Source organism: Pan troglodytes, chromosome 10 (genome assembly GCF_028858775.2).
Source record: "Pan troglodytes isolate AG18354 chromosome 10, NHGRI_mPanTro3-v2.0_pri, whole genome shotgun sequence".
In the NCBI taxonomy this organism is placed as follows: Eukaryota; Metazoa; Chordata; class Mammalia; order Primates; family Hominidae; genus Pan; species Pan troglodytes.
Window position 1 is genome coordinate 44,468,789 of NC_072408.2, and position 221,823 is coordinate 44,690,611.

General features: G+C 47.4%; 7 protein-coding genes and 1 long non-coding RNA gene across 28 annotated transcripts; 5 read left to right on the forward strand and 3 right to left on the reverse strand.

Moving 5' to 3' along the window:
• The first annotated feature begins 4,576 nt into the window (after positions 1–4,576).
• Positions 4,577–44,945, forward strand: GALNT6 (polypeptide N-acetylgalactosaminyltransferase 6). Of its 7 annotated transcripts, none has more exons than XM_063785630.1 (14): positions 4,577–4,668; positions 5,331–5,418; positions 12,667–12,788; positions 13,739–13,907; positions 16,364–16,957; positions 18,883–19,055; positions 30,645–30,794; positions 31,869–32,103; positions 35,398–35,515; positions 36,903–37,103; positions 37,971–38,102; positions 38,782–38,883; positions 40,231–40,383; positions 41,697–44,945. In XM_063785630.1, the coding sequence occupies exons 5-14, from the start codon at positions 16,467–16,469 to the stop codon at positions 41,808–41,810; spliced, it is 1,869 nt and encodes a 622-aa protein (XP_063641700.1). In that variant the 5' UTR covers positions 4,577–4,668; positions 5,331–5,418; positions 12,667–12,788; positions 13,739–13,907; positions 16,364–16,466; the 3' UTR covers positions 41,811–44,945. The 7 variants fall into 7 exon arrangements, with proteins under 7 accessions (XP_063641700.1, XP_016778859.2, XP_016778860.2 ...); XM_016923370.4 differs by having other exon boundaries at positions 13,739–13,935; positions 41,697–42,656; XM_063785633.1 differs by lacking the exon at positions 4,577–4,668 and adding an exon at positions 4,832–5,186 and having other exon boundaries at positions 13,739–13,935; positions 41,697–42,656.
• A 3,944-nt stretch (positions 44,946–48,889) lies between these two features.
• Positions 48,890–67,777, forward strand: CELA1 (chymotrypsin like elastase 1). Its single transcript, XM_001142473.5, has 8 exons — positions 48,890–49,623; positions 50,330–50,412; positions 52,354–52,454; positions 53,509–53,634; positions 54,834–54,970; positions 56,211–56,356; positions 66,388–66,537; positions 67,625–67,777. The coding sequence occupies exons 1-8, from the start codon at positions 49,584–49,586 to the stop codon at positions 67,640–67,642; spliced, it is 801 nt and encodes a 266-aa protein (XP_001142473.3). The 5' UTR covers positions 48,890–49,583; the 3' UTR covers positions 67,643–67,777.
• Positions 65,563–72,265, reverse strand: LOC107967512 (uncharacterized). The gene is made up of 3 exons (XR_001707974.2): positions 71,811–72,265; positions 67,552–67,697; positions 65,563–65,810 (listed from the first exon to the last, which is right to left on the reverse strand). It is a non-coding gene; the product is annotated as an uncharacterized LOC107967512 (long non-coding RNA).
• On the forward strand, positions 72,069–115,264 carry BIN2 (bridging integrator 2). 4 transcript variants are annotated; one of them, XM_009425372.3, is made up of 13 exons: positions 72,069–72,374; positions 82,479–82,559; positions 93,222–93,276; positions 93,581–93,675; positions 94,246–94,341; positions 96,635–96,742; positions 97,061–97,146; positions 99,188–99,263; positions 100,473–100,555; positions 103,967–104,717; positions 108,128–108,208; positions 111,528–111,599; positions 114,774–115,264. In XM_009425372.3, exons 1-13 carry the CDS (start codon positions 72,198–72,200, stop codon positions 114,801–114,803), a joined length of 1,791 nt encoding a protein of 596 aa, XP_009423647.3. In that variant the 5' UTR covers positions 72,069–72,197; the 3' UTR covers positions 114,804–115,264. The 4 variants fall into 4 exon arrangements, with proteins under 4 accessions (XP_009423647.3, XP_001148380.3, XP_009423648.3 ...); XM_001148380.5 differs by having other exon boundaries at positions 72,080–72,374; positions 103,964–104,717; XM_009425373.4 differs by lacking the exons at positions 99,188–99,263; positions 100,473–100,555 and having other exon boundaries at positions 72,090–72,374; positions 103,964–104,717.
• A 9,897-nt stretch (positions 115,265–125,161) lies between these two features.
• LOC104001534 (uncharacterized) lies at positions 125,162–126,762 on the reverse strand. The gene is made up of 3 exons (XM_016924778.3): positions 126,632–126,762; positions 125,935–126,438; positions 125,162–125,618 (listed from the first exon to the last, which is right to left on the reverse strand). Exons 1-3 carry the CDS (start codon positions 126,760–126,762, stop codon positions 125,582–125,584), a joined length of 672 nt encoding a protein of 223 aa, XP_016780267.2. The 3' UTR covers positions 125,162–125,581.
• Positions 125,955–150,974, forward strand: SMAGP (small cell adhesion glycoprotein). Of its 3 annotated transcripts, none has more exons than XM_001142607.6 (4): positions 125,955–126,082; positions 127,011–127,082; positions 149,482–149,562; positions 150,206–150,974. In XM_001142607.6, exons 2-4 carry the CDS (start codon positions 127,049–127,051, stop codon positions 150,382–150,384), a joined length of 294 nt encoding a protein of 97 aa, XP_001142607.2. In that variant the 5' UTR covers positions 125,955–126,082; positions 127,011–127,048; the 3' UTR covers positions 150,385–150,974. The 3 variants fall into 3 exon arrangements, with proteins under 3 accessions (XP_001142607.2, XP_003313744.1, XP_009423652.1); XM_003313696.3 differs by lacking the exon at positions 125,955–126,082 and adding an exon at positions 126,197–126,279; XM_009425377.3 differs by lacking the exon at positions 125,955–126,082 and adding an exon at positions 126,361–126,790.
• Positions 150,975–152,527: 1,553 nt separating this feature from the next.
• On the reverse strand, positions 152,528–157,624 carry DAZAP2 (DAZ associated protein 2). Of its 2 annotated transcripts, none has more exons than XM_003952190.6 (4): positions 157,394–157,624; positions 155,859–155,977; positions 155,204–155,449; positions 152,528–153,989 (listed from the first exon to the last, which is right to left on the reverse strand). In XM_003952190.6, the coding sequence occupies exons 1-4, from the start codon at positions 157,404–157,406 to the stop codon at positions 153,861–153,863; spliced, it is 507 nt and encodes a 168-aa protein (XP_003952239.1). In that variant the 5' UTR covers positions 157,407–157,624; the 3' UTR covers positions 152,528–153,860. The 2 variants fall into 2 exon arrangements, with proteins under 2 accessions (XP_003952239.1, XP_009423650.1); XM_009425375.5 differs by having other exon boundaries at positions 155,281–155,449; positions 157,394–157,599.
• Positions 157,625–176,491: 18,867 nt separating this feature from the next.
• POU6F1 (POU class 6 homeobox 1) lies at positions 176,492–209,079 on the forward strand. Of its 9 annotated transcripts, none has more exons than XM_054663334.2 (11): positions 176,492–178,617; positions 185,054–189,460; positions 191,871–192,066; positions 196,352–196,473; positions 197,376–197,601; positions 198,131–198,384; positions 199,066–199,194; positions 199,820–200,023; positions 203,538–203,679; positions 204,250–204,418; positions 205,421–209,079. In XM_054663334.2, exons 2-11 carry the CDS (start codon positions 189,413–189,415, stop codon positions 205,764–205,766), a joined length of 1,836 nt encoding a protein of 611 aa, XP_054519309.1. In that variant the 5' UTR covers positions 176,492–178,617; positions 185,054–189,412; the 3' UTR covers positions 205,767–209,079. The 9 variants fall into 9 exon arrangements, with proteins under 9 accessions (XP_054519309.1, XP_016778865.1, XP_016778869.1 ...); XM_016923376.4 differs by having other exon boundaries at positions 189,366–189,460; XM_024347843.3 differs by lacking the exon at positions 176,492–178,617 and having other exon boundaries at positions 182,357–185,842; positions 189,366–189,460.
• The last annotated feature ends 12,744 nt before the right edge of the window (positions 209,080–221,823 follow it).

Here is a 221,823-nt window from a genome sequence, read left to right on the forward strand (position 1 = left end):
ACAGCATTTTATTGAAGGGAGGAATGGAGGAAGGAAAGAAGAAAAACAGCTAATATTATAATGGCTAACATCCAAATTTCAACTGACTGCTTATTGTGTACCAGATGCTGGGTTAAGCACTTTGCTTATTTAATCTTACAACCCAATCATAAAAATAACATATACATTTTACAGATGAGGAAATTGAGGCACACAGAAATGGGTGAATTGTAGCGCATGAGTGATTATGGCAGAACTAGGAGCAGCTCTGCTTGGGTTCCCTAAAATATTTCTCGCTTTGACTGTTTCTCTCCTGAGCATGGGAATGAGATGAGGAGTAAATGTGAATATGCAGGAAAGAAGTAGAGCAGCAGATGTCATTTAGAAGACCAAACTCTCACACTTTCATGTGTTATCTCACTTGAGCTTCATTAACAACCCCGGGTATCATTAACTGCACTTCACAGATAAGAAACAAAGAGGTAGGGAGGGAGTGGGAGACTCCGTTGTTTCCCTCAGGGTAGAGGAGAGTGGGTGAGATGAGAGGTAGTGATAGGACAGAGGGAGGTTGACCAGCTGGCCTTCCTTCTAACCTCCTTGGCAAGTTCACGGCATCCCTTGCACACTCCCCTAGCTAAGTGGAGCCAGCACCTCCCCCTGAAGGGCAGGTCTCCCTCACTCTGCCCCACCAGAGGTGGGTATCCCCTCACCAGGGACCGTGTGGAAGGAAGAGACTAGATAAAGGCCAGGGCTGGTGTCAACGGCCTCACAGAGCTGCCTTTGTCACACTTCCACTGTTCTGCTCCCCTCCAGGTTTCCTACCTTACGGTGGGGAACACCCTTGATGCACGCTCATGTGAAAAGTGAAACTCAGAACACCCAAAACCCGAATCTAAAACAGCCAAGAAATAAAAATAAGATCATGAGAAAAAAAAAAAAGAAATTCATAGGACTTCCTGAGAAGGGGTCATCCTGGGTCTTTGCAGTTAACAGAATCTAGACATGTCCTGCAGAAGCGCTTATGGGAACTTTCAGTCATGAATATGCACGGGACCTTGGACCCAAGGTTTCTGGAGATAGAGACAATGTCTAGAGAGGTGGGAAATGGAGCTTTCACTGTATACATTTTCATAGTGCCTGACTTATTACCATGTGCATATATAACTTTTTCATTTTTATTTTCCATTTCATTTACGTATAACTTTTTCATTTACAGAAACTCGTTTTTTTTTTTATTTAGTTTTTTCAGAGACATGGTCTTGCTCTGTTGCCCAGACTAGAATGTAGTATTGCAGTCACAGCTCGCCGCAGCCTCTAACTCCTAGGCTCAAGCAATCCTCCCACCTGAGCCTCCGAAGTAACTGGGACCACAGGCACATGCCAACACACCCAGCTAATTTTATTTTCATTTTTTCACTATCATATATGTTTTTTAAACTTTTAGGTTCAGGAGTACATGTCCAGGTTTGTTACATGGGTAAATTGCATGTTGCGAGGGTTTGGTGTACAGATGATTTTGTCATCCAGGTAATAAGCATAATACCCGCTAGGTAGTTTTTGATCTTCTCCCTCTTCCCACCCTCCACCCTCAAGTGGGCCCCCGTGTCTGTTGTATTTTTATTTTTTGTAGAGACAGGGTCTCGCTGTATCAGGCTGAACTCAAACTCCCGGCTTCAAGTGATCTCCCACCTCAGCCTCCCAAAGTGCTGGGATTACAGGCATGAGCCACTACTCCCAGCCTAAAAAACCACTGTTCGAAAGTTGCCTGTACCAGCGGAGGCAGAAGTTGCTGTCTCTATTCTGTGGTGGCTCATCTGCAAACCTTCCTGGCGTGGTGGAGAGGAAGCCTGCACCGTCCTTCCTGTTAGGAGAGAACAGCTCAGTGCATGACACATTAGGGGTGGGTCACACATCCTGCGGACTCATGAACCTCCAAATTAGGCAGCTAATTATTCTGAGGATTCCAAGTCACATTTAAAATCAGCGTCAGCTGAAGTAAAATCAGATGAGTAATTTGCTTCCGGAATGCGAAACACACAACGCAGACTGCTGCTACTTCTTGGGAAGCTGGGCCCAGCCCTCTCAGGAGCACCAGGCTGGGGGTAATGGCCATGACCCTGTCCTGGGAAGGAATAGGGGCCATTCACCTCAGGTTAGGTTGGGTCCTGACTAAGGTGCAAGACTCACATCAGGATCACACAACCCCTGAGGGTCACAGGGCAGAGGTGGAGGAAGGACAGAGCAAAGACGGTAGGTCCGACCTGTACAGGGAGTGTTCAGCCCCAAGAAGAGAGACATGAGGGGCAGCATCCCACAATCTTCCACAGGAAGTGCCCTCATTCTGAGAAAGACAGCTGTCAAGTAAGGCACATGACAAGAATAGAAGCAGCTGGGGCATTGAGGTGGAATCAGAGTCCAGAGGGTCTACAGATGGGCTAAGGGATGCTCAAGGAAGCTCTGTAGAAAGTCTCTCTAGGAGCTTAAAGCCCACGGCCTGGAATGTGAAAGGAAGGGAGTTGGTAGAAGGCTGCTTAGAGTTAGGGGAGTCGGGCACCATGCCAAGAGTGAGCAGATGAACCCCTTTCTACTCCTGGGAGAATGTCCATCCTTCACGTCACTCTGATCATGTGTAGCTGGGCAACTCTTCTTCTCCACACTCTGCTGGCCTTCTCTCCTGACTCCATCAAAGAACATCTCACCTTCTGAATAGATCAACCCTACCTTGGAGTCTCAGGTTAGAAAAAAAGATTACTTTCTTCATTCACCTGTTAACACCCGGATGGCTTCCCTGCCTTTCCCAGTGCGTGTCAGAACTTCTTGCTAGGATCTACTCACTCATGCTCCTGCTCCCAGGTCTTAGGGTCTTAGAAATACAAATTCATGGCTGGACTCGGTGGCTCATGCCTCTAATCCCAGCACTTTGCGAGGCCGAGGCAACAGGATGGCTTGAGCCCAGGAGTTTGAAACCAACCTGGGCAACATGGCGAAACTCCCTCTCTACAAAAAAAAAGTTAGCTGGGCATGGTGGCATGCATCTGTGGAGGCTGAAGCAGGAGAACAGCTTGAGACCGGGAGGTCAAGGCTGCAATGAGCCGTGATAGCTCCACTGCACTCCAGCCTGGGCAGTAGAGCAAGAAAAGAAAAGAAAGAGAGAAAGAAAGAGAAAAAGAAGGAAAGAAAGAGAAAGAAGGAAAGAGAGAGAGAGAAAGGAGAGACAGAGAGAGTAAGAAAGAAAGAAAAAGAAAAGAAAAAAGGAGGGAGGCGGGGCAGCAGAAAGAGGAAGAAAACAGAAAGAAAGAAAGAAAGAAAGACAAATTTATTTAAATATCAAAACAAAAGAGAAACTGAACTAGTGGTAGAAGTTTCTACCATAGAAAGTTTTCAAATTATTGGCTATTTGGAGTCATGCGCGCTCCTTCTCTGTTGCTAAGGCCCCAAAAGATTGCAGCACACGAGACAGCGCCAGAGAGGACCAGTGAGCAGCACGGGCCCTGGCGGGGTAATTCCGAACACCGGCTTAGGAGGCGGGTTTACCAGGATTCTCATTCCAGCCCTGCCACTAATTGTTCAGGGTTCTCAAGGTCGAGCATGCACAAAATCACCCGGAGGGCTTTTAAAACACAAATCGCCGGGCCCAACCCGAGTTTCGGAATATTTAGGTCTGCGGTGGGGCCCATTTCTTTTCTTTTCTTTTCTTTTCTTTTCTTTTTTTTTTTTTGATACGTAATCTCGCTCTGTCGCCAGGCTGGAGTGCAGTGGCGTGATCTCGGCTCACTGCAACCTCCCCCTCCCGAGTTCAAGCGATTCTCCGGCCTCAGCCTCCCGAGTAGCTGGGATTACAGACGCCCGCCACTACGCCCAGCTAATTTCTTGTATTTTTAGTAGAGACGGGGTTTCACCATGTTGGCCAGGCTGGTCTCGAATTCCTAACCTTGTGATCCGCCCGCCTCGGCCTCCCAAAGTACTGGGATTACAGGCATGAACCACCGCGCCCGGCCAAAATTTCTAATAAGTTCTCAGGTGATTCTGACTGGCGCTGCTGGTGGGGGATCCCACTTTGAGAAACACCCTCTGCTGTGTGAGCAGCTGCCTCCCCGGTACATTCGGAATAATCATAGTAGGTTTAAAGTTTGCTGGGGCTGGGATTCACCTGATACCTGGCACTTGGAGCCCTTGACACAGTTCATGGCACACGGAATACGAGCTCTTGTTGGATGGAGCACAAATGAGAAGCAAACCTGGGGCAGGACCCCGGGGCCCATGGCCGCCCCGCCGCGTTTTCCCCTCCGGGGCAGGCCTCCGGGCTCCGAGCGCTCCAGGCTGGCGCGCAGCACATTCCGGTTCCATGCACCCGCCGCCCGCGGCTCTGCTAATGCCTGTCCTCTTTGGGGTGACTAGGACCCTCCAATCTTTTTCCGCCCTGAAAGCCTGGCCGTAAAGACCGCACCCCCGGGGCGGGCTGAGACGCAGAGAAGCCGGGGCGCCCCTCTGCCGGTCCGCCGGGAGTTCCCGGGCCCGCAGCAGGCTGGGGACACGGCGGGACCCGCTGCACCTGGCCAGGGAGGGGCGGGGCGGGCGCGTTAGTGCAGCTGGGGGAGGTCCCGCCCCGGTCCCACCCTCCCGGCCGTCCGGTGGGGAAACCCAGGAGCCACCCCGCGGCGCGGCTGCGGCTTTGCCTCGGCGCGACAGGTAAGCGGCAGAAGGAGCCCGCGACCCTCTCCCCGGGAGGGCCCCCCTGAGCTCCCCGACTGCTCGGACTTCCCTCCGGCGGAGCTCGCTTCTGCCGAGTCCTCCCTCTCACCTCCTCCTCGCCAGCCTTCGCCTCTTCCTCTTCCTCCTCACCACCCCCGACAGTAAAATGAAGGGGCTGGGCCAGGCTGGTCCCTCCTGCCTTCGCTCTCTGCTGGTCGCGGTGGCCTGTAGCTCCTCCCTCGGTAGGACCCCCCTCCACCTTGGCGCTTACGAGATGAATGAGGAGCCCAGACCTCTGGAACTTGGAGGGGTGAGAGGGGCACAAGCCAGAGCCAGGGCTCCACACCCTCTTCCCCTCACCCACCCATGCCCTGCATTCCTTCTGTGCCCCGTCTCCCCAGATCGGGCCACCCCATGTGCTCTGGTACGGCAACTCTTGCAGAGAGGTTTCCTCCTGCCCTGCCACGTTGCGCCTGAGCAGAAGGGGACAGCAAGGAGAAGCCTCGCTGGTGGAGGTCGGTCTGAGCCCTGCTTGGTTGAATTCCCTCCAGAGCCTGGGGGCTTTTGGGGGTGGGAAGGGATCTGCCTCCTGCTGTGGGGAAATGGAATCTGCTGGGTGTTCATGACTGTGACTGTCACCGACTTCCCTATTTCCTCAGTTGTTCAGATTCCCAGGCTGACAAAAAGGAGAAACAGCTTTTACTTGCACCCAGGGCCAATCATCGCAGACCCAGACGTCTGCAGAGGGTAGGATGGGGCTCTTCTGTGTATGGGGGTGGAGGGTGGTCAGTTTGCCCGCAAAGCTTACAGCAGACCCCTTCTAGCAGCCGACAACCCATTGCAGCACTCTCAGAAAGGATGTTAACTCTGTGCTCTGAGCTTGCCCCCAGGCCCACACACACAATTTACAGGCACTGGGTGAGGTCCATAGTTCTGGACACACCAAAGAGCCTCGAGGACTTTTGCGCCTTCTACCAGAGATGTGTGTGCACCACACAGGCCCTATTCTCCGTTCCAGACAGATGAGCTGTCTCCCTTCCCATCAAAGGAAAGGTTAAGAAGGATGAGACAGGGAAATTCATGTGATGATGAAAACCAGGTCAGGTGAGGGGTTTGAAATATGCTTTGGTTCCGGCCACATGTGGTGGCTCATGCCTGTAATCCCAGCACTTTGGGAGGCTGAGGCTGGTGCATCACCTGAGATCAGGAGTTCGAGACCAGCCTGGCCAACATGGCAAAACCCCATCTCCACAAAAAATACAAAAAGTTAGCCGGGCATGGTGGCAGGCGCCTGTAATTCCAGCTACTTGGGAGGCTGAGGCAGGAGAATTGTTTGAACCTGGGAAGCAGAGGTTGCAGTGAGCTGAGATCGCACCATTGCATTCCAGCCTGGGCAATAAGAGCAAAACTCTGTCTCAAAAAAAAAAAAAGAAAGAAAGAAAGAAAGAAATATGCTTTGATTCCAATTGCCTAGCAGGAGCCAGTAGCATTGCAGGCATTTCCCTAGCTCCAGTTCCTTAATGGTGCCATGCACTTTAGGAACCCAGAGGTAATCAGAGAAAGTTGCTTCCAGGGGCACCAGGGCAGAGAGCAGGACAAGACCCTCAAAAGAAAGAGGGAAGTGTGCAGGAGACTGGGCTGCTCAAGATGACCTCACCTCAGTAATGCTGCCCACAGTCCTACAGTGGGTGGAACAGCTGACTCCTACCCGTAGCAGCATGGAAGAACTCAGGGCAGAGAAGGGGAGGCCCTGATGTGTGTCAGGTGCCCTGTGAGGTCAGAAACATATTTGCCCAAGTTCAGCTGGAAGAAGTGGGGACAGGAAATATGAGCATGAACTTAGTCCATGCAACCATTGCCTCGAACAGACCTCAGGACCAGGAGGGGCAGCTAACCCTAGGGCTGAGGGCCTCTCAGTGCAGGGAGGCAGTGAGTATCATGGAGGCAGGCCGCTGACTCAGCCCTGTCACTAACTTCGATATATAATCTTAGCCAAAAGACATAAACACTCCCTGGGTGGGGAGCAAATGAGAAGGTGTATATGAAGTGTTTTGGCAAAGCTCCAAGCACCAGTCAAATGCAAGACAATGTGATGTCATAGTTAAGAGAGTGGGCTTTGGAGATACATAGGCCTGAATGCAAATTCTGCCTCTGCCACATTTCTAGCTATGTGACCTTGGTCAAGTTACTTGACCTCCCTGTGCTTCAGTTTCCTTCTGTGTAAAACAGAGAAGATAACTGTAACTTGATTTGATATGGTAAGCAGTAATATTTAAAATGGTGATGGTATTCTTCTTAACATTTTCTGGCTCCCACGGATGTGTTCCGACATCTCAGCCCTGGAAGTGATGCTGAAGACCAGGTTGGGTGTATCCATGCCATAGCTTGGGTGAACTCAGCTCTTTACACAGTCCTCTGCCCCTTTCTGGGAAAGCCCAAATGTTCATTCTCATTTGATAGGAACGAGAGTGAGGATTTGAATAAGCAGGAGGTTAAGTGCAGGGCAGTGCCTGTCTCTGTGTCGAGCTCAATGTTGTAATTGTGCTGTGTAAAAGGCCTGTGTGGTGAACAAGGGTGAGCTCACTCTAGGGAGGAGAAGGACTGTTAGAAGACTTTTGTGGCACCTGACAGCCCTGTGGGGTCAGCTTATTCTCTCGTACCCTGAACAACTTGGTCCTAAGGCCTAGGTAGAGATTTGAAGGAAGAAAGCAACCCAGTCCTCAACTCTGCACGTAATAGAGAATGAAGAACAGACTAGCAAAATAGCATTGCCATACATCTCAAGGCAGAGAGATGCGACAGGGATTGGAAGGCCAGGCAGATTGGTCAGGAAGAACATTCTGGAGACAGAAGTTTGGGGACCAAGACTCAAGGATTGGGAAGGAGAAGGAAATAGGATCTAAGTGGTCTACCGTCTAGGCCTGTTGGTTCTCCCTTCTCCATGATAGTTAGTGGGGAAATCCCACGTAAGGAAAGCACGGGTAGTAGAGAAACTTGGGAACAAATAACACCTAGAAACTGAGGCAGCAAGATGCACCTTAGTCTAGGAAGCCTTCTTGAAAGAGGGGAGTCTCTGGTAAGAATTTGAAAGAAAAGAAATATGGCTTGCTTAGCAAGAATATAAGGGAAAGGCTTTGAGGAAGAAAAGATAGCCAGTGAGTGCCAAGCATCTGGTTGGGCTTGAGGGTGAGCAGCAAACAGGAAGCAACCCGGCCAGCCCCTCTGTGTTTCTGCCACAGTCAAACAGTGCTCAAGGAATATGAATACGGCTGTCCTGATTGTGAAAGAGAGAGAGGGGCCCGAGGCAAAGGAGGCTGGCAGGCAGCTCCTGCTGATCCTCCAGATGCTAGTTGATAAAGACCCAATTTCAAATGAAGGTTTTGAAAGCAGAAAGGACAGTGAGGAACCCGGAGGCAGGGAATGAATCAGCAGGACTTGGGAGCGGGTGTGGGGTGAACCTGAAATTGAGACAGGATTAAAAAGGACCTGTCTGAGAGTGGGACAGGGGCTGGCTTGTTTCACGGACTTCAATGCTTCTGGCAGCAATGGGGAAATTGGGCAGGCTGGCTAGCAGAGAAGGCTGGGCACAGACCCTGAGCCCAGGGGATGGTACATTGAGTAGCCAGTGGCCCCGGGTGAAAGTTCTGCAGCCAAGAGCAGACTGGGGGATGAGGAGAAAAGGAAAAATTCAATTCTAGTCTCTCCCATTAACCCCCCTTCCCAATTTGAAGACTGGCCCAAGAGGCCTTCGGGAATACCCCTCCTGTCTTCCACCCTTCTCATCACTTCCCTGTCCCTTCTCTGTCCTTTCCCCCAACTCTCCCCCTCAAGCCCAGTCTCGTTGTCACCAAGGCTTCTAGGTGATTAGAGAATCCCACCTCATCTCCACCTGGAACCCTCCCTCCACTTCTGCACTCCTAGGGATGAACCGTTGCACACCCCTGCCCCACCTGGAAGGGCCTACAGGGTCTCCAGTGAAAAACCTGTGAACTGTTGAACCTCCTGTTTGGTGGCATATTATTTTGATTTTTGGTGACTTTTTCTTGGAATAAGTCAACCAATATTAACCAAGTGCCTACCACATGCCAAGCGCTGCTCTAGGTATACAGTGGTGAGCAAAGTTGGGTTGAGTTTTTCAATAGAAAATCCATGTTTGGGTAATTTAAGCTTAAAATATCATGCAAACAGGCTGGGTGCATTGGCTCACACCTGTAATCCTAGTACTTTGGGAGGCCGAGGCAGACAGATCACTTGAGGTCAGGAGTTCAAGACTAGCCTGGCCAACATGGCGAAACACTGTCTCTACTAAAAAAATACAAAAATTAGCCGGACGTGGTGGCGAGCGCCTGTAATCCCAGCTACCCGGGAGGCTGAGGGATGAGAATCGCTCGAACCCAGGAGTCGGAGGTTGCAGTGAGCCGAGATCCCGCCACTGCACTCCAGTATGGGCAACAGAATGAGACTCCATCTCAAAAAAAAAAATTATGCAAACATAAAATGAACCTTGATATGTTGGGGGAACTTGATAGACTAGCTACAGAAATAATTTTCAGCGTATCTTCCTGGGAAAATAAGCCACAGTATTGCAGCTTGAGTCTTGGAGAAAAGCTGAAGTGTCTTGAAGGTGTAATTATGGGGAAAAATAAAAACCTCCCACATTCTGTGATCAAAAGGGTCAGGGGTGGGAGGAGGGCTTTGGAGAAGATAATTTGCTCTTCTGTTCACAGTATGAACACAGAGGACTTGAGATGAGTGCTGTGTTTGATGGAGAGAAAGTGCTTATGAGGAAGAAAGGACGGTCATTTGGCCAAACAGCCTCTCAGCCCCATTTCCCCCAACAGTAGTGTGAAATTAACCTGCCCCCTCCCCAATATGATGTCTAGCTCCACACACCTGTGCCCGTGGTAAGAGTGGTGACAGTTGTCACTTTCCAAAGAAACTTGTAATTGAGCCCTCCTCTGAGTAACTTGAGCAAATATCCCTGTGGTAAGGACTGCTTGCTTCCTGCTGCCACGTCTAAGGAGGTGACCAGCTCACCTGATAAATAGAAAGAAACATTGTTACAAAGAGGCCACCTGGAAAGCTAGGGCATGTTCTGGATGGCTGACTCTGACATTCACAAAAGCTAAGGCTGCCTGGGACTTCCAGTCTCCACATCTTTAAAGCATTTGTATCCTTGAGTGGGAGGAAGGCAAATGCCAGGAAGGGGATCAAAGGGTGGAGTCGGGGAGGCTCAGGGAGGACAGGCCTGGTCCCCAAATTCCCTACTCAACCTCCAAGGGTATGAGTGTGGTAAACAGAGTAGTGGTCTAGGAGTTGAGAGATCGGGTTCTACTCCTGGGAGCCACTAGCTGTGTGTTGCTAGAGAAGTCACCTAACCATTCTGGCCTCGCTGTTGATAAAATGAGGGTGTTAGACCCACAGACAGACCTGGTCAAAACAGCAAGCTAATGTGTAATGGCAGAATATCCTGTAAGTCAAGTATTTCTTGCAGTAAGTTCATTCAGAACATCATTTAGTGAAGCCAGTGCTCCACATTTAACCCTTCCAACCTCATCTCATTTAACAAGAGTTTGTGGAACTAGCCAGGCCTGATGGCACGCACCTCTGTATTCCCAGCTACTCAGGAGGCTGAGATAGGAGGATTGTTTGAGCCTGGGAGGTCGAGGCTGCAGAAAGCTGTGTTCATGCCACTACACTTCAGCCTGGGTGACAGAGTGAGACCCTGTCTCCAAGAGAAAAAAAAAAAGTTTATGGAACACCTGCTATATGTAAAACTTGTGCTAGACTTTGTAGGTGATAAAAAGCTGAAAATGGCATGGCCTCTCTGGTCCAGGAGTCCATAAACACATGGTGGGCTGTGATGAGACTGGAGTACAAATAAAAATCGGGTGCTAAGGGGGCAAAGCAGGGAAGAGATGAATTCTGCTGGGAGATCTGAGAAGGCTTTTTGGAGGGGGGCTAGAATATAAACTGTGGGGTTTGGACTGTGTCACTGGCTTTTAAACTTCTATGACTTGACCAAAGTGAGAAATATACTTTATAGCAAGACCTGGTACCTGTGTATATGTGACAGGGCATCCCAAAAATCTTAGGGCAGTTTTATAATTTAATCACATTACAAGCATAAATTCTGCAAACCATAAAAACTATCATTTGAAAATTGAATCATTTAAACTTCTTTTGTCTTTAGTTGTATGAATTTTCAATAACAAATTTATCATTTTAATTTTGTATCAGGCAGTGTGTATCTTTAATAGGCTGAAACAAACATTAAAATAAAAGTTTACTTTTCAGGCTGGACGTGATGGCTCACACCTGTAATCCCAGCACTTTGGGAGGTCAAGGCAGGAGGATTGCTTCAGCCTAGGAGTTGAAGACCAGCCTGGGCAGCATAGTGAGACCCCCATCTCTACCAAAAAATAAAAATTAGCCGGTCTTGATGACACACACCTATGGTCCCAGCTACTCCAGAGGCTGAGGTAGGAGGATCCTTTGAGCCCAGGAGGTCAAGGCTGCAGTGAGCTGAGATTGCGCCACTGCACTCCAGCTTAAGGAACAGAATGAGACCCTGTCTCCAAAAAAAAAGAAAGAAAGAAAAAACGAATACTTGCCTGTGTTACATGTGATACATGATGCACTTTGATATTTTCTTTTCATTCTATTCTGGGTTTTTAAAATTTATTTATTTTTATTTTTTGAGACAGGGTCTCACTCTATTGCCTAGGTTGTAGTGCAGTGGCATGATCATAACTAACTACAGCCTCAACCTCCTGGGCTCAAGCAATCCTCCAGCATCAGCCTCTCAAGTAGCTGAGATTACAGGCCTATGCCACCACACCCAGCTAACTGGTCTCTTTTTGCTAATTGGTCTTTTTTTTTTTTTTTGAGACAGAGTCTTGCTCTGTCACCCAGGCTGGAGTACGGTGGTGCTATTTCTGCTTACTGCAACCTCCAGCTCCTAGGTTCAATCAATTCTCCTGCCTCTGTCTCCTGAGTAGTTGGGATTACAGGCACCTGCCACCATGCCTGGCTAATTTTTGTATTTTTAGTAGAGAAGGGGTTTCACCATGTTGGCCAGGTTGGTCTTGAACTCCTGGCCTAAAGTGATCTGCCCACCATGGCCTCCCAAAGTGCTGGGATTTCAGGTGTGAGCCACTGTGCCTGGTCCTAACTGGTCTTTTAAAGAAATTTTTGAATGCTAATTTGCAACACTCTGAATTTATTTTATAATATCACAGTGGATTGTAATCAGCAGTTTGATACAAGCTGGGCTGGGTAAAGCCTCAGTTCCTTACACCAATGAGAGAAGGTAAGTTTGTGTTCTGGCCGGTGGGGCCAGGGAAGCAAATCCCATTTGTTCAATCTAGGCAGGCTTTTCAGAGAGGATTTCTGGCATCATCTCGGGATCAAAGCCAAGGATGGTCCAAAGAGTTGCAGGCCCAAGGGTAGCTGGAGGAAAAAGACTTGGGAAGAAGTGCTGAGCCACAGCGAGAGGGAAATGAGTGGATGGGGGCTGCGGGCACACTTGCCAGGAAAGCAGGAGGCCAGGTGTGGGAGCCCAAAGGTGGGAGATATACAAGACACCAGGGGCGGATCTCGTGAAGCTTTGTACTTGAAACAATAGCAAAGAATAGCAGCTATTCTTTCTCCAAGGCTGGTGGAGGGGCGACCTCCACGACCTTGCTAACCGTACTTCTGGGAATCATCTCCTACACAGGGAGCAAAAATCCTTAACCCCAAAGTCCTGTGGCTTGCACTAGATTCTGTGTCTCTTCTAAGGGACTCTTCCTGTTGCCCTCATGCTAAGCAAACAAACTAGAGAATGAGTGCCTCACCACCAAGGCTAATCCCAGGTGTCTCATTTCGATTCAGGATGTGGTTAGTACCTTGAGGAACTGTAGGTTTGAGAGAGAAAGCTTCAGGCAGCCAGATGGGATTGAGAGATTAGATGCCTAGGAAGAGCTCAATTTAACCCTATATTTCTTTCTCCAGGGAAAATAAAAGAAGCAAAAACAGGCCCTGCTGTGAGGGACCACGAGGCAGTGCCAGGATGAAAGAGTTGGAGTAACCTAGGTGATTCTGAGTGAATCAGTCAGGAGGCCTTCCTGGAGGGGGTGAGTCTTGAGCACTGGCAACAGTTAGTAACTACAATCTTACCATGCCTTTGTTTCTAACTGTGCTCCCTCTTTCTTGCTGGAGTGGGAAGGTAGATGGAAAGTAGTGGGGAAGATGAAGCCTGCAGGACGGTTCAAAGCTGTCATGGCAAACACTCCCCCATTCTGCAGGCCTCTGTGTGGGCTTAGCCGGGACAGTTCCAGAACTGATGAGGTGTCTAGCTCAAGCAAATCCCCCTGTGCTAGCCCCAGCATAGCTCAACCTCTGTGACAAGAAGCTCCTGCTACACTGAATCCCCATTTCCTCCCCGAAGCCTTCCTCAAACCCACAGGGAACTCTACCTCTCTCAGCTTAGCACTTACTGTCTGTGCTATTCTGCTTTAATTTTATTCATTTTTGAATAAGTAATATAGTCAGGGTTCAAAGTACAAAAGAGTATTCAGTGAAAGGTCCTTTTCCTGCTCCTGAATCTCCCCTGGTCAGGTGCTTCCTTCACCTGGTCAGTGTTATCAGTTCTCGTTCTCCAATAAGATTTTCAAATCCCTTGGGGAAAGGAATTGAGCCTTTGTGTCCCTCTGTGTACCAGACGGGGTAAACTGTCCCACCCCATCACCCAAGGGGGTCTTCCTAGCACCACACCCTCCCTCTTCCATCCACACTGCTACTAACTCTCCTGGGTCAGACTCCGAATGGGTCATCCAGCTGCCAAGCAGGTCCCTTTCCAAGATACCTTCCACCGCTGTCATATTGCTCTTCCTGTAATGCTGGGCTCCCAGCTTAACGCTTTATTACTCCCCATGCCTTGGGTCAAGGGCAAATGCTCCTCAGCATGATGAACAAGGCCCTTAGGACTTGGTTTCAGCCACCTCTGTAGGCCCAATTTCTGCTACTCCTGCCATACCAGACTGCTTACAGTTCTGTGACTGCCTCTTCTGTCTCCCACCTCTAGACCATTGCAGGTACTGTGCCTTCTGCCTGAAATGTGCTCACCTCGCCTCGCTGACTCCTACTCGCCAGTTAGTGTTTGGCCCATTTCTGCCCCCGTGAGATTTCTTCACAGATGTTGCCCTCTCCCATTCGCTGAGTTTCCTGCATGCCGGCTCCTTCAGCACTCAAGGGTACCTCTTTGATTCTGCTTCTCACAGGGTAATCTCTGTTTAAAATCTGATGCCCCCAATTGACTGTAGGATCCTTGAGGGCTGGCCTTGCACTTCTCTGTGTCCCCCGCCTCTTGCAGAGTACCTGGTAGAGGCAGTTATTCAGTAAATACTGGTGGAATAAACAAATCTCTCCTATCTCCTAGACAATAGTTAATACAAAATAGATGCTCAAAGAGATTTCTTTTGTTTGATTTTTGACGGTGCTGCTGAATCTGATGTTATAAAAGAAGCCACATTTATACCCCAGTCCAGAATGAATCCAGCTCCCCACTTGAGATCACGATGGCCACATACTCCCAAGGTCTCAGACACCAGGCCTCTCCACAGGCAGGAGCTTGTGCGTTTAAACAATAGCATTAAATAGTACAACCAGAGTTATTTTTAAGCAAAACATGCAGGGAGTAATGAACGTGGCTTTGGCCAAGGGCCAGGTGCTTGAGGATAACTGCTGGGAAGTGAAGCAGGGATTTATCATAATAATAGAAATAGTTGATACCATTTATTGAGGGCTTAGTGTGACAGGTGCTCTGCCAAACATTTTACCTACATTATCTGATTTTATCCTCCCCACAACCCTGTGAGTTAGGTATTAGTTGCCCCCACTTTATAGATGAGGAAATTGAGGCTTAGAGGGATTAAGTAAATTACCCAAGGGTCACACAGCTGCTAATGATCAAAACTAACACTTTGTGGGAACTTACGATGTGCAGAGACTGCTAAGCTTTGTCCATGAATTTTGTGGGGAAGGAACATAATCCTTGTAACAACCCTAGGAGGTAGGTGCTACTACTAGAAGAGGAAGAACTGGAATTTGTGCCCAGGTCCCTTGCCATTGATGTCTAGTGCTTAACCAGTGAGCTTATGTGTCCAGAACTCTGCACAGAAAGTTCTGCAAGCATTCATCCTCTAGGGCATGGATCCACATGCCTGGGGGTGGAGCCTGGTGAATGCCCATGCCCAGCCCTGCCGGGAATGTCTTGTCATGAAATCTTAGGTTTCTGTTAAATTCTTTTTTATTAAATAGGAGTAGATTACAGATAACTTTTATTTATTTATTTTTAAAGACAGAATCTCTCTCTCGCCCATGCTGAAGAGCAATGGTGCGATTATAGCTCACTGCAGCCTTAACCTCCTGGGCTCCAGCAGTCCTCCTGCTTCAGCCTCCCAAGCAGCTAGGACTACAGGTGTGCACCACTACACCTCGCTAATTTTTAAAATTTTTTATTGAGATGGGCTCTCAATACGTTGAGCAGACTGGTCTTGAACTCCTGGGCCCAAGCGATCCTCCCACCTCAGCCTCCCAAAGTGCTGGGATTACACCATGCTTGGCCAAGAAATATTTATAAAATACGTATAGGGTCTAAAGAATTACAGTCCACCAGCAGCCACCATCCACTTTGAGAAAAAAACACTTTGAAGTCCCCCATTACCCATCTCTAATCCTGTACCGTTTTCTTCATCTTCAGAAACTGGTTATATCATTTCTTTAGCTTTCTTCTTTTCGTGGGGAGATGGAGTCTTGCTCTGTTGCCCAGGCTGGAGTGCAGTGGCATGATCCTAGCCTACTGCAACCTCTGCCTCCCAGGTTCAAGTGATTCTCCTGCCTCAGCCTCCCAAGTAGCTGGGATTACAGGCATGCGCTACCACGCCCAGCTAATTTTTGTATTTTTAGTAGAGACAGGGTTTCACCATGTTGGCCAGGCTAGTCTTCTTTAGCTTTCTTTATAGCTTTATCACATATTTGTATTCAAGAACAAGATATTGTTTAATTTTAGCATGTTTTTACATTTTCTATAAGTGGAATCATACTGTATGTATCCTTTTGTCACTTGCTTTTTTCACCCAACAACACATCCACATTGTTGCATGGAGAAGTGGTTCATTCTTGGTCATCACTGTAGAGCACTGCATGGTATGGGTATTTTGCACTTTATTTATTCATTCTGCTGGTGGACTTAAAGGTTTTACCAGTTTGTTGCCATTTAAGTCAGTGTTGGCTTAAATGTTCTTGCACATACCTCTTGGTTTGCATCTACCAGAGTTTGTCTGGGATATAAAATGAGGAGTGGAATTGCTGGCTCAGGCTGTGTTCATTTTAAATTTTTCTTGATAATACCAAGTTGTTTCCCAAAGCCATAATGATTAAATCTCATGAGTTTAATGATTAAATCTCATGTAGTGTTTCAGTGTTCCAGTGACTCTACATCCATGCATATTAGGATCTTAGGGCAGGAAAGAAACACTGCCTCCAGTCTCCTCATTTTATGGATGAAGGAAATGTAGATATGGGAAAGTTGTGGCCAATAAGGTGATGCCACCACTCAGCAACAGAGCCTGGCCTTGAACCCCAAGCACCCGACTCCCTCCTTACCCTGTGTTGGCTCACTTCTCTCTCTCGTCCCCTCCTTTCTCAGGCTGAGGCCCCAGCTTGTGGCCACCACAACGTATCAAGCTATCTCCAGGGTTGGGCTCAGGACTCAGAGCTGACGCAGCTGGGGTGCCCCTTGGTTCTGGAGGATGAGGCTCCTCCGCAGACGCCACATGCCCCTGCGCCTGGCCATGGTGGGCTGCGCCTTTGTGCTCTTCCTCTTCCTCCTGCATAGGGATGTGAGCAGCAGAGAGGAGGCCACAGAGAAGCCGTGGCTGAAGTCCCTGGTGAGCCGGAAGGATCACGTCCTGGACCTCATGCTGGAGGCCGTGAACAACCTTAGAGATTCAATGCCCAAGCTCCAAATCAGGGCTCCAGAAGCCCAGCAGACTCTGTTCTCCATAAACCAGTCCTGCCTCCCTGGGTTCTATACCCCAGCTGAACTGAAGCCCTTCTGGGAACGGCCACCACAGGACCCCAATGCCCCTGGGGCAGATGGAAAAGCATTTCAGAAGAGCAAGTGGACCCCCCTGGAGACCCAGGAAAAGGAAGAAGGCTATAAGAAGCACTGCTTCAATGCCTTTGCCAGCGACCGGATCTCCCTGCAGAGGTCCCTGGGGCCAGACACCCGACCACCTGAGTAAGTAGCACCCAGAGTCCTTGTGGGGAGACCAGGGCTTTGCTAAAGGCATGGCTAGTATGGCCAGGGCCATAGATCAAGGGCCAGAGAAAGAGTTGAAGGGAATTTTATAATATGGGCAAGGATCTCCTCTATGCCTCACTTCTTTCCCAGAACAACTGTGCTGATCCCAGGGGTTGTGATTCAAGGGTATTATGGTCAGGCCAGAGGCCCAGGGAGACCTGTGAGAGTGAAATGCAATTATGAAAGTGAGATGATGTGGAAGAAGGAACTCAGCCAGGCACCAGGACCTGGCACGGGGTGACTGGGGAGACCTGATACCAAGCTGTGGTTTCAGTAGCTTTCTCCTCTACTGAGGCCTGCTCCAGAGACTGTGGGACTCTAATGCTGAGCTGTTTGGAGTGGGGGGGGCATTTCTTAACAGCAGCCCTGGTGGTTAGGAATATCCTCACACCTGGTTTCCTCCAGTGAAGGCCCACAAGGCCGCAAATTGATTCCAACCTTTATTTGAAGTTGTTTATAGCCTCAATCTTGCACAATGAGATCTCACTTAGATCTTTGAGTGGCAGCCCCCTCCCTCTAACGCCCCCATGGCTGCATTCCCATGATCCTCAAGTTAAAGACAGTGTGTCTTCCCCACTTAGCCTTTGTCTTTTCCAGGTCAAGTGTTATACCCTATTTGGCCTTTTCTCAAATGGCAGCCCTCATCCCCAGATTTCATGAGTCTTTAGGGCTGTGAACCTGAGGTTCTTGAGACTTGAGCCAAGTATGATAGCCCTAGAACAAGGGGCCACTTGAAGCTATCAGGAATTCCTCAGCAGAGAAGGGCACTGGGGCCAGGCACAGTGGCTCATGCCTATAATCCCAGCACTATGGAAGGCTGAGGTGGGTGGATCACTTGAGGCCAGGAGTTCAAGACCAGCCTGGCCAACATGGTGAAAGCCTGTCTCTACTAAAAATACAAAAAAATTAGCCCGGCATGGTAGTGGGTGCCTGTAATCCCAGCTACTCAGAAGGCTGAAGGACAAGAATCGCTTGAACCTGGGAGGTGGAGGTTGCAGGGAGCTAAGATCATACCACTGCACTCCAGCCTGAGTGACAGAGCAAGACTCTGTCTCAAAAAAAAAACAGAGAGAGAGAAGAGCACTGGGTATGACAGCAGCCAGAGGAGGAAGCCGGGGAATCTCTCTGGAGGGTCCCCAAGAAATCCTCTGACCAGCAGAGGAGGTCAAGGAAGGGGTGTGAGGTCACATGATTCCTTGAGATCCAGGATTCACACATTCCCACCCCAACCCTGAGATAGAGTGTCAAGAAGGTAGCAGCGTGGCCAAGTGCCACAGAGTAGCTGGAGTGGATGAAGTTGGAAGAAAGGTCGCAGGAAATTGACTGTGATAGTGGTGTCAAATCACAGGGAGTTAATGAGAAAATGGATTAGAGAGGAACTGTACGCTGTAAAGGGAAGAGCCTTTTCTTCTCATTGAGTATGGAAATCATAGTCACTTTTCTCAGATGTCAAATTTGGCCTTTATTACCTACCCCTCTGGGACCTCTGGATTGGATTACATTTTATGCAGTTCACATATTACGGAGGAAGAGAGCCAGCCCTGGGAACTCCTAGCCTGAGAGCAGATAGCAGATGAAGGAAGGGGGTGGCGGAGCCTCAGCATCACAGCTGGGGCACTGAGCCAGCTCTGTGGGGATGGATTTTGGAGTGGTTTGGCTAGAACCTGTGCAAAGGCTCAGGGTGGGTGGCAGATACCGGGGAAGACAGGAACAGGGAACAGCTGTTCCCACCTGCTATAGAGAATGTAGGCTGTGGTTCAGAGGAGTGGAGGATGGTCTGGGGGAGTCTCTGGATGGGGCCCTCCCCACACCTGGTACTCCCAGGGACCAGGAGAACTTTGTCCGTACTTTCATACTTCCAGGTGTGTGGACCAGAAGTTCCGGCGCTGCCCCCCACTGGCCACCACCAGCGTGATCATTGTGTTCCACAACGAGGCCTGGTCCACACTGCTGCGAACAGTGTACAGCGTCCTACACACCACCCCTGCCATCTTGCTCAAGGAGATCATACTGGTGGATGATGCCAGCACGGAGGGTGAGGCTGGAGGGGCCCAGAGGAGGGGGCCGGGGTCTCCCCTGGGCACTCAAAGGAGGAGGGCAGGTCCTTTCAAGGGAGCAGGCACCACCTCATGAGCCTGTTGCCTGGCATCACAGCTCATCTTAAAAGCCAGGAGCAGGAAGAAGTCAGGTAGGGGCAGGTAGACCATGCTTCCTTCACACCTCAGCCAAAGAGCTCCAAGAGCTTTTCAGCTCTGGCTTCAAGACTCCCTGAACGCTGCCAAGGCCAACCCTAACTCAGAAATGCTGGGAGAGCCAGGGCAGAGGGTAGGGACAGGCCTTCACCTCTGTTTCCTACCCGCTGGGCCACTCTTCTGCTCTTGAAGACTCCCCAACCAGCCCTTTTTGCCATAGCTGTTGATAGGTAAGTGGGGTTGCTCACCAAACTTCCAGCCTTCAATTCCACAAACATCTACTGAGTACTGTGTGCCTGGCTCTGACCCAGGCAGAGGGGATGCCATGACAAAGGAGACAGACCCTGCCCTGAAAATACTAAAAACCCCCATAGGTCAGAAGCCTCTTTTTTTGTTTGAGATGGAGTTTCGCTCTTGTTGCCCAGGCTAGAGTACAATGATGTGATCTCAGCTCACCACAACCTCCGCCTCCCAGGTTCAAGCGATTCTCCTGCCTCAGCCTCCCTAGTAGCTGGGATTACAGGCATGCGCCACCACACCCAGCTAATTTTGTATTTTTAATAGAGATGGGGTTTCTCCATGTTGGTCAGGTTGGTCTCGAACTCCCGAACTCAGGTAATCTGCCTGCCTCAGCCTCCCAAAGTGCTGGGATTACAGGCATGAGCCACCGTGCCCGGCCAGAAGCCTCTTACAACACTAGCCACAGTGCTGTGGCAGTGATGCACCTGTAACAGGTGTGAAAGGGCATGGACTACAGAGTCCAACACCTAGGAATTCAAATCCCAGCTCTGACCCTTCCTAGCTCTGTGACCTTGGACAAGCATTTGGCCTCCCTGAACCTGTTTCCTCTTCAAAAAATGAGGGCAGGCCGGGCACAGTGGCTCAAGCCTGTAATTTCAGCACTTTGGGAGGCTGAAGCGGACAGATCACTTGAGGTCAGGAGTTTGAGACCAGCCTGGCCAACATGGTGAAACCCCATCTCTACCCAAAATACAAAAAATAATTAGCCAGGTGTGGTGGTGCACGCTTGTAGTCCCAGCTACTCGGGAGGCTGAGGCACAAGAATCACCTGAACCCAGGAGGCGTAGGCTGCAGTGAGCCAAGATGGCACCACTGCTTTTCTGCCTGAGAGACAGAGTGAGACTCCTTCTCAAAAAACAAAACAAAAAAAAGGACTGGGCATGGTGGCTCACGCCTATAATCCTAGCACTCTGGGAGGCCGAGGCGGGCAGATTGCTTAAGGTCAGGAGTTCGAGACAGCCCGGCCAATATGATGAAACCCCATATCTACTAAAAATACAAAAATTAGCCAGGCGTGGCAGAGCATGCCTGTAGTCCCAACTACTCGGGAGGCTGAGGCAGGAGAATCGCTTGAACCCAGGAGGCGGAGGTTGCAGTGAGCCGAGATCATGTTACTGCACTCCAGCCTGGGCTACAGAGTGAGACTCCATCTCAAAAAAAAAAAAAAAAAAAAAAAGAGCAGTTGAGTCCCTTACATGGTGGGTGAGGGATATGAGATAGGTCATAAATGAGATTCATGTGCCACAGAGTGGCTGGCATCAAGTAAGAGTGTCACAAGCATGCATTCCATTTTATTCATGGTACGGGAACAATGCACCATGGAGTATGTAGCCAGGAGGTGCCATTTCTGCCTGGCGTGGCTAGGGCTGGTCTGCAGTGGAAGCCAGATTGGAGCTGGGCCTTAAAGGATGAGTGTCTAAGAGAGAAGAGTGGATGAAGGGCATTCCCACAAGAGAATGGCATAAGCACAGTCCTAAAGACATGAATGTGTTTGTTAAAGAGATCTGGTGTGGCTGAAGCTTAGGTTTGTTTAGGAAATGAGACTTAAAAGATGTTAAATTGGCCAGGGACAGTGGCTCACCCCTGTAATCCCAGCACTTAGGGAGGCCGAGGCGGGTGGATCACTTGAGCCCAGGAGTTCAAGACAGCCTGGGCAACATGTCAAGACCTTGTCTCTACAAAAATTACAAAAATTAGCCTGGCATGGTGGCATGTGCCTGTAGTCCCAGCTACTCGGGAGGCTGAGCCAGAGCACGACCCTGTCTCAAAAAAAAAAATGTTGAATTGACATTCATGTCATGCTAAAAGCATTTATTTAGAAAGTAAGAAGGAGTCGTTGAAAGTGTTTCATCTGTATTGTGACCTCATTTCACAAGGATGGCAGCTTTGGAGGAGGATAATCGGCAGGAAGAGAGGCAGAGGACTCACAGTCTGGAGAGGAAGTTCTTACACTCACTTGAGAGTAGGAGATGATGGGGCCGGAACTAGGAAAGGCTGTGGGACTGAGGCACCTTTAGGCTGAGAGTCTCCACAAGCTTAGCCCTCCTCGTAGGAGGCATGTGGTGTCTGGGGCTCTCCCAGGTTGACCTCCTGTGCTCAAACTCCCAATAGTGAGGGCAGGAACTGACTCCACACTTCCCAGTGTAAGCGCTGGGGCCACTCCAGTAGAGCTGCTTCCTGTCCTTGTCCTCCCCCAGCCTCCCTCCTTCCTCTAGGTTAGGGGTGATGCTGAAAAGAGGACTAGGGCTGTGGAAGGAAGGGCTGAGTGTGAGCCCTGTTGAGTTCATTTCTTCAGGAAGCTCACATCTTCCCAGGGAAGACAGATACTTCGCAGCACTTATAAAGCAATGCCAGACCAGCCTGGGCAACATATCAAAATCCCATCTCTACAAAAATAAAAAATTAGCAGGCATGGTGGTATTTGCCTGTGGTCCCAGCTACTTGGGAGGCTGAGGTGGGAGGATCACTTGAGCCCAGGAAATTGAGGCTGCAGTGAGCTGTGATTGCACCATTGCACTCCAGCATGGATGACAGAGTGAGACCTTGTCTCTGCAAAAGATACAAATAAAGTAAAATAGGCCAAGCACAGTAGCTCATGCCTATAATCCCAGAACTTTGGGAGGCTGTGGCAGGAGGATTGCTTGAGGCCAGGAGTTCAAGACCAGCCTGGGCAATGTCGCAAGACCCCATCTCTATAAAAAATAGAAAAGTTAGCTGGGCACGATCGCATGTGCCTGTGGTTCCAGCTACTTGGAGGGCTGAGGTGGAAGGATTGCTTGAGCCCAGCAGGCTGAGACTGCAGTGAGCCTTGACTGCACCATTGTACTCCAGCCTAGGCAATAGAGTGAGACCCAGTCTCTAAAAAAAAATAATAAATAAATCAAGGCAAGCAAGTATCAGGGATGCAATGACAGGGTCTGGTGGACAAGGACTGTATAGATTAGGCTTCTGGAAAGGGAAGGGTGAAGAGTTTGGCAGAGATGGGAGGAGCTTGGCAGTGATCTCTAGGGAATCTTCGTAGCAATGGAAAGGTTGTATGGAATGGAAGCAAGCATATTAGCGGTCCTTCCTCTCAAACTGGGTTCTTTCGTTATCTTTCTCCTCCTAACCCTATGCTACCCATCCTTCGGAAGCTCTTTCACCTGAATCTCTTGTACTGGAGTGTATTAGTCCATTCTCATTTATAAAGGAAAGAGGTTTAATTAACTCACAGTTCTGCAGGGCTGGGGAGACCTCAGGAAACCTATAATCATGGCAGAAGGGGAAGCAAACATGTCCTTCCTCATGAGGTGTCAGGAGAGAGAAGAATGAGAGCCGAGCAAAAGGGGAAGCCCCTCATAAAACCATCAGATTTTGTGAGAACTTACTATCACAAGGATAGCATGGTGGAAACTGCCCCATGATTCAATTATCTCCCACTGGGTCCCTTCCATCACATGTGGGGATTATGGGACCTACAACTCAAGATGAGATTTGGGTGAGGAAACAGCCAAACCATATCATTTCACCACTAACCCCTCCCAAATCTCATGTCTTCACATTTCAAAACACAATCATGCCTTTCCAACAGTCCCCCCAAAGTCTTAGCTAATTCCAGCATTAACCCAAAAGTCCAAGTCCAAACTCCCATCTGAGACAAGGCAGGTCCCTTCCCCTATGAGCCTGTAAAATCAAAAGCAAGTTAAGTCACTTCCTAGATACAATGGAGGTATAGGCATTGCGTAAATACAACCATTTGAAATGGGAGAAATTAGCCAAAACAAAGGGGCTACAGGCCCCATGCAAATCGAAAATCCAACAGGGCATTCATTAAGCCTTAAAGTTCCAAAGTGATTTCCTTTGACTTCGTGTCTCACATCCAGGTCACGCTGATGCAAGAGGTGGGCTCCCGTAGCCTTGGACATGGGGGTTCTAAACTGTTAACTTTTCACGCTAAACTTTGTGACTCTGTGAGCTGCAAGTGCCCAGGTAGGCAACTCCTCTGACTAGCTAGACAAGTGACATAATGCCAGGCTGGCATAGGCAGCATCTAACAGGCAGAGTAGCCTGTGTTCAGTAGGGCAGAGTTGGCAGTAGCCCCAGTATCCCCTCCAGAGCACCCGCCCCTAGCAGGCCACCATATACACGTTCACCTTCTCTCTGGCTGTCCTGGACTTGTTGCCCTGGACTCTCTTCTAAAGCCAATTCTCTCCAAAGGCCAATTCCAGCATCTCTAAATCATCTGCATGGTCAGGACGCACTGGCTCACACCTGTAATCCCAGCACTTTGGGAGGCTGAGGTGGGAAAATCACTTGAGCCCAGGAGTTCAAGACCATCCTGGGCAACATAGTAAGACTCTGTCTCTACAAAAAAAAAAAAAATTAGCTGGGCATGGTGGTATGTGCCTGTAGTCCCAGCTACTCGAGAGGCTGAGGTGGGAGGGTCACCTGAACTCAGGAGGTCAAGGTTGCAGTGAGCCCTGATCATGCCACTGTATTCAGCATGGGTGACAGAGCGACACCCTGTCTCAAAAACAAAAACAAAACAATCACCTGCCTGAAAAACCTAAGCTAGTCATTCTTATTTTTCTGGGTCCTGGCATCCTTTCAGAATCTGTTAAAATCCCTAGAATAGTGCACCACTGCCCACAATAATATGCAAAACCCACATTTTTGCGTTTAATTCCAGGGAATTTGTGGACCCTATGATAAACAACCCTACCCAGAGGGCTTTCAGACGCTAGAGATACTTTAAGCAACATTCAGTTCAGTGAGGAAAGGAGAAAAAAACCCTCAGATCCATGGTCAGAAATCTCTGCCGTCCACAGTGGGATAAAATTTCCCACACGTTTGACTGTTTGATCAGATTAACCAGTTCTCATTACACACACACACAAACAGGACTGTGTCTCTGCCGAAATACAATGTCCCTGCTCTCTGACCTCCACTCCAGGCACCCAGTAGCAGCCCTGTGAGAGTGAGTCTAAGGGCATTTGATACCATGGGGGAGGAGACCGCGTGCTGAGCTGGGGAGCTTTTTCTTCCCCACCTCTGAGTCAGAACCAGGGCACAGACCTCATTCCTGAGTGGCTAGGTCAGCAGCCAGGGTTCCCTCCCTGTCTGGCACACTCCACCATCTTAACTAAATTAGAGGGAAAAAAAAGAAGAATGCAGGGCAATGGGTTAGTGAGTGAGTAATTAGGGAGCTCTTTTCACCCGAGTAGCCAGGAAAGACTACTCTTAGTACTCCCTGCAAAGGGAGCAGCCAACACAGAGGCCTGAGGCTTGACTTGTTAATGAGGCAGAAAGAAGACAGTGTGGCTTAAACAAAGTAAGCCAGGGAGCAGAAAGAGTGCTGGTGGAGTGGGTGTAAGGAGCCGGGCCCATGGCTCACGCCTGTTAATTCCAGCACTTTGAGAGGCCGAGGCAAGAGAATCCTTGAGGTCAGGAGTTTGGGATCAGCCTGGCCAACATGGAGAAACCCCGTCTCTCCTAAAAATACAAAAATTAGCCAGGCATGGTGGTGGGCACCTGTAATCCCAGCTACTCAGGAGGCTGAGGCAGGAGAATTGCTTGAACCCCGGAGGCGGAGGTTGCAGTGAGCTGAGATCACACCATTGCACTCCAGCCTGGGCGACAAGAGCAAAACTCCATCTCAAATAATAATAATAATAATTTTTTAAAAGGCTAGCGGGACCAAATTGTGAGACCTCCGTAAGCCACCGGCAGTGTTTGGATTTTTCATGTGTGTATGTAGTAAAAGGCACGACATAAAACGTATCATCTTCACGGTTTCAGTCCACAGTTTATTGATTTTAAATGCATTCACATTATTGTGCAACCATCTCCAGAACTTTTTTTTTTCCCTTTTTTAATAAGATGGGGTCTCACCATGTTGACCAGGCTGGTCTGGAACTCCCAGCCTCCCAAAGTGCTAGGATTACATGCGTGAGTCACCACACCCAGCCAATAACTTATTTTTTGTCATCCCAAACTGAAATTCTGTACCTATTAAACATGAATTCTCCACGCTGTCCTCCCCACAACCCCTGGCAACCACCCTTCTACTTTCTGTCTCTATGAATTTGATTATCATAAGTGGAATCATACAGTATTTGTCCTTTTGTGACTGGCTTATTTCACTTAGCATAATGCCTTCAAGATTCATCCATGTTGTAACATTTGTCAGAATTTACTTTATTTTTTTTGAGATGGAGTTCGTTCTTGTTGCCCAGGCTGGAGTGCAATGGCGCGATCTTGGCTCACCGCAACCTCCACCTCCTGGGTTCAAGTGATTCTCCTGCCTCAGCCTGCCGAGTAGTTGGGATTACAGGCACGTGCTGGCTAATTCTGAATTTTTAGTAGAGACAGGGTTTCTCCATGTTGGTCAGGCTGGTCTCGAACTCCTGACCTCAGGTGATCCACCCACCTTGGCCTCCCAAAGTGCTGAGATTACAGGCTTGAGCCACCAAACCCGGCCCAGAATTTACTTTTTAAGGCTGAATGCTATTCTATTGTGTGTATACACCACATTTTGTTTGTCCGTTCATTCGCTGATGGACACTGAGGCTGTTTCTGCCTTTGGCTATCGTGACTAATGCTGCTGTGAACATTGGTGTGCAAATATCCACGTCTCTGCTTTCAGCTCTTCAGGGTATATGCCCAAAAGTGGAATTGCTGGATCATATGGTAATTCTGTCTTTAGTTTTTTTTAAGGAACCATCATACCTTTCCATAAGGAAACACCATGGATTTGTTTTTAAGTACAATTTGAAGCCGCTGTAGTGACATGATCTGATTTATGATTTTTAGAGAGAATTTTACTTCTCACAGTAGCTGCCGTATCAAGAATAGATTGAGGAGAGTGGTATAGAAGGCAGAAAAGCAGTGACTGTGGGGATGAGAGAGAGAGCTGGCAGTACCTGCAGATGTGCTGATTGTGGAAGGGGACAGCAGGGGGGAATCTAGCATGACTTCCAGGTTAGAGCAGCTGGAGGGATGCTGGCACCGTGTACTGACGTGAGGGAGACTGGGGGGCAGATTTGCAGGGGAAATTCAGAGCCCATTTTGGGCATATGTTGAATTTTCCATTTTGTTCCACATCCAAGTGAAGATGGCAAGGTCAGGAAGGAATCCCTGGGAGCCATCTGCATGATACTTCAGATCATGGAACTGAGTGCGGTGTCTGTGTTGGCATCCCAGGGGTCTTGTGGACTTGAGTTGTGAGGAGTGAAGCTGGTTGGGGTGGTGGGGTGTTGAACCTAAGTTGGAAGGCTGTCACGGCGGGGACATGAGTGTGTGGCTGGGCTCACTGGTACAGCTATGCTCAGCTCCAGTCTCCTCAGTTCTGGGTCTGTCCAGTAGGTCTGGGGGTGGAACAGGTGGAGTATCACAAGGGGCATTGCTTAGGGGAGTTGTCTCCCCAGAAGGGCTTGAGGCCAGAGGCTGGAAGCCTCTCAGGCTGAGAATCCCTGGGTCTGGCCTCACCAGACTGGAAGGAAGGCGTGGGAGAAGGGCTTTGTAGTGCTCGGGGCCCCCCCTGAGGTTCACAGCTCAGTGCTTCACTGTCTCTCACCACAAAACCCACTTCCTATGATGTTTTGTCCGTGGGTTATCTCCACTACCGTGAACTTCCTGTGCACAGAGCTGGGCAAGCTCTCGGGGAAACACAGCAGCCATGCTGAGGAGCCTGGGCTTCCTCCCTCCTTCCTGTCAGGGCCGGCACCCGGGGCTGCAGGTGCACTATGAGTCTCAAAGGGCAGGACCCAGACCAGGCCCCTCCCTTCCCAGAACAGCATCTGGCACCTGGCAGCACATTGACAGACATTTGTGGAGTGAGTGCTGGGCTGAGGCTGCTGCATGAGGCTGATTTTGATTCCTGAGGTCCTGGCCCCCAGAGATAAGAGGCCTCATTCCTGGAGTTAAGTAAGATACAGCCCCCTCCTCAGATGACTGCCTGAAGAATCCATTCATAAATGAGCACCATGTCATAATCACCTGTCTGTCCAGTAGGATTGAAGAAGGAAAAAGTGGGCGGGGCGTAGTGGCTCACGCCTGTAATTCCAACTCTTTGGGAGGCCGAGGCGGGCAGATCACTTGAGGTCAGGAATTCGAGACCAGCCTGGCCAACATGGTGAAGCCCCATCTTCACAAAAAATACAAAAAATTAGCGGGGCGTGGTGGCAGGTGCCAATAATCTCAGCTACTTGGGAGGCTGAAGCAGGATAATTGCTTGAACCCAGGAGGTGGAGGTTGTGGTAAGTCGAGATTGCACCACTGCACTCCAGCCTGGGCAACAGAGTTAGACTCTCTCCAAAAAAAAGAAGAAGAAAAAACATGGAAAAAAAAAAAGAAGGAAAAAGCTGAAATTCCAAATTATAGAGACTTTCCTTCTCCTAGGCGCCACTCTCCAGGACAGTGACTAAAGAACAGCTTCAACAAACCCCTTTCTCTCCCTTTCCCTCCCGGGATCTCACACACAGGGAAATGGCAAGGCCTTGGGTGACTGCGAGAGGAAGCAGAGACCACCTTGAAACTCGGGTGCATTAAGTCCTTGGCCTTCTCATCTTAATCTGCTCCAGAATAAAAAAATTAAAAAAAAAAAGTCCGTGGCCTCACTGGTGGTCAAGAGACCACCTTGAAACTCAGGTGCATTAAGTCCTTGGCCTTCTGATCTTAATCTGCTCCAGAATTAAAAAATTAAAAAAAAAAAAAAATTCCATGGCCTCACTTCCCCTGGAGGGAGAAGGTGGGGAGTCCTCACATGCAGACTGGCTAGGATCCTGCTGCTGCCCTTTGTGCTTCTGCCACCCTGGGCTAGTCACTTTGAGTCTTACTTTTCCCATCTATAAACACTGGGGACAATACTCCCTGTTTCATAGAGTTGTTAACTATCATAGAGAAGATTAAATAAAGAAGTCACCATGAAGACACCTACCTCACCCACACCGGCACACACTCCAGCTCAGTGCTGGGTTATTGTGTGCGTGCATTTGTGGGAGATCAATTGCATGCAACCCCCTAAGCTGCTTAATTTCAGGACCTGCCGTTTGTAGAATGCTGCATTCAGAGCAAGGCCCAAGCTCTGGGCTGATCCCACAGTCCAAAAGGAAAAGGACACACAATTGTCACATCTGTCCCCCACATCTGAAACTGCAGGCAACTCCATTCTGCACAGAACAGAACCGTGGCAGAGATAAACCAAAATGGCAGTTAGTAAAACATAGTAAGGTTTGGAATTCGGTATGTTTCAAGATGGACTGCTTCAGAATAGAGCTATTCTTGGTTTGTTTTTTGTTTTGAGACAAGTCTTGCTATGTCACTCAGGTTGGAGTGCAGTGGCATGATCTCAGCTCACTGCAACCTCCACCTCCTGGGTTCAAGCAGTTCTCCTGCCTCAGCCTCCCGAGTAGCTGGGTTTACAGGTGTGTGCCACCACACCTGGCTAATTTTTGTTTGTTTTTGTTTTTTTTGAGACGGAGTTTCACTCTTGTTTCCCAGGCTGAAGTGCAATGGCGCGATCTCAGCTCACTGCAACCTCTGCCTCCCAGGTTCAAACGATTCACCTGCCTCAGCCTCCCGAGTAGCTGGGATTACAGGCATGCGTGCCCAGCTAATTTTGTATTTTCAGTAGAGACAGGGTTTCTCCATGTTGGTCAGGCTGGTCTCGAACTCCCGACCTCAGGTGATCCACCTGCCTCCGCCTCCCAAAGTACGGGGTTTACAGCCATGAGCCAGCGCGTCTGGCCTAATTTTTGTATTTTTAATAGTGGCAGGGTCTTGCCATGTTGGCCAGGCTGGTCTCAAATTCCTTGGCTCAAGTGATCCGTCTGCCTTGGCCTCCCAAAGTGCTGGGATTACAGGAGTGAGCCACTGTGCCCAGCCAGAATAGAGCTATTGTTAATGCTCTGAGGATTTCAGACTAAATTACAGGGCCATGAACTAAAACTCTTCTTTGAAAGGAGCTGGAGCTCTCAGTAGAGACATCTTCCCTTCAAAAAGCTTTCCCCGCTCCTGAAATCCAGGAGATTTGGCCCTTCTTTAGGACCCACACCCCAGCACTACCTCTGTTAGATCACGGATCACCTGCCCTGGAATTGCCTGTTTCCTGGTCAGCCTTGCTTCTGGGTGGTTTGTTCCTTAGGACAAATGGTCAAGCCGGCTGGGCTCGCCACTGTGCCTGGTCCATGGTAGGTGCTTGGTGCAAGTATTTTCTTAATATAATTAAAAAGCTGCTGGGCATGTTTTCACCTTAAAGAATTCTATCTGCAGAGGAGGTTACAAAGGGGATTAGAGTCAGATGTCCTGCTGCTGATCCAGCAAGCAAGGAGTCACCATTTGTGTATGCCAACCCATCGACGTTACTGTGAAGAGCCTGGGAGACAGGGAATCCTAGACACTGGAAAACAACCGTGCAATGGAGCTGTGGAATTGCAGCTCTGGAAGATGGTGACTGAGAGGGTGGAGAAACTGAGGGAGGCATCTGAGAGCCTCTGTCAGAATTCTGTACTTGGGCCGGGCGTGGTGGCTCATGCCTGTAATCCCAGAACTTTGGAGGCCAAGGCAGGTGAATCACTTGAGGCCAGGAGTACGAGACCAGCCTGGCCAATATGGTGAAATGCTATCTCTACTAAAAATGTAAAAATTAGCCAGGCGTGGTTGCACGCACCTGTAGTCCTAGCTACTCAGGAGGCTGAGGCAGGAGAATCACTTGAGCCCAGGAGGTGGAGGTTGCAGTGAGCCAAGATCACGCCATTGCACTCCAGCCTGGGTGACAGAATGAGACTCCATCTCAACAACAACAACAAGAAAAAGTTTGTACTTGATACGTGACCACAGAAACACAACTCCGAGGTGCTGTCCCTGACATTAGAGAGGGTGCCCAGGTGAACAGGCATAGGATCTAGCACCACAGAGCCAGAGCCCTGGTGAGGCAGTTTTGACCACAGACAGGGCTTCTTTCTTCCTCTCCCCATCTTCCCTGTTAACCTCCTTCCCCAGCTCTGGCTTCTGTGGAATGGCTCAGTGCAGCAGGTGTTGGGGGTTTAAAATTCAGGCCTGCTAGAGGCCTGAGAGCCCCTAGCTTGGTGCCCACAGGGGATTGGGTATACAGCAAAGTGGTGGACTGGCCACAATGACACTGTCCCTTCCAGAGCACCTAAAGGAGAAGCTGGAGCAGTACGTGAAGCAGCTGCAGGTGGTGAGGGTGGTGCGGCAGGAGGAGCGGAAGGGGCTGATCACCGCCCGGCTGCTGGGGGCCAGCGTGGCACAGGCGGAGGTGCTCACGTTCCTGGATGCCCACTGTGAGTACCAGGGCACTGGCCTGGGTGTAACCTGGAGGCTCCCTCCCTGCTAGAATGAGCCAGGGCCACAGCCTCCCCAAGGCCCCTTCCTGTTCTCTCCTCCAGGAGTGAAGGAGGCTTGGGACCCACTCCAGGTGCCTCTACCCCTTTCTCACCCCAATCCCAAGGATGTTTCATCAAGAAGACAAACATCCCTAAAACAACTGGTGACCCCAAAATCACTGGAAGTGATTTCCAGTGATCACCGGGGCCCCAGACATTCATCCCTCCCTGTACTCCCATCTGCACCTTGCTCTGAGCTTGGCCTCTCAGAGAGGCCTCCTGCTATGACAGAACTGGCTTGTTTGAGGCTTTCTTCTAGGGCAACATGGAGCCAGGAAGGCCTCCTTCTTGCCCAAAACCAAAACACTTCCCCACTGTTGTGGAGGATGAAATATTTTCCCTAGGAGTGGTGATATATATTAGGGGAAGCTCTAGACTTGGAGTCAGAATTCTTGGTTTGCATTCTGACCCTGCCCCACTAACAGCCTCAGTTTCCTCATTTATAAAATAGGAATGAGGATACTAACCTTACTGAACAGAAATATTACTCTGAGGGCCGAATGAAGTAATAATACGTGCAGAAGCTCGCTGAAAATCTCAAGGAGCTAGACAAATGAAAGAGATTATTCTTCTACGATTAGGGCTGAAGCTTGACATGCAGATGCCCCTGGGAGGGGGAACACCCTCTTCTGAAGTCCACACGTGGGCCCGGAGGGCTGAGCCAATGGATCGGCTGGAACCCCGGAAGATACCATCCAGGGCCTCCCTGTGCTTTTGGGTCATCTGAGTTGACCATGTTACTCCCCTGAGACCTCCATTCTCCCTGCCAAAGCTGCCTCCGCCTTTGGGGGTAGAGGGGTGGTAGAAGGGTTTTAGGAAATTCTGTGTGCTCCCTGTAGCTGTGGGGCTTGCTGCCTGTAACCCAGGAGTAGGTGGACGGTCTCTTATCCTCCTGGGCATTCCCTCCAGGATGCAGCTTGGGCTCTGCTGTGGGCAGGGCCCTGACTGCTGCCTCCTGGTTGGGGCCTGCAGGTGAGTGCTTCCACGGCTGGCTGGAGCCCCTCCTGGCTCGAATCGCTGAGGACAAGACAGTGGTGGTGAGCCCAGACATCGTCACCATCGACCTTAATACTTTTGAGTTCGCCAAGCCTGTCCAGAGGGGCAGAGTCCATAGCCGAGGCAACTTTGACTGGAGCCTGACCTTCGGCTGGGAAACACTTCCTCCACATGAGAAGCAGAGGCGCAAGGATGAAACCTACCCCATCAAGTAAGGACCGCAGCCTGGTGAGCCCCCAACCTGGCCCCAGTCCTACCCAGTTCCAGGAACCTGTGCCATCTCACATCAACATTTGTTAGGTGCTCTATCAAGCACTTGACATATTGTGTTTAATCCTCACTCCCTATGAAGCAGGTACAATACTAAGAATACTAAGGCTCATAGTGATAAACACTGACCTAAGATCATGCAGCTAGCAACAGTGGAGCAAGGACACACTTCCCGGACTGTCTGGCCCTAACCGTGGCACTGCTCTTATTCACCATGACAGTTTGCTCTTATTCACCACTTACCATGTGCCAGGCACTGAACTAAGGGCTATACATTCTTTAGTTTATTCCTCCCTACACATAAAAGGAGTGGCCCATGCTTGCAGATGGGGCAAGAGATGTGATGGAGGCCATTGTGGAATAGTCACTGTAATAAGAGGGAGTGGTATGTGCCCCCAGGTGACTGTCTTTGAAAAGACTGAGAATATACTAAAAGAAAACAGACACATTTTCTGCAGCGTGAAGTTTGTAGCAGTTGCCCTGAACTTCTTTGGTGAAGGGCCAGATGATAAATATTTTGGGCTTTGCCAGCCACATATAGTTTGCTGCATATTCTTCATCTTATTTATTTTTTATTTTTTTACAAACATTAAAAAATGTAAAAACAATTTTTTGCCCCAGAGGCTTCTAAAACCAGGCAGCCAGATTTTGCCCACAGGCTCTTGTGTGCCAGCCCCTGAGCTGCAGGGTAGACAGTTGGAAGTCAACCCACAGTTTAATGCCCACTGGGCTCACCTTCCCCTCTTATACTCACCCCATCCTCCCCTCTCCAGGCAGCCTGTTGGTGTTATTGGAGACTGTAAGTTTATTTTAACAGTTGTCTCAGACAAACCAAGTTGAGGAGTGACTTTTAGTGTAGCCTGTGGTTTGGGATTATTTGTGTCATTGTTATCTTAGACTGGCCAGTATACTTAAGGCTCAACTGAATATACATCCAGGACGGAGGGATGCAGAGGTTGGAGATACAGTAGCCAGAGATAAGAGGGAAGGTTTGAAAGGAGGAAAGGATTGGTGCTTCTTCCTCTCCACGTGCCCAGAATCCTAAAAAATGCTGTCCATGCCAGTCACAGTGGCCCACACCTGTAATCCCAGCTAGATGAGAGGCTGAGGTGGATTAGGTGGATTGCTTGAGCCCAGGAGTTTAACAACAGGCTTGCTATGCTAGCCTGGGCAGCATAGCAAGACCCCATCTCTTAAAAAAGAAAAAGAAAAAAAAAAAAACCTGCTCAGAGTCCCAGTAGAAAGGAACTCAGGTGAATGCCACAGGGAGAAATCCCACAGATCCTGAACAGCCAGCTGCTCTGTCTCCATTAGAAGGAGAGAGGGAAAGGAAAAGGCAAAAGAGAGAAAAGAAATTGGAACTTTCCACTGACCCAATGTTTGTTTCATAGCTGCCTTTTGTTTGGTGTGCACTGCAACAGATCCCCACCCCCACCCCCATGCCAGTGACCAGGCACACAGCAGCACAGTCAGAAAGAGGGCACCTGGCCCCCACCCATCACTGACGTCGCAGGCTTCAATGTCCAAGGGCCATACAACTGGAAGACAAAGCTCCAGTGTTTGAGGAATGAATGTGCTCCTTGGCCCACATGCCCCGGTAGCATGCATGGCTTGCCCAGGCTCTTCATGTAGCGCCCCCACCCCAGGAGGACTGCTGACAGTCCCCTCCCGGCCTCCCATCTCAAGCCAACCAGAGCCTAAGAGGAGAGGCAGAGGACCTGGGGGATTCTAGGGGTAGGCCAGGACATAAAGGGTGTTTACTAGAGGTTGCCTGTGGTTGTGAATTTACAGTGAAGCTTCCCATGCAGGGTTTGTCCTCATGGCTAATCCATCAGTGACTTCTCGGTCTGGGAGACTTCTCAAAGACAAAACTCAGGGCCTGTGGGGGAGGAAGCAGGTTGGCTTCCAAGTGCTCCTCTGCAGTTCCAGCACTCTCTGAGCCTCTCAGGGTGCTACTTGTGCTGGTTTAAGACCCCTGGGAGAGGCCAGAGCCTCTTCCAAAGTGATAGGAAGCCAGCCTGAGCACGACTGAAATTCCTTCCAGAAAGTGGCCGCAGGAGCCAACTTCGGGGAGACAAGAGCAACCACAGGGTAACACCAGGGTCACATTCCTGGGTAGGCACCTTGATGGATCATGCGAATGAACAGTGATTGGGCCCCAGCTGTGTGTAAGGCACCTAGATAGGTTCTGGGGTTACAGGGGTTCTGTATCTTTCTGCTTGGTTGTACCACATGAAGCTGCCCACTGAGGGCAGCAAAGCCCTAGCCATGCCAGGCTGGCCCACACAGAAACCAGCAGCTGATGATTGTGCTCCTGCCATGTCTCACCGGCCCCCACCCCAGCATTCCATCTTGCTTATACTTCCCCGGGTCCGCTTCGATGCCCTAACGCTTAGCCCAGTCCCTCTTAGAAGCAACCTGGTATCTAAATTCTAGGAATTAGATGTTTTTGTCAATTTATCTTATCTTGAGTCCACACCTCCCTGCCTGTGTCTGAAAGCCAGAATCTTTTTATAACCTTCTAAATGTTCCCTGTAGCCCAAATTGAGCTTGATCTCACCTGACTTTCCACTGTTTCCAGGAGCACCTTTTATCAGCTTTCTCTGTTAAAAGCAACTGGCAACTTCTCCCCAAATCTACAGTTTCTCATGCAGTGTAAATCACCAGGGCTAGGCGCCTACTAAAACTGTGGCTTAATAGTCCCTGAAGGGCAGGGGCCCTGAAACAGAATGGAGTCAGCCCAGCTGATAATATTCATTCATTCATTTATTCATGGTTTGAATCCTGCCTATTTTCAAAAACAATTTCACACAGCTTCTGAAAGTTGAGTATCTCCTAGGCTCCAGGCACTTTGCTGCCAAAAATAACTAATGGTAGCTTTAACCTCTGTGACTAGATTGAGCTCTGGGGGAATAGGATCTGTCTTTCTCCGTTCTGTGTGTCCATCATGTAGCACGGGCCCTGGTGGCCAGTGTTACGTGCATCCTAGGTTGAACGAATGAATGAGTGCCTTTTAGAGGATAATTACATATTTCCTTGACCTGGTCCTAGAAGGGGAAGAGGACATAGTAAAAGTTAAATGATGAGTGAGTTAGTGGATGAGGGGCTGCACGTCCTGAGAAAGAGGAAAGGAGGGGGAGGTGGGTTAGGAGGGGAGTCCACAAACAGCTTTCCCCGCCAGGCTCCGCTCCTCCTCTCCCAGAAGATGCACACACTTCTCCCTCTGTCTCTCCAGATCCCCGACGTTTGCTGGTGGCCTCTTCTCCATCTCCAAGTCCTACTTTGAGCACATCGGTACCTATGATAATCAGATGGAGATCTGGGGAGGGGAGAACGTGGAAATGTCCTTCCGGGTGAGAGTGAAGAGGGCTTTGGGGGGAACCACAACATCCCAGGCGACAGCTTGAGAAACATCTCTCAGGCAGAGGTGGCATCAGGGACATCCCATCTGGAACTGAACTAGAAAGGGTGGCTATTTCCCAGTGTGTCTCTTCCTCTTTTCTGCTCCCCCTGTCCATGGCAGTAGGGCTTGGGCAGTCAGCCTGGACAGCTCAAAACAAACTACTGGGCACAACTTCTCAGAGGCAAGGAATGATAGGGGTAATGAGGACTGGACATCTGGTGACTGGGGACTCTTTTGCGATGTCTGTGGGAAAGGGTTAGGGTGAAGATAGAAACAGGTTAGTATGTTCACAACGAGGGCTAGAAAAAAAAACAGATGAGTAACCAGTCATCATCCTTTTTCTGGAAAAATCAGGCTCCCCTTCCCAGTTCAAAGGACACATGCCCTGGTAACCTTTGAAGTTTCCCTACCTATGTACAATAAGCCCTTCATAACAGTCAGAGAAGATGGTGGCCCCAACTCTGGTGGACCCCAGAACTCTGAGAGATTCCAGGAATTAGGCAAATCAGGATTAGGTCAGGAAGAAAGGATTACCTCTCCATGAAACCTACACAAATCTCCATGCCATGGAAAAGTAATTAGTAAGTAGATGAGCTCATTTATGAAGTCACCTCTCACGGTGCCTGATGCACATTAAGCACGTAATTGATGCCTGCTGTTACTATAACGATTATGTATTTCTGTTGCTGCCACACTAAAATGAATAACAACATACTTTCCCACCTAAAACCCAAAAGAAGAAACCAGTGGGAGGGATGTCTTCAGCCAGCCCACCAGCATAGAAAAGGGTCACCTGCCAGTCACCCCAACTCCCAGCGGCCCAATCCTAGGCTCCTCCATGAGCCTCTGACCTCTGTTCACCTTCCTAGGCAGCCAGTGTGCTAAGGGCCCAGGTGACTACCACTAGCCACCTAGCAGCCAACTATCCTTGCTATTAATTAACAGACTGATGCTCTGGTTTTTATCACCTGAGGGAGCTGATAAACTCACATTTCCAGGTCAAAAAGCCAAGTGATCAGAGCTCAGAGTAGGTATACAGGCACAGGTAACAAAAATTAACCAGCAGGCTTTTCCCTAAAGTGGGCCCTGGTAAACACAGGACCCTGCAGTCTCCCTGTGCTTAAGTCAGAGTGAACCAACATCAGAAAGCCTGGGATCGTGTAGTCATGGCCTAGGAAGAAGCCTGGTCGGTATCCTTTTTCCCAGGGAGAGAGAGCAGCATTTGCCCAAGTCCTTGGACCTGGGGTCTGGTGCCCTGGGAATAGAATAGAGCTGCTTATGGGGAGACTGTCTCACCTAGCCCACTGAAGGCCTCATCCTGTCTCCTCTTACATCAGGTGTGGCAGTGTGGGGGCCAGCTGGAGATCATCCCCTGCTCTGTCGTAGGCCATGTGTTCCGGACCAAGAGCCCCCACACCTTCCCCAAGGGCACTAGTGTCATTGCTCGCAATCAAGTGCGCCTGGCAGAGGTCTGGATGGACAGCTACAAGAAGATTTTCTATAGGAGAAATCTGCAGGCAGCAAAGATGGCCCAAGAGGTGAGAGGAAATGGTTCTCGGAGAGGTTTAGATGAAGAGAAGTACGGCCCCCAGACCCTGTTCATGGGCCTAATGGCTGGGACCCACCTCATCTCTACCATCTGGCGCCTCCCTTCACCCTCAGGGACCTGTGAGCTAGAGCCCAGGAGAAGGCCACAAGGCACATAGGTTTCGAAAGCTAGAGAATGTTGTCCCTACGCATAGAGTCTCTGCATCCCTTTGGAGGGGAAGGGAGGGAAAGGAGATTTGGAGGAAAAGCCTCTTACGGAGGCTTTGGAGGCTTATGGCTCTGAGAGCCTCGGCACTGGGGAGTGGGACATAATTGTCTGGGGAGTCACAGGAGATGGACCGATAAGCAGGGGACTCTCAAAGCTAAGGCAGGGTTTTTGGGATTGGATATGAGGGCTGGGCCAGTAGCTTTAACAGGTCCTGAGTGGAAATGAACATGAGAGACAGTAGCCCCAGGCGCTCCATGCTATCTGCACTACTTCAGCCCAGACAGGAAGGTCAAAGACTGGTGGAACTGGCTGGGTGTGGTGGCTCACGCCTGTAATCCCAGCACTTAGGGAGGCCGAGGCGGGCAGATCACCTAAGGTGAGGGGTTTCAGACCAGCCTGGCCAACATGGTGAAACCTCATCTCTACTAAAAATACAAAAATTAATTGGGCGTGGTGGTGCGCGACTGTAGTCCCAGCTACTCAGGAGGCTGAGGCAGGTGAATCGCTTGAACCCAGGAGGGGAAGGTTGCAGTGAGCCGAGATTGCACCACTGCACTCCAGCCTGGGCAACAGAGTGAGACTCCCTCTTAAAAAAAAAAACAAAAAAAACTGGTGGAACTGATCCTTAGGGGGCTGGCTTGATTGACAGAAATCCTTCGGTGACATTTCGGAACGACTGCAGCTGAGGGAACAACTGCACTGTCACAACTTTTCCTGGTACCTGCACAATGTCTACCCAGAGATGTTTGTTCCTGACCTGACGCCCACCTTCTATGGTGCCGTAAGTCTTGAGAACCAACCTGCCTGCCCATCACCACAGCACCCCTTGGAGAAGTTCAAGACCACTGACCCCACAGATGGATGACAAACAAGAATTGACTTTTGCCCTGCACCCTCCTTTATCCAGGAGGAGGACTGAGAGGCCACATTGGGGCTTCTAGAGATAGCAAAAAACCTTATAAAGGGCAAAACAACCCACAAGCAGTGGTCCTGAAACATTAGCATGCATCAGAATCACCAGGAAGGCACGGTAAAACGCTAGGGCCCATCCCCAGAGTTCCTGATTCAGAAGGACTCAGGGGAGGTCTGAAAACTTGCATTTCTCACGAGTCTCCAGGTGATGCTGATGGTCCAGGGCTCACATTTGAGAACCACTGCTTATAAGGAAACTCCCACGTGCTGAGGGCTTCTTCCAGGGACCTGGCATCCTGGGAGGTTCCCTGCGTGCCCCACAGAGGGGTTCAGTCCTGCCCTTTCCAGCCTCTGGGGTTCTGCAGCTCACTTTGCTGTTAGCTCCAGGCATGTGGGTTAACGCACAGAGGAGAGAAATGACGGGGGAAATCCAGCCATGCAAATTTGTTGCAGTTGACTGGAATTTGTTCCAGTGGGGCCCCATACCACACATGAGGAACCTCCTGACTGTGCCATCCTGCTTCCCCTCTCTGCTCACCCTTCTGCAGATCAAGAACCTCGGCACCAACCAATGCCTGGATGTGGGTGAGAACAACCGCGGGGGGAAGCCCCTCATCATGTACTCCTGCCACGGCCTTGGCGGCAACCAGGTATGCAGCCCACCCATCTCCGGAGCATCTCCTCTCCTCACCGGCTCCTTTTCTCTACCCTAAAGAGTCCTTTCCTGAGGACTGGGAGGGAGGAGATACCATCCCTGCCCTCAGAAAGCTTCCAGTCGGAGGAGAAGGCATAACACACACAAGGTCTGAATAAGGGACATCTGGAGAGAACGAGGCATCGGTGCTGGGTGTGAGAAGGGGATGGGAGGGAGGGTTGTTCATCAGAGGAGGCTTGAGGAGGCTAGCTGCTGGGGGATATTTAGGGGTGAGGGTGGAAAATTTTCGAGCACATCCCATCACCTGCACTCAACTTCTATCTTCAATGCATCCTCTGCCCAGAAGCTACCACTCTGATCCTACCACCTTCCAGTGACCCCAAAACTAGGTGCCCAGCACTAGTAAGTGAGAGGCACTGAAAACAGAGCCAGAGTGGGGAAAGGAGTGGTGTGGGTCACTGAACAAGCCCGCTGGCATATGTAGGTGAAGACAGTCATTCTAGAGCAGTTTCCTATACCACTGGCCTGCAAGATGATTTCCAGTGGTGCATTGGAGAACATTTTTTATTTTAATAGTAATGTATTAGCAAAAATAGAACAAGCATATCACATGATTTCACGGATGTTACTTAAAATGAGGCTAAGTTAAATTTAATTTTAATCTAATTTAAAGGAAATGTGATTAGGCAGAGTAGCCCACACCTGTAATCCCAGCACTTTGGGAGGGTGAGGCAGGTGGATCACATGAGCCTAGGAGTTTGAGACCTGTCTGGGCAACATAGCAAGACACCCCATCTCTATAAAAAATTTTTTAAAAATTAGCTGAGTGTGGTGCCACACGCCTGCAGTCTCAGCTACTCAGGAAGCTGACATGGAGGATCGCTTGAACAAACGAATTCAAGGTTGCAGTGAGCTATGATCATGCCACCACACTCTAGCTTAAGCAACAGAGCAAGACCCTGCCTCAAAAAAAAAACAAACAAAAAAAAAAGAGAAAATATACTGGTTGGGCGCAGTGGCTCACACCTGTAATCCCAGCACTTTGGGAGGCCAAGGTGGGAGGATCACCTGAGCTCAGGAGTTTGAGACCAGCTTGGGCAACATAGCAAGACCCCATCTCATAAAAAAGAATTTTATATACATATATATACGTATATAAAATTCCAGTATAACCCTGATATGGTAACAATCCTGAAGGCAGCACATAAATGAGTAAAGTCTTGGCATGGCCTCACATTCACTCTCCTCCCCAGGAGACCATGCATGGTAGACAGCTCAGGGCAGGTGGCTTTGGAAGGCTGGGGGTGAACTCTCCACCTGCTTCTCTTGTCTTGATTTCCAGTACTTTGAGTACACAACTCAGAGGGACCTTCGCCACAACATCGCAAAGCAGCTGTGTCTACATGTCAGCAAGGGTGCTCTGGGCCTTGGGAGCTGTCACTTCACTGGCAAGAATAGCCAGGTCCCCAAGGACGAGGAATGGGAATTGGCCCAGGTGAGTCAGTGTCCAGAAAGCTCAGAATCAAGAACTTGAGGCCAGGTGTGGTGGCTCACGCCTGTAATCCCAGCACTTTGAGAGGCCGAGGAGGGCAGATCACGAGGTCAGGAGTTCGAGACCACCTGGCCAACATGGTGAAACCCCATCTCTACTAATAATACAAAAATTAGCTGGGCATGGTGGTCGGCGCCTATAATCTCAGCTACTCAGGAAGCTGAGGCAGGAGAATTGCCGGAACCCGGGAGGCGGAGGTTGCAGTGAGCTGAGATCGTGCCATTGCACTCCAGCCTGGGTGACAGAGCAAGACTCCATCTTGGGAAAAATAAAAAATAAAAAGAGAACTTGAGGCCACATCGGCCCCTCTATATTTTCTTCATTTTCTTCCTGAGACGCCATGGGGTGGAGTAGAGCAATGTAGAAGGTAGGTGAGTGTGTGCGTGGCCACAGGCAGGGTTCTTCAGGCTTAAAGGGTATTTGGTGATGACTGATGTAAAAATGGGGTGACAGGTTATGGTTCATGGCTAGCTCTGCCATGGCTGAAGCATTTTTAGGCTGAACCCAATTAGAAGAAGGTGAAGAGTCATTCATAGTTCCTGCTTGTCCTTTGTGTCCTAGGCTCAAAGCTAGGCACTCACATGCCTGGGTCCAGTTAATCTTTCAGAGGCTCTTTCCAAGCAGGAATAGTCACTGTTTCTACAGATGAGCTGGAGCCAGAGGAAGCCCAGCATGTCTGTGACTGGCCCAATACCCATCACTAGTAAATGGCAGGCCTGGGATTTAGCCCCAGATGGGTCTGACTTGAAAGCACGGGCTCTTTCCATTACACCACACTGCTCCAGGATATGCCATGTAACCGCCACCATGCTGAGCTCAAGCCAGCACCCCAAGTGAGCCTCCCTACTCCACCCCAGCTTAGGAAAGAGGAACCTAACCTGGAGGCTGCAGGGAAGGGAGCAGTCTAAACATAATCCAAGGCAGAAAATTGGAGGTGGAGCAGTGGCCCTGGGTCTTTGAGCCTGGCCATCTGGGGGTGCGGGAGGCCCTGAAAGCATTTTTCTCTCAGCCCATGGTCTTGTCTTTCACCATTTCATCCACTCAGTCTGAAGCTAGGGATGGGGATTTGGCACCAGATAGAGGTGGGAACTCAGGAATGTGTCTCATGAGAGGGCAGGAAAGGAATGGGGAAGTGTCTTCTTTGTGCCTTGTGGGGCTCCCTTGGCTTTTGTCAATTGCACCCCATCGCATTGTCCCTGGTAGCACTGTTAAGAGGTCTGTGGCCCAGACTGACCTTTTGCTTTGTCATCTTTTAGGATCAGCTCATCAGGAACTCAGGATCTGGTACCTGCCTGACATCCCAGGACAAAAAGCCAGCCATGGCCCCCTGCAACCCCAGTGACCCCCATCAGTTGTGGCTCTTTGTCTAGGACCCAGATCATCCCCAGAGAGAGCCCCCACAAGCTCCTCAGGAAACAGGATTGCTGATGTCTGGGAACCTGATCACCAGCTTCTCTGGAGGCCGTAAAGATGGATTTCTAAACCCACTGGGTGGCAAGGCAGGACCTTCCTAATCCTTGCAACAACATTGGGCCCATTTTCTTTCCTTCACACCGATGGAAGAGACCATTAGGACATATATTTAGCCTAGCATTTTCCTGTTCTAGAAATAGAGGCTTCCAAAGTAGGGAAGGCAGCTGGGGGAGGGTTCAGGGCAGCAATGCTGAGTTCAAGAAAAGTACTTCAGGCTGGGCACAATGGCTCATGCCTGAACTCCTAGCACTTTGGGAAGACAATGTGGGAGAATGGCTTGAGCCCAGGAGTTCAAGACTGGCCTGAGCAACATAGTGAGGATCCCATCTCTACGCCCACCCTCCCCCCCGCAAAAAAAAAAAAAGCTGGGTATGGTGGCTTATGCCTGTAGTCACAGCTACTCAGAAGGCTGAGGTGGGAGGATTGCTTGTTCCCCGGAGGTTGAAGCTACAGTGAGCCTTGATTGTGTCACTGCACTCCAGCCTGGGCAACAGGTGAGACTCTGTCTCAAAAAAAAAAAAAAAAAAGAAGAAGAAAAGTACTTCTACAGCCATGTCCTATTCCTTGATCATCCAAAGCACCTGCAGAGTCCAGTGAAATGATATATTCTGGCTGGGCACAGTGGCTCACACCTGTAATCCTAGCACTTTGGGAGGCCAAGGCAGGTGGATCACCTGAGGTCAGAAGTTTGAAACCAGCCTGGACTACATGGTGAAACTCCATCTCTACTAAAAGTACAAAAATTAGCTGGGCATGATGGCACGCACCTGCAGTCCCAGCTACTTGGGAGGCTGAGGCAGGAGAATCGCTCGAACCCAGGAGGCAGAGGTTGCAGTGAGCCAAGACAGCACCATTGCACCCCAGCCTGAGCAACAAGAGCGAAACTCCATCTCAGGGAAAAAAAAAAAAAAGTATATTCTAACAGACAGATCAGAGGTCTAAGAGATCCTCCCTTGCTATTATTACCTGAAGTCTGTAGAACTGTTTACAGATATCTCCTTGACAGGTGTCCTTTATCTTACTTTATCTGTACAGTAATCCTGTGAGAAAGACAGGACAGAAACCACTGTGCCTATTTTACAGATACGAAAACTGAGACACAGGTAAAGGGGCTTGTCTGTAGTCCCATAGCTAGCAGATGGCTGGAGCCAAGACTGAGGCTCGTTCTTCAATGCTGAGCCAGGGCTCCTTCCGCTGCACCACAAGAACGCTAGACCACTCGCCACCAGCCTTCTCGTTCCCTCTTCCTCCATTCTGATCATTTCTAGCTGGCTGGCCTCCACAGAGCATAGGAAAACAGCCAGGGCCGGGCACGGTGGCTCATGCCTGTAATCTCAACACTCTGGGAGGCCGAGCTGGGTGGATAACCTGAGGTCAGGAATTCGAGACCAGCCTGGCCAACATGGTAAAACCCCATCTCTACTAAAAATATAAAAATTAGCCAGGCATGGTGGCGCACACCTGTAATCCCAGCTACTCGAGAGGCTGAGGCAGGAGAATTGCTTAAATCTGGGAGGCGGAAGTTGCAGTGAGCCAAGATCGCGCCACTGAACTCCAGCCTAGGCAACAAGAGCGAAACTCCATCTCCAAAAAAAAGAAAGGAAAAACAGGGCCAGGTAGCCATTGTGGAGAGAGCACACTTAGGAATCCTGGGATGTTAGTGTTAAAAGAAAGCTCCTGGAGCCAGTGATTCTCAGGTTTGTCCCAGAACCCTTTTTTCTAAGCCCCATATAAAAGGTAGATTAAAAAAACAAAGTAGCATGAGTGAAATTGAGAGAGGGACAGGTAATGCCTTCCAGCCCCTAACTTCTAACAGTCTGGAAGCACAACGTGAAAATCACGTAGCCCAACCCTATCATTTTCATATTATGAAACTGAGTCCAGGTAAGTGAATCTGTCCAAGGTCACCCAGCAAGGTATCAGTAGCCCTGAGGGTAAGGACTCTGATAAGGCTCGGGAGGGTCCTGGAAAGCCTGAGGCGGCAGGAAGAGTGTGCAGAGTTGAGCGTGTCTGGAAGGCTGATCCACTGCTGGGCCCACATCAAAGCCCCCATGGGAAGCAGACCGGACTGCACATGGCTCTTTTGCCGGAAGAAGAGCATGGCTGCGCAGAGGACTAAAATTTCATCTGGGAAGGCTTCTTTTGACTGTCAGTAGCAGGATGTCACCAGATGAGGGTGCTATGGGACCACAGCTGTCTCTTGTTCCCATTGCAACTCAACCCTGCAGGAGGCCGCCTACATCCCTGAGAGCCTTCTGGACCCTACAGAGGAGACATTCTGGCGTAGGCCAGCCAAAAGGAAAGGAGTGGCCAGGGTACAACCTGCAGTAGGGAAGGGAAAAAGTTCCCGGAAAGAAGAGAATTGGATGAGAGGTCTCAGTGGAAATAAAGGTTTTCTGGCATTGGTCAAGGAAACTCGCGTTGTGTTCTCTTACCTGTGTTGTCCCTTAGCTGAATCAGTTGATTTGGGCTATGAAGAACCACACACATCTGAAAAGTTCTGTTACAGCCACTGTCTCGTGTCCCCAAACATTCTCTGGCCCTAAATCTAGCTTATGTATTGTGTCAAGCACGTGGAGACGTGAGACGTGAAACGAGGTCCTGTCCCCATGGAACTCACACGCTAAATGTAAGCAAATCATAGCAAGCCTGGAGATGCTCCAAGAGGTGCTGGATGAGTCAGAAGGAGCAATTCCTTCCACTTAGGGAATCAGGTAAGGCCTCACAAAGATGGCAATGTTTGACCTAAGACCTCGGAAGATGAGTCCTCAGATGGGAAGGGCTCAATAAGCAGAGTTGTTACACAGGCAGCAGCCTGGCAGGAGCAAAGCCACAGAGGACATGTGGCCCCAGTGGGTCTGAGAAACCCAGAGGACATTGGGGTGAGGGAGTGACTGGTGTAGAAGCTGGAAGATCAGAGTTACATCGTGAATTTCAGGGGCCCTAGGCACTTTAGCCTTCACAGGGCTCTTGCTCCATTCAAAAAAAAATTAATGTTATGACTATGTTGGTATAAAGATGAATGTAATCCAGGCTGATTGTATTTACTTTATTTCTTCTGGTTTTAAAAGAAGCTAAAACATTTCTGTGGGCCCTGGGCACTGCACCTGCTGTGCCTAATGGGTAACTCAGCCCCGTACAAGAGTGGGTTGGGGCCCAGTTGAGAGAGGCTTTGGTAGGTCCGGTAAGTCACAGGGAGTCATGGAGCCTAACCCTAGCCTTATTCTTGGTTGCATTAAATATCCAAACGTGGATCCCAGTATCCCTCATACTGTCTATGGTATCACCCAACAGCTCCCCAGCCCAATCATATGATGTAGCCCAACCATGTAGCCCAACCAAGGTGCCCAGCTGTGTCAAGAAAGTTCCACCTGCCCCCAAATAGCATAGCACTTCCCAGGCACAGTCAGCCAAGAGCTACTCGCAGGGAGTGGGAGATGCAGCAGGAGGGAGACACAGGCTGTGTCTAGAGAGTAGGTCTGGGTTCAGGGATGAGGGGAGGACTAGGGAAGGGAGGTGGTGGAGAAGAGGGAGAAGGCACTGATGGGAGTGGTGGGAAGGCTCAAGAAACTAGCTTTGGCCAGGCACCAATGTCTGACAACTGTAATCCCAGCACTTTCAGAAGCCGAGGCGGGCAGATCACTTGAGGTCAGGAGTTCAAGACCAGCCTGGCCAACATGGCGAAACCCAGTCTGTACTAAAAATACAAAAGTTAGCCAGACGTGGTGGCAGGCGTCTGTAATCCCAGCTACTCGGGAGGCTGAGGCACAAGAATCGCTTGAGCCTGGGAGGCAGAGGTTGCAGTGAGCTGAGATTGTGTTTCAACCTGGGTGACCGAGTGAGACTCTGTCTCAAAAAAACAAACAAACAAACAAGAAACTAGCTTCTTCATGGCATTTTCCTTAGTCAAGCCTGGCCTGGCCCTAACAACACCCGTATTCTTCCTTAAAACCCACCCCTCTGACCACTCTCAGCTAACCTAAGGCCCCTACCTCTTAAAACCCTGCTGCTAGCCCTGTGCTACTATCTCCCGGCTCTAGGAGTCTCTCACTCTAGCATTAAAGAGCTAGGCCTCTCTGGGGATCTGTTTCCCACATGAAGAGTACTGGGGCCATTGCCACAAATAGCTAGATGTCCCAGAATTTATTCTTATTTTTAATTACCAAAGTAATACTGTGCCAGCCTGGCCAACATATCGAAACCCCGTCTTTACCAAAAATACAAAAATTAGCTGGGCGTGGTGGTGGGCACCTGTAATCCCAGCTACTCGCAAGGTTGAGGCAGGAGAATCGCTTGAACCTGGGAGGTGGAGGTTGCAGTGAGCCAAGATTGTGCCACTGCACTTCACCCTGGGCAACAGAGAGAGACTCCATTTTGTTTTTTTGTTTTTTTTTAAAGTAATATTGTGGAGAAAAGTCAAGTGATCTAGAAAAGTGAGGTTTAAAAAAGTGAAATTTGCTACTTGGGAGGCTCAGGTGGGAGGATTGCTGGAGCCCAGAAAGTCAAGGCTGCAGTAATTTGTGATCGTGCCACTGCACACCAGCCTGGGTGACAGAGAGAGACTCTGTCTCAAAAAAATAATAAAGCTATATAGTATTCCATAGCAGGGTTAAACCCAATTTATTCAGTCTTCCTCTACTGATGAATACTTAGCTTTTTTCCAATTTTGCAACAAGCTTTGTGACAAACTATACTGTAACCCACAACCTTGAACATTTATTTTTCTGCCTGTTTTTTTGTTTTGTTTTGCTTTGAGACTGGGTCTTGTTTTGTCACCCAGGCTGGAGTGCAGTGACACAATCATGGCTCACTGCAGCCTCGACCTCCCATGCTCAAGGGATCCTCCCGCCTCAGCCTCCCAAGTAATGGGACTACAGGCATGCGCCACCATGTTTTTTTCATGTTTTGTAGAGACAAGGTCTCATTATGTTGCCCAGGCTGATACCAAACTTCTGGCCTCAAGCAGTCCTCCCGCCTTGGCTTCCCAAATTGCTGAGATTACAAACATGAGCCACCATGCCCGACCAGTGTTTATCTCAAAAGAATTCATTCCTAGAATTGGTATGCAATGTCAGAAGAAATGCAATGCCTCAAAATTTAAGTCATTGTCTGGCTGGGCGGGTGGCTCATGCCTGCAATCCCAGTACTTGGGGAGGCTGAGGTGGGTGAATCACTTGAGCTCAGGAGTTTGACACTAGCTTGGGCAACATGGTGAAACCTCGTCTCTACAAAAAATACAAAAATTAGCTGGGCATGGTGGCTGGCACCTGTAGTCCCAGCTACTTGAGGGGCTGAGGTGGGAGGATCGCTTGAGCCCAGAAGATGGAGGTTGCAGTGAGTTGAGATCATGCCACTGCACTCTAGCATGGGCAACAGAATGAGACCCTGTCTTAAAAAAAGAAAAAAATTAAGCCATTGTCTATGCCTAACCCTAAGAGTAAGATTTTTTTTTTTTTTTTGAGATGGAGTCTTGCTCTGTTGCCCAGGCTGGAGTGCAGTGGCACAATCTCGGCTCACTGCAACCTCCACCTCCAGGGTTCAAGCAATTCTCCCTGCCACAGCTTCCCAAGGAGCTGGGATTACAGCTCCCAAGCACAGGGACTACACCACAACGCCTGGCTAATTTTTGTATTTTCAGTAGAGACGGGATTTCACCATGTTGGCCAGGCTGGTCTGGAACTCCTGACCTCAGGTGATCTGACCCTGCTGTGATGTAAAGAGGTAACCTTCAGGAGGCCCTCAAGCCTCCTCTTGGACTCCTCATCCTGGGGCTAGAGGCCAGAGGAAGCAGGGAAGCAGGAGGAGAATGACGAAAGAGGCCCCGGGTTCCCTAGCGCAGCTCACCCCTCTTCCCTGAGTGTGCCAGAATGCTGGAGGGCAGGCTGGAGAGCAAGCTCTTCAGGTTATCTGAGCATCAAAGTGCAACTCCTCTGAACAGCTCTAGACACTGAAAAGGTGACTGTGCAGATTCCTTCAAAGAGCATTTTCCAGGTTTCTCCCACCCCTGCAGCCATGAAGCTTGGATTCTGGAGTGTTTAGGCAACAAAAGCCCTGGGTGGGCAGGTGATGGTCCTGCTTCTGTCTAGGTTCCTGGCTTCTCCCTGCCTAATTCCAAACCCCATGCGTTGCTACCATGACTGCTGCACCCATAGTCCTCTGCTCTGGAGCCTGCAGTGGCTCTGATCATTTTGTGGCCAACCCAAGGGTCCTCTGCCCACCTCAAGGCACATTGCAACTCTTTTCTCTCTCTTTTTATTTATTTATTTATTTATTTATTTATTTATTTATTTTTTGAGACAGAGTCTTGCTCTGTCTCCAGGCTGGAGTGCAGCAACCTCTGCTTCCCAGGTTGAAGCGATTCTCCTGCCTCAGCCTCCAGAGTAGCTGGGACTACAGAAGCGCACCACCATGCCCAGCTAATTTTTGTATTTTGTTTTTGTTTGTTTGTTTGTTTTTTGTTATTTTTTTAGATGGAGTCTCGCTCTGTCGCCCAGGTTGGAGTGCAGTGGCGCGATCTCGGCTCACTGCAAGCTCCGCCTCCCGGGCTCACGCCATTCTCCTGCCTGCGCCTCCCGAGTAGCTGGGACTACAGGCGCCTGCCACCACGCCCAGCTAATTTTTTGTATTTTTTTAGTAGAGACGGGGTTTCACTGTGTTAGCCAGAGTAGTCTCAATCTCCTGACCTCGTGATCCGCCCGCCTCCGCCTCCCAAAGTGCTGGGATTACAGGCATGAGCCACCGCGCCCGGCCAATTTTTGTATTTTTGTAGAGACGGGGTTTCGCCATGTTGGCCGGGATGGTCTCGATCTCTTGATCTTGTGATCCACCCGCCTCAGCCTCCCAAAGTGATGGGATTACAGGCGTAAACCACCGCGCCCGGCCGCAACTCCTTTCTCTTTCCTCTACGAACTGTGATGAACAAAGCCTTTCATCTCCTGCAGGAACCTCGGCTCCTACTCTCGTTCTCCCTCTGCCCTCCACCCTCCATCTACCCTCATAGCCCTCAGACTGTCTTCACATCCCAAGGATCCCCTCCTCTACCCTGCCTCATATTCTCCTCTGGGAGCCCCTTCTTGGCTCTCCATCTGAGAGGGCCCAAGCCTGTTTCTCAGTACTTTCCTCCCCAAGAATTATCTCCACTGCATCTATTTGGCTTTTGTGTCTGCATTTACACCTATGCCTGCATCCTGGGGGCATGTGCCATCTCCCTCTTTGGGCAGAGAGAGTTGCTGTGTCTTCCTTGCCCTTGCTAACCACTCCCCCCTCTTCCACTATCCCCCTGGCCTCCAGCTGCTAGTGCACAGGGCAAGTCTCTGCATTTATGGTGCCACTGAGGACAACGAGAGAGTGATGGATGACAAGGGGTGCTCCCTTAGAGAAAAACCAGCCCTGGTTCTCCATCTTATTTCTGAAAAAGAGTTTGTTGGATGCTTTTCAATTAAAAGCAGATGATTAATTCAGCCCTGGCCTTGTTCTGTCTTTGAATAACAGATACATTAGTTTACTTGAAAAGAAATATTTTCATTTGTATTTCCATGTCACCTGTGATTTTCCCTGCCTTGCACCCTCAGCCCTGCCAGTTGGCAAGAAGACAGTCAGCTTTGCTGCTAAGAGGAGTATAAAGAGGGCTTGGTCCAAGCAAGAAGGCAGTGGTCTACTCCATCGGCAACATGCTGCGCTTCCTGGTGTTCACAACCCTGGTCCTTTATGGTAAGTGGATCATGTGGCCTGAGGTCTATAGGGAGGGGGACTTGGGCAGGAAGGTCAGCAAATTTTCCCTAAGTCCAGGCCAGCACCCTGTCCCAGGGCAGGTGGGACGCTCTGCCTGCAGAGCGTCCTTTACTCTCCTGGAGGCCAAGATAGAAAAGGTCAGGGCCACTGGCTATTCAGGCCCCTCTGGGTGGCAGGTCCCTGGGCCACAAAGCAGAGAGCAGCCCCATCTGATAGTGGGGTGGGTCGCTGGGCTTCCCCACCACCCCCATTGACAGGAGGACTTCCTCAGCAGGTGCCTGGCTGGGGTGTGCACTGCAGGCTCTGAACCCTGGAGAATCTTGCCAAAGCATTAGGGGGCTGGTGGGGGTCAAAGAGTGGGGGGGGGGTCTCTTCAGGCCAAAGGGTGATCTTGAGCAAAGAGGAGACCACAAGGAGCCTCTGGGGCCTAGCCTGGTGGTTTGAGAGAGGTCCTTCATAGCATGCCGGAGTTCTGGGAACACCTGGGGGAAACAGAAGGCACCCAGGCACCCCTGTTTTCAAAAGGGGCTCAGAGAACTCACAGCTGGGCCCCTCATTCGTTAGAGAGGAACTGTGAATTTGCAGACAAGGCTAACATTCCTCAAAGCACAATCGCCACCCCCCACCCCTACCCCTGGCTGACCCCATGCTTAGTCATCACTCACTTTTCTTCTGCCCCACAAAGGACACAGCACCCAGGACTTTCCGGAAACCAATGCCCGCGTAGTCGGAGGGACTGAGGCCGGGAGGAATTCCTGGCCCTCTCAGGTGGGTGTTCCTTCCCAGCCCCAGACTTCCACCCAAATAAGAGCTCAGTGCATGACATAAGGTATCATGTGTGTTTGTGCATGTCCCTATCAACAAGCAGCTCTCCAATTGTCTAGGTTCTCGATTTTAAAGATGGATGGGATCAGGCTTAGGTGGTTTTCTAAATGCAAAAGGCTTGGAGGAGGGGATTTATACACCAACCACAGTCCCTCTTCAAGGCACACACCCAAACACAAGATACATTTATATTCTCAGCGACAGCACTTGTGCCACGCAAGAAAGACTGGGTGCCAGACAGTCACCTTGGACTCCACATACCTTGAAACTCACACGCACACCACTCCACACTGTGTGTGTCACAATGCTTGCACGCATGTGCGCGCGCACACACACACACGTACAGCATGCTGCTTAGTTGGCTATTTAGAGTTTCCACTTTGCTAACAGGGCAGCTGGACCCTGATTTAAGTGATCTAAATATGTAAACCTGGCAAATTAACTGGTGAAGATCCACACTTTGAGAAGATATCACTGCAATCAGAGTTTTAGCTTATAAAAGTCTGAGCCCCAGTTTTCAGGAGTAGAGCTATTACATAACATGAGGTGCCAGAGGAAGAGACATGAACTGATAAAAACAAACATCCTATTGGTATTTTTTTTTTTTTTGAGATGGAGTTTTGCTCTCATTGCCCAGGCTAGAGTGCAATGGCATGATCTCGGCTCACTGCAAACTCTGCCTCCTGGGTTCAAGCAATTCTCCTGCGTCAGCCTCCTGAGTAGCTGGGATTACAGGCGCCTGTCACCATGCCCAGCTAATTTTTGTATTTTTAGTAGAGACGGGGTTTCACCATGTTGGCCAGGCTGGTCTCAAACTCCTGACCTCAGGTGATCCACCCGCCTCAGCCTCCCAAAGTGCTGGGATTACAGGCGTGAGCCACCGCGCCTGGCCTCCCATTGGTATTTCTAAGTAGTCCCTGAAGTGGGGAGACAGGAGATGTCTTGAAAACACTAAAGGTACAGCTCTGGAGACCTAAGCCTGTTGTTGGGCTTAGGTGATGGAGCAAATCTTTGCCTATAGTTCCTCTTTTTTGGGGGAGGAGGGGGGGCGATGGAGTCTCGCTCTGTCACCAGGCTGCAGTGCAGTGACGCTATCTCAGCTCACTGTAACCTCCACCTCCTGGGTTCAAGCGATTCTCCTGCCTCAGCCTCCTGAGTAGCTGGGACTACAGGTGCATGCCACCACGCCCGACTAATTTTTGCATTTTTAGTAGATATGGGGTTTCACCATGTTGGCCAGGATGGTCTTGATCTCCTGACCTCGTGATCCACCCGCCTTGGCCTCCCAAAGTGCTAGGATCACAGGCGTGAGCCATGGTGCCTGGCCTATAGTTCCTCTTTAAGGGAGAACAGAGGTAGAAGGAGTTCCAAAAAAGGAGTTACAATGGGTTCTAGGTCCATTGCAACAACCTAGAGAGATAATGCCAAATACACTGTGTGCCTTTACTCCTCCATCCATGTACACAGCAAACATCACCAAGCGATGGAGCATCCCTTCCTGCTGGCCCCAGAAGCATCTACACACCCCTTATCAATGCCACACTCCAGGTGGCCACTACCAATCAATCAGTAGCAACTGGCAGGTCAGATGAAACCTATTTGCCATCTCTAGCCTAGAAAGAGAATGTTTTGAAGGACAGCAGGACTTTAAGGAGGTGACATGTAGTTTGAGGCAAAGTCTTTTATATTTAATTATTTTTGACGTTGTAGAGGCGAGGTCTCACTATGTTGCCCAGGCTGGTCTCCAGCTCCTAGGCTCAACTGATCCTCCTGCCTCAGCCTTCCAAAGTTCTGGGATTACTGGCATGAGCCACTGCAACCGACCTGGGGCAAAACCATTTGAGAAACACCAACCTATCCCTTCTTTCTTTCCTCCCCATCTAGATTTCCCTCCAGTACCGGTCTGGAGGTTCCTGGTATCACACCTGTGGAGGGACCCTTATCAGACAGAACTGGGTGATGACAGCTGCTCACTGCGTGGATTAGTAAGAAAAACAAAGACAAGCTTTCCTGGGCCCCTGGAAGGGGAAGGGGCTGACCTTCTGAAGGAGGATATAATTTTGCCCTCTCTGGACAGCACTTCAGGGACTGGGCAGTGGCTCCTTTCCTGTTCAGGGCCTGCAGGGAGGTAGTATGGTGAAAGTACAAACTTTGGAGACAGGGAGACTCAAATTCAAATCTTGCTCCACCAAATTCTAGCTATGTAGCCTTGGGCAACTATGCCCCCATTCTCCTATCTCTAAAATGGGCTAAGAACATTTACTTTGTAGAAATGTTGTGAGGATTGAGTAAATATGTAAGTGCCTAGTCAATGTCTGACTGGTGACTATTTTTTCCTATTTGTCTTGGGCAATGGTTTTCACATTTGAGCATGTGTCAGAATCACCTGGAAGGCACAGATTGCTGGGCCCCATCCAGCAGAGTTTCTAATTTGGTAGGTCCAGGGTGAGGCCTGATAATTTGCATTTCTAACAAGTTTCCAGGTGATGCTCATGCTGCGGCCCAGGAACCACGCTTTAAGAACAACTAGCCTAAAAGTCTATGCTTCCTTCAAAATCTTGGTGGCTGAGAGCCATTATTTCATTTATGGGCACTACACCTCTCCCAGGTTACAAGATATTCAGCCTATGATGTTAAACCGAGAAAATCAAAGTGATGGTAGTTTTTTTCACTTCCACAAGTTAGTCAATTAGGGAATGAAAGAGCTTGTTACTTTCTCATTTTGGAGAGTCTTACATCCCTCCTCTGCCTAGACCAGATAAGATGGGTTCCTGTCCTAAAATAAGAAACAAAACCTGGGCACGGTGGTTCACACCTGTAGTCCCAGCTACTAGGGAAGCTGCGGTGGGAGGATCACTTGAGCCTGGGAGTTTGAAGCCAGCCTGGGCAACACAGCAAAACCCCATCTCTAAAAAAAAAAAAAAAAAATTCCTAAATAATAATGATTAAAAGAAAAGATGGTTTTTCAACTTTTCTCTAAGTGGGGTAGAGAAGGTTTGAGTCCCCTGGATGACTCAGGGATTCCTTCTCTCACGCCAGCCAGAAGACTTTCCGCGTGGTGGCTGGAGACCATAACCTGAGCCAGAATGATGGCACTGAGCAGTACGTGAGTGTGCAGAAGATCGTGGTGCATCCATACTGGAACAGCGATAACGTGGCTGCCGGGTAGGAGCAAGTCCAAGCTGGCCCTGGGCTGGGCGGTGAGGCCTGACTAGCCAACAACTGGCTGCCTTCACCTGTTCTTTCAGAGGGCTAGAGGGATTGCATGGCCTGAAACCTGGTCCGTGGCTCCCGGCCTGGCCTGGCCTTTAGTTAAGGAGCCCAGCTGAGCCTGAGAGAGGGCACCATGTCCTAGAGGGAGCAATGAGCTGGCTCATTCGTCCAGGAGGACTTTGAGAATTTAGGTTCTGGGCCAGGCACAGTGGCTCATGCCTATAATCCCAACACTTTGGGAAGCCAAGGCAGGCGGATCACTTGAGGTCAGGAGTTTGAGACCAGCCTGACCAATATGGTGAAACCCTGTCTGTACTAAAAATACAAACAAAAAAAAAATTAGCCAGGCATGGTGGCACGTGCCTGTAATCGCTTGATTACAGGAGAATCACTTGAACCCAGGAGGAAGAGGGTGCAGTGAGCTGAGATCGCGCCACTGCACTCCAGCCTGGGTGACAGAGTGAGACTCTGTCTCATAAGAAAAAGAGAACTGACATTCTGGAGGGCTTGAGAGTCTTTGAAGACCTTTAGGATTTGTTGGATCCAGGCTGGTTTGCACAGTGGATTACCATTCTCTGCAGATTTTAATGTTCTGTTTCTATGGGGGGTTTATCATTATTTATTATTCACATTATAGAATAGACTCCATCAGCAAAAGTAAATTTCCTAAAGTGAATCTTACACGGGAAAATTGCAAGTTGAGTTGTAAACTTCTGGAAAATAAATAATTAAAATAGTGGTCAATTCTATAGCATGTGGAGGTGGGGGTGGGTTCAAGGAATTGGGATATTCTACTGAGCTTGTAGAGCCACTCAGCCTTTTACATTTTTCTTGTTTGAGAACTCTGCCACCAAGATCATGCCACTCTGCTCCTTTCAGATTCCCCCATTCTCTACTTCCCTGGGTTGCAAAGGTCAGAGCTAGGCTGCAATACCAATGTCCCACCAGCAGATGCTGCTGTTAAACATAGAATGTTTACATGTTAAATTGTAATTGCTCTAGTTTGAGGCTTAGCAAGTGAGCCCCGTCCTTCTTCAAAGTCGTCACTTTCCAATTCCACGGGGATACAAATGCTTAGAGAGGGCCAGTGTATATGCTGACCTCAGGGAAGAGCTGATCCCATGAGTGAGCAGTCTCCTTTTCTCCTGCAGCTATGACATCGCCCTGCTGCGCCTGGCGCAGAGCGTTACCCTCAATAGCTATGTCCAGCTGGGTGTTCTGCCCCAGGAGGGAGCCATCCTGGCTAACAACAGTCCCTGCTACATCACAGGCTGGGGCAAGACCAAGAGTAAGTTGCCTACATTGGCACAATCCACCACGGGGATCTTGATTAGGTAGCTGAGCTTCTAAGACACCTTTTTCTGTGGTCCTAGGTGCTTATGGCCAGAGACCAGGAGCTAAAAGAACCATAGATACAATAACTGATGCATTATATCAAGCTAAGAATGGGCTGTGAAGTAGTTGACAGATTCATGGACTCTTAGAACAAAAAAAGACTTTATCAGAGAATTTTTTTTTTACCAGCCCCTCATTTTTAAAATTTATTTATTTATTTAGAGACAGGGTTTCGCTCCGTCACCCAGGCTGCAACCTCCACTTCCTGGGCTCAAGTGATCCTCCCACCTCAGCCTCCTGAGTAGCTGAGACTATAGGCATGTACCACCACACTCAGCTAATTTTTAAATTTTTTTGTAGAGATGGGATCTCGCTATATTGCCTAGGCTGGCCTCGAACTCCTGAGCTTAAGAAATCCTCCCACCTCAGCCTCCCAAAGTGCTGGGATTACAGGCATGTGCCACTGCACCCAGCCAGCCCTTCATTTTATACATGAGGAAACCAAGGTCCAGAGAAATTAAGGATCCTTAGCTGAGCGTGGTGGCATGAGTCTGTAGTCCCAGGTACTCAGGAGGCTGAGGAAGGAGGATCGCTTAAGCCTGACCAACATGGAGAAACCCCATCTCTACTAAAAATACAAAATTAGCCAGGCATGGTGGTGCATGCTTTTAATCCCAGCTACTCGGCAGGCTGAGGCAGGAGAATCTCTTGAACCTGGGAGGTGGAGGTTGTGGTGAGCCGAGATTACTCCATTGCACTCCAGCCTGGGCAACAAGAGTGAAACTCCATCTCAAAAAAAAAAAAAAGAAAGAAAGAAAGAAATGGAAACAAGCATGCACAATCCCATTTCTGCTCCATGGAGCTTGCAGGAGCAAACAGAACAGACAGATAAATCATCCACAAATAAGGCCATTCCATGGTGCAACTAAGTTATCCACGAGTGAAAAGAAGCAGGAGTAGGGTTGGTGGCTTGGAGCCTAGGTACAGTAAGCAAGGCTGCCTCCCTGAGGGAAGGGTCCTGTGCGGCCATATAAAGAGAGAAGACAGAGGATCCACCACATGCAACAGGGAGAGAGAAGGAGTTTGCCCTGAGCTCAGCTTTCACGAGAGTTTGGGAAGGTGTGGCAGGGGTGGAAGGTTTTTCTGCTGGACCACATCTGGAGCTGACTGCCAATGCTGTGTGTCCTGTTCAGCCAATGGGCAGCTGGCCCAGACCCTGCAGCAGGCTTACCTGCCCTCTGTGGACTACGCCATCTGCTCCAGCTCCTCCTACTGGGGCTCCACTGTGAAGAACACCATGGTGTGTGCTGGTGGAGATGGAGTTCGCTGTGGATGCCAGGTGAACATTTGCAGGGGGTCCCACCCCAGGTCCCGCCACTCTCTGCCTATCCCTCCACCCCTCTTCCTCACCTCCCTATTCGACACTTACTCTTAGTCCTACACAGACTCAATTTTCTACTCTGGCGTCTAAGTGAGAATGATCCTGTGCTGGTAACTCTACACATGCAGAAACTCAAAGTTGAAAGGAACCTTAAAATTGATCTTGCTTGATGCCCTCACTTCAAAGTTTGTACATGGCCCAACATTTATATGTTGTTGTTGGTATATGTGCGTGTTCTTAGAATTTGTTACCTAGATTTTTTTTTTTGAGATGGAGTTTTTCTCTTGTTGCCCAGACTGGAGTGCAATGGGACGATCTCAGCTCACTGCAACCTCCGCCTCCGGGTTCAAGCAATTCTCCTGCCTCAGCCTCCCAAGTAGCTGGGATTACAGGCATGCACCATCACGCCCGGCTAATTTTTTGTATTTTTAGTAGAGACAGGGTTTCTCCATGTTGCTCAGGCTGATCTCGAACTCCCGACCTCAGGTGATCCACCCGCCTTGGCCTCCCAAAGTGCTGGGACTACAGGCGTGAGCCACCATGCCCAGCCAAATTTGTTACCTAGATTTTTTAATGGCAGCGATGCAGCTGAGCCTGGACAGGTGGTTGTGATGGTGTATAAGAAGTACCCTGCTCCCTCTTACCTATCAGTCCTACTTCTCTTGCAGTTCCTCTACCACCATCCCTTTACCCCAGTGATATTTCTGGCAGTATGTACAGGTGAGTTTGATAGGGGAAAGTGCACAAAATAATTTTATAATAGCTTATATATAACAAATATAACCTTCCTCTATTTTGACAAGATCAATCAGCCATAAACTATCTTACAGATTTCTCTTTTTAAGCTTTTTTTTATTATTATTATTTTAATATAGAGATAGGGTCTTGCTTTGTGGCCCAGGCTGGTCTCAGACTTCAGGGCTTAAGTGATCCTCCCACATTGGCCTCCCAAAGTGCTGGGAATACAGGCGTGAGCCACCATGCCCCACCCCAGATTTCTTAATGCAGTTTAACAACTATTCATTATATATCTACTATATGCCAGGCATTGTGCTAAGTGCTAAGGTTACAAAGATGGATCAAACAGTCTCAAGTAAAGAAACTAGAGGCACAGACATACAATAGAACATTGTAATACAATGTGGTTAAGTGTTAATAATCAGGATGTGCACAGGTGATATGGAAGCCCAAGGGTAGGTACCTACCTCTACCTACTGGGGCCAGAAAAGACTTTCCTTCCCCAAGAAAGTAGAATTTGTAGTGGGTCCTGAGGGGCAAATAGGAATAGGCCAGGCAAAAAGGAGAAAAGACATTCAGAGGGAGGGAACGGCATGAATAAAGGCAGGGGGCCAAGAAACAACCTAGAGTACATACAGAATTATGGGGCATTCCCTAAGGCTAGAGTAGAGCAGCGGCTGGAGGTCCACAAGCCGAATCTAGCTCACTGCTTGTTTTATATGGCCCATGAGCTTAGAACAGTTATTACATTTCGATTTCTATATATATATATGTATGCGTATGTGTGTGTGTGTGTGTGTGTGTGTGTGTGTGTGTATGTTTTTTTTTTTTTTTTCCTGAGATGGAGTCTCACTCTGTCGCCCAGACTGGAGTGCAGTGGTGCAATCTCAGCTCACTGAAACCTCTGCCTCCCAGGTTCAAGCAATTCTTCTGCCTCAGCCTCCCGAGTAGCTGGGATTACAGGCACGCACCACCACATCTGCTAATTTTTGTATTTTTAGTAGAGACAGGATTTCACCATGTTTGCAAGGCTGGTCTCGGACTCCTGACCTCGTGATCCACCTGCCTCTGCCTCCCAAAGTGCTGGGATTACAGGCGTGAGCCACCACGCCTGGCCATATATATATATGTATATATATATATATATATATATTTTTTTTTTTTTTTTTTTTTGAGACAGCGTCTCACTCTGTTGCCCAGGCTGGAGTTCAGTTGTACCATCATGGTTCACTTGTAACCTCTGCCTCCTAGGCTCAAGTGATTTTCCCACCTCAGCCTCCCTAGTAGCTGGGACTACAGGCACACACCACCATACCCAGCTAATTTTTTGTATTTTTTGTAGAGACAGGGTTTCACCATGTTGCCCAGGCTGGAATTATTACATTTATTAATGGTAAGGAAAAAAAATCGAATAATAATATGTCATGACACATGAAGAATATATAAAATTTCAGTGCCCATAAATAACATTTCATTGGAACACAGTCACAGTTGCTCATTTACAAACTGTTTATGGCTGCTTTTTTTTTTTTTTTTTTTTTTGAAGAGATAAGGTCTTGCTCTATCACTCAGGCTGGAGTGCAGTGGTGCCATCTTGGCTCACTGCAGCCTCAACTTCCTGGGCTCAAATGATCCTCCCACCTCAGCCTCCCAAGTAGCTAGGATCACAGGCACATGCCATCACACCCAGCTAATTTTGTTTTGTTTTGGTAGTGACAAGGTTTCACTATGATGCCCAGGCTGGTCTTGAACTCCTGGCCTCAAGCAATCATCCTGCCTTGGCCTCCTAGAGTGCTGGGATTATAGGCGTGAGGCACCATGCCCAGCCTATGGCTGCTTTTGTAGTACAACACAAAGTAGTTGCAATCAAGACTGTATGGCCTGCAAAGCCTGAAATATGTACTGTTTGGCCCTTAACAGAAGAGGTTTGCTGACCCCTGGGCTAGAATAGAAGCTACCACCATACTAGGAAATGTCAGGAGGTAAGACTAGAGAGGCAAGCAAGAGCTGTACAACTCAGGGCTTCAAATGCCAGGCTTGGGGACATGAACCTTATCTCTTGGGCATTGGGAAGCCATCAAAAACTTCTAAACAGGAGACTAGCACAACCAGATTCACCTTTTAGAATTGTTCTTTAGGCATGTTTTTGAAGAAGACAAGAGAGGCAGGGAGATTGCCTAGAGGGCTATTGCAATGATCTAAGCAAGAAATTTGAGGGCCTGAATTAAGGCAGTGGTGATAGGAACCGGAGGAGGGAAGGAGGAGGATCTGGAACACCAGCCAAGCATCTGGTTTAAGTGATTTGGGGGAGGGCATTGTTGCCCTGAGACAAGATTTACAGAGTTTGAGAGAGAAGATGATGAGTTTGGTTCTGGACAACCTTTGTCTGAGATCCCAGTGGGACATTCAGGTATAGCAACCAGTAAGAAATTTGGTGTTTTTTTTGTTTTGTTTGAGACGGAGTCTCCCTCTCTCACCCAGGCTGGAGTGCAGTAGCGCGATCTCAGCTCACTGCCCCCTCTGTCTCACAGGCTCAAGTGATTCTACTACCTCAGGTTCCTAAGTAGCCGGGATTACAGGCATGTGCCACAACACCTGGCTAATTTTTGTATTTTTAGTAGAGACGGGGTTTCCCCATGTTGGCCAGGCTAAGTCTCGAACTCCTGACCTCAGCCTCCCAAAGTGCTGGGATTACAGGCATGAGCCACCACGCCTGGCCAAGAAATTAGATAGAAAAAGTGGGGCCTGGGGGAAGAGCTGGGCTAGAGATACCTACTGAGAACAAATCAGATCCCATTCCAGGGAAAAACTGTTCAATGAGAAAAGAGCAGTGGGTTGGGAAAGAACTGTCAGAACATAAATACTTGAGTGTTTCAGGGATAAGTGGAGGACAAAGAAACCACTAGGATCTAAGAAAGGAGAAGTAGAGGTAAGATAAAAACCTGGTAATAAGGATATTATGAAATCTCAGGAAGTACTTACAGATATCACATAATATACAATTCACCCAGAAGCCACAGTAGATAAGAGCTGAAAGTGGCCACTTTGGCAATTGTAACCTTGGCAAGAGCAGTTTCAGTGGAGTGGTGAGGGCAGAAGCTTGTCCGAAGGGTAAGAAATAAAGAGGCAATAAGAAATATAACCGGCCGGGTGTAGTAGCTCATGCCTGTAATCCCAAGATTTTGGCAGATTGAGGCAGGAGGATCGCTTGAGCCCAGGAGTTAGAGACCAGCCTGGGAAATGTAGGGAGACTTCATCTCTATGAAAATTTTAAAAATTAGCTGGATGTGGTGGCGTGCACCTGTAACCCCAGCTACTTGGAAGGCTGAGGTGGGAAGATCACTTGAGCCAAGGAGTTCGAGGCTGCAGTGAGCTATGATCGCACCACGGCACTCCAGCCTGGGCAACAGAGTGAGACCCTGTCTCAAAAGAGGACAAAAAAAAAAAGGAAGAACAAAAAAAGTCTAGTAGCTTTAAGGACAGCAAGTCATGGAGGGAGTGGATCTTCTAAGAGAAGAAAATTGGCTAGGCGCGGTGGCTCACGCCTGTAATATCAATGCTTTGGGAGGCTGTGGCGGGCAGATCACAAGGTCAGGAGTTCGAGACCAGCCTGGCCAGCATGGTGAAACACTATCTCTACTAAAAATACAAAAAAGTAGCCAGGCATGGTGGCGCGTGCCTGTAATCCCAGCTACTCAGGAGGCTGAGGCAGGAGAATTGCTTGAACCTAGGAGGCAGAGGTTGCAGTGAGCCAAGATCACACCACTGCACTCCAGCCTGGGTGACAGAGTGAGACTCCGTCTCAAAAAAGAAAAGAGAAAAGAAAATTGAGTGCATAAATAGGCAGAGAAGAAAGAATCCTGTAGAGTCAGAGAGAGGTAATAATAATAATGGATGGCACAAGATCCCACAGAAGAAAGAGATGGAACTAAGAGCACAGGTGGAGCTGGCTCTGAACAGGAAGAGGAATACCAGATGTGCACACAGACATAGAAAAGTTTGCCGGATTTGGTAGCCGAACGTTGGCAGGTGTTCTACATTATTGCTTCTAGTTACTCATGAACTAGGAGGAGTCAACTTGACTACTGAAAATGAAGGGGAAAGGGTTGTATGGGTCTGGAATAGTTAGTGTGAATGGGAGGACAGTCCTCCAAGATGTTGCTGACTGGCTGTTTGGAGACCAGACTACGACCACATGGATATATGATTCACTCTCTTTTACTCAAAGACGGTTTCCTGCATGATTGGGGTAAAAGGACAGGATTGCAGATCAACTGCAAGGTCCAAACTAGATGGAGGAGAGAGAGAAGCTGGCAGGCTGGATGAAACTATAAAAATGAAAGGATTAGGCCAGGCGTGGTGGCTCATGCCTGTAATACCAGCACTTTGGGAGGCCAAGGCAGGCGGATCACGAGGTCAGGAGATCGAGACCATCCTGGCTAACACGGTGAAACCCCGTCTCTACTAAAAATACAAAAAAATTAGCCAGGCGTGGTGGCGGGCGCCTGTAGTCCCAGCTACTCGGGAGGCTGAGGAAGGAGAATGGTGTGAACTGGGGAGGTGGAGCTTGCAGTGAGCTGAAATCGTGCCACTGCACTCCAGCCTGGGCAACAGAGCAAGACTCTGTCTCAAAGAAAAAAAAAAGGATTAAAAAGTTTTTTGTGTGTATGAGTACAAAGAACCATGGAAATAAAGTAGCCAATTCATCCTAGTTTGCCCTAGACTTTCCTGGTATTAACATTTAAAAGTCCGGTATCCCAGGGACTCTACATGGGAATAAGGGGGAAAATAGACTAATGCATAATGCAACCTCTTCTAGGCCTTCATCAGCCAGCTTCACCTATAACCTCCTAAGGTTTAACCTTTCTGAGTGAATACACATGCCTGTGCTCTCCCATAAGTCCTGAGCTCTAAAAAAACGAGTACTTTTCTTCTGGCTGCCACTCCAAATTGACACTTCTCAGAGGCAATTGTGTCTCCAGGTCCCTCCCCACTGGAGTTTCTCAAATAGTGTGTCTTCTGGGCTTTCACAGTTCTGGGTCTCCAACCCTTCTCCTCAGAGTGGATTCACTTAGAACCTCCCATTTCAATCAACCCATCCCCACTGATTTCTTTTCCAACTCTTCCTTCTGCTCTAAAATCCTCAGCCACACCCTCCCTCTCTCCTGAGGCTTGGTCTCTTTTCGGGTCAATTAGCACAAGACAATAGTATTATATACAATTCATTTATCTATCATTCCTCTAGCCCCTGAAATACTCTCAAATCCCTAATAGAATTTAGGTGGAAGAGATTGTTTTGTTTTGAGTACAATAATCTAAAGAAAACATCCTTTCCTAAATAGCAGTTAGGGTGGAGTACATACAGGTAGTTCCACTTTAAAGTAATTACCCTTGACTGGGCATGGTGGCTCATGCCTATAATCCCAGCACTTTGGGAGGCTGAGGTGGGAGGATCACTTAAACTCAGGAGTTAGAGATTAGCCTCAGCAACATAGGGAGACCCTGTCTCTGCAAAAATTTTAAAAATTAGCCGGGCGAGGTGGCGCACACTGTGGTCCCAGCTACTTGGAATACTGAAGTGGGAGGACTGCTTGAGCCCAAGAGATTGGGACTGCGGTGAGCTATGATCATACCACTGCACTCCAGCCTGGGCAGAGGCTCTGTCTTAAAAAAAAAAAAAAAAAAAAAAACAGTCGGGCTCAGTGGCTCATGTCTGTAATCCCAGCACTTTGGGAGGCCACAGTGGGTGGATCACCTGAGGTCAGGAGTTCAAGACCAGCCTGACCAACATAGTGAAACTCCATCTCTACTAAAAATGCAAAATTAGCCAGGTGTGGTGGTTTATGCCTGTAATCCCAGCTACTTGGGAGGCTGAGGCAGGAGAACTGCTTGAACCTAGGAGGCAGAAGTGGCAGTGAGCTGAGTGAGATCATGCCATTACACTCCAGCCTGGGCAACAAGAGTGAAACTCAGTCTCAAAAAAAAAAAAAAAAAATTAACGGGGAGTGGGGCTACACATCTGTACTCCCAGCTACTCGGGCGGCTGAGGCAGGAGAATCACCTGAACCTGGGAGGTGGTGGTTGCAGTGAGCCGAAATGGCACTACTGCACTCCAGCCTGGACGACAGAGCGAGACTCCATCTCAAAACAAACACACACAGAATTATCCCAGTTTGAAATTTTGGTCTCTTTCCCTAGTTTTTTTTAAGTTTTACTTTTGTTTGTTTGTTTTTGAGACAGAGTCTTGCTCTGTCGCCCAGGCTGGAGTACGGTAGCGTGATCTCAGCTCACTGCAACCTCCTCCTCCTGGGTTCTTGTGCCTCAGCCTCCTCAGTAGCTGGGATGACAGGCATGAGCCACCATACCTGGCTAATTTTTTTTGTATTTTTAGTAGAGTCGGGGTTTCGCTATGTTGGCCAGGCTGGTCTCAAACTCCTGGCGTCACGTGATCCACCCACTCGGCTTCCCAAAGTGCTGGGATTACAGGTGTAAGCCACCACACCTGGCCCCAAGTTTTACTTTTTATTGAAGCTTAAATTGGCAAATAAGATTATGGGGCTCAATAATGGAAAAGAATAGCTACTCTAGTTCTCCCACCCCATGGGAGGCCACTTTCAACTCTTCAGCTGATTCTTTTGGTGTCTACATCTTTAAAATTATATACTTACACTGCTATTTTTCTGTTCAGACATTATGGCAGATGTGATTCTCTTTATTTTTTATATATACATACCTGCCCTCCAAGCATGACATTTTCTGATCACCATCTCAACCTCTCAAAATATTTTGGTTAGATCAACATTCGGTATTTACTATGATTATATAAAATGCTATTTACAACAAAATCATGTAATATATTCTAGGTTTACTTTTCATTTGCTGCATAACTTTTTTTTTTTTTTTAAAGAGACAGGATCTTACTCTGTCACCCAGGCTGGAGTGCAGTAGCACAATCACAGCTCACTGCAGCCTTGAATTTCTGGGCTCAAGAAATCCTCCCACCTCAATCTCCTGAGTAGCCAGGACTACAGGCACATGCCACCACACTCAGCTGATTTTTTAAAATTGTAATAGAGATGGGGGTCTCGGTTTGTACCCCAGGCTGGTCTCAAACTCCTGGCTTTAGCTTAAGCAGTCCTCCTGCCTCAGCCTCCCAAAGTGCTGGGATTACAGTCATAAACCATCAAGGTCAGCCCTTGCTGCACAACTTTTTCAATTTTTTCAATGTCTGTTAAAAATTGTCTTTTTCATTTGCTTAATATAGTCAGTTTTTCATTAATTCAACCCCACACACTCCACTAATTTGTTAAGTGACCTATATCATCTTCTCTTGACCTAGTGGTCTATGTGGATCTATTTGCATTCGTTGTGAGGGATACTTAATGGGTGGGTTTTCCCGGAGACTCCAGACCTTTGATCCAGAAAATGTTGTTTATTTGTTGATTTCCTCCCACTCTATTTTTACTTTTCTCTTTCTAGAATTTCTGTTATTCACGTTTGCCTCCTAAGCTGGTCCTCTTGTTTTCTCTGTATCATGTTTGTTCTATCTTATGTTCCAACTCTTCCAGTCTCTCATTTCTAAATCTATCAAATCTGTAATTTCCAAAGGCTCTTTTTGCTGTCTGAATGTTGTTTAGTGGTATGCCGTTCTTGTATCATGGATGCATATTAGTCATGTTTTTTGTTTGTGTGTTTGTTTTGAGACGGAGTCTCGCTCTGTCGCCCAGGCTGAAGTGCAGTGGTGCAATCTCAGCTCACTACAACCTCCAGCTCCTGGGTTCAAGCGATTCTCCTGCCTCAGCCTCCTGAGTAACTGGGATTACAGGCATGTACCACCACGCCCGGCTAATTTTTGTATTTTTAATAGAGTTTTAGGGGTTTCACTGTGTTGGCCTAGTCTTGAACTCCTGACCTCAGGTGATCCGCCCGCCTCAGCCTCCCAAAGTGCTGGGATTACAGGTGTGAGCCACCATGCCCAGCCTATTAGTTATGGTTTTATTGCTTGTTTTCTTCTCCCTGCATAGTCTTGGTTGCCTTCATTTTTTATTTAGCTCCTTGTTTCTTTGTTTCAATCTTTATTTTTATATTAGAGGAATTCCTTTTTTTTTTTTTTTTGATACAGAGTCTCACTCTGTCGCCCAGGCTGGAGCCCAGTGGCGCCATCTTGGCTCACTGCAAGCTCTGCCTCCCGGGTTCACGCCATTCTCCTGCCTCAGCCTCCCGAGTAGCTGGGACTACAGGCACCCGCCACCATGCCCGGCTAATTTTTTGTATTTTTAGTAGAGATGGGGTTTCACCGTGTTAGCCAAGATGGTCTCGATCTCCTGACCTCGTGATCCGCCCGCCTCAGCCTCCCAAAGTGCTGGGATTACAGGCATGAGTCACCGGGCCCGGCTAGAGGCATTCTTTAGATGTTTAGTGATCCTTAACCATCTGCTTTTATTTCAGAGTGGGGGTGGTATTTTTACCCAGAGTGGGTGGGCTGATTGGTAGCTCTGAGCCTTAGATGGGGTTCATCAATAGTGGATTCTCTGTCAGGTGATCTGGCGAGGCCATTTTAGTGGAGGACCTCCAATGTCAGTATCTTTAGGTCTTTCCTCTTGGACTGTTCAGTTTTTCCAGAGAAGAATCTTCCCATTTTATGTGTGGCATTATGGACCTGGCATTCTAGAAGCTGAGTAAGAAGGGAGGCAAGATCATATTCCATAAACCCAGGTTCCCAGTTGAGCATGTAACCTAATACATCACTTTCCTCTTCATTCCAGTTTAGTTTAGCATGTTTTGACTACCAAGTCTAAATACTTGGTCTAATTATACCCATTGGTCTAAATGCTGGGGATAAAGAAATTATTAGAATGCCCTATTTTTGCCACCCCAGGTTCAATTTAAGCCAATAAAAGCGATTGAACTTTAGATATTTAAAGTTCTATGCTAGCATTGTGGAGAGGAAAGATCTTGGTAAGAGTTTTTGTCTCAGGAAGCTCATAGACATGTGTGAGGAGGTACAAACAAATTATGAAACCAAAATACAAGGCAGAACATGAAATAAGTGCAGCAAAAGAGAAGAAGTATTGTGGTTGTTTAGAAAGGAAGAAGAGATTCATTTTGATTGTGGGGACATGAAGGAGGTGGAGATTTGCATTGGAGCTTTAAAACCGTACAGAATTTCACAACCAGAGACGGGGGCGGGGGGAGTGCAAGCAAAAGCCCGAAGATCTGGAGTTTTAGGATTCTGTTTCTCCTCCCTGCAGGGTGACTCTGGGGGCCCCCTCCATTGCTTGGTGAATGGCAAGTATTCTGTCCATGGAGTGACCAGCTTTGTGTCCAGCCGGGGCTGTAATGTCTCCAGGAAGCCTACAGTCTTCACCCGGGTCTCTGCTTACATCTCCTGGATAAATAATGTGAGTCCTCTCAAATGATGGGTTGAAATGGGGTCACCTGGAGACCTACGCACTGGCTGGGTTGGGGAACAAACGTTGGATGGACTGGGCAAGCCGTCATCTTCCTTACCACATTCATGTGTTTACTCCCTTCCCTTCCTTCCACGGTGTACTTTCCTTCAATAAGGCTGCCATCCTGAATTCCCTCCCCTCCACATACCCACAGAGCAGACTTCACTGTATTGTTTATTGCTTAGGGTAAGACAGTGGCAACATCAAATCTGAATCAGGGACATATCAGTGCCTTCCTAAGTCAAAGCCCAGGGAAAAACAGGTTCAGAAAGGCCTGCGTACTCCTGGGCAAGGGAAGGAGGCACCGACTTCCTCTCCCACAACGTCTTTCTAAGGACATTATGATAATTTGCTCTAACTTTTTTTTTTTTTTTTTTGAGACAGAGTCTCACTGTGTCACCCAGGCTGGAGTGCAGTGGCTTGATCTCGGCTCACTGCAGCCTCTACCTCCTGGGTTCAAGTGATTCTCCTGCTTCAGCCTCCCAAGTAGTTGGGATTATAGGCATGCACCACCAAACCTGGTAAATTTTTTTTGTATTTTTAGTAGAGATCAGGTTTCACCATGTTGGTCAGGCTGGTCTTGAACTCCTGACCTCAAGTGATCCACCTGCCACCCAAAGTGGTGGGATTACAGGCATGAGCCACAGCGCCCGGCCTGCTCTAATTTTTGACAGGTTTTACCACCTTAAATAATGCTTGAGAGTTAGGTGAGGCTCTGCCTACACTGACCTGGTGGAAAGGCCACACAACACATTTCACTGTACCCTCCACCCTTCAAACACATTCTGGAGCTTTGTGTATTAATCTTGGCTCACGGCCATTTCAAGGTCTGTCTTTGCCACTGTATTCTGGGTATGTACCTATAACACTGAGCTGTCCTATCACAGTTGAGGCTGACTTCCTGCCTCCCTGTCCCCACACCCTGTCAACTTCCCATAAACCCAGTACAAAACCATACTTAACTGGGAGCCCTGAGGAAACAAGAAAGGAGGTAGGCAGGAGTTACTGACTGTGGACATAACTGTCTTTCCTTCAGGTCATCGCCTCCAACTGAACATTTTCCTGAGTCCAACGACCTTCCCAAAATGGTTCTTAGATCTGCAACAGGACTTGCGATCAAAAAGTAAAACACATTCTGAAAGACTATTGAGCCATTGATAGAAAAGCAAATAAAACTAGATATACATTATCATACTGTGTCTATTTGTAATTAAGCCCTCCAGAGCGGGGGTCCCTATGCCTGATGATCTGTCACTGTCTCCCATCACCCCCAGACAGGACCGTCTAGTTGCAGGAAAACAAGCTCAGGGATCCCACTGATTCTACATTATGGTGAGTTGTATAATTAGTTCACTATATATTACAATGTAATAATAATAGAAATGTAGTACACAATAAATGTAATGCCCTTGAATCATCTCGAAACCATCCCCCACCCTGGTTCGTGGAAAATTGTCTTCCACGAAACGGGTCCCTGGTGCCAAAAAGGTTGGGGACCACTGATTTAGAAGAAATGCAGTTATAGGATCCAAGTTGGATTTCACCACATCTGCAGGCTGGGTCTTCCCTTTGCTGCTACCTCTACCAGTCCACAACACAAACCCAGTGGGAGTAGCTTTATGTTATCCATTTTGGGTTACTTTAGGATCTACGTATCCACTAATCTGTCCATCTGCCCTATTCCTGTGGATATTTGCTATATTCGAAGGCACAGAGTGCTTTAAAAAGTTCCCGAGTGGGCCGGGCGCAGTGGCTCACGCCTGTAATCCCAGCACTTTGGGAGGCTGAGGCGGGTGGATCACCTGAGGTCAGGAGTTCGTGACCAGCCTGGCCAACATAGCGAAACCCCGTCTCTACTAAAAAAAAAATACAAAAATTAGCTGGGTGTGGTGGTGGGCGCCTATAATTCCAGCTACTTGGGAGGCTGAGGCAGGAGAATCGCTTGAACCCGGGAGGTGGAGGTTGCAATGAGCCAAGATTGCACCGTTGCACTCCAGCCTGGGCAACAAGAGCGAAAGACCATCTCAAAAAAAAAAAAGGTTCCCGAGTGGGCTGGGTACGGTGGCTCACGCCTGTAATCCCAGCACTTTGGGAGGCCGAGGTGGGTGGATAACGAGGTCAGGAATTCGAGACTAGCCTGGCCAAGATGGTGAATCCTCGTGTCTACTAAAAATACAAAAATTAGCTGGGCACAGTGGCAGGCGCCTGTAATCCCAGCTACTCAAGAGGCTGAGGCAGGAAAACTACTTGAACCCAGGAGATGGAGGTTGCAGTGAGCTGAGATCGTGCCACTGCACTCTAGCCTGGGCAACAAAGCAAGACTCCGTCTCAAAACAAACAAACAAAAAACTTCCTGAGTGACTGAATGTGCCCTGTCTTTCCCAGGTATACTGTGGGTTCATCCTTCTTTTGTTTCCCCCTTTAGTGCCTAAAACGAACGCCCACTCCAAGTTTCTGGGTGATGGTAACTACTAGGATACACCAGAGATAGAAGTATAAGATTAGGAGGCAGGGCAGATACCAGCAGACTAAGAAAGAGACAAATTAGAAAGGAGACTGGAGAAAATCGCTTGGGCCTGGGAGGTGGAGGCCGCAGTGAGCCAAGATTGCGCCACTGCATTCCAGCCTGGGCAATGAAGTGAGATTCTGTCTCAAAAAAAAAAAAACAACAATGGAGACTGGAGAGCTAAGAATAGAAAAAAGGAGAGAAGAGAAGATACTAAACAAAGAAAGGAAAGGGTTGAGGGGAAGAGGCAGAACAGAAAGGAAGAGGCAACAACAACATAGGGCCTCAAGCTAAGTGTGAATCAGCACTTTAAGGCTGGGACTAAAATTAGGCAACCGGATCCAGGGTTCTATAAACCACAGAGAACTGGGAAACTGATAATTCTGCTGTATCCTGGCCAGGGCTCAGTCTGTTAGAGTGGCCTATGAGAAAGCAAAGGGGGAACTGAAAGGGGAAGGCTAAAAAGGATGAGAAGCAGCTTTTCATGTCAATCACTTAAGACCAGACAAGAGGGACTAGGGTATTAAACATTACAGAAGGAGAAACTGGCTGAGACAGACCCTGGAATTGACAGGCTCAGCAGAGGCCTCTAGAACACTCCATGTGCTATAAGAGGCTGAGTCTGTTCCCATCCCAGTTCCACCACTGAGGAGCTGGGTGGCTGTGGTCAAGTCATCAGCCCTTTCTGTGACTCAATTTCCCTATCTAATTAACTTTTAAGGGTTGTTTCTTCTCTAACACTACATGATTTGGTGACCATAAATTTCAGTTTGCAAGATATTGGCACTAAACAGAGTTTCTTAGGAGACAGTGGCTGGGTTGCATTGCTGAGGATGCCATGTAGTCCTGGCAGGGACACAGGTACTGGCCTCCTTCTGCCAGTGACACACCTGTTAGCATTGCCATCTACTCTCAGTGTTCCCACAGTACTGCTATTCTCCATGCTTCTCCCCACTTCTCCCCATCCAATATCAAGTCCTTCTATTTTCATCACCCTGCCTCTTCCAGGGCATCACCAAAGCTAACATCCAGAATAAACCCTAATCGCCTGGCAGGGCAAGGTGGTTCATACCTTTAATCCCAGCACTTTGGGAGGCTGAGGCGGGTGGATTGCTTGAGCTCAAGAGTTCCAGATCAGCCTGGGTAGCCAGGAGTGGTGGCATGCTCGCACCTTAGTCCCAGCTACTCAGGAGGCTGAGGTGAGACCATCACTTGGGCCTGGGAGGTAGAGGCTGCAGTGAGCCCTGATGGCACTGCTGCACTCCAGCCTGGCAACAAAGCAAGACCCTGTCTCCAAACAAACAAACAAACAAACAAACCCTAATCACCTATTCCCAGAAAATTTTGTATCCATCTCTACAAATAAATTAAGCACATTACATTAGTATCACCTGATTACCCACCTATCTCCACCTCCAGACTTTAAGCATCTTTATTTATGTACTTATTTATTAATACTTATTCTTTATTGGTTGAGAAAGGGTCTCACGCTTTGCCCAGGCTGGAATGCAGTGGCACCATCAGGGCTCACTGCAGCCTCCACCTCCCTTGACTCAGGTGATCCTCCCACCTCAGCCTCCCTGATAGCTGGGACTACAGGTGTGTGCCACCATGCCCAATTAGTTTTTGTATTGTTAGCAGCGAGAAGGTCTTGCTATGTTGCGCAGGCTAGTCTCAAACTCCTGGGCTCAAGCAATCTGCCTGCCTCAGCCTCCTAAAGTGTTGGGATTACAGGTGTGAGCCGTGGTGCCCGGCCAGACTTCATTAAGCATCTTAAGGTCAGGGACTGCATTTTATTCATCCTTGGTTTCAGAACACCCAGCAATGCCTGGTACACAGTTGACCTTGAGTGCAGTAATGATTGTTTTGGAGAAAGAAGAGGAACACAATAGCATACAAGGGCCTCTAATTTTGTGTCAGGCCCTTATCTTCCCCCTCCACTCCTTAGGAAGTGTTATTTTGACCTTCTTCCCTTCCTTGAGGAAATTTTAACCTGCACTGTAAAATCTGAGTACGTGGTTCCTCCACACCTAGTGTCCTAATCTCAAGCTATCCCCTCAAACAGGTCAGGGAGGAATTTTTTGGAGAACTTCTCCCTAAAGAAACAATAGTTGTCATCTCAACAGCCCCACCCCAATTTGCACAATCTGTGTCTGTGTTCACATTCTGCCTCCATCCAGTACACTGTACTCCAACTAGAAAAACTTGCTCCTCATGCCCAGCACGGGCGTCCATACTATCCTCCTCAGCCTTTTTTCAATGCGATCATTCCCTTGCCTAAGAACCAGCCCCCTACCCTGTTTCTATCTCCAGCTTAGTTGTTCCTCCTTTATTTATTTATTTATTATTTTTTTTTTTGAGACGAACTGTCGCTCTGTCGCCCAGGCTGGAATGCAGTGGCGCGATTTCGGCTCACTGCAACCTCTGCCTCCCGGGTTCAAACAATTCTCCTGCGTCATCCTCTCGAGTAGCTGGGACTGCAGGCGTGCGCCACCACACCCAGCTAATTTTTGTATTTTTAGTAGAGACGCGGTTTCACCGTATTGGTCAGGCTGATCTCCTAACCTCAGGCGATCCACCCGCCTCGGCCTCCCAAAGTGCTAGGATTACAGGCGTGAGCCACGGCGCCCGGCCTGTTTCTCTCTTTCAAGCCAGGCTCGGGTGTCCTGCCCCCTTTCTGCACTCTATCCCTACCAGTTCCAGGCTTAGAGCCTACCTGGAGCAAGAAACGCAGTTTACATGGCGGCTTCGCATGCATACTCAGAGAACCTAAACGTGTTTTCGATATGGTAGGTCCTCTCGCTGAGTGGAACCCACATCATTTTCTACCCTGTGGTGGCAGTTGCTTTGCAGTGCTCAGCGTGATGGGAACTGGCTTTCCGGAGCGAGTGAGTGTGGGCCCACCACTGAGGACCTGGTTCAGTGAGGCCAAGGTTTCGGGCAGGGGTTGGAGCTCGGAAGCTGGCCTCGAGCGAGCGCTGCCTGAGGGTAGGCCCCGGGCCCGCCCCTCCGAGCCGGCCTGCTCCGGCTGACAGTGGTGGGCTGAGGGGCGGGCCTCAGGGCTGGCCAGGGGCGGCCTGAGGTAGCTCAGGGCTGGGGCCGGATGCGAGGCATGCCGGGAGCCCGCACTTCCTCCTCGGGGGCCTCAGAAAACCACAGGGCGCGGGGCCAGGGCGGCGGCCCCCAGGGAGTTGGCAGGATGGCAGAGGGCAAGGCAGGCGGCGCGGCCGGCCTCTTCGCCAAGCAAGTGCAGAAGAAGTTTAGCAGGGCCCAGGAGAAGGTAGGTGGCCGGGCCTCGCTGTCTGTCTGGCCCACAGGGAGCCGAGGCCGAGGCCGAGCCCGGCCGGGCAGGAGGGGCGGGCAGGGTGCTCAGGGGCCCCGAAGGGTCTGGGCTGACGAGAAGGGTCTCCCGCTCTCCCAGGGAAACGGGAGCGAGGAGTGGGCTTCCATGAAAACTGGCAGATTGGAGAGAGGTCGGAGACCGCCACCCGATCTTGGGCAAGGATAAGGGAAGCTGGGGAGACAACAGTCTCTGGCAGAACCTTCGACAACCCTCAGGCTGACCCAGAAAAGGTGAAAGAAAGGAAGCGATGGTGGTGGCCACCTTTGTATCAAATTTTGTGCTAGCAATCCAAAATTGGTATTTTACAGATGATGAAATTGGAGGGTAATTTTCCATAGAGGGCAATTTCCCCAAAAACAGCGATGCAGCGGATGCCAGCAGGCACCCCCCACCAAAGGCTAGAATAATCCTGCATAGTTCTCCCCCTACCTCACCCTGCCTGGCCTCTGGGTGGTGTTTCAGCTGACGTAAGCAGGAGCCCAAATCTGCTTCTTGTACCCTCCCTTTGGCGTTGGGGAGTACACCTCCCAGGGTGATGAACCACATCTGTGTTCAGAGTGTGTCCTTGGTTAGTGTCAGGTAGCCCTGCCCCAGCACTGGCACTTAGGTGGGCTGCCCATCTATTACTTGCTTGGCAATCTAAATTGTGGGGACATTCTCTACACATTTTGATGGCATTTTTGTTTCTACCTGTCCAGAATATTTTCTTTGCTTCTAACCTGAGCCTCTGCTCTCCACCTACCAACCCTCTAGTAGACAAGGCGGTTTGGGAAGACATGTCAGCCAGAAGAAAGAGAGAGGGAAGAAAGACAAGAAGGACCTGAGATAGAGTTTCGGTTTTCCTTTTTTTCTCTCTCTCTTTATTAAGCCCAACCTGCCTTCTACAACGGAGAAGTTTTGGTTTTCTAAGAGCTGATGGACTTAGAAGCATTTGGATGAACAGCTCTGCTTACCAACTGAAATATCCCTATTATCTTCTAAAGGTGGAGCACTGGTTTGAGCCCTGGGAAGGCTTAAAGGCAACCAGCTCTCCCGAGTTGATTTATCAGCAGAAAACTGATGGAATGTAGATGTAGCTCCTGACTTTAAGAGACCACAATGGAAGGGAGGTTATTTTCTATCATTTGAGGTCATGTGAAAGAGAGGAGGAAAAGGGAAAGAGTTCGTGTAGCCAGACTTCGTTACTTCACTTACCCTAACTTCACCTTGATCCTAGTTTCAGCCTCTCTGAAGACTTACAAATCTGGTAGACCTGAGAGCAGGGCCTATGGGAAGGTCTAGATCGAAACAGTGTGGGCGAGCAGGAGGTACTGGAGAGAAGGCCACACTGTGGTTGAAAAAAAAAACCCTAAAAGACAAAACACTCATGAATGATAGTAATTTTAAAAAGACATACCAGCCAGGCACAGTGGCTCACTCCTGTAATCCCAGCACTTTGGGAGGCCAAGGTGGGAGGACTGCTTGAGCCCAGGAGATCAAGACTGCAGTGAGCAGTGATCACACCACACCACACTCAAGCAGAGGGAGACTCTGTCTCAAAAAATAAAAATAAATAAATAAAAATAAAAGACATACAATTGATTGTATTTCACTCTTGCATCTTCTGTCTTCATCTAGCCTCTCGTCAACACTAAAACCTTGCTTTGGGCTTTCACTCCTTTGTAAGCATAGACTCCAAACCTTGGCTATTTAAATAATGTCCTGCTCTGGGCTTCAGATCTTGCACCTGTAAAATGAGAGGGTTGATGTTCTTGATGAAACTCAATATGGTAAGAACACTAAATTGAAAAGCTGTCACATTAGACTCAGAGTCAAATACTTCCCAAAGACAGAACCAGTCTCTCAGGTTCTTCTGGCCTGAACCCTGAGGAAGTAGAGAAAGAGGAGCAAACTCAAATCTGCCATGAGGAATTCCCAGCTGATGAAGAAAACAAGATATTCTGAACCTAGACTAGACAAAAGGGTAGGCAAAGGTTGAACTTCGATAAGGTGGGAATGGCCTGGGATGCCGGAAGGGAGCTCAGCTCAGTCAGCCTGAAGCCAGTCCTTGAGTCTTGGGAAGTTATTGAGACCAAGATAAAGAGGGAGAAATTTGCACTAAAATGAAAGAATTCCTTGCAACACTTTTTGCTTTTTCTGCAAGCAGTTGGATGTAATCTTCTGAGTAATAAGTAATAGCTAATGTGTCAAATAGTGAAATGTGTCAAATATCAAGCACCTATTATGGACCAGATATAATTATGGACCAGGGATATAAGAAAGTGATTATCAGCGGGGTGCAGTGGCTCACGCCTGTAATCCCAGCACTTTGGGAGGCCCAGGTAGGTGGATCTCCTGAGGTTGGGAGTTCGAGACCAGCCTGACCAACATGGAGAAACCCCGTCTCTACTAAAAATACAAAATTAGCCGGGTGTGGTGGCGCATGCCTGTAATCCCAGCTACTCAGGAGGCTGAGGCAGGAGAATCGCTTGAATCTGGGAGGCGGAGGTTGCCGTGAGCCGAGATCGCGCCATTGCACTCCAACTTGGGCAACAAGAGCAAAACTCTGTCTCAAAAAAAAAAAAAAGACAAAGTGATTCTCTCTCCCTTTATGGAGCCAACATTCTACCGATGTCATCTCCCTTCATCTATTCAACACTTTAAGCAGGTTATTAGCATCTCTGTTTTAGAAATAAGGAAACAAGGCTCAAAAGAGATTGGTAGGTAGCAGAAATATTACTGAAACCCAGGTGTCCTGCCTCTGAATCCTAACCTCACTCAGGCTGCTGCTTTACAACGTTCCTGATAAGCCACTCTCACATCTGTGTCTCCCCCACTTCCTGCTGATCCTCTCTCAGGAACAGAGCTCAGAAGTAGAAACACTTTTTGTTCAGGCATCCTCTGAAAAGCTGGGAGTGGAGGTCTGGTGACCATTAAACACAATAGGGATGAAACATTCTTGGTCTGTTTTCCATTTCCCGCCCAAACTCAACATGGGACTGAATTTAAGCTGGCTTTATTTTGTGTGTGTGTGTGTGTGTGTGTGTGTGTGTGTGTGTGTGTGTGTTTTTAGTATGATACATCTTCTCATTTCCAACTATAGTACTGCTTTCACCATCTGTGATTTCTCTGTGGCAAACCTCTCAGATCCCCCTGAGAAGGGGCGTTGTTTACCACTCCTTTGTTGGTCTTCTCCTCTGTTGACATCTACTCAGCTTAAATCCCAGAGGGTTAAATTCCACAAATATTTACAGAAAAACTCCTTTGTTCAGGGTACTGGGCTGGACCCAGCAGGGAATTTAGGGGTAAGAGACATTCTTGCTTTGCCAAAAGCTTAAGATCTAGTTAAAAAAAAAAAAAAAAAAAAAAGAATAATGATAATAAAATAACTGACCTGAGAGATGCAGGTCTATTCAGAGGACAAAAGGACTGGGGAGAATCGAGAGGTTTTATAGTGGAGGCTGAATTTGAAATAGGAATTATGGGAGATTAGTAGTTTTTCAGACACGTGATCAGAGCATTCTAGCTGAGAAGTGCCAGCATAAGCAAGGCATGGAGACTGGAGTGAGAACTACAGCTCAGCTGGAGCACAGGGAGTGGTCAGAGCAAAGGCTGGAAAAAGTATATTAGGACCTTTTAAGGAAAGCTTACTTTATCATATATCCTAAAAATAAAGATTTCCGGCCAAGCGCCATGGCTCATGCCTGTAATCCCAACACTTTGGGAGGGCGAGGTGGGTAGATCACCTGAGGTCAGGAGTTGGAGACCAGGCTGGCCAATGTGGCGAAATCCCATCTCTACCAAAAAATACAAAAATTAGCCTAGTGGTGCACACCTGTAGTCCTGGCTGCTTGGAGGCAGAGGCAGGAGAATCGCTTGAATCTGGGAGGTGGAGGTTGAAGTGAGCTGAGATTGTGCCACTGCACTCCAGCCTGGGCAATAGAGCTAGACTCTGTCTCGAAAGTAAGAAAGAAAGAGAGAGAGAAAAGGAAGGAAGGAAGGAAAGAAGGAAGGAAGGAGAGAGAAAGATTTCCTACATAACCACAAAAATTTACTGCACCTAAGAAAAAATTTTAGCAAAATTTTATAATATCAAATATCCAGGCCCTATGCAAATTACCCCAATTGAGGGAATTAACTAAAATATAATAAATGATTATGGGAGAGGCAATGGTAAGGAACTATAGCCACCAAAGATATATGTAGTAATTTTTTTTAAAGCTCTATTTCCACCCCAACCCTGATCTACAGAAAAGTTATAAATAATCAATGAACACTGGAATATTTTTCATGCAGATTCACCAAGTGTTAACGTTTTGCCACATTTACTTTCTTGCCTTGCTCTTGCTCTTTCTCCTTAAATATCTATATTCTAATTTAGCTGCCAGGCCAGATAAATTGGGACAGAATTCTCAAAGCAGGATTTTAGGGATTAGCATTATATGGGTTTTCATTAGGAAGTGATCCAAAAGTAGAATTTATTCATTGTTTCAACAAACATCTGTTTAGCATCTGTACACCCTGTTCCCTCAAGGGTCTTTTATTGGGAAGAACACCCATGACACAGTATAAGTGCCCTAACATGTACCTGTTGCTTATGGCAACAAATTACTTTGGCTCCAGAGTACTGGGGTATGTTTCAGGGTGGTAACACCTTTTCACTTTCAGAGTTGGAGGGTGAGGAAGTTTCTCTCAGTACCCCTCAACCCCCGACCCCACACTCTCCAAGCCTTTTGGCCTTGAGCCTTTTGGGGATTGGGGAGATTGGTCTGCCCCAGTCATCCCTTACACTGACTCTAGACTGAGTTTTCTCTTTTCTGTTTTTTCTGTCCTCTCCACCTAAGAAGAACCAAATTAGGGACAAAGGAAGGGAGGGGTAGCAGAAAGGAAGTTAAGAGCTGCACTTACCACTAACAAGGTGGTTTTGCAACTTTCTGGTAGAGAACAGTGTTTTGTTAGCTGAGAAGGGTGGAGCCAGGGAGGATGGCAGACTGCACATCCAGGGCTGGGTGGCAAGTGAGGTGCAGTTAGAGACGGACAAAAACAGATATGGCCAAACCAAACAGATGTGGCCAAACCAAAAATATAAGCATTTACAGGCAAGGGAGCAAAACTAAACATAATGACAGTGAGTACCTATTGAGTGCTCTTTGTAGGGCAGCTCTGAGAAAGCAATTTACATGCAAAATATCATTTAATCCTCCTGACAACTCAAGGAGATAAATATTATCTAATGGGGGAAAGGGAGTTCTGTAAACCGAGGCTCAAAAGTTTTAATGACTTGCCTGAAGACTTACAGTCAGTAAGTAGAAAGGCCAAGATAGGAGCCCATATCTGTCTAACTCCAGAATGCTTGATCTTATCCACTACAGCAAGAGCTCCAGGAATGAGACACACCCCCTGGATTAAGAATGGAGATACTGGTGGCCCAGTGGCTCACGCCTGTAATTCCAACACTGGGAGGCTGAGGTGGGCAGATCACCTGAGGTCAGGAATTCAAGACCAGCCTGGCCAACATGGCGAAACCCTGTCTCTACTAAAAATACAAAAATTCGCCAGGCGTGGTGGTGGGCACCTGTAATCCCAGCTACTTGGGAGGCTGAGGCAGAAGAATCTCTTGAGCCGGTGAGGCAGAGTTTGCAGTGAGCTGAGATGGCATCACTGCACTCCAGCCTGGGCGACAGAGCAAGACTTGTCTCAAAAAAAAAAAAAAAAAAAAGAATGGAGATATGAATCAGAGTCTCTCCACAGAACCTGCCACACTCCCCAGATCTGGGCACTCTTGCATGGCATTCAAAGCCCTTCATAATGAAACTCCAGTCTCCCTTTCTAGCTTCATTCCCCACCACTCCCCATAACAGCCATGCTGAACCAGCCAGTGAAGCTGTGTACTCCTATGATTTTCCTGATGCTGTTGTCTCTAACTGGAATCCTCTTTCTGCTGTCACCCTTTATACTCTATTTCTTTTTTCTTTTTCTTTTTTTTTTTTTCTTGAGACGGAGTCTCGCTCTTTTGCCTAGGCCGGACTGCAGTGGCGCTATCTCGGGTCACTGCAAGCTCCGCCTCCCAGGTTCATGCCATTCTCCTGCCTCAGCCTCCTGAGTAGCTGGGATTACAGGCACCCACCACCATGCCTGGCTAATTTTTTGTGTTTTTAGTAGAGACGGGGTTTCATCGTGTTAGCCAAGATGGTCACGATCTCCTGACCTCGTGATCCACCCGCCTCTGCCTCCCAAAGTGCTGGGATTACAGGCGTGAGCCACCGCTCCCGGCCTTTTTTTTCTTTTTTAATTTAATTTAATTTAATTTTTTGTTTTGTTTTTTGAGACAGAGTTTCGCTCTGTTGCCCAGGCTGGAGTGCAATGGCGCAATCTTGGCTCACTGCAACCCTTTAACCGATTCTCCTGCATCAGCCTCCCAAGTAGCTGGGATTGCAGGCGTGCACCACCACACCCAGCTAATTTTTTTTGTATTTAGTAGAGATGGGGTTTCACCATGTTGGTCAGGCTGGTCTCAAACTCCTGACCTCAGATGATCCACCCGCCTTGGCCTCCAAAAGTGTTGGGATTATAGGCGTGAGCCACTGCGCCTAGCCCCTATACTCTATTTCAGTCTAGAAAATCCTACTCCAAGGCTCCACTCATTCAGTCCTATATCCTCTCCTAGATCAGTCTTACTCTCCTTCCTGTTACAATTATTAAATATCTAGTTCCTGGATACTGAGAAATCCAAATGAACAAAGCAAGTACCTAAACCTTAAGGAGCCTATAGTTTAGGAGAATAAACAAATAGAAATAATAAAACAGGCCGGGCACAGTGGCTCACACCTGTAATCCCAGCACTTTGGGAGGCTGAGGCGGGCGGATCACCTGAGGTCGGGAATTCGAGACCAGCCTGACCAACATGGAGAAACCCTATCTCTACTAAAAATACAAAATTAGCCAGGCGTGGTGGCACATGCCTGTAATCCCAGCTACTCAGGAGGCTGGGGCAGAAGAATTGCTTGAACCTAGGAGGCGGAAGTTGTGGTGAGCTGAGATCACGCCATTGTACTCCAGCCTGGGCAACAAGAGCAAAACTCTGTCTCAAAATAATGATAATAATAATAATAATAATAGTAGTAGTAGTAGTAATAAAACAACAATTGGACTGTATACAAGATACAGAAGTTGCAAGCACTTGGGAGGGAGTGAATAATCGATCAATGGGATGAAGTGGATGTGGTTAAGTATCACAAAAGATACGGAGTTGAACTGGGTTTTGTAAGATACTTGCCTGGCAGACAAGGTGAGGAAAGGCATTCTAGAAAGAGGGACCAGCATCTATGACAAGCAACAGTGTGGGTTATTTGGGAAACTAAAAAAGTGTTAGGAAAGGAGACCTGCAGAGAGGAGGAGTATGAGAAGTGAAGCTTAATGTAGCCTTGGGACCTGCATGCATGCTCGAATTTGAACTATTACTTAAAGATACATATTGGACTTTTTTTTTTCTTTTTTTTTTGAGACAATTTCCCTCTGTCACCCAGGTTGGAGTGCAGTGACACAATCTTGGCTCACTGCAACCTCTGCCTCCCAGGCTCAAGTGATTCTCATGCCTCAGCCTCCCAAGTAGCTGGGATTACATGCGTCTGCCACCACTCCCGGCTAATTTTTTTTTTTTTTTTGTATTTTTAGTAGAGACGGGGTTTTACCCTGTTAGCCAGGTTGGTCTCGAACTCCTGACCTCAAGTGATCCGCCTGCCTCGGCCTCCCAAGGCCGGGCGCATGAGCCACCGCGCCTAGCCCATATTGGGCATTTAATAAAAATTTGTTGAACAGATGAATGGGGAACCATTAGAAGATTTTAAGGAGCAGCAGCATAGTAGACCTATTGCGGCAGGCCAGGTAATAAACAGTGAGGGCCTAGACTAAGGCTGTGGCAGTGAGACCAGGGGAATAAGATGGTTTCTGGAGATGGACATGGCGAGGGATTCAATGAAGAGGATGAAGAAGTAGTTGAAGGCAACTCCCGAGATTCTAACTTGGACTTCGCAGGATGATGGTATCTCCTTCCAAGATGGGGGTTATAGGCAGAAGACTCAGGGCTTTCTTACTACATGTAATTGCCTGTTTATAAGTGAGTGTCCTATGAGAACAGAGACTGGGTCTTATTCATCCACATGTCTTTTGCATTAGCACTGACATCAGTATGACGGTTTGGCTCTCAGGTTTTCTAGTTGAGAGGTGATAGACATGGATAGCATTCAGGTCTAGCTGAGTTTCAAATGCATTATATCGGGGCCTCTCAAAGTTTTCCACAAAAGCCCCCATGAGAGAAGTGTCCCTGCCCAACCTCTCTAACCTCATCTATCTAGAGGAACCTATGGCAATAGCTGAAAACAGTCTCTCAAGTAAAAAATGTCTTCAAGGCTCACATTTTACTTAAAAGCCATGCACAGTTTACAGTTTTCTCAACAATACTTGTTTTAATATAATGCTTTTCTCCTTCCTTCTCAAAAACCCACTTTAAATATTAATAACAGGCCGGGCGCAGTGGCTCACGCCTGTAATCCCAGCACTTTGGGAGGCCGAGGCGGGCGGATCACGAGGTCAGAAGATAGAGATTATCTTGGCTAACAAGGTGAAACCCCGTTTCTACTAAAAATACAAAAAAACTTAGCCAGGCATGGTGGCGGGCGCCTGTAGTCCCAAGCTAATCGGGAGGCTGAGGCAGGAGAATGGCGTGAACCCGGGAGGCGGAGCTTGCAGTGAGCCGAGATAGTGCCACTGCACTCCAGCCTGGGCGACAGAGCGAGACTCCGTCTCAAAAAAAAAAATAATAATAATAATAACAATGCCAGCCAGCCTAATGGCTCATGCCTATAATTGCAGAACTCTGGGAGGCTGAGGCAGCAGGATCACTTGAGCCCAGGAGTTCAGCCAGCCTGAGCAACATAGTGAGACCCTGTCTCTACAGAAAATTTTTAAAAATTAGTGAGGTGTGGTGGTGTGAGCATGTGGTCCCAGCTACTGGGGAGGCTGAGGTGGGAGGATTGCTTGAGCCCAGAGAGGTTGAGGCTGTAGTAAGTTGTGATTGCACCACTGTACTACAGCCAGGGCAACAGAGCAAGACCCTGTCTCAAATAAAATAATGACAATAATAACAATGACATTCAGAAAGATATACCTTATTTCTTTCTTTTTTTTTTTTGAGACGGAGTTTCGCTCTTGTTGTCCAGGCTGGAGTACAATGGTGCGATCTTGCCTCACTGCAACCTCTGCCTGCTGGGTTCAAGCGATTCTCCTGCCTCAGCCTCCCCAGTAGCTGGGATTACAGGCATGCACCACCATGCCCAGCTAATTTTGTATTTTTAGTAGAGATGGGGTTTATCCATGCTGGTCAGCCTGGCCTCGAACTCCCGACTTAAGGTGATCCGCCTGCCTTGGCCTCCCAAAGTGCTGGGATTACAGGCGTGAGCCACCACGCCCGGCCAGATATACCTTATTTCTTCTGAGCTTTATATTAATATATATCCTCTAGCTCACTACTACGTATCCCCTAGAGCTACCCCTAATTTGAAAAGAACTACAAAACAGGATTGTTTTTTCAGCAGTTTGTTGTATTCCTAATTCTTTTGGTCCAGTAAGAGTACAGCCCTTCAAGGCCAGGCATGTTGGCTCACGCCTGTAATCCTAGCACTTTGCGAGGCCAAGGCGGGTGGATCATTTGTGGTCAGGAGTTCGAGATCAGCCTGGCCAACATGGTGAAACCCCGTCTCTACTAAAAATACAAAAATTAGCTGGGCGTGGTGGTACACGCCTGTAATCCCAGCTACTCAGGAGGCTGAGGCAGGAGAATTGCTTGAACCTGGGAGGCGGAGGTTGCAGTGAGCCAAGATCGTGCCACTGCACTCCAGCCTGGGCAACAGAGTGAGACTCCGTCTCAAAAATAAATAAATAAATAAATAAGTACAGCCCTTGAGTTGTAAGTGAGATTCTTGACTGAAGCCAGGGTCATTTGAGGCCAACATGTAAGAGAGACTTGACTATAACCTTACGGGCCTTTCTGACTTATATCCCTAGGTGCTGCAGAAATTGGGGAAAGCTGTAGAAACCAAAGATGAACGATTTGAACAAAGCGCTAACAACTTCTACCAACAACAGGTAATCTGGAGGGTAGGGGAGGGAAGCTTGGAAGAAGAAAGGAGACACGAGGGCTGAGTGGCAGAAGAACAATAAGTTCTGCAAACTGGCAAACATCTCCACCAAGCCACCCTCCCCCTAGGGTTAAGGGCTACAGGGTGACCTGTTGCTTATCCTTCCTCGGTGAACTAAAGGAATTTACCAGCCAGGCGCAGTGGATCACCCCTATAATCCCAACACTTTGGGAGGGCGAGGCGGGCGGATCACCTGAGGTCAGGAGTTTGAGACCATCCTGGCCAACATGGTGAAACCCTGTCTGTACTAAAAATACAAAAAAATTAGCTGGGCATGGTAGTGTGCACCTGTAATCCCAGCTACTCGGCAGGCTGAGGCAGGAGAATCACTTGAACCTGGGAGGCAGAGGTTGTAGTGAACAGAGATCTTGCCATTGTACTCCAGCCTGGGTGACAAGAGTGAAACTCCATCTCAAAAAAAAAGTAAAAATAAAAATAAAGGAATTTACCTTTTTTCTTGCTGCTGACTGTCATTTTGGGAATAGAGAAATCTCCCTCCCTCCCTGCCTGCCTGCCTGCCTGCCTGCCTTCCTTCCTTCCTTCCTTCCTTCCTCTCACTGCAACCTCAACCTTCCAGGTTCAGGCAATTCTCCTGCCTCAGCCTCCCGAGTAGCTGGGATTACAGGTGTGTGCCACCATGCTATGCTAATTTTTTCTTTTTATTTTTAGTACAGACAGGGTTTCACCATGTTCGCCAGGCTGGTCTCAAACTCCTGACCTCAGATGATCCACCCACCTTGGCCTCCCAAAGTGCTGGGATTACAGGCATGAGCCACTGCACCTGGCCCACAAATTCTTTCCTATATAAATATCAGTTGAATTATATAGAAAATAATTTTTAAAATTATATTAATGGGTTATTAGCTATCATCTAATTCAGTAGCTGAGTGTATATCAGAATCATTTGGGAAATATTTTTAAATGCAAGTTCTCTGGGAGTAGGGCCTGGGAATCTTACTTTTGAACTTTTTGTTGTTGTTATTGGTTTACCATCTTAGATCTGATGAACTTTTTTTAATGGAATATTTCAAATATGTACAAAGGCAGATAAACTTGTAAAATGAATTCACATGTACTCATCACTCAGCTTCCATAATTTATCCACTCATGGGCAATCATGTTTCACTGTGTCCCCACTCACTTTCTCCTATCCTTGATTATTATGAAACAAATTCTAGATATATCATTTCATTCGGCAACCTAAGTAACGAACAGAGGGAGGCTGTCTAAGAGAAAAAGATATTTATGCGGGAGTAGAGCATTGCAATGGGAATATGTGTACCATAGTAAACTATGAGGTATTCAGGGAGGTAAAGGAAGACACATGTTTTCAAAGGAAAAATGAGAAGGATTACATGATTCTTTGAAAATCATTATCATTGGCTACAAAGATCAATAATAAGGGTGACACCAGTCCAAGGTTGAACAGGCAGTTGCTGGGCAGAAGTCCTTGCAGAAATATTTTTTGTATAAGGTTGTGATGGCCTTTGTGCAAGGTTGTGGTTTTCATAGGATCTTTTGTGATAATTCTTATCAGGCAAATAAGCATGATCTCTTTTCATAGCCTTCCCTGGCTCTATTATCAGAGATTTTTTTTTTAACACTAGTGACTCCATTTTGATTCCAACAACATTTACACATCTATAAAAATTTCATTATCAGGCTGGGTGCAGTGGCTCACGCCTGTAATCCCAGCACTTTGGGAGGCCGAGGCGGGCAGATCACCTGAGGTCAGGAGTTCGAGACCAGCCTGGCCAACATGGTAAAACCCCATCTCTACTAAAAATACAAAAATTAGCTGGACGTGATAGCACACGCCTATAATCCCAGCTACTCAGGAGGCTGAAGCAGGAGAATTGCTTGAACCTGGGAGGCGGAAGTTGCAGTGAGCCAAGATCGCACCACTGCACTCCAGCCTGGGTGACAGAGTGATACTCTGCCTCAAAAAGAAAAAAAAAATTCATTATCAATCTCTAAAAATAGAACTCTTTTAAAATGTAACCACAATACCATTATCACACCTCAAAATATTTTTCTATACAACATTTACTTGGCCAGGCATGGTGGCTTATGGCTGTAATACTAGCACTTTGAGAGGCCAAAGCAGGAGGATCAATTGAGCCTAGGACTTCAAGACCAGCCTGGGCAACACAGCAAGATCCTGTCTCTACAAAAAAATACAAAAATTAGCCAGGTGTGGTAGCACATGCTTGTAGTCCCAGCTACCTGGGAGGCTGAGGTAGGAGGATTGCTTGACCCCAGGAATTCCAGGCTGCAGTGAGCTATGATCATACCAGTGCATGCCAGCCTAGGCAGCAGAGCAAGACCTGGTCTCAAAAATGAATAAATAAATAAGTATAAATAAAATATGTACTCATTACAACAAATCAGAAAGTACATGGTTGGGTGCAGTGGCTCACACCTCCCAGTGGGAGGCCGAGGTGGGAGGGTTGCTAAGACTAGGAGTTTGAGACAAACCCGGCAACACAGGAGACCTTAAATCTACAAAAAATAAGAAAAATTAGCTGGGCATGGTGGTGCACGTCTGTGGTCCCAGCTACTGAGCAGTGAGCTGTGATTGTGCCACTGCACTCCAGCCTAAGCAACAGAGCAATACCCTGTCTCAAAAGAAAAAAAAAAAAAAAGCCCCTACATAAAGAAAAAAGAAAGAAATGAATTTAAAAATTAATAATAGGCCCAACATGGTGGCTCACACCTATAATCCCAGCACTTTGGGAGGCCAAAGTGCTGAGCTCAGAAGTTTGCGACCAGCCTGGGCAACATGGCAAAACCCCATCTCTACAAAAAATACAAAAATTAGCTGGTCATGGTGGTGTGCTCCTGTATTCTCAGCTACTTGAGAGGCTGAGGCAAGAGGACTGCCTGAGTCTCAGAGGTCGAGGCTACAGTGAGCTTTGTTTGTGCCACTGCACTCCAGTCTGGGTGACAAAGTGAGACCCTATCTCAAAAAAAAGGAAAAGAAAACAATATAAACAAAACGATTATGATTTTACATCTTCCTAAACTACAACAATGTTATTTTATATCTTTACAATTACTTTGCTATGTATGTGTATGATATCTAAGTATATCCACAATAAATAAATGTGAGATTTACTAAAGTGAGATTCTTCCATGCATATGATTTTGCAACTTGCCTTTTTCACTTACCAGTGTCATACAAATCTTTTCAGATATTTCAGATTAAATATTTCACTAAAATGTAAGTTTTAGTGCTATCTTTTAAAAAAACTAGAATCATTTCTTAATATCACAAAATATCCTGTCAGTGTCCAAATTCCCCTGATTGTGTCTTCATGCTTTTTATGGTTTGTTTAAATCAGCAACTCACTGACATGTTTTAAGTTTATTAGATTTAAGGTCATATCTCTTAATCTATATTCTAATCCCTCCCTTCTTGTAGCTTATTTGTTAATGATACTAGGTTGTTTGTCCTGCAGTTTCCTACAGTGTATATTTTGCTGATTGAATTCCCATGATATTGTCTAATATGTTCCTATGTCTTCCATATTTTCTATAAATGGATAGACTTAGAGGCTTGATGAGATTCAGGTTTTTGTTTTGATGGCAAGAATACTTAGTAGGTGTTATTGTATTCTTCTATCAGGAGACACATAAAATCTGGTTGTCTCCTTTTTTGTGTGATGTTAATAGTAAAGTAACAGCATATAAGTTGCAGGGCCAGGATTTAGACTTAAACTCAGCTTTTTTCACTGTGCCTCACTAGGAGGCCTCTCTGGGCCTCTTCTCAACTCTTCTTACTGTTCTATTTCCAACTCCAGGATGAAAAGAAGAAAAATCAGTAAGTTAACACCCACTGTGGAAGGTTCCTGATTCTTGGCCCATTCTGTCCCTTTGTCCTCTCTCTAAGAGTAGATGTGTAGGTAGAAAAGGTAAGAGAAGAAGAAGCGCCATCAGGAAGAACAAGATCTGATGGGACAATCCCCTCAGAATTCCCTGTGGAAGCCCACCATTTAAACATCACTTAAGCGGGGAAAATGCGTTTGAGAAATGAAATGGAGTTAGGTTGGGAATAAGGAAAAGCTTCTAGCTGGGTGCAGCGGCTCATGCCTGTCATCCCAACGCTTTGGGAGGCTGAAGCGGAAGGGCCAGGGGTTCAAGACCAGCCTGGGCAACATAGTGAGACCTTGTCTCTATTAAAAAAAAAAAATAAGGAAAAACTTCTTGACTGAGAGAATGATACACCTATAATAAGTGCTGATTGAACATGCTTTTGAAATTCTCTTTTTGGTAAATTCATTTAACAAACATTTTATGAGCACCTGCTGTGTGCCAGGAACTGTGTTTGGTGCTGGGACTTCAGCATGAATGAGACAACCTGCCTGCCCTCAAGGCTCTTAGTTTATGGAGGAAGACAGTGACAATACAGTCACGTCTGACCTGGGGACCTGGGGTGGCAAAGACACACAGGAGGAAAAAGGACAAGGTCAAGGATTTTTTTTCTTTTTGTGAAGACGAGGTCTCACTATGTTGCCCAGGCTGGTCTCAAACTCCTCGGCTCAAGCAATCCTCCTGCCTCTGACTCCTTGAGTGCTGGGATTACAGGTGTGAGTGAAGTGTTCCAGAAGTTGAAGTGGTTGGTCTTGTGCCCTATCCCTCACCCACAGTCAGCTTGCAGGTAAACTTTTTATTAATAGCTTATCTTATCAATACCAAACTTCCTAGCCTGATTTCAAAGTCTTGCCATTTGCCCACATTCCTGATCACATTTCTTTTCTTTTTTGTTTTTGTTGTTGTTTTGTATTTTTAGTAGAGACGGGGTTTCACCATGTTGGCCAGGCTGGTCTCAAACTCCTGACCTCAAGTGATCTACCCACCTCGGCTTCCCAAAGTGCTCGGATTACAGGCATGAGCCACTGCACCCAGCCCTGATCACATTTCTTCCATAGGTAATTTTTCTCTGAGGCTCTACTTGCTTCCTGCTTTTCCTTCTCTTCAGTGTATTACATAGGAAGGATTATTTTCCTCAAGCAACACTTTAACCTGTTATTTTTGGTAGTGACAGCTGCTTCCAATTCATTACCTTTAAAATCAAATCTAATAATCTAGCTTCGTATTTCCCTCCTAGATCTACATTAAACCAAGCACTTTCAACACTTGATCACTTCAACACTTGGGCATGCTATTTACACTTGTTTTGCTGAGTGTCTGAGCCAATTTTTCTCCAGAAAGTAGAGAACCCCAGGACAAGAACTTTCTCCATCCTCAGTACCCCAGTCTCTTAAGACCTAGCTCTGTCCTCCTGACTGCTCAGGACAAGCTTCTGGTGTGAGTGGTTCATTAACTGAGGGTTGGGACTGTTTGTATAATGGGTGGGAAGGACTGACTCAGACTCTTTATGGCAATGCCAAGAATTTGGCAAGGATTCAGAGAGCAGAAGTGATAAAGTCATAAGATTTAGAGCTAGAACTGGCCTTACCCTGCATTTATAGATGAAGAAATGGAAGGCAGAGAAGTGAAGTAACTTGCTAGTTGGTGGTAAATCCAAGTTTCTTGACTCCCAGACAAGCGAGAACCCAAGACTATGAGAGTCACATCTGTCAGGAAAGGAGAAAGATGTTGGGATTATTCAGCCTGGATATATTCCAGGGGAGGACAGATAGGTCAGAGAAAGAAAATGATACCTGTTGCTGACCTGTCTTCTCTCTCCTTCCCCACTCCATACCACTACCCCCACCAACACACACACACACTCACTCTCACACTCTCACACTCATACTTCATCTTCTCAAAAGAAAGAGCAAGAGCATAAAGGAGAACTTTGTAACTAAAAGGCTTCATTCTAAAACACAGAAATGGAGCGGGGCTTTTGTGAGCTGCAGTGGAAAGCAGAAGGCATTCATTTTCTGGGCTGTGATAGAGTACCCCCTAGTTTTCAACACTGTGCATTTATGCATGGTAGCCTTGATTACTGATCTGATTTTTCAGGTCATATGATAACTAATGGGAAAAAATTAGGAATTTTATTTGTACAAATTGTGCAAGGTAATTTTTTTTTTTTTTTTTTTGAGGCAGAGTTTCTCTCTTGTCGCCCAGGCTGGAGTGCAGTGGTGTAATCCCAGCTCACTGCAACCTCTGTGCCCCCGGGTTCAAGCGATTCTCCTGCCTCAGCCTCCTAAGTAGCTGGGATTACAGGCGTATACTACCACACCCAGCTAATTTTTGTATTTTTAGTAGAGATGGGGTTTCACCATGTTGGCCAGGCTGGTCTCGAACTCCTGACCTCAGGTGATCTACCTGCCTCGGCCTCCCAAAGTGGTGGGATTATAGTGGGTGAGCCACCGCTCCCAGCCTGTGCAAGGTAATTTAACAGTTTTTATTACTTTATTGTATTTATTTTTGAAATAAAATTTTCATGGTGAAGTAAAAAATTGAGTCCTTTTTTCTCCTTCAAGAAAGAATTTGAAAGTCTTGTTAATTTTTTTTTTTTTTGAGTTGGAGTCTCACTCTGTCGCCCAGGCTAGAGTACAGTGGCGCGATCTCGGCTCACTGTAACCTCCACCTCCCGGGTTCAAGCCATTCTCCTGCCTCAGCCTCCCAAGTAGCTGGTATTACAGGCGTCTGCCACCACACCCAGCTAATTTTTGTATTTTTAGTAGAGACAGAGTTTCACCATGTTGGCCAGTCTGGTCTCGATCTCTTGACCTCATAATCTGCCCGCCTCGGCCTCCCAAAGTGCTAGGATTACAGGCGTGCATCACTGTGCCCGGCCAAGCCTTGTTCATTTTTATAATCCCCAAAACTTTTTCAAGGCTCTTTAAAATCTTGATTATCACTTTTTCAAAATTCTCAAACCTCTACCTACCTCCCTTATCCACATTTAAAAGATGTTGTATACATTTAACATGTTAGGCTATCTAAGCTTTTTTCTATAAATGAAAAAGCAAGGAGGAAGTGAGATATCCTTTCTGGTAGATGCTGAGTGTTTCTGAATTTTGTTAACTGACTGAATCTGTCTCCAATATGCTATTGAAAGTGCTTTCTCAAGGTCACCAGTGACCCATTACCAAATCCAGTGAATTTTACCAATTCTTCCTGCATTCTAACATCTCTGTAGTATCTGACACTTCCTTGATTGGTTTTGTTTTTTAGACAGAGTCTGCTGTGTCACCCAGGCTGCAGTGCAATGGCGCAATTGCAGCTCACTGCAGCCTCCACCTTCCGGGTGCAAGTGATTCTCCTGCCTCAGCCTCCCGAGTAGCTGGGATTACTGGCACCCACCACCACACCTGGCTAATTTTTGTATCTTTAGTGGAGACGGACTTTCACCATGTTGGCCAGGCTGGTCTCGAACTCCTGACCTCAAGTGATCTGCCCACCTCGACCTCCCAAAATGCTAGGATTACAGATTTGAGCTACCTCGCCTGGCCTACTTCCTTGATTGTTTATATGATGTTCTCTTAATCCTCATTTGCTGTAACACAGCACACAATCACAGTTCTGTACCTCTCTGACAGTGCCTTTCACTCCTTTAAGACTGTGTCCTCATGTCCCTTCAAACTGACATTCAGCCCCTTGAGAGGGACTTTTGATCTGAAGTTTGATCAAAAGTTTGGACTAGCTTAGAAGTGAGCTCTGAGGCCCAGCACAGTGGCTCACACCTGTAATCCCAGCACTTTGGGAGGCCGAGGTGGGCAGATCACGAGGTAAGGAGATCGAGACCATCCTGGCTAACACAGTGAAACCCTGTCTCTACTAAAAATACAAAAAATTAGCCGGGCGTCGTGGCACACACCTGTAGTCCTAGCTATGCGGGAGGCTGAGGCAGGAGAATTGTCGCTTGAACCCAGGAGGCGGAGGTTGCAGTGAGCCGAGATCGCGCCACTGCACTCCAGCCTGGGTGACAGAGCGAGACTCCATCTCAAAAAAAAAAAAAAAAAAGAAAGAAAACAGTGAGCTCTGGAGGCAAAAAAATGGATGAAATAACTACTCCAGTTTTCTTTGATTTGACCAAGTAGACCTAAATTTTCTGCTGCTAAAATTAAGTAAATAGTGACCTTTCCCCAAAGATTTCCACAGGAAAAATTTTGTCACTACAAAGAATTTTCTGAATTTTCCTTTTTTTCTCTCTTTTTTTTTTTTTTTGAGATGGAGTTTCGTTCTGTTGCCCAGGGTGGAGTACAGTGGTGCCATCTCGGCTCACTGCAACCTCTGCCTCCTGGGTTCAAGTGATTCTCCTGCCTCAGCCTCCTGAGTAGCTGAGATTACAGGTGCGTGCCACCATGCCTGGCTAATTTTTGTATTTTCAGTAGGGACAGGGTTTCACCACGTTGGTCAGGCTGGTCTAGAGCTCCTGACCTCGTGATCCGCCCGCCTCGGCATCCCAAACTGCTAGGATTACAGGCGTGAGCCACTGCGCCCAGCCTCTCCCATAATTTTTTATTTTTATTTATTTATTTTTTTTTGAGATGGAGTTTTGCTCTCGGCTCACTGCCACCTCTGCCTCCTGGGTTCAAGCGATTCTCCTGCCTAAGCCTGCCAAGCAGCTGGGATTACAGGTGCCCGCCGCCACACCCTGCTAATTTTTTATATTTAGTAGAGATGGGGTTTCACCATGTTGGTCAGGCTGGTCTCAAACTCCTGACTTCGGGTGATCCACCTGCCTTGGCCTCCCAAAGTGCTGGGATTACAGGCGTGAGCCACTGTGCCTGGCCCCATAATTTTTTATACTTTTGTTTTTTGTTTTGTTTTGAGACGGAGTCTGGCTCTGTCACCCAGGCTGGAGTGCAGTGGCGTGATCTCAGCTCACTGCAAGTTCTGCCTCCCGGGTTCATGCCCATTCTCCTGCCTCAGCCTCCCGAGTAGCTGGGACTACAGGTGCCCGCCACCACACCCAGCTAATTTTTTTGTATTTTTAGTAGAGATGGCCTTTCACCGTGTTAGCCAGGATGGCCTTGATCTCCTGACCTCGTGATCCGCCCGCCTCGGCCTCCCTAAGTGCTGGGATTACAGGCGTGAGCCACTGCGCCTGGCCAGTTTTTTACACTTTTGGTATCATCAATAGTCTATCAAGTAATGAATACAGCAAATAACAAATGAACAAATTCACAACAAGTATTTTATGGTGTACTGAATAATGCAGCTTGGCTTTCAAGTACAACATCCCTTGAACTGGTCTGTTCTGATCTGTAGACTGGCTCCCTAGAGTTCCCTTGAAGTGGGCTGCACCTCTCAGTCCATCCCTACAGTCCACAGTCCTGAAGTCAGGTTCCACAATGTCAGATGTCTGGCCTTAAATTCCCAACCAACTCTTCAAAATGAGTTTACACATAGGAAGGAGACCAAAATGGGAAGAGGGTCTAAACACCATAAGGAACAATTGAGGAAACCTGTGAGAAAGGCTTGGTCAAGGGCACATGCAAGTTGTCTTCAAGCATGTGTGGAAGAGAAATTAGATCTACTCTATGAGTACAGAAGGCCAACCCAAGACTAATAGGAAAAAGTTTGTTTGTTTGTTTTGAGATGGAGTCTTGCTCTGTCACCGAGGCTGGAGTACAGTGGCGTGATCCGATCTCAGCTCACTGCAGTCTTCGCCTCCCAGGTTCAAGCGATCCTTCTACCTCAGCCTCCTGCGTAGCTGGGACTACAGGTGTGCGCCACCACACCCAGCTAAAATTTGTATTTTTACTAAAGACAGGGTTTCACCATTTTGACCAGGCTGGTCTCGAACTCCTGACCTCAAGTGATCCGCCAGCCTTGGCCTCCCGAAGTGCTGGGATTATAAGTGTGAACTGCCACGCCCAGCCAGAAAAAGTTTTAACAGAGCTAGTTTAAAATCAAGTGATACTGTCTCAGGCAAGATGTTAGTTTCCGGTTTCTGGAAGTATTGGGAAGCAGAGGCTAAATGAACATTTGTCAGAGTTATAACAAAAGCAGTTCATCTACCAGACTGAGATTTGAACTTCCAAGTCTAAATAATACCTTCCTCTCCCTTTTTAGAGGGAGGAGGAGCCCTTGTCTGAACATGGGGTTCCTAGCCTTAAAAAATGAGATTTCAGACACAGGAGCAAAGATGGAAGCAGGGATAGATAGAGCTATAGATGAAAACATTCGGGGTGGAACAGGAGAAGCAATGATGAGGCTCCTTGGAGTAGTATAAAAGGTGACTGATGGAAGGGAAGGGTAAAGTGAGACAAGTCAGAGAAGGATATTGGGGAGGAGAGGAATGTCTGTGTGAGGGTTCAGAGAAAGAAGAAGGCCTGGTGTCTGCAGAAAATGGTAGCACTTTACCCAGAGAGGAGGGTGCAAGCCAGAGAATTGCATAGATAGTGTTACATGGAGAACACTTACCTTTCAACAGTGGAACTTGGGTATAGGCTCTTGTTCACTGGAAGGAAGACGCCAGTGTAATGGGAGCTTTAGCAAGCCCCCATCTTAAAAACTAACACAAAAGAGACCACCTACAACATGTTGGTAAAGAAAGTAAAGGCTGACTTATAACAATTGTGAATATTTAGAGAAATTCCAGGTGTGATTTCTGCTCTTAACCTACTTTTTGACTTTGACCTCTGGAGCATCTTTTGAAATATTAATCTCTTTAGTCACCAAATGTACTTTTCTCTTTCAGGCAGAAGGCCACAAGCTGTACAAGGACCTGAAGAACTTCCTTAGTGCAGTCAAAGGTGGGCAATGCAGCATGGGAGAATCCAGAGGGCATTTATACAGCTACTAGGAGGTTTGGGGTGGAAAACAATAGCCATACCCCCAGGTTTTTGTCATTTTATCATTTGACTACTCAACTCCTGGAACTTTGTGGGCTGAGGAAGAGTGACTTTTCCTTTCAGCCCCATCCAGCTTTCCTCACTTATATAACCTAAACCTTCTGAGTTTGTCCTTCTGAATTGGAACCACTGATTTGTCACCCATGTGATTACACCAACTACTGTTGGGGAAACATGATGGTGGGACTGAATTCTCTCCTTTCAGTGATGCATGAAAGTTCAAAAAGAGTGTCAGAAACCCTGCAGGAGATCTACAGCAGTGAGTGGGACGGTCATGAGGAGCTGAAGGCCATCGTAGGGGTAAGAGTGGCTTGAGTTTTACAACTTATTGGCACTTACTCCTGTTTGCATCTCAACCTCAGCTTAGCTTCTCTATCCAAGAAAATAGGAAAACAAAGGAGCCAGTTCACACTGTGCATTTGTGTAGCCTCAGTCACTGGGTGGTAGGAAGAAGCTACAACTCTTAAGGTAAAAACAAGTTTTCCCTAATCTGTGGATCCCTCTAATTTTGACCCTCTTCTCCTCTTTAAAACATTATGGGAAGTTTTACCTCCTAAAGATTGGTTGTTTTTTAAAACAAACTTCATGCAGTTATACACTCTTAAACTTTCCCATCTAAGCTCTGGAGTCCAAGGCTTTGACCTTGTGCCCTGTTCTTAATCTCTGAATGTATGTTCAGACTCCCATAGAGCAGTTCCTTGGGGTAGGGGCTGTCTCTTTTCTTCCTCTGACTAGTCCCCGGAATCCAACATGGTATTCTAAATACGGTGCTACAAAAAAGGTTTTTGCAGGGAGAATTTGGGTATTTCCCTGGTAGGCAGTTGCTGTTGGGAAGTGGAGCCTTCACCAGCCTCTGACTCTATCCTACAGAATAATGATCTCCTTTGGGAAGACTACGAGGAGAAACTGGCTGACCAGGCTGTGAGGACCATGGACAACTATGTTGCCCAGTTCAGTGAAATTAAGGTACTCAATGTACAGAATCAAGGCTGGGTTGTGGATGACCCATCCAGGTTAGAGAACATATTGGGTTAAGCATTATAAGTAGAATTAGAGCTCACGATTAAGAAAGAAGTTTGGGTAAGTTAGGAGAAAGATTAAGGTTGAGGGTTAGACAAGAGGTTAGGATAGAAGGTTGGAAGTAGTGTGAAGTTTATGTTTAAACTTAGATTTCAAGGCTGGGTGCAGTGGCTCACACCTGTAATCCCAGTACTTTGGGAGGCCGATGCAAGAGAATCACTTGAGCCCAGGAGTTTGGGACCAGCCTGGGCAACATGGCAAAATCCCATCTCTACAAAAAATACAAAAAAAAATAGTCGTGTGGTGGTGCGTGTCTGTAGTCCCAGCCACCCTAGGAGACTGAGGTGAAGGATCACTTCAGCTGGGGAGGGAGAGGTTGCAGTGAGCCGAGATCATGCCACTGTGCTCCAGCCTGGGTGACAGAGGCTGGTGTCTCAAAATAAGTAAATAAAATAAACTTAGATTTCAGTAAGCTATATTTGGGCTGATTTCGAATTAGATCCAAGTTAGAGGCATCCCTTTTAGCTGTGAGAAACAGCTGATGGCACTAAAGATGTTTATTGTATAGAAGAGGAAACATGGAGCAATCAAATAGTTATCTTCAAATATTTGAAAGTCTGTTAGGTAAAATAGGAATTCGACCTATTCTAAACTGTTCTGCTTTCTGTTCCAGAAAGCAGAATTATAATTCATCTATTCATTCAGCTAGTTTTTTTTTTTTTTTTTCTTTTTTTTTGAGATAGAGTCTTGCTCTGTTGCCCAGGGTGGAGTGCAATGGCGCGGTCTTGGCTCACTGCAACCCCCACCTCCCAGGTTCTAGGGATTCTCCCACCTCAGCCTCCCGAGTAGCTGGGATTACAGGCATGCGTCACCACGCCCAGCTAATTTTTGTATTTTTAGTGGAGACAGGGTTTCTCTGTGTTGTCCAGGCTGGTCTCAAACTCCTGACATCAGGTGATCCGCCCACGGCCTCCCAAAGTGCTGGGATTGCAGGCGTGAGCCACTGCACCCAGCTCTAGTATTTATTAAACACCTACTCTGTCAAGCACCGTGCTGATTCAGAGGAAGAAGTTAGAAGGAGGCTGACTTAAGTTCCTAATAGTTAAAGCTTTCCAAAAATGAAATGAAATAGACTCAAAGATAGTGAGTTGTCTGTTCTTTGTGCAAACAGAAGTCAAACTACTTCTTATCTTGGATGTTATAGAGAAGCCTCATGGTATTGTATGGGAAATTGGACCAGATAATTGCTAAGATCTTTTCAAATTCTGTGACTGAGAGAATGAAACGGTTCAATGACATAGTTTGCTTCTCACTGGTATAATTTATAGTTTGGATAAGGCTGAGTAGACTTTCTCTCAGTGGTCATAGTAATTTATAGCTTTTATTGTGTTTTAGAGCTTTCAAAGCACTTTGTATTCAGCAATCGATCTTTCAAATAACAGTTGTATAAGGGGAGATGGGGCTACTGAGGCTCCAAAAGAGATGTGCCTTGCCACTGGCCACAGGCTATGAATGGCAGATTTGGGACTAATTCCCAAAAATCCAGACTTTCACTTTCATGTGATTCTCAAGGCCATTTCTCCTGGAGGCTGAACCAGTTTATAATGGGTTCATAGGAAATATTAAAATTTAATACAGTGGGAGGTGGAGGTGGAAATATATATATGTATTTAATTATGTATCTATTACATATATATAATTAATACAGATTTCCACATGCTCTGTAGGACTCTATCTCCCTCTGAGAATCCCCCATTCTTCCCAGATACTGAGGGAGACCCCATGGGCGCAAAACCCTATTAGAAAGTGAAATTTGGGCCAGGTGCAGTTGCTCATGCCTGTAATCCCAGCACTTTGGGAGGCCGAGGTGGGCATATCACATGAGCCCAGGAGTTCGAGACCAGCCTGGCCAAGATGGCAAAACCCTATCTCAACTAAAAATACAAAAATTAGCCGGGCTTGGTGCACACGCCTATAATTCCAGCTACCTGGGAGGCCGAAGCACAAAAATTGCTTGAATCTGGGAGGCAGAGGTTGCAGTGAGCTGAGATCGCACCACTGCACTCCAGCCTGGGCAACAGAGCAAGACCCTGTCTCAAAAAAAACAAAAGCAAAAAACAACGAAAGTGAAATTTGATAGTAGGATGTAAGAATCTTGCTCTCTGTTTGGTATTCTGTTACCTACATCCTGGCCACTAAAAAATGAGTATCCACACCCTTTCTCATTACCCTGGGTCAGGAGAGAATTGCCAAGCGGGGTCGGAAACTCGTGGACTATGACAGTGCCCGACATCACCTGGAGGCAGTTCAGAATGCCAAGAAGAAAGATGAGGCCAAGACTGCCAAGGTAAATCAAAAACAACAATAAAAACTGGTAAACTCTTCCTGTTCTCCTTCTCCCCATGGTGGTAGCAGGTGGCTGGGCCAACATGGGTATAGGAAATTATAAATTCAGCATCCAGTGTCCTAAAGGAAATCTGTTTCTTCTGACACTGATGCTGTAAGGATAGTCAGAGTCTTGAGGCTGGGGAGGGCATGGTCAGGGGAAGAAGAGGGATGGCTCCTAAAAAGCCTAGTGCCTAAAAAAATGCAGAGGATGAAGGAGGCATGCTGTAGTACTGGGTTCAGAATTGAGGGAGATTGTCTTGTCTCTTTTACCACCTAGGCAGAGGAAGAGTTCAACAAAGCCCAGACTGTGTTTGAAGATCTGAACCAAGAACTACTAGAGGAGCTGCCTATTCTTTATAATAGGTAATGACTGAAATTCAGAAAAGGTGCCTTTGCTTCACACAAGGCACCTTGTGTGCCTTGACAGTAAGTAGATAAAAGTGTTTTAGATTTAAATTCCCACACTGCCCCTCCCTTTTTTTTTTTTCGAGACAGGGTCTCACTCTGTCACCCAGGCTAGAGTGCAGTAGCACTCAATCTCAGCTCACTGCAACCTCCACCTCCCTAGTTCAAGTGATTGTTGTGCTTCAGCCACCCGAGTACCTGGGATTACAGGCATGTGCCACCATGCCTGGCTAATTTTTTTTGTATTTTTAGTAGAGATGGGGTTTCACCATGTTGCCCAGGCTGGTCTTGAACTCCTGGCTTCAAGTGATCCCCCTGCCTTGGCGTCCCAAAGTTCTGGGATTACAGGTGTGAGCCACCACGCCCAGCCAGATTTTCCACATTTAAAGAGAAATCTGAGCAGAAACTCCATTTGTATCCTTTTTTCTTTTTATTGTACAAGAGATGCATTAATAGAATTATGGTCAGAATATTTTATATTGTCACTTATTAGTGTACATAGGATGGAGCCTTTTTAATGAACACATGTATTCTAAAACATTATGTGACTCCTAATTAAAATGAAATTGAAATTTTATTTTTTATTTTATTAATTAATTAATTTATTTATTTATTTTGAGACAGGGTCTCACTCTGTCACCCAGGCTGGAGTGTGGCTCACTGTAACCTATGCCTCCCGGGTTCAAGCAATTCTCCCACCTCAGCTTCCTGAGTAGCTGGGACTACAGGCACGTGCCACCACACCTGACTAATTTTTGTTTTTGTTTGTTTGTTTGTTTTGTTTTGAGACAGAGTCTCACTCTGTTGCCAGGCTGGAGTGCAGTGGCACAATCTCGGCTCGCTGCAACCTCCACCTCCCGGATTCAAGCGATTCTCCTGCCTCAGCCTCCCGAGTAGCTGGGACTACAGGCACGTGCCACTAAGTCCAGCTAATTTTTTGTATTTTAGTAGAGATGGGGTTTCACCATGTTGGCCAGGATGGTCTCAATCTCCTGACCTTGTGATCCGCCCACCTCAGCCTCCCAAAGTGCTGGGATTACACGCGTGAGCCACCGTGCCTGGCCATTTTTGTATTTTTTGACAGGTTTCACCCTGTTGGACAGGCTGGTCTCAAACTCCTGACCTCAGGTGATCTACCTGCCCCAGCCTCCCAAAGTGCTGGGATTACAGGCATGAGCCACCGTGCCTGGCCTAGAAATGAAATTTAATACAGTTTCTTTAAAAGTATACTTCCTTGATTCACTTACAGGAGAATTCCATTAATGTACATACAGGCGCAGAAGTCATCCTGTATTGCATAAAGGGAAAGAATAATTACTTACTGTAATAATTATAATTAGATAGCCTTATATTTATATAGCCCTTTAAAAAATTATTCAGAGCCCTTTCATGTCTCCTCAGCCCTTCAAGAGCCCAAATTAGATAACTCCATGAAACTGTTAAACTCTGGTGTCAACCTGAGCTGATATTGTCTCCCCTGGCCTTCCTGCTCCTAAGAATCACGTGTGTTCCTGGCCCAGCTCTGGTGAATCCAGATCCCAGAACATCCTGAGTGTGGGATGTGGGATGGCTTTCTTTTTTTTTTTTTTTTTTTTTTAAGATAGAGTCTCGCTCTGTCGCCCAGGCTGGAGTGCAGTGGCACGATCTCGGCTCACTGCAACCTCTGCCTACCAGGTTCAAGCGACTCTCTTGCCTCAGCCTCCTGAGTAGCTGGGACTACAGGCACATGCCACCACACCTGGCTAATTTTTTTTTTTTTTAGTAGAGACGGGTTTTACCATGTTAGCCAGGATGGTCTTGATCTCCTGACTTCATGATACACCCACCTTGGCCTCCCAAAGTGCTGGGATTACAGGCGTGAGCCACTGTGCCCAGCGGGATGGCTTTCATTTAGGAGCCTTGGTGGCTGGTTTTGGCTTAAGTCCTACTTTGTATTTCAAACAAAGAACTCCTTTCCCGTGCCTTACTCGTATGTGTTTGTGGTTTTGCTTCCTAATAGTCGTATTGGCTGCTATGTGACCATCTTCCAAAACATTTCCAACTTGAGGGATGTCTTCTACAGGGAAATGAGCAAGGTGAGAGGTGTCTGGCCAATTGAGGCTCCTAGGTGTGTTTTCTAGTAAATATGAAGGTAGCCTTGACTTACATGATTTCTTTAAATATCCGTATTGGCACCACAGATTTTGACTTTTATCTCATGATGAAATAAGAGCACTTGATTGTGTACTTAACTGTATTGAAACACATATATACACTATCCGAGGGCCCTCTTCATCTCCCTTAACAACTGAGTAAGTGTGTCCAAATTTGAGCTTTAGCATGAGTAAAGGAGGTTAGGCCTATAGAAGGAAAAATTAAAATGGGGAACCCCATTGTGAAATCTCTATCTATTGTTGCTGGGGACTGGAGAGGGCAGTGTTTAAGGGCAAGTCAGTTTCTCAGGTGGTTGGTCTCAAATAAGACTAATCCTGTCAGTGACAGGCAGCCATATAACATAATTTATGAAGTCTTTTCTAGTCCTGGGATTCCAAGATTCTTTGCTACTACAACATTTATATTAGTTATATTCACAAAGAGCTATACATACTACTCTCCATAGTTTATTTGGCTAAAGTATGATTTGCCTAGTTAATATTAAAAATGAGGTTTTTGGTTTTTTTATTTTTGAGATGGAGTCTTGCTCTGGCGCCTAGGCTGGAGTGCAGTGGCGCAATCTCGGCTCACTGCAAGCTCCGCCTCCTAGGTTCACGCCATTCTCCTGCCTCAGCCTCCCGAGTAGCTGGGACTACAGGTGCCCACCACCACGCCCAGCTAATTTTTTTGTATTTTTAGTAGAGACAGGGTTTCACCGTGTTAGCCAGGATGGTCTCGATCTCCTGACCTCGTGATCCGCCCACCTCGGCCTCCCAAAGTGCTGGGATTACAGGCGTGAGCCTGTAAAATGAGTTTTACATTTTTAGGCGCCTGGCCTAAAAATGAGTTTTCATTCCCTGGATCACCTGTGAGAAGCTAGAACCTCAAATCAGACATCAGTTATGGACCCTGCCTTGAGACAGCTGCCAGTCTGATGGAAGAGGCAGAACTTAGAACACAGAGAGACAAGGAAGAGGGGGTGGCGGGACAGGACCCTGGACTCTAATGCTAGACAGATGAAGAGGAATTCACATCAGAATTGAAAGGGGGAGGGTTTATTTTGGGAAGCTGTCTGAAGGGGAGGGGAGAAGGGATATGCCACTCTCGGGTTCCCAGTTGGCTAGCATCCCCATCTTTCTTATTGGCTCTAGCTGAACCACAATCTCTACGAGGTGATGAGCAAACTGGAGAAGCAACATTCCAATAAAGTCTTTGTGGTGAAGGGACTGTCAAGGTGAGCAGCATCCAAGACTCTTTTTTGCTTCGCTTGTCCTGTGTGTGAATGTATTCAACATCCTCATCTCCAGTCCAGAATCCTGACCTGTCCCTTATGTGCATGTGCGTGATGATGTTTGTTGTTTGTACTATGCTCCTATATAAATTATTTTGCTTTTTACTAAATATTTCTTTTTTTTTTTTTTTGAGACGGAGTCTCACTCTGTCGCCCAGGCTGGAGCGCAGTGGCGTGATCTCGGCTCACTGCAAGCTCCGCCTCCCGGGTTCCTGCCATTCTCCTGCCTCAGCCTCCTGAGTAGCTGGGACTACAGGCGCCCGCCATCATGCCCGACTCATTTTTTTTTTTTTTTTTTTTTTGTATTTTTAGTAGAGATGGGGTTTCACCGTGTTATCCAGGATGGTCTCAATCTCCTGACCTCGTGATCCACCCGCCTCGGCCTCACAAAGTGCTGGGATTACAGGCGTGAGCCACCGCGCCCGGCAGCTTTTTACTGAATATTTCAAGGCCAGACATGGTGGCTCATGCCTATAATCCCAGTACTTTGGGAGGCTGAGGCAGGAGAATCACTTGAGATCAGGAGTTTGAAACCAGTCTGGGCAACATAGTGAAATCTCATCTCTACAAAAAAAGATTAAAAGAAAAAAAAAATTAGCCGGGCAAGGTGGTGCGTTCCTTTACTCCTAGCTACTCAGGAGGCTGAAGCAGGAGGATCACTTGAGTGCAGGAGTTTGAGGGTGCAGTGAGCTATGATCATGCCACTGCACTCCAGCCTGGGTGACAGAGCAAGACCCTGTCTCTAAAAAAATTAATAAAAATTAAATATTTTATACATAACTGAATGTATAAAGAATAATACAACAAATAGCCATGTACCTACCATCAAATTTAAGAACTCGGCTGTTGTAAATATAGCTGAAGTTCCCAATGTTCCTTCCCCACTCACTTTTTCTTTCTGACCCCACTAAATGTAACCGCTATGTTACATTTAGTATTTATCATTCCTATGTGTGTTGTTTTATGTGTGCATGTATGTTTCACACATAAAATAATACGCATGAAAATAAATACTAAATGTAATACTAAATGTAACATACACACACTGTATTGTTTCACACATACATGCACACATAAAATATTGTTTTGCATGTTTTTGGGGGTTTTTTTTGGGGTTTTTTTTTTGAGACAGGGTCTTGCTCTGTCACCTAGGCTGGAGTGCAATGGCACAATCTTGGCTTACTGCAACCTCTGCTTCCCGGGTTCAAGCAATTCTCCTGCCTCAGCCTCCAGAGTAGCTGGGATTACAGGCACATGCCACCACACCCAGCTAATTTTTGTATTTTTAGTAGAGACGGGGTTTCACTATATTGGCCAGGCTGGTCTTGAACTTCTGACCTCGTGATCCGCCCGTCTTGGCCTCCCAGAGTGCTGGGATTACCGGTGTGAACCACCACGCCCAGCTGTTTTGCATGTTTTTAAACTTTATATAAATGGACTTATACTGTATGTATTGTTCTGCAACTTCTTTTGTTCTCTTAGTGTTGTTTGTAAGATTTTTTGTTATTGCTACATGTTGTTATAATAGCTCTGCTGTTTCCTTTCTATAGTTGTTATTGTATGCCTAGTTCATGATTTATTTATCCTCCTGCTAGTTTGGGGCATTTGAGTTGTCTTCTAGGTTTTTGCTATTATAAATAATGTTGTGATGAACATGTTTTACATTTGTCCCTGTGAATATTATCAAGAGTTTCTTTAGGGTCTATACTTGGAGCAGGATTGTTGAGTCATAAGGTCTGTCATGGGGCTTCTTGACCCTTAATGAGATATTTCCATATTGCTCTGCAAGGTGATAATTCCAGTTTACCACCCATCAGCAGTGAGTAAGAGCCCTCATGAGTCCACATTCTCACTACATGTGAAATTGTCAGACTTCTTCATTCTTACAAGCTCATGAGTATGAAATGGAATTTTTTTGCCGTTTTAAATCATAGCTTCATGATTGCTAGTTTCCTTGAGCATCTTTTCATGTTATTGGCCATTTAAGGTTCCTGTTCTGTGACTTTCCTATATATCGTTTTCCCATTTTTCAATTGGGTTGTTGACCTTTTTTAAAAAAATTGATCTATATAAGTTTTTGTGCCAGACACGATGGCTCACGCCTGTAATCCCAGCACTTTGGGAGGCCGAGGCAGGTGGATCACAAGGTCAAGAGATCGAGACCATCCTGGCTAACACAGTGAAACCCCATCTCTACTAAAAATACAAAAAAAAATTAGCTGGGCATGGTGGCGGGCGCCTGTAGTCCCAGCTATTCGGGAGGCTGAGGCAGGAGAATGGCATGAACCTGGGAGGCAGAGCTTGCAGTGAGCCGAGATTGCGCCACTGCACTCTAGCCTGGGTAACAGAGCGAGACTCCATCTCAAAAAAAATAAATAAATAAATAAAAATAAGGTTTTTTTTTTTGGCTGATATATTCTAGATTCTAATCTTGGATGCTCAAGGATAAGCATGGCATCCAGCACATAGTAGCTACTTGATACATATTATAGTTGATTCTTGTTGTTCATGGTAGTTTTGTTTTATAAAGTTGCCATACTCACTGAACATCAAAACACAGGTTTCTGTGAGCCCCTGGTCACAACATTTTCATCAACCACCCAACATATAACCTTGTTTTATGTGAGTTTCTGTTTAAAGATACCTTATTTAATATATATTATTAATTTATTAATATTGAACTCACAACCAGCAGCATTGTAACTCATGCCTGAATGAAGCTTACCTAATAATACATGTATTTTCTCTGGAAGGCACATCACAGTCTTTTTGCACTTAGCACTACAGCTTGGGGGCCATTTAAAGTAGCAAAATCACCAGCAAAAAGCACAAAGTTAGGAAAACATGGTGGAAAGGACACTTGTTTACAGTTTGAGAACGGAAGCAAGAAGGTAGATGATTGCCTTGTTAGACTTCATCTGGAAAGTGCGTGTCAGGCAACTCATTCTTCACCACTTGGGCATCTCCAATAGTGACTGGGAAAGTGCCACAAGTATTGATTTGGGAGTTCCAAATAAATAAGTAGGTAATTCACAAATATGAAATCTGTGTAGTTCAACTGTATATCACCCATTAATCTTTGCCCCAGAGGAAATATTTGCGACATTTTGCAGTGTTTCTTTCCAGTCTCTTTCTCTGTACGTATTTTTACATAATTGAGTTCATGATATAGATAACATTTTGGCCTTTTTTCATTTCACTGTATAAGTGTTATTGTAAATTATGCAAACTTTCTAACATTTTAAATTGCTTTATTCTGTTTTTTTATTACACGCATCATAATTTATTTTTGCATATTTACATTGCTTCTGGTTTTTAGCCGTTCTGAATCTGAACACCTTCCTTTTTTAGCAGCAGCAGGCGCTCTTTAGTCATTTCTCCCCCAGTTCAAACAGCTACAGTCTCCAGTCCTCTTACCTCACCTACTAGTCCCTCTACACTTTCCTTGAAGAGTGAGAGTGAATCTGTCTCAGCAACTGAAGATCTGGCACCTGACGCAGCCCAGGGGGAAGACAATTCTGAGATCAAGGAGCTCTTAGAAGAGGAGGAAATAGAGAAGGAAGGATCTGAAGCAAGCTCCTCTGAGGAAGATGAGCCTCTACCAGCCTGCAATGGCCCCGCCCAGGCTCAGCCCTCTCCTACCACTGAGAGTGCCAAGTCCCAGGAGGAAGTTCTCCCCAGCTCCCCAGCTCCATCACCAGGCGGAGCCCTGAGCCCTTCAGGGCAGCCTTCATCATCTGCCGCAGAAGTAGTCCTCCGAACCCGCACCGCAAGTGAAGGATCTGAACAACCAAAGAAGAGAGCCTCTATCCAGAGGACCTCAGCACCCCCTAGTAGGCCTCCTCCACCCAGAGCCACTGCAAGCCCCAGGCCCTCCTCAGGGAACATACCTTCCAGCCCTACAGCCTCTGGAGGGGGTTCACCCACCAGCCCTAGGGCCTCCTTGGGGACTGGGACTCCAAGTCCTAGGACCTCCCTAGAGGTCTCTCCTAATCCAGAACCACCAGAGAAGCCAGTAAGAACTCCTGAGGCCAAAGAAAATGAAAACATCCACAATCAGAACCCCGAAGAACTTTGTACTTCCCCCACCTTAATGACATCTCAGGTAAGAGTAGTTCTGGTTGGGTATTTAATTTAATTTATTTATTTATTTAAGCTAGGGTCTCACTCAGGCGTCCAGGCTGGAGTGTAGTGGTGCGATCACAGCTCATTGCAGTCTCGACCTCTCAAGCTCAAGTGATCCTCCCCCAACAGAGATAGGGCCTCCTTATGTTGCCCAGACTGGTCTTGAATTCCTGGCCTCAAGTGATCCTCCTGTCTTGGCCTCCCAAAGTGCTGAGATTACAGATGTGAGCCACTGCACCCGGCTCTGGTAGGGTCTTTATATCCTTTTATAACCTCCATGTAGGTATCTTTACTATAGTCAGAATACTCTTGGACACCTTTTTTGGTTCTGGAGATTGTTTCATGTCTTCATAGCTATTAATTTAGTAATCTACTTTCAGGGAAATTGACTTTTTTTTTTTTTTTTTTTTTTTTTTTTTTTGAGATGGAGTCTCGCTCTGTCACCCAGGCTGGAGTGCAGTCGTGCAATCTTGGCTCACTGCAACTTCTGCCTCCTGGGTTCAAGCGATTCTCCTGCCTCAGCCTCCAGAGTAGCTGGGATTACAGGTGCACGCCACCACACCTGGCTAATTTTTGTATTTTTAGTAGAGACGGGGTTTCTCCGTGTTTATTTTTTGTTTGGTTTTGTTTTGTTTTGTTTTTGAGACGGAGTCTCGCTCTGTCGCCCAGGATGGAGTGCAGTGGCACGATCTCTGCTCACTGCAAGCTCCGCCTCCCGGGTTCACGCCATTTTCCTGCCTCAGCCTCCCGAGTAGCTGGGACTACAGGCGCCCGCCACCACGCCTGGCTAATTTTTTGTATTTTTAGTAGAGATGGGGTTTCACCGTGTTAGTCAGGATGGTCTTGATCTCCTGACCTCGTGATCTACCCGCCTCAGCCTCCCAAAGTGCTGGGATTACAGGGGTGAGCCACCTCGCCCGGCTGGTTTCTACAAGTTGGGCAGGCTGGTGCTGAACTCCTGACCTCATGATCCACCTGCCTCGGCCTCCCAAAGTGCTGGGATTACAGGCGTGAGCCACCTTGCCCAGCCGGTAATTGACTTCTATAAGGGGCTTATCTCTAGTAGTGTTAATGAGCAGATTCTTACTAATTTCTTTCTTTTCCTCCAAGTTCTGGGAGTTCCTAGTATAAAGAACCTTTAGTTGAAGCCGGGCGTCGTGGCTCACACCTGTAATTCCAGCACTTTGGGAGGCCAAGGCAGGCAGATCACTTGAGGCCAGGAGTTCGAGACCAGCCTGGCCAACCAACATGGTGAAACCCTGTCTCCATTAAAAATACAAAAATTAGCCAGGCATGATGGTGTCTGTAGTCTCAGCTACTTGGAAGGCCTGAGGCACAAGAACATGAGAATCACTTGAACCCAGGAGGCAGACGTTGCAGTAAGCCGACATCACATCACTGCACTCCAGCCTGGGCAACAGAGTGAGACTGTGTCTCAAAGAAAAGAAAAAGAAAAAGTTAAAAAAAAAAAAACAAAATAAAATAAATAAATAAATAAATAATACATTCAAAAAAATAAAGGACCAATAGTTGGAATCCTGAGCTTTACCTTCTTTAGTGGGGGCAGGAGGGTGGGTCTCACTTCAGTTCATTATACCTGTGACTATGGTAAATAGACCCTGAAAAAAAATGGCAGCAAATTTCCAGGGTGTGTCTTCTCTGATGAGAAGACCTAGAAGCAGGAACTCACAGAGGGAAGTAAAGCAAAAACGACAGCCTTTTGAAAAGGCTGCTCCTTACTTGGGAGGCTGAGACAGGAGGATTGCTTGAGCTTATGAGGTCGAGGCTGCAGTGAGCACTACTACACTCCAGCCTGGGCACCACAGTGGGACCCTATCACAAAAAAAAAAAATTTTAAGGCTTTTGAAAAAAAATTGAGAGATGCCAACCCATTGAAGAGCAACTAGTTCTGTGAAGGATCTGTAAATCAAGTCATACTCTTTTTTTTCTTTCTTTCTTTTGAGACAGGGTCTCACTCTGTCGTCCAGGCTGGAGTGCAGTGGCACGATCATGACTCACTGCAGCCTTGACCTCTCTGGGCCCCAGTGATCTTCCCTCCTTAGCCTCCCACGTAGCTGGTACTACAGGCGCATGCCACCATGCCTGCCTCATTTTTGTATTTTTGGTAGAGATGGGGTTTCGCCATGTTGCCCAGGCTGGTTTCAAACTCCTGGGCTCCAGTGGTCCTCCCATCTCCGCCTCCCAAAGTGCTGGGCTTACAGGTGTGAGCCACCGTGCCCAGCCTCAAGTCATATTCTAGTCACGTTATATGGAAAGACTATCATATAGGGATTTGACTTGTTCTGTGACACTCCAGAGGGCAGAGGCAGAAACTACATATAAAGACTTTTTTTAAGATACATTTTGGATCAATACAAGAGGAACTTTCAACAATTAGCTCAATTTTTTAAATGGGATGGAAAAAAAGTATTGTGGAAGGGCAAAGGAGACACAAGGGGCTGACCAAAAAAAATATGGGATGGGCCACCTTGAAAATTAGTTCTCTTTCCTTGATGTTAAGAGCTAAGGGCCGGGCGCAGTGGCTCACACCTGTAATCCCAGCACTTCGGGAGGCTGAGGTGGGCGGATCATGAGGTCAGGAGATCGAGACCATCCTGGCCAACATGGTGAAACCCCGTCTCTACTAAAAATACAAAAAATTTGTTGGGCATGGTGGTGTGTGCCGTAATCCCAGCTACTCGGGAGGCTGAGGCGGGAGAATCGCTTGAACCCAGGAGGCAGAAGTTGCAGTAAGCCAAGATTGTGCCACGTTGCACTCCAGCCTGGCAACAGAGCAAGACCCTGTCTCAAAAAAAAAAAAAAGATCTAAGATAGATTATCTCCAGTCAGGTACATTGTAGAGAGGATTATGGTGAAATGTCTGACTAGATGGCAACAAGATTTATTCATTCTACAATTACTTACTGAGCCCCTACAGTGTGCCTGGGACTTTTCTAGGAGGTGGGGTATGACAGTGAACAAAACAAAATACCCTGCCTTCCTGAGGCTTATATTTTAGTGCAGGAAGACAGACAAAAAAAAAAAGAATAAATAAAATTACAATCTAGTAATGATAAGTGATATGAAGAAAAATTAAGTAGGGAAGGACACAGGGAGTGGGAGCTGAGTTGCAAGTTTATAGAGCAGTCAGCGGTGACATGTGAGCAATGAAGAAGGCTAGCACATGAGCCATGTGTATATCCGGGAGAAGTGTGTGAGATTTCTGACACTCGTTAGATCACACCACCCTACTACTGCCTGTGTCTGACCAAGGCTACCTCGGGAGCCTCCTGATATCTGAGAGGAGCTAATATGGACCAAGGGCACAGGGATGGCCCCCAGGGTGGAAGGTGTGGGACTCTCTCCTCCATTGTTCACTTTGATTCACAGGTTGCTTCAGAGCCTGGAGAGGCAAAGAAGATGGAAGACAAGGAAGAGGATAATAAGCTTATCTCAGCTGACTCCTCAGAGGTACTAAAAGCCTAAGTCATCTACATGATGATGCCCTATTTTTTTATATATTAAAATTTATTTTTCTTTTTCCAGAAGTATATCTTTCAGAGGCCTTCAGTCTTGATTCACATGAAGCACTGAGGGCCCTAACAGAGCAAGATGTAAAACTTGTCCTGGCCGGGCGCAGTGGCTCACGCCTGTAATCCCAGCACTTTGGGAGGCAGAGGCGGGCGGATTCCCAGGTCAGGAGATCAAGATCATCCTGGCTAACATGGTGAAACCCCGTCTCTACTAAAAATACAAAAAATTAGCCGGGTGTGGTGGCGGGCGCCTGTAGTCCCAGCTACTCGGGAGACTGAGGCAGGAGAATGGCGTGAACCCAGGAGGTGGAGCTTGCAGTGAGCTGAGATTGCGCCACTGCACTCCAGCCTGGGTGACAGAGCGAGACTCCGTCTCAAAAAGAAAAAAAAAAAACTTTTCCTAGGCCGGGTGCAGTGGCTCACGCCTGTAATCCCAGCAGTTTGGGAGGCCGAGGTGGGCGGATCACCTGAGGTCAGGAGTTCGAGAGTTCGAGACCAGCCTGGTCAACATGGTGAAACCCCGTCTCTACTAAAAATACAAAAATTATCCAGGCATGGTGGCATGTGCCTGAAATCCCAGCTACTGAGGAGGCTGAGGCAGGAGAATTGCTTGAACCCAGAAGGCGGAGGTTGCAGTGAGCCAAGATCTCGCCATCGCATTCCAGCCTGGGCAACAAGAGCGAAACTCTGTCTCAAAAAAAAAAAAAAAAACAACTTTTCCTTAAGTCAGGCTCACTGATGCAAGCCTGTAATCCCAGCTACTCAGGATGCTGAGGCGGGAGGATCACTTGAGCCCAGGTGTTCGACACTGTAGTATGCTACGATCACACCTGTGAATAGCCACTGCACTCCAGCTTGGGCAACATAGTGAGATCCCATCTCTTTAAAAAAATTTTAATAAAAAGATCTGGGTGCAGTGCCTCAACCTCCCAAGGTGGCTGTAATCCTAGCACTTTGTTGGGGGCTGAGGCAGGTGGATCACTTGACCCCAGGAGTCTAAGATCAGCCTGGGCAACATAGGAAAAACCCATCTCTACAAAAAATACAAAAATTAGCCAGGCATAGTGTCACATGCCTGTGGCCCCAGCTACTTGGGAAGCTGAGGTGGGATCACCTGAGCCCAGGGAGGTCAAGGGTACAGTGAGCCATGATCATGCCACTGCACTCCAGCCTGGGCAACAGAGTGAGACCCCATCTCAAAAAAAGATTTTTTAAATAATAAAAATGACTTTTCCTTGGTCAGTTTCTAGTCTGAGGCAGCTGTGCTGATGGAGAGAGATAGGCAGGACATGTGGAGAGTGAATAAGTGCAGGATAGATGCAGGGTTTTGAGTAGGTAAGCATAGCCACTTCTCATTTTTCTGCACTGAAAAGAGCAACTGAATGGTTGAATTGATTTCAGTTTGATTTTATAATGTATTATATGATTTTAGATGGAGACAGTAATAGAGTGACTTTTTGATTGCCTCTGGGGAATGATAAAACAAGTTTGCATTCTTGGAGTCATCTTTTTGAAGGGAAGAGTTTATAGGAGGCAAGACTCTTTCTGACCATTTTAAGAAACAGGCTAGTAACACTGTCCTCCCTGGAAAAGAGGTACAGGATACACTCTCCTTTCGCCTGAGTCTGTCTCCTTTTATTTTAGATTTATAATATTTCCTTACTGTTAGCCTCTCTGGTGGGATTACTTTGGTCATCAGCTAAGGAGAAATATTTTTCCTGTAGAATTAAGCAACTAGAGCATCTTAGATCCTAGCCTATTCATGTCATCAATCCTCTGAAGCCTGTGTATGCTCACTTCCCTTGCAGATGCATTATAAATCATATTTTCTCTCAGGCAGAATTATGGACATGTCACATGTAAAAATGGGTAAATATAAATATAACTGGGAAAAAACATAGCCATTTTTGAAAAAAAAATTACTGGGAAAAAATCTGTTCTTGCTTACTATTTGAACCATCTCAGAGAGATGGAAGGTTTTGATAACTTTCCGGGAGGTGATGTAACATCACCTTTGAGCTAATTCATGACCTGGAAAGGGAGGAGGGAGTAAAAAGAAAGAAAATGTCCTTGAAGGAGAGATCTTGGAATTTCAAGTGGCTATCACACTGTTAGAAATTGGTTCTGTTGGCCAGGTGCCATGGCTCACACCTGTAATCCCAACACTTTGGGAGGCTGAGGGGAGTGGATCACTTGAGGTCGGGAGGTTGAGACCAGCCTGGCCAACATAGTGAAACCTCATCTCTACTAAAAGTCAGGCATGGTGGTGGGCGCCTGTAATCCCAGCTACTTGGGAGACTGAGGCAGGAGAATCACTTGAACCTGGGAGGTGGAGGTTGCAGTGAACCGAGATCACGCCACTGCACTCCAGCCTGGGTGACAGAGCCAGATTCCTTCTCAAAAAAAAAAGAAAGAAAGAAAGAAAGAAAAAATTAAAAAGAAATTGGTTCTGTTTTTAAAATATATATTTTATAGTTTTTAAATTAAATTTCATGTTTTAAAAACTTATTTTAAACCTCACAGGGTCTTCCCCTAGCATAGCAGTTTCTAGGCAGGGCTTTCTTTCTTTTTTTAAAAATTTATATTTTTAGAGATGATCTCACTATGTTGCCCAGGCTGGAGTGCAGTGGGTATTCACAGGTGCAATCATAGTGCACTGCAACCTTGATACTCCTGGCCTCAAGTGATCCTCCTGCCTCAGCCTCTCAAGGAGCTGGGACTACAGGTGTGCACCCCTGCACGTGGTCTAGACTGGGCTTCCTACACCTTGGGTTCCCATCTCAGAACCTAAAATTTTTCCCAAAGAAATTATTTTACCACTTGCTTCTCCTAACTGTATGTCATGAATTAGGATCACTTAAGTGTGAGAGTTGCAGTACGTTCTTGAGGACGGTTCATCTAAAAGTGGCAGGTAGTAATTTTAAGACCTCGCACTCCCTTATAGATACACATCCACACCACGTCACACAGATTACATGGTTTTTGATCATGGAAACAACTCAGGAATTCAAAGACCTGGTTTCCTGTCCCAGCAAGTCTTTTTACTCTTTGAATCTTAGTTTATTCATCTGTAAAAGAGGATGGATGAAAGCCTTTCCCGATGCCTTCAGGCTCTGGTGAAACAACACTGTATTTTTCCCTTTGTAATAGTACAAATACTGAGACCCTTGTAAAGTATAAGGCACAGAAGACACTTCTATGCTGAGAGGCTGGAAAGGTTGAGCCACATCTTACTGGCAGAACTCTTCTCTTTGTAGGGCCAAGACCAGCTTCAAGTCTTCACGGTACCAGAAAACAACAACCTCACAGCACCTGAACCTCAAGAAGAGGTAAGACCAGATATACAGAGAATAGATTGGGCATTAGATTGACAGGGGTTTGGGAATAGGCTGGAATCTTCACCACAGGCTACAAGGGGAATCCGGCAGTGAACCATACCCTTAGGGCAGTCAAGCAGGTGGGAACCAGAGGAAACAAGAATGAACTGGGACTTCATGGTGTCTCCGTGCCCATTTTCCTATACTTGACCTTAAACTGGCCCTATCTTCTAGGTATTTATTTAATTAAATCTCAAATTATTTCAAAAAGGAGTTAAAGAGGTTAAGATATTTTTTAAAAATGCAAAAAGGTCATATTATACAGTAATGTGTTGCTCAACAACAGGGATATGCTCTGAGAAATGCATTATTAGACGATTTTGTCATTATGTGTGGCTGTATGGTATAGCCTATTGCTTCTAGGCTGCAAACCTATACAGCATGTTACTTTACTGAATTCTGTAGGCAGCTGTGACACAGTGGTTAATATTTGTGTATCTAAACATAGAAAAGTACAGTAAAAATAGCATATAGAAAATAAAAAGTGATACACTTGTATAGGGCACTATCATGAGTGGAGCTTGCAGGAGTGGAACCTGCTCTGGGTGAGTCAGTGAGTGAGTGGTAAGTGAATGTGAAGGCCTAGGACATTACTTACACTCCTGTAGACTATAAACACTGTACACTTAGGCTACACCATTAAAAATATTTTTCTTTTCTTTTTTTTTTTTTTGAGACGGAGTTTCACTCTTGTTGCCCAGGTTGGAGTGCAATGGCATGATCTCGGCTCACCGCAGCCTTGGCCTCTGGGTTCCAGCAATTCTCCTGCCTCAGCCTCCCGAGTAGCTGGAATTACAGGCATGTGCCACCACGCCCAGCTAATTTTGTACTTTTAGTAGAGACGGGGTTTCTCCATGTTGGTCAGGCTGGTCTCAAACTCCCGACCTCAGGTGATGCACCTGCCTTGGCCTCCCAAAGTGCTGGGGTTACAGGCGGGAGCCACCACACCCGGCCAAAAAATATTTTCTTTATATCCTTATTCTATAAGCTTTTTTCCGTATTTTTTCTGTTTCTTTTTAAAACTTTTTTGTTAAAAACTAAGACACAGAGCTGGGTGTTGTGGCATGTGCCTGTAGTAGTTCCAGCGATGCAGGAGGCTGAGGCAGAAGGATCACTTGAGCCCACGAGTTCAAATACAACCTGGGCAACATAGCTAGACACCATCTATAAACAAGTAAATAAAAACACACAAACATACACATTGGCCTACGGTCAGGATCACCCATATCACTGTCTTCTACCTTTACATTTTGTCCCACTAGAAGGTCTTCGGGGCACTATCACAAATGGACCTGTCATCTCCGGTAATAACAACGCCTCCTCCTGAAGGATCTACTTGAGGCTGTTTTACAGTTAATGTTTTTTTAAATAAGCAGAACTTTTTTTTTTTTTTTGAGATGGAGTCTCTCTCTGTCGCCCAGGCTGGAGTACAGTGTACAGTGGCACAATCTCGGCTCACTGCAACCTCCGCCTCCCGGGTTCAAGTGATTCTCCCGCCTCAGCCTCCTGAGTAGCTGGGATTACAGGCGGTGGCGCCACCATGCCTGGCTAATTTTTGTATTTTTGGTAGAGACGGGGTTTCACCATGTTGGTCAGGCTGGTCTGGAACTCCTGACCTCGTGATCCTCCTGCCTCAGCCTCCCAAAATGCTGGGATGCTGGGATTACAGGCGTGAGCCAATGCACCTGGCCAATTAGCAGAACTTTTTTTTTAATAAGTAGGAAACACACTAAAATAATAATAAAAAGTATTGTAGGCTGATGTGGTGGTTCATGCCAGTAATCCCAGCACTTTGGGAGGCTGAGGCAGGCAGATCACTTGAGGCCAGGAGTTCAAGACCAGCCTGACCAACATGGTGAAACTCCATCTCTACTAAAAATACAAAAATTAGCCGGGCATGGTGGCACACACCCGTAATCCCAGCTACTTGGAAGGCTGTGGCATGAGAACATGAGAATCACTTGAACCCGGGACATAGAAGCTGCAGTGAGCCAGGATTGTGCCACTGCACTCCAACCTGGGCAATGGAGTGAGACTGTGTCTCAAAAATAATATATATAGAAAAATATTTTTAAAAGCATAGTATATTAAATACATCAAGTAATATAGTTGTTTATTGTTATTAAGTGTTATGTACTGTACATAATTGCATGTGCTATACTTTTTACAACTGGCAGCACTGTAAGTTTGTTTATACAAGCATCATCACAAATATGTGAGTAATGTGTTGTGCTGTGATGTTATGAAAGCTACAATGTTAACAATAGCTGCCACGTCACTAGGCAATAGAAATTTTTCAGCTCCATTAAAATGTTATGGGACCACCTATGTATATAGAGTCCATTGTTGATCAAAACGTCATTATGCGGCATGTGAACTGCATATTTATATATGTTTATTATATTAACATACACACATATACACAACATACAGCAGAAAAACTCAGAATTATATGAGACAGGATAGTGATGTAAAATGGAGCCATGAATTAGGCAAGTATAAAAAATGCATTCTATAAAATAAGCTTACTAAGGATGACCAATGGTTCCAGACTTTCTAAAATCCAAGAAGAGAAAAACCTGATCAGTTAACCCAATTCACAATGCTCATTCCTTAAGGAGGCTAGGTGCCGGGGCTCACGCCTGTAATCCCAGCACTTTGGGAGGCTGAGGTGGGAGGATCACTTGAGCCCAGGAGTTCAAGACCATTCTAGGCAACAAAATTTTTTTTTAATAAATTAGCCAGGCATGGTTGTGTGCGCCTGTAGTCCTAGCTACTCAGAGGCTGAGGTAAGAATACTTGAGCCCTGGAGTTCAAGGCTACAGTTAGCTATGATTGTGCCACTACACTCCAGCCTGGGAGACAGAGCAAGACTATGTCTCAAAAAGAAAAAAAAAGAAATTCTCCTGTGAATCATCATAAAGACATTGTGAATGATGTAATGAACAATATCTGCAACAAGTCCTTGCAATAATCCCAACAACCAGTTTCACATTGCCTCCCTCAAGAGAGGCCAGTGGCATTACATGAAGTATAATTCAGTAGAAGCAAACTGAGTTTAACCCCTCCATAAGTGGTTGGTGGGAAGGCAGGTCAACACCTAACACAATCATGTTTACTTTCCAGGTATCTACAAGTGAAAATCCACAACTCTGAAGAGAAACTGCCAAGACTCCTCCTGCCCCAAACCTCACCAGAGAAGCTCTTCAACCAGAGGGTATAGGTCAGAGGGATATAAGAGCCAGCATCCATCCCTGGGTTCTCAGTAGGAATGCTGGTGCTGTCTAAAGACCTGGCATTAATGGAGGCGGAGGAGCAGCCTTATGGGAGGGATGGAGGGAGGCAGGCTGGGGAGAAGAGAACATTAGACTCAGGGAATATTTAATTCTGGTTTTAGCATTATTAGAATAAGACTTTATACATTAACTAAAGTGGAGCTTTAATCACTATAAAAAGCAAAAGTATCTATAGACACAGACACTTGTCTATACAGAGACATAACCACACACACTCAGAGGATAGTGAACAAATCTGTCTTTGACTTACGACCCATTTTGCAAGACTTAAAGCCAGAAGAACACATTTTCAGATTGTTAAATAAAGTCTGATTCTGACTATCTGTGGATTGTTTATTTGACAAAGGGCATTGTTGCAACCCAGCACACTGTTTTCCACTTAGGTATGGTTATTGATTCTGCCCCAGGTTCAGAAAGCTTTAGTCACATCCCTGACCCCCAGCTCACCCTAACTCCTGACTGTAATTCTTTTATGATACCAAGGGCCACAGACTGTTCTCTTTAATCCTGCATGTGCTCCCCACTCCCCACTTTGGTTGATAAACAGATACACTTGGAAAGGGGTAATAACATTTTAGAGCTATATCTAGTGTTTACAATTTAGTACTTGGTATGAGTAAGGGTCTGAGCACAAGAGAGGAAGATATGAAACCGAAAGGATACAAAGTATAATAATAACAATCATATCGGCTGGGTGCGGTGGCTCACAGCTACAATCCCAGCACTTTGGGAGGCCGAGGCCGGTGGATCACCTGAGGTTGGGAGTTCGAGACCAGCCTGACTGACATGGAGAAACCCTGTCTCTACTAAAAAAATACAAAATCAGCCAGGCGTGGTGGTGCATACCTGTAATCGCAGCAACTCGGGAGGCTGAGGTGGGAGAATCGTTTGAACCCAGGAGGCGGAGGTTGCAGTGAGCCAAGATTGTGCCATTGCACTCCAGCCTGGGGAACAAGAGTGAAACTGTCTCAAAAAAAAAAAAAAAAAAAACCTATCCTAGAAATGGCATAAAATTTGGAGTCAGAAGTCCTGGATTCTTTTGGGAGGCCAACAGGGGAAGACTGCTTGAGCCCAGGAGTTGGAGACTAGCCTGGGCAAGATGATGAGACCTCTATCTCTTATTTTTAAAAAAAATTTTAAAGGGCTGGATGTGGTGGCTCACACCTTTAATCCCAGCACTTTGGGAGGCTGAGGCGGGAGGATAACTTGAGCCCAGGAGTTTTACACCAGCCTGGGCAACATAGACCCCCATCTCTACAAAAAATTTAAAAACTAGGCCAGGCACGGTAGAGCGCACCTATACTCCCAGCCACTTAGGAGGCTGAGGAGGGAGGGTCACTCCAGCCTGGGAGGTTGAGTCTGCAAGGAGCAACGATCATACCACTGCATGCCAACCTGAGTGACAGAGGGAGACTCTGTCTTAAAAAGAAAAAGAAAAAAAAAAAAAAAAAGGCCGGGCACGGTGGCTTACACCTGTAATCCCAGCACTTTGGGAGGCCGAGGCGGGTGTGTCACAAGGTCAAGAGTTCAAGACCAGCCTGGCCAACATGGTGAAACCCCATCTCTACTAAAAATACAAAAATTAGCCAGGCGTGGTAGCGCACACCTGTAGTCCCAGCTACTCAGGAAGCTGAGGCAGGAGTATTGCTTTAACCTGGGAGGCAGAGGTTGCAGTGAGCCAAGATTGCGCAGCCTGGGTGACAAAGCAAGACACTGTCTCAAAAAAAAAAGAAAAAGTTAAAAAAGGAAGTCTTGGATTCAAGTCCTATCATTACTTTATATGAAAATATTTGTGACATTTTCAAAATAGCTCTGAAGTCCTGCCAACTTGATAAATGCCACATAAATGCCAAAACCTTTCCATCCTTGCTCTTGTTTTTAGAGGTGATGATATCACCATTCGTTCAGTCATTCTGCAAGCATTTACTGAGCATCAACCGTCTACCAAGCACTGAGTACTAGTACTAGGAACGAGGGAAACGATGAGGGGTGTTAAAAATAAGATATTTAACGAGACAGAATACTGAGCAAAGAGCAGAATGGGCAAGATTTAGTGATGGGCTAGAAGGGGACACATGATGAAAAGTGAGGTGTTTTTCTTTTGTTTTGTTTTGTTTTGTTTGAGATGGAGTCTTGCTCTGTTGCCCAGGCTGGAGTGCAATGGTGCAATCTCGGCTCACTGCAACCTCCGCCTCCCTGGTTCAAGTGATTCCCTAAGCCTCCAAGTAGCTGGGATTACAGGCGCACACCACCACACCCTGCTAACTGTATTTTTAGTAGAGATGGGGTTTCACCATGTTGGCCAGGCTGATCTCGAACTCCTGACCTCAGGTGATCCACCCGCCACGGCCTCCCAAAGTGCTAGGATTACAGGTGTGAGCCATCACACCTGGCCAGGAATTATTCTAAGTTAGGCTTGAGAGACTAGAACTTGGTGGTGTCTTTCCTTTTAACAATGACCGCAGAAAGAAGTATATTTATGTGGGTTCTCTGGTTGCAAGCAACAAACTGACAAAATTAAGCAATAAACGATATGTTGGGGCTGAGTGTGGTGGCTCTCACCTGTAATCCCAGCACTTTGGGAAGCAGAGGCTGGAGGATCGCTTGAGTTCAGGAGTTCAAGTACAGCCTGGGTAACATAGTGAGACCCCATCTCTACAAAAAGTTAGCCAGGCCTGGTGGCATGTACCTGTGGTCCCAGCTACTTGGGAGGCTGAGATGGGAGGATCGCTTGAGCCTGGAAGGCAGAGGTTGCAGTGAGCCATGGTTGCACCACTGCACTCCAGCCTGGGCAACAGAGCGAGACTCTGTCTGAAAGAAAAGGATATGTTGGGGCCGGGCACAGTGGCTCATGCCTGTAATCCCAGCACTTTGGGAGACCGAGATGGGCAGATTGCTTCTGATCTCATGGCAAATCCAGGAGTTTGAGACCAGCCTTGGCAACACGATGAAACCCCGTCTCTACCAAAAAATAACAAAAATTAGCTGGGCATGGTGTTGTGAACCTGTAATCACAGCTAATCTGGAGGCTGAGGCACTGAGAATTGTTTGAATCCGGGAGCCAGAGGTTGCAGTGAGCTGAGATTGCATCACTGCACTCTAGCCTGGGCAACAGAGTGAGACCCTGTCTCAAAAAAAAAAAAAAAAAAAAAAAGATAAAAGGATATGTTGATATTAGACAGCTCATAGAGCCAAAAAAAGAACCAGGCTGCAGGAAGGACAAGAGCCAGCCCCTGGATGTCTGCAGCAGGAATGTGTGGACAGCCCCTCCAGCAGCTGCCACCTTCTGCCACTGTGTTCTCTCCAGATCCACATTCCCTAGAGAAAATTCAACTGGCCCAATTTGCATGATGTGTCCATCCTATGGCCAGGGAAATGGCGAACTGTGACTGACACTATTACCAGACATGTTAGTGCCTATGACGAGAAGAAGACCAGTGATAGGAGGGGATCATGATAAGGAGGGTGAATTTTTTATTTTTTTTAATTTTTTTGAGACAGTCTCACTCTGTTGCCCAGGCTGGAGTGCAATGGTACTATCTCAGCTCACTGCAAACTCCACCTCCTGGGTTCAAGCAATTCTCCTGCTTCAGCCTCCCGAGTAGCTGGGATTACAGGCATGCACCATCATGCCCGACTGATTTTGTATTTTTAGTAGAGATGGGGTTCCTCCATGCTGGTCTCGAACTCCCGACCTCAGGTGATCTGCCCGCCTCGGCCTCCCAAAGTGCTGGGGTTACAAGCATGAGCCACTGCGCCTGGCCAGAAATGTTCTTAATTTTAATTATGGTGATAGTTTTATGGGTATATACATGTGTCAAAGCTTATCAAATTGCATATTTTATGTGCAATTTACTGTGCATCAATTATACCTTGATTAAGCTATAAAACAAACTCTAGGTGTCCCCTACAAGCACTGGATGCAAGGAATTTGTAGTCCTTGCAGGATGTTCCAGTAGATATGTTCATTTAGGAGCTGGAAATACATGTTTATATTTGGGAGTCATTTTTTCCAGAATCTAATCCTGTTACTCCTTTTTCTTTTCTCTTTTTTTTTTTTTTTTTTTTTTTTTTTGAGACGAGGGCTCATTCTTGCCGAGGCTGGAGTGCAGTGGCACCATCTCAGGCTCACTGCAACCTCTGCTTCCTGAGCTCAAGCGATTCTCCCACCTCAGCCTCCTGAGTAGCTGGGCTACAGGTACGTGCTACCATACCCGGCTAATTTTTGCATTTTTTGTAGAGATGGGATTTCGCCATGATGGCCAGGCTGATGTTACTCTTTAAAAAGCATCATCTGGCCGGGCACAGTGGCTCACGCCTGTAATCCCAGCACTTTGGGAGGCCGAGGCAGGCAGATCACAAAGTCAGGAGTTCAAGACCAGCCTGACCAACATAGTGAAACCCCGCTTCTACTAAAAATACAAAAAATTAGCTGGGCATGGTGGCATGCACCTGTAGTCCCAGCTACTCAGGAGGCTGAGGCAGGAGAATCGCTTCAGCCCGGGAAGTGGAGGTTGTGGTGAGCTGAGATAGCACCACTGCACTCCAGCCTGGGCAACAGAGCGAGACTCCGTCTCAAAAAAAAAAAAAACATCATCTTTGCTTTGGGAGGCCAAGGCTTGAGGATTGCTTCAGCCCAAGAGTTCAAGGCCAGCCTGGGTGACAAAGCAAAACCCCATCTCCACAAAAAATTAAAAATTAGCTGGGCATGGTGGCACATGCTTGTAGCCCCAACCACTCTGGAGGCCGACGCAGGAGGGTATCTTGAGCTCACATCAAAGCTGCAGTGATCTTTGATCACACCATTGCACTCCAACCAGCCTGGGCAACAGAGCGAGACCCAGTCTCAAACAAAAAAAAGAAAGAAAGAAAAAAGAAAAGGATCATCTTCAAAGGATCTCTACTGCATACAGCAGTAATGGAGAGCTTACATTTCCCCCTGAGAGGAGAGTTGTTCTTCAAATTATAAAAGCCCTACTGCCTGTCCTTTTTCATAGCTCTCCTAAAAGGTGTTCCACTCCCAGGCTAGGCGCAGTGGCTCACTCCTGTAATCCCAGCACTTTGGGAGGCCAAGGCGGACGGATCACAAGGTCAAGAGATCAAGACCATCCTGGCCAACATGGTGAAACCCCGTCTCTAATAAAAATACAAAAATTAACAGAGTGTGGGCCGGGCGTGGTGGCTCACACCTGTAATCCCAGCACTTTGGGAGGCTGAGGCGGGCGGATCACGAGGTCAGGAGATCGAGACCATCCTGGCTAACATGGTGAAACCCCGTCTCTACTAAAAATACAAAAAAATTAGCTGGGCGTGGTGGTGGGCGCCTGTGGTCCCAGCTACTCGGGAGGCTGAGGCAGGAGAATGGCGTGAACCCGGGAGGCGGAGCTTGCAGTGAGCCGAGATCGCGCCACTGTACTCCAGCCTGGGCGACAGAGCTAGACTCCATCTCAAAAAAAAAAAAAAAAAAAAAGAAATTGAGTGTGGTGGCACATGCCTGTAGTCTCAGCTACTCGGGAAGCTGAGGCAGAAGAATCACTTGAACCCAGGAGGCGGAGGTTGCAGTGAGCCGAGATCGCGCCACTGCACTCCAGCCTGGTGACCAAGCAAGACTACATCTCATAAATAAATAAGATAAAATAAAAGATGTTCCACTCCGTTGGCATTCAGAATCACTGCTGGGAGTGACACAGGGAAAATGCTGGGAACAGAGGCCCCTAGCTGCACAAGGCCCTCAATCCTTTTCTCTCCAGGGCTTTCCCTCCTCTCCTCAGGAGACTGATCCTCTTTGGCGTGAGCCAGAGACTTCTAGGGACTTACAGTCTGGTGGGGCAGACAAGCAGTAACTGCTGCAATAGAGGCACACCTGAAGTGGAAAATTTTACTAAATTGTGAGGTTGGCACTTTGTTTGTGTATAACCCTACTGAGAGCTCCGAGGAGGCAGGGGAAAGTGCCCATATGCTTACCTAGGGTGGATAGTGCCATTTGGGGAACAGCTTGTTTACCCTAACTGACAAAATGGTAATGTCCAGGGGAAAGACTGCCATCCTGGCAGCAGCACAAGGTGGGGCTGAAGGCCATAAAACTGGGTGGAGATGAATGTCTCTTGTCTCCTCCCCTAAGGCCCCTTGAGGTCTATTGACAAAAGGACGGCCTCTGCAGTTTCTGAGGTTTAGCATTTAATCCTTGGAGAACACTGGTAGTTTACCACCACAAGCCTTCATTCATCATCTATCTGTATGCCTCTCTACATAGAATTAATTGCAAGAACATCCTCCAGTCCCTGCCCTCCAGCAGTTTGAAGGACATACTGACAGACTAGGTAAGACATGCAGAGAGCTCGAGACATGACATATCCAGATAAACAGCACACACACCAGAGAGCACAATACGCACACTGCTTACAATAGTATTTATTTTACACCAAACTGGGTGCTGAGCTTGTGCATATTGGATCTATTTTTCTGTATGACTACACTTTTAAAATGAGGTATGTTGGCTGGGAGCAGTGGCTCACGCCTATAATCCCAGCACTTTGGGAGGCCGAGGCAGGTGGATCACTCAAGGTCAGGAGTTTGAGACCAGCCTGGCCAACATGGTGAAACCCTGTCTCTACTAAAAATGCAAAAGTTAGCCAGGCCTGGTGGTGTGGACCTGTAATCCCAGCTACTCTGGAGGCTAAGGCATGAGAATCACTTGAACCCGGGAGGCAGAGGTTGCAGTGAGCTGAGATGGAGCCACTGCACTCCAACCTGGACGACAGTGTGAGACTCCACCTCAAAAAATAAAATGAGGTATGTGACTACATAAAAAAATAAATAAATAATGTATCAGGCCAGGCGTGGTGGCTCATGCCTGTAATCCCAGCGCTTTGGGAGGCTGAGCCGGGTGGATCACCTGAGGTCAGGAGTTCGAGACCAGCCTGGCCAACATGGCGAAACTCTGTCTCTACTAAAAATACAAAAAATTATCCGGGCCTGATGGCAGATGCCTGTAATCCCAGCTATTTGGGAGGCTGAGGCAGAAGAATTGCTTGAATCTGGGAGGCGGAGGTTGCAGTGAGCCGATATCACGCCATTGCACTCCAGCCTGGGTGATAGAGCAAGACTCTGTCTCAAAAAAAAAAAAAAAAAAAAAAAAAATCAAGTATCAGCAAACCTTCTAAGGTTACATTTTATTCATTTTTATTATTATTATTATTATTTTTGAGATGGAGTCTCACCCTGTTGCCAGGCTGGAGTGCAGTGGCGTGATCTCTGCTCACTGAAACCTCCGCCTCCCAGGTTTAAGCGATTCTCCTGCCTCAGCGTCTTGAGCAGCTGGGATAACAAGCATGTGCCACCATGCTCGACTAATTTTTGTATTTTTATTAGAGTCGGGGTTTCACCATGTTGGCCAGGATGGTCTCGATCTCTCAACCTTGTGATCTGCCCGCCTTGGCCTCCCAAAGTGCTGGGATTACAGGCATGAGCCACTGTGCCTGGCCTATTTTTATTTTTTTAATGTTTAATTTTTGTGGGTTCATAGGAGGTATATATATTTATGGGGTACATGAGATTTTTTTTTTTTTTTGAGACATAGTCTTGCTCCGTCGCCCAGGCTGGAGTGCAGTGGCACAGTCTCAGCTCACTGCAAGCTCTGCCTCCCGGGTTCATGCCATTCTCCTGCCTCAGCCTCCCGAGTAGCTGGGACTACAGGTGCCTGCCACCACACCTGCCTAATTTTTTGTATTTTTAGTAGAGACGGGGTTTCACCATGTTAGCCAGGATGGTCTTGATCTCCTGACTTTGTGATCCGCCTGCCAAAGTGCTGGGATTACAGGTGTGAGCCACCACGCCTGGCCTCATGAGATGTTTTGATATAAGCATGCAATGCATAATAAAATCATATCATGGAGAATGGAGTATCCATCCCCTTAAGCATTTATCTTTTGTGTTAAAAACAATCCAATTATACTATTTTAGTTATTTTTAAATGTACAATTAAGTTATTATTTATAGTCACCCTGTTGTGCTACCAAATAGTAGGTCTTAAGGTCTTATTCTTTTTTTTTTTTTTTTTTTTTGTACCCATTAATCATCCCCACCTCCCTCCCTAAGGTTACTTTTTTTTGGTTGAGGGGAAAGGGTCTTGCTATATCTCCCAGGCTGGAGTGCAGCCTTCACCCCCAGGGCTCAAGTGATCCTCCCACCTCAGCCTCCTGACTAGCTGGGACCACAGGTGCATGCCACGACTCCTGACTAACTTTTTTTGTATTTTGTAGAGACAGGGTTTCAACATGTTGCCCAGGCTGGTCTCAAACTCCTAGGCTTAAGTGATCTGCCCACCTTGGCCTCCCAAAGTGCTGGGATTATAGGTGTAAGGTTACTTTTCTTTTTCTTTTTTTTTTTTTTTTGAGTCAGAGTCTCACTCTGTTGCCCAGGCTGGAGTGCGTTGGTGCAATCTCGGCTCACTGCAACCTCCACCTCCAGGGTGCAAAAGATTCTCCTGCCTCAGACTCCGAAGTAGCTGGGATTACAGGCTCCTGCCACCACACTCAGCTAATTTTTGTATTTTAAGTAGAGACGTGGTTTTGCCATGTTGGCCAGGCTGATCTCGAACTCCTGACCTCAGGTGATCTGCCTGCCTTGGCCTCCCAAAGTGCTGAGATTACAGGCGTGAGCCACTGCGCCCCACCAGTTACCTTTTAAAGAGAAAAAAAAGATGCTTATTGAAAGAACATTACTAACAACTGTCGAAATTGTGAAAGTGACAGCAAATCAGTAGAGTCAGTCAGTTGAGCCAGATAGCCTCTGAGTCTGTAGTTCTTTTTTTTTTTTTTTTGTCGCCCAGGCTGGAGTGCAGTGGCACAATCTCGGCTCACTGCAACCTCCGCCTCCCGGGTTCAAGCGATTCTCCTGCCTCAGCCTCCCCATTAGCTTGGATTACAGGCGCCTGCCACCACGTCCAGCTAATTTTTGTATTTTTAGTAGAGACAGGGTTTCACTGTGTTGGCCAGGCTGGTCTCAAACTCCTGACCTTGTGATCCACCCGCCTCGGCCTCCCAAAGTGCTGGGATTACAAGTGTGAGCCACTGCGCCTGGCTGAGTCTATAGTTCTAAACAATCTTCAACACATAATAGAAAATGTGAAAGAGACAAACCCAGGTCCAAGAACGATCTGAACTTCTCCTGGAATTCATGATCAAGGTGGACAGCTAGAAGTATGTCAATGCCAGCAATTGTCCTCCTTTGGATTTAGCCCTCTTGGATTTTAATTTCCTTTTCTCTTGGATATTCTCTTATCTAAGGACAAGCCAGGCTCACCTTTCTTTTATTAAGTTACATATGCACAGCTGGCATGTCACTTTCTTTGCCTTTCTTGGTTGGATTGGCATTTTCCCATGCACATATTTACATATATTTCTCACAATATATTTATATAAAATGAATTTCATCACTTTTTTATTGTTTGTTTTCCTCCTGTATTTGTGTTTGTTTTTTTCTTTTGAGACGGAGTTTTGCTGTTGTTGCCCAGGCTGGAGTGCAATGGTGTGATCTCGCCTCACTGCAACCTCTGCCTCCCAGGTTCAAGCAATTCTCGTGCCTCAGCCTCCAGAGTAGCTGGGATTACAGGTGTGTGCCACCACACCCAGCGGATTTTGTATTTTTAGTAGAGACAGGGTTTCACCTTGTTGGCCAGACTGGTCTCAAACTACTGACCTCAAGTGATCCACCCGCCTCCCAAAGTGCTGGGAGCCACAGTGCCCTGCCCTCTGGTTTCTTTTATAATGAACACTTTAGGAATAAAAGCAACTACTCTTGCTTTGCTTATGACTTTGTTTTGTTTTCCCCCTTTATGCCTCTCTCCTCTGAGACCTTCCCTTTCAGTCTGTTCCCGGATTAACATGCACAATCTGATGATGCCTGTTTTTCTATAGAAAGTATTTCTGTGTAAATACTGGTTTACAAACCTACAGAACGCACAGGAGTGCGAAGTAAGCACAGAAGTCTATCACTGGGAGGGAAAGAATAATCACAAGGGTTCCAATCCTAAACGGGAAGCCAAGGTAACAAGAGCTAGCGTTTATTGAGCACTTACTATGTGCCAGGCAAGGTTCTAATGCCTTACAGTACATATTTACTAACCTATTTCGTCCCAACAGTCACTCTATCAGACAGGTATTGCCCCAGATAAGAGAAACGAAACAGAAGCAGCTTGTCCAAGATCACACAGCAGAGCTGATTCCAGTGCCTGCGTTATATACTATTACATCCTCTTAGTCACTGAATTCTTCTGATTAATTTGGGAACATTTCCTGCCACAAACGAGTGAGTCAAGAGGTAGCTAAAGCATGGCACTGATTATTCAAATTGAGGTGCTCACCATGCTCTAGAACCATGGATATGAGATGGCTTTACAGGCATGATCACTTTCAGCCCCGCATTTTAAGAATGAGGAAACAGATTTTCGAGATGTTAATTTGCCCAGAGTCACCCAGCTAGCAAGCAGAAGAGCTGGGGCTGTTTGAATCCAAAGTCCACGACACTCCTAACCGCTGCTCAACGCTGCCCCACAAGAACGTCCAGCTGGCAAGACCCGGGTGGGGCTCGTTGCTCTCCCCGCTTCACCTCTCTGCTTCACGGCCGGGGGTGTGCTGGCTAAGTTCGCTCATCTGCCAAGCTTCGGGACACAGACCTATGTGAGCAAGCGATAAACAAATGCAAATAAATGTAACTTTCCACATCAGCTAAAAATTCAGAGAACGTCAAGCCCAGGGAAATGGGACGGATCCCAGTTAGCCCGCGGCTCCAATCTGGTCCCCCCACCCAACCCCGAGCCTCGCGGCGAGAAAGGAAGCGGCTCCGGATGGAGAGTAAAGTGACAATCGGAGAAGGGCAAGCTGCCTTTCCTCCCGGGGGAGCCAAGGGGACCTGCAGAGGGCGGTTTCTCTCCGCTTTTCCTGTCCCACCCCGTCGGCCTGCCCCCCACCCCCTCCGGCCTCTGCGCCAACCCCGCGCGCCACCCGCGGCTTCCTCCGCTCGGGGTCCTCGTTCGGCCTCTGCTGGCCTCCGCGACTCCGCGGTGCCCGCCCCCGTTGAGTTCAAAAGGACGCGCGGAGCGGCGCCGGCCCTTCACCAGCAGCCCGTCCGACTGGAAAGGTGAGCACGAGGGGAGGGCGAGGGCGCCGGAGAGCCGGGTCGCCCACATTCGCCGCAGCCACCTCGGCCGTGGCAGGAACCGAAACCGGGAGCGGCCGAAGCTCAGCGCTCCGCTGGGGCAGAGGGTCGCGGCGGCTGGGAACGCCGCGCCCCGACGCACCGGCCGCCCCCAGCGCAGCGCGGTCCGCGGGGTGCTGGTAACGCGGGGGGCTCGGGGCGGGGGCGGGGCCGCGGGGCGAGGACCAAACCCAGCCCGTCGCGTCCACCCCGCGTTCGCAGGGGCGTCGAGGATCTCCGGGGCGCGGGGCGCGGGCTGGGGCCAAGTGAGGCTTGGCAGGCTGTGCGCGGACCGCGCCCTGGACGGCGAAAGCAGGCCCGGAGGGGGCGGCCAGTCCGGCCTCCCAGCGTCCGAGGCGAGCCAGAAGGCGGCCCACGGCCCTCGCCTCCCGGTCCCGGCCCGGCTACTGCGCTGCGCCCACTCCGCTCTGGAGCCTGGGCGCGGGTCCTGACCTTCCCGGCCCTCTCCTGACACCTGGTGGATGGCGTCACCAGAACTCCGAGCTGTGGAACCCTAGGGTACCTGTTACCGCGCTTTGGCGAAACTGGGTTCGCTGCTGATTTGCGAACCTTTGCCTGACTTTCTCAGGCCTTGAGAGATCTAAGTAAATTTGGTGGCCCATTGAAAGGATCGGGAGAGAGCGTATGAAGGTAACACCCCGTCAAACTGCATGCGGCCTCAGACCTGCTCCTGTGGAGAGCTATCGGTACCTGGAGCCTGAGGAGATACTCAGGGAAACCAGAAGAGGACAAGTGGAAAAGGGGAAGGGACTTGGGAGAACCTGGCACCAGAGGCTTTCCTGGGACTTCCAGGACTCAAAGCCATAGGGGCCCACCCACTACATTCCTGTCTTTGCCCCTCTTCCTACAGATCTGCCTCTTCTCCAAGGAACTCAACCACTAGTGACAATGACCAGCCTCCTGACTACTCCTTCTCCAAGAGGTAGGTGAAGGCCTTTCCTAATCCCAGTGAGAAAGAATTGTTCAACATCCCCTTCCCCAGACCAGTCCTGGAAGCCTCAGCCCAGGTGGGAAGACTCCCACCTCTCTCTGCCTGCCTCACACGGGAAGGGCCTGGGAGGAAGCAGGAACTAGAGTGTGCCCCTTAATACGGTTTTAATCTGAAGTCACATGGACATGGTGACTTCACAAAGCTTTGTAACCTCGGTTTATCAAATAATTTTATGTCGGTAATGCCAGGACTTTGGGAGACTGAGACAGGAGGATCTCTTGAGGCTAGGTGTTTGAGACCTGCCTGGGGAACATAGTGAGACCCCATTGCTAATTCAGAAGAAAGAAAGAGGCCGGGCGTGGTGGCTCATGCTTGTAATGCCAGCAGTTTGGGAGGTCGAGGTGGGCGGATCATCTGAGGTCAGGAGTTTGAGACCAGCCTGGCCAACATGGTGAAACTCCATCTCTACTAAAAATACAAAAAAATTAGCCAGGCGTGGTGGTGCACGCCTGTAATCCCAACTACTCAGGAGGCTGAGGCATGGGAATCGCTTGAACCTGGGAAGCACAGGTGAGCCGAGATCGTGCCATTGCACTCCAGCCTGGGCAACAAAGTGAGACCCGTCTCAAAAAATAGGAAGGGAGGGAGGGAGGAGGGAGGAAAGGAAAGGAAGGAAGGAAGGAAGATTATTGTATAAGCCTAAAGGAAGGGCTTTACATTCATCTGTCTAATAATTTATAGCTATGGCAAAGAATGTAGCAGAAACCCTTGTAATTAAATGTGGAAAAGGAATCTTCAAAGATAACAGGGAAATCATTTTTTAAAAACCTGCTAAAGATAGTATTGCTAACCTCTAAGCTCCGGTTTCATCATTCACAAAATAGGGAAAATAGTACCTATCTTATGATTTATGAAGATTAAATGAGACAACTCATATAAAACACCTAGAAGAGTGTGTAGTATCTTGTAAGCACTCAGTCACGTTGGTTATTAGCACTGAGTACTTGTTAGAAACCCATCTTTCCCTTGAAAGTGATTTTGCTGGCCTTCTCATTCCACTCCTCTGGTGATACAGACCCAGCATCAAAACCCTATTGTTCCCTGAAGGTGTGCGGAGGCCGGGCACTACTGCTCAGCACTCTGAGAATGGATGCCCACCTTTTAGTTCATCATCAGGCTGGGCCGGACAAACTATCAGTTATTTATTGACTGTTTTCAGCATGTGCTAGTTAGGGAGAGAGAGGAACAAACCCTTGGTTGGTCTATACACCTTTGTCTTCCTATACACAGTCACATTTGTCATTAGGACAGGCATTCTCTGCTTTTACTGATGTGGAAACAGGTGAGTGACACCACCAGTGGAAGTCTAAGACGGTGTCCTCTGTGACTGGTAATGCACACAATTCAGACTTTTAGTTGTCTGGTGAGAAGAGATAAAAGAGAGAAATGGCCAGGTATGGTGGCTCACGCCTGTAATTCCAGCACTCTGGGAGGTTGAGGCAGGCAGATTGAGCTCAGGAGTTCGAGATCAGCCTGGGCAACATGGCGAAACCCCGTCTCTACAAAAAAATTTAAAAATTAGCCGGGCTTGGTGGTAGACACCTGTGGTTCCAGCTACTCCAAAGGCTAAGGTGGGAGGATCCCTTGAGCCCAGGAGATGGAGGTTGCAATGAGCCGAGATCATGCCACTGCACTCCGGCCTAGGTGACAGAGCAAGACCCTGTCTTAAAAAAAAAAAAAAAAAAGAGTTAGGGGGACACGGAGTCAGGGGCGGGGGAATAGGTCAGCAAAGGCTTCATGGGTGGGTGAGGAAGGGGATCTGAGTCTTGCCCTTGAAAGACGGACAAGGTTCATACAGGCAAAGGGGCGCAACGGGTATCTTAGAGAAACGTAGAATACCTTTTTCATGTGTACCTGCTCTAGATAAAGGTAGAATACCTCATACCATGTGTGAAGCTACAGAGACAATTTACCCTGGAGGATGTTCAGGAAGCGGGTGGGCAGAGGACCTCCAGAATAATCCTGCCCACAAGGGAAAAAAGGTGATACCTTGGCAGCTAGCTGAGGGATTAGAACCTTGGCAAGGGGGAGCTGTTTACATTTTTTAAATTTTATTATTATTATTTTTGAGACCAAGTCTTTGCTGTGTCGCCCAGGCTGGAGTACAGTGGCTTGATTTCGGTTCACTGCAACCTCCGCCCCCTGGGTTCAAGCAATTCTCCCACCTTAGTCTCCCTAGTAGCTAGAATTACAGGCGTGCACTACCACGCCCGGCTAATTTGTATACTTTTAGTGGAGACGGGGTTTCGCCATGTTGGCCAGGCTGGTCTCAAACTCCTGGCCTCAAGTGATCTGCCCTTCTCGGCCTCCCAAAGTGCTGGGATTACAGGCTCATGCCATTTTTTCTTTTTTAAAATTTATGGTAAAATAAACATAGTACAGGTATTACCATTTTAGCCATTTTTTCGCAGACAATTCAGTGGCAGAGTAGTCCCCGCTTATCCACAGGGGATTCATTCCAAAAACCCCAGTGGATGCCTGAAATCTCAGATAGTACTGAACCCCATCTATACTGTGTTTTTTCCTGTACATACATACTTATGATAAAGCTTAACTTGTAAATTAGGCACAATAAGAGATTAACAATATAATAAAATAGAACAACTATAACAATATACTGTAATAAGAGTTATGTGAAAATGGTCTCTCTCACTTAAAATGTCTTATTTACTATAGATCTTAGAAACCTCAGTACACAGTTCTTTTTTTTTTTCTTTATTAAGTCAAGAACTTTCACCTTTTCACTTGAAGCACTTCTTGTTGGCATGTCCAAATTGCATCACTATTCTTGTGCTCTGGGGCCACTGTCATGTAAAATAAGGGTTACTTGAACACAAGCTCTGTGGTACTCTACTAAGCGTTTATAGCATGGACACAAAAGGATGATTCACTTTCCAGGCAGGATGGAGCAGGGTGTGAGATTTCATCACGCTACTCAGAACGGCACATAATTTAAAATGTATGAATTGTTCCTTTCTGGAATTTTCTTTTTCTGTTAAATTTCTATTTAATGTTTTCGGACTGCAGTTGACCATGGGTAACTGAAACCTAGGAAAGCAAAACCGCAGATAAGGGGGGACTACTGTTGTTTTTTTTTTTGAGACGGAGTCTCGCTCTGTCGCCCAGGCTGGAGTGCAGTAGCGCCATCTCAGCTCACTGCAAGCTCTGCCTCATGGGTTCACGCCATTCTCCTGTCTTAGCTTCCCGAGTAGCTGGGACTACAGGCGCCCACCACCACGCCCGGCTAATTTTTTGTATTTTTAGTAGAGACGGGGTTTCACCGTGTTAGCCAGGATGGTCTCGATCTCCTGACCTCGTGATCCGCCCACCTCGGCCTCCCAAAGTGCTGGGATTACAGGCCAGCGCCTGGCCTGGGGGGACTACTGTATTAAGTAATTCATGTTCCTCACCACCATCCATCTCCAGAACTCTACCTTCCCAAACCGAAACTTGACACCCATTAAACACTGATTCCCCATTTCCCTGCAAACACCGTTCTATTTTCTGTCTATGTAAATTTGACTGCTCTAGGTACTTCATGTAAGTAGAATCATACAATAGACCTATTGTGTCTGGCTAACTTCACTTAGCATAATATTCTCAAGGTTCATCCATATTGTAGCATGTCACAATTTCCTACCTTTTCAGGGCTGAATAATATTGTTGTATGTGTATATTACATTTTGTTTATCCATTCATCTATGATGGACAGTTGAGTTGCTTCCGCCTTTTGGCTATTGTGACTGATGCTGCCATAAACATGGGTGTACAAATATCTTCTTGAGACCCTGCTTTCAGTTGTTTGGGATGTATGCTCAGAAGTGGAATTGCTATATCATGTGGTAATTCTGTGTTTGATTTTTTTGAGGATCCACCATATAGGTTTGCACAGCGGCTGCACCATTTTATATTCCTACCAGCGGTGCATAAAGGTTTCAGTTTCTCTACAACCTTGTCAACACTTGTTACTTTCTGTTTAACGGTAGTCATCATATTGTGTGTGAAGTGGTATCTCATTGTGGTTTTGATTTGCATTTCCCTAGTGATAGTGATGTGGAGCATCTTTTCATGTACTTATTGACCATTTGTATATCTTTGGAGAAATGTCTATTCAAGTCTTGTCCCATTTTTTAGTTGATTTGTTTTGTTCTTGTTCAGTTGTATATTTATATCCTTTAAAATTTTTTTTTTAAAAATTGATCGTTGAATCAGCCCTCTCTCTCTCTCTCTTTTTTTTTTTTTTTCTGGAGACAGAGTCTTGCTCTGTCACCCAGGCTGGATTGCAGTGGCACCATCTCGGCTCACTGCAACCTCCACCTCCCGGGTTCAAGCAGTTCTCCTGCCTCAACCTCCCGAGTAGCTGGGATTACAGGCGCACACTGCCACACCCGGCTAATTTTTTGTATTTTAGTAGAGACGGGGTTTCACCATGTTGCCCAGGCTGGTCTCAAACTCCTGAGCTCAGGCAATCCGCCTGCCTTGGCCTCCCAAAGTACTAGGATTACAGGCATGAGCCACTGTGCCTGACCTTTTTTTTTTTTTTTTTTTTAAGAGATGGGATCTTACTCTGTTGCCCAGGCTGGAGTGCAGTGGCACAATCCTAGCTCGCTACAGACCCAAACATCTGGGCTTGAGGGATCCTCCCACCTCAGACTCCTGAGCAGCTGGGACTGCAGGCATGCACCATCACGCCCAGCTAATTTTAAAATTTTTTGCAGAGATAGGGTTTTGCTATGTTGCTCAGGCAACTCTCCCGGCCTGAAGCCATGCTCCTTCCTCTGCCCCTGAGTTGTTGAGATTATAGGCGCAAGCCACCTCACCTGGCTGCATTCTTGATCCAGCGAGTGACATGGGTGAAGTAGTGTTTTAGGACAGTCTCCTATCCACTGGGTCCAAGCAAGTGTAAGTTCAGAGACAGCAATAGACAAAAGAATAGAAATCACAGATAGGAAGAAAGCTTATACTTTAAATGATGGGATCACTAAAGGCCAGCTCTTCTCTTCCACCCCTGTCTTGCATTTCCCTTCCCCCACCTTCCCACCTATTCCTCCCTCACAGTCTATAAAGACTTCCTAGAGAAGATATCCTCCAGGAACCTTGAAAGGAAGGGCCACATTATGACTCCTGAGCCCTGGGCACTTCTGTCTTTGTGGGCTCCTCCTTCACTTAAAATATTAAAAATCATATTTTACAACTGCATCAGTGTAAGGAAGAATATGATAATATAATATAATTAATATTTATAATTAGTAATTGAATGGCATAACAACCTTAATATTTCTTTGACCTAAAATTTTGTTTCTTTTCCTTCTAATTATAAAAGAAATGAAAATCATTTAAAACATTTTCATGGGCCTTTCGAAGCATTGTGGGGCCAGGGCACTGTGCCTGTTGTGCCTAGTGCATAAGTCAGCCCTATTGGAAGTAGGGCAGAGTGGAACTGTGCCTTGTGGCCTTTGCCCACCGTGCCAGGTAAAGCTCATCTCTTGCCACCAAATGATCACACCAGCTACCGCCTAGGTTGTCCTCACCCTGTATTAGACACTTAGCATTTTTCTTTATTTTATTTTAAAAATAATTTTTTGTAGAAATAAGGTCTTACTATGTTGCCCAGTCTGGTCTCAAACTCCTGGCCTCAGGTGATCCTCCCATCTCAGCCTCCCAAAGCAGCATTTTTCATTGCACTTATTCCTCACCACAACCCAATGAAACAAGTTTTAGTCTCATTTTACAGAAGGAAAAACTGAAGTTCAGGGGAGTTAAGGAATTTTCTTTTCTTTTTTTTTTTTTTTTTTTTTTTTTGAGATGGAATTTCCCACTTGTCACCCAGGCTGGAGTGTAGTGGTGCAATCTCGGCTCACTGCAACCTCCGCCTCCCGGGTTCAAGCAATTTTCCTGCCTCAGCCTCCCGAGTAGCTGGGACTATAGGCGCCCACCACTATGCCCAGCTAATTTTTGTATTTTTAGTAGAGACAGGATTTCACCATGTTGGCCAGACTGGTCTCGAACTCCTGATCTCAAGTGATTCACTCACCCCGACCTCCCAAAGTGCTGGGATTACAGGCATGAGTCACCGTTAAATTTTCAAAGATTAAAAAAATTTCCCAAGGTCACACAGCTAGTAATGGCAGAGGCAGGATTTTGTGCCAAGTCTGATTTACTGCAAGCCTATGTTCTTTCTGTCATGGTGTACTGCTCCCAAGGTCTCACTCCACCCAACTGGCTGGTGCACATGAAAGAGAAGGCAGAAGAAAGGGGGCCGAGTCCCAGGGTGGCTTCCCATGGAAAGAACTCGGGGAGCCGCCCTTTGTTGGGCAGGTCTAGAGCAAATAAGTAGGCTGGCAGACTCAGGTGGCAAAAGATCTGATGCCTCAGTGATAAGAGATTTAGCTCAGCCTGGGAACAAGGACCACAAAGAAGCCAGCCAGTATCTGGGTTAACAAAAACAAGAGTAAGTGAACAGAATAGATCTTGAAGGTCATTTGCTATTGGTTAGGACTTGGGTGAGGCCTTCAATCTTATGAACCTGAGCAGGGAAGGTTTGGAAAGACTGTAGTGCTATTTAATAATTATTCCTTTGTTTGGACAAAAAAATGGGGTAGAAACGGGAGAGAATGGGGGAAAAGCTATAAGCCATTTCCTCCTTTTATGCCAGCTTTCCTGAACTTAGTTTATTTTGTTGTTGTTTGTCCTTTTTTTCTTTTTTTGAGACAGGGCCTCAGTTTCACCCAGGCTGTAGAGCAGTGGCTTAATCACAGCTCCACAGCTCACCGCAGCCTCAACCTTCCCAGACTCAGGTGATCCTCCCACCTCAGCCTCCCAAGTAGCTGGGATCACAGGTGCGTGCCACCATGCCCAGTTAATTTTTGTATTTTTTGTAGAGACAGGGTTTTGCCATGTTGCCCAGGCTGGTCTTGAACTCCTGGACTCAAGTGATCCTCTGGCCTCAGCCTCCCAAATTGCTGGGATTATAGGTGTAAGCCACCTTGCCAAGCATGTTCTTTTATTGAAAGGTAATACATGCCCCTCAGAGAATAGCTTTCTAGACCTTTTCTATGTACAAACATATATATGCATATTTATAGGGGTTTTTAAAGTTACTTAAAAAAAAATATACAGAGAGACAGGAGTCTCGCTATGTTGCCCAGGCTGGACTCAAACTTCTGGCCTCAAGCAGTCCTCCCACCTCAGCCTCCAAAAGTGCTGGGATTATGGGTGTGAGCCACTGCACTCTGCCAATTTACTTTTTTTTTTTTTTTTTTTTTTTAAACAAAGATGCAGTCCTACTACATATACCACCTGGCAGTTTGCTTTTTTCATCTAACCATGTATCCTGTCCCAGTAATATTGTAGATCTCATATTCGTTTTAGCAACTGTTTCCACAATGGATGGCCTGTAATTTATTTCATCATTCCTCTCCAGATAGACATTCTAAGTATGTCTGGATTTTTTATTTTAAAATTTGATTTTAATGAGAATTCTAATAGAACACTTTCCATTTATAAAAATTCAACAATTAAGGCTGAGAGGGGTTCTGATGCTCAGCTAGTTCAACTAGCCATTCTGTCCTAGAATTCTCTCTCCAAGATGCTACCTAGCTTTTGTCCAGTTTTGCTCTTCCTTCTGTTGGGGAGACATCTGTCTTTCCCAGTTTCTGCTATTAGTGCTCTTGTACAGGTCATGCCTTGGCATATTAGAAGACAGAATTCAAGTTCTAGGCTCCCTTTTTTTTCTCTGGGCTTTCTCTTGCAAGCTTTCCTTATCTGACATGGTTTGCCTGCTCACCTCAAAACTGTGACACCCAGGCCGGGTGTGGTGGCTCATGCCTGTAATCCCAGCACTTTGGGAGGCCGAGGTGGGCAAATCACAAGGTCAAGAGTTCGAGACCAGCCTGGCCAACATGGTGAAACCCTGTGTTTACTAAAAATACAAAAAATTAGCTGGGCATAGTGGCGGGTGCCTGTAATCCCAGCTACTTGGGAGGCTGAGGCAGGAGAATCGCTTGAACCTGGGAGGTGGAGGTTCCAGTGAGCCAACATTGAGCCACTGCACTCCAGCCCAGGTGACAGAGTGAGACTCCGTCTCAGAAAAAAAAAAAAAAAAAATTAAGGCTGGGCACGGTGGCTCACACCTGTAATTCTAGCACTTTGGGAGGCCAAGGTAGGTGTATCACGAGGTCAGGAGTTCGAGACCAGCCTGACCAACATGGTGAAACCCCCTCTCTACTAAAAATACTGTAATCCCAGCACTTTGGGAGGCTGAGGCGGGCGGATCACGAAGTCAGGAGATCGAGACCATCCTGGCTAACATGGTGAAACCCCGTCTCTACTAAAAATACAAAAAAATCAGCTGGGCGTGGTGGTGGGCGCCTGTAGTCCCAGCTACTCGGGAGGCTGAGGCAGGAGAATCGCTTGAACCCAGGAGGCAGAGGTTGCAGTGAGCCGAGATCACGCCGCTGCACTCCAGCCTGGGCCAGAGAATGAGACTCCGTCTCAAAAAAAAAAAAAAAAAAAAAAAAAAAAAAATTGGCCGGGCGCGGTGGCTCACGCCTGTAATCCCAGCACTTTGGGAGGCCAAGACGGGCAGATCACGAGGTCAGGAGATCGAGACCATCCTGGCTAACACGGTGAAACCCCGTCTCTACTAAAAAAATACAAAAAATTAGCCGGGCGTGGTGGCGGGCACCTGTAGTCCCAGCTACTCAGGAGGCTGAGGCAGGAGAATGGCGTGAACCTGGGAGGCAGAGCTTGCAGTGAGCCGAGATTCCGCCACTGCACTCTAGCCCGGGTGACAGAGCGAGACTCCGTCTCAAAAAACAACAACAACAACAAAAAAAACAATTAGCCGGCTGTGCTGGTGCACACCTGTAACTCCCAGCTACTTGGGAGGTTAAGGCAGGAGAATCGCTTGAACCCGGGAGGCGGAGGTTGCAGCGAGCCAAGATCTGTCGTGAGCAGAGATCCTGTCTCCAAAAAAAAAAAAAAAAAAAAAAGAAACCATGACACCCAGATGAACTCAGCAGTCTAGGAGTGGTACAAAGTAGAGCAGTACTGTGGCCTCCATTATTAGACCATATTTATATTGCTGGTGCCTAAAATAACAGCAATCTTTAATTTTTTATGATTATAAAAGTAATTCTTTATCATTGTGAGAAATTCGGAATATAAAGGAAAGCATATAAAACAACGTAAAATTCAGGCACACACCTGTAATCCAAGCACTTTGGGAGGCCAAGGTGGCAGGATACCTTAAGGCCAGGAGTTCAAGACCAGCGTGGGCAACATAGCAAGACTCCCTCTCTACAAAAAACTTTAAAAATTAGCCAGGCATGGTGGCACACACCTGTAATCCCAGCTACTCAGGAGGCTGAGGTGGGAGGATTGCCTGAGCCCAGGAGTTCAAGGTTACAGTGATCTATGATTGCATCACTGCATTCCAGCCTGGGTGACAGAACAAGACCCTGTCTCTAAGAAAAAAAGAAGAAAATTAAAATCATTGGGAATTCCACAACCTATCTGTAACTCCTGCTGCTGTTTTGGAGTATATCCTTCCAGTGTCAGTGGTTTTTTTAGGGACCCCCCATAAGTACTTTATATATGATGTTGCTAAGCCATAGCTTCCCCATTCTTTGTGAGTAGTTGGCTTCCTGAACCTAAGAGCAAGGAATGTGTTAAATTCTCATCTTGTTCAGTTTGATGCATTTCTTCAGTCATTTGAAATGTGTCTGTGTTTATCAGTTTACTAGTTGCCCCTCTAGCTTTGAAGCCTTTAACAAATTTGTCAGGGCTGGGCGCAGTGGCTCACACCTGTAATCCCAGCACTTTGTGTTGTTCAGGCAGGAGGATCACTTGAGCCCAGGAGTTCAAAACTAGCCTAGGCAACACAGTAAGACTCCATCTGTACAAAAAATTTTAAAATTGTCGAATCTTCCCTGGGTCTGCAGGATCTGCATTTACCCCAAGGGCATTCAGCTCAGCCTTTGTAGAAGGCACCAATAAAGCATAAGACCAAAAATATATATGTATATATCTTGCAAAGAATTTGAAGTTCAATATATATTTTTTGAGACAGGGTCTTACTCTGTCAGCCAGGCTGGCATGCAGTGGCGCAAACATGGCTCACCGCAGCCTCAACTTCTCAGACTGAAGTGATCCTCTAGAATCCTCCTCAGGGTTCAACTATCAGCTTTTTTTTTTTTTTTTTTTTTTTTTGGTAGAGACAGGGTCTCCCTATGTTGCCCAGGCTGGCTTTGAACTCCTGGGCTCAAGCAGTCCTCCTGCCTCAGCCTCCCAAATTGTTGGGATTACAGGCATGAGCCACTGCACCCAGCCTTGGACTTTCTTATACTTGCTTTATGATTTAATATTTTTATTTCAAATTACATAAAGGCCTTATTTTGGCCCTTGCATGATTTGACATAACTATCAATTCAAAAAGGACTAAGGTTAAACCACAGTGAAAGAGTCTCTGTCTAGACTGGCATCACTTCATCCCTTAACAACCCATTACTGCCTCACTTAGGCCTTATAGCCAGGCTGTATTTCTCTACCTTGTCCACAAGGATATTATAAATAATCTTTTCTTTTCTTTCTTTTTTTTTTTTTGAGATGGAGTCTCACTCTTGTTGCCCAGGCTGGAGTGCAATGGCACGATCTCGGATCACTGCAACCTGTGCCTCCCAGGTTCAAGTGATTCTCCTGCCTCAGCCTCCCAAGTAGCTGGGATTATAGGTGCCCACCACCATGCCCAGCTAATTTTTATTTTTAGTAGAGATGGGGTTTCACCATGTTGGCCAGGCTGGTCTTGAATTCCCAACCTCCATCACCTTAGGTGATCCACCTGCCCTCAGCCTCCCAAAATGCTGGGATTACAGGCATGCACCACTGTGCCCGGCCTATAAATAATGTTGTTGTATGTTTTCTGATGCTATTTACTCTTGCAGCACCTTCAGTTCTCCTTAAGTCCCTCCTACCTTCACTCTCAACTGATTATCTTACATCCTATTTTGTAATTATTAATTAATTTATTTTTTGAGAGACAGGGTCTGTTACCTAGGCTGGAGTGCTATGGCACAATCATAGCTCACTGCAGCCTTGAACTCCTGGGCTCAAGGAATCCTCCCACCTCAGCCTTCCAAATTGCTGGACTTACAGGTGTGTGCCACCATGCCTGGCTATTGCTTTTATTTTTATTTTTATTTTTTTTGTAGAGATGGAGGTCTCACTATGTTGCTCTCAGCCTGATCTCAAACTCCTGACCTCAAGCGATCCTCCCACATTGGCCTCTCAAAGTGCTGGGATTATAGGTGCAAACCACTGGGCCCAGTTAAGATCTTACTTTAGAATGGGTAGACTGGGCACAGTGGCTCACACCTGTAATCCCAGCACTTTGAGAGGCCAAGACAGGCAGATCACCTGAGGTCAGGAGTTCGAGACCAGCCTGGGCAACAGGGTGAAACCCCATCTCTACTAAAAATGCAAAAATTAGCCAAGTGTAGTGGTGGGTACCTGTAATCCCAGGTACTCGGGAGACTAAGGCAAGAGAATCATTATAACCTGGGAGGAGGAGGTTACAGTGACCCAAGGTGGCACCACTGCACTCCAGCCTGGGTGACAGAGCAAGACTGTCTCAAAAAAAAAAAAAAATGTATACAAAGGTCTCACTATGTTGCCCAGGCTTGTCTTGAACTCCTGGCCCTGGCCCCAAACAATTCTCCCCACTCGGCCTCTCAAAGTGCTGGGATTATAGGCACAAGCCACTGGGCCCAGTTAAGATCCTATTTTCTTGAGCAAATTAAAGTTATCAGAAGAGAACTGCCAAAGGCTCGCACCGTCACCATCAACCTGCCACCTGCATTTGTGCCCATATACTCTGCTTTTCCTCCTATTCCAATGGCACTGTCTCTGCTGCTGTCTGCAGCCAGCCCCCCAGCCCCTCTGTGCTCTAGATCTCATCCCTTCAAGGACTCTTGTGCATCATCAATTGTGCCTCTCATCTGGGTCATTCTCATCTGTATGCAAACATGCTGGCATTTCTCCCATCAGAAAAACAAACAAATTTGAACTCCCTTTCCCCTCCAGTCACAGCCTTTCTCTACTCACCTTTACAGAGAAATTTTGTGTAAGCATTTATTTATATTCTGCCTTCAGTTCCTCTCCTTCCATTTCTTCCTTGAACCCACCCTAAATTACGGGTTTGTATCCAGCACTTCACCAAAACTTCTCTTGTAAAGGTCGTTTATGATCTCTGCGTGGCAAAAGCTGTTTGGCTGCTACTCCCCAGTCTCCTTGGGCTCAGTCTTGGGTTCTCTTTATCTGCACTTACTCCTGGGTGATCTCACCCAGTCTATGGTCTTAAATATCTAATGACTTTTCAACCTCCAGTACCATATATAAAAATATATATATATATATCTTTTTTTGGGCGGGGGGGAGGTTTTGTTTGTTTGTGGTTTTTTTGTTTGTTTGTTTGTTTTGAGACGGAGTTTCGCTCTCATTGCCCAGGCTGGAGTGCAATGGCGTGATCTCAGCTCACCACAACCTCCGCCTCCCGGGTTCAAGCGATTCTCCTGCCTCAGCCTCCCGAGTAGCTGGGATTACAGGCATGCGCCACCACCCCGGCTAATTTTGTATTTTTAGTAGAGACGGGGTTTCTCCATGTTGGTCAGGCTGGTCTTGAACTGCCAACCTCAGGTGATCCGCCTGCCTCTGCCTCCCAAATTGCTGGGATTACTGGCGTGAGCCACCGCGCCCGGCTTGTTTGTGTTTTTTTAAATAGAGCTGAGGTCTCACTATGTTGCCCAGGCTGCTCTTGAACTCCTGAGGTCAAGTGATCCTCTGGCCTCAGCCTCCCAAAGTGCCAAGATTACAGGCGTGAGCCACCGCACCTGGCCTCCAAATTCTAATCTTCATATCTGAATTTTGATATCTAGTAAGCAATCATGTTTCTTCCAAATTTGTTCCCCCTGCAGGCTTACCCCTCTCACATAACTCCATGCCTTCATCCTTGACTCCACCCCACATCCAATCCTGTCCGTCTTTGCTTCAGATTATATTCAGAATCTCACCACTTTCTCACTGAGCTGCTGCAAAAGCAATCAATGCTGTCGTGGAAATTAGAAAAAGGGGTTGGGCACGGTAGCTCACACCTGTAATGCCAGCACTTTGGGAGGCCAAGGTGGGCAGATCACTTGAGGTTAGGAGTTCAAGACCAGCCTGGCCAACATGGTGAAACCCCGTCTCTACTAAAAATACAAAATTAGCCAGGCATGGTGGTGCATGCCTGTAATCCCAGCTACTTGGGAGTCTGAGGCAGGAAAATTGTGTGAACCCGGGAGGCGGAGGCTGCAATAAGCTGAGATCACACCACTGTATTCCAGCCTGGACAACAGAGCAAGACCCTGTCTCAAAAAAAAGAAAGAAAAAGAAAAAGGCACACCTTTTGGCAGATGCAACTGTGCACTTGTGCAGGGTACACCCTGCTTCTGCACGTGTGCCACCTTCCCACAGCCTATTGTCCACACTGTAGTCGGAGGGATCCTTTCAAATCAATCCCTGTTTCAATCATGTATTGCTGCTGGAAGGTCTGCTAGACTAGAAGGGCCAAAATGGTCTCCCTCACATGTCTGGCAGTCAGCTGAGCCTGGGGTGCTTGGTTTTCCTCCATATGGCCTCTCATCCTCTAGCAGGCAGGATTGGGGTTCCTCTCAACATGGTGGTCTCAGGGTTTCACAAGTGTGGTCTTTGGAAATCAGGCCCCACCCCAGATCTCCTGAATCAGAATCTGCATTTTAACGAGATCTGTAGGAGATTGTTATGCACAAGAAAGTTCGAGAAGCATTGCTTTAAAACACAAACCTAGGCCAGGCACAGTGGCACATGCCTGTAATCCCAACACTTTGGGAGGCCAAGGAGGGAGAACCATTTGAGCCCAGGAGTTTTGAGACAAGCCTGGGCAACATAGCAAGACCCCGTCTCTCCAAAAAATAACAAAATTAGCCAGGCGTGTTGGTGCACGCTTGTATTCCCAGCTATTCCAGAGGCTGAGGCAGGAGGATCACTTGAGCCTGGGAGGTGGAGGCTGCAGTGAGCCATGATCATACCATGGCACTCCAGCCTGGAGGACAGACTGAGGCCCTGTCTCAAAAATAAGTAAGTGAATAAATAATAAAAAAAATCTGATCAGTCTCTGCCCAAAAACCTGTAAAAGCTTCCCACCTCACTCACTGAAAAAGCCCTTACCTTGGCCTACAAGGCCTGTGTTGTACGGGCCTCCTTGACTTTCTCTGCTCCTCCTCTCCCTGTTACTCCCACTCAGGGGCCTCCATACTGTGCATTTAACAGGCCAAGCATGTCTGGCCCCAGGGTGTTTTTCAGTGCTGTGGACAGCCCTCCCGTGAACTTGCTGTCCCCTCTGCCTGGAATGTTCCTCAATCAGCTCTTTGCATGACTGCCTCCCTTACCTTCTTCAGGTCTTCACTCAAGTCACCTCATCAGTAAAGCTTCCCCTGACAACCTTCTCTAAAACCACAACTCCAACCACATCCCAGCTTTGCATCCTCTTTTCTGCTTATTTTTCTACATAGCGCTAATTAACGTCTAATATAGCATATCTTTTACTTATTTAATTTATTTATTTATTTTTACTTTTTTTTTTAGATGGAGTCTCTCTCTGTCACCCAGGTTGGAGTGCAGTGGTGCAATCTCGGCTCACTGCAGCCTCCGCCTCCTGGGTTCAAGTGATTCTCCTGCCTCAGCCTCCTGAGTAGCTGGGACTACAGGCATACGCCACCACACCCAGCTAATTTTTGTATTTTTAGTAGAGACGGGGTTTCGCCATGTTGGTCAGGCTGGTGCCAAACTCCTGACCTCATGATCCACCCGCCTCGGCCTCCCAAAGTGCTGGGATTACAGGCATGAGCCACCGCGCCCGGCCTTATTTTATTTATTGTCTGTCTTCCCCCTCTAAAAATGTAAATTATATAAACAGAGGGTTTTTTAATTGTGGTAAAATTATACATAACATAAAATTGACCATTTTAACCATTTTCAAGTGTACAGTCCAGCAGTATTAAGTACATTCATGTTGTTATACCTTCACCAACACCACTATGCATCTCCAGAACTTTTTCATCCTCCCAAACTAAAACTCTATACTCATTAAACATTAACTCCCCATTTTCCCCTTCTCCAGCCCCTTACAATCTCCTGTAGTACTTTCTGTCTTATGAATTTGATTGCTCTAAGCACATCATATAAGTGGAATCATACAATGTTTGTCCTCTTTTTTTTGTTTGAGACAGAGTCTCGCTCTTTCGCCTGGGCTGGAGTGCAGTGGCATGATCTTGGCTCACTGCAACCTCTACCTCCCGGGTTCAAGTGATTCTCCTGCCTTGGCCTCCCAAGTAGCTGGGATTACAGGCACCTGCCACCACGTCCAGCTAATTTTTGTATTTTTAGTAGAGACAGGGTTTTACCACGTTGGCCAGGCTGGAATGTTTGTCCTTTTGTGCCTGGCTTATTTCACTTAGTGTCATGTCCTCAAGGTTCATCCATGTTGTAGTATATGTCTGAATTCCTTCCTTTTTTTTTGTTTTTGTTTTTTTTTTAGAATTTCCTTCCTCTTTAAGGGTATGTATATACCACATTTTGTTTATCCATTTATCTACTGTTGGACATTTGGGTTTTTTCACCTTTTATTTAGCTATTGCATAATGCTCCTATGAACATGATATACAAGTATCAGTTGAAGTCCATTCATTTCTTTTGGGTATATACCTAGAAGTGGGATTGCGGGATCATACCCACCCAGCAATGAGATTGCTGGGTAATTCTGTTTAATCCTGGCAGGAACTTTAAAGGTAAGGGTTTTTGCCTGTGTTGTTCACTGATAGAAGCCCAGAGCCTGGCACAGAGTACACACTCAGTAAATTCTTGTTGAACTAACTGTTTAATTTCCCTGTCTAGGAACCTGGAATCTCAGTCTAAGAAGGCTGTGCAGCTTATCTGACCCAGCTTGCTCTCAGTAGTCCCATTCTGACTTCTAATGTTTGCTGTTTCGAGTTCAAAGCCCCCCAAACAGGCCGTAATAGTGTGTTGTAGAACTTTGCTGGGGAGTCACATCAAGCTCACCATTGCTTTATGGACTCCACCTTCCTTCCATGGCCCCTTCAGGTTCCCGACCCCTTTCTCTTTCTCAGAAGCTCCTATGTCACCAACAGAAATCCCATTTACAAGTTCTTGCAGTGCCTTTGGCTGTCATATCTGGTCCCTTTTAGATTAGTCTGGTGCTTGCTGGGTTTCTTTGCTTCTCTTGAGCTCACTTCCCCCATGTCCCCAAAGGCTCCACTGCTCCTTAGTGCAAAAAAATGATTCTCTTTGATAGGAAACAGAGGTGAAAAGGCCTGAGGGAATTCTGCTTTCTCTGTTACCTCCAACCTGACCCCTCAGGCCCAAACAAGCCTAGCTTTTTCTTTGTTCTTGTTGCAAATATAATGCTTTTTAAATTGTCCTTCGGGGGGCGATGTGGCTCACGCCTGTAATCCCAACACTTTGGGAGGCTGAGGAGGGCAGATCACCTGAGGTCAGGAGTCTGAGACCAGCCTGGCCAACATGGCAAAACTGTCTCTACTAAAAAATACAAAAATTAGCCGGGTGTGGTGGCACATGCCTGTAATTCCAGCTACTTGGGAGGCTGAGGCAGGAGAATTGCTTGAACCCAGGGGGCGGAGGTTGCAGTGAGCCGAGGTGAAGCCACTGCACTCCAGCCTGGGTGACACAGTGAGACTTGGCCTCAAAAATAATAATAATAGGCCGGGCACAGTGGCTCATACCTGTAATCCCAGCACTTTGGGAGGCCGAGGCGGGCAGATCACGAGGTCAGGAGATCAAGACCATCCTGGCTAATATGGTGAAACCCCGTCTCTACTAAAAAATACAAAAAATTAGCCGGGCGTGGTGACATGCGCCTGTAGTCCCAGCTACTCGGGAGGCTGAGGCAGGAGAATCGCTAGAACCTGGGAGACAGAGGTTGCAGTGAGCCAACATCGCGCCACTGCACTCCAGCCTGGGTGACAGAGCGAGACTCTGTCTGGAAAAAAAAAAAAAAAAAAAAAAAATCTGATGTAGAGTCTGCCTTCTTGTCATCGTTTAAATATTGAGGTAAATTTCTTTGCACCTTTCTTCATCTGCACTTTCTGCTTCACCAGATGGCTTCATATAAGTGGAAACTGACCAATAGCTGCATCGCAGCAAGGCATTCTGTAGAATTTTTTTCTTAAGGTCTTCCTGTGTGGCTAAAATATTCTCTAGTTGTGAGAAAGTTTGCTTCTGATCATGTTAAACATTAAAGCTAAAGAGGGTGGGGAGTCCTCTGAACCTCTTTTGGTTCTAGGGGCTGCTCAATTTAAAAAAATTAAAGAATAGATAACTGAAAATAAACTAAAAATAAAGAAGTCACATATAAACCAACATGACTTCTGCATTAGACTGACATCATTCCCTTAAGTTACCTATCACCAGTGAGCCAGTTCATGTTAAAGAAGCACTTTGTAGCACAACTGTCTGTATTTAATTGTGATCATCTGGTTTCCTCCCACCTTTATCCTTTTTTTTTTTTTTTTTTTTTTTCTGAAACAGGGTCTCACTCTGTCACCCAGACTAGAGTACAGTGGCACAATCACAGCTCACTGCAGCCTGGACCTCCTGGGCTCCAGTGATCCTCTCACCTCAAGTTTACCGAGTAGCTGGGACTACAGGTGTGTGCCACCATGTCTGGCTAACTTTTTTTTTTTTTTTTTTTTTGTAGAGATGGGAGTCTGGCTATGTTGCCCAGGCTGGTCTCCAACTCCTGGGCTCAAGCGATCCACCTGCCTTGGCCTCCCAAGGTGCTGGGATTATAGGCGTGAGCCACTGCACCCAGCCTCCTCCATATATTATTTGTTTAAAAAAAATAGAGATGGTGTCTTGCTATATTGTCCAGATTAGTCTCAAACTCCTGGCCTCAAGCAATCCTCCTGCCTCCGCCTCCCAAAGTGTTGGGATTACAGGCGTGAGCTACCACACTAAACCTAATGTACAAAGTAAGTTACTGTTGATGATTGAACACAAATTACTCATCTTCAAGCTTCTGATATACATTAATCTTCTCAATGCTTTGTACATCCTAAATTCTCAAAATGTTTAAAGAAAGCAAAACTAGGAACAACTGTATAGAACTCTAGATCCATGGTAGGAAGATGGATTGCAGCCCTGGGCGATTTGGGGAGGAAAGTGCATGGTGAAATGTGTGAAGTCATGACCAGGTAGATAAACTTCAGGGCTTCCCTTTGATGGGAGTCACAGTGTTGTATAAACTAATCTCAGAAGTTACATGCCATCATTTTTGCCATCATCTGTTAAAAGCAAGTCACCAGGTTCAACCCATATACCAGAGGAGAGGCATGCTCAAAGATGTCAATACCAGGAGGCAGAAATCATTGTGAGCCATCTTAGAAGCTGTATACCACACTCCCATTTCACAAATCAAGAAACTGAGGTACTGCCAGGCGTGGTGGCACACGCTTATAATCCCAGCATTTTGGGAGGCCAAGGCAGGAAGATTGCTTGAGGTCAGGAGGTTGAGGCCACAGTGAGCCAAGACTGCACCATTGCACTCCAGCCTGAGCAACATAGTGAGATCCTTGTCTCAAAAAAAAAAAAAAAAAAAACACAACAACAACCAGGTTCAGAGAGGTTTAGTAACTTCCTCAAGGTCACCTAGTAATATGCTTAGGCAGGGTTCAAACCCAGAGCAACTCTCCCTTTAATTAATTTATTTTTTTGAGACAGGGTCTCATTACTCTGTTGCCCAACAATTCAGTAATGCAGTGCTGGCTCATTGCAGGCTTAACCCCCTGGGCTCAAGCAATCTTCCCACTTCAGCCTCATGAGTATCTGGGACTACAGGCGCATATTACCACACCTGGCTAATTTTTACTTTTTTTTTTTTTTTTTTTTTTTTTTTTTTTTTTTTTGTAGACAGAGTCTTACTGTGTTGCCCAGGCTGGTCTCAAACTCCTGGCCTCAAGCGATCTTCCCACCTTGGTCTCCCAAAGTGCTGGGATTACAGGCATGAGCCACCATGCCTGGCCCTTTTAATCACTAAGCATATTAACAAAGTCACCTTAAATAATATTTAAGTAGTAGCTACTATATGATGCTTACATGTTCTCTCATTTAATCTTCACAATAGAACTGCAGTGTTGGTTAATATAGTTCCTGTGGGTAACAGATGAGAATGGATGAATGAATCCATATGTATAGGCCAGGCACAGTGGCTCACACCTGTAATCCCAGCACTTTGGGAGGCCGAGGCAGGTGGATCACTCGAGGCCAGGAGTTCGAGACCAGCCTGGCCAACATGGTGAAACCCTGTCTCTACTGAAAATACAAAAATTAACTGGGCATGGTGGCACACACCTGTAATCCCAGCTACTCAGGAGGCTGAGGCAGAAGAATCGCTTGAGCCAGGAGGTGGAAGTTGCAGTGAGCCGAGATTGCGCCACTGCACTCCAGCCTGGGCAATGGAGCAAGACTCCATCTTAAAAAAAAAATGTATAACTGTTCTAGACAAACTCTAAAACCATTTTTCCTCAGCTCTCACAACAGTTGACACAGAAGACTTCTGTGACCCCAAAATATTTGAGAATTTCTCTGCACCAGCAAGCAAGCAAGCAGTTCCACAGCAGACACCAAGAGGGTGTCTTCCAATTCAATTCCGACACTATCTACCTAGAGATAGTGTCAGATACCACAGGCCAAGGTCTGGGTCCCCAAGGCTGCAGCTCCCTTCAGACACTAGTCACAAGTCCAGGCCTCCAAAACTTGTGACCAACCAGCTTCAAGTTGGAGTTCCCACCCCTGCCAACCCCTGCTTTGGAGTTCAATTAATTTGCTGGAGTAGCTCACAGAACTCAGGGAAACAATGTGTTTACTGGTTTATTATAAGGGATATTGCAAAGGATACAAATGAGGACATGTGTAGGGTGAGGTGTGGGGAGGGGGGCGGAGCTTCCACGCCCTCCCTGGTGCGTCACCCTCCGGGAACTTCTGCATGTTCAGCTAGTTGTTTTGGGGGTTTTGTTTTTGTTTTTGGATGGGGTCTCATTCTATACCCCAGGTTGGAGTTCAGTGGCGCGATCTCAGCTCACTGCGACCTCCACCTCCTGGGCTCAAGCGATTCTCATTCCTCAGCCTCCCAAGTAGCTGGGATTACAGGTGCACACCACCATACCTGGCTAATTTTTTTTTGTTTTTTGTTTTTTCTGGTATTTTTGGTAGAGACAGGATTTCGCCATGTTTCCCAGGCTGGTCTCAAATTACTGGGCTCAGGAAATCACCCACCCTGGCCTCCCAAAGGGCTGGGATTACAGGCATGAGCCACCATGTCCAGCCATGTTCAGCTATGCGGAAGCTTTCTGAGGCCAGTCCTCTTGGGTTTTTAATGGAAGCTTCATGATGTCAGCATTCCCTTCCCAAATTCTCCCTCTGGAGTGAGGATCTTATGACCCACTATCGGAAAGGCAGAGGAAGATTAGAGTCCTGCCTTGGGGCAGGTGAAGGGAAGGGCAGGAGAAGGCTGGAGAGATGCTGTTTCCTGAGGCCCGCTCCTGCGGTGTGACACACCCACAACATAACACAAGGCTAACGGGCTGTGGGAATTAGGAGCCAGGAACTGGATGAAAACCTAGAGAGAGAGAGAGAGAGAGAGAGAGTGTGTGTGTGTGTGTGTGTGTGTGTAAAACACCACAGTAACCATTCGCCCAAGGCCACAGAGTGGTTGAGGGTACTACCATTCCTAGACAAAGAGTGGGGACCAGTGGAGAAAGGTTTGGCCTGGCCTCGGGAGGGGAAGCGCTCTGGACAGCCTGCCTCTGCTTTCTGTATTGCGAGATGAGGATGGTTCATCAGGCTCCCCTGGGCCCGCGTGGAAAGACCCTTCAACACTCTTGGCCCCTCTTAGCATAGGCCCACCAGACCACCACTGATACCCTCATTTCACTTGCTGTGGATGGAAACCTGAACATGTCAGGCACTGGACGGGAGTCATGCTCACACCGCGCTCCGGCCACGCTCGCCTTTGAGTCCCCTGGTCTCAGAGCTTTGACCCAGGCTCTTCTCTCTGCCTAGAATGTGCCCCATCCCTGTTACCCGGTAAACTCTTACCCCTGCTTCAGCTCCCAGGTCAGATATTCCTCCCTTGGGGGGTCGCTACCGGCTGGAAGACTAGATCAGGCCCCTCGGCTGCACACTTTCCTAAGTGCACTTAAGCAGCTCCTCACCGTGCAAGCTGTGGGGTGCAGTGGAGGGTGAGCCCCAGGAAGCTGGCCCGTGTCTGTTTTGCTCGACCTTTCATCTAGCACAGGGCCTAGCAAAGAGGAGGCAGTGGGTGAGTGTTGCTGTTTATGGGATGCCAGTCAGGTCGGGGTGCCTCCTGTGGGTGTTGCCAGGATCAGCCAGCTGGTTTTCCCCAGGAGACCTCTATCCTGCAGTAACCTCTACATTAAAATGCTAATAGGAAAGAATGGAAGGGCTTCCTGACTTCCTGTGTAAACACTTAAAAGGGACTTCTGGAGACCGCTCATTTTGTCATGTTCTGTCCCTGGGTAATGACTTTAGGGTGGGACTTTCACGCTCTGAAGGATAAATAAACCCGTAGCAGGAGGGGGTGCAGGATCTATTTTAGGGTAGAGGAGAGGCCTGTTTCAGAACCTTTCAAATTGCAGGGCCTATCCTGGAAGTGTAGAAAAGGGTTTTTAATAGGAGAGGAGCACTATTTCATTATGTTAAAATAATGTTTACAAAGAATTTGTAAGAATGCTGCAAGAAAATGCACATGCTATATAATGTAAATATATACACATACATCTCATTTGATCTCACTTATGTAAAAATATGCATTCCTAATAATGGCTTATCCTACTGAGTGACTTATTAAATGTCACAGCAACGTTTTAAAGTAGGTACTCTTACCTCCATTTTGCAGATAGAGGTTAGGTAATTTTCCCAAGGTCACACAGCTAGTAAAGGACAGAGTTCATATTTGAAACCCAGTCCATCAGGCTCTATAGCCCCTACTCTTAATCACTATATTATGCAGGGAGAAATCCATCAACATATTGTCTTTGGGTGGTGGTTTATTTTCTTCTTTATTCTCCAGGATTTTCTATTTGGATTTACTATAGGAGTTAAATGATAAACTTTTGATAGGGAAGAAGGTGGGGTGGTGAAATTTGAAGGTCAAACAAAAGAATTCACCCCATTTCCTTTTCCACTTTTCTACATTTTCCAGAAGAACTGATGACCACCCCAATTTTACGGCCCACTGAGGCCCTGTCCCCAGAAGATGGAGCCAGCACAGCACTCATTGCAGGTAATAGACTCTGAGCCAACTCCAAGGGACCTTCTGGATCAAGGGCATCTCTCTCCAGAGGGAGCCTGACCAAATCCATTAATGGGCTCACTCTGGCATGTAAGTTATATTACACACACACATACACACACACACACACACACACACACACACACACAGCTATAAAAGACTCAGAGGCTTCTGTCAGAGGCACTACCAGTAAATGACAGGTTGGGAGGTGGCCGCAAATAGATATGCATATGGACGTTACACTTGAGGACGTGGGTAGGGATGAGGATATATGTGGTTGGTTGAGTGGGTGAGGAAGAGGGGGAGGATCAGATAAACCACTTCCTGTTAGGATAAGCCATTTCCTGTTCCCTCCTTCCCGTTTCTATAAGAATCAGGAACTGGTTTGGGAGGGAGTTCAGTTTTGTCAGAAATCAAAAGCATGTGTCCTTAGCTTAAGCACCAGGAGACTCCAGCTATTATGTGCCATGGAAATTGGGGTTGGTGGGGGAACATGGGTTTGGATGGAAGTGGACACTAGTTAATGAAAACAAGAGGATCTTTATGAAAACAGTGACTAAATCAGATGACTCCAGAAACTACTGAGACATCCTCAATCCTGAAACATCTCTACATTTTCCCTCTCCTTTCCAAGTTGTTATCACCGTTGTCTTCCTCACCCTGCTCTCGGTCGTGATCTTGATCTTCTTTTACCTGTACAAGAACAAAGGCAGCTACGTCACCTATGAACCTACAGAAGGTGAGCCCAGTGCCATCGTCCAGATGGAGAGTGACTTGGCCAAGGGCAGCGAGAAAGAGGAATATTTCATCTAATGACTCCCAGGCCCCAAGGAGCTTATTCCTGGCTCCATCGCTAACACGTTGACTGCTTATTACGGGAAAGTTTTCTCTGAAGCCAGGGAGAAGCATTGATTGATGTGGGCAAATCCAAGCTCCAGCCAGGTCGCAGTCCCAAATGCCGACATCACTGACTCCAGGGACCAGGGACATGGAGAAAGCTGTTTATGGTATCTTTAACCAGGCCCTCTTACTAGAGCTGGTGTTTGTGACTGGCCAACAAGATGTGGCTATGCCAGGGGACATCTGAGTATGTGCCCAGTCATCTTTTTTCACAGGTTGAAGGGAGAGAAAAGATTTTGAGTTAGGGTCATTGGCTGCTCTACTCTGTCCGCTACCTGGTCACCTAGTGATAGCCCCAGTGGAGATACTGTTCATACAAGGTCTTCCCAGAGGCTGGATACCACAGTAAAAGGCCAGGCCAGGAGGGGTAGGAGACTATGGAGATCTTACCTCCTGATAAATGTGCTACATCCCCTAATCTGAGCCCTTCCTTTCCGTGTTCCCCAACAACCTCATGCTTACATGATTTTTATCCAAATTAAAAATTTTCATTGCTACAGAAATCAGATTCTCATGTGCAAGAAGTAACTACATTTTGACTTATTTTTGCTTAAACATTTTTGACATTTTCTTTTCCCTATTTAGCGCCTTTACATATGTTCTCTTCCAAGCAATAAGAACCCTAGGAAAGTTCTAGAAGTTTGCAGAACTATCTCAGGGATTTGAGACAAAGACGGTGCAGGAAAGCTTGTTCCAGGGGAACATCATTAGAAACATACCCTGGGAGGGCCGGGTTCGGTGGCTCACGCCTGTGATCCCAGCACTTTGGGAGGCCGAGGCAGGCGGATCACAAGGTTAGGAGATCGAGACCATCCTGGCTAACACGGTGAAACCCCGTCTCTACTAAAAATATATTAAAAAAATAGCTGGGCGTGGTGGCGGGCGCCCATAGTCCCAGCTGCTCGGGAGGCTGAGGCAGGAGAATGGCTTGAACCTGGGAGGCGGAGCTTGCAGTGAGCTGAGATTGCACCACTGCACTCCAGCCTGGGCAACAGAGTGAGACTCCGTCTCAAAAAAAAAAAAAAAAGTACCCCGGGAGATGAGTTGGTTCAAGCCTCCATCCTGGCAAGGGCCAGAATTTCCCAGAATCCCTTCTACATATATACAGAAGGAACCAGGAAAAATCAACCTACCACCTTTCCCAGTGTATCCTCAGAATCAAGCCAAGAAGCTTCTTGGATTTTAGTCTCAAGATAAGTTGTGTTTAAAAGGCACATTTTGGTATAAATTATTAGCTCATCAGATATTGTTCACTTTGGAATTAAGCTAGATCTCCTTTGAAGTCTTAATGTATTGCCTCTGTTGTCCAAGCTCAAACCCAACCAAGTTAAGATCAAGAGCTGAGGAATCTGGCTGGGTGCAGTGACTCACTGCCTGTTATCCCAATACTTTGGGAGGCCGAGGCAGGCAGATCACTTGAGGTCAGGAGTTTGAGACCAGCCTGGGCAACGCAGTGAAGCCGTCTCTACTAAAAATACAGAAATGAACCAGGTGTTGTAGCAGGTGCCTGTAATCCCAGCTACTCAGGAGGCTGAGACAGGAGAATCACTTGAACCTGGGAGGTGGAGGTTGCAGTGAGCAGACACTGCCACTGCACTCCAGCCTGGGTGACAGAGGGAGACCCTGTCTCAAAAAATAAATAAAAGAGCTGAGGAATCTATCTTGGCAACCTAGATTCTATGAGTTTTCAGTATTTCTCCACATAGAACATTGGAGAAACTAAAGGTCATCCTCAACGTATACAAATTGCTATACCAGAACCTTTTCTTCAAGCCAAACTTTAGAGCAAGTTAGGAGAATCAATAGTTCCCTCATTTCTAAGTTTAGGTCCTAAATTCCAAAATTTGTAAGAGGTTGGAGTAAAATGATGAAAAGTTGAACATCTGGAATGGAATTCATGAAATGATCAAGTCTTAGGCTTGTACTCCTGCCTTTATTTCAAAGCGTCATCAAAGGAAACAGAGCAGCAGCAGCACCTAGCTGAATTCTAGATGGGATATAAATAAAATATATATAGAAGAAATCTAAAAACAAGCTAAGTAAAGAATCCTTGCAGTGAGGTGTAATGCAACTTCATCACTTTATTCAAATCTTCAAAATAGTCTTTATTCTACATTTTTAGTATAAAAATTCCACAAGTTAAGTGCACCACAGTGTAGAGAGAGACATACAACGCTGAACTTCCATAACAGTCAATGGTACAGTCAAACATCACATGTACAGAACACACAATTTAGATGAACTGAAATTATAAGATAAAATAAAATAAAATCCAATTTCAGAAAACAAAAATCAAAACATTAAGGATCCCTGAAATATTCTTAAACCCTAATGAGATTTCACTGGACTCAAGTCATTTTGTAGTGAGACATTCACAATATGACCCTATTAACCCAGTCTAGGAATTCTGGGGAGCCGAATGAGTGGCCGCATCAGACACTCTGACAAAAAATGGTAACCAATTTTTGATCTGAAAACTCCTCTTAATTTAGCTCTAAACACATCAATCAAGCTTTTGAAATGCATCCTCCTCCTTGCCCCTCATATTTTAAACCAACTGTTGTTCACAGTACAGTTTGCACGACATCTTTGTTCAAACATAGCTCAGTTTTTCTGGCACCAAAGCAAATTTGGGTTAGGTTTGTGTATGCAGAGACAACCTATGAGGAGGGCCCATAAGGCACCCTCCACTTTTGCCTGAGGAGATACGAAAGCAGAAGTAATGGGATCTGTACTTGGGGCACAGAGAGGGTTTCAGAGGATCCTTGTGAAAACACTAGTTAAAAGATGACGAGTGGGGAGAAGTGCGAGGAAAGAAGGAAATTAGTCTGACTGGCTTTCTGTCCTGCACCATTGATTCAATGGAGACTGGCGGGAGGAAATGGAAGACTAGGGTTGGAGATGGGATGGGTGGGGCAAGGGATGGAAAGGAAAAGGCAGACAACTAATGCGTTCCATTTATAACAAGTAATATAAATCAAAGACTTAAAGGAGATTAAAGACCAATCAGAATAATTTGGCAACTTTAATTCTTAGGAAGATCAAAGTTCCCTCCAAACCTAATTTGATGTTTTATTACTAAAAGCAAAGACCAGTATGGTACAGTATTACTCCAGAGAAATTAAAGGAAAATCCTTAGGGCGGCTTCACCCACATTCATTTTATGAATGGATACCTCCCCTACCTCAAAATGCTTTAGGGAGGTACTGCTACCATTACATGGTTCCTTATTAAATTTGAAAAGTGCCTGAAAGTTTGGGCACCAGAAAGACACCCCAACAACATGTGTCTAAACTGCAACTTCAGGTTAATATGACTAAAGCAGTTACATTGTGAGAAGTGCTGAAGGTATGTGATGTCTTTCCCGGCACAAAGGTGGCCTTGGTTCCTCACCAGATGGTGTAGCCACCATCTGAACCACCCATGAAGAAGTTCCCCTTCCGCTGAGTTACGAGGACGTTGGCTCCCTGCATGACTGCAAGCTGAGCAGCATTGGGAGGGCATCCAGGAGGTGGAGGCTGAAAGGAAATGACATGATAGAATGGGCACAGGGCAGCTAATATAAGCGAAGGGGACATAGGGGAAGCAGAGGCCTGTTAGGATGAGGCAATGTGCTAACCAGCTGCATTTTAAGGAGCTAGTTCCGCCACCAATTTGAGTTCTAAAGTAGGTCTATACTTTATGTGAACCCAAAGATACAAACAGGAAAGGGAGCCTACCACTCATTCAAAGGGTTCCAGCTCTAAGATGAAGCCTATGGCTACCTTCTGAACATGAACAGGCCAGACCAACAGTCATTTTGAGGGTAGAGAACCACTGTCCTACTCACATTCCCAAAACAGGGACAGGGTGCCAGTCCATGTATGAATCCCACATGGTCCCTACATAGTTTTTAATTTTTAATTTTTTTTTTTTTTTAATTTTTTTGAGACAGAGTCTTGCTCTAGTCGCCCAGGCTGGAGTGCAGTGGTGGGATCTCAGCTCACTGCAACCTCCACCTCCCAGGTTCAAGTGATTCTCCTGTCTTAGCCTCCCAAGTAGCTGGGATTACAGACGCCTGCCACCATGCCCGGCTAATTTTTGTATTTATAGTAGAGTCGGGGTTTCACCATGTTGGCCAGCCTGGTCTCAAACTCCTGACCTCAGGTGAGCCACCGTGCTTGGCCCTTACACAGTTTTTGAATGAACTACTGGAAAACTGAAGGCTCGCTAATGACACATTCACTTCATCTCTAGCATGTAGTTACTGAGCAGTCATTTGAGCTCTAAATCCCATGCACTGGGGAATTAAGTAGGAAAAAATGATAACTAAAATTGTTAGTATCTTTCTAAAAGCTACTTACTAGGGATTATACATTCTACTTTTTTAATTATCAGGGTTCCTAGTGCAACACCATGCTGATGGCAAATATTAAGTAAATGGGAAATGCTTATGGAATGAATAAGGAGCATTACTAGACCAGTTCAGTGTACCACAATGAACTGGAAAAGCAGCAAGCAGGACTCGATAGACATGAAAACAAAAGAATCTGGTTAACTCAGCCCCCAGTGAGATGCTACTCACTTGCCACAGTTCTGCCCCCTCAAACACTTTCTGCCTGAGTATTGGATGTCAGTAGTTGTACCAACACTGGCAACTATCATCCAGAAATGGTAAGAGAATGAATATGAAGTCATTTCAGAAAGTTAAAATACACAAGGGCTGAGTTTTTTCTGATGAGGTCATACTCACAGGAATGTTGCCAGCAGTAGCCCCAGCTCCAAATCTGGCACCTGCATCATACCCTCCTTCCACCAGCACTGTGGAGCCAGGTGGATAGATGGGACCGACTGGATAATAAGCCATGGGGATTGTGGAACCTAAAGGCCCAACAGCCACAGACTGGGCCATGGGAAGATACAGAGAGGCTCCAGGAAATGCGGCTGACATGGTGGGGACTGTGGCAGCCCCTGGGTGCACAAAGCTCGGACGATAGAGCTAGAAGAGGCAGAAGAGAAGGCAAAATGTTACTTTATGACATTCCTATTTGAGATCTCTTTAATGAGCTAATTCTTAATTCTCCTTGTGCAGGTTATACTTTTTGTAAGATTATACAAGTTGCCTTTCCACTGGCCTTCAATATTCTCCTGGATCACTTTCTGCTATAGCTAATGTTGGGCTCACAGGACGCAAATTCATCTTCTGCACCTCAGCCTGTGCCAAATAACACAAAATCATCAAATAATGCACTTTCAACTCCGACAAAAATTGCCAAATTATATAGTGTTTTAGATTATTCATGTTAACATTTGTGAAGAGTAAATATGTGAAGTCAGATTTAGCTAAGGACTAAAGGACCACCCTAAGAGTATTCCCAGCTAGTTCAAATCTGGCAAACTGGAAGCACCTCTGAGTAGGCAGGTGGAGCATCGGTATAGGGTGGAGCCTGAGGAAGATGCAAGGTCTGAGGGTATACTGGATTCCCAGGAGGCTGCACAGGGTAGGTTGGCTGTGTTGGATATTGACCTGAAAGACAAGAAAAAAATGAAGGTTGCCTACTACACAGAGCTACCAAAATGAGGCAGGTCATATCGGGTAGCTAACTTAGTGGGAGCAAGCAGAAGGGGATTTGCAAATAGTCTGCCCCAGAGGGCCTGATTCCTGGAACTAAGAAAATATGCATTGTCTTTGCACCCTTAAAATGGAAGGTGCTGGATTCTGACGAGAAAAGAAAGGCACTGCTCACTGCTCCTACTAACATACCGAAGTAAGGGGTTAAGTCTACCTGGGCCCAAGTTCCCTCCGGAATGCAGGACAGGTCTGGGGTTCTGGCCTGCTGCTGTTCTGGCTTATCAAGGGTGCCTCTGCTCTAGGTAGTCTCCACAGCCTGTCTACAACCAGCCCAGACTTCGTGGGTAACAGCAGTTCTGATTTTCCTTACAGATTACTATTCAAGGTCGACTTCCAAACAAAGGGTGTGAATGATGGAAGTGAACCGTGAGACTGGGAAAAGGGTGCAGGGGTGAGGAGGAATATCCTCACTGGAAAAGCGGGGGATCAGGTTTGGTTTTTTGTTTGTTCCGAGACGGAGTCTCGCTCTTTTGCCCAGGCTGGAGTGCAGTGGCGCGATCTCGGCTCACTGCAACCTCCGTCTCCTGGGTTCAAGCAATTCTCCTACCCCAGCCTTCCGAGTAGCTGGGATTACAGGCGCCCGCCACCACGCCCAGCTAATTTTTGCATTTTTTAATAGAGACGGGGTTTCACCACGTTGGCCAGGCTGGTCTCGAACTCTTGACCTCAGGTGATCCGCCCGCCTCGGCCTCCCAAACTGCTGGGATTACAGGCGTGAGCAACCTCGCTCGGCTTTTTTTTTTTTTTTTTCTATTCCTTTTTTACCCCCTCAACCTATTCCTGCGTTATGGGAATCATGTTCCGACAGACACACTGGTACAACCACAGAAAAGGGGAGAAGTTCTGATCCCGTCAGCGAAGGGCGAGGGGGTGCGAAGGGAAGGAGAAGAGACCTCACAGGCCCCGGCCCACGAACCAACTCCAGCAATTCAGTAGTTAAGTTCGGCCCCGCCGGGGGTTCCGTTGCGCGGCGCCCCGCCTCCGCCGGCTCTCCATTGGCCTACGCGAATGCCTGCGCTAGCGCTCTATTTGCTCCTGCGGATGCCCATCATGTCAAGGCCCCCCCCCACCACCCGAGCCCGCAGCTCCAAACTGCGCCACAGAGTTTACGGAGGAAAGGGCCTGGAGGCAGCAAGCTGCCGTAATTTCGGTTTGACGAAGGCGTCAGGCGCAGCGCCCTGGACTGCAGCCGGCCAGGGAGCATGGCGCAGCCCACCCCAAACCTTGCGTTTGGTGACCCTGGGCTCCGAATCCGCTCGCTCTGGGCCAGCAGTACTCCCCCCGACGACCTCTGCCACCCTCGGTCCTTGCCTTTGCTGTTCATGGTGGTTGCGGGTCCGGTTTGTCTCGGCGTCGCGGACGGTTATTTTTTTCGTCCTCTTCCTGTTCGGAGCTACTTCCGTGTCACATGATGGTCCGTCCGCCTAGCGTCACCCGACGCCCGAGTGGCGCTGCCGCCGGAAACTCCGCCCCTGCGCCGGGCTTCCAGTCGGCCGCGGGAGGGTCCGCGCGGTCCCGCCCACTCGCCTTGTCCCCACCCCCTGCTCGTTTCTGTCCTCCACCCCCCTACCGGTGTCCCTCAGCTGGAGAAAAACCAAACGCAGGTATTGTCTGGAAACAGGATGTTTTCTCTGTTGGACGCTCGGATGCAGAACGATGCAAGCATTCCCCGGAACCTTTTTCCACCTACACGCGTTCACTCAAGGTCACCTCACCTTGGCAACCTTCCACGAGGGGCTTAGATTTCTGCAAATTTGTCGCACTGCCTGAAATCGGCTCCCCACACCTTAGTTTATCATGCGTCCCTCCCCACCAAGCCCAACTTAAGCTTCAGCTCTGTTAAAATTTATTTTGCCACTCCAGCTCACATGTATCCTTTCCTGAATGAGACCTGCACTGGAATCTTCGCTGCCCTGTCTTCCCCAGGACAGTCGTTGCCTTTCTCACGTACAGGAAGGGATTATGTTTTCCGTGCTGTACGCAACACCTGGCACTGAAACTGACATAACTGCACTACCCATGGAGTGTTTGTGGCCCTTTCCTTTTTTTAGCACCTGTTGCAGGTGACCTGTATGGTACCTCTATTTTTCTCTATGTGTGGCTTCTCTTTCTAACCTAATTATCCTTAAGGGCAAAGATGGCATCCTTTAGGGCAGCGATTAAGTGTTTTCTTTTCTTTTTCTTTTTCTTTTTTTTTTTTGAGACGGAGTCTTGCTCGCTTGCCCAGGCTAGAGTGCAGTGGCGCGATCTCACCACAGCCTCCACCTCCCGGGTTCAGGCAATTCTCCTGCCTCAGCTTCCTGAGTAGCTGGGCCTACAGGCGTGCGCCACCATTCCTGGCTAATTTTTGTATTTTTAGTAGAGACGGGGTTTCACTATGTTGGCCAGGCTGGTTTTCTTTCTTTCTAAAAAAAGTTTTAATTTTTTCTTTTTTTTTTTTTTTTTTTTTTTTTTGAGATGGAGTCTTGCTCTGTCGCCCAGGCTGGAGTGCAGTGGCATGATCTCGGTTCACTGCAACCTCCGCCTCCTGGGTTCAAGCAATTCTCCTGCCTCAGCCTCCCGAATAGCTGGGATTACAGGTGCCCGCCACCACGACCGGCAAATTTTGTATTTTTTAGTAGAGACAGGGTTTCACCATGTTGGCCAGGCTGGTCTCGAACTCCTGACCTCAGGTGATCCACCTGCCTCGGCCTCCCAAGGTGCTGGGATTACAGGCATAAGCCACTGCGCCGAGCCTTATTTTTATTTATTTATTTATTTATTTATTTTTGAGACAGAGGCTTGGTCTGTCGCCAGGCTGGAGTGCAGTGGCGCGATCTCAGCTCACTGCAACCTCCGCCTCCAGGGTTCTAAGCGATTCTCCTGCCTCAGCCTCCCAACTAGCTGGGATTACAGGCACGTGCTATTCATTTTTTAATACAGAGATGGGGTCTCGCTGTGTTGGCCAGGCTGGTCTTGAATTTCCAGCCTCAAGCGATCTTTCCACCTACATTGTCCAATGATTAAAGGGTTAACTCTTAGGACCCAGGAACTCTCCTGGGCCTACCTCCTGCTCATGTAAACTGCCCTCAGATTGGTCAGGCCTACTTTACAGGTTGTTGGGTATTTTGCTTGTCACAGTGGGACCTGGGCATTGGGAAAACCAGGGCAGAGCCAAATGAGATTACTAACAAAAAGGAAAGAGTTGCAGGCCAGTGCTTTCTCTGGCAGGCGGAATTAAGAAGTAAATGGTGGCTGGGTGCAACAGCTCACACCTGTAATCCCAACACTTTGGGCAGCCTAGGCAGGAGGATCGCTTGAGGCAGGAGGATCGCTTGAGCCAGGAGTTCAGAACCAGCCTAGGCAGCATAGTGAGACTTCATCTCTACAAAAAAAAGTAGTAGTAATTAGCTACTTTCTTGGACAGGATCAAACTTTGGCATTTTCTTCATTCTTGTAGATTCCCCAATGAGATGAAGATGTTTATTTGGTCATTTATCAAACATTCTTTCTTACATTAACAAATATTTTTTGAGCACTTATTATGTGCCAGGCCCTGTGACAGGCACTAGGGAAATAATAATGAAGAGACAGGCATAGTCCATACTCTCATGGAATTTATGGTCTACCTAATGGGAGAGACAGAAAAGTGAACACATAATATGATTAGTGCTGACATAAAGACAGCATGGAGTGTGAGGAGAACACATAGGTGAGGCACCTACTCTATTCTGATGTAGTCAGGGAAGGTTTCCTGATGCAAGTGATGTCTGAGATGAAATCTGAAGGGTGAGAGCAGGTTAAGCAAGTGAAGAGGGTTCCTGGAAGAGGGAACTGCTTATGCAAAGGCCTAGAGGTGAGGAGGCTTATAGAGGGGGAGGGCATGAAAGAGTTCAGTGTAGCCAGAGCATAATGGTAAGGGGACTGATAAGAGATGACCCTGAAGATCCGGGCACGGTGGCTCATGCCTGTAATCCCAGCACTTTGGGAGCCCAAGGCGGGCAAATGACTTGAGGTCAGGAGTTCGAGACCAGCCTGGCCAACATGGGGAAACCTCGTCTCTACTAAAAACACAAAAATTAGCCGGGCGTGGTGGTGCGTGCCTGTAATCCCAGCTACTTGGGAGGCTGAGGCAGGAGAATCGCATGAACCTGGGAGGCGGAGGTTGCAGTGAGCCGCGATCGTGCCATTGCACTCCAGCCTGGGTGACAGAGCAAGATTCTGTCTCAAAAAAAAAAAAAAAAAAAATGACGCTGAAGAACTGTGAGCCAGACCTTGCAGGGACGCCTTAGAGCCCATGTAAGATCCCACATGAAGATACTGGATTCTATGTTAAGGGCACTAGTTAGCCACTGAAGAATGTTAAGCAGGAAAGTGATATGATCTTGTTTTTGTTTGAGTGATTGATTGATTGATTGGGACAGGGTCTTGCTCTGTCACCCAAGCTGGAGTGCAGTGGTGCAATCACAGCTCACGGCAACATTGAACTCCTGGTCTCAGTTCATCCTCTCACCTCGGCCTCCCGAGTAGCTGGGACAGTGGGTGCTTGCCACCATGCCTGGCTAATTTTAAATTTTTTATAGAGACAGAGTCTCGCTTTGTTGCCCAGAGTAGTCTAGAACTCCTGGCCTCAAGCAATCCTCCTGCCTCGGCCTCCCAAACTTGGGATTACAGGCGTGATCCACTGCTCCTGGCTTGTGTTTTTATTTTAGAAAAATGCTTCTGGGCCAGGCACAGTGGCTCATGCCTGCATTCCCAACAATTTGGGAGTCCAAGGCAGGAGGATTCTTTGAGCCCAAGAGTTCAAGACCAGCCTGTGCAACGTGGTGAAACCCCATCTCGGCAAGAAATTTCTAAAAAAGTATCCAGGCATAGAGGCACGCACCTGTGATCCCAGCTACTCGAGGGGTTGAGATAGGAGGACTGCTTGAGCCCGGGAGGTCGAGGCTGCAGTGAGTCGTGGTCACACCACTGTACTCTGCCAGCCTCGGTGATAGAGGCTATCTCAAAAAAATAAAGAAAAGAAAAGGAAAAATCCCTCTGGTTGCTAAAGAATATAGAATAGGTTAAAGAAAGGGCAAGAGTGGACGTATGTCTGAGATACCATTTAGAATCAAATTTAGTCATTTAGGTGTGATGATGGCAGACTGGCCTAGGGAAGAGGCAGTACAGTAGAGAGAAATGGGGGGGATTCCAGAAATATCCAGGAAGCAGAAACAACTGGACTAGTTCCAGGACTAATGTCAGGACAAAAATTCTACAAAGTCAAAACTCCATATAGTCAAATGACAAATTGGAAAAATATATTTGTAATTTACATCACAAAGAGCTAATCTTCCTGCATGTAAAGAACTCTTAGACATCAGTAAGAATATGATCAACCATTAGAAAAAAATGGCAAATGACATTTACAGACAGAGTTCACAGAAAAGGAAAAACAAATGACTCCCTAACACATGAAATGATGTTCAGCCTGGGTCGTAATCAGAAGGCAGATTAAACCCCACCGATATCATTATCAGATTGGCGAAAATCCAAACATTTGCTAACATTATTTGCAGGGCTGTGGATAAGCAGGCATTCTAATTTATTGGTGATGGGGGTGAAAATTGGTACAAATCCTATAAGGTTAATTTGGTAATATCCATCAAACTTGCAAACATACCATTCCCACTAATGGGAGTGATTCTACAGATATATTTGCACTCACGAGAAACGTATGTATAAGGCTATTCATTGCAGCTTTTCTGTAACAGCAAAAGATTAGAAATAACCCATATTTCTATCAATAGGAAACAGAAAAAATAAATCTTGATACATCCATACAATAAAATACTATGTGGCTGCAACAGAGAATGAGAAAGTACTCCAAGGTGTTCTTTAAATAAAAAAGGGAAAGATTCAAAACCATATACTTAGTGTGACACATTTTATTTATTTTATTTTTTATTTTATTTTGAGACAGAGTTGCACTCTTGTCACCCAGGCTGGAATGCAGTGGCGTGATCTCGGTTCACTGCAACCTCTGCCTCCCAGGTTCAAGTAATTCTTGTGCCTGAGCCTCCCAAGTAGCTGGGATTACAGGTGTGCACCACCATGCCTGGCTAGTTTTTGTATTTCCAGTACAGGCGGGGTTTTGCCATGTTGGCCAGGCTGGTCTCGAACTCCTGGCCTCGAGAGATCCACCCGCCTCGCCCTCCCAAAGTGCTGGGATTACAGGCGTGAGCCACCGCACCTGGCCAATATGATACTTTTTATGTCAAAGAGCAGGGAAACCAAGAATATTCATTAGAATTTGAGTAAAGAAATTCTGGAAGGATACACAAAATACCTATAAAAGTGGTTACATAAGGGGGAGAGGGAGTGGAGGATGTGAGACAAAGGTGTAAGTGACTTTTTACTATATACTTTTTAGATGTTTAAAAATATTTGAACCTATAATCCGAGCACTTTGAGAGGCCAAGGCAGGAGGATCACTTGAGGCCAGGAGTTCGAGACCAGCCCGGGCAACATAATGACACCCCATCTCCACACACACACAAAAGTACATCAATTAGCCTGGTGTGGTGGCACATACCTATAGTCCCAACTACTTGGAAGGCTGAGGTGGGAGGATCACTTGAGTCCAAGAGTTCGAGGCTGCAGTGAAGATAATGGCACCACTGGGCTCCCGCCTGAATGACATAGCAAGATCCTGTCTCAAAACAAAAAATTGAGGCTGGGCGCAGTGGCTCACGCCTGTAATCCCAGCACTTTGGGAGGCCAAGGCAGGCGGATCACCTGAGGTCAGGAGTTCGAGACCAGCCTAGCCAAAATGGCGAAACCTCGTCTCTACTAAAAATACAAAAATTAGCCAGGTGTGGTGGCACGCGCCTGTAATCCCAGCTACTTGGGAGCCTGAGGCAGGAGAATCGCTTGAATCTGGAAGACGGAGGTTGCAATGAGCCGAGATCAAGCCACTGCACTACAGCCTGGATGATGCTCCAAAACAAACAAACAAAAACATTGAACCATGTGAATGCTTATCTAGTCAAAAAATTAAAACAATGTTGGCTTCCCTATTACAATGGCTAATATTAAGACTGGACAGGGTGCAGTGGCTCACACCTGTAATCCCAGCACTTTGGGAGGATCACTTGAGCTCAGGAGTTCAAGACTAGCCTGGGCAACATGGTGAGACCCCATCTCTGTTTAAATTTTAAAAAATAAAAATAAATACAAGAAGACTGACCACATCAAGTGTTGGAGAGGATGTGGAGGAACTGGAATTCTCACACACTCTGGTTAAAATCTTAAATGGTGCAACCTCTGTCAGGGCAAACTGCTGGTCATAATAAGAAAGAATAAAATGGTGCAACCACTTTGGAAAACAGTTTGGCAGGGTCTTTAGAAGTTAAACATCCATATACCATATGATCTAGCCATTCCACTCCTAGGTATTTGCCCAAGAGAAAAGAAAACACATGGGTACACAAGGACTTATACATGGATATTTATAACAGCTTTATTTGTCATATCCAAAAATCAGAAGCAATGAAAGTGTCTACCAACAGGTAAATGGATAAACAAATTTAATGCCATACAGTAGAAAGGAATAAAGTATGGATCCACAAAACAACATGGATAATCTATGCTCAGTAAAGGAAGCAGATTTTTAAAATAAGAATACATACTATAGAATTTTTTTTTTTTTTTAGATATAGGGTCTTGTTATATTGCCCAGGCTGGAATGCATAGGCATGGTCATAGTTCATTGCAGCCTTGAACTGGGCTGAAGGAATCCTCCCACCTCAGCCTCTCAAGTAGCTGGAACTACAGGCATGTGTCACTGTGCCCGTTGGATTCCATTTATATACAATTCTAGGAATACAAACTATAGTGATAAAAAGCAGATCAATGGTTGCTGTGAAGGGAAGCAGAAGGGGAAGGAAGGAGGTTGTAAATGGAATGTAGGAAAGTTCTGGGACTGATGAATATATACTCATTGCCTTGACTGTGGTGATGGTTTCATGGGTGTGCCTTTTTTTTTTTTTTTTTTGAGATAGAGTCTCGCTTTGTTGCCCAGGCTGGAGTACAGTGGCGCAATCTCAGCTCAATGCAACCTCCACCTCCCGGATTCAAGCGATTCTTCTGCCTGCCTCAGCCTCCTGAGTAGCTGGGATTACAGGTGCCCAAAACCATGCCTGGCTAATTTTTGTATTTTTAGTAGAGGTGGGGCTTCACCATGTTGACCAGGCTGCTCTGGAACTCCTGACCTCAGGTGATCTGCCTGCCTCAGCCTCCCAAAGTGCTGGGATTACAGATGTGAGCCACCGCGCCCAGCTGGGTGTATATTTTATTTTATTTTATTTTGTTCATTTATTTATTTGAGATGGAGTCTCGCTCTGTCGCCCAGGCTAGAGTGCAGTGGTGCGATCTCGGCTTACTGCAACCTCCACCTCCTGGGTTCGTGCCATTCTCCCGCCTCCGCCTCCCGAGTAGCTGGAACTACAGGCGCCCGCCACCACGCCCGGCTAATTTTTTGTATTTTTTATTAGAGACGGGGTTTCACGGTGTTAGCCAGGATGGTCTCAATCTCCTGATCTCATGATCTGCCCACCTCGGTCTCCCAGAGTGCTGGGATTACTGGCGTGAGCCACTGCGCCCGGCCGGCCGGGTGTATATTTTAAACATGAGCAATTTATGTCAACTAACAATACCTCAATAAGGCTGTTTTTTTAAAATAATAATGTTGGGATGAGGAAAACCCAAGCATGATGGCTAATGAATTTTTTTGTTTGTTTTTTGAGAGGGAGTCTTGCTTTGTCACCCATGCTGGAGTGCAGTGACATGATCTCTGCCCGCTGCAACCTCCACCTCCCAGGTTCAAGTGATTCTCCTGCCTTAGCCTCCCAAGTAGCTGGGACTACAGGTCCCACCACGACACTGGTTAATTTTTGTAATTTTAGTAGAGACAGGGTTTCACCATGTTGGTCAGGCTGGTCTCAACTCCTGACCTCAAGTGATCAGCCCGCCTTGGTCTCCCACATTTTTGGGATTACAGGCGTGAGCCACTGTGCCCGAGCTTTTTTTATTTTTTTGTTTTCATTTTTTTTTTTTTTTTTGAGACAGGGTCTCACTCTGTCACCCAGGCTAGAATGCAGTGACACGATCATGGTTCATTGCAGCCTTGCTCTCAGAAGCTCAGGCCATCCTCCTGCCTTAGCCTCCTGAGTAGCTGGGATTACAGGCGCGTGCCACTATGCCCAGCTAATTTTTGTATTTTTTGTAGAGATGGGGTGTCGCCGTGTTGCTTAGGCTGGCCTCAAACTCCTGGGCTAAGGGATTAGCCTGCCTCAGCCTCCCAAAGTGCTGCGATTACAGGTGTGAGCCACTGTGCCCAGTCGACAGCTAATGAATCTTAATGTGCCTTGGGCAAGATGGATGCTAAAAGGAAAATTACAGCAGCACTTGGTAAGTGCCACATTGGAGATGGGTAAGCTGTGATGTGAGGACTCACAGAATGATAGTGACTCTTCCTGCTGGGCCCCCTAGTCCAGGGGTGTCCAATCTTTTGGCTTCCCTGAGCCACACTCTAAGAATTGTCTTGGGCCACACATAAAATACACTAACACTAATGATAGTTGATGAGCTAAAAACAAAACAAAAAAAAATCACCAAAAAATCTCATAATGTTTTAAGTTTACGAGTTTGTGTTGGGCCGCATTCAAAGCCATCCTGGGCCACATGTGGTCTGCAAGCCGAGGGTTGGACAAGCTTATCCTAGTCCCAGTTAATTAGGTTGACTATAGTTGTTTATGTACCTTTATTCAACACCTACTATGTGTTGTGCTCTTCACTTATGTAACCAGAAGAACAAAACAACCTATTTCCCAGCCCAAAGAAGGAGTTGGAGCTTTGTGAAAGAATCCAATCTCTCTTAGAAGCAACTTTTTTTTTTTTTTTTTGAGTCACCCAGGCTGGAGTGCAGTGGTGCGATCTTGGCTCACTGCAACCTCCACCTCCTGGGTTCAAGCGATTCTCCTGCCTCAGCTTCCCGAGTAGCTGGGATTACAGGTGCGTCCCACCACGCCCGGCTAATTTTTGTATTTTTAGCAGAGATGGGGTTCACCATGTTGGCCAGACTGGTCTTTAACTCCTGGCCTCAAGTGATCTGCCCACCTTGGCCTCCCAAAGTGCTGGGATTACAGATGTGAGCCACTGTACCTGGCCTCTTTGAAGCAACTTTTTCAAAGCTTTATCTAGTCTTTGTGTAACTAAGGGAACAGCTATTATAAGATATATGGCTTAGGCCCAGGCACAGTGGCTCACGCCTGTAATCCCAGCACTTTGGGAGGCTGAGGCGGGCAGATCACTTGAGGTCAGGAGTCTGAGACCAGCCTGGCCAACATGGTGAAACCCCGCCTCTACCAAAAATACAAAAAGTAGCCGGGTGTGGTGCCATGCACCTGTAATCCCAGCTATTTGGGAGGCTGAGGCATGAGAATCACTTGAACCTGGGAGGCGGAGGTTGCAGTGAGCAGAGATCATGCCATGCCAGTGCACTCCAGACTGTGCAACAGAGTGAGAATACATCTCAAAAAAAAAAAAAAAAAAGTACCCTCATTTCTTATTCCTGGCAAGCCTTGTAGGAGAGTCACGAACACTGCTCTGCATAATAAATGTAAAACAGTTAGCCAAGCATGGTGGCACAGGCCTGTAGTCCTAGCTACTAGGGTGGCTGAGGTAAGGATTGCATGAACTCAGGAGTGCAAGGCTGCAGTGAGCTATAATCGCATGACTGCACTCCAGCCTGGGTGACAAGTGAGACCCTGACTCTAAAAAAATTAAAAATTAAAAAAAGTAAAAAAAAAAAAAAAGGCCAAGCACAGTGGCTCTGTAATGTCAACATTTTAGGAGGCTGGGGCAGGAGGATTGCTTAAGGCCAGTAGTTGGAGACCAAAGGTTATCCAGGGTACTCAGAAGAGCAGAGCTTCATCTGTGTCTTACTCAGACTGGAGGGGATACCAGCCTCCCCGAGACAGTCCTACTTGGAGGGACTATATGCCAAAGCTCATTCACACAAGGCTGCTGTGCCACCTTCTCCCTGTTGCACCGGGCCCCACGCACATACACACATACACAGTCACTGACTCACTCTCACCCCTCTAGCCTTAAATCCAGAATCTAGACTGAATATGGACTGAATGGGTCAGATTTGGGGAAATGTGTTTCTGGGGACAGCTGAGGGACCAGAGAGAGGCAGGGCCTGGGGCTTCCCAGGAAGGAATGGAGGGTTGAAGATGTTCCTAGCGAGGGAAGCAGACCTGAGGACAGGGAGCCAGGGTAGACCTGACACTCCCTAATAAAGGTTAAACTTCTTGGCGGCTTTTCACTTAGATTATAGGGAAAGTTAAAACCAAAGTTTAGCTGGGCATGGTGGTGGGCACCTGTCGTCCCAGCTACTTGAGAGGCTGAGGCAAGAGGGTCGCTTGAGCCTAAGAGGTCAAGGCTGCAGTGAGCCGCAGTCATGCCACTGCACTCCAGCCCAGGTGACAGAGCAAGACCCTGTCTCAAAACAAAACACGGTGAAACCCCGTTTCTACTAAAAACAGAAAAATTAGCCGGGTGTGGTGGCGCATGCCTGTAATCCCAGCTACTCGGGAGCCTGAGGCACGAGAACTGCTTGAACCTGGGAGTTGGAGGTTGCAGTGAGCCGAGATTGCGCCACTGCACTCCAGCCTGGGCGACAGAGTGAGACTGTCTCAAAAAACAAAAACAAAAACCCACAAAGTTTTAATACTTTCCACTATTGTAATTCTCTTTAGTTGTCCCCCCAACACTTTAGTAAAGAACAACCTTGTGCAGTCATGATGCAAAGAATTCACACCTGTGTCCCACTGTGAATCTAGGGGCCTTTCATGTAGAGGAACCACACCAGGAGTTCTAGGCTGTGACCTGCAGGCAAGTGAGTGGCCCAAGGCAGAATGGAAGTCAGTGTCAAGCAGAAGACTCGAGGGAAAGGCATGAGACAAACCTTGCCTCCCATCCCACTTCTTCAAATATACTCAAGAAAAGTAACTCTTAAAATGGAGGAAAATGCTGACACCTGGATTTTATATACATTATCTCACTTAACACAAAAACCTCAAGAGTAGGCATTAGCCCCACTTTACAAATAAGGAAATGATGGCTTAAAAAGGCTAATTTGCCCAACATTATATACCAGTAAGTGACCATGCCCAGATCTCAACCTGTATCTGTGGGTCTGACCTGATCACAACATCTCCCACTTTTTCCTATGGAAATGGAGGTGGCTGTAGACATTGGCAGTCACGGCAGTCCATATGCTGCCTGTCGATAGCTGGGACGTTTGTTATTCTCTATTCTATGGAACTTTGTATTGTTTAGTGCTTTCAAGCGTATATTGCTTTTGTATTCCGCAGAAATAATAAAGATATTAAAAAAGGAAAATAAATCAGTGGTTCATAGAGAAACACAATGAAATACCTGTTATCTTGGGAATGGTGGGTTTTACCATCCAGAGGACTTAGTAAGACAGAATATTAAGAATACAGGATGTGGGCTGGGTACGGTGGCTCACGCCTGTAATTCTAGCACTTTGGGAGGCTGAGGTGGGCAGATCATCCACCTGAGGTCAGGAGTTCAAGACCAGCCTTGGCAACATGGTGAAATCCCGTCTCTACTAAAAATACAAAATTAGCCAAGTATGGTGGCTCATGCCTGTAATCCCAGCTACTTGGGAGGCTGAGGCAGGAGAATCCCAGCTACTCAAGAGGCTGAAGCAGGAGAATCACTTGAGCCCAGGAGGTGGAAGTTGCAGTGAGCCGAGATTGTACCATTGCATTCCAGCCTGGGTGACGAGCAAAACTCTGTCTCAAAAAAAAAAAAAAAAGAATACGGGATGTGGACCAGGCATGGTGACTCACACCTGTAATCCCAACACTTTGGGAGGCTGAGGCAGGGAGGATTGCTTGAGGCCAGGAGTTTGAGACGAGCCTACATTGTGACCAGACAATATAGCAAGACTCTGTCTCTACGAAAATAAATAAACAAAACATGGGATGTGGAAGGAAGTTTAGGTTCCAGTCCTAGTTCTGTTTCTCATAGGCTTATCGGCATTGGACAAGTCACTTAACTTGTGAGTTTCAGTTTGCTCATCTTTCTCAGTTTTCTGAGGCTGTTTTCTCATCTTGAAAATTATTCCACAGGCGCAGTGGAATCCCAACACTTTGGGAGGCCAAGGCAGGTGGATAGCTTGAGCCCAGGAGTTTGAGACCAGCCTGGGCAACTTAGGGAGACCCTGTCTCTACAAAAAAATTAAAATTAGCCAGGCGTGGTGGTGTGTGCCTGAAGTTCCAGCTACTCAGGAGGCTGAGGCAGGGGGATCGCTTGAACTTGGAAGGCAGAGGATGCAGTGAGCCATGATTGTGCCACTGCATTCCAGCCTGGGTGACAGAGTAAGAAGACCCTGTCAAAAAAAAAAAAAAAGAAAGAAAGAAAAAGGAAAATTATTCCTCACAGACTTGGTGTGAGGGTCAAATAAGAAGATAAGAATAAATACTTCTTAAGCCATAGGATGCAACCTGTATCTTAGTTAATATAAGCAATAACTGGCTGGGTACGGTGGCTCACGCCTATAATCCCAGCACTTGGGGAGGCCAAAGTGGGCGGATCACCTGAGGTCAGCAATTTGAGACCAGCCTGGCCAACATGGCGAAACCCCATCTCAACTAAAAATACAAAAATTAACCGGGCGTGGTGGCAGATGCCTGATGCCTATAATTCCAGCTGTGCCGGAGGCTGAGGCAGGAGAATCACTTAAACCTGGGAGGTGGAGGTTGCAGTGACCTGAGGTTGCGCCACTGCACTCCAGCCTGGATGACAAGCGAAACTCTGTCTCAAAAAAAAAAAAAAAAATATATATATATATATATATATATATATATGCTATAACTCTACCGGATTTGCAGAAGCCGATCTTTTATTGCAAGAAAGGGGTCCCCTTGGGCACAGACTCTGTGGAAGCTGGGGTCAGAGGGCATTATTTGAATTAAATGAATAGTGGTTGATTCTGCCCATTTATTTCCTACTTCATGCATGCTTTCCCTCTATCTACATACTCACTTGTCAGGAATAACATTTTTTTCCTGTAATATCATTTTTTGATGGAAACTTCCAGACTTGCTCAGATGAGAGAGGGAAGGGGGGGAGTACAAAAGCCCACATTTCTTCAGCATTTCAATCAACAACCTCATTTTCTTCTAACAGTTGAAGTGAACTTCTTATGAATAATGGATGATAGCCTGATGAATATGCACACGGCCTATTATGCCTGTGAGGTTTAGTAAATAATTTATGAGCTAAAATGTTCCTCATGTTGTTACTGTGGAAAAAATATGGAAAAAAAACCCATATTTACCCTTTCAGGTGGTAGGGTGATCTGTCAGAGACAGTGACAGCAGCCCAGCAATACAGTTTTACATCACTGCTAAAATTAAAGTAAGTAGAATAAAATAAATGCATTTCAGGGCAAGAGGTGGAGGTCTATAAAAAATGGAGCATGCACAGGCATACTCCTTGTCACATATAAGTTGTCAAAAACTCTGGCTTCTCACCTTAAGATATCCTTGCATTGTTAACAGCATCAGGGATCTTCTCCTCCGTGGCCCGATCTCTTCATATGCCTTCAATATGACCAGCCACGACTGACATCTGCTTTGTTGTTTTATGAAAACTCGCCCTTAGAAATGCATTGCTCCCTTTCCTCTCTCACAGCTGAGAGATTTTTTTCTGCTGACCAACCTGAGTTCCCTGCTGAATGCCCTAGCTTTATTGCCTTAGCAACAGGAGTGGGTGCCTTTTATCTGTTGGTTAGAGAGAGGGAGGCACAAAATTGACTACAGAAATAAGGAAGGTGTTTGGGACAATATGCATGGATTCTGGTAACACCTGGTTGTCCTATGACAAGTTTCTGAAGACCTGGAACTGGCTTAGTTATCATGCCAGGGAAGAGGGGACCCCAGGGATTCTCTGTTAATATTTCAGAACCTTTCTAGGTACAGTGCCCAGGAGGACTCTTACTGTGAACAGAGCATCCCTTATATGCTGGGTGCTTGGAGGAGATCAGGTGAAAGAGAAAATATATGGCCCTGTCATTCATCCAGTGGGTAAATAATACATATTCTCAAGAAACAGAGTGAGGACTAGGTGTGGTAGCTCACACCTGTAACCCCAGAACTTTGGGAGGCTGAAGCGGGAGGATCACTTGAGTTCTGGCATTCAAGTCCAGCCTGGGCAACATAGGGAGACCCTATCTCTACCAAAAAATTAAAAAATTAACAGGGCATGGTGGCATGTGTCTGTGGTATCACCTACTCGAGGTTGAGGTGGGAGGATCACTTGAGCCCAGGAGGTTGAGGCTGCAGTAAGCCATGATCACACCCCTGCACTCCAGCCTGGGCAACAATGCAAGACCCTGTCTGGAAAAGAAAGAAAGAGAGAGAGAGAAAGGAAAGAAAGAAAAGGCAAGGGAAAGAACGGGAGGGAGGGAATGGCCTATAAATTACAAAGTGAAGTTATTGGAACAATAATGTAATTTAAAAAGTAATATTGGCTGGGCACGGTGGCTCAAGCCTGTAATCCCAGCACTTTGGGAGGCCAAGGTGGGCGGGTCACTTGAGGTCAGGAGTTCGAGACCAGCCTGGCCAACATGGTGAAACACCATCTCTACTAAAAATACAAAAGTTAGCCAGGTGTGGTGGCACGTGCCTGTAATCGTAGCTATTCGGGAGGCAGAGGCATGAGAATCCCTTCAATCCGGGAGGTGGAGGTTGCAGTGAGCTGAGATCGCACCACTGCACTCCAGCGTGGGCGACAAAGTGAGACTCCATCTCAAAAAAGAAAAAAAAGTAATATTGGCTGGGCACAGTGCCTCAAGCCTGTAATCCCAGCACTTAGGCAGGCTGAGGCTGGCAGATCAGTTGAGCCCAGGAGTTCAAGACCAGCCTGGGCAAAATATAGCGAAACCTCATCTCTACGAAAAATACAAAAATTAGCCAGGCATGGTGGCACATACCTGTAGTCCCAGCTACTTGGGAGGCTGAGGCAGGAGGATCACTTGAGCCCAGAAGGTTGAGGCTGCAGTGAAACAAGATCACACTACTACATCCAGACTGGGTGAAGAAGTGAGACCCTATCTCAAACAAAATAAAATAATAATAATTAGAACAATGTGGTATGTATTACACAGGAAGCCTTCTTGGAGGAGGTAAATCTTGAGTTTGCAAAGCTAGAAGGGTCCCAATTAGAAGGATTAGAGGTATATATGGCCAAGCCTACCTGATTTGGTGTCTGCCTCCCTTTCCAACCTCATTTTGTACAATTCTCCCCCACCTCTTGCTGTGTCCTAGCCTACAAGAGACCAAATGTTTGTGTCCCCCTCAAAATTCATATATTGAAATTCTGGCCCCCGATGTGATGGTATTAGGTGGGCCCTTTGGGAGGTGATTAGGTCATGAGGGTAGAGCTTTCATGAATGGGATCAGAGCCCTTATAAAAGGAACCCCAGAGAGCTTCCTAGCCTGCTTCTGCCATGTGAAGATGGCTGTCTATGAACTAGGAAGCAGGCCCTCAGAAGAAATCAAATCAGCCAGCATCTTGATATTGAACTTTCCAGCTTCTAGAACTGTGAGAAATAAATTTATGTTGTTTATAAGCCATCCAGTATATAATTTTTTTTTTTGAGACGGAGTCTCACTCTGTCACACAGGCTGGAGTGTAATGGCACGGTCTCAGCTCACTGCAACTCCACGTTCAAGCGATTCTCTTGCCTCAGCCTCCCGAGTAGCTAGGACTACAGGCACGTGCCACCACACCAGGCTAATTTTTGTATTTTTAGTAAAGACGGGGCTGGGCGCGGTGGCTCATGCCTGTAATCCCAGCACTTTGGGAGGCCAAGGTGGGAGGATCACGAGGTCAGGAGATCAAGACCATCCTGGCTAACACAGTGAAACCCCATCTCTACTAAAAAAAAAAAAAGAAAAAAGAAAAATACAAAAAAATTAGCCAGGCGTGGTGGCGGGCGCCTATAGTCCCAGCTGCCCGGGAGGCTGAGGCAGGAGAATGGCGTGAATCTGGAAGGCAGAGCTTGCAGTGAGCCGAGATCACGCCACTGCACTCCAGCCTGGGTGACAGAGCGAGACTCCGTCTCAACAAACAAACAAAAAAGTAAAGATGGGGTTTCACTATGTTGGCCATGCTGGTCTGAAACTCCTGACCTCGTGATCCACCTGACTCGGCCTCCCAAAGTGCTGGGATTACACCCGTGAGCCACCGTGTCTGGCCAAATAAAACTCTTCAACAGGATTCTCAGCCCAGCACGTTTTCTTTTTCTCCTTCACTCACATTTCCCCAACCTTCCGAGCCTTCATTTATTCAATAAATAATTATTATCTACTGTGTGCCAGAAACTGGGCTTGGTGCTAAATGTCCAGTCAAAAACAAAATGGACTGTTGCCTTGGAATTTATTGTCTACTTGGTAAACATATTAAATAGAAAATAAACATATAAATATATCAGCACACATGGTGATTAAGAAAACGGGAAGGTGATACGAGACAAAATAACACTGAAGTGCAGGGAAAATGTCTCTGAGGAAGGAAGCCATATATAAGGCAAGGCCTGAAAGATGGGCTAAGGAGGAGGCAGAAGGAACAGCATAGGCAGACACAATGAAGGCAGGAAAGAGCTCGAAGTTTAAGAAACCGAAAGTGGATCAGTATCGCTGGGTCTTAGTCCGTTTGGGCTGTTATAACAAAATACTATAGGTTGGGTGCAGTGGCTCACGCCTGTAATCCCAGCACTTTGGGAGGCCGAAGCAGGTGGATCACCTGAGGTCAGGAGTTCAAAACCAGCCTGGCCAACATGGTGAAGACTCATCTCTACTAAAAATACAAAAATTAGCCAGGCATCGTGGTGCATGCCTGTAATCCTAGCTACTCGAGAGGCTGAGACAGGAGAATAGCTTGAACCCAGGAAGTGGAGGTTGCAGTGAGCCAAGGTCTCATCACTGCACTCCAGCCTGGGTGACAGAGCAAGACTCTGTCTCAAAAAAAGTAAAATTTTAAAATAAAAATAATAAAATATTAGGCCAGGCGTGGCGGCTCACACCTGTAATCCTAGCAATTTGGGAGGTGGAGGCAGGCGGATCACCTGATGTCAGAAGTTTGACATCAGCCTGGCCAACATCATGAAACCCTGTCTCTACTAAAAATACAAAAATTAGCTGGGCACGGTGGCACATGCCTGTAATCCCAGCTACTTGGGAGGCTCAGGCAGGAGAATCGCTTGAACCCAGGAGGCAGAGGTTGCAGTGAGTGGAGATCGCGCCACTGCACTCCATCCTGGGCTAAAGAGTGAGACTCTGTCTCAACAACAACAACAACAACAACAAAAGCCAGGTGCGGTCTTTGGCACTCCCAGCCAAAAAAAGAAAAAAAAATTTTTTTAAGTAATATACTTTGTTTTGTTTTTTGTTTTTGAGACGGAGTCTCACTCTGTCACTGAGGCTGGAGTGCAGTGGCACCATGTCGGCTCACTGTAACCTCTGTCTCCTGGGTTCAAGCAATTCTCCTGCCTCAGCCTCCCGAGTAGCTGGGATTACAGGCGCCCACCACCACGCCCGGCTAGTTTTTATATTTTTAGTAGAGACGGGGTTTCACCATGTTGGCCAGGCTGGTCTCGAACTCCTGACCTCAGGCGATCCACCCGCCTCAGCCTCCCAAAGTGCTGGGATTATAGGCGTGAGCCACAGCGCCCAGCCAAAAAGCAATAAACTTTCATTGCAAGAAGACTACCAATACCACATACTGGTGAGGATGTAAAACAATTAGAACTCTCTCATGCATTGCTGATAAAGATATAAATTGGTTCAAACACTATAGAAAACTATTTAGCAGTATGGATAAAAGCTAAATATATACCCCAAACCTTGCTATTCTACTCCTCAGTATTTACCTGGAAGAAATAAGTGCATATGTTCACCAAAATACTTGTACAAGAATGCTCATAGCAGTTTTATTCCTAAGAGGCCCAAACAACAAGCAAATGCCCATCAATAATGGAATGGATAAATTGTAGTATAATTATGCAATGGAATACTACACAGCAATAAAAAAATACTTCTACATTCAACAACATGGATGAATCTCAAAAACATATATTGAGGCCGGGTGTGGTGGCTGACGCCTGTAATCCCAGCACTTTGGGAGGCCGAGGAGGGCGGATGACTTGAGGTCAGGAGTTTGAGACCAGCCTGGCCAACATGGTGAAACCCTGTGTCTACCAAAAGTATAAAAAATTAGCTGGGAGTGTGGTGGCTCATGCCTGTAATCCCAGCACTTTAGGAGGCTGAGGTGGGCGGATCATGAGGTCAGGAGTTCAAGACCAGCCTGACCAACATGGTGAAACCCCATCTCTACTAAAAATACAAAAATTAGCCGGGCATGGTGGCGTGTGCTTGTAATCCCAGCTACTCAGGAGGCTGAGGCAGGAGAATCACTCGAACCTGGGAGGTGGAGGTTGCAGTGAGCCAAGATCACACCATTGCACTCCAGCCTGGGTGACAGAGCGAGACTCCATCTCGAAAAAAAAAAGAAAAAAAAATTAGCTGGGCGTGATGGCACGCACCTGCAGTCCCAGCTACTTGGGAGGCTGAGGCAGGAGAACCACTTGAACCCGAGAGGCGGAGGTTGCAGTGAGCCGAGATCACACCACTGCACTCCAGCCTGGGCGACAGAGCAAGACTCCGTCTCAAAAAAAAAAAATTTTTGTTGAGTGACAGAAGTCAAACACAAAAGATTGCATATTGTCTGATTCCATTTATGAGAAGTTCAAGAATCAGCTCAAGTAATCAATCTATGGTGACAGAAATCAGAATAATGGTTACTTTGGGAATTTATGGCCTGTGAAGGTATATAAGGGAATCCTCAGGTCTTGGAAAGGCTCTATATCTTGTTTTGGGTGGGGATTACATGGATATATATATGTGTGTGAGTATATACATGTATATATAGACATGTATATATGTATACACTTGTGTATCTATACATGTGTATCTATGTACACACATACACGTATCTATGTACACACACACACATATCTGTACACACACACATACACGTGTATATATGTACACACACACGTGTATATATGTACACACACACGTGTATATGTACACACACACGTGTATATGCACACACACGTATATATGTGTACACACACACGTGTATATGTGTACACACACACGTGTATATGTGTACACACACATATATACATGTGTATATGTATATACGTGTAAAAATTTATCAAGGTATACACATACTGTGTACATGTTATGCCCCAATAAACACAGAAACAAAAAGTAATATATGCTCATCAAATATTAAGCAATGCATTAGTGTATACAACATAAAGAAAACCGTGATTAACATTTTTATGTATGTCTCCCTGAACTCCTCTGATCACATCCATATTTCTTTCTTCAAACTGTCGCTGATATCCATGCTATCCGAAGCCTTTGATCTATGTGTAGCACCAAACCAAGTGACATAAATGAAAAGTTTCAACCTTCATGTGACAAAGTTCAGCAGCAATACTGAGGCCCTTCTTCACATAAAGAGTAGTGGGAAATACAAACATGAGTAAGTCACAACCAGTGCTCTCAAAGAATTCACAGTCCAGGGAGAGAAACTACAGGGACTACCGGCCAAATAAAAACCCCAAGAACTGTAATACCAAGCCACGCAGTAGAGTTTCACATGGCCATTAAAACGAGTTCAAACTATTGTACAAGGAATGACACCTTACAGTTGTATAGAGCTTGCAGCTTTCAGTTTTTTCACATACAGGCTCACAAACTTAACCCTATGAAGTAGTCATTATAAATGTCATTATAAATATTATCCTTGTTTTATAAGTAATGAAAAATTACTTGCCTGGACGGCTAGTGGAAGAGTTGGGACTAAAACCTAAGTATTCTGACTCCTAATACATTGGTTACTCATAAATCCGCCGCCAGCAGTACCTGCTCACTTCCAGATGGAAACAGCAAGCTGATAACAGCCTAGTCCACTGGCCAGGTTAACGAGGAGGCCGGGCCATTCAATGCCCTTCCACCATGAGGCCTTACGGAGCAGTCCCGGGGAGGACTGAGGCCTCCAACTGCATTCTCACACTGCCTCTAACCCATCTACCTCTAGCTATCCTCAGACCACCAAATATCGGGAGAGGGTGGGAGGGGGAACAGCCTAGGATGACAGCAGGTGGCCTCAGTATTGGGATCCACATTCACTGGATTTACAGAGCCTCCTTCCTTCCCAGTTCTTCTCTCCATTCCCACGCTTCCACTTTGGTCTTCCAACTTTTTTCTCTTTCAGTTGTCCACCACTTCTCCAATCTGCTTTCCCTCAGCCGCCCACATCCACCCCTTTTCTGGTCCCCTCTCTACCTTAAGAAGCTGCTAGAGGTTTTTCACCATTCCACTGAACTTTGTCTTTCTGTTCACATTTCCTTGTCTACTTGGACAAGAAGGCCGGAAATGTGCTTTTAGACAACACAGCCCACGGCCGCCACCGGGTGAGAGACCTGGGACCCTTCGCTGCTTTGGCGCTGGGGCACAGCTGTTCAGAGGTTCTCCACGTTGGCTGAGCGATGTCTGAGTTCCCCCGCCTTTCTAGGGAGGGAGGGATAGACATAAACTTGACTTTCAACGTTGAGGACAGTTGACTACCTAGAGGAAAGGCGGTGGCCGGGAGTCACCGCCCCAACCCTCAGCTGAAGGCCATGTGGCATGGAGGGTCCGGACTCCAGCTCCTACTCTGGCACCTTCCGAAATGAAACCACCTCCGCGGCACCTCGGAGGGGCTGAGTAACCAGATCCACTGACCGTCCATCCCTGTCCCGGGAGAGAGCCTCCGGGACCTCCCGCTCGGCCAGGGCCAGAGGGTCCCCTCCCCACCCCCACCCCTCGCTCCTGGCTCCCGTGCTCCCCTCCCTTCCCTGACCGCCCTCCCAGCCCGCCGCCCCCGGCGGCTGGCGCGGGCGGTGCAGCATGCGGCAAAGCTCTTTGCATAAATTATGCTCATGACGCAGCAGCTAAAAAAATCCAAGTAGCAGAAGGAGGGAAAAAAGGGGGGGAGGGAAAAGGGGGGGGTCGTGGAAGGGGGGAACGAAGAAAAATATATACCTGACCGCCCCCCCACCCGGCTTCCCCTTCCCGCTTCCCGGCCGTCCCCCCTCCGCCCGGCTTAGCCTGCGGAGCCCCCTTCGGCTCTGCCCAGCCTAGGCTGGGGGCCTGGGGGCGGCGGCGGGTCCCGACCAGCTCCCGGGCCGGGCCGAGCCGAGCCCAGCCAAGCCGCACTGGCTTCTTTGTCTGCGGGCGGCGGCCGCCGTGGCCCCGGCCCCGGCCCCGGCCCCCTGGCCCGGGCTGTGAGATGAATCTCTAATCGGTGGCCGCCAGACACCCGCGGCGAAGGCGGCTCGGGCTCGGGCTCCGGTAAGTAGCGGGGTCCGGGGCGGGGAGGGGTTTGCACGGAGGGGGAGGGGGCCGGGCAGGGGAGGTTTCGGGTTTGGTTAATATGCAATGCCCGTAATTAGCATAATTTATATATTTATGATAAAGAGAAAAAAAGCCGCGGGGCCGGGGCGGCGGGGATCTGCGGGAGCGGGACAGCGCGCGGTTGCCCATCTGGGGCTAGACACCCGGGGGCCGCGCCCTCGCCCGCCCGCGGGCCGCTCTGGACCTGGAGCGGAGGGGTCGGCCGCCAGGTGGACCCGGTGGGGAACCCCGACCTGGCCCCTCCCCGTTTCTGCCCCTGGAGCCCTTGTGGGGTGCGGACCACAGGGGACGCTCTGTACACAGAACCAGTGGCGACCAGAAGCGGATCCTTGCCTCTCTGGAGAACACGGACGCCTGGGTTCCCGGCGGTTAGGGCCAGCTGGGGCGGCCAGGGCGACCTGTCACGGTTCTCCCGAATGAACAAACTCCGGGACGACCGGTGGGACCCGGGGGTAGGGACCCAGGCGTTGCTGGAAGGGTGGGTCAGTGATGGGAGGGCCACCTTCTAGCAGAGCATGAGCACTTCATAAATATTTAATATCGATATTATTATTAATAAATAGTCATAATAATGGGCCCGATGCAGGCTCCCTGGGCAGGCTCACCTGGCAAGGCCAAGGGAGCTCCCAGCATACCCTCTAACCTCCACTTTCGCGGCAGAATACCCCACTCAGCCCGACTGGAAGCCTAAAACCTTCACAGAATAGCCTCTGCGGCTGGGCAGGGGGAAATCAGAAGAGTTCAGGAAGCATTCCTGGGCCAAAAAAAAGAGGCTCTTTGCAGAGATTTTTAACCTCATCTGCCCTTCCCAAATTCCTTGTTCCAAAAGTAGAGGGCTGGTCTTCAATTGTTCGTATACATGTATCCCATGCCCCTTATTTAGCAATCTAAGGCAGCCACCATTGACTGGCAGAGGCCTTCTGAGGAATAATTCCATATATTCCATTTTCATTCAAGTCCTGGTCCTCAAAGTGATGCTTCTGTGACCTGGTACTCCGCTTATCTGCTGTAGAACTTCATTTCTTCATTAGTTCAACAAAAATACCCACTCAGTGCCATGCTCTGAACAATTCAGACAAAACTTCTATTATGGAGTTTTTATTCTGGGGGTGGACAAGCAGATGCTAAACATTAAAACTAACAAGGTAATACCATAGAGTGATTGTGTGTCAGTGTGTGTGTATGTAGCCATTTCTTCTGTTTTGTTCCTGGAAGTACTACCTGGCAGTTAAGAAAAGTGACTCAGAAAAAATTTGCTCCTGTAAGGTTTCTCTGCATTTTGAAGGAACTTGGGATAAGCTCATATTCTTGTCCCCAAGATTTACTCACCATAAAATTATCAGAGTAATCTTTTACATTTTCTTTTTTTTGAGACAGAGTCTAGCTGATTTTTTTGTATCTTAGCAGAGATGGGGTTTCACCGTGTTGCCCAGGCTGGTCTCGAACTCCTTAGCTCAGGCGATCCAACCGTCTTGGCCTCCCAAAGTGCTGGGATTACAGGCGTGAGCCACCGTGCCTGGCCATCTTTTACATTTTTAAAATGCTTTATAATTTAAAACATTTTTATATGCATGCTTTACTTCAGTTCAAAATAATAGCAATGATAATAACAAACATATATGTAGTGTTTGCTTCATGCTAGGCCCTGTTTTAAGTGCCTTCCATAAATGTTATCAATTTAATCCTCACAATAACCCATGAGGTGGTTACTATAATTTGGTTCCATTTTGGATAAGGAAACGGAGGCTTATAGGGATTACCTCTAGTAGAAGCAGTACTCAAGCTGGGTCTTCTGCCTTTAAACCTGCCTTTGACCCCTCATGTCAAAATGAGGGTTCATGAGGCAGAAGAGAGAGTGGGATGCAGGAGAAACTGGCCACGGGAGGAAGGCTTGGAATGAGAAATTAGACGGGCGCTTTAGGAAGGGGCCAGTGTGGTCTGGGTTCTCCAGAACCCAATACTACACCTTTGAAATCTCTTTTTTTTTTTTTTTTTTTTTTTTGAGACAGGGTTTCACTCTGTCGCTCAGTCTGGAGTGCAGTGGCGCGATCTTGGTCTCACTGCAACCTCCACCTCCCGGGTTCAAGCAATTCTCCCACCTCGGCCTCCCAACTAGCTGGAACTATAGGCGCACACCACCATGCCTGGCTAATTTTTGTATTTTCAGTAGAGACGGGGTTTCACCATGTTGGCCAAGCTGGTCTTGAACTTCTGACCTCAAGTAATCCGCCCGCCTCGGCCTCCCAAAGTGCTAGGATTACAGACGTGAACCACCACACCCGGCCTGTACCACGTCTTTGAAATCATTTTTAAGTAGCCCCAGTACTGGAAATGGAGGCAAAACATTTGAAGTAGGGTGTGTGTTTTGAGGGAAAAGGTAGGAAATAATAAGAGGCTAAGTGATGTGGCTATGACGTGACCTCGTATCTTCAATTGTTTTCAGCCCATATTCATGAACCTAGTTATATACCAGATATTATCTTAGGCACCAGGGATATGATGATAAGCAGACATGATCCCTGCCTTCCTGGAGCTTACAGTCTACTAGGAACATACCTACTTTTCATTTTTCACATTTCTTTTTTTTTTCTTTTTTGAGACAGGTTCTCACTCTGCTGTCACCCAGGATGGGGTGCAGTGGCACAATCTCGGCTCACTGCAGCTTCACCTTCTTGGGCTCAAGCGATTCTCTGGCCTCAGCCTCCCAAGTAGCTGGGACTACAGGCCTGCGCCACCACACCCAGCTAATTTTTTATTTGTTTGTTTGGGTTTGTTATGTTTTGGTAGAGATAGGGTTGCACCATGTTGGCCAGGCTGCCCTCCAACTCCTGACCTCAAGTGATCCACCCGCCTCAGCCTCCCAAAGTGCTGGGATTACAGGTGTGAGCCACTACGCTTGACTCTACTCTCCTATTTATTTGGTCACCTCATCATTCTTTTTCCTTTCTCTGGCCTGTGTGTGCCTAGCTGTTAGCCTACCAACAGCTTGGCAAGACTGTTATCTCTGCTCATGGTTCAGGGTGTGGGGACAGGCGTCGGTGTGGAGCAGAATTGAGATCCTCTGTTTTCCAGTGTGTCCTGAGCCTTGGGGACCAGAGCAGTCCCCATCAGCCTTACCCCCATTTCCTGAGAGGAGGCTCTGTGTGGTGTCAGGAGGATGGGGTCCGGGGCAGGTCAACAGAGCCTTGAAGTTTGAATCTGCCACTGACTCTCCTGTGCCCTTGGTCAAGTCACCTGACCTCTCTCTACCTCTATGTACATATAGATAAAAATGAAGATGATTGTGGTAAGAGTCATGCTAAGCATTTCATTTACATGATCTCATATCATCATCATAACAATCCCATAGGGCTTGCCTATTTAATCACCATTTTATTTATTTATTTATTTATTTATTTTTTGACATAGAGTCTCACTGTGTCTCCCAGACAGGAGTGCAATGGCATGATCTCGGCTCACTGCAACCTCCGCCTCCCGGTTCAAGCGATTCTCCTGCCTTAGCTACCCAAGTAACTGAGATTACAGGCACCCGCCACCACACCCAGCTAAGTTTTGTATTTTTAGTAGAGATGGGGTTTCCCCATGTTGGCCAGGCTGGTCTTGAACTCCTGACCTCAGGTGATCCTCCTGCCTTGGCCTCCCAAAGTGCTGGAATTACAGGTGTGAGCCACTGCGCCTGGCCTAGTCACCATTTTAAGGATAAGGAAATTAGGCCGGATGTGGTGGCTCACGCCTGTAATCCCAGAACTTTGGGAGGCCAAGGTGGGCAGATCACAAAGTCAGGAGTTCGAGACCAGCCTGGCCAATATGGGGAAACCCCGTCTCTACTAAAAATACAAAAATTAGCTGAGCAAGGTGGTGGGCGCCTGTAGTCCCAGCTACTCGGGAGGTTGAGGCAGGAGAATCGTTTGAACCTGGGAGGCAGAGGTTGCAGTTAGCCGAGATCATGCCACTGCACTCCAGCCTGGGCAACAAGAGCAAGTCCTCGTCTCAAAAAAATAAAATAAAATAAAATAAACCATAGAAATGGGCCAGGTATGGTGGCTCATGCCAGTAATACCAGCACTTTGGGAGGCTGAGGTGGGAAGATAATTTGAGCCCAGGAGTTGGAAACCAGCTTAGGCAACATGGAAAGACCCTGTCTCTGAAAAAAAAAAATAATAAAACCAGAAATGGATCTGAGTTTAAAAGTCTGAATCCCATACAAGTCCATTTTCCTACATAGGACAAGATTCTTTTACATAAAATTTCATGTCTGAAATACAGGCCTCCCTGGGAACAAGCACCACATAAAACTGCATTAGAGGCCGGGTGCAGTGGCTCACGCCTGTAATCCCAGCACTTTGGGAGGCCAAGGCGGGTGAATCATCTGAGGTCAGGAGTTCCTGACTAACCTGGGCAACATGGTGAAACCCCGTCTCTACTAAAAATACAAAAATCAGCCTGGTGCGGTGATGCGCACCTGTAGTCCCAGCTACTCAGGAGGCCGAGGCAGAAGAATTGCTTGAACCTGGGAGGCGGAGGTTGTAGTAAGCCGAGATCCCGCCGCTGCACTCCAACCTGGGTGACAGAGCGAGACTCCGCCTTGAAAAAAAAAAAAAACAACAACTACATTAGGTCATTAGGTGTTAGGTGTCCCTCTTGTAGATTCTTTACTGCTTTCTGTTCACCCACCATGAAATTTAAGCATACTGTATTGTAGTTACCTTCTTATTTCCTTGACTCCCATATTTGACTATAGCTTTCTTTCTTTTTTTTTTTTTTTTTTTGAGACGGAGTTTCACTCTTGTTGCCCAGGCTGGAGTGCAATGGTGCGATCTTGGCTCACCTCTGCCTCCCTGTTGTTCAAGCGATTCTCCTGCCTCAGCCTCCCGAGTAGCTGGGATTACAGGCATGTGCCACCACCCCAGGCTAATTTTGTATTTTTAGTAGAGACGGGGTTTCTCCATGTTTGGATCAGACTGGTCTCGAACTCCCGACCTCAGGTGATCTACTCGCCTCAGCCTCCCAAAGTGCTGGGATTACAGGCATGAGCCACCACGCCTGGCCTGGACTATAGATTTCTTGACAAAGGTGGGAAATGTGTTTTTCCCCATTGAATTCCCAGTGCCTAGCACATAGTAGCCACTGAAACATGTGTTGAAAAAACAAAGGTTTGGCTGGGTGCAGTGGCTCATGCCTGTAATCCCAGCACTTTGGGAAGCTGAGACAGGCAGATCACGAGGTCAGGAGTTCGAGACCAGCCTGGCCAATATGGTGAAACCCCGTCTCTACTAAAAATACAAAAATTAGCTGGGCATGGTGGCGCGCACCTGTAGTCCCAGCTACTCAGGAGGCTGAGGCAGAAGAATCACCTGAACCCGGGAGGCGGAGGTTGCGGTGAGCCGAGATTGTGCCACTGGACTACAGCCTGGGCGACAGAGCCAGACTCCGTCTCAAACAAACAAACAAACAAACAAAACAAAAAAGACAAAAAAAAAAAAAACGAAAGGCAAGGCATTTCAGGATTTCTTCTAATAGGATCTCAGACTATACTAGGGAGTTTTGATTTGTTTGGGATATCCCAGTTCTCCTCCTGGGTATCTTGGAATGTTGCACTAAGCCCAGAGCAGTTCCAGAGGAGAATGACAGGCAGAACTAGGTCCTCTAGCTCATTCTCCCCCGCTGAAAATCCTGCATGGCCCTGGACCTCTTTGGATTCTCAGGTGGTAGGCAAATGCCTTAGCACTTGCTGTTCCTTCTACCCCTGAGGCTGCTTGGGTTTTTGTTTTTATATTTATTTATTTATTAGGGACAAGGTCTTGCTCTGTCAAGGAGTGCAGGCTGGAGTGTAGTGGCGTGATCACAACTCACTGCAGCCTTGAACTCTGGGGCTCAAGCAATCCTCCTACCTCAGCTTCCCAAGTAGCTGGAACCATAGGCGTGTACCACTACACCTGGCTAGTTTATTTTATTTTTTTTATTTTTTGTAGAGACAGAGTCTCCCTGCATTGCCCAGGAAGGTATCAAACTCCTGAGCTCAAGCAATCCTCCCCCTTCAGCCTCCCAAAGCATTGAGATTATAGGTGTGAGCTACTGTGCCCAGCCCTGCCTGCGTTTTTAGATGTTAGCAAGGAAAGCAAGGGATAAGTGAGCCATTTGCTAGCCAACCAGAGTGCCTTGCCAGCCCTGATCCAGGCGTTTTTCAAAGTCAACTCACCGGAGAAAGAAAGCAAAGGAGAGGGCCCTTGGTGGGCTCTGGCTCTCTCCCCAGCTTTAACCAGAGCAGCTCTGCTGTGACCTGTGTATGTATTGGGATTCTACTGCTGGGATGGGGACAGGAGCTCCTTCTCTTGAAACAGACAGCTGATTGTCTCTCCTCCCTGGCCTTCAGGCTGTGGGCACTGCACAGCATCATGGGCTTAAAGGAGGCCATCCAGACGTGCTATTTATGCAGTCATTGGGGAAATGTTCAAAAAGCAAACTGAAGAGGGCTGTCTAGTCACTGGAACCAAGCCACAGCCTGAGGCTCGAAAAAAATTTGGAAAGTTCCTGACAAGGAGATGGCAGCAGGTCCAGAGGAAAGTCTGCACAGATACCAAGCAAGGGGAACACACAGGGTACAGCTCAGAGTCAAAATGCTGAGTGTCTACTTGTCAGAGAGACGTTGATATCACATACATGTGTAATAGGAGCCATCTAAAGGTAAGACAGAGACAGACAAGGGAGTCTGAGATCTGAGACAAAGGAGGTCTTGGACTCTGCTCTGCCTGGATTTCTGGTGGGCTGAATGAAATCTGGTTGGTGGGTTGGAGTGGGCTTAGGTGTGGCTAGAGGCTATGTCTCAGGACTGACTTTGCCCTTGACTTAAAGGACCAGACACTGAGGACCCAGGTCCTCAAAGCTGGTCAAATTTTAAGGGTGAAAGGGATATCAGAATCACCCAAGCCTTATCACTACCTGAATCCTCCTAATAACACAGTCACAAAGTGGACGCTTGCCCCTGCTCAGCCACTCCCTGTGAGTGGCCATAGTTGGCAGCAAGGAGCCAGACGCCACAACAAGACTATGAGCAGACTTAACGCTCCTCTCAAGCAGATGCCTTGTTGTCCTACAAAGATTGGCTACTGCTGCCTTACGCCTAATGACCTTTGGAATTGGAAAATTCTTCTCCCCAAGAAATGTATGTATCAAGCTATAATGCACCCAGATTCACCTTGCGCAGCTTTCATTTCAATTTTGTCTCTTCCTCTTATTTTCTTTGCAAATGGCTTCTATGTGTAACGACTTTCATAGCTTATCCCAGTTCCTACCCAGAAGTGATGGTAAATTGCCAAGTTCTCTGAAAAACTCATGGAAGACTACCATGTACAAAATCTGGGGAGACAGGAGTTTAAGACTAGCCCTGGCAACATAGTGAGACCTCATATCTACCAAAAATAAAAAATAAAAAAAATTAGCTGGCCATGGGTAGTCCCAGCTACTCTGGTGGTTAAGGTGGAAGGATCACTTGAGGCTGGGAGTTTGAGGCTGCAATGAGCCATGGTCATGCCACTGCATTCCAGCCTGGGCAACAGAGCAAGACCCTATCTCAAAACAAAAAAAAATCTGAGGGGAGACATCACCTAAGAAGGAGGCTAGGGCCCCATTGAGGTAGTTAGATGCTCACCAGTTCTTTCAGCAAATTCCTCTGCCCCTCCTGCACCCCCTCATCCTACCTGAAAGGGGAAGGCTCATTTCCTCTTTTTTCAAATTGTTAGGTACCTGGAATTGCTTGCCCTCTTCTTGAATCCCACTCTAGAGGGGTTAAGGAAGGAAGAGGAGGGAAAGAACCTCATGGTTCTCCTTACCTGGTTGATCAGGGAACATTCTGCCAAGCAATGAAGATGCTAAAACCCCAGGGGTGATCCAGCAATTCCATTCCTAGGTATATACCCAAAGAATTGGAAGCAGGTGTTCAAAAAAAATTATACCCAATAGTCATAATACACTATTTGCAATAGCCAAAAGGTAGAACAACCCAAATGTCCACCAACTAATGAATGGATAAACAAAATATAGTGTATCCATACAATAGAATACTATTCAGCCATGAAAAGGAATGAAGTTCTGACACATGCTACAATGTGGATGAACCTTGGAAACATGCTAAGTAAAAGAAGCTAGACACAGAAAGCCACATATTCTATCATTCCATTTACATGAAATATCCAGAATAGGGAACCCCATAGAGAAAGCACATCAGTAGTTGCCAGGGCTTGGGCGGTGGCAGTGGAAGGTGAATGACTGTTAGTGGATATGGAGTTTCCTTTTGGGTTGATGAAAATGTTCTGGGACTAGACAGTGGTGATGGTGGCACAAGTGTGAACCCACCAGATTCCACTGTACGGAGCACTTTAAAGTGGCTAAAATGGTTAATTGTATGGGATGTGAATTTATCGTAGTCTGTTTGGGCTGCTATAACAAAATACCATAAACTGGGTAGCTTTTAAACAACAGAAATTTATTTCTCATAGTACTGAAGGTGGGAAGTCCAAGATCAAGGTGGTGTTGTCTGGTGAGGACCCACTTCCTCACTGACAGAGCCTTATTGCTGTGTCCTCACATAGTCGAAAGGGTGAAAGTATCTCTCTCACACTGGGGTCTCTCTGTCGCCCAGGCTGTAGTGCAGTGGCGAGATCACTGCTCACCACAGCCTCAACCTCCTGGGCTCAAGTGATCCTCCTGCCTCAATCTCCTGAGTAGCTGGGACTACAGGTATGCACCACTACGCTCAGCTACTTTTTGTACTTTTTGTAGAGACGGGGTTTCACCATGTTGTCCAGGCTAGTCTTGAACTCCTGGGCTCAAGCAGTCCACCTGCCTAAGTCCTGGGATTACAGGCATGAGCCTTGGTTCTTTTTTTTATGGGCACTAATCCCATTCCTAATTACTTTCCAGAGGCCCTATCTCTTAATACTATCACCTTGGGGATTAGCATTTCAACACATGAATTTGGGGGAAAGGACACATTCAGACCATAGCAGAAAGGAAAGGTGAATCCAGAACACCCCTCTGGGCTTTGTTTCACCATCTGTAACATGCAGATAATAATGCCTCCCATTCCCCACGCCCCCGGTGTTGGCATGAGTAATACAGCAAGCAATTGTGTTATATAAAATGTCTAGCATACAATATGCACTCGAAATAAATGTCAATTGCTTTTTTTCCTTTAAAAGTGTCTAAAGCTACTTGCCTCATTCTCTGTCTCTCTCTCTCTCTTTTTTGAGACAGGGTCTGGTTCTGTAACCCAGGCTGGAGTGCACCAATCACTGCTCACTGCAACCTCCGCCTCCCAGGCTCAAGCGATCTTCCCACCTCCCAGGCTCAAGCGATCTTCCCACCTCCCAGGCTCAAGCGATCTTCCCACCTCAGCCTCCTGAGTAGCTGGGACTATAGGCATGCGCCATCATGCCCAGCTAATTTTTTTGTTGTTGTTGTTACAGACAGGGCCTCACTATGTTGCCCAAGCTGGTCTGGAACTCCTGGACTCAGGTGATCCTCCTGCCTTGGCCTCCCAAAGTTCTGGGATTACAGGCGTGAGCCTCTGCACCCAACCTATTTTCTTTATTTCTTAACGACTGTAGTTTGTGGCTCTAGTCAGACAACCTGTCCTCATATGAGGGCTTCGCCCACTCCTCACTGCACAGGGCAGGCTGTTCCACCATCTGGGATGTCCCACCTCCTCTGTTACAGGCCACTGTGGTCTTTGGGCCACTGTCACAGAGTCACCTGAGAGCTGATTCTGTGATGTTCACCCACTGAATCAGACTCTGAGAGTAGTTGGGTGAAAAGGTCTAAGGGTCTGCATTTACATTTTTATTTTTAAATTATTACTCTGTACTTTATTTATTTAGTGAGACTGAGTCCCACTCTACTCTGTACTTTAATTGATATAAATACTAACATTTTTACTAAGTGCTCCAGGTGATGATCATGCATATTAAAGTTGGAGAGCACTTTAATTTATGTTTTTACCATCTATTCCAGGAAGTCTGCCCAGATTTCTCCCTTGCTCCTTACCTAAGTCTAAGGTTCTGAGGGTCAGGGTCAGATTCCCATTGGGTTCTGCTGGGTGTGTTCTCCCACCGGACTGGGGAGGCCCCAGGGACAGATATCTTGCCCTTTCTTTACTCTCCTCACCCTAAGCCCAGATGTTCCTGGTACTACTGAGTGTAGATTCTCCTAGGATGCTGTAGGAAATGCAACAGAATCTTGTTTTTTGGCCAGGTGCAGTGGCTCATGCCTGTTATCCCAGCACTTTGGGAGGCCGAGGCGGGTGGATCACTTGAGGTCAGGAATTCAAGACCAGCCTGGCCAACATGGTGAAACCCTGTCTCTACTAAAAATACAAAAATTAGCCTGGCGTGGTGGCACATGCCTGTAATCCCAGCTACTCGAGTGGCTGAGGCAGGAGAATTGGTTTAACCCGAGGGGCAGAGGCTGCAGTGAGCACAGATCGTGCCACTGCACTCCAGCCTGGGCGACAGAGTCAAACTGTCTCAAAAAAAAGAATCCTTTTTTTTTTCTTTTTTAACCTCTACAGATACTTGGGAGAACCTAACTTCTCTGTCTTCCTGCGATTCTATTCTGACTTTTCTAGATGGTATAGAAATTGTATTACTGTGTCACATCACCCTTTGCCTTTCCAATCCCATCTTACCCAGGATGTGCTAGGTGTGGGCCGGCCCCCACCCGACCCTGACAAGTGACCATGGATCCTGGAGCCGGGTCAGAGACATCTCTGACTGTCAATGAGCAGGTATCTTCTGGGGTGGGAAGTGGGGGGGTAAGGGTGATGGAGTGAGGGGTGTGGGCAACAGAGGAGGACTCCACAGGGCCCTTCACTCTCTGTTTCTTACCAGGGTTCACCATCACTTCACCTGTCCAGAGTTACTTGCCATTTAGGATTTCTCAGGGCCTGGGTTTGGGGAGTTAAGCTGTGACTTTAAGATGTAAAATCAAAGTGTACATAATATGTTTAAGTTTACGTGGGGAAAGGTTTGAACATCAGGTAATTTACTCCTTAGTTTTTCTTCTTGCTTACACATATTTTCTAATTTTTTTTTTGCAAATTACTATTACTTATATCTTTTTTGTTTGTTTGTTTGTTTGTTTGTTTTGAGATGGAGTCTCACTCTGTCACCCAGGCTGGAGTGCAGTGGCGCAATCTCGGCTCACTGCAAGCTCCGCCTCCTGGGTTCACACCATTCTTCTGCCTCAGCCTCCCGAGTAGCTGGGACTACAGGCACCCACCACCACACCCGGCTAATTTTTTGTATTTTTAGTAGAGATGGGGTTTCACCATGTTAGCCAGGATGGTCTCGATCTCCTGACCTCGTGATCCGCCCACCTCGGCCTCCCAAAGTGCTGGAATTACAGGCGTGAGCCACCGCGCCCGGCCCATTTTTTAAAAGGAGAAAAAAAGGCCAGGCACGGTGGCTCACACCTATAATCCCAGCACTTTGGGAGGCCGAGGTGGGTGGATCACCTGAGGTCAGGAGTTCGAGACCAGCCTGGCCAACATGGTGAAACCCCGTCTCTACAAAAAATACAAAAATTAGCCGGGCGTGGTGGTGGGTGCCTGTAATCCCAGCTACTTGGGTGGCTGAGGCAGGAGAATTGCTTGAGCCCAGGAGGTGGAGCTTGCAGTGAGCCGAGATCGCGCCACTGAACTCCAGCCTGGGTGACAGGGCGAGACTCTGTCTCAAAAAAAAAAAAAAAAAGAAAGAAAAGAAAAGATGAATTTCTCTGAAAATGTAATTGGAGTGAAGCCCCTCATAGGGCAAGCTGGGGCAGCACAAGAGCTGCTTTGGGGATGTATTTCACTCATCTCATATTCTGCTGATGGGTCACATCATCACTTTTTCCAGCACAGCCTCCGACTGGATCCACTTTCAGGCTCAAAGAGTGTGTTGTGAGAGTGATTTCAGGCACAGGCCAAATGCAGAGAGGCCTGACACAAAGCTGTTTAATTTACAGACTTTGTCTCTGATTCTTGAATGGCCCAATTGGCAGGGTTTCCGTGCTGGTGATGAAGAGCTAGTGTGTGGCGTCTGGGCAGGGGAGGGAGACTGAGTGTTCTGAGGAGGCTCAGGGTCCGCCTGCATCGCTCATGCATGGAGATTGCCCTTGAGGTCTGAGCATGCCCACAGCAGGTGGCAGGACTGGAGCCACAGGGCCACAGGATAAAAAGCTGCAGTCAGGCCGGGCGTGGTGGCTCACACCTGTAATCCCAGCACTTTGGGAGGCCGAGGTGGGCGGATCACGAGACCAGGAGATCGAGACCATCCTGGCCAACACAGTGAAACCCCGTCTCTACTAAAAATACAAAAAAATTAGCCGGGCGTGGTGGTGGGCACCTGTAGTCCCAGCTACTCGGGAGGCTGAGGCAGGAGAATGGCGTGAACCCGGGGGGGTGGAGCTGGCAGTGAGCCGAGATTGCGCCACTGCATTCCAGCCTGGGTGACAGAGCGAGACTCTGTCTCAAAAAAAAAAAAAAAAAAGCTGCAGTCCAGGAGCGGTGCCAGGCAGAGAGGGAGAGGATGCATCTTCAGGATTCTTGACCCTTGTTTCAGGAATTTAGCTTGCAGGGAAATCCTGAGCCTTTACTCCAGAGTTTTCGAAATAAAGGAATCATGGGCGATAGAAGTTACTCAGCATTGTGGAGCATTCATTTTCCATCCCTTTATCTTTGGGGAACTTTCAGATGGTTTCAAGGGAAGTGAAGAGGGATTTGGTTCCTGGCCCGACTTAAGCTGTGGATACCATGTTAGGAGCCCTCATACCCACGTTCGAAGATCCTAGCTGCCAAGAGGACATCCTTGCAAGTTGTAGGATAGGCCATCCGCCACTCCCTGCACTGAGTCCAAGAGATGGAACAAAGAGAAATTAGCTCCCAAATGGTTTGGCTCTGGGGGACATTTTTCTAGCTTGCGTCAGGCCCTTCTCCCTGTCACCAGGGCCTGCTTTCTTCCAGCAGCTCCTTCCCTGGAATCAGGGAGCTGCAACCTGCGCCAGGCTCTGGAATTCTCACAGAGCACACAGCCCTCTGGACAGGAGGTCTGCATCCAGAGGTGCCCTCCCCTCTCTCCCCAAACCATACCCAGAGCTTTGGACCCTGCGGCTATACTGGCCCCTATCCCAACAGTGCCCCTGTCCTCTGCTTGCAGGTCATCGTGATGTCAGGTCATGAGACCATCCGAGTGCTGGAAGTCGGAGTGGATGCCCAACTCCCTGCTGAGGAAGAGGGCAAAGGACTGGAGGGTGTGGCTGCCGAGGGCTCCCAGAGCGGAGACCCTGCTGAAGCCAGTCAAGCTGCTGGTGAAGCTGGGCCAGACAACCTGGGCTCCTCTGCAGAGGCAACTGGTACGAGGCCATCACCCCCACCTGGTACTGCTCCACCTGAGTGCCGAGTCCTTCCTGTGGTCCCTGGGGAGCCAGCATGAATCCCTGGGGCTCAGGTGGTTTTAGGGTCTTGTCTGCCTGCCCACTGGACAGCCTGTGCCTCTGGTCAGCTGCGAGGGCTACTCTACACTCTTTGTTTCTGGAGCTTTAGTTCTAGTCTGTGTCACTTCCAGGCCTAAACTAGGATGGATCAGGGTGAGGTGGGAAGAGACTGGTAGCGCTCCGCTTAGGAGGTTGAACCTGGGAGTTGAACCCGCTAAGCTGTGGGAGATCAGGCACTGCTCCCTGGCCTTGGGGCACCCTCTCATCAGTCTTCCTCATTAACACCTTGCAGAGTAGTCATCTCCTTCTGCAGGAAGCCTTGGGCCTCCTTTTTCAGTTTCCCCAGAACACCCCAATTCATTTCCCCTTGACTTCTGCTGTATATTCCCCCTTCCCTTGACTGGAGATCTGGACTGGTGGGGGTGGGCCAAGAAGAGGAGGCAAGAAGAGAGCACATCAGAACACGCAAACTTCCGAAAAGCAACAGCTCCTTAACAAGAAACTGCATGGCCACACATTACTTGCTCTACCTTCACATCAGTATGCAAATTCTTTGGAACCCTAGTAACCTTAGTCATTTTCTTTTCTTTTTGGATAAAGGAATGACAAGAGACATGACCATTTTTCCCTAGCCTGGAAATGCTCTGCTTCTATGTTGAGGCCAGGATGGGTCATCACCTGTTCCCAAGGGGCAGTGCCCTGGGGACCAGGCAGGGAAGACAAGGACCCTACATCTCTGCCACTCCTTCCATTCAGCATAGCCATTGTGCAGTGGAGCCCCTTTTCAGAAAACAGGGGAGGTTTCTCAGGTTTATTCATCATGCCCTCACTTCACTTTTCACCCATTTATCCATCTTCATATCTCATTTCCTCTGGTGCCTTAATTCTGCTCCTTATCCAAATTCGCTCTCAGAAATGGATCTTAAATCAATGGTTTTCGTGAGTGTTTGTGTAGTGTGCATCTTCTTCCAGGGGTTTGTGTGTCTAAGCCTTTCACAAACGCCTCCTCCTCTATAAAGGAATTTTAGTCACCATCAAGCAGGTAAGGGAGGTATTTTGATGGCACCACCTAAGCTGCCAGCTTAGAGTGGTGGAAACTTTCTAGGTGTGCAATATTAAGAAGGGTTTCCTGTTTTTAAAATAAAACTAAGTAACAGGAAACTTTTCCAGGATGAAAACAGAATCTATTGGTTTGTATCACTCTAAATTACTATCCAGTCTTTGTCACACATACATATTTTTATTGTTGTGGCCACTGAGGGTAGACTAAGTAGTATGACACCACCACGTAATTTCATGTACCTATGTCTTTTATTGACATAGAGTCACACACCTGCTTCTGGTTTTGGCCATTGTCAAATTGTCTGGGTTTTCATTTTCATAAACAGTGCTGCTTTGAATGTTTTTGTATTGGTCCTTTAAAAAATTTTGTGTGTGATAGTCTACTAAATTCCCTTTGAGGCCAGGCGCGGTGGCTCATGCCTATAATCCCAGCACTTTGGGAGGCCTAGATGGGCAGATCACCTGAGGTCAGGAGTTCGAAATCAGCCTGGCCAACATGGCAAAACCCCGTCTTTACTAAAAAAATAAATAAATAAATTAGCCGGGCATGGTGGCACACGCCTGTAATCCTGGCTACTCAGGAGTCTGAGGCAGGAGAATCGCTTGAACCCGGGAGGCAGAGGTTGCAGTGAGCAGAGATCGCGCCATTACACTCCAGCCTGGGCAACAGAGTGAGACTCCGTCTCAAATTAAAATAAAATAAAATTCCCTTTGGAGGGAAATTAATTATTAACATAGGAGGAAGTCATTTCATGGAAAAATATAAAATCTTGCTATCAATGAGAAGAAAAGTAATTGACTTTAAGGTATGAGTTGCCTGTTAAGCCAGAAAATAAATAAGCAATGATAAAACCTATACTGGTGGCCAGGCATGGTGGCTCACAACTGTAATCCCAGCACTTTGGGAAGCTGAGGCATGTGGATTGCTCGAGCTCAGGAGTTCGAGACCAGCCTGGGCAACATGGCAAAACTCTGTCTCTACAAAAAAATACAAAAATTAGCCAGGTGTGGTGGCACATGCCTGTAGTTCCAGCTACTCTGGAGGCTGATGTGGGAGGATCACTTGAGCCTGGGAAGTGGAGGTTACAGTGAGGCGAGATTGCGCCACTGCACTCCAGCCTGGGTGATAGAGTGAGACCTTGTCTCAGAAAAAAAAAACAACAACTATATCGAGTGGTGCTGTGGAGAAACAGGTACATTGTTGATGTTTCTGTGAGTTCATTTAGTCTTTCTGTACAGTCTTGCAGGAAGCAATAGCAGCCCTAATGTATGTAAAACCTTGGACTCCATGGTCCTACTAAATATGCCCTAATAAAATGAATATTTTGCCTCTTTAGAGGGTAAGCTTTCATCATTTATGTTTGTCACTTTCCCATTTTCTCACTTACTTGTTATGTTTTGTCACATTTTGTCCAACAAAATGTTTTTAAAATTTTCACATGTTCAGACTCTCCTTATGTTTGCTAATTTTTTTTTAACTCATTTTTATTTTTTCTGTAGAGATAGCATCTTGTTTTGTTGCCCAGGCTGGTCTGGTAACTCCTGGCTTCAAGTGATGCTACCACCTCAGCCTCCCAAAGTGCTGGGATTACAGGCGTGGGCTACTGCACCCAGCCTGATTTTTTTTCTGGAGTTAGAAATGTATCTTCCCTCCACAGAGGAGATAAACCTGTCATTTTGTTTTCTTTTACTATTTCATAAGGCCTTTGTTGGTGTGTGCTTGTCTCTTGAATTCCTTAAACTACCTGGGTTTTATTATTGCATGCTGTGAACAGTATAGTCCTGAGTTGAGGTTGACGCCTTCCCAAGTTGAAACATGGGCTAGTACTGCAGGATTGGACAGAACCTTTGCGGTTATCTGATTCAGTGGTTCCCACTCTTGGCCATATCGCAGGGGGAGCTTTGAAGGAAAAAAGAGAGGTGAGGTAACTAGCCTCCACTACTGGACATTCTGATTCAGTAGGCCTGGATTAAAGCCTAGAAATATATGCCCAGCAGTTTTAAGAAGCCATTGATCTGGCCAGGCGCGGTGACTCATGCCTGTAATCCCAGCACTTCGGGAGGCTGAGGCGGGCACATCACTTGAGGTCAGGAGTTCGAGACTAGCCTGGCCAACATGGTGAAAACCCATCTCTCCTAAAAATACAAGAAAAAAATTAGCCAGGCGTGGTGGTATGCGCCTGTAATCTCAACTGCTTGGGAGGCTGAAGCAGAAGAACCCCTTGAACCCCAGAGGCAGAGATTGCAGTGAGCAGAAGTCACACCACTGCACTCCAGCATGGGTGACAGAGCAAGACTCCATCTCAAAAAAAATTAAATTAAAATAAAAAGAAGCCAGTGATCTGGTCCTATATCCATCACTCAACTCCTAGGCTCCTTTTAACTAACCATATATTAAATAATAACCCTTCTCCTCGTTGTATGGCTGTGAAGAAGTTTCCTGGTAGGGGTACCCCAGTACCTGTGTAGGCTAAGGTACCAAGAGAAGGCAAAAAGCTGCAGGTCACGGGAAGTTCATTTAGAAGCTCACTGAAGCTGCTCACATGACTTTAGACCTCAGGGAATAGCAGAGAAAAGCTGGCTGTCCTGGAGAGCCCCTGTGATCCTGTAGTGCAGCACAGACCTGTCCAATTTTCAGGGACTGTTGCTTCCAGGACTTTGCCCTTCAGGAACTCCTGCCCTTTCAGCAGCTGCATCCAAAAGTACCCTGGAGGTGGATGAACAGCGATTCAGTGGCAGGATGAACCAAGGACAGCCGCTCCCATCATTTCTAGCTCCGGCCCTCCCTGACACACGTGTGCTTCAGACTCCTCTGTTGATGTGTGACAGTCCTTACAGGGCCAGGAAATGAGGGCTAACACTCACCTGGGTATCTTCTTCAGCTAGATGTGAGAAGGGGTGGCCTACCTCCCAGAGCTGGCACAGGGCTCCCCAGCCTCCTGTCCTCACCACCGTAGCATTCAGGAAGCTGCCTCATGGGCCAGGGAAGACCAACAATTGGTCTTGGGCTATGTAGCAATGCAGCATGGGGCTGAGGGTCCCCGCTTCAGGCTGCAGATGGGATGTCATGTACTGCTGTGGTGACCCCTCCACTCACGTCAGGCTCACTCCTTGTCCTTCTTTCTTTCAATGCCTTGTGAAGTGAAGTCACCCCCGGGGATCCCTCCGAGCCCTGCCCCTGCCATTGCCACCTTCAGCCAAGCCCCAAGCCAGCCTCAGGCATCGCAGACCCTGACGCCACTGGCTGTACAAGCTGCCCCCCAGGTAAGGGCTGCCCTCGGGAGCTGGACAGAAGGCCGGGGGCAGGAGCGAGGCATGGGACAGCCAGCATGGGGAAGCCATGGAATCTGGGAACTTCATGGGGGCAGGACAGGGAAGGGGCTATGGCTTGAGGGAGGGACTCTCCCACTAGGCACATCCAGCCTCACCCCTGCCTAGATCAGGCCCATTTGGAAAAGGGGATCTACATTTGCAGAATCATTCCTTGGGCCTGCCAGGATTGCAGAAATAACGTTAACTCTTTCATGCAGCCAGAGTTTCTGTTTATCAAATGACTAAATGAATGAATACCCTTGCCGGCCCTCCAGCGGATGCCTGTAAGAGTTAATGGATTGTTCAGAGTCCTCATTTAGAGCCAGGGAGTGGCCCCAGCACCATGAGAGGCTGCCTTCAGGATCCTGCAGGCAGGCAGAGCTCCCTGTCCCTTTCGCTACATTCCCTGACTCCAAGGCATCCAGCCAAGGGTATGGTCCTTCAGAAACTTCTCGGAGGCCTCTGTGGGGCCTTGACCACTTGGTTCCATCAGCCTCTGCTCCCTGTTCCCTGGCCACTAAGCACGGGGCCTGTCAGCAAGGGCTCGCTGAAGGCCTGGCAGGCAGCAGGCTGTGGTGGGGGAGGCCTGTGCCCCCTTCCCATCCTGTGAGCAGGGCCGCCTTGCCCTGGATTTAGGCGACTTCTCTGAAGGCAGGATAGTCGGTCCAGGCATCCCCTCAGGTTTGGGCCTCCAGCTAGGGTTTGGCTCTTCCCCATCCTCATGTGGCCTTCGCCCCATCGCCCTCAGAATGCTTTGTTTGTGCTCAGCTGGGTCTCAGAGACCCAGTGTTTGCGCTGTCAATGTTGATTTTTTATTTTTTCTTTTCTTTTTGAAATCTTGTTTGCTTTTGCAGGTCTTGACTCAGGAAAACTTAGCCACAGTTCTGACAGGAGTTATGGTTCCAGCAGGGGCAGTTACTCAACCTCTTCTTATCCCCATCAGTATTGCAGGTCAAGTGGCTGGTCAGCAGGGGCTGGCCGTGTGGACAATTCCTACAGCAACCGTGGCTGCCCTCCCAGGACTGACCGCTGCTTCTCCTACGGGGGGAATTTTCAAGCCACCTTTAGCCGGTCTCCAAGGTAACGGCAACTCTTCCCAGGACTGCACCAGGCCCCCCACCACCCTCTACTACACCCCCGCACGTGTGCTTGCCATGTCGGACTCAGAACCCACGGCCCACCCAGGGCAACCGCCCTGGAGTCTGGATCTGGTGTCTTGGGCATCCGGCCGCAGAGCTGCTGCACCACCTCGGGACTGTAGGCCGTGACACCATGCTGGCCCTGCAGGCCTGCCATACTTCAGCCAGCTGTCTGAGACTGCCCCTCTCCCCCCACGCCAGAACTCACCCCATGACCAGCCTCCTGGGAAGGACTACAAGAAGATTCAACGTCTGGTTCTTGAACCTACACATCTCCTGGCCCCAGGGAGGGGGGATAAGAGATGCTGGCGTGCGCCAGCCCTTCAAGGATCAAGGGAATCGTGGCTGCCTGCCCCACTGAGCCCACTGCCCCAACCCCCTCTCCTTCTTGTGCCAGATCCCTTGGGATTGGAGCCGCTGTGAGCAGTGGCTAGGCATTTGAGCACCTCTGTCTCTGCCTTGCTCCATAGCAGCTGCTGTGCTGAACACCGCTCTTCCGGCACCGGTACAAGCTGCCGCACCAGTACAGGCCTCCTCGACGGCCCAACCCCGGCCACCAGCCCAGCCCCAGACGCTGTTCCAGACCCAGCCGCTGCTGCAGACCACACCTGCCATCCTCCCGCAGCCCACTGCTGCCACCGCTGCTGCCCCTACCCCCAAGCCAGTGGACACCCCCCCACAGATCACCGTCCAGCCTGCAGGCTTCGCATTTAGCCCAGGAATCGTAAGCTGCTGCCCTCACCCAGGGCTGGCCAGGGATGGACGGAATCATGGGCCAAGGGTGGAACTGACCCTTCCCACAGTGGAGGATGAGCCCCCCCGAAAACAGCCCTTTTCCAACACATCAGCAGAGATGGGCTCCCTCTGAGGCCTTCTCCTTGCAGCTGCCAGCCCGTCCATCCCAGATAAAAGCAGACAACCTCTGCCAAGAGGGCTGGGCACATTCTCCAGAACCTGAACCACTGGACCAGGCTTGGAGGGTGGGATGACGTCTGGGGGTTGAAAACTTGTGAGCTGTCCCTACGGTGCAGTCAGAGCTTACAGCTCTATGCTGGTGTCTGTCCAGTGTAGCTCCTGGCTTGGCAGTGGGAGCCGTTAGATATGACTAGGATCACATCAGCCTCTCCAGCGTGGCCCTTCTACCCTCCCAGGCCTGGCCTGAAAGATTAACCCGAGTTACTTTTCCATGACTGTGGCCCTGCCCTTCCCTGCTGACCCCTGCAGCCCCTAGCCCTGGAAACCATCCAGCCGGTAGACCCCTAGCCCTGGAAACCATCCAGCCGGTAGACATGGGCCTGAAGCCCACATTCACATCTACCCACCCCAATGCCCTCTGTCCTCTTCCCTCTGCCCGGGGTTCTTCTCACCCCTTGGCTTCTGAGCAAGGCTCTTCCTCCACCCACAGATCAGTGCTGCTTCCCTCGGGGGACAGACCCAGATCCTGGGGTCCCTCACTACAGCTCCAGTCATTACCAGCGCCATTCCCAGCATGCCAGGGATCAGCAGTCAGATCCTCACCAATGCTCAGGGACAGGCAAGTGGCCAAAGACAGGGCTGGAGGGTGGGGACTGTGGAGAGGCTGACCAGAGGATGGCGGCCAGGTCTTGGGCTGTGGGTCATAGAAACTCGAACAGACGTCAAGCTGTTGTTCCTATCTCCTCTGCGGCGGCTTTCTGCCGATGCTGAAGCTGGGCAGGGGTGTACCCACCACCCTGTCCTGGAGGTGCTCACATTACGTGGGAGTTTTCATTTATGGAGCACCCATGCTGTGGTCAGGCTTTATGCTAGGTGCTTTCTCATACATCATCTCACTTTCTTTGGAGTACAAATCTATTAGATGGAGATTTTTATTCCCATCTTACAGGACAGAAGGCTGAGGTTCAGAGCAATGAAAGCTACACAGCTAAAATGTGGCAGAACAAGGCAGGTCTCTGAATCCACATCCAGACCTATTCCTGCTCCACCATAGCTCTGAGGATGGAATAAAGGAAGTAGCCCTTAGAGTGTGAATCCTGCACTTTACTCATGCAGAAGCTGAGGCCAGAGCAGGTTGAGGGATTTGTCCATTAGTCTGTTCCCCTGGTGGTGTGGGGATCTCGGTTTGGGGTGGAGCTGGATGCTACCCTCACACCTGGGGTCCCTGCCTTATTTCCTCCCAGGTTATTGGAACCCTTCCATGGGTAGTGAACTCAGCTAGTGTGGCGGCCCCAGCACCAGCCCAAAGCCTGCAGGTCCAGGCCGTGACCCCCCAGCTGTTGTTGAACGCCCAGGGCCAGGTGATTGCGACCCTGGCTAGCAGCCCCCTGCCTCCACCTGTGGCTGTCCGGAAGCCAAGCACACCTGAGTCCCCTGCTAAGAGTGAGGTACAGGGGCTGGGGGTGGTGGGGGGTGGGGCAGGCTCTGCTATCTGGCACCGGCTGCTTCCCTCCAGACTGCCAGGCAGGACAGCATCTTCTGAAACTCCTAGGAGAGCAGGGCACTTCCTAAAGTGGGGGAGGTCCCAGAGTAGAAGGCCCACATGTGTCCACACAGGTTCTGCCCAGGGAAACAGCACCACGAGACCCCCTACTCACACGCACCCAAAATATGTATAGGTGCCCTCAGATGCCAGTGCTGTTCTAAGAAGGTCAGGGAGGTAGGTGATGGTCAAAGTAGACTGGGCCAGAATCAGCTTTAGGGTGAACAAACTTCCTGAAAAGCCCTGGGAAGTCAGTTCTGTACCCCATTCCTCTACCCCTCCATCCCTCCACCCCTCCACTCTGCACCGTGGCTTTGATTTACTCATTGCTCATTCTAGGAGTATTTATTTAGTGCCTACTATATTCCAAGTGCTGAAGACACAAAGATGAATAAGATGCCTTCTTAGCCTTAGGTAGCTTGGCATTGGAGACCATTACAAGTCAGTGGGACAAAACTATCACAGGGACACACAAATAAGGTGGTTTGGGGCCCTAGAGAAAAGAGCTCTTGACAAACTTGGGGGTTAGGCAAGACTTCATAGATAAGGGACATTGGACTATCATAAAGGGATAAAGCCAGGTGTAGTGGTGCTCACCTGTAGTCCCAGCTACTCAGGAGGCTAAGGCGGAGGATCGCTTGAGGCCAAGAGTTCAAGGCTGCAGTGTACAATGATCATGGCTGTGAATAGCCACTGCACTCCAGCCTGGACGACATAGCAAGACCCCATCTCTAAAAATAAAAAGGGATGAGTTGGATGTGAGAGTGTTCTACCTTCAGGGAACTGCAACAAGTATCACATGCTAGAGCAGCAGTTCTCAAGCCTGTGCATCAGAATCCCCTGGAGGCCTTGCTGGAATGAAGATTCCTGGGTCCCACCTCAGAGTTTCTTATTCAGTAGATCTGAAGTGGGGTCCAAGAGTTTGCATTCCTAAGTTCCCAGGTCACAATATGGCCAGTGGTTTGCAAATGCAGCATGCACTTCCAAGTTTTGTAAATAACCTCTTAGCTTTATCTGTGAACAGGGATCATAAGGGTACCAACTTCAGAAGGTTATGAATGCTAAAGGATATATTATACATAGGCAATGAACACTGGCGCACAGAAAGCACTTGAAAAACAAGCAGTAGTTCTTCTTGTTATTACCATTATCAGGTAAGGTAGTAGGGAACTGCTGATGCTGAAGGGCGTTAGCAAGGAAATGGCTGACCAGATGAGCCTTTTTTTTTTTTTTTTTTTTTTGAGACCAGGGTCTTGCTCTGTTGCCCAGGCTGGTGTGCAGTGATGTGACCTCGGCTCACTGCAACCTCTGCTCCTAGACTCAATCAATCCTCCCACTTCAGCCTCCCCGGTAGCTGGGACTACAGGTGTGCACCACCACACCTGGCTAATTTTTGTATGTTTTGTAGAGACAGGGTTTTGCCACATTGCCCAGGCTGGTCTCAAACTCCTGAACTCAAGTGATCAGCCCACCTCAGCCTCCCAAAGTGCTGGTATTACAGGCATGTGACACCGTGCCCAGCTGAGAGATGCATTTTTTAAAAATCCCTGTTATAGGCTGGGCACAGTGGCTCAGGCCTGTAATCCCAGCACTTTGGTAGGCTGAGGCAGGTGGATCACCTGAGGCCAGGAGTTCAAGACCAGCCTGCCCAACATGGTGAAACCTCGTCTCTACTAAAAATACAAAAATTAGCCAGGTGTGGTGGCGGGCACCTGTAATCCTAGCTACTTGGGAGGCCGAGGTAGGAGAATTGCTTGAACCCGGGAGGCAGAGGTTGTGATGAGCCGAGATCGTGCTACTGCACTCCAGCCTGGGCAACAAAGTGAGACTCCGTCTCAAAAAAAAAAATCCCCGTTATTCACATGGTGTCAAGAACTGGACTGTGGTGAGGCAGTTTAAACAGCTCTAGGGAGAGTCAAGGAGCTCTGAACTAAGTCAAAGGCCCTGGGGATGAAGAAGCAATGGACTTGAGACGTACCAGGGGTAGAATCCAGGAAACAGGACCATCCTGGAGAAATCTGTACTTCCTAGAAAGCTTTTTTTCTTTTTAATCATACCAAATACTTTCATATATTTATAGTTTCTTCTGATTACAAATAGGATATGTGGTTTTTACAAAAATTCTAATATTTTGTGTAATGTAAAAAGTAAAAATTCCTTCTAATTCCAACTCCAGAGACAACTTCTTTTGATAGCTCACTTTATGTGCAAGATTTTGTTTTTCTGGAAATTCATATGTATTTCTTAAAGGCATTATTCCATAAAAACTGATTTTCTTTTTTTTATTATTATTTTTTATTTCTTGAGATGGAGTCTCACTCTGTTGCCCAGGCTGAAGTGCAGTGGCATGATCTCTCGGCTTACTGCAACCTCTGCCTCCCGTGTTCAAGCGATTCTCCTGCCTCAGCCTCCCCAGTAGCCGGGATTATAGGTGCGTGCCACCACGCCTGGCTAATTTTTGTATTTTTAGTAAGAGACGGGGTTTCACTATGTTAGCCAGGCTGGTCTTGAACTCCTGACTTCAGGTGATCCGCCCCCTTTGGCTTCCCAAAGTGCTGGGATTAAGGCGTGAGCCACCGCGCCCGACCACATTTTTCACTTAGGGCTATGACTCAGACATCAGAGTAGTTAAGAGGTATACCTTCTCCCTTTTAATGGCTGCACAGTCTATCTTGGTAGAGAGATACCAAAAGCCATCTGCCAGTTTCCCTGTTCAATGCGCATTTGGTGCCTGAGAGGCTCTAAAATCAGGTTGAGGCTGCTTCTTTGAGGGCAGAGATTTGGAAGCAGTTATCCCAAGGGTGAGCACTTGTTGGGGCTTTGGCCAAGTGTACTGAACCTTTCTGAGCCTCTCGCCTGCCTGTGTCACAGTTGGGTGTGAAGCTCCAGGTTGGTAGGGCAGGTTGCTGTGCTTATTTAGTATAATTCAGTCACTATTGTTGGGTGGGTATTAATAAGGTGTTTCTAGTCTTGCTTCTTTTTTTTTGAGACGGAGTCTCACTCTGTCGCCCAGTCTGGAGTGCAGTGGCACGATCTTGGCTCATTGCAACCTCCGCCTCCCAGGTTCAAGCAATTCTCCTGCTTCAGTCTCCTGAGTAGCTGGAATTATAGGCACCCACCACCATGCCCAGCTAATTTTTGTATTTTTAGTAGAGACAGGGTTTTGCCACATTGCCCAGGCTGATATCAAACTCCCAACCTCAAGTGATCCTCCCGCCTTGGCTTCCCAAAGTGTTGGGATTACAGGCATCAGCCACCATGCCCTGCCTAGTCTTGTTTTATGATAGAGCCCAGGCGGGAATGTCCTGCATGCGTGAGGATTTCATGTCTGTTTTTGCCCTGCCTCTGGTCCACCCAGGGATTTTAACTCCCTGAGCCTGGCAGAGGGCAGCAAAGGCTTGTTGTCTGTCCTTTCACAGGTGCAGCCCATCCAGCCCACACCAACCGTGCCCCAGCCTGCTGTGGTCATTGCCAGCCCAGCTCCAGCAGCCAAGCCATCTGCCTCTGCTCCTATCCCAATTACCTGCTCAGAGACCCCCACCGTCAGCCAGTTGGTGTCCAGTAAGTGGCTCCTGGAGAAGTAGTGTGGAGAAGTGGGGAGGCATTTATGTGGGCACCCAATCTCTTCAGATGCTGCTTTCCTTGATATCCTGGGGTCCAGAGGGGAAGGGCAGAGGCCCAATATGAGGGGCTGGCTTTTTTATTCCCATTCCTGTTGAGGTGGAGTTTGGGCACGATGACAGTGGAGGCTGTCAAGCTGGCTGGCTGGCTGCTTTTCGGAGAGGCCGAGCCATGGGCTGTCTCCGCTATGGTCTCTCACCCAGTATTTGAGGAATGTGGGTGACCAACAAGTGTGTTTGGGGCCAGGCCTAGGGAGAATGGGGGAGGGTGAGCAGTTAGAGCTGGAAGAACTTGAAAATAGCTCCTTACCCCTGGAGAGGTTAGTTTAGGCCCCTTTTCTTCAACTCTTGCTTGTCTTGGGGACAAAGATGATAAGGGTCTTGAAGGTGCGTGAGCCTTTTCCCAGGTGTCCTCACCTCTCAGTACTGCGTCAGTTCAGACCAATGAGCCAGATAAGCAGGGATGGTTCCCATGTTACACACTCATCCCTGCTCCCTCCCTCTGGCCTAGAGCCACATACTCCAAGTCTGGATGAGGATGGGATCAACTTAGAAGAGATCCGGGAGTTTGCCAAGAACTTTAAGATCCGGCGGCTCTCGCTGGGCCTTACACAGACCCAGGTGGGTCAGGCTCTGACTGCAACGGAAGGTCCAGCCTACAGCCAGTCAGCCATCTGCCGGTGAGTAAGGCTGCCCTAGACAGGATTAGGGCCTGCTCAGCTGCCTGGTGCCACCAGGCACTCATGGGGACCTGGGCACTGGCCCCTTTTCCATATGCCCCCTTGCTCCAGCCTTTTTCCAGATAAGGAAGACCATCTTAAGGGTAAATATGAACGCCTGGGGCAGTCAAAGGCTGACTCTGTCCTTCTGAGGTCCTCTGAAGATTATCCTCCAATCCTGGGCATTAATATGGGTCTTCTTTGGGGAACCCAAGACCCTAATCCACTGAGGAATTCTAGCAGGAAAGGAGTACAGCTTATAAAATTAATCACCAAAGTGGGAACTTCCATTCTATGTTGGCCCTTAACTGTAACACACCATACCTCATCATGCTCCCATCCCCCCTCTAACAAGGCATGACTGTAAAGTAACATAGCTGAGTTTTCTGTAAGCAGCCTACAAACTGGTTTTGGTGCCAGGAGGGATAGAGTTTCAAACAAGAATAAGCGCATGGCTCAGGGATGGCCAAAAGGTTTCATCTGCCTGCCAGCTCCATAGGTCAGGCTAGAGTGACCTTTAGAGTGCCTCCAGCATCCTGTGGAGAATCCTGTCACCACACCCAGCTCAGCCAGAAAGAGCAGCCTGACTTGTTAGTGATGCTGCTATGGGAGTGTGACTGGAGGCCTCCCAAGGTGACTCCTCAAAGGACTTCATTCATTTAGGGGAACGTTCTAGAATGGTTGTTTGTAAGGCAGTTGCACTATTATTATTCCACTACTGACTGAGCCGAGGCTGTGGGAATGGTTTCCCTGTTAGGACCGGGCACATCAGAGGGTCTGAGGAGTCTGGGCTTGGCCAAACTAGAGGGGTCTTGGTGGAGGTGGTGAGGGGAGCACTGGGTACAGTCTCACCAGCCCCTAAAGGAGCGGCCCCTTGAGGATGGAGCCTGCACCTAGGTGCGGGGTGTGCCAAAGAGACCAACATGCTCTCACTGCCTCTTCCTGGGTATGGGTTGCCCACAGGTTCGAGAAGCTAGACATCACACCCAAGAGTGCCCAGAAGCTAAAGCCGGTGCTGGAAAAGTGGCTAAACGAAGCTGAACTGCGGAACCAGGAAGGCCAGCAGAACCTGATGGAGTTTGTGGGAGGCGAGCCCTCCAAGAAACGCAAACGCCGCACCTCCTTCACCCCCCAGGCCATAGAGGCTCTCAATGCCTATTTTGAGAAGAACCCACTGCCAACAGGCCAGGAGATCACTGAAATTGCTAAGGAGCTCAACTACGACCGTGAGGTAGTGCGGGTCTGGTTCTGCAATCGGCGCCAGACGCTCAAGAACACCAGCAAGCTGAACGTCTTTCAGATCCCTTAGGGCTCAGCCCCTGGCCCTGTGTTCTAGCACTTTGTCCATTTCCCGTGGCATCCGGCTGCAGCCACTGCCATGACAGCACCTGTCATTTTGCCACGTGCAGCTGTGCTCACCCCAGGTCATCAGACTCCACCGTGTGCATGTGCATCAATGTCCCTCTTTTCTCCCACACATCTCACATCATGGGGAGGCCAGAGGGGGCCACACGAGAGCTCCAGGCTCTGGGCTGGTCACTCCGAAGAAGAGGATTTGTGACGTCACTTAGAGAAGCACCTTGCTAGCATGGTTTCTGAAGGGTGAATTCTGGTGGGGAACCAGAAACTCCCTGTCTTTGGGGCAGGGCTAAAGCAGCTCCTAAGGACCACTGGCCATTAGCTCTTGCTTTTGATGGCATTCTCTTTCCACCTTCTCTTCTCCTTTGCTCCTCTGTGTTAGTGTGGCAGGTATGACAACTCATCCAGTGGAAACACAGCCTCACACTGCCCTTCCGCCCCCCACACTTTGCTTGCAGGTGCACCGAAAGGACCCGGGAGATAAAATTCAAAAAAGTGTGATGTGCTGCTCAGAAGGTCAGACTCCATGTCTGCCTTGACCTCAAGATCAGAAGGTTCCCAAACCCCTGGGGCTGGAACATGGGATCTCCTCTTCCACCTCTTCCTGGTTCCTTTGCGGGGAAAATTGCACTAAAACAGAACCTTTTCTTAATCCATGTTGGAAGGAAGCAACAGTGAACTCTACCTGTTCTGGAGTTGTCCTGGGTCTGCAGAAGGTTGGGAATTTAGAAAATAAGGCTGTTCTTTCATATTTTAATTTAATCTCTGTCAATGGCCATCCCTCCCACAAAAAAACGTGGGTTAAGAGAACTTGCAGACTGGATATGCAAGCAAACGGGCAACTCTGGAGAAAAATAAGGAAAGGAATGCTGACTTTCTCTTTCTTTCTCTTGTCCCCACACCCATTCCCAACCCAATACTGGGGCCTTCTCAAAAGGAGCAAATTAAACAATAAACCAGACAGCAATGCCCTGGAGGAAAGGACAACATCCTGAAATAAATGATGGAGCCCAGGAAGGTCTCTTGTGGAAGTTGACTTAATTCTAATTTTCTTTGTAACTTTAAGCCTTGGATACGGGAGGAGAAATCTCATTTTGTCGAGTCTCAGACCATGTCTGTGTGTAAGCAATCCCCACAGTGTCCTCTGAGTCAAGAACAGCCCCAGATCAGATTGAGTTTTGCTTCTAGACGGGGTAGCTATGGTACCTTGGGGGTTAGCTCTCATCCAAGCTGTTAAGTGAGTTTCCAGCCTCACTGTGGCTGGAAAGCCCCTAAAATTCAGTATGTAACTCCAGGAAGTCAGGAGAGAACTGAGATTTGCCTAGATGACCACAGGCTTGCGGTATAGATTATCCCTAAAGGGCCCCAAGTCATGGGGGTCAACCACCCCTCTCTTCAGTACTCTTATCCTTACAGAGGCTGGTCTCTAACAGCTGCCTCCAGTGGACCTCCCATGATCCACCCTGAGGGAAGGACCGTCAGCTGGGGACACATCACCACCTCTGTCAGTCACTGGTGCAGAGCCACCTCCTAGCCTAGCTTCCTCTGGTGTCCTGTTTCCTTTCCCACTTACTGTTGGTGCCTCCCAGGCCCTGCAATGCCAGCGTGGCCACCCTCTTGGTAGCCTGGCCAGTGAGAGGAGGACAGTTGTGTGCTGAATTAGCACACGCACGTGCAGCGCACACAGATGCGCACACACACACACACACATACACGCTCTGCTGCATTTGGACAAACCATGCCTGCCAGAATGTAGCAGAGGTGAGGAAGCAGGTGGGCAGCTTGCCTGACCCAGCTTTTCAGGAGAGCGTGTCTCCAACAGAGAGTCTCCACACTCTAGTTCAGGGTTATCGACCTGCCTCAATGAGATGACAGACTCATTTGGGAGGGGTGTTGCAAACAAGTTTTCAGTGAGAATAGTTAAGTTCCAGAGCTTGTAAAGGATTCAGTGACTGACACTTCAGTAAATTAGGCCAGGCACATTGGCTTATGCCTGTAATTCCAACACTTTGGAAGGCCGAGGTGGGCGGATCATTTGAGGTCTGGAGTTCGAGACCAGCCTGACCAACATGGTGAAACCCCGTCTCTACTAAAAATACAAAAATTAGCCAGGTGTGGTAGTGCACATCTGTAATCCCAGCTACTTGGGAGGTGGAGGCAGGAGAATTGCTTGAACCCTGGAGGTTGCAATGAGCTGAGATCACACTACTTCACTCCAGCCTGGGTGACAGAGCAAGACTCTGTCTCAAACAAACAAAAACTTATAGTGATGCAGGTTTTCATGCTCAGACGCTTGCATTCAGGTATGCTTTCTTTTTTGAGAGAGACAAATGGGTCACAGCTGGCACCCTGGGAATAGCACATAATCCAGGGTGTGTCTGTGGTGGTGGACGTGCAGGGGAACACCATCTGTCCTGTGTCATGATGGGAAAACAATCATGAACCACTAGTCTAAATTAGGCCTGGCCATGCTTTCTCAGCCCCTCCCTCATTTAAATTTGTCTTCCCAAAGCTGAGCTAAAACTAAACCATTTCTCCTCTGCTGGAATGATGGATTGGTCATTCAGAGGAACAATACCAGGGGTGGGAGGTTTGCAGGCTGAGTTCCCCAGGCATGGGGGTGCAGGGTGTCCCTGAGGTTTACCCAAAGCACAGCTCGCTGGCCTGTGACCTCTGCCCTTCTTCCCACAGTGTAAGACCCCCCAGGAAGCAGCTGGGGCCTGAACCTCTCACCTAGGAGGTAGGTTTATTTTATTTTTTGTTAGCATCAGGCTCTGAAGGAGTTGGTATACATTTTGTTTTGAAAACATCTTCTGGACTTACACCAGAGCTTAGTGTCGTCTTTACTATGGAAAGAGAGGAGAACGGACAGAAATGGTTTAACTGTGTGGAGTTTTGTTTGTTTTGTTTTAAATGGAAGAAAGACCAAAACTTTCCTGGTGGATCAGCTAGGGCCTTTGACCCTGCATTACCATGGCATTTTATCCAGGTGAAGTCCAGGGAAAGAACTCAGCCAAATGGACTAAGGAACACACGAGTTTGGAATGCGAGACTCTGACATTTTTGTGTTCTTGGAAATCCAGTTACCTTCCCATGCCCAGATTTCCTTCCTGCCTCATGGACCAGGCTCTGGCACTGAGGTTCTCACTGTTCCCAACACAGACAAAGCTTCCTGAGGGCTGGAGGGGCAGCAAGGGGAGAGGAGAATGGGGAAGAAGCACTTGATGTAGTTGTGTGGAATAAACAGTATTTTTTCTTTTGTACTGGTCTGCTTGTTTCCTGTTCACTCTTCAGGGTAGAAATATTAGTGAAACAGTGTCAGAGGACAGGGAAGTGACAGTCTTTGCTGTCAGCTTGCAGCCTGGAAAATCCCATTGCAAGAAAGCAGGGGTCAGTACTCTGGATTCCCATTTCAGAAGTCCCTGCTTGGGCCCTCCTGCCACCACGACCCTCTCATCACATTGGGGATTCAGTTCTAGAGACAGAAGGGCACAGGGTCTCCTTTTAGAACACCCTTCTTATACCTAGAGCCCCAGAATTCTCTGCCAAGCCCACTTCCTGGACCCCTCCTCTCTGGGTTCCAGGAGCTGTGCCGTTGGTGTGCACACTTGTAGGTCTAAGAGGTGGCTGCCTTAGTCTGCTCTGGTTGCTACAACAAAGTACCTTAGACTCAGTGCCTTACAGACAAGAGAAATTTATTGCTCACAGTTTTGGAGACTGGAAAGTCCAAGATCAAGGTCAAGATCAAGGTCGATGTCTGATGAGAGCCCTCTTCCTCATAAACAGGTATCTTTTCACTGTAACCTCACATGGTGGAAGGGCAAGCAAGCTCCCTTGGCCTCTTTTATAAGGGAGCTAATCCCATTAATCTTACTTGACTAATCACACCCCAAAAGGCCCCACCTTAATCCAGTCAGCCCTCCATATCCCTGGGGTCTGTGTCCTCAGATACAACCTCAGATGGAAAATACGATATTCAAAAACAACAACAGGCCGGGTGTGGTGGCTATTGCCTGTAATCCCAGCACTTTGGGAGGCCAAGGCAGGCGGATTGCCTGAGCTCAGGAGTTCGCAACCAGCTTGGGCAACATGGTAAAACCCCATCTCTACTAAAAATCCAAAAATTAAACAGGTGTGGTGGTACATGCCTGTAATCCCAGCTATTTGGGAGGCTGAGGCACAAGAATTGCTTGAACCCAGGAGATGGAGGTTGCAGTGAGCCGAGATCGTACCACTGCACTCCAGCCTGGGTAACAGAGCAAGACTCTGCCTCCAAACAAACAAACAACCCAACCCCCATAATACAACAGTAAAAAACAAAACAAACAAAAAATGTCAATATCGTATAACAACTATTTACATAGCATTTACATTATATTAGTAGGTATTATAAGTAACCCAGAGATAATTTTATGCAAGAGGATGTGCACAGGAGGTTATGTGGAAATACTACACTGTTTTTGGTGGGTTTTGTTTTGTTTCTAGAGACAGAGTCTCACTTGTTGGCCCAGGCTGGAGTGCAGTGGCGCGATCACAGCTCACTAGATTTCCCTGGCTCAAGTGATCCTCCCACCTCAGCCTCCCAAGTGGCTGGGTCTACAGGCATGTGCCACCACACCTGGCTAATTTTTTTATTTTTGTTTTTAGAGATGGGGTCTCACTATGTTGCCCAGGCTGGAGTACACCATTTTATATGAGAGACTTGAGCACCTGTGGATTTTGGTATCCTCAGGCATCCTGAAACCAATCCCCGACAGATATGGAAGGACAACTGTACTATCACATTGGGGATTCAGTTTCATTATAGGAATTTTTGGGAAACACAAACATTCAGCCCAGCCGTGGCCAAAGGGCAGCTGTTTGTCAGACAGTAGGGTGACAGAGCTTGGATATGTAGACTACGGTGTCTACACATGTACGTCAGGCTCTTTGCAGTGCAAGATGGGGAGAGGGAGGAGAAGGCAGCCAACGGGCTGAGGGCCAGGACTGGGGCACATTCTAGCATGGGACTTCAAGGAGTTCTAAATCCAAACCTGGCCTCCCAGGTCACTATAAAGGTATACTCTTCAGGATAGGAAGCCAGAACTTTAATAATTAGTTTGACTTATACTTTACAAAAAGGTGACTATATGGTAAGCAAGACTTTGTATTATTCCCCAGGACTGTCACCTGAGCTTAGAGCTGAGAGCACACCTGTCATGAGGGTCTCTCTTGGCTTGTCTACTTCCTAGGAGCAGGGTTCATGACATCTGTCTCTCAGGTCCCTCTCCCCTGACACTCAGCTGGTATTGATGATGTCTGGGCTACCTAATCTAAACTGGTGAGAGCAGCCGGGAGCAGTGGCTCATGCCTGTAATCCTAGCACTTTGGGAGGTCGAGGCGGGTGGCTCACCTGAGGTCAGGAGTTTGAGACCAGCCTGGCCAACGTGGCAAAACCCTGTCTCTACTAAAAATACAAAAACTGGCCAGGCTTGGGGGCACAAGCCTGTAATCCCAACTACTTGGGTGGCTGAGGCATGAGAATCGCTTGAGCCTGGGAGGCAGAGGCTACAGTGAACCGAGATCAAGCCACTGCACTCCAGCCTGGATGACAGAGTGAGACCCTGTCTCAAAAAAATAAACAAACAAATAAAAATAAACCGGTGAGAGCAAGACAGCACCTTTGATTCTACCCAACCAACATTCCTGAGCTGGGCACTATGCTGGATTCTGGACCATGCCTCACCTCTTCACCCCTACCCAGGGAGATAATGAATGTCTAAGCCTCTGATGCAAAGCTTAGGGATCAGAGGAGCTTTACAGTACTCTGAAACAATGGGGCAAAAATTCAAACAGAAGCCAGCACTTACCTTTTGCATAGATTTTACATAGATATTACATAGATCTTACGTAGATATTAGCTATCCACGCTGGGCTGTGACTCCTCATTACACAGGCTAGGGGCCTACAGTAGGTGCTTGATAAATGGCAGATGATTGACTGAATGCATTTCATACCCTCTCCTTCACGGAAATAATGACAGCTGAGTCCCTGACTTCAGGTTCCTGGGAGAAAGCAGGACTATGAGATTCAGCTTAGCTATGCCGGGTTGGGTGTGTGAAATGTGAGAGTGAATAGAATCTGGGCAGCAGCTGGCTGTGACCTGAGACAGACAGCTCCCAGCAGCTCCCACCAGCAAGGTCGGTTGGAGCTGATAGCTCTGGCTCAGACCAGCTGAGGGTGGCTCTTGGCATTTGGCCCAGGAAGGCTTTAGAGGATGAAGGGACTGCAGTCTTTATTCCCAGGCCTGGGAAGTCTATTGTGTTGTGGATGGCTCTGATGGGGGAACTGATGTTTTATGGATATGGGCTGGTTTCTGGACTTCTCTAGTCTTCTCTAGAGGAGAAGAGCCTGAGGTAGAACTGTGGAGCTGTGAAAACTTCTGATTTCCTTTCCTTTCAACTGCAGGGTCCTTCAGAGAAGCCACACTAGGTCTCACAGGTGGGTGGCAGGAAGAGGTGAAGAGTTAAAACGAGATGGTCAGTCCCTAAAAAAGCCTGCCTGGGGAATGGTTTCTTCTTGTACCTGGAGGAAAATGTCCACTGATTAACTGGGAAACCCAATGACATCGACTGACTTGATTACTCGTGTGAAAAGGGAAGGCTAGGGGATGAATGGGTACCGACCCAAGGCATGCAAACCCTCAAGCTTCTGAGAGAACTGATTTGTCTTATGAGATAGGCAAGACAGCTGCTAGGGTGCCCTCCTTGTCAATAATAACAATAGCTAGCCTTTACTGATCATTAGTGAGAGTGCTAGGCGCTCTTGTAAGCACTTAACATGCACCATCTCAGTTAATTCTCACAGTAATTCTATAAAGTAAGAAATATTATTATGTCCACTTTGCAGATAGGGAATTGAGGTACTCGGAGCATGAGCAATCTACTCAGTGCTGCTTTGTGAACAGCAAAACCAGGATTTGAACCCAGGTAGGCTGTCTGTAAAGCTTTTGTGCTTGACTTTACCTCATACAGGCTCTGAGAGGTGGGTGGGACCTTGAGGTTGCGGTGTGTTTGTGTGTTCTGATCTTTTTTTTTTTTTTTGAGACGGAGTCTCACACTGTCGCCCAGGCTGGAGTACAGTGGTGCAATCTCGGCTCACTGCAACCTCTGCCTCCTGGGTGCAAATGATTCTCCTGCCCCAGCCTCCCAGGTAGCTGGGATTACAGGTGCCCGCCACCACACCCAGCTAATTTTTTGTATTTGTAGTAGAGACGGGGTTTCACTATGTTGGCCAGGCTGGTCTCAAACTCCTGACCTCATGATCTGCCCACCTCAGCCTCCCAAAGTGCTGAGATTACAGGTGTGAACCACCGTACCCAAAGTGATCTTTTTGGTAGAGTTTCCACATGTTTCTACCTACCAGGGTAGACCCTGCTATGTCCCATATTGATGGTGTCCAGTTTTAGGATCCAATCTTGAGAAATGAACCCTCCATGATGAGCCTTAACTTAAACAATCCAGAACACTGAATTTGGAGCTCTGTGCCACAGGTACTCTGATTTATTTTTATTTTTATTTTGAGACGGAGTCTCGCTCTGTCACCCAGGTGGGAGTGCAGTGGCTCGATCTCGGCTCACTGCAATCTCCACCTCCCGGGTTCACGCCATTCTCTTGCCTCGGCCTCCCAAGTAGCTGGGACTACAGGTGCCCGCCACCACGTCCGGCTAATTTTTAAAATATTTTTAGTAGAGATGGGGTTTCACCGTGTTAGCCAGGATGGTCTCAATCTCCTGACCTCGTGATCTGCCCACCTCGGCCTCCCAAAGTGCTGGGATTATAGGCGTTAGCCACCATGCCCGGCCGGTACTCTGATTTATTATGTGTAATAGAAGCCAGGATTTTTATTGCGGGATTAATTTATGGGTACAAAAATTTGATCTATTGATAGGTGTTGCTGGATTTCTTTCTTCTCCTTTGAAAAGAGTTTTGCTCTTGTTGCCCAGGCTGGAGTGCAATGGCACAATCTTGGCTCATTGCAACCTCCACCTCCCAGGTTCAAGTGATTCCCCTCCCTAAGCCTCCCAAGTAGCTGGGATTACAGATGCACGCCACCAGGCCCAGCTAATTTTTAGATTTTTAGTAGAGACGTGGTTTCACCATGTTGGCCCGGCTGGTCTCGAACTCTTGACCTCAGGTGATCCACCTACCTCTGCCTCCCAAAGTGCTGGGATTACAGGCGTGAACCACCTCACCCAGCCCAGTGTTGCCGGATTTCTAAGGGAACATCTAGTGGTCTTTTCTTGGAGGCAGAGCCTTCTGGGCTGCTCCTGGAATCTCTCCCATTGTGGCACTCCAATTTCATTCTTAGTTATGTTGGGGAGGGGAAGAGTATGGGAAAAGTTCACTTTCCGAGTCACAGAATTCCAGGGGTAAACAGTGTGTGAAGTCTTCTTTCCCAAGGGGGAACCGGAGTCAAGGGCATGACTCCAGGCTGACCTACACTCTACTTGGGAGGGGCTGAGGCTTAGGAGTCTCCTCTTATTTCACCTCAGTGTGTTTTAGAATTAATAAGTGGCAAGGAGGACTTCCGTGCAGTGTTTATTTTGGTTCAGATATTAAACTTAGTCCCAAACATTTCCAAGAAGTACATGTGTGTCTTTTCCTAAATATCTTCCAGGGCACAGGGCTCCCTGATATTCCTGGATGTGGCACAGTCATCTCTTCGAAACATCTAATATGATTACTCTTTGTTTTTTTTAAAGTCCATTCCCTTTGAACTATTCTTCCGTGAACGAGAAAACATGCTTCATCCAATATTCCTTCATGGGCACAATGTTCTAAAAATTCAATATTCTTACCTCCACAAGTTTCAAAACTCATCTCTGAAAGGAAAAATAGGTAAGAAGCAGATCTTTTTATTTATTTATTTATTTTTAAATTTTTTTTTTTTTTTTGAGACGGAGTCTTGCTCTGTCACTCAGGCTGGAGTGCAGTGGCGCGATCTCGGCTCACTGCAAGCTCTGCCTCCCGGGTTCACACCATTCTCCTGCCTCAGCCTCTCCGAGTAGCTGGGACTACAGGCGCCTGCCACCACGCCCGGCTAATTTTTTTTTTGTATTTTTAGTAGAGACGGGGTTTCACCGTGGTCTCGATCTCCTGACCTCGTGATCTGCCCGCCTCGACCTCCCAAAGTGCTGGGATTACAAGCGTGAGCCACCGCGCCCGGCCTATTTATTTTTAATTTTTAATTTTTTTTTTGAGATGGAGTCTCGCTATGTCACCCAAGCTGGAGTGCAATGGTGTGGTCTTGGCTCACTGCAACCTCTGCCTCCCGGGTTCAAGGGATTCTCCTGCCTTAGCCTCCTGAGTAGCTGGGATTATAGGCACCTGCCACCACACCTGGCTAAAATTTGTATTTTTAGTAGTGATGGGGTTTCACCATGTTGGCCAGGCTGGTCTTGAACTCCTGACCTCAGATGATCCACCCGCCTAGGCCTCCCAAAGTGCTGGGATTACAGGCGTTAGCCACTGCGCCTGGCAAAGCAGATCTTTTTAAAGTTTATTTATTTATTTATTTAATTTATTACTATTATTTTTTTGAGATGGAGTTTTGCTCGTCGCCCAGGCTGTAGTGCAATGGCACGATCTCGGCTCACTACAACCTCCACCTCCCGGGTTCAAGCGATTCTCCTGCCTCAGCCTCCCAAGTAGGTGGGATTACAGGCATGAGCCACCATACTCAGCTAATTTTTGTATTTTTAGTAGAGACAGAGTTTCACCATGTTGGCCAGGCTGGTCTCGAACTCCTGACCTCAAGTGATCCACCCGCCTCGGCTTCCCAAAGTGCTGGGATTACAGGAGTAAGCCACCGTGCCCGGCTATTTATTTATTTATTTTTGAGACGGAGCCTCACTCTATGGCCCAGGCTGGAGTGCAGTGGCGTAATCTCGGCTCACTGAAACCTCTGCATCCCAGGTTCAAGCGGTTCTCCTGCCTCAGCCTCCCAAGTAGCTGGGACTACAGGTGCCCACCACCACACCCGACTAATTTTTGTATTTTTAGTAGAGATAGGGTTTTGCCATGTTGGCCAGGCTGGTCTCAAACTCCTGACCTCAGATTATCCACCCACCTCCGTCTCCCAAAGTGCTGGGATTACAGGCATGAGCCATCACACCTGGCCCTTTTTAAAGTTATAACCACTCACAGAGAGAGTGTAACATGAAGGTTAGATGCCCAGACTGTGGGGTTACCGCTCTCATGCTGGGTGACCCTGGACAAGCCATTTAATTTTTCTAAGCCTCAGTTTCCTTATCTATGAGATGAATTGAATAAGGATACCTTTCTTGTAGTGGTGAGTGAAGATGAAATGAGATAATAAACCTAATGCACCTAGTCAGGCCCTGGCACTTAGGAAGAGCTCAGTAAATATGAGCCTATCAATATTATTAATTTTTATCTATTTATTTATTTTTTGAAACAGGGTCTCACTCTGTTGCTCAGGCTGGAGTGCAGTGATGCGATCTTGGCTCACTGCATCCTCTACCTTCTAGGCTCAATGGATCCTCTTGCCTCAGCCTCCCCAGTAGCTGGGACTACAGGGGCACACCACCACAGTCAGCTAATTTTTTTGTAGAGATGAGGTTTTGCCATGTTGCCCAGGTTGGTCTTGAACTCCTCGGCTCAAGCAATCCACCTGCCTCAGCCTCCCAGAGTGCCAGGAGTAGAGGTGTGAGCCACCACATCCAGCCATATTAGCTATTATTTTTTGCTGTGTGCGTGTGCAGTTTCCATTGGCAGGGAGGCATCACCATAGGCAAATCCCAGCTAAGAGAATCAGGAACTAGCTGCTAATTTATATATATTTGTTACTTATTCAAGAGTACAATTTTTTGGTAATTTATGAAGCATAATGATGAAACAATCACTCATGCACCCACTACTCCACTTACGTAAACTATTAAGAACTGTTGAGGCTGGGCGTGGTGGCTCACGCCTGTAATCCCAGCACTTTGGGAGGTCGAGGCGGGCGGATCACGAGGTCAGGAGATCGAGACCATCCTGGCTAACACAGTGAAACCCCGTCTCTACTAAAAATACAAAAAATTAGCCGGGCGTGGTAGCGGGCGCCTGTAGTCCCAGCTACTCGGGAGGCTGAGGCAGGAGAATGGCGTGAACCCGGGAGGCGGAGCTTGCAGTGAGCCGAGATCGCGCCACTGCACTCCAGCCTGGGCGACAGAGCGAGACTCCGTCTCAAAAAAAAAAAAAAAAGAGAACTGTTGAAGCTATCTTTTTTTCTTTTTCTTTTTATCTGTTTTTTTTTTTTTTTTTGAGACAGAGTATCGCTCCTCTTGTTATCCAGGCAGAAGTGCAATGGCGTGATCTCAGCTCATTGCAACCTCTGCGTCCTGGGTTTAAGCTATTCTCCTGCCTCAGCCTCCTGAGTAGCTGGGATTACAGCCACATTCCACCACACCTGGCTAATTTTGTATTTTTAATAGAGATGGGGTTTCTCCATGTTGGTCAGGCTGGTCTCAAACTCCCGATCTCAGGTGATCTGCCCTCCTTGGCCTCCCAAAGTGCTGGGATTACAGGTGTGAGCCACCACGCCTAGCCTGAAGCTATTTTCTTTTCTTTTCTTTTCTTTTTTTTGAGACGGAGTCTCACTCTGTCTTCCAGGCTGGAGTGCAGTGGCCTGATCTCGGCTCACTGTGACCTCTGCCTGCTGGGTTCAAGAGATTCTCCTGCCTCAGCCTCCCAAGTAGCTGGGATTATAGGCACGCACCACCACTCCCAGCTAAGTTTTGTATTTTTAGTAGAGACTGGGTTTCTCCATGTTGGTCAGGCTGGTGTGAAACTCCTGACCTCATGTGATCCGCCCACCTCAGCCTCCCAAAGTGCTGGGATTACAGGTGTGAGCCACGGTGCCCGGCCACGCTGAAGCTATTTTCTAGTTCCTTCCCTCACCTATTCCCCTGCCTCTCCTTAGATGTGGCCATCACTATAATTGTATTTATTTCATTCCTTTTGAAAGGACTTATGTAAAGTTGACCCTTAAACAATGTGAGGGTGATCCCCACACAGTTGAAGGTTCAAGTGTAACTTCTGACTCACCTAAAACTTTATTACTAACAGCCTACTGTTGATCCGAAAGCTTACTGATAACATAGTCAATGGACATATATTTTATGTTTTATGTATTATATATTGTATTCTTACAATAAAGTAGGCTAGAGAAAAGAAAATATTTTAAAAATCACAAGGAAGAGGAAATATACTTACTATTCATTAAATGGAAATGGATCATCAAAAAGGTCTTTCCTCCTCATCTTCACATTGAGTAGGCTGAAGAGGAGGAGGAAGAGGAGGGGTTGGTCTTAATCTCTCAGGAGTGTCAGAGGTGAAAGACAATCCATGAATATTAGAAGATATCAACAAACAACAAAAATGAAAAATTAAAAAAAAAAAGAAAACCCACAAATAAGTAGACCTGTGCAGTTCAAACCTGTGCTGTTGAAAGGTCAACTGCATACTTTCCTAAATGATAATTGCTTAATTTTACTGGCTTTTGAGCTTTATAAGGTGATATTACACAGTATGAGGACTTCTGAATTTCCCACTCAATTCGAAGATTGATTTATTCATGCAGTTCAGTATAGCTTTATTCATTTTCACTGCTCAATAATATTATATTCCAGTCTAATTTATCCATTCTTTTGCTGGTGGAGAATTTTTTTATTCCATTTTGTTACCAAAAAGAGTGCTGCCATCAACATTCTCATACAAGTCTCCTGGTATGTATGTAGAAGAGTTTCTCTAGGGTATATATGTAGAAAGGAGTTGCTGAATCACAAAATAATTTTCAGGATAATTTTTAAAGAGTTCTGCTTGATCCTGACCACTCTGTCCTGAGTCTCAGTTTCCTCATATTGAAAAACAAAACAAAAACTTCTATGAAGATTAAATGATATGATGTATTTGATTTATTTATTTTTAATAGAGACAGTGTCTTGCTCTGTTGTCCAGGCTGGGTGCAAAGGCCCAATCATGGCTCACTGTAGCCTCGAACTCCTGGGCTCAAACCATCCTCCCACCTCAGCCTCCTGAGTAGCTGGGACTACAGGTGCACACCACCATGCCTAATTTTTAAATTTCTTGTAGAGAAGGGGGTCTCACTATATTGCCTAGGCTGATCTTTAACTCCTGGGCTCAAGTGATCCTCCTGCAGCCTCCCAAAATGCTGAGATTACAGGTATGAACCATGGTGCCAGGCCAAGACAATGTATTTTAAAGTGCTATTAAGGCCGGACACGGTGGCTGACACAGTGGCTCATACCTGTAATTCCAGCACTTTGAGAGGCAGAGGCAGGCAGATCTCATGAGGTCAGGAGTTCAAGACCAGCCTGGCCAACATGGAAACCCCGTCTCAACTAAAAAAATAAAAATTAGCCAGGCATGGTGGCGTGTGCCTGTAGTCCCAGCTACTCGGGAGGCTGAGGCAGGAAAATTGCTTGAACCCAGAAGGCGGAGGTTGCAGTGAGCCGAGATCGCGTCACTACACTGCAGCCTGGGCGACAGAGGGAGACTCCGTCTCATAAATGAATAAATAAATAAATAAATAAATGCTATTAAAACCATAACAGTCTGGGTACCGTGGCTCATGCCACGGTAATCCCAGTACTTTGGGGGGCTGAGGTGGGAGGATCGCTTGAGCCCAGGAGTTTGACACTCACTTGGGCAACATAGTAAGATTCCATTTCTACTAAAAATAAAAAATTAGCTGAGTGTCGTGGTGTATGCCTTTAGTCCCAGCTACTCGGAAGGCTTAGGTCGGAGAATTGCTTGAGCCTGGGAGGTGCAAGCTGCAATGAGCTGTGATCATGCCACTGCATTCCAGCCTGGGCAACAGAGTGAGACCCTGTCTCAAAAAAACCAAAACCAAAACTTAAAAAAAGAAAACATGGCTGGGCACTGTGGCTCATGCCTGTAATCCCAGTACTTTGGGAGACCGAGGCGCGCAGATCAAGAGATCAAGACCATCCTGGCCAACATGGTGAAACCCTGTCTCTACTAAAAATACAAAAATTAGCTGGGCGTGGTGGCATGCGCCTGTAGTCCCAGCTACTTGGGAGGCCGAGGCATAAGAATCGCTTGAACCCAGGAGGCAGAGGTTGCAGTGAGCCGAGATCGCACCACTGACTACAGCCTGGCAACACAGCGCGACTCCGTCTCAAAGGGCATAGTGGTGTGCACCTGTAGTCCCAGCTACTTGGGAGGCAGAGGCAAGAGGATTGCTTGAGCCCAGGAGTTTAAGGTTACAGTGAGCTATGATCAGGCCACTGCACTCCAGTCTGGGTGACAGAGGGAGACCCTGTCTCTAAAAGAAACAAAAAAATCCCAAGCCCATAACTTACTATACAATGTAAATTAATGTTATTAAAATAGGATAACAAAATCAACCCAATCTTAACAGAGAAGCAGAAGTGTACTACCAGTGGGAGACTGGAGCTAACATTTATTGAATCATTACTATTTTTGTGGCATTTTGGTACCTTATTTAATACTCACAACAGGCTGGGCGCGGTGGCTCACGCTTGTAATCCCAGCATTTTGGGAGGCCGAGGCGGGCGGATCACGAGGTCAGGAGATGGAAACCACGGTGAAACCCCATCTCTACTAAAAATATAAAAAAAATTAGCTGGGCATGGTGGCGGGCGCCTGTAATCCCAGCTACTCGGAGAGGCTGAGGCAGGAGAATGGTGTGAACCCGGGAGGCGGAGCTTGCAGTGAGCTGAGATCGCGCCACTGCACTCCAGCACTCCAGCCTGGGTGACAGAGCGAGACTCCGTCTCAAAAAAAAAAAAAATACTCACAACAATTTTAGGGGGAGGTATTATTTTCACTAATTTATGCATTAAAATACTGAGGCTCAGAGATGTAAAGTTACTTGCCTGAGATTACACAGCTAGAGATGGAGCTGTTGGTCAAACAAGGCATGGCTCTATCTAAGAGAGGTTTAAAAATACCCTAAGTACAATGCTGGTTTACAAAGGATTTTGACCACCGGGCACGGTGGCTCACGCCTGTAATCCCAGCACTTTGGGAGGCTGCGCCAGGTGGATCATTTGAGGTCAGTTCAGAACCAGCCTGGCCAACATGGTGAAACCCCGTCGCTACTAAAAATACAAAAATTAGCCGGGTGTGGTGGTACACACCTGTAATCCCAGCTACTCGGGAGGCTGAGGCAGGAGAATTGCTTGAACCTGGGAGGTGGAGGTTGCAGTGAGCTGAGATTGCGCCACTGCACTCCAGCCTGTTCGAGAGACCAAGACTCTATCTCAAAAACAAAAACAAAACCCAAAAACTTTGAGCCCTCAGATCTCCATGTGACATCTCTCTTTTTGTCTATGAGCCCAGGACCCATTCCTTTACCCACAGTCACACATTTTGAGACAGAACTGGCTCATGGGAAGAAAAGATGGCTTAAAGAGATACTGAATATCTCCAGAATGAGCTAAGACTTTGATCCTAGGGCTTACCAAGGTAAGACGGCAGGTTTAAGCCTGGAGCCTTCAGAGAGATGCCTGTGGCTGAAACACCCCATACCAGCACAACATGTTGCCATCTTCATGTCAACTTCTCTCTTTTTCTTGGTTCTCTTATTCCTTTTTCATTCCTTTTTAAATTCAATAAACATGTTTAAAAGTCCTGTTGAAAGCAGGAACTATAGTAGGAGATATTTAGAACGCAAGCCTGAAAAAGACCTGTTCCTTATTCTTTAGATCAATCTAGTGAGAGAGGCAGATATATACAAAAGTATAAGTCAAGGCAGATTTTAAAAAATTCAGCAACGGAATACAACAATGAACCAAGACTTTCACATAAAGGCAATGTCTTGTAACGAAAAATGCCAGGCTTTGGAATCAGCTCTGAAGCTGGCATGTCAATTTAGCTCCGGTCAATTTAAGGGCTTAGCCTTGGTTTCTTACTGATAAAATAAGAGTCATTAAGTTTAGCTTTATAATTCTA

What these genes read in the sequence shown, in the direction of transcription:
- GALNT6 (XM_063785630.1), top strand. Translation starts at nt 16,467, where the DNA reads ATGAGGCTCCTCCGCAGACGCCACATGCCCCTGCGCCTGGCCATGGTG. An exon ending in CCAGACACCCGACCACCTGA is followed by an intron (nt 16,958 to 18,882) that starts GTAAGTAGCACC and finishes TCATACTTCCAG; the next exon opens with GTGTGTGGACCAGAAGTTCC. An exon ending in CGCCCACCTTCTATGGTGCC is followed by an intron (nt 38,103 to 38,781) that starts GTAAGTCTTGAG and finishes ACCCTTCTGCAG; the next exon opens with ATCAAGAACCTCGGCACCAA.
- CELA1 (XM_001142473.5), top strand. Translation starts at nt 49,584, where the DNA reads ATGCTGCGCTTCCTGGTGTTCACAACCCTGGTCCTTTATG. An exon ending in CACAACCCTGGTCCTTTATG is followed by an intron (nt 49,624 to 50,329) that starts GTAAGTGGATCA and finishes TGCCCCACAAAG; the next exon opens with GACACAGCACCCAGGACTTT. An exon ending in GCTGCTCACTGCGTGGATTA is followed by an intron (nt 52,455 to 53,508) that starts GTAAGAAAAACA and finishes CTCTCACGCCAG; the next exon opens with CCAGAAGACTTTCCGCGTGG.
- BIN2 (XM_001148380.5), top strand. Translation starts at nt 72,198, where the DNA reads ATGCGAGGCATGCCGGGAGCCCGCACTTCCTCCTCGGGGGCCTCAGAA. An exon ending in CTTCCTTAGTGCAGTCAAAG is followed by an intron (nt 93,277 to 93,580) that starts GTGGGCAATGCA and finishes CTCTCCTTTCAG; the next exon opens with TGATGCATGAAAGTTCAAAA. An exon ending in CCCAGTTCAGTGAAATTAAG is followed by an intron (nt 94,342 to 96,634) that starts GTACTCAATGTA and finishes ACCCTGGGTCAG; the next exon opens with GAGAGAATTGCCAAGCGGGG.
- LOC104001534 (XM_016924778.3), bottom strand. Translation starts at nt 126,762, where the DNA reads ATGGGCCACCAAATTTACTTAGATCTCTCAAGGCCTGAGAAAGTCAGG. An exon ending in TTCCACAGCTCGGAGTTCTG is followed by an intron (nt 126,439 to 126,631) that starts GTGACGCCATCC and finishes TTCGCCGTCCAG; the next exon opens with GGCGCGGTCCGCGCACAGCC. An exon ending in AGCCGCGGGTGGCGCGCGGG is followed by an intron (nt 125,619 to 125,934) that starts GTTGGCGCAGAG and finishes TTGCTCACATAG; the next exon opens with GTCTGTGTCCCGAAGCTTGG.
- SMAGP (XM_001142607.6), top strand. Translation starts at nt 127,049, where the DNA reads ATGACCAGCCTCCTGACTACTCCTTCTCCAAGAG. An exon ending in GACTACTCCTTCTCCAAGAG is followed by an intron (nt 127,083 to 149,481) that starts GTAGGTGAAGGC and finishes TACATTTTCCAG; the next exon opens with AAGAACTGATGACCACCCCA. An exon ending in CAGCACAGCACTCATTGCAG is followed by an intron (nt 149,563 to 150,205) that starts GTAATAGACTCT and finishes CTCCTTTCCAAG; the next exon opens with TTGTTATCACCGTTGTCTTC.
- DAZAP2 (XM_009425375.5), bottom strand. An exon ending in CTCCACCTGCCTACTCAGAG is followed by an intron (nt 155,450 to 155,858) that starts GTGCTTCCAGTT and finishes TGCCTCTTCTAG; the next exon opens with CTCTATCGTCCGAGCTTTGT. An exon ending in CGGTCCCATCTATCCACCTG is followed by an intron (nt 153,990 to 155,280) that starts GCTCCACAGTGC and finishes ATTTCCTTTCAG; the next exon opens with CCTCCACCTCCTGGATGCCC.
- POU6F1 (XM_054663334.2), top strand. Translation starts at nt 189,413, where the DNA reads ATGGATCCTGGAGCCGGGTCAGAGACATCTCTGACTGTCAATGAGCAG. An exon ending in AGTCCCCTGCTAAGAGTGAG is followed by an intron (nt 200,024 to 203,537) that starts GTACAGGGGCTG and finishes GTCCTTTCACAG; the next exon opens with GTGCAGCCCATCCAGCCCAC. An exon ending in CGTCAGCCAGTTGGTGTCCA is followed by an intron (nt 203,680 to 204,249) that starts GTAAGTGGCTCC and finishes CCTCTGGCCTAG; the next exon opens with AGCCACATACTCCAAGTCTG.